The 288,358-nt window shown below is 44.8% G+C and overlaps 1 protein-coding gene and 1 non-coding gene across 19 annotated transcripts; one reads left to right on the forward strand and one right to left on the reverse strand.

The window, feature by feature from the left end:
* Positions 1-43,737: 43,737 nt before the first annotated feature.
* Positions 43,738-228,127, reverse strand: KHDRBS3 (KH RNA binding domain containing, signal transduction associated 3). 18 transcript variants are annotated; one of them, XR_011996494.1, is made up of 12 exons: positions 227,768-227,988; positions 164,039-164,157; positions 146,266-146,382; positions 140,040-140,186; positions 128,004-128,143; positions 113,768-113,963; positions 87,159-87,241; positions 54,559-54,720; positions 54,276-54,334; positions 52,284-52,433; positions 50,805-50,863; positions 43,738-44,012 (listed from the first exon to the last, which is right to left on the reverse strand). XR_011996494.1 is itself a non-coding variant. In XM_072733870.1 (10 exons), the coding sequence occupies exons 1-10, from the start codon at positions 227,853-227,855 to the stop codon at positions 52,342-52,344; spliced, it is 1,203 nt and encodes a 400-aa protein (XP_072589971.1). In that variant the 5' UTR covers positions 227,856-228,127; the 3' UTR covers positions 51,814-52,341. The 18 variants fall into 18 exon arrangements, 11 of the variants coding, with proteins under 11 accessions (XP_072589971.1, XP_072589967.1, XP_072589975.1 ...); XR_011996495.1 differs by lacking the exon at positions 227,768-227,988 and adding an exon at positions 227,289-227,393; XR_011996496.1 differs by lacking the exon at positions 54,559-54,720 and having other exon boundaries at positions 227,768-227,984.
* Positions 116,409-116,513, forward strand: LOC112916064 (U6 spliceosomal RNA). Its single transcript, XR_003234245.1, has one exon. It is a non-coding gene; the product is annotated as a U6 spliceosomal RNA (small nuclear RNA).
* Positions 228,128-288,358: the final 60,231 nt, after the last annotated feature.

Below are 288,358 nucleotides of genomic sequence, written 5' to 3' on the forward strand. Positions count from 1 at the left end.
TAAGATACACTCCTGAGTCAGAAATGGTAAAATCTGAGTGTGTGTGTGTGTGTGTGTGTGTGTGTGTGTGTGTGTGTGAATGTGCTTCTTAGAATTGAGTAAACAGAAAATATCCCTCATGTTAATAATACTGCAATCAAAGAAGAGACAATGTTTCCAATGTGGAGAAAGCCACCAAAACATAATCTAAGATCCCATTAGGGTCTTGGTCACCCAACAAACAGCACATAAGAGTATCAGGGTGGCAAGAAGATGTTATCTTGAGCCTCAAGTGCTCAGGCAAGATCTGGGTTGAAAAGGATTATGAGGCAATGTCTCAATTCAACAGGAGAGACGCCTATGATTGATTAGTGATGTCTGCAGAGACATGGGATGGGTGGTAATGTAATACGTGACACCAACCTGCTGTCAGAAGAAACCTACTATAGTCAAAGGAACAGTGGATTTTGAATCACACTAGATTTGAAGAGCTCTTTAGCTATGAAAAGCTATTTCCTTGGGTAGATCACTCTACTTCTCTGAAACTCCATCCATCCTCCTATAAAATGTCTGCAATGAATCTTAGTTCCATTACATGGCTGTTTTGATGGGCTCTGTTGAGTATAATGAAAATGCTAATTATTTCAATGAGATTAGAATGCGATCATCTATTCTGTTGTTTATTAATCTGAAGGTCCAAGGTAATATCTAGGAGCTGCTCTGTTTTCTATATTTCAAAACGCACACTGATATCATCCTGGATACCTCCTCACAGGCCATTAGCTAACAGTGTAGTGTGTTGTACGGTAGTTTGGGAGACATGCCTACATTGCTGAGGTTGCACAATTTGAAGGAAGAGTTTTAGGCCATCCTTTAGGCTTGTCTCTGTCCTTTTTAATCTAGATACCAGGGATAGACATGACTTCTATAATAGGAAATTGACTACAGAATAAATTACTGGTCTAATAAATGTCCTTTGGGGGACAAAAGATCATCTGTCCACAGATAAAGGAGGATGCACGAAAGAGCTCTCTTGACTAGTCTCTCCATGCACCTAACCAGGCGTGACTCCAGTATTCAAACTCTTGTGTAATCCTTGCCCTTGAACTTAAGCTTGTCCCATGACTTCAGCCAATAGGATGTGGGAGAAAGTGATCCTGCCTGACTTCTGAGGCTGGGTCAGAAGAAACGTTGCCACTTCCTCTTTGGTTGCTTGGAACACTCATTCTCACAGAACCGGATTCAGTGTAAGCAGTTCGGTGACCATAATACTGCCATGATGTGAGGAAGCCCATGTCTCTACGTGAAGAGAGAAGCCCATCCACCACCAGGTCTTCTATCCATCCCAACCAGATGTGGGTGGAGATGCCACCTTGGATGTTTAGCCCATTTGAGTCTTCAAATGACTCTACCCCCAGCAGCCATCCGACTTCAACCATACCAAAGACCAGACCTGAACCATTTAGTTGAGACCTGCTGATTCACAGAATCATGAGAGGTGATAACAAATTATTTTTTAAGTCACTAGCTGTTAGGGTAGTTCATTAGTTGGTAGTAGAAATCTAAAACAAGAACCATATTGGTTGTAGCAGATCGGAGAAAGGCTGCCAAGATAAACTACTTATCTTTTTGCCTGGAGTAGGTCACATTCTGAGATAATGAAGGTTAGGACTTTAATATATCTTTGGGTGTAGAGGGGAAATAATTTAACCCATAGCACTAGATAGAGATTTTTTTTTTTGGCTGGAGTATAATATCCATGTAGAGGATTAACAGATAAAGCAAAAAGTTAAGTATCTGATCTTGGAAGAATCTGTCTGACAGCATACCAAGGACTTTAGACTTTATGGTCAGAGAAATACAAAATGGTTTTATGCGGAAAAGTCAGGTGATCAGATCTGGCTTTAGAATGGAAATCCATGCTAGCAACAAAAATTGGGTTAATTCAAGATAGGAAGCTGAGGCCAGTATCAGGGAAGAGGCTATTTCAAAAGTCAAGGTGAACCTCACACAGTACATAAAAATTAATTTGACATGGTTCATAAACCTAAATGTGAAAGGTAAAGCAATGAAGCTTCTAGAAGAAAACATAGGAGATATCTTCATGACCTTTGGGTAGACAAAGCTTTCTTAAACATGCCACAGAAAGCACTAGCCATAAAAGAAAAGATTGATAAATGGGACTTCATTAAAATAAAGAACTTCTGTTCATCAAAAGACACCATTAGGAGAGTGATAAAACAAGCCAGGGACTGGGAGTTGATACTTGCACTACTTAAATGTGGAAAAGGACTCCTATCCGGAATATACAAATAACTCCTTTAAATCAAAGACTGAGGGGATCCCTGGGTGGCGCAGCGGTTTAGCGCCTGCCTTTGGCCCAGGGCGCGATCCTGGAGACCCAGGATCGAATCCCACGTCGGGCTCCCGGTGCATGGAGCCTGCTTCTCCCTCTGCCTGTGTCTCTGCCTCTCTCTTTCTCTCTCTGTGACTATCATAAATAAATGAAAATTTAAAAAAAAATGAATCTTTAAAAAAAAAATCAAAGACTGAGGACTCAATGTAAAAAATGAACCAAATACACAGACACAGACACACACACACACACACACACACACACACAAGTCTAGCACTAGAAAGTATTGGGGAAGATATGGAATAACTAGAGTTCTCCTCCATTGTTGGTAGGAATGTCAACCGGTTCAATTACTTTGGAAACAAATATTCTGGGATGCCTGCGTGGCTCAGTCAGTTAAGCATCTGCCTTCGGCTCAGGTCATGATCCTGGGGTCCTGGGATCGAGCCCCACATTGGGCGCCCGGCTCAACCAGGAGTCTGCTTCTCCCTCTCCCTCTGCTTGTGCATGTGCTCTCTCTCTCTCTCTCTCTCTCAAACAAATAATTTTTTTAAAAAAAAGAAAGAAATCTAGAAGATATTCTATGATCTAGAAAATTTACTCCTAGCTTTGTCCTTAAGAGAAATGAAAATTTGTTTCCACCAAAAGATAGGTGAAAGAATACTCATAATTTTATTCAAAAAATGAGTGAAGATAGTGGAAATAGATATAAATCTATTAGATATATCATATCTATCTATCTATCTATCATCTATCTATCTATCTATCTATCTATCTATCTATCTATGCTACAGGCTGAATGTTTGCATCCCTCTGAAATTCATCTCATGAAATCTAATCCCCAATGAAATGGTATCAGAAGGTGAGATCTTTAGGGGTAATTGGGTGATGAGGGTAGAGCTCCCATGAATGGGATTAGTGCCCTTATAAAAGAGACCCCAGAGAGTTCTCTTGCTGCTTCCACCTTGTGAGCACAGAGCAAAAAGTCAGCTGTCCATGAACCAGGCCGTGGTCCTTCCCCAGACACTGAAACCGCCAGCGCCTTGATCTCAGACCTCCAGCCTCCAGGACAGTGAGAAATAGTTTCAGTTGTTCATCAGCCACCCATCTGTGGTATTTTGTTACAGCAGCTAGAAAGAACTAAGAGAGTGGAATACTTCTTAGTAGTGAAAAATGAATCTACCGCCTAATACAACAAACTCGATTTATCTCACAGACATCATGGTGAGAAGAAAAAATATCTAGACCCAGAAGCTGCATGCTGTATAATTCCATTTATAAGGCATTCGAGGGCAGGTGGAGGTGATCTTGACAGGGGTTGGGATAAGTGTGCCTTTGCTCACCATCCGAGATGGCACCAGGGAGCTGCCGGGTGCTGGACATCTCGGCCTTGACCTTGAGGTTACACAGGTGCAGTCACACGTACGTCTTCATCAAGGGACACGCAGAGCCTGTGCCTTGCACTCCATGCAAGTAATACGTCTGTGATGGGGGAAGCAGGTGCAGGTGAGCCTGGTGGGGGGGGCATGAAGAGGCAGGGTGGGGTGCGCGGGAGTGCTCATGAGGGCTGCTGGGGACCCAGGAGAAGTGGGGCCCAGCACCCAGCAGATGGAAAGCAGCAAAGAGGAGGGGAGATGCACAGGTATCTCTTAGCCCAACTGTGAGTGTGCAGGAGGGCAGGGAGAGGACAGGAAACACTCAGAGAGTCCAAAGGAAGCGGGACCCTCATCAGGCCCACAGTGATGGCCCAGATTTTGTTGGGGCCCATTTGTGGTCACATGAGGGAACCGGTCCAGATAAAGGAGAGGGTCACGGGAGAGAGCCAGGGTGGCCCATCACACCCACTGCAGGGAGACTACCCTTTTTTGCCCGTTAAAATCTTTCCAGGTTTTTGTGATAAGGACCCAAAGTTAAAAAAAAAAAAGAAAGAAAGAAAAGAAAATCACAGTGTCTGTTTGGCAAAGAGGTGACAGAAAAGGCCCCAGAGTAGAAAAATAGCTGCTCTCGTCAAATCGTCCTCCCAGACAGAGAAAAAGGTGGGCACCGGGGAGGTGGGGGCTGCTGTATGGAAACTGCACGAGGCTGCAATCTTTCAGGAGAAACGCTCTCCGGATCTGAAACCCACTTTATCACAACTGTCAAAACAGACTCAGGCAGTACATAATTTATAACCCTGGGGTGGCAGCTGGGGGGAAGAAGCCTAAAAGATTGGTTTATTTTTCTTATTAATATTTATTGGCCAAGAAACAGCTCTGCCCCCACTAGACCAGAATATGGGCTTCATTTGAAGCAGACACATTTGATTTGCGTCCGGGAGCCTCCACGGCTGGTCTTCGGGGCTGACTGGGGCAGAGACAGGTGGGTGACACTCCCCATGGTGGTGGGGACTGAGAAACCAGAGAGGGAGAAGACGTGGGCCCTGCCGATGGCGCTTGTCTGGGACAAGGACAGAGACAGGTGGAGGTCAGAGCCTTGTGTGGCAGGAAATGAATGCGGCCAGCAGAGTGCGGGGCCGAGGGCCCGAGCCAGGCCAGGCTGCAGAACACAGGGACACCGTGGTGGGGCCACATGTTGGAGGGCTGGTGGGACTTCAGTGAAACACAGAGGAAGGATGACCCAGGCAGAGGGAGCAGCACATGCAAAGGTCAGGTGGCATGAACAGATGCTCCTTTTCTGGAGAGTTGTCTCCCTTTAGGAACATTAAATAAATATATGATAAAAAAAAATAAAAACAGCCTCTTCCATTGATATTGGGGAAAAAAGAGGAAGGAAGCAGATCAGAAAAACTGTTGATGCTGCTAGCTCCTCCCTGGAGGGCCCAGAGTGCAGGTGCGGAGAGGAGAGGGTTTAGACAACTGTGTCTGCAAGGCACTTCTGTAGGATGCAACAGGGGGAGGATGGGCTGGGGTGGGGGCAGCCACCAGTTCCAGGGGCATTGATGACATCTGGCCTCGAAATGAGGCTTGCAAACTGTCGGGTTCCATGCCTGCACAGAGCGGAGTCCATCACCCCCTGAGGGACCTGGTCTCAGCCGTCACAGGTGGTGAGGGCAGGGCTCCTGTCATGGCCCAACACAGGGAAGGAAAAGAGGTCCTGACAGGGAGCCCTGCCCAGGTGCCACCCCACATGGTCCAGCCTCAGACTCCAGGCCCCCGACTCCAAATCCAGCATTTTGCCCCCAACACTCCCTCTGCCCTAGCTTGACCCCACTCTTGATCATAAACCTTGGCCTTACAGAAAGAAGGAAGGGTGGAGGAGAGGAGGGGAAGCAGGGGAAGAGAGTACAGAAGGGAGGAGAGGACTGGGGTGGGGGTCTGTCCGTCCCGCCCAGCTGGGTGAGTTTGAATAAGTGACCTCCCCTCTGTGAGGCTGTGTCCAAATCTGTGGAAAAGAGGAAATCATGCCCATGTCATTAGGTGTTCATGGACTTAAGTGAAGTCATAATTACAAATACCACTGAGCACTTCTCATGTGTCAGGTATCCAGTGGGACCCTCTTCCAATCTTATTTATTTATTTATTTATTTACCCTCCAGACCATCTTGTGGGGCAGACTTTATTGTACCCATTTTCCAGCAAGGAGAGTAAGGCCCTGAGTGCATACAGCCATTTATCTCCCCAAGATGGCCTGGTGTCTAGACCCGAATGTTAACTAACAGACTCCCTCTCTTTAAAAGAGTAGAGTAGAGGGGCACAGTCAGTGAAGTCAGTGGCTTAGTCAGTGAAGTATCAGACTCTTGATTTCAGTTCAGGTCACGATCTCAGTGTCATGGGATTGACCCCTGCATCAGGCTCTGCGCTAAGCATGGAGTCCGCTTGTCCCTCTCTGTCTCCCTCTGCCAATCCCACCCCACTCATGCTCTCACTCTTTCTCTCTCTAAAATAAAATTTTAAAAACTGGGGGAAAAAGTAGAGGAGAAAGTCAAACCAGTTTAAACAAAAAGAAAGAAGAAGAAAGAAAGAAAGAAAGAAAGAGAAAGAAAGAAAGAAAGAAGAAAGAAAGAAAGAAAGAAAGAAAGAAAGAAAGAAAGAAAGAAAGAAAGAAAGAAAGAAAGAAAAAATAGAGAAGGGGAGAAGCCTGCCCCACAAACCCCACATCTAGAATCCTCTCCCTTAGCTCTTTCCTTCTCAGCTCACGCTACTTTCTTTTGCCTTTTTCATTTTTTCCTTTGCCAAGGAGTCAAGATGGCTAGAGGGAAGGCTTCTGTTTTTAGGTGTGGTTTTTGAGGAGAGCTTTTAGGCCATTGTTTTAGAAATCTTTTCTGGGAAAACTCACTCACTGAGAGAAGTCTTTCTTCGGAGCAAGAAAATTGCAAGGCAGTAATGGATTCTGACCTCATCAGCTCCCCAGGCTGGTCTCACTGATGGCCTCTCATCCCCCAAGCCTTCATACAAATGTTTCCCAGCCCAGCCCCACCCCAGGACTCTGTGCCGTGACCACCAGGCAAACGGAATATCTTTCCTGGTGGAAACCCCCATAGGAAGACCCCAAAGGAAAGAGCGAAGGATTTGGATCAGGACTGGGGTGCCAGCTGGAGAGAGGGACATGCCCCAAGAAGACCTGGGGGTGCAGGGGGAGATATGGAGACTAGAGGGAGTCCTCATGGTGCGCACACCCACTCTGGTAGGTTGAACGGTGTCCCCAACAGATGTATGTCCACGTCCTGATCCCAGGTAACTGTGCAGTCACCTTACTGGGAAATAAAATCTTTGTAGAGGTAGTTAAGAATCTTGAGAGATCATCCTGGGTTGAGGGTGGGCCTTGTGTCCCGTGACTTGTCCTCGGGGAGAAAGGAGAGGGATTTGAGACCCAGAGAGACACTGCGAGGAGACCACGTGAGCTGGAGGCAGAGATAAGGGCCTCTCATCGACACGCCGAAGAAGGCTGAGAACTGCCAGAAGCTGCCAGAAGCCAGAGAGGTGGCATGTCACGATGGCCTGGGCTGCCACCTTGACCCTGGACAGTTGGCTTCTGGAACTGTGAGAAAATGAATTTCTGTTGTTGGAAGCCTCCTGGTTTGTGGTGGTTGTTACATCAGCAGAGGAAACTAGTAACCCACCGAGGGCCAGAGCCACGGGGATGCCCCATTTGCCACAGGTCTGGTTCCCTCATCGCCAGGGGAGATGATGAGGCTGTTTGATCCTTTAGTGATAAATGTCGCTGCTCAGTGGCTTCACCTGAGAACTGCGAGCACAGCCCCCACGTCTCCCTGTTACATCCAGGGGGCTGTGGCAGTGGCCCACGGGGGCTCTGGAGCCAGCCCTGTCACCCCGCCCCCCCTCTGCCCACCTGTGCTGTTGGCAAATGGCCCAGGCTGGGCCAGGGGCCTTGCTGCGGTTGAGAGAGCCGCCCTGGCCGTGCAGGCCCCTGGCCCCGAGCTGCGAGCCTCCCTCCAGGTCTGCACAGCCCCTCCGGAGTCCACGAGGAACCACCAGGCCCCCGCTCCCCACGGACTCAGCTGTGGTCCCCCCCAGGGAGGAGACACCTCTGGGGGCTTGGCTCCCAGCTCAGCCTTCAGTGCAACCCCGCCCCCCAAACCAACCATTTCTCCAGGGAAATATGCTCCAGCTGAATCAAATGCCCAAAGGCTTGAGAGCTCCTGGATCCAACAACCGTGTCCAGTCCCTGGCCCAGCTTCCGCCATCCTGGGTCCCAGCAACACATGCTTTTGCTCCTGGCCGCTCCTAAGTATCTGGAGAAGCGGACAAGCCATCATCGGCCAACGTCAATGGAAGATGATCTTGTGTGTGTTTCTTTGGGACTTTTCCCTATTCCAGGGAGAAAGTCCATTCTGCAGAGAAGGTGCTTTAGCTGCTGCCCCCCGACCCCAGCAGGTGCCGTCCCTCCGCTTAGGGCACCCTTCCCACAGGGCCCCCTGGTGCTGCCACTCAGCACCCCTGCCTTTCCCCGCACCCCAGCCTGGCTCCTGTCACGGCCCAACACAGGGAAGGAAAAGAGGTCCTGACAGGGAGCCCTGCCCAGGTGCCACCCTACATGGTCCAGCCTCAGACTCTAGGCCCCCGACTCCAAATCCAGCATTTTTGCCCCAACACTCCCTCTGCCCTAGCTTGACCCCACTCTTGATCATAAACCTTGGCCTTACAGAAAGAAGGAAGTACTTCTCCCTGCTTCCTGCTCAGCAAGGCCCACGGCCTGGGCCGGAGGCACACAGGCAAAAGTGGAGGGTGAGGGCCGGAACACCCAGCCTGGGGTGGGCCCTGCCCTCTCAGTGCCCACGCTGTGCCGGTGAAGGAGAAGCCGGGGGGCCCCAGCCCTGGGCAAGGTTAGGGGACTCCTCGGAGGCGTGACAGCTGCCTGAGCTCAGCAAAGGGGCAGGGGTCTTGGGGCAGCAGGTAACCCCCACCTGCCCATCAGAAGCCTGGGGGTGCGAGCCCTGAGATGACTGTGGAGCAAAAGGTGGCACATTAAGGCCAACGGCCCAAATCCGCTCAGTTGTAAATAAAGTTTTATTGGGACACAGCCGGACACCTTCACTTACCTCGTATCTCTGGCCACTTTCCTGCTCCAACGGCAGAGCTGAGTACTTGCAGCCGAGATCTTATGCCCCGGCCCCCAAGGCCTGAAGGATTTACTGCCTGGCCCTTTACCTAAAAGGGTTTGCAAGCCTGTTTAGAGTAAGAGCGAACACCTGTCCCGTTCATTCCTCCAGCCTCCGGCCTGGCTCAAACTCGAGGTCCCCCGGGGGTGTTCCAGCCCAGGAGGCGGATGACTGCAGCCATGGAGCGTGCATTTTGTCCCCTCCCGTGTGAGGCAAGACGTTCTGCGCTCCCCACCCCTCAGGTGGAGGGAGGTGGTTGGTTTTGTTCAGTAGTTTGGTTGGTTGTTTCTCTTGCATGTTTGGACACCCCATGCCAGGACTTGGCGCAGCACACTATTATCCGAAGGGGCTGATGGGAAGCTCGGCTCTACCCTTCCTCAAAGGTTTGAGCAACACCAAGCTACGCTCACTCCCTCAGGCCCTTGCACCTGCTACACCCTTGGTGTGATGGTTAATTTTCTGGGTTTACTTGACGGGCCCCTGCGTCCAGATTACACATTACTTCTAAGTGTGTCTGGGAGGGTGTTTCCAGAGGAGATTAGCCGTAGAATCCATAGCATAGATTGCTCCCCTGCAGCAGAATGGGCCACCATCATCCAGTCCCTCGAGGGCCAGCACAGAACAAAAGGCAGAGGAAGGAGGAATTCATCCCTCTTTTCTGCCTCAGGACCCCAGCTGGGACATCTCATCTCATCGTCTCCTATCCTCAGACTGGGATTTACACCATCAGCCTCCTGAGTCTCAGGACTTCAGACTGAGACTAAATTATACCACTTGCTCACTGGGTCCCCAGCTTGCAGGTGGCAGATCATGGGACTCCTCAGCCCCCATAATCAAGCGAGCCAGTCCTTCAACTCTGTGTGTGTGTATTGCCTGCTGGCTGTTCCTCTGGAGAACCCCAACTAATATGCCATGCAGCCTTGAGATGCAAGTTAGCAAAGGATGGGAACAAGGTTCAAAAAGATAGTGGTGAGGAGGACCACTGAAGGGATAGGGAAGAGAGAAGAAGGTAGATCATGGACAAAATCCTGGCCAATCACCACTGCCTTGACTTGGATCATTGGCCCCATCCCTGAACCATCCTTAAACCACTCCAGCTCTCCTTTCTGGCTCCCTGACAGACAAAGACTGAGCCAGAGGGACAGAGGATATAGGGGTTGGGACAACTTAGTGCAGACCATGAGCTCTTGGAACTGGGGTGGCAGCGTTCCCTGGAGGCGATTTGGTCTGAAACTGAGCCAAGGTGACAGGAGATACCAGGTACCAAGAGTGGAGGAGGGCTAACGGGGAGGGCTGTCCAAGCACAGACATGTCCCTCACTGGGGCAGAGGTAGGTGGCCATGGGGCACAGCCCATTTTGCTGCAAGATACAAATTTGCTCGTGACCTAGTCCCTGCAAGGTCAGAAAACTCGGGCCAGGCTTCCCCTTGAAGAAAGAACCCAGTCCACCAGGTGATAATTCACCAGAGTAGAAAGTCTAGAAGTAACCAGAGACCACAGGAGAGGAGGCTGCATAGAGCGCCACCCTGGAAGACAGGTCTCAGAAAATGGTCTCAGTTGCCCGAAACCCAGGCTGAAAAGTCAGCCACAGGGAACAGGTGGGAGACTGAGCATCATCCCCACTGCACCCCACAGTGTGGACATCCATGCTATGAAGCCCTTCACCTTCCCCCTGCTGTGCCTGCTTTTTGCTGAACCTGGAGGAGAGTGGAGGGGCCCTGGGTGGTTGCCACCAAGGGGCACCGATTCCCCAGGCTGTCAACCGGCTGCCCCTGAACTCAGAGATGCACGGGGACTGGGGATGTTATCACATGGGCCTGAGGAGTGCTCTGCAGGCAAAGATGGGAGGCAGAGAAAGAGGGTGACTGATGGGGTGCCCCCCAGCTGGGGATCAGGGAACAGGTGCCTGATGAAGGGGCGATGGGGCATGTGTGAAGGACAGGGAAGAGGCGGCAAAAGAATCAGGATGGGAGGCAGCCTGCAGGAGGCAGGAGCTAGACTCCGGGGTGTCCCTTGTCAGAGAGATGGAGACAGAGAGGGGTAAGGAAGGGAGGAGAGAGGGTGGAGAAGTGGATACATCTACGTAGAGGATTGACAGGAGCGGAACAGGGGGCAGCTGGGGGGATGGGGGTAACTGGGTGACGGGCACTGAGGAGGGTACTCAATGGGATGAGCACTGGGTGTTACACTAAATGTTGGCAAATCGAACTTCAATAAAAAATAAATAGATAAATAAAAATCAAATTAAATTTTTTAAAAACAGAAAGAACAGCACCCAAGTGGCTCAGTCCGTTGAGCACCTGCCACAAGCTCAGGTTGTGATCCCAGGGTCCTGGGATCGAGCCCCACGTCGGGCTCCCCGCTCGGCAGGAAGCCTGCTTCTCCCTCTCCTCCCCGCTCGTGCTCTCTCTCACTATTTCTGTCTCACTCTCTCAAATAAATAAATAAATAAATAAATAAATAAATAAATAAATAAGATCTTTAAAAATAAGTTAATTAAAAATAAAAGAAAGAACAGGAATATGTGACTTTTGTGTCTCAAAGCTCAAAGCTTTCCCTCCCCGCCTCCCTCCTTCCTTCCTTTCTTGTCTTTCCTTCCTTCCTTCAGTGGCTTTGCCATAGAAAATCAGCACTTGGGTGTTTTCTAAAAGTTTTGGAGGGCATGCTGTGCCCTGTGTTCGTTTATGCTGGAGACCAACGGGGTCGAGGGTGTGCAAGGAAGGACACACAGACACTCGGACTTGGCCCTGCACAGCCAACTCCCACGGGGTCTCAGCGCAGTGTGTGCAGGATGAGGGGACAAAGGGGTCTGCAGAGGTCCAGGAGACCCACCTACGGAGCAGGTGCCACCCTGGGGAGAAGCCCCCGCCTGTGCTCGCTGATCTGTGGTGACACAGCAGTGAGGCCTGGAGGCTGAGAGAGTCCCCTGAAAGCCCCGGCTCATCCAGCACACTCCCAGGGGTCTTCAGTGGTCCAGGCTCACGTCTACACGCTGCTACCCATAAATACGAGAGGGCTACAGATACAAATGACTTCCTATTTTGCTGACCCTCAAGTCCAAAGTAAATCATTTTCTTGCTTAACAATGGTCACCAGAGAAGGAAACTATAGAGGGTAAAATATAAAAAATATATTTTTATACCCTACAGGCAGGTTGAAACTGAGGTAGAACAAAGGAAAGTGCAGCTCCTGTGTATAAAAAGCCAAAACAAATTAAAGCAATAAATCTGGAACAATGACAGAAGGCAACTTAATAAGACTTGCCAACAAGGGTACATTCTGAACAAAGGCGCTCGCGCACGCATCTCCACCGCCACCGCCGCCTACCACGATCCTCAGTACCACCAGCATCACCGCCTCAGGAGGGCAGAGGGGTGCGACAGAAAGCGGAGTGAGAATTAGGGAGCTTGGAACGTTCCTCTTGATTTTCCTGATTGTCTTGTTCTGTCCAAACGCTGGGAAAACGCACAAATCCATTTTCTGGCCTGTAAAAGGTGAACAAGAATGACTGCTTTGTGGCTGTGCCAGACAGTTGGAAAATAAATTTTTGAAACCCCATAGGAGAAATATAACTTGTCTGTAAATACCAGGTGTTTTCATCAATATAATTGTTTATATCAGAATTGAAATCTGATAGCAGCAACAATAATAATAAAATAGCAGGTAACATTTACTAACCCATTTCTCTAAAGAGTATAAAACTCCATTTTACGGGTAAAGATAACAAGGTTCATAAATATTGTGACTTGTCAGGATTGGGGCCGCCATATACTGTTGTACACGTTGTGCACTGCACAGCTCTAAGGATGCCAATTATGTTGGTCATCATGGCCGTTTGGGACACTTTTTCAGCAGAGGGCAGTGGGAAGTGCTGAGAAACAGGCAGCATTTTGTTTTTATCAAAAAGGTGCAGCCGAGGGGCCGGTTGGGAGTTCATTGTAATTCTGACTCCAAAATGCATGTTCTTCCAGTGGACTTGAAATTTGAAAAAGAAACTGTGATCTTTTCCCAAACTAAATGATGTGGATTCTCAATAACTTAAAACAGACCAAAGCCCTCGCTGCCCGCTCCTTCTTGCCTCAGCCGTCCCCAGCCCTGTGCAGCAGGCTGGATTGCTGGGATGAGGGAGAAAGGTCTGGGTCCTCCCTGCACACCACCCCAGTAGGGATGGGGGAACAACAGGAGCCATGTGGGTGGAGCCTGGAGGACAGCCATGCATGAGATGCAACCAGAGTCATCACTTGCTACCATGGAGGAGGGTGGCAGGTTGTGTTCCAAACAAACCAAGCCAGCACCATTGGGAGGGGCTGTGTCTGCCCCACAGAAAGGGCGCCTTCTTCTGAATCACAAAAAGCCATCCTATGGGTAGCTGGGTGCCTGGGGGGAAGGGAGGGAAGAGGACAGGGGAGGGGACAGGGACTCCTGTATTCACTTGCCAAACATGCCTCGGTGGTTAAGAGCCCAGGCTCTGTGGTCAGACTGCCCAGGACCAAAGCCTGGCTCTACCACCTACTAATTGACCTTTTAGGTACTGAGCTCTGTGACTCAGTTTCCCTCTCTTTAAAGTGAGATGAGAACACTGCTCTTTGTCGGGCTGAGGCTTGCATGAGCTAACGGGAGGGAGACCGTGTATCACAGGCTCACAAATGACATGGACCTTAGCTGGGTACGGGGGCTGTGATGCAAGTCTGGGGACTCAGGACAGAGCTGAGGCCATGACCTCCCTGACCCCGGCCCATGAAGCCTCTCCCCGCCTGCCCCCTGCCCCTCTACAGTTGGGCCCCCGCACAGGCCGGTCACTCACCGGTCCCGCGCCTTGTCCCTGCTCTCCTTGGCCCCCTCTCTCCCTTGTGCTGCTCCCAGATGCCTTGGCCCCACTCCCATCTTAGAAGGGTTTTGGAAGCAAAGACAAACCAGCTCAAATCCCGGTTCCACCATGTTCTAATCTGTCTCCTATGACATCAGCTGGACAAGAGGTTCCATCCTGGCAAGTGGGGCCGGCCAGCCCCCTTCATGCATAAAAGGTGGGTATGGGGCTGGAAGGTGCCTTCCTTCCCCCCTTAATGGCCACTCACCTCGGACCAACTCCTTAGCCTCACCCAGCCTCGGTTCCCTCACCTGAAAAATCAAGGAGGGATGCTAATGGCAGCTTCCCCAGGGGGCTGTGAGGATGGGCAAAGGAGAAGGATGGAAAGAATTAGACAGGGCCAGGCACACTGCTGGTGCTGATCCAGTGCTATGGTCATTGTCACACATTGATACAAACAAGCACCGCTCCCCGAATCCACTCCTGTCTTCGGTGGCTTCTCATTATTCTACAAACAATTTCTGAGTCCTATTGCGTAGCTGACTCAGCTGTATTTCAGATGGGTAAGAGGATGGTCTTTGCCCGTACTGCCCCATTCTTAGTGGAGAAACAAAGTCCTGAGAAAACTCGGATACAATGCAGTCACTGTCTCTGGCCTACTGCTCTTCCATGGCCGCATAACAAGCCACCCAAACCCGGCGGCTTGCTCTGCAGTGGACCATGGTTTAGCTGGTCTACACTGGGCGTGGCTGGGCTTGGCTCCGGGTTGCAGATCAGGTCCCAGTCCGCTCCACACCATTCCCATCCTCCTCGGGCCAGCAGCTGGCCAGGCCATACTGTTCTCCGTGACAGATCACAGTACAAGACGCGAGGCCAGCCGCGTGAGCACGCTTCAAAGCCTCCTCTCAGGAATCAGCCACTCACATCCAATCCATTAAAGAAAGTCACACTGCTGAACCCTCGTCAGGGTGTAGGGAAGTACACTCGCTGCATCCACAGAGGTCTGAGCCAGGGCGTGGGTGTAGAGGGTGTGGGTGCCAACCATCGGCACCACGTCCTACGGGAATCTGGACTTTAATTCCTTCTGGACACAGTGGAGATATGGAAGCAGAGGAAGAAAGATCACGCCGGTTACATGGTAAAGGAGGGATCGCAGGCTGGAGGGTCTAGAAGCCGAAAGAACTCTTGCAGTCCACCCTCTGGGAGCTCCCAGCCTGACCTTTGTGAGCGTCAGAGGGATGAAGAGCAGGGATGAATTCGAGAAGCAGCTCATACTCCCTAATGCTGCGAGCCAGTCCCAAGTGTTTTCCGATAAATGAAAATAGCTCCCCTAGGTCACTCAATAGCTTCTGCAAGGTAGGTCAGGAGGGTGAAATGATTTTTCTAAGACTCCATTAGCAAGGATCAGACGACCACCAGGATGAGCTTTTCTTTTGATGTCCCACCAGCATGGCTTCCCTACACTGCAAATGCAAATTATTAGTTGCCATTTGAGAAGTCTTAATTATCTGGGTCCACTGGAAACCGTGTCAGTTATTTGAAACCCAGAGGTCGATAGCTCCGATCGATGCTGAGCCATTAAGGCACAGAGCACTCAGTGGAAACAGCCCCAGCTCCACACGAAGAACTCACAATGCCCGGGGCGCCTTCATTTTCTGAAAAGAGAACAGAAAACTTTTAAAGTCGGACAGTGCGGTCGCCAATGAAGCTGTAACCGCAGCTGTCAGGAGGGTGCGAAATTAGATTAGGATGTTTCATCGTAGATGGTTGGAAAATTCTTGCCTTTTAGCCCCTTAGGAACTTATTTATTTTCAAGTTGAGCCCAATCTGGGGGTAGGAGGGGGTCCTTCACTCATCTTCTCTGTATCCTCACCTGATTCCAAAGCACCTCCCCAAGGAGCTGGGCTCTGCCCTGATGCTGCTCCTATGCCCTGAGGCATGGTGAGCATCCCTCTTGGGTACCCTAAAGTGACGCAGACATAATGTGACCAAGCCTGTCTGCCTGCCATCTCCCCCAACTCAGAAAGCTGCACACCACCACAGGTGGTCACCAACAGGTGTCACCAACAATGGAAACAGTGTCTGGCACATAACAGAAGCTCAATGAACACTTATTGAGTGAGTGAACGCGTGAATGATCCTGGGGCAGGCCTCTCTCGGAGGCCACTTTCTCACCTATAAAGAAAGGCAACTAATAGACTTGTTATCTCTAGGAGTTCCTAAATGGCCCAAAATGTGCAAAACCCCTAGCACAGTGCCTGGCTCACCTTGGGCTTGCTCCTCCTTCCAGCTGAGCCAGGAGGCAGACATCTGTGGGCAGTGAGGAGAGCGGGGGGTTTCTCAGAGCAAAGGACGAGCAGGGGATGGAAAGTACCAGAGTTTCTCGAGCAGGCTTGCAACCAGCCAAGGATCCTATGGACAGAGACATGAGGCGCTCTCAGGGAAAGAAGCCCCAGAAAAGTAACAAGCTGCCAGACTGAATATATGAGACCCACATGGGCAGCTCGTGATGCCGAAAAATAAAGAAAAATCTTTACAACCGATAGCGGGTTATAAATTACTTATGTGCTGCCCGCAGTGTGGATGCTAGGGTTCCAGCCACCACACCTTCATTCCAGGGAGCACGATGGGAAATGGGTAAAGGCAGGAGCATTTCTAAAAGCCTTTCCAACAACTTATGTCACATGGCCAAAGCCAACCACAGGGTCAGGGAGAAATCTAATTTCTCAGCAGGCCATTGCTCCCACTGAAAAAAAGGGGAGATTCTTTTTGGGGGGGGGGGAGGTTATAAGATTTTTTTGAATTTATTTTTAAGTAATCTCTACACTCAGTGTGGGGCTCGAATGCACAACTCTGAGATCCAGAGTCACATGCTCTCCCAACTGAGCCAGCCAGGTGCCCCAAAGTGACAGTTTTGTTATTTTTTTTTTTTAAGTAGGGAAGAAGGGGAGAACAGAAATGGGTAGGTGACCAGCAGACCCTGTCACAGGTGGCTCTTGCCAGGTAGCTCTTGCCATCATGCCTCTGGCGTGGTGAAGACGACCAGGATCAGAGTGGTGGGCCGGAAGGAAGGAAGGGATGCATGCAGGACAGTCAGGGCCAGGGTGGTAAGAGGGGTGTGCACCCAGGCTGCTCTGAGCCGGGGAGGACTCCAGGAGGGTCGGAACCACAGGCTGGTGACAGCTGGCTGGCCCATCGTATTAGAAGAGGGAGTAGGGGAGTAAGGGCGAGAAGAGAGCATGAGGCCAAGGGTGGGGGGTGTCTAGGAGGCCGAGGTGCCAATCAGAGGAGCTGGGTTCAGGGCCAGGGCTCCAGCTCCACAGCTGGGGGACTTGGTCTGGTCAGGAAGTAGGACTGACTCGTCCTCCGCCCAGTACAGGGCTGGGGAAGCATGAGCTCTGAGTCCAGGTGCCGTGGTAAGAGAGCAGCATGGGTTTAGAATCCATTATCTTCACTATAATGGAGTTTTTTAAATTTTACTTTTTTTCGTTTTTTAAATCTTTAAAACAAAATACTTGAGTTCCTGCAATCTTAAAATGAGCCAATCACAAGTCCTACCGGCCAGCCCTCCTCTGAGCCTTGGAGCTGAGACCCTCCTTCTGTCTCCACTCCTCTGCCTCAGGCTGGCCCTCATCTCCTTGGCGCTGGACCATCCCAACTGCCTCCTGACTGGGATCCCTGCCTCGGGCTTCCTTGACCTCCAGGCCATCCTCCATGAACTACAGGAGTGAAGTTTCTAGAAGTGAGATCCTGGGTCTAGCCACACTGGGAGCTTGTTAGAAATGTTGACCTTCAGACTCTGCCCCAGATCTATGAATGGGGGCCTCCTACTTAAAGCAAGGTGTGAGCGGCACTGTGCTAACTACACACCCAACCATGGTGTGTCTGCAGGACCAGCACCTCTCTCGACCCTGAAAGACATGCCCTCCTCTCGGCCTTCCCACCCGCCTCTCCAGACTCATCTTTCCCCACTCACCGCTAGAACCTTCCACTCCAAATACAGTGAGTTACTGATCATCCCCAAGATATTGTTGTCACAATCTCCCCATATGGCCCTCTCATCCACTCAGCTCTCATTAACCCATCCCTTCCATAAAGATGCATGAATGCTCTGGGCTCAGTGCGAGGATTAGGGAGCACATCTTCCTGGAGCTCAGTCTCCACAATGAAGACACTCGAGAGGGAGGGCAGGTATTACACTGTAATCAATTAATTATGCAGTGATTAATGAGATACCCCCGTGAGTGCTTTGCTGGAGAAGTTCTAGGTAATGAGAACACACAACGGGAGGCCCAACCTTGAAGATGCCTCTCAGGGTAGAAGACAGGCCCAGCGGAGGAAGAGTATATGCAGCCATGCTGGGAGCAGTCCAGGACATGGGGGAAGAAAGTGGACAGGGGCCCAGAAGGTTCTCTAGATGGTCCCACGTGGCCTCAGAGGCCGTGGTAAGGAAGTCGCTGGACGGAGACATGAGGCGTGCGTAACCGGAGCCCCAACCTCAGTTATCCCATCATTGGGATGACCGGGCTGAGCGTTCTAAAATGCCTCTCTGCAGGAAAAATTTGTAATTCTACATTATTCACAGAGGAGGTTCCAAGTAACTTGGGAGTTATCCCAGGTTTTCCTATGGTGACTACAAAATAGCAAAATAGCAAAGCCATTGCTGCCTGTCACTTGGGTGGAAATATGGCCATATGTATGAAACTGATTTACTCCCCGAGAAAGGGGCATTAATCCAGCTGCAAATTCTCTCTGCTGGGACACGAGGCGGTAAATCTCAGCTGGCCGGCAGCAGGTCCGATTCGGCGTAAAATATAGCGCTTACGTTGTGTGTACGTGTTTTGATAAAGGAAATTCTTTTTCAGATTCTTAATCGACGATCACGTGTCCCCATCTAAAAGCCGTAGCACATGATGAGATCAGAAACGTGTGACGCAAAGAAATGCCTTTTCCCTACCCTTATTGGTACTTCAAAATACGGGGTTCATTGGACAAGACTCCTTACCTGTCGTCAGGACGTTCCTGTGTTTTTGAGACTCGAAGGAAATTAAACCAATTAGAATAATTTATTGAACACCTGCTAAAATGCAAGGTAGCTTTCGAGGAACAAGGAATAATAATTATTACCGTTATTATGGCTGTTGCTTATTGAATGGCTACCCCACAGGGGGAACCATCTAGAACTCCCCTTTGTACATCCTTAAATAGCCCTGAAAGGCAGGCTGTCATCACCCCATGCTTGTCTTGAGGAGCAGGATGCTTGGGGGTGCCCTGCCCAGGGCTGCACAGGTAGAGAGCCAGCCAAGTGTCACCCTCCCCCTGCATGTTCCCCACGACGTCACATAAACTAGACACAGTTCCCAAGCCTGACACCCCTCCTCGTTCAGCCCACGGACCGGAGGACACCTCCATGCCCGCCGCCACCTCGCTGGTCCCCCCGCTGCTTCTGGGGCTCAAGAGGGAAAGCAGAACCCCCAGCCGGACGTGCTTTCCTTGAGCCGATGACGGTGGAATCCAGCAGCCCATTAAGGAGGAAATGAGGACGCCCAAGTAGGGAATTGGGGCCCACAAGAAGGTAGATGAAGTGTGAAAAAAGCTCTCTTTTTTATGCATTTATACATGAAAACATCAAAAACCCCACATCTGAGAGAGGCTGCATTTCCATTTGCAGAAGGAACAGCAGGGCGGAAAGTCGGAAGGAGGGTGGTCCCCGGCCCTCTGGGCGCCCAGCACACCTGCTGGGCCCTGGAGGCTGCTCCCCACGCAGGGCCGGCCTGTCCCCCAGGCTGGGAGGGCTGCGGGCTCCCCACCACCCAGCGCACCTGCTGGGGCCCCCAGAGGCCGCTCCCCACACAAGGCCGGCCTGCCCCCCAGGCTGGGAGGGCCGTGGGCTCCCCGCCGCCAAGGACCAGGCGCCTCCCGCCCACGGGAGCATATTGAGCATATGCTCGATCTCTGAGCCACCCAGGCGTCCCATGTCGGACTCTTGATTTTGCTTTAAGTCATGATCTCAGGGGGCTGCCTGGGTGGCTGAGCGGTTGAGCATCTCCCTTTGGCCCAGGGTGTGAACCTGGAGTCCCGGGATCAAGTCCCACATCGGGCTCCCTGCATGGAGCTGCTTCTTCCTCTGCCCGTGTCTCTGTCCCTCTCTGTGTTTGTGTCTCTCATGAATAAATAAAATCCTTAAAAAAAAAAAAAAAAGATGATCTTCCGGTGGTGAGATTGAGCCCCACATCGGCTCGTGCTGAGCATGGAGTCTGCTTAAGATTCTCTCTCCCCTTCTCCCTCCTGCTCATGTGCATATGCGTGTGTGCTCTCTCTCTCTCCCTAGAAGAAAAAAAAAAAAAAAGATGATGGAAACATGAGAAGCCAGCTCAGAGGGACCCTCACTGACCAGTCAGAAGCAGAGCGTGAAGATGGCAGTAACAGACTACAACCAGTAAGGTAACAGGAAGCCGCAAATCCATAGTGACATAAATGAATACGCAAATACATTCATATTCGTACAAAATATGAATACACGTTTTGAGTGTAACCTCCCCACAAAATGCGTATCACTTGCAGGGGCGAAGTCGTTCACGGGAGCAGCTCTGGACATCCCATCCTACTGGAATATTAAAGCGACAGGACAAGTCAAAGCGATGCACACAGCGTCACTTCTGTGATAGTCTCACCACTGATCTGCTGGAGGGAGCCTCAGCCCGCCCGGAGGGACAGAGGGACGTCTACAAGAGAGCTGGCCTGCGGTTCTCAAAAGGGTCAAGGCCATCAAGCTCAGGGACAGAAGAATTCCAAGGGCACCCGATGCTTAAAGCAACAGGTAGTCCTTTTGTCCCACAGGATGTTACTGGACAACCCGGGAATTCTGGAGAGGCCAAGGCGGGGTGGAGGTGAGGCATCGGGGCCAATGCATGGATTTTTGGCCTTGTTTCAAGAGATACCCGCTGAAGGCCTCACAGATGACAGTAGCAGGTCAGGGACAGACTCTCAGTGGTTCCAGAAATGTGCCCCATACTTCCAACCTTCTCTAAGTTTGCAGTTTCTGAAATAAAACAGAAGAAAAAGTGCACCAGTGGGGCCATGTGAGGGATTGTAAGGAGGCTGTGATGGAGGCAGGGAGGGGGCGACTGACGGCGGCTTCCTTCCTCCCATCCTCCTTCCCATCCATTCTTGTCACTCATCATTCGTTCGCTCATTCACTCATTCACTCACAGAAACGGTCATGCCAGCGCTGCATGGAGCGACGGGTGATGGCAGGCAAGAACAAGAAAGATGAACTCCCTGCCCCCATGGCCCAGGGGTGTTGACAGTGGAATGGCAGCAATAAATGCAAAATTGTCAGCGCTTTAACGATGAGGCAGGTGGAAATCCGAGAGAACTGGCTGGGTCAGGAAGGTGGAGACAGAAGCCCTGCGGAAGGAAGGACGGAATGACTGAGGGAGACTCTGTGCTAAGATTCTGCACTGCCCGGCGACATGTGTCAGTCAGGCAGCCTGAGCTGCTGTAACAAAGAGGCCCAAGGCCACGGAAGCCAAGAGAGCCGCTGTTTCCACCTCGGTCCCAGGCAGGGTGGGCCTGGTGGGGGGCTGCTTGGCTCCACACGAGATTTCAGGGCTGGTGCCTGCCTTCCCCCGCATGCCTGAAGCCAGCCACCCCCACAGCTGAGTTCTAGCTGGAGGAAAGCGGGGGTCAGGTGGCAGGAGGCAGACCGTTCCTGTCCAGAGGTTGGGCCCAGGGGCTGTATGTACAGGTCACTTCCGTTCTCCCCCATCGGCTGGAGCTTTGTCCCATGGCCCACGGGAAAGGAGACGCAGGATGGGGGTTACTTAGCCCCGCAGGTTGCGGGTCGTTTCCAGAAGGAGGCAGGAAGAGGGTTACCCTGACCCAGACCTGTGGCCCTGCTAGGGAGTCTCTGCTTCCCTCTCCCCAGGTCTGGAGGCGCCAAGGAACAGACAGGTGGGTCTGTGATTAGGCAGGGAAACTGGGCAGAGTCCCCAGGACCTGGGGAGTGAGAGGACAATGCCCGTGGTGGCGTTATGTCAAGAACGGGGGCTCCCATCACCAGATCCCCAGGGAGCGCCAGTGGCCCTGTCACATATGCCCCCTTTGTCCCTCTCTCCAAACCAAGAAACACCAGGAGCTCAGGGCCTGACAACCTAGGCTCTGTCCCAGCGTAACCCCTATTCCTGTGCATCCTTGGGCAAGGGACTGGGTCTTTCTCATACCAGCTTGGTCAGTGGTGAAACAGGACCCCACGTATCTCCGTCTCTGCTGTGCGGTGTATCACCCGACAACCCCTGGAACATGGGAGAAGCTTAAGAAGTGCAAGCACCAGCCCCGACCTGTGTACCTGTCATTCACGGTGTTGAGTCTGGGGCCTCCTCCCTCCTCTCCCCCCCCCGCCCCCGCCCGGCGCCCTCTCTCACCTTTACCACATTGGGCCCCACTTTGTGCTTTTGCTTTCTGATGGTAAACTTGTGTGCTTTAGGGCTCCTTGTCTCACCAAGTGACCATCCTCAGCCCTGCCGCAGGCCCGGCCCTACAGCTACTGGCTCGGAAGCCTCATTTTAACAGGATCGCTGCTGATGTGTGTGCTCGCAGACATGAAGTTTGAGAAGTTGCCGCTGCCTCCCCAGCTGTTCCCAGCTGTCACCTCCTAGAACCTCCCCAACCTCCTGAGCAGAGGCCTGCCTGCCATCACCGTTTTACACATGAGGACGTGCACACTGAGCCCAAGGAGCAGAGCAGGGCCTCTCACCTGGCCCCCTGCCTGCCCCCCAGGACCCTCTGGCACACCTTGGCCCACCCTTCCGGCTCCACGGAGCGTGCACAAAGCTCAGCTGAGCTCCCTTCATGTTCTGATCCACCTCCCCAAAGCCCCCACGACACAGAATTTAATATCACTGTGGGTCACCTCATCACCACCGCATGCAAGGTCACCGGGGGAACAGGAGAAATTAAAGAGATCAGCAAGGAAAATAATTACTGGGCTGAAAGACCTGATAATTGCCAAATGATTAAAGTTTGCAGAGAGCTGGAACTATGGAGATTGGCTAATTGATCTTCTTGACAAGGGTTAAGCAGCAGCACTACTACCTGTAGCAATAACAGCCGGGTGCTGGTCCCCGGAGGGAGAGGCGAGATTCTGTCCCCAAGGATGTGTGTCATCACGGAGTTGCCAGTTGCGTGTCTTCCCCCCACGCACCTGTCCCTGGCAGCGCGGTGAGGCAGAGGCAGGGCAGGTGCAAGCTTGGGGGTCGGGGCGACCAACTTTTGAATTGTCGTCATGCCCCTTACTGGCTGTGTAGCCCTGGGCAAGTTCCTATTCTGAGGCTCAGTGTTCTCTTCTATAAAATGGGTTTACTAATACGAGTATCACAAGGTCCTGGAAGTATTAAGTCACGGGCATGTTGAGCCCAGCGGTGAGAGCCCAGTGAGGGCGGCACCTCCCTCAGTGGCACCGTTTTGCACCGTCTTCTGACCTTAGAAGCCGCACTGATGAAGAACGAAACGGGAGCGGGTGAGTTCGGAGGGGAAAGCAGGGCCAACCCAACTCAGGGAAGTCCTGAGGATCACGGAAGAAGCCTCACTTCCTCCAGGAAGCCTTCCCTGGCTTCTCAGGGACACTCAGCAGTGCCGCCCCTCCAGGCTCGCTGGAGCAGATACAGTCTGAGTCAGATGCCCCCGGACCAGGCCACTACGCGGGCTGCTCCTCCAGCACAGAACAAGCCAGGGACCCCTCACCCGGGGCTCACACTCCCCCCTGGCTCGTTCCAACACTTGCTTGGCCCCCAAATTACTGTCTATGTCTTCTGAGCCCGGCCTTTTGGACTAATAACAGGTTTGGCTTCTCCAGGTCAGCCCTTTGGTGCTCCCTTTCTCTCCCCCGCCCCACCGCCCCCGGGTGTCTCTCTGTATGTCTCTGCATGTGTGTGTGTCTCTTTCTCTCTATTTGTGTCTCTGTTTGAGTGTGTCTCTCTGTCTTTGAGAGGTCTCACGTCTGCTCCCAAGCTCTCAAGAACCCCCAGTCTGGGTCCCCCAGCTCCATGGTGGAACAGTGAGATTTAAGGTACTCTATACCACCGCTGTGTCCCCCCGAAACCACCCATCACCACCTCAGCTCCAGCCTCGGGGACGCCGCAGCCCCTGCTCTTTCTTCTGGGGCTGAGAAGCCCACTGGACCTGGGATTTTTCAGGAACACAACGAAACCATCCGCCTCTGGTGTCGGAGGTCATGGGAAATGAAATTCCCCCCATTTGTGCCTCTGAGATGCTGATACCAAAGACATACCTGCCTACTATGGGCTGATGATCCCACAGACTGTCGTCACAGTAATCCCAGACTCCTGATCTTGGGCTCCCCACGTATTCCAGCTAGGTGGGTGATTCCCACAGGCCTGTAACTCCCTTTTTATAGCTCATTTTGTCATTTTTTTTTTTGGATGTGTTTAACATGTACTTACTATTTACCAGCCAACATCCTAGTCTCAGTAAAAAACAAACAAATATGGGTCCGGTCCCTGTGGAACTTTCTTATCAGCACCAGAAACACATATTAATCAAGTAATCACCCAAATCAAGGTCTCAGCACCGGTTCAAAGCCTCAGGAGTGCCCCGGGTGGAATCCGAAACTGGCCCTTGGACATGGAGTTTAGGAGGGAAGAGGTGGGCCGGTGCTTACTCCTGAGGCTTGTCTTGGGCGGAGGCAAGATCAGTCGATCTCTGCACCTGCCTTCCAGAACCTTAAAGGTTTACAGGGAGGCCTGCATGGAGTTCAGTCACGTTACAATCCAAATGGTCTCAACACCACCTCACTCTCTGGGGGCTGAATCCTTGGAACAGCTTCCACTATGGAAATGGGGGGCAGCGCACACATTCCAAAGACGGGGCGGGGGCGAGGAGCCTCTGACTGCCCGGGTCCAGCTGACGGGTCAACCAGCTGTCCCGTCTTCTCGATGACCTACCTCCTCCAACAGTTAGTTTGAAACCAACCTCAGGACATTTCCACTTATAAGGCCAGCACTTTCATAGGGTTCAACCTAAAAATTAGCATGATAAAGCCCCATGTCTTGTTTTTCCAGCATTGAGTCATAAGCCAATACCGGGAATGTTTCCGTTCATTACAAACGGATGTGCCCAAAGATCGAACCAAAAATTCCACCTGTTTGGGTTTTTCCTGTCCATTTGCGCACTTGTAACTTTTTAAAATAAAAGTGCACACACACACAAAAACCTGATTTAACATCGACTTTCTCTCCTCTTGATTCCGTACATCCTGGATGTTGCAACCAGCACTGAGATTGAAATCGAAAGAGTGAGCTTGGAAATTCAAACCAGAGCTAAGCAAAAGAAAATAAATAAGTCCCTAAATGTGCCCGGGCTATTTCTGCTGATGTACCTTTTTCCTGACATTTACTGACACCCAACACTTGATGGGTCTCTCCCTCCCGGCCCCTCCCAGCCCACCGTCAGCCAATTTAATGATGATGTATTGAAACCGTTGCTGACATAAGCAAGTGGGACTCCATGGCGACCGCTCGGGCTCCAGAGCAAATTTCCAGCAGAGATGAGCCACTGTGAAGGTCTCAGAGGGCAGCTCCTCAGCCCCGGCCCTCAGCAAGCCTGGGGGGCACCAGGGGGCCCCCCGTGCGAATTCTCGGAGGGAGGAGCACACCTCTACCAATGGGCTTTCATGCATTCAAGTTGGCTTCTTATTTCTTCTTTTTTATTTTTATTTATTTTTATTTATTTTTATTTATTTTTATTTATTTTTATTTATTTATTTATTCATTCATTCATTTATTTATTTATTTATTTTTATTTCTTCTTTTTTAATGCCCACTTTTGTTCTCCTTGGGTGAGTAAAATGTTCAGTGTTCCTTTGACGGGGCTGATGCCATCGAGCAAGAAATGGCCAGGGGCCTGGCTCTCGAGCTTGACCAAACCCTGGCCGTGCCCGGGGTCACTCGCCTGGTGCCAGACGCCCTGTGATGAGCTCTGCAGCCAGCAAGACGCCCCGGACCCTGGAAGCCGCCTCCGACTCAGTGCCGCCGCCCGGGGTCATCCCTCATCGTTACAGCCTGCTCGTCCTGCCCTCGGAAGCCCCGGCCTGGAAGCTTCTGAGAGGAGCCAGACTCTGGGTTCCTGGATTGCTCCTAAGGCCCTGGCTATTCCTTCTCAACAGACAAATGCTGCAGGACGCCAAGCTCGCCCTTCTTAAGACGCAAGGGGCTTTCTGAGAGGTGCCAGGGTGATGAGGCGTCGGGGCCTGGGCCGCAGAGGAGGGCGTGGGGTCCAGTCCACGCGTCCCTCCCCGACCTCCTGGCTGGGCCCTGGGCAAGGGGTGCCAGGGACAGGGCAGGTGTCCCCCTGTTCCCCCCCACCCCCCCGTACATGACAGGCCAGGGAGGGCAGGACGGTGGGGCATCGAGCGGGGCCGGGGGCCTGGGGGTGGGCCTGCTTCCCCACTTGCAGCTCTGGGCCCTCGGCCTCTCAGGATTACCTGAGATAAGGAAAGCTCTTGGCCTAGTGCCTGGCTCGTAGCCAGGGCCGAACAAGTGTATCTAAGAAAACCCAAAGCCGGGGCCCACGTAGGTGAGAGGCCTGTGTCTCCCCATTGTCTCTGCTCAGGAATCAGGCGATGCATCACCACCGTTTTCAAGACAGGACAAACACCCAGAGTCCCCCTCGGGGGTTCTCAGCACCGGCTGGAGCCATGCTCAGCCTGACAGTGTGTCGGAGTCACTTAGGGAACTTGGGAAAAATACCCGGGACCTGCGACGCAGAGCCTCCCAGGTGGAGCCCAGGCGTGCGCCCCCCAACGGCCTACACTGTCAGTGGCTGTGTGGTGCCAGGACCGAGGACCCAGGCTCGAGGCTCAGATGGGAGTTCTGTGGCTTAACCCTGGCCTTGACCTGGGCCGGGAGGGCAGGCGTCTCGGATCTGTTACCCAGCTGCTGTCTCGGGCCTTAGACCTTCCAGTCCTCTCCTTCCAAATGTGGGTTTCCCTAAGTCAATCGGAGAAGGACAAACATTATATGGTCTCAATCATTTGGGGAATATAAAAAATAGTGAAAGGGAATAAGGGGAAAGGAGAAAAAATGAGTGGGAAATATCAGAGAGGGAGACGGAGCATGAGAGACTCCTAACTCTGGGAAACGAACTAGGTGTGGTGGAAGGGGAGGTGGGTGGGGGGTGGGGGTGACTGGGTGACGGGCACTGAGGGGGGCACTTGATGGGATGAGCACTGGGTGTTATTCTATATGCTGACAAATTGAACACCAATAAAAATAAATTTATAAAACAAAAAACAAAAACAAATGTGGGTTTCCCGCTCCCTCCCCAGGCATCAGGAGGCTCCAGACACCTATGAAAGAGCAAGCCAAGTGCCTGGCCCTACCCTTGTCCGGGACAGGCAGTGTGGAGTTCAGCAGGGAGGGGCCGCGAAGGCCTAGGGGCTCCCCTGGGACATGTCTCAGGGCCCAGGACGTGATTGCCACCTTCACATTCGAGAAGGGTCGTCAGGCAGAGAATTGCTGGATGGGTTTTCATGGCCTAAAGGTTGATGGGTAGAAGCAGCAAGAAAGGGAGTGTTAGGTCGGGAGGAGGAAGTACTGATTTCCCCCTCGATCCCCTGCCTCTTGGCTCTCCTCCCACATATGTGGGATGAGTGTGTGTTGCGTGCCACGCCCGGTGCTGATGGCCGGAGGTGTACGTAGGGAGGAGAGACAGCCCCTCCACTCCGGGAGCCCACCGTCCAGCCAGGACGACGGAGCACCCGCTCGTCTGGGTTCCTCTAGCTCCCGCACCAGCTGTGCAGCAAGGAACAAGCTGCCTTGGTAGAGAGTGAGCTCCCTGTCAGTGGGGGCATGCAAGCAAAGGGGAACAGTTGGTCAGTGCTGTTTCCAGAGGAGGGGGAGAGTGGGGTGGCAGTCTTACGGTGAAGGTGGGACAGGATGATCACTCCCAAGGAGACATTCCCTTCCCCTTGACATGTCCCCGTCGTGGTGGCCACGACGGCTGCCTGGCAAGGAGTCCTGGCCTCCCCATCCTTGAGAGCTGCTCAGCTGCTGTAGGAACCCCCCCGCCACCGTCTTCATTGGTTCCTAATGGTCCCCACGCTCCCCCTTCAGCTGTGGGGCTCCGGTCCCGCTGGCAGGAGGAGCTGGACACCCTGACCCCCACCCTTTCTCCTCGTCCACGCCCCGTCCCAGATGCGCAGGAGGCACAAGAGCCGTGCGTTTGGGAGCGAGCCATGTGACAGCTCCCCGGGGACCAGCACCCGGGGGCACAGAGGCCAGGCCTCACCCTCCTGCAGGCAGTGCCCCCCACGAGGGACGGTCCCCCGGCTGCCACCAAACCGCACACCTGCTCAGACAAGTGCCACCACCTGCTCCAACCAACTGCCCTCCACCTGCCTCTGGTCACCGGGGACGTCCCGAGGCCGTTCTCGGATATTCTAACAAAGACAAGAAGTAAAAGCACAAGTGGGCAACGCTGCGGTGCTCCCTCGTGCTCCGCGAAGACCTGGCTGCAGGCGTGAGCGGGGGGCCCGGTCGTGCGTGTCACCCGCCTCGGCTCTGAGCTAAGCAGCGGGGGCTGAACGGGCGGCCCCTCCCTCTTCCTTTTCTTTGTCGTTCGCAGGTTGTCGGCCCCGATGGTTTTTCTTTTTTTTAACTGAGACATAGTTTACAGACACTAGCTCCAGGTGTAGGCGCAAGTGAGGAGACCATTACGCAGGACGACACGCTCACGGTGCTAAGTGTGGCCGCGTCTGTCACCCCACGGGGTGGTGACAGTATCATTGACCCCATCCCCTAGGCTGTACTTTCCATCCCTGGGACACATTTACTTTTTTTTTTTTTTTTTAAAGATTTTATTTATTCACGAGAGACACAGAGAGACAGAGAGGCAGAGACACAGGCAGAGGAAGAAGCAGGCTCCTTGCAGGGAGCCCGATGTGGGACTTGATCCCGGGACTCTGGGATCATACCCTGGGCTGAAGGCAGGTGCTAAACCGCTGCGCCACCCAGGGATCCCCCACATTTACCTAATAACTGGAAGTCCGCACTTCTTCGATCCCCTGACACCCCCCACTTCCCACCCCCCAGCCTATGGGAAAGGCCCAACTTATTCTCTGTATTTTTGAGTGTTTCTACTTTATATTTGTGTGTTCATTTGTTTCATTTATTTATTTATTTATTTATTATCTATCTATCTATTTATTTATTTATTTATTTATTTATTTATTTTTATTTATTTTTTTATTCTTTTGTTTGTTTGGTTTTTTAGATTCCACCTGCGAGTGTGGTCATATGGCATCTGTCCCCCTCTGATTCCCCCCGTCAGCCTCAGAGCCCCCGGTCCCCGCCGTGCTGTGGGGAAAGGCGACGTCCCTGCCAGGCCCCCGGGAGCTCAGCGACAGGAGCCGACTTCGGCCCAGGTACCCGGGGCATCGATTTCTCTCTGCTGCTTTTAAATGATCCGTATTTTGTGTAGCAGTGTGGATTTTGTTTTTTGTGGGTTTTTTTTTTTGGCTTCTTTTATATGTGTTTGAATATTGTAAGACTCCTCGGGTCCCTTCCAAGGGGTAGACAGACTATAAATGATAAATGAATAAACACATAAATAAGTAAAAAGGACACAAACGTCCTTTCCAAAGCATTTTTTTTTTGTTTTTTTTGTTTTTTTTTCCCAAACCAGTGTTGCCTCCCTCCGTGGGTGTTCGCCCTTCGAGGTGAATGTGCGGCTCGGTGCCCTGACCACTTCAGTCGCGGGCCTTTGCTCCGGTGGCAGGTGCGGGGCGCGGGGTACGCGGAGCTCGCTGCCCGGGCCGGGAAGGACCCAGCTTCCATCCCTCACCCCCGAGCGTGTGCACGTGTGTGGGGGCTGGGAGGGCACTTGTTCCCAGCTGACCCTCTGGGGAGGACAGGGGAGGGGCCTGGGAGCCGGGACACCCAAGGCCGGGGAGCCCCCAGACCTCCTGCACCTGCCCGTCAAGAGGCCCAAGGCCCGGGGACACCAGACGGACAGCGACACAGCCGGGCCGGCCGCTCACCCCAGCGGGACACGGAGCCCGGAGCCAGGCTCCAGCAGGTGGAGGCCGAGAGGCAGCCACAGGCCGCGGGAAGGCCTTGCCCTTCCTCCTGTCTGGCCGTTGGCCGAGGGGCAGGATGAGGAGGCGCCTCTCAGCTGGACGGGCCGAGGGCCCCAGAGCCGCCAAGCCCGGGTGGGGGTGCAGGGGCTGGGCTCCAAGCCCTGCCTTCTTGTGGGCAGGGGACCCATCACCTCCGATACCACCCACCCCCGTGCTGGGCTCACTGTGTCCTTGGCCTTGACCCAGCCTCCAGCTAAGAGGGCAGGCCTGAGCCTCCTCTGGAGTCTTCCCCCTCGGGACACCCGCTGTGGCAATAGTGGATTCCCGTATGCAAGCCGGAGCCCCGAGAGACCCTCTCACTGTCATCGGGGCACCCCATGATAGAACCTTCCAGAAAGCTAGGAGGCCTCTACCTGAGGTCGCTCCCAACAAAGAAAACCCTGTGGTGGGCAGCCCCAGGGGCTCAGTGTTTTAGCGTCGCCTTCAGTCCAGGGCGCAATCCTGGAGACCCGGGATCGAGTCCCACATCGGGCTCCCTGCATGAAGCCTGCTTCTCCCTCTGCCTGTGTCTCTGCCTCTCTCTGTGTGTGTCTCTCATGAATGAATAAATAAAATCTTTAAAAAGAAAAAAAAAGAAAGCCCTGTGGTGACCAACGCTTAGGGTCCCTGGGCCTCGTGTAGGAGGAGGCCTCCGGGGTTGTCTAGTCCAGTGGCCGCGCAGCCTGGGCTCGTCCGGGGTGAGCACAGGAGAGCAGGGCCTTCACCAGGGAAGCTCCGATTTCAGTGCTCGCTCACACGGGTACGATTCTGCTTGGAGGAAGGGTTCTAGAACAGCTGGCCACGTGCAACCAGCTGTGAAGCGCGGGAACGGTTTCCCTGGCAGGAGGATGCAGGGAGCAGCTGTCTGAGCTCCAGGTAGGAGAGCCCCACTACCCACCACCCCTGCCCCCCAGGTCAGAGCAGAGCCACTCGGGAACTCGTAAGCAAGGCGGGTGCAGATATTAAAATGGCACCTTGTCGCAGAGGCTGGAGGTCGCCAGGTTCTTCCTCTCCTCCTTCCTTCGGAGCCTTGTTTCGGGCGCTCTGTTAGGAGACTGTCCCTCACGGCCAGGAGGGACCAAATTGCTAAGTGCTGGACAAGAAGAACGGAAGCAAAATGCCAGCCCAGGTTTCCAGGACGGTTGTGTGAGAGGAGCTGCCCTTGCTGGGACACGTAGCCCCTGAGTGCTTCCTCTGCCTTCCGCGGCCGACCGGGAATGTGGGCGCAATGGCTAGAACTCTAGCAGCCACGTTGGCCTGTGAGGTGACTCAAGATGGAAAGTCCCTACTGAGGGTGGAGGAGGGGAAGGTTGAGAGCCTGCCGGCCCTGCAGTCGTCATACCAGCCCCGCGTGCCCAGCTTCTTTGAGGACATCTTTTATGAGAAAGAAACAAACTTTTATCATGTTTAAATCAGTTATTTGGGGGGCCTGGGTGGCTCAGCTGGTTAGGTTAAGCGTCTGCCTTCGGCTCCGGTCACGACCCTGGGGTCCTGGGATCGAGGCCTGTGTCAGGCTCCCTGCTCAGCGGGGATCTGCTTCTCCCCCTCCCTCTGCTCTTCCCCCTGCTGTGCTCTCTCGCTCTCTCTCTTTCACTATCTCGCTCTCTCTCTCTCAAATAATAAATAACATTTTTAAAAAATCGGTTATTTGGGGTTTTCTATTCTATACAACTAAATATTGGTTCCTAATGAGGAAGGTTAATTATTGGAGCATGTGGTTAAACGGACTTGCCAACGCTTTTGCCTCCCTGATGATCCAAGTCTAGAACCCGAGATGGTCCGTCTCCCTCTAGTCCCGCATAGAGATGGGAGAAAAGAGAGAATGTCCCAGGGTGCACAGTCTTCTAACAGAGGATCCCCCAGCCGGGAAAGTCCAGGGGAGCTCCTTCTCATGGGGGCATAAGGACACAGCCCTCCCTTCCTCTTGGGAAACCGAGTCATTCCGCCACTGGACAACTGGTTGCTAGAAGCTTCCTTATCCTACTGAGCCAGGAAATCTTTCTGGGGGGTGATGCCTGCTGGGGATAAACTCTGCCGGCATCCACGCAGACACGCCTCATCTCTCCTGGAAGGGCCTGGGATGCTCCAGAACAAATGGAGAACCTAAACCGTACCATTGCCAGATGAACTACAGGACATCCAGCTGAATCGGAGTCTCGGAGAAACAACGAACATTTTTTTTTTTTTTTTTTTTTTGGTAAATTATGTCTCAAATATTGCAGAGGACATGCTTATACTTAAATCACTATTTGTTGCCTATTGAAGTTCAAATTGGACAGGGCCTCCTGTATTTTTATTTGCTAAATCGGGCAGCCCTAGCCTAGAGGCACCACACTTCCAGACCCTCAGATGGGTGCACTCCAGGGTTGGTGGAAGGATGTCATGTGAAGAAAAATGCAGAGGCAGCTTATCTGTGGCTCCCCCCCCTCCACCCCATCCCCCTGCACTGCTGTCCTCTCCCCCTGCCCACGCTCCTCCCGGCTAAACCAACCCGGCCTTGCTCAGAAACCTGAGCCTCCCTGTCGGCTGTAGGCCCCGCCAACCCCACAGTGGATGGTCGCCCCCGGCCACCCCCCTTTGGTGGCAGCCTTACCCCAATTTTGCCTCCCCTCGAGGTCAGCCAGACTGAGGGCAGAGCTGCGATTCTTCGTTCTCCAGGCTACAGAGAGTGGAGGGGGGCCGGCAGCAGGCGACCCAAGTCTGACCAAGCACAGTGGGTCACCGAGCTTTTGCTGGGTGAGGGTGGCTCGCATCTTACCTGCAAGGACCCTGAGCAACCTAGACCCCGGGGACCAGCCAGTCCAGACCCAGCCCCGAGGGACAAGCCAGCTCCACCACCTGGACTTTTCTGCTTACCGGAATCCGTAATTCCCTTTTGGCTGAAAGCTTGTTCTGGATTTTCCAGACACACGTGCGAAACAAAAGGCCCCTGATACTCATCTCAAAAATCGGTGTAAGTGAGAATCCAAAGCACCTGCTCCATCCTCGTATGCAAAACGCTGGGTACGTTGCTGCCGCTCAAAGATTTGGGGGCCCTTCCCCTACATGGGGTTCCCGGGGGCTCCCACTTAGCCCCCTCACAGCTCCCCGAGAGTCGGACCGCAGGGGTAGGGAGATGGTAATAACGGAGCCGCCAGCATCGACTCGGCACCGCGACTCCGAGTGGAGCTCAGGGGAGACAGGGGTTCACAGATGTGATCCCACCTGCCCATGGCAACGTGGAGAGACCTGAGGTGAGGGTGGGGCTTCCCCAGGCAGTCCAGGTCCGGAGCCTGTGCTCTGCGTCTCAAGGGACACGCGTCCTTGTGATGGCATCTCGAGCAGTCACAGAAGCGAGGAGTGTGGGAAAAGCACTGCTCTGGAAATCCTGGGGGGCGGGTGGTGGTCAGATCCGGGCCCCAGCCCTCTCCGCTCAAGAAAGGCCCGCCTGCCCCCCTCTCCTCACCTCTGTGTGCTCCTCTCCCCTCTAGGGGCCTGAAAACCCATCTCCCAGGATTGGCAACGTTTGGTGCATGGGGAGGAGGCGGAGGGCAGGAAGGGGTAGGAATGGTGCTTGCTCCCTGGCGCCCTGAGCTCGGGGCAGGAGCCCGTGTGGGAGCACACGGGTGGGTTGGCCTACCTTAGGGGGGCGCGCTGGCCACCACGCAGACCAAGGCGGTGGGGGGAAGATGCTCCTTTAGCCACAGAGACCCCTGCTCTGTGGACAGAGCCTCGCGGGCAGCAAGTGGCAGGAGTGTCTGGGGCTGGGTCCCTGGGCAGCCCGGGCTTTCTGAACTGGCCACTGCTGGACAAATGTCCCTCCACACTGGTCTCCAGGAACCAGGCTGAGCCAGGAGGGTTGAAGGGGGGACCTTGGCTGCAGGGCCATGTGTGGGGGTCCTTGCTTATCTCTCCCTGCATGCCCCTTAGATGATCCTGGAGTGGGGGGTGGTGAGAGCAAGCTTTGCATTCAAACAGGTGCTCCTCTCCAGGATTCTTGCTAGAGCCCTGGGCGGCCTCCAGGCGGCCCTTCGTCCCCTTCCGCAGGGCGATCAGCTGCCACTAAGACGTGGATCTCAGGTGCCGCTCCCCCAGACTAAACCCCCAGGGGCCCTTCGCTGCTTCAGAGTCAAGTTCTAGCTCCCTGGCAAGGCAGCCAGGTGTCCCTGGGCTTCTAGATAGGCCCCTACCCCACCCCAGCCTGGCCTCACGGCCTCCTCCCGTGCAGACCCGCTCGTATCCACTGCGCACTCCCCATCTCTCCACATCATGCTCTGCTCCCGCTGCTCTGTGCCTGGCTTGGCCTTCGTTCTCCCGCCTCAGCCAACGCCTCCCAACCCACGAGATGAAGCTCAAGCATTACCTGTTCCAGGAAGGCTTCCTGGTCCCGCCTTCCTGCCTTCTGCACCTGCCGCCAGGCTGATGGGATGCTCCTGGGTGTTCTCCCTGAAGGTCTTCTCTCTTTTTTTTTCTTTTAAAGATGTTATTTATTTATTCATGAGAGACACACACAGAGAGAGGCAGAGACACAGGCAGAGGGAGACGCAGCCTCCCTATGGGGAGCACAATGCAGGACTCGATCCCGGGACCCCAGGATCACGCCTGAGCCGAAGGCAGGTGCTCAACCACTGAGCCACCCGGGGGGCCCCTGAAGGTCTTACCCTGCAGTCACTTGAGCCTTGCAGGTAGCCCTACTCCCTTTTTGCCTTGGCTGCTGGGATGCTCAAGAGCCCATCCCGGGCTTCATGGGGTGCGTGTTGCTCTCCAATCTCACCGTCCTCTGGCTGCATCTCATCATCTGGAGCCCGCTTGCTCCCCCCGGGGCCCCCCTACTTTCTCATCTCTTCCTTCTCTCCTCTTGTGCAGCCGGCATGCAGGAAACCATCCCCAAACCCTTCCAGGTGGAGCAGCACCAGCAACAAAACAAGTGCGTAGAAATTACAGAAATCCACCCGCTTCTATGGATCCAATTACATTCCTAATAGGGACAATACATTTCTCCTGAGAGGCGAGGAGACGGTCGGTGGTATTTAAGGGAAACAAAAAACAAATTGCTGGGGCTCCTTCCTACAGCGCACCCGCCGCCCGCCGGGCGCTCTCCGCAGCAGCCTTAGACACCGGCAGGAGGTCCGCGCCAAGGGGTGGCCTGAGTCGGCCCACAGCTCCCCGCTTGTGAGTGGGGCCCGCACAGCCCGGGTCACAGCTGGGCGCCTGTGACCACACTCGGGGGCCCGGGACCGTGTCAGGGGTGTGGGGTGGCTTCCCGCCGCCGCCCTAGCAGAACTCCGCGAACCCAGCGGCTTGTCGCGGCGCCACCCGACGCCCCGAAAGCCCAGGCTGAGGTGCCCCCCCAGTCTCCCCGGCTACCATCAGGGCCCCCAGAGTCGCTGAGAAAGTTCTTGGGCGGAGAAGTCGTGGCCTTGCTCTTCCGGCCTCCGGAGGCCCCCTGCCTCGAAGCTCCTGGCTCCAGCCTCTGATCTGTCCTCACGCCTCCCCTCCTCCCTGTGACCCGGACACGCTGTGGCCTCTGCTCTGTCCCCCTGACCCTTGGGTTGACGGTGGGTCCCCGGGCGGCCCAGGATCGCCTCCCCATCTCAAGGCCCTTGGCGGAATCACACCTCGCAGGGTGATGGTCACGGTCTTGGGGACTGGAGTGTGGGTGTGTTGGGGGGCAGGGGGCCCCAAAGCCAGCCCCAGGAGGGGACTCGGGTGCCGATGGTGGATCAGGAGGTGACCCGGGACGCGCTGGGGGAGAAGAGGAAGGAAGAGCGGGAGGAGGCCCAGGACAGCTGAGCTGCTGAGCGGTCGGGCTCTGTCCCCTGGGACCCCCGAGAAATGGGGTGAAGCAGCCTCATCGGCCGAGGCTTCTCCTGGGGCAGGGGTGCTGTCCCGTGTTGGCTGCAGGAACCTCTGCCATCCGGCCTCTGTGCGGCAAGAGAAAGGCAGACGGAGCCCCGCAGGGCCGTGTCCAGGGACCCGCCGCAGGGGGAGCAGGGCCCCAGAGGTGGGGGGGAGCCTGGGAGCCGGGGACGAACTGCAGGGTGCGGGCGACACTGTAACCCTGCGCCCCGGCCTTCAGGCTGGAAGCTGGCCCGTCTGCGGGCCTGAGCCGGAGGTGCAGTTGGATGCGACAGTCGGGGCTTTCCACGCGACACCCCCCGGGGCTCCGCGCATGGCTCACCTAGAACCTTGTAGAAGCTCTAACTGCCCAGGGCGGTGGGGAGAGCACGGACCTCGGAGCCGCGCTGGGGAGAGGGACTGGGAGTGCAGCTCCACGGGTGTGGGGGGCCCTGACCTCTGGGTCCCCAGCCCCGGCCTTGGCTCTGCTCACCCTGGGGTCCCGGGGGCTCGGCCGACGATCCTGGCAGCCCAGGCCCTTCTGGACGTGCGGGTTTGGCCTCAGCCCTCTGGCCGGGGAGCTAGGGAGGGGAAGGCACATCTGTCCTTACGTGCTGGGCCTGCGGGGGCACCTGTCACTGTCCCTCACTTGCCACAGGCAAGAGCCAGATGCCAGGAGCAGGGGCATGTGGCCCCATCCAGAGCTGGGGGACCCAGGAGGCACGGACATGAGGTCCCCCCTGGATTTGGTCTGAGCGGCGTCCTACCCCCCGGGCCGAGCAGCGCAGGCCCCACGTGGCTCCAGGGCTCCCCAAGTGGCCCCAGGGAAGGGGGCCCGGCTCGTGGCCCTGGGGACCGGCCTGGGGTGAACACTGAGGGGGCCGGCCCGGCGCCCCACCGCCCCCGCCCCGGCCCCTGGGCTCTGCTGCCGGGGGAGTGTTTACAAAGCAGGTCGCGGGGAGCGCGCTGTCTAAAAATAGAAAGTCATTATGAGCAGACAAGGGTCTGTGCTCCACTGGGGACAGCTGGGACAGCTCGGTGGCCTTCTCTGTGCGCCGCTCTGCTTCCCTGCCCGGCCCCCTCCTCTTACCCCCCCCCTTGAGGGCTGGGGACCTGGGCCAGTTGGACCCTGTTACCCTTTTTTTTTTTTTTTAATTAATTTTTATTGGTGTTCAATTTACCAACATACAGAAAAACACCCAGTGCTCATCCCGTCAAGTGTCCACCTCAGTGCCCGTCACCCATTCCCCTCCAACACCCGCCCTCCTCCCCTTCCACCACCCCTAGTTCGTTTCCCCGAGTTAGGAGTCTTTATGTTCTGTCTCCCTTCCTGATATTTCCCAACATTTCTTCTCCCTTCCTTTATATTCCCTTTCACTATTATTTATATTCCCCAAATGAATGAGAACATACACTGCTTGTCCTTCTCCGATTGACTTATTTCACTCAGCATAATACCCTCCCTGTTACCCTTTGATGCTCTCAACTCACCCCACGGGGTCGGGGCATCACTCCAGTTTGTCAGCCGAGGACACGGGGTATCTGGGTGCAGGACTGTCCCCAAAGCAGGAAGCCCGGAGGCCTTAGAGCAGAGAGGGGTGGCAGGTGTGTCTTGGGGGGAGCATCCCTCGCACCACACACAGCACGTCATGTCCCCCGGGGCATCGACTGTGGGGACAGATGCCACACGCCCTGGCACCTTGAAGGGATGCCAGGAAGGGTGGGGTCCCTTTCCTGGGGAGCCAACCCCGGGCAGCTTGGCCCCAGGTTGCTCCCAGGCTGTGCTCAGAGCTCTGCCCCCCCCACCCCCAAACCCCCAACACACAGCCTGCCCGACACCTGCTGGTCCCAGAGGCACCGGCCTCCCTTGCCCTGCAGCCGCGGCCCGGGCGCTCCCAGGGAGGGCAGCCCTGGGTGAGAGGGCCGCCCTGACACACGTTCCTACCACACCCGGCACAGCCACTGCGGGATCTGGAGATCCCAAGGACCTGACCCTGAGTCCTCCCTCCGCAGCTCCCCCTCCTCGCAGCCCCTTCCCCTCCTTTCCCCTCTGAGTCCTGGAAACATCCCGCTGCAGATCTAGGCCTCACGGGCAAGCACACTGGGCAGTGGCTGGTCCGAGGGCCACACGTGGGTGTCTGCCCCTGGCTCTGGCTGCCGCCCCTTCAGAGGTCCAGGCTGTGTGGGGACCTGCGGCCCAGCCTCTCCGTGATGAGCTCCTTGTCCTGGATTCCGACCCCCCCGTGCCCCCAAGGCTGGCATCCCGTGAGCTCCTGCTCGGTGTCTGCTGGAGCCCTTCAGCAGTGGATGGAGGGCCAGCTCCCTCGGATGGGCGATTGCTTCTGGAGCCTTCTGATCATGAAGCCACGGAGAGGGCCAGAGGCGGTGCTGAGCAAGGGCAAGGAGCATCCCCAGCCCCAGGAGGTCCTGCCTCTGCAGCTGCAGCACCAGGCAAGACAGCTGCCAAGCAAAGCACAGGAACCAGAGACCTCCAGGATGCCAGAGTGGGGGAGGCGGGGTGCTGGGTGGCCCCGGGGATGGAGGGTCAGATTAGGCCCTTACTTCGGTGGCGGTGTTTCTCCTGGCCCTAAGCAGGATCCAGTGTGGCGAGGCCCCCCTTTCTCACCTGCAGGGGCTGCAGGGGCCAGGTGCCCCAGACAGGCTTGGGGGGCATCAGCCGGTCAATGAGGGGAGGGCAGGCGTCTCCCCTCCGAGTCCGGAGCTGCCGGGGACCCAGGAGTCCGGTGCAAGGGAGACTAAGTGCGGCTGCGAGGTCCAATAACCATCGTATCCTGGTGCAGCCAGAGGGTTGCGTTGCCACGTTTTCTGGCTACCTTGTCTCCCTCATGCCACACAACGGCGAGTCGGGGGGATGCTCACTGCGGTGACCACGGATGTCAGAGGCCAACAGTTACCAGCTCCCCTGTGACCAAGGCAGGCTGGGTGCTGGGTGCGAGAAGACGGGGCAAGGGGTGCTGGGGCCACACAAGGGCTCGTGTGGGCCGAGCGGCTCATGACCCCGGCGGACTGCGGGTCACGCAGAGAGCGGGCTGACGCTGCGGATCATCTGCTCGATTACGAAAAGCCAGGAATTCAGGTATTTAAGGGGAGAGTTGGTTGGTAACAGATGACAATAAGCCGAAGCACTGCGTGAGCCAAAGGAACCTTGTTGGCTGCGCAGAAGCAGAGGACCAGGCGTATCATTTAATACTGTTTAATGAAAAGAAGAATTTCTCAAGAGCATCTCCAGTTTGACCTCAATTATTCAGTATTATAGATTTGCAGGAGAAAAAGATCTGAGGGAAATAAATATTCCGTAATACAATTGCACCATTTGGTTTAGGATGGAGACATTAAGTCGTGGAAGGAAGAGCTCACCCCAGTCGAGGCTGCGCAGTCTGAGCGATGATTAATGCAACAAGTGTTTTTCACTATGAAAATAGCTTATGTTGCCCATTATGAGCTCGTATCCCTCCCCGTCTAGAGAGTTCAGGCCCAGAGGCCTACACGGCTCCTCCATCCTGGAATCTTCTGGATTTAAACCACCCCCCACGGATGCTCCGCAGACAGCGCTGAGGCCATGGGGGCCAGAAGTAGCTCGGGACTCAGCTGCCCCGGCTTTGCTGGCCTTCGGCTTCCCTCTTTTGAAAAGTTTGGATCTTGCTCTGTGATCATCTTTTTGGCATTTTGGAAATCATGAGCCTCCCGCCTGCAAAGGGAAGCAGATCCAGGCCCCTGTGTCTGTGCAGTTTTGTTCCAGGGATGAGTCCTCTTTGGGCTGAAGCTGCAGGCCACTGCCCGGGGGGGGGGGGTGGGGGGGGGGGGTGGTGGGGGGTGGGGAAGTGGGGGTGGGGGGCTGGCTTTTGAGAATGAATTAGCACATCACAGCGCTTTGTTTTGGGGGACATCATCCTGCATCTTGTTCACCAGAAACACTGCAGTAGGTAGAGAATCTAAACGTTCTCTGGGGTTCTCTGGGTTCCTGGTTTTAGAAGATGTGCCTGTGACCCTCCTGCCACCTCTCCTCCCTCCGTCCCCGAGCGGCCGAGGGCAGGCCCATCCTAGAGCCCTGCGCCCAGCACGGCTGCCTGGCAGCAGGTGCACAGCCCGCGCTGCACGAGGGAATCAGTGGGCCACAGTTAACACTGTCCCTTCGTCCTGCCCGGGGCCCAACTGTATGGCCACCAACCCCACGCTTCTCAGAGTCTCCCGACAACAGTCTGGGGCCCTCATGAAGAGTGTCCGTCTTAGACATGAGAGCTCTAAGACTCAGAAGCCCGACGGGGAAGGAGAGAAGGCTGAGAAGGCCGGCCTGGCTCTGGAGGCCCGGCTGGGGAGGGGACGTCAGGGCCTGAAACCCAAGCGGCCCGACCTGGAAGAAATGGGCAGAGGAGCTACTGGCCCAGCCTCCTGCTTCCAGCGGGCTAGATGGTTGGGGGCAGAGCCCGGGCAAGCAGCTCCGGGGTGGAGGGGGGGCCTGGAGAGAAGAGAGCCAAGAGGAGAGCAGGGCTTGGGGGGCGGGGGAGCCGTGGCTCTGGAAGCATCGCAGGTGGGAGATGGAGGATGCGCAGGGGAAACAGAGGCCAAAGCCCCCCTGAGGGGCCTCGGGGGTGAAGTCGGGGCTGGCGGGGCGGCAGAGGCTGAACCCTGCACGTCAGGGACACTGCACGTGGTGGCCGGGGGGCTCCAGGCTCCCCTTGCTGCTGCCAGGGCAGGCGCTGTGACGGCGGCCTGACGTGGGGGCCTCGGCCTTCACCTGACTGGGCGCCTGATTGTGTGCTGAGCGTGGGCAACGGGGGTGGGTGGCCCTCAGGAGGTCACTGTCCCAGGAGGGGATGTAGATGTGATGGCTGAGGCCTTTCGGACCTGCAGGATGGGGAGGGGGGTGTCTACACCACAAGGGCCCGCGTGTGCACGTGTGCGTTGGGGTGTTTCCACGGTAGTCGTCAGCTGATACGTATCAAGCGCTCACAGGGTGCGGGCCTCACTTGGACGGCCCCTTGGGAGGGAGACGCTACCTTCCCTGCGTCGTAGGTGGGGACACTGAGGCACAGCGACTGGGCAGGGGGGTGGCTGGTTTCCAGCATCCCAGCCTCCTGGCATTCACCCCCTCGTGGGTGTTGTCGCTTCCCACCGCAGCAGGGCTGGCGTGTCTGCCCCGGGGCCTGTGGGGAGGTGAGGCCCTGCCACTTCAGGGATTAGGGTGCAGACGGCTGTGGCTTGGTCTCGTGGGCCACTTGCTCACGTGGGGAGGCCGCCAGTGGCTCTGGGAGGGGCTCTCCGGCCCCAGCCCGCAGCGTGCAAGCCCGGGAGAGGCTGAGTGTTGGGGTCTCCAAACTTCTGGGCCTGGGAGGCCCCGGGGCAGGACTCGGTAAGCCGCGGCCTGGTGTCCCCACGGTGGGGACCCTGCTCCCAAGGTGGCTGCAGCAGGAAGGCCGGAGCCAGGGCGGCTCGGGTCAAGGGCAGGCCCCGGACAGGAGCCTGTGGCCGGGCTACCCGGGGCGGGACACAGGCCGTGGGGACGGCAACCCCTAGAAGTCACCGCTGAGCAGGGATGGGGGGGGCTGAGCTCCTTCTGCTCAGAGCTTCGGCCCCTCGATGCCCGGCACCCGCCCGGGGCGCTGCGCCCAAGGCCCGGGTCACCAGCAGGAGCCACCGTGTCGCCGGCCGCGCCCCCCGCGGGACCTCGGTGCAGGTGGCCCTGGGCCAGGCTGGCTTGGGACCCAGCAGCGACGCCGAGAGGCCCGCGGCACCAGCACCGGGTCGTCCCCCCCAGCCTGGAGGGCGGCGGCCGGGGCTGGGGGCGCCGCTGCGGGCAGGAGCCCCACGAGGAGCTTCCTGGGCGGTCGGTGGGAGCCGCTCGCCCTTGGCTGCTCCCGGCCCGAGGGGCCCCGCGGGGACACCGCAGGCCCGGGCCAGGTCCCGTCACCCCACGGCAGTGTGTCCTGGGGGGGGGCGCCCCGGAGCCAGGAGACCCGCCCACGGAGCCCGCGCCGCCTCCTCGCGCCCGGGGCGCTCCGTGCCGCTGGCACCTCCCCACCCCCACCCCTGCTCCCGGGGCGCCCCGTGCCGCCGGCACCCCCTCCCCACTGTTGGGAAGCCCCGTGCTGCTGGCACCCCCTCCCCACCCCCCATCCCGCTCCCGGGGCGCCCCGTGCCGCCGGCTCCCCGCACCCCACCCCTTGCTCCTGGGGCGCTCTGTGCTACCACCCTCCCCCCCCCCACTCCTGGGCAGCCCCTCTCCACCCCCCTGCTCCGGGGGCGCCCCGCGCCGCTGGCCCCCCCAGGGCTACCTGCAGCTCCCCGCCCGCCCGCCCCGCTCACTGTGACCCCACTTCTTCTCGATCCCTCTGGGCCCTGCTCCTCTCTCTCCAGGTTGCAGAGGCCTGCGCCCCTGTCCCAGCCGGGGAGGGGGGGCGGTGGGGGGGTGGGGGGGTGGGTTGGGGGGTGGAGTGGGGGTGGGGGCGGGGTAGGGGTGGGGGGAGTTTCTCAGGGACTCCGCCGCCAGAGCCTGCGCTCCCCAGCAGCCAGGCCAGGGGAGGACCATCGAGGGCCCCCTGGAGTCGGGGTCCCCAGGGCTCACTCCGGGCTGAGCTAGCGGCATTCCCGCCTCCCCTCTGCGGTGGCCTGGGGTGGGGAGTGGGTCTCCACTGTCCCTCTGCCAGAAGAGGTACTGGGTCCCGCTGCTCTTCCGCTCAACACCCCCCAAAGCCCCCATCAAGTAAAGCTGGGAGGTGGCCGCCACCCCGAGTTCACTGGAGGCTTCCCCACCCTGCCCCCGGCTGGGTGCATGCTCGCCCCTGGCATCCCTGCTGCTCCTTGGCCTCCAAGCCCCTTGCCACCTCCGCACGGGGGTGGGGGGTGGGGTTGATGCAGCTCCTCTGTCCGCTCCTCTAGGTCCCCACTGACTGTGACCTCGTCCTTCCTCTGCCGCACAGGGTAGCATCTGACCCCCGCCCCTGCCCCGTGACTTGGCTCTCATGGTCCTCACCAGCGCTGCGGCCGATGGCCTGTCCCCTGCCCTGGAAAGCCCTGGAAAGCGAGCGCCTGCAGGATGGCCCCCCAATGGCTCGGCAGTGCTGGGTGGAGGAGCGGAGGAGCGGCCTTGACAAGACCTTGAGTGTAAGTCCGGGAGGCAGCACAGTAAGGGGCCAAAGTTCTGGGGGTGAGACAGGACAGGGGTTGGGAAGCTCTAGCCCCGGGGATTCTATTTGCAGGTTTAGGGCTAGTGCCCCTGACTCAGTGGGCCAAGGCTGCAAGCAACTGACGGAGCTCAATTTTCTTTTTTTTTCTATCTACAACAATCTGGCTTCTGTCCTAAAGTTCCTGATTGCTCAGTGAGTTTCACACAAAAGGGTCCCTGGAGCGGACTGTCACTGCCCGTGGGCGCCCACCTCCAACGCCCTCCCCAATACCGGGCTCTGGGTCCCTGCACTTCTGAGACGCTCCCTGTGCATCTGACCAATACGAGCGCGCGGCTGCGGGAGCAGAGAAGGCTACGAGGCTGCATCAGGAGAGGAGGAGGAAAAGCCTTGGAGGTTATTCTGTGCTTCACACAATGCTCCCCCCAGGGTACGGGAATGCCTGGAGGAAACGCGTCTCCTGACGTGGGACAGTGACAGTTTCACGACGCACAAGACATGGTCCCGAAATTCCAAGACTAGGAAACACGTTGTGTGAGCTCCTAGCAGAAGGAATGGCACATCCTCCTGGGGCAGATTGAATTAAAATCCCAAAGCACCAGTGTACGAAGAGAAGGAACCGAATAATACTGTCCACGGGGATTATGACCTTTATGCTCCCTAAAAATTTACAGAGGCATGAAAATCGGCTTCCTTCCCTGGCAGCGCCACTCTGCTTCCTATAATTAACCTTTTATGTGACAGACGACTTCTGGCCTAACACGTCCCTATTTACCACTCCGTAACTGACACAGATAACTCGCTTTCAAATCTGGAATATGTATGGGCTCCGGGCTTCTTACAGTGAGTCGCAGCCGTACACGGTTCTCAAGTGTGCAAAATTTAGAGCTTGCTGACATAACAAGACTTTGTTTTTCTAGGTTTATAGTAAAGTGCAGGAGATTGAAATGGGCAGCCTTTATTAAGTGACACACAAGTCATCTGTTTGTTGTTGTTAGGAGACCACAAAATAAGATGGATTCTCTTTCCTTTTTTTTTTTTTTTAAACAGGCTTTCCAAATTAAAAAGCATACCATTTTATAAAACATTTCACAGGACATAAAATTGTGGGAAAAAAATTTCAGGTGATTTTCAAGCTCCCAAGTGAATTCATGTACTGACTAGGCACGTTGGTGAGTTGACGATTCGTAGGCCGTCCAGAATTCGAAGGAAAGCCCCTGAAAGAGAGGAAAATGAAATATATTTGTATACATCAAGAAACTAATAATTATTTATGCTCTGTTGGGGATGGCAGGACGTAGGCAGAGGAAGGAGGCAAGCAGAAACTTAATAGAAATAAGGATATTTATGGAAAACAAGGCAAAATAGAATCATAGAAACTTAAGAACATAAAATATTTGTGTTCAGCGAGGCAGATGAATGGTTGATTAGCATGAGGAGGATCAAGACACTTTCCATTGCATTTATGGGTCTGATTTCGGAATGGCAATGCTTTGTTTTACACAGAGCCTCTAATATCAAAATGTGAAATGGGTCAGTCCTTGCCTTCCTGTCACCTTGGATGAGACTCAACTTTCAGATATATTTACAAGTTTTTATTAACTGACACTAAAGAGTGTATTTTGATGTGCTACCCAGAACACAACTGTTATTACCAAGTGGTAATCAAGAGGGGAAAAAAGCCAACACAACCACAACGGAAGGAATGGCCAGGGCCAGGGGGCCAGGTGGGCCACTGGCCCAGGCTTCGGGGTGCGAGATCGAGCCGCACAATTTAAAGGCTAATTCTGCAAAAGGTAGATGTGAATGTAGCAAATCTACTAACGGGGGGTGTTGTCTGGTTAATCGACGCGGACGACGTGAACAGCGTGCCAGGCTCGTTCTGGACCTTGGGGCCACCTACGGGCAGTTCCAAGTCAGGTGTTTGCCAATCGAGCGCCTGCAGCCCGTGCTCCCAGAGTGAGCAGAGAAAAGGGTTCTTTTGGCAAAAGAAGAGAGGGAGGGTCCTGAGGAACCGGCAGGAGCTGGGACACAAGAGCACAGCAAAAGGGGATGAGGACCCCGTAAAGTCACACCACGGGCCCCTCGGAGCTGATGCGTGCAGGCTCAGGAGCGGAGGGAGCCCCCCAACCCCAGACAGTCTCAGGAAGGGCCCCGGGGCCACCTCTGTCAGCTGTCCCTGTCCCCTCAGATGTCCCAGGAGCTGCTCCCACTGGGCCCGGCGCCCCCGCCTGCCCCCGCATCCACACGGGGATCCGACCCACCCTGTGCCACCCACCTCCCTGCTGGGCGCTTTGACCCTTCCAAGCCCACTTGGGAGAGTTTTCGGTGTGGCACAGGTGCTAAGAGCTGACGGTACTGAACGCACGCAGCATGCAGAGTTCAAGTTTCCTTCAGAAGAGCACACTAAGTGATCCCAATACCTCTATGGGGAACAATACAGTAATATTCATAAAAAATGGAAAGGCTCAATGAACCTGCTTCTGAAATTCATTCCTATGACGCAAACCAACGCGTGCCGTCACAGAGGCGTAGGGCTATGCTTTCTAGCCCTCTTTAGTGAGTGTAAAATACTGGAGTGAACTACACATCTGTCAATACTTGTTTAAATTGTAAATCATGTAACTACTATTCAGCCAATGAAAAGAAAAAGGTAGCTTTATAGTATAACGTGAAAGAAAATGAATTCCAAGATATACTTGAGGGGGTGCCTGGGTGGCTCAGTCGGTTAAGCATCTGCCTATGGCTCAGATCATGATCCCAGGGTCCCGGGATCGAGCCAAGATATACTTGAAAAGGAAACGGGGCAGGAGTAGAAAACAGTGTACAGTTTTGTATGTAAAAAAAAAAAATTAGAAAAGAAACACATGCTTTGCGTCTGCATAGATGATCTCTGGCAAAATACACACACAAAAACCCAACGCAAACAGCTGCCCTACGGGTTTGGGGCAGGGGTGGGAATGAAGACCGACTTTTCACTGTATACTCTGCTGCAGTTTTGGGTTTTGTACCGAGCACGTGCACTACCTATTTCAAAAAGGACATATTGTGGCCTTCCAGCTTCACATTTCTTCCCACGGAAAAAGCCAATGGTTGCAGAAGTAACTGTCTCCTTTCCACTGAGAAACCAAACTAATAGTGCAAAGTGCCCCATGCTGGGATTTTACAAGTTACAGGTCATCCCCTGCTCCTTCACCCACTGCCTCCCTCATTGGTCGCACACGCAACACCTCTCAGCCGCTGCTGCGGGCCAGGCTCGATGCTGGCGTCTGGATGCACAAGTCAAGTAAGACATGGTTCCGTGTTTAGAGAACCTCGTCTTGCAGTTGGTCAGAAAGACACCTCAACAAGGAGGGGGGCGCATCTAGCTCGGGGAAGATCCCTCCAGCCCCGCTCACTTCCCAGGCATCTGCTCATTTATTCTGTTTCTGCATTTTCAGGCCTGTCAGGTATGAGGAACTGGTGTTAGGCAGCAGACACGGAGGTGTGAGTAAGACCCGGATCCTGCCGGGAGTGGGGTCAAATGAGATCTTTATGTCTCTCTCTCTCCATCCGAATGACACCATTTAAGCACCAGTCAAACTCTCTCTAACTTCACCTCTAACTCCACCTGGTCAGGCCAAGGACGCCCTGATCCACTTTCCTGTACTATGGAGACCGTGAGCCACCTGCTTCATTTATTCCCTCTCGTGTTCGACTGCTTGTTCATGGACCCCTTCCCGGGTGTCAGACCTGGGACACACGCTAAAGAGGTCTATAGGGCGTGGGTGGAGAGCCCGGTGAAGGACACCGTTTCTGCAGAATTCAGGCAGTCGCAAGGGTTCTCGGCAGGGACTCGCTACCCAGGCCTGATGTGGACACAGTCCCCGACAAGGGGACGGGCTTCCAGGACAAGGGGAAGCTTCAGAGTTCAGCTCGAGGTTGGACAGATCCTAACGCCTAGCTGTGCCACGAGCTGGGTGAGAGGGGTAGGGAAGCATGATTTCAGGCAGGGGATGACACACACAGGGAAGCACAGAGAGGGATGCTCAGTGGCAAGGCTGGAGGGGCCTGGAGGTGGGACCAAGGCCACCTGGGGGGCTTTGTGTGCAGAGCCAAGGAGCCCCAGCTCCACCCCGAAAGCCACGTGGGCCCATCACTGAAACTGAATCCCGTTGAGACTCAGCTTCAATCGGATGGGATTTTCCATTAGACACAAGGAGGATGCAATTTACATTTGAAAACGTTCTACAGCCTTTCTGAAAGATGGAAACAGAATCGAGGCAAAGTAGACTTTGTTATTTTAAATATAATGATAGGCTTTTTTCCTTTCTATCCGTACAAGACACTGAGTATCAATGTAAATAGTAGATATTTGCATAGAAAATAACAAACTTTATTATTAATATTCATTACCCAAACCCTATAAAGTGGCTGATATTTTGGTTAATTAGACTTTTGATTACATTTTTTTCTCCAAATTATTAGTTTTAGACTCTGGGATTCATTTCTCTGTACACAGTGACCAGAGGCACTGTCTAATTTTGAGTTAAACCAATGGAGCCAGACCAGCTGAACTGCAATCCTATTAACAGGAGTGGGGGCTTTGTTTTTGTTGGGTTTTTTGGTCTCTGCTAACTATTCCTAACCATCCCTGACACTGTGTGTTAGGAATCCTATTGATCCACTGACAATGTCACTCTCTCATATTCATTGACTTGCTGAACACTTACTCTGCTGAGAGGATAAAAGGTTAGGGCCCTAGTTTTTAAGACACTCTGTGTCTGGATAGCAGATCAATAGCCAGCACAAACAGAGGTTTGTACAGAGTTCTTGTCTGAGCGGAGACCGACAAGGCACTTTCTCTGCCTAAGGGGATGGAGAAGGGCAAGCCAAGAGGTGAGGAGGATGTTAGAGTTGGAAATAGGGTCACTGTGTTTGAGCTTCTTTGCAGGATCTGTGAGACCCATCATTCTGTGCCCCGTGCCTCCTAGACGGCATCATCCGTTGCTATCTCTGATTACCTTAGTACAACATGTCTCCTAGATGATCCTACTTTCTTATATAATTCCATGTATCTACATAAATCAGCAAATAAGAGCAAGTACCTACATTAGTGCTGGACGTGTTTCTACTCCTCCTACAGCAATCCTGAGGTAGCTAGCATTACCGTGCCATTTGGGGTGGGGAAAACTGCCATCTCAACCTCAGTTCATAGAGGCTGAGTTACTTAACCAAGGTTATAAAGCTGGTAAATGACAGAGCTGGGATGCGAATGCTTCCTGGAATGGCTTCCCCTAGATGGTTATCTCCCTCTGGTGCTCATGCTCCTGCTGGCACTTGTCCCGCCTCCAGCCACCCGCTGGCAGACAGGTCTCTCTTCCATGCGCCTGCACCTGTCCTACCAACTCCTTCCCTGCCCATCTCCCTGGTAGGCTGTTGTGTCTTCAAGGACAGGACTCTGTCATCAGCGTTGTATTTCCAGTGTCCGCGGCACAGCAGATGTTACATCAATGTATCTGAATGGATACTGGTACTGATTCAACCCAGAATATCTTGGATAGAAGATGATTCAGAACCTAAATACAGTCAAAGAATCTCTCCAGGAAGGAATCTGGACCTGGGGAGGAACAGACAGAGGAGGGAACACTTCGCAATCGCAATGTGTTGATGATGCTCAGTGTTGCAGGAGTTACTTTCAGGGAGACCGGTAACATGAAGATTAGCCCCTGCTCATAAAGAGCCTTTGACCCGAAGGGGCAGTCAGTGCTAGTCCAGACCACGGCTAACGACGACTCTGGATTAAAGTGGATGGTTCAAAATTGGCTCTACTGGTTGTAGGGTGTGTGAGTTTTTTACATAAAGTGATCTCACGTTTTGAGGCTTAAGTGTCTTCCTTTGTAAAGTAGAGACGACACTTACCTTCTTGTAGTTCTGAGGAATCAGTGAAATCATTTATTGAGAGTGATGAACTCATGCTTGGTCATAATGGCAACTTGTAACAACCTAAGTCATATGACATCCATACTAAAACGAGTAAGTATAAAGTAAGCATGTGGCTTCAGAGAGGGCAGACGCCTCATGGCCTGGTGTAACTGGTGAGGACGCCATGGAAGAGCGGGCACTGGGCCAAGCCCTACAGGGCGGGCATGATTTCTGAGGGTGAAGGAACAGGGGCCAGCACGTGTAATTTGTCAGGCTACTGCTTCCAATCCATCCTGAATTACTGCCGTGTAAGGAAGGTCCACACTTAAATAGCACCCCCGGGGCCTCCTTTGTGTCTAGCACAGGACTCATGCTCAGTACATGTTGTAAAATGAGAAAAGAAGCGAATCCCAAGGGGGTAGACAAAGGTTAGGGGAAAGATCTGGGAACTGCGCAATGTGCTCTGAGGGGCCGGAGAAGACGGCTCGTCCACAGCAGAGTCTTCTCGTTGAAATGGGAAGAAATAAGGCTTGGCAGGCTATGTGCCAAAAATGGGAAGCCCCTGGAAGCCAAGCAGGAGGACTCTTGTCTAATAGTATTCCTGGTGGTTCCTGACCTTTCTGGCTCACAATCCCTTTTTATAGTCCAATGGAGCTATGGATTCTTTAAAAAATGAAAATAAACATGGGGCATCTGGGTGGCTAAGTTGGTTAAACACCTGCCTTCAGCTCAGGTCATGATCCCAGGGTCCCAGGACTGAGCCCTGCATTGGGCTCCCTGCTTAGCAGAGAACCTGATTATCCCTCTCCTTCTGCCCTCTCCCTCTGCTTGTACATTCTCTCTTGCTTTCTCCCTCTCAAATAAGCAAGTAAAATCTTTTTTTTTTTAAATAAACATAACATAGAACAATATTTCCTATGAATGGGTTCTGAAGACCATCTGAGGGTTTAACCTCTAGGGACCTATCTATAACCTCTCACTTAAGAAACCTACATTATTATTCAATATGCTACTACCCCCCTCCAAAATTACTGAATAGGGATGGAAGTAGTGAAAACTTTCAATGTAATACAACATATTGAAAAAAATGCATGATGTGTCACATTCTCTTTCTGTGCATGGAAAGCCCCCGAGTCTCGCCAAAAAACTCAAAACCAAAAATCTTATTTTGGGCCATGAGAAAAGAAGAGAACCATTTTCTTCCTAACAATAAGTTAATTATTTCAGGTTAATTTTGGCTATTGGAGGGGAAAACAGCTCAGCTACCTCCCCGCATACATATTAAATATGGATATTGATCTTGACAATTAAACTTCACATTACTGTTTCACTTTCCAGGTTACAAAACACTCACAATCTTAGCTCACTCAATTTGCAGTAACAACTGCACGAGCTAATAAGCATCACTCTCCCTGTGGTGATGGCCAAAGGCACACAGTCAGGGGCAGAGCTCAGATACAAATACTTCCAAAAAAGCAAGACTCTCTGGAATGTCAGGGCCTAACTAGTGTTTCTGATAGTTTAGAAAAACAAAAAACCGAAAAACAACAAGGATACCTTGAGACCAGACTAACGATATGTTTCCTTCACATATTCCTAAATTAAAAAAAAAAAAAACTTACGAAAATAATTTTATAAGACACACGTTAGAGTACTCGTCTTACAGAAGTAATAATTTGGTTTGCCAAACGCAGAAAGGACAGCAAAGCACACGCACAAAACCAGGCTCTGACAAGCCTAAGATAATTATTGTCAGAAATCTGCAGCATACCACTGCAGTTTTTCACCTATGAATATAGAGAGAGTACACAGAGTCAGTTTTTAAGAAACTGGAGTCATATTCTACATTAGGCTGGGTAAACTGCTTTTGCTCCTTAATAGTCTGGACATTTCCCCCCGTTATTGATGAGGCTTCTATCTGGGTTGCAGAAAGGAATCCTGAGTATTAAGTGCGGTGGTGACCTGCACCTGTGCCCTCCGCAGGGTCGCTGCTGGTGCTGCTAATCGGAACCAGCGTGGGATATCCGCCATGTGACTTTAGATAAGCATGAAATTGTCTTCATCTCCCGTAACACATCACAGTAATTGGAACAAAAGGCGCTCACCTCTGCTTGCTCCTCGGGCACAACCCGTGTCTCTGACTTCCCACGATGGCTGACATTTCCTAACAAAAGAAAAGACCTTTTTACTCAAAGAGAAGGAAATCTCTTAAGAAACAAAAATTACACATTTTACATAATCTACAATTAAAAAAAAAAAACAAAAAACAAAAACAAAACCTTAAGCCAAATGATTAAAGAATAACTTTATTAAATATTTGTCAGTTTTAAGAAGTGCCCTCAATTACTAACCACAGAATGTATTACAAACGACTAGTTATGAGGTTTTACATTTGTTTAATAGGGAAGAATCGGCCCCAATTAAACTGACTGAACTAAGGCTTTTTAGATTACTAAAACAAATTAAACTTTTTAAAATGAGAATTTAGGTGATCTTAAAACCTCTCTAAAATGGATAATGAAACTTGCCAAGTTGTAATCTCCCTGGTTTTATTAGTTATATTAAGATAAATTAAGTGAGATTAAAATCTTATTTGATTTATTTACCTTTGACAATGAAGACCGTTTAAGGGTTACACATCCTCAGCCTTGGCGAGTGCGACCTCAAATAGTCAAGTCAGAATGTCTTTAAAAGCTTTGTGCTTAGTGCTTCCAGCATGGAGCGAGGTGTTCATTAAGGTACCAAAATTCTCATAAAAAATCCAAAGTTGCACTAGTGAAAAAACGCTCAACAAGATGAAAACTGATCACATCTTTTTCAGAAAATCAGTAATTATTTTAAAACCAGTTTTTAAACAAGATTTGGTTTTGCGTCGTTTTAACGTGCTACTCACGCAGCGTGACACCATGTGGACTCTTTAAACAGCATTTAAATCTACGGTGAGTAGAGAATGGTACATTTAATTTTATACCATCTTTTAAGTCAGTTGTACAATGTTTAGTGTGACCCTTTTATGACAAGCGTTGTTAAATGAACTCTTTCCCTGTTTACAACTATTTATGAAGGCCTTTTTAAATAAGAGAAACATGAAATTGTTAGCTCACACACACGGAATTTCTTTCAAAAGTTTATTTAGTATCAAGCAAGAGAAGACTTTGCTCAACACTACAGAACATTTCAAGACTTGAGTTACAAAAGAATACCACATTATTTGCACTTGTAATTGGCTTCCCTTTTTACGCATGTTGGCAAGAGAAAAAAACTAGCATATGGCTGAAAGATAAAATAACTAAATTGCTATGGAAACCTTTAAAATGAAAGGTGAGGCTTATGTTAAAAGGATGGATTAACATATTTAGTAAACCTAGTTTTTTGTTTAACACTAGTTAATCAAAGTTATTTTTTTTTCCTTTTGATGACCTATTTTTTCATATACAGACTGGAAATAACAAAATTTTACATGTCTTTTTTTTTTTTTTTCTGCCCAGGTTGATGTTTCCACAAAGTAGTTTTAAAGTTCCATCCATTCAGATTTTAAGCATTTTGATTTATTTAAAAAGGGATTGTTCATAGAAAAACATTACTTTGAACAGTACACAGGACTGGTGGAGACTGGCTATTTCACAACACCAGACAGTACAATCAGTATCTGCCGTAGGGCTGGTCTCTGTAGACGCCCTTCGCGGTCCTCGCTGCAGGTGCCTTGTGTCTCGAGTTAGCCCAGTCCTCTTGCCCTAAAATCAGGAAGATGAATCACAATTAGATCATTGCCATGGATCCCACTGGCTTCATTTTTCAGAATCTAAGTTAACCCTGAACCAGGGTTATACTGAAGATATACATCCCTGATGTACTGGGGTGGGGGGAAACCAAGGGTATTTACTTAGAGAACAATTACAAACGTGATGGAAAATGGTCATCCCACTAACAAAACCTATCAGTACGAGGAAAAAATGACTTCTGTATCTTAAATGGCAACCGACTTGGCAAGAACTTTCTTTCTGGTCACTGGTTTAACACAAAAGCTCACAAGCTCAAACAGCAAACTGAACTGCCTTTTGCTAAACGGTAAGACATTTATGAATGGGAAAAGGATCACTCAGATTTTTTTTTTTTAACAGCAAAAACAGAGAAAACACAGATAAAGGATTTGTGCAGGCAAAAGGAGACGTGGGGATGGGCAGAGCGGAGGAGAATCCTGGTCACCACATCTCCCAGGTCCTTCCACAGCCAAAGTGAAGAATGGAAGTCATGGTCAGGGGTCAGGGGAAATGTGGCCTCGACAATACTTCCTGGATACCACATAAACATAATGACAGGACGTCAGATTTCACTATCATCATACTAAATCCGTACCGGACAAGCGTACGAACAGCAGAAGGCACCCTGTCATCCAGATCTCCTGAAATTCAACACCTGTTCCATCTCAGCACTTTCAACGAGCCATCAAAAGTCTGACAACAAAGAGTTAACGTCTCTGCTGCAACATACAGCAATTTAAAAGCCCTGTGTCCACCGAGACCAATTTAAAAAGGCTGTGAAGGAAAAATACTTAAAATGACCTGGTCTTTTGATACAAACATGCAATCAACGTCATTCCCTCAAGCTAACTTGCATCCATTTAAGTAGACAGCATTCAACAAACCAAAGTGTTTCTCTTAAGTGTTTGTTACAAATAACAACAATAACAACAACAAAAATATCCAAGGTGAGGTCATCACGGCTTGGGGCAGGTGATATAACAAAATGCACTTCAAAAGGAACACCGGAAAATGGTTTTTCAGTTATGTTCAGAGAAATGTCAGAACATCCATTAACCAGAATCCTGATTCACTTGCACTGGGTACTAGGCATTTATCAGAGCTTTTGCAACTGATTGAAGCTTCCTGTTCTCTGATCTCTTTGCCCTCCGGCAAAGGAGCTTCTTAGTATCATGTTGCTGCCGCCAATTCTTTTAATTAAACCTGTCCTCCTTCTGCATATTGAGACTTTGGACATGGATCCCCCAGCATCTCTACCAGCTCCCACTGAAGTAAGCGGGGGCTCAGCTGTCTCCCCGGAAGCCGGAGAGCGCCTTACATGCCTTTCCTGGCTCAGTGCTTCTGTAACCTTTATGGAATGACTCCCACTGTAACGTTTTTGGAGGGTTTGCGATTGGAGATGAATTAAAATATGAAGATGGGGGTGGGCCAGTCCTTTGAGAGCTGCAGTCTCGACAGCTTCATTTCCCTCCACTGTCAAGAGGCAAAGACACTTCAAAAAGATCCGAGCTATCAAGTGTCTGCAGGCTGGCAAACGACTCTATAAATGAGAAAATCAGCACAGGGCAATCAACCCAAACAGAGAATCTAAGTTGAGGATGTGAATCTAGGCAATCTTCTAAGAGTTTTTAGTCCTCTTTAAATATTAAATTTAAATCTTAGAGGAGTTTCCGAAAATAGCAAGATATGCACAGAGGAGCCGAAAGGAGGCTGGTGTTAGAGTCAGAAGGTCTCCCCAGTTAGGGTCCCGAAGGCGTTTCTACGACCACTAACCCGCTCCGTTCCTGGCTCACATCGCTCGGCCTAGTTACTCACCGTAGGAATCGTAGGCCTCCTCGCTGAGTCCATGTCCGTAATCATAGTAATCAGCACCACTGCAGTGAACAAAACACACACACACACACACAAAAGATGAAAACAGGCCACAATATCATGACTGTGAGTTTAAATCCTATTCAGTGAAGTATCCTAAAACTTAGAAGAGACAGCTACCCCAGGGCAGGGCTACACACTGTAGGAAGGAAGTCCCGCTGATGGCTGAGATCCGCCCCAGAAACCTCAGACCTTAGGAATCACCAAAGGTTTCCCACCCGAATACCTAATAAATGCGTCTGACACGTTAGCCACAGCAACTGGCCGGTGAGCACAGAGTGAGTGTCCCCTGTGCGTGACGGATCCGAGGCCTGCGTGTCGTGCAAGGGCAGGGTCTGCACAGTCGGTGGGTGCGCGGTGGACAGCCTCACGCCCGGGGCCCGGCACCCTGGGAGGGGAGAGGAGGGAGAACCACGGGTCTGCCCGCCGGAAGGGAGGCCGGGGCTCCCTTCCTCCTTAGCTCCTGCCGGCCCTGCCTCCCAGGAAACCCGCCGCGGCGTGACCTGTGGGCGTTGGGCCCTTTACACCAGGGACTGAGATCTGCTGTTCCGTTAGGCCGGCACCACGGCGTGAGTGTCCTGGAGTCGTGGCCGGACAGCAGGGAGGCTCCCGACCTCGCTGCCTCTGAGGATGGAGGCTGAGCATCTTTTCAGAGCGCAGGCACATCTTCGTCCTTGTGTCCAGCATCCTTGAGATACTGGGGGGCTGGAGGGAGCCTGTTACCACGGCCATGCTGCGGGGGATGTGGCAACAGGCCGCACACACACAGTGTATGTGAACCACACGTGAGTTTTTGTAGGAACAAACCTAGGGAAAATCTAGATTACTAAACCATGGCAGGCATAATTAGTTTATGATGCTATTTTGAGTAGCCAAGGAAGAGCTTCCACTCACCCTCTCAGGCTTTCCGCTTTCCCACTCTGCTTAATTTTGTAGGGAAACAATCATCCTGAATGTGTTATCTTGGATTGTCATGGAAATAAACATTCTCATTATTCCAACCTCATGCAATCAAGTAAGAAGTTCTAATCAAAATGGAAAATGATCCAGCTCGGCTGCTTAACACCTTAGGAAGTTGCAAGATGAATAACAAAATCCACGGCGTGAGGGGTGCTGTGTGCCAGCTGCCGAGATCCCACGGAGTCCTCCCGGCAGCCCCTGGGGTGAGTGGAACTGTCATACCCATTTTAGAGACAAGGATGCTGCTGCAGATCGGAAAGCCAGGACGCCAGCCTACACCCTCACGGAGAACACACAGGTGTCACCCCTGTTGGTCAAACACGCCTGGCTTTCCTGCCACGCTTCCTTCATCAGGTGAGCGGTACAGAGACTCCTGGCCTCTGCTGACTGTGGCACAGCACGGCGATGCTAGGAGGGAGCGGTAAGCAAGGGGGGCAGGTTCCTCTTGGCCTCAAGCATGTGCGGGTGACTCTTCACATCTGCTCCTCCTGCCAGAAATGTTCTTCTTTCCTCTCCTTCCAAGCTCCCTGCTACTCAGTCTGTAGCCAAAATGCTTCCCAGTTTCCCAGACTTAGGCTGGCTCCCGGGGCGGCACACTTTGCTCGCTTCTCGCCCTCCTCTGGCTGCCAGGCCCTCACTCTACGTGCAGAGTGAGTCCACGGAGGAGTCGCATCACGCTGGCTTCCTGGAGAATGTGATGCTCCAGCAGTTCTGAGCAACCAACCAGGGGGGTGAAGCTGAGGTAGAGGTGCAGAGAAGGGGCGGAGGGGGGGGTGGTGGCGGCAAGGGCCTTCCAGGCTGAGGGTACAGCACACAGAAGGCCCAGATGCACCAGACAGCCTGAACAATTTGAGTGTCTACAGGCACTTCCATCACACAGAGTTAATAAGCACTGATAAAACGCTGAGGCTAGAATATTCCTCGGTATAAAATGCTTCCTCCATGTGCAAAATATAGGTCAGATCTTGTTATCCTGGTTTAATCACATCCTCACTGGTTAATTAAACATCGTGTAACATACTGGTTACGATGGGAGCTCTCTGGCATGGAGATAGAACATAAGCTCTCTGGAATGTGCCATTAAGCTCCATGGCTTTTTAAATGTTGCCCAGGAAGAGAAGAGTCACTTCTACAAGCTGACCTAGTATATACCACGTGGAAACGTGCGATTTTCCTAAGGAGGCGCCTGTAGCTACGGGGTTTTATAAAAAGGTCTCCAGGTTGAGAGCTGACGCTCCTAGGGGACGTGGCAGAGAGGCAGGGAGTATGAGAGGCAGGGCACCCTGCTCAGTGAGACCCTGCATATCTGCCTGCACGGTCACCCTTAATATCTCCCTCAAACTGCCCTCCCTGGGGATGAAACAGCTGAGGCTCGGTGAGGCTGAGCCACCTGCCCAGAGTCACACAGCCCAGAAGGGACACCGTGTCTACGCTCAAAGCTCAGGATGCCACCACCAGGTGCTGAAGACCTGTGCTGGCAGCGGACTGCTCACTGCAGTGGGGCCACCATACACAGGCGGTTCCTGTTCACTCTGACCTGCCCCAACACTGTTCCAGAATGTCTTATGTGCCCCCTCTGGGGCTTACAGGATCCCTCCTCGTGCTCAGAAGTCTAAGGATCCACATGAACTCACTGCCGTGTGGTCATGGTCAGTTAGCGCTGCCTTACTTTGCTATCTGCTCTCAAGCTCCCTCTCTCCCTTTCAATAGTCCTAATTCTCTCTCGAGGCAGCAAACATACCTGTGGTGAGAAGGAAACACGAGGGACGAGCTAAAGAGGATCACAGAAACACTCATATTAAAAAATTAAAATCAGCAAAAACAATCAATATAAGAAATAATATTGCTTTCCTACTTTCTAAGGCTTTATAGCTTTAAATGTGAGAACTGCCTTTCAAGTAGAACATTTTTTTCATCTTGAGGACAGAAATTCAGCAACTAACCTCTTGATGAAATGTCAGTGTCAAATACTGGTCAAGACACTGGAGTCTGAACCGGGCCCCCACCTGCCGGGCTCCCTGGGAGAATAATCCCACTCACTGTCTTCGTGCTCCGGCCGTCAAACCCCGGGCCTGCTCTAGATGCTGCTCAGACCTGGGCGCCTTTGACATTCTTGATGGCTCGTGCACAGCACTTGGCCACAAAGTAGTCAGAGTGACTTCTCATTTTGTTGAAAATAAAGTGGCTAATGTTTCACAGAAACTCAGCACTAAATTAAATGACCCTCAGTCCCCTTTCCAAAGGTCAGAAGTTACAGCATAATGGCTCCTTAGACAAATAAAAACCCCGATGTTCTTGAGAATTTTATCTGTTGCACAAAGTGAGTTACGTCTTCGTGGGCCTAAACGAATTTCCTTTACGGAGACAGGTCCCCACTGTGTAACTCAAAGCTGTAAATGGCAGGCACTGAAGTTAGCCAACAGAGAGGTCAAACAATTGCTTTTTGACCCAACCAAGTCTTTATTAAACGGACTGAACAGTAATGCACATCAGTATAGACTGGGCATTTGTCAGTGAAGTGTCCTGAAACCGTTCAGCATAAAAAAATCGGAGGCGAAGAATGTTTCCAATGAGTGGGAGGGTAAGAGGTAACATAATTTGGTCCAGCAACGGTCTGGTGATAAGACAATCTCAGTTTTGACAAGTGAAAACTTTAAACTGACATTTGCTATCATTTCACCCAGTTTCTGATTATTTATTGCAAGACTGTCATCAAGCCAGGAAGCTGGGAGCAGCTGAGCCCCATTCTCATACCTGTCAGTTCCACTGAATTGCTTTGCCAGCGCTTCATCTCGTGCACCTCAAATGTCTATTAGCCAAAGATGTGTCCTATTTCCCAAGGATAAACTAAAAACCCAACATACGGCAAAAGGGAAAAGACACTAAAAATCTCTTCACTTGTGCATACAACACGTAACATTAATACAGGTAAGAAAACACAGTAGGCCAAAGAGGCCTCAACTCTATCAAAATGGACCCAGGGAAGCTGCTCCCCGAACAGAGCAAGAGGGGGCTGCTCTTGTTGGTACTATGGCCACACCTGCCGGGGCCTTTTCTTCCTCCACGCTCCACCCTATCTCAGTGGTAGAAGGAAGTGCGAGGATGCAGTCTAACTCCTGGCTTTCCTGGAGGTTCTTGGTTCCATCGACCAGGACCAAGAAATGGCCCTCTGCACGGAGAGACAACACAGGGAGTAAGGAGCAAACTGTAGCCCTAGGATCAAGTCAAGCACTAGCTAGACCTTCTACTCTCCATTGACAGGGGTCCCAGAGGAGGACAGAAATTCTGAGTCCCCAGCTCATCCTGTCCCTGTGGGATTGAGAAGGCAATCCTGACATCTGCCTGTCCCCTGTCCTTTCAATTCCTTCAAGACTCTCCACCAATTTCTACTTTAAAGTCACTGACACCAATCTCATTAGTCCCCTTGTTTGTATTTATGTCAGCTCAGCGAGTTCTAGAATACTAGGACTCCTAACGTCTTGCCCACCCACTGCTGTCCACCCACATCTCCTACCCAACTCTGCAATCCTTTCACCGTGCCCCCTAAAATTCATGGCCCGCCACTGGCAAAACCCCCATATAGTCAGAGTTTCTAGTTTGCTCAGGGCAAAGAAAGTTGTGCAGTCATTCTTTTCACTGACTATTCCCTTTGCCTGGAATGCTCTAGTCTCTGGATATCTGTGTGGCTAACATCACCTTTTCTCAAGTCTTTGCTCAGATGCTGCCATCTCAACAAGGCCTACTCAAGATCACGACTGTAATCCCCCTGCTCTGGTAATCCACGTCCACAGTACTCTGCTCTATTTTTTTCTACAGCACGTTTCACTTTCCATTATACTATCTACTTAGTTATTATATTTACTGTTTTCTCTCAGTAGAATGAGAATGTATGCTCTACAGGGAGGGAACTCGAGGCTGTTGTATTCAACAACATACCTCAAGTTCCTTTAGAACAACCCCTAGTACAAGGTAGATGCTCAGTAAAATTTGTCAAATACATGGACTTAATTACAACAAAGTTATTGAAAAATTATGTGGCAAGGCAATGCAAGAAAGACAAAGTATTTGCAGTGAATAAAGGGGAACGAGACATGGCTCCTCTCGCCTTAATTCTAAAGGTGTAAGATGGACTCAAAGGACTTAATATTTTTCGGGTGTTGGATAGACTTGAAAAGTACAATTAAGAGGAAGCACTAAACCCAAGTGTGGTCCTATATTTAGGAAATACTTTTGAGCACTTACTATCTGAAAGACACCATTCTGAAAAATGGAGATAAAGAAATAAAGAAGGTGTGTTCTCTACTCTCAAGAAGGTAACAAAGATGAACAGGTACACGTCCACAGAACAGGTGGGGATGAGCATGGATGTGCGTCCAAAATACCTTGGGATCAATCAGAGTCATTTTATTGGGAGTGAGAGAAAGGCATGCAGGTAACACATGCTTGGCTGACGGGCTGAACGAGGAGGGAGGAAGTGACATTGTGAGTGGGGGTCAGACTACAAAGTAGTTCATGAACTCAAAAAAGGGGGAATTACTCTACTGGTTCACCTGGTACACACAGGTCTCTGACAGTGTGCACCCCTGTGTATTTTTTCTCATGGAAGCTCATGGCAAATTGTTGAAGTAGGTATTATTCTATCTCTTTTATATATAATAAAATCTGAAGCTCTGAAAGTTACCTAAACTATCCAAGGATGAACATGAACAAGTAAGGCCCAAAGCTGTAAGTCAGGTCTGTCTGTCTGCGGCCACAGCAGATCTTTGTACAATGGGAGCTGCCTCCTCCTCCTCTATGATGCTAAGAAATTTGGAGTTAATCCGTGTGAATCCTTTGGACAGGAAAGTTAGGATGGTCTGTTTATTCTTGCCCCTAATCCTTTCCTCATCTCGTGTTATGTTCACAGCTCTCTGGGCACTTGGTACGCCCTTCAATGTAAATGAACAACTTGTGTCTACAACTTCTGATTTTTTTTTCTTTTACAAAATTCTCTCTCTTCCCTTTAATCTTCTTAGTTTTTCCATCCTGGTCACCCTACTTAGGTTACCTCTGAAGTTTTGGGTTCTGTCTTCCATCCCAATCATACTTGCTGGCTCTTTGTCCTTGGTGATACTCAATGGTCTTCTTTAATGTTTAATCCCCGACTAACCTAACCGGTTTGGCCTTTGTAGCTTCCATGTCTTTTTACCCATATGAAGATTTAATTACTTATTTTACAATCACCTTCTATTCTTTGAGCTCTGTTCTGTCCAAGTGTTAGTTTTTCAGTTTGCTGAGTCCAGTTTTTTTTTTTTTTTAATGTTTAGTATATATAGGATATATTTCATTTTTTTGATTTGAGATTCTCAGCTTGCTTGTCTGGGGATGTTACCTCCTGTTTAAAATAGCTTTCATCTGGTGGTTGTGGAAAAGGGACAGAATATATGATTGGGTGGGATATGCAGTCATTTGTCTCCTGTGTCTGGAGCTCCTGGTTGCCCTACAGGGTGGCACTGTCTAAGGTCTGGCTTTGCCCAGCTCCAGCTGTAATCTGGGAATAAATACCACTACCCTGCACCGCAGAGCACCCCTCAGGGCAGGGCCAAATGAGCCTGGCTGCTCCAAGTGCAGCTCTCCAATCAATTCTCCTGGTGCCCCTTCTTCACAGTCATTGGACCTCCCCATCACTGCAGCACATATCTCTTCCATGGACGGGGCTTTGTTTCATTTTGCTACCCCATAGATCTCCATCCATTTGCTTTCCCTTCCTCAGGAATCTGTCACTTCCTGGGATTCTGAAAGGGGAGAGTGAGTGGAACAGGTAGGTGTTCTTAGTCCATCCTCTTGATTCAATCTTCCTCACTCTTTTAAAGACCTTTTTAGTTTATAATGCATTATAGATTATCCCTTAATCCTAAAAGCCCCTGTCTGAAGCAGACATGATATTTAGTTTTACAGGTGAGAAAAATGAGGTTAGAAGATGGGAACTGTGTGTCCTCTGTCGTGCTGACTCCTAGCATGCAGCAGCATCCCCAAATCAAAGAGCAGAGAAAGACTAATATCGACCATAGGACACAGCACTGTCCATGTCTCAATCAAGAGTCTGTAATAAGGGTATGTTCTTGCGATGGTTGTGACAATTTTCTTGGGTGGGAGGTGAATCTGGAATTCATCCCAGAATTCATCTTTAGTGATTCTCTTCCAAAGTTACATTAGTAAATTCTGTGCTGTTCAAACTTAACATAAAAGGCTTGGTGTTTTTCTGGATTATTTTGGCCCATTCCTTTGAGATATAATTTTATCTATAATCCTTTTGATAAAAATTAATATTTTAGCAGACATCTAGTCTGGCTCACATTCATTACCTGGCAGGACGAACTACGGGACTGGGCACACGTGGCCCAGGTAACAGCTCGAGACCAGCTGCCCCCAGTCTAGCACCTCCAAGGTACTCAGAGCCTGTCATCCTCATGCAGCTATTAGGAATTTTTATAGATAAAGCAGAATAAATGAAAAGTAATACTCAAAATGAAATTCTGGGAGTACTCTTGTTTTCCCATTATCACAGATAACTGAAATATCTGAAATCCTTCAGGATAAGTGGCTAAAAAACCCTCCAATCTGCTCTCAATGAGGGCCCTACGTCTCAGTCCTTTCATAACATTTAATAATATTTCCCCAGGAAGGTGCTGAATAACTGTTTCTGAACTGGGCTACATGAGCCAGAGGGAAGACTTCTAGTTACCACCAACTGCTCTGCTACATTGGGCCCTTCCCTGGTGCTTGGTCATTCCAGCTCCTACAGGGGGCCGCTCTTTGAGCTGCACTGCTGTCCTCTACGATGGGAGAGATGGCGGTAACGTGACTCCATTCCCATCTTCTATGTTCTGCCAAGTGTGTTGCAGATCTAAATGCAAGGCTGTTAATCTGTTGCCCTCTTCCCCTGAGGACTGCAAATTTAGACGAGGCAGCCTTGATGTGGGAGGGAGGCACGCGCCAGGCCCTCTCCCCAGGCACACTTGGAGCTCACAGGGTGATGACCCTTCTGCCCTCAGGGAGCTTATGGTGTGAGGACAATTCATTGGATGGGAAGGCTGTACAAGGGTTAAACTGCTTTAGGGAACTTCCTTCATTCTTCTCTTGCTGCTGGATCCGTCTCTAAGCTAGCGCTCTCCCAGAGCAGTAACAGAATTTGCAAAATGGCCTAGAGCAGCGGTGTTCAAAGTATGGTCTGTGCATTCCTAAGAGCCCCTGCCATCCTACAGCGGGCCCACCAAGTCAAACCATTTTGACAAAAATAAGCTGATGCTATTCCTCTTTTTCACTGTGCTCACATTTCAAGCAGTGTGGTGGGTAAAACTGTTAGTGCTTTGGCAAGAACAAGGCAGCCGCACCAAAATATACTAGCAGTTAAATTAAGAAAAGTACTTTCATTGAAAAATGTCTTGATGAAGCAGTACAAATGACTAATTTTAATGAATCTCAACTGTTAAGTCCACACCTTTTGATGACTCTGCATGATGACATGAGTGTGCTTATGGCTGCAGCGTGGACTGAGCTTAGGCTCTGCGCACAGCACCTCTTCTATTTGCAAGAAGGAAGCGCGGACAGACCGTGGTTATGCAGATGTACGTGGCAGATTTGTTCTCAAGAAAAACTGACAGTATTTGTTACCAATGATAGAATTCAAGGTTTCAGGTATACACTACAATTTTGAAAAAATTAGTATTTACCCCTATAAATAGGGGTGGATAGGAAGCCAGGACTTAAGGACATTCTCTGTTGAGACTGCGGGTGGTAATAATGAATATGATTTTTTGCTATTACACAAGGAAATGTGTTATAGCGTTCTGAAAATATGCACAACTCAGTGAACCGGTATTTCTTAAATGACCCACGTGTGATGTTTCCAAATCCACCAAGCATAAAATGGACAAAGGTATTTTAATGTAACTGAGTATGAAAAGTTTATTGACACGGTTTCAGAATCCACATTACAACTAACCTTTAGGAAACTACCACCTGCCAAGCTTTGGTGTAGTATCAAAGAATATCCACAGTTACGTGGAAAGCTGTCAAAATACTTTTTTTTTTCTCTTTTCCAACTACACATTTGCTGTTCCAACTACTTCAACCAAAACATCATGTTACATCAGACTGAATACAGAGGTAGATATAAGAACCTAGCTAGCTTCTGTTAAACCAGATACTGAAGGTATTTGCAAAAGTATAAAACAATGCCACAATTCTTATTAATTTTTGTCTTGGAAAATAGCGATTTTCCATAAAAATAGATTACTTAATGTTAACATTAAGTAATGGATTGCAACTGTTCTATATTTCATGATTAATAAAGGTTTTTAAATGTTTCTGTTTTAATTTTACATATGATAAATGTTAAAAGATATGAGCCATACATACCAAGCCACCTGCGGCCCTTACTAATTTTTGAGAGTATAAAGTATAAAGGAGTCTGGAGCCCAAAACCTTTAACCACAGGCATAGGATACTTGCCTGCAGGAAGTATGAGGAAGGCAGAGTTACTATTATACACTTGCTGGAAGAATAATTCTTTTATCTGGAAAAATGTCTCACTGTGCATGTAACTATGGGGGAGGAAGGCTCACTCCCAGAGCTAGCCTGGGGGACAGAGCTCAATGTCACAACTGCAGCCCCAGATCTCACACATACCAGGATTAATAAACCAGGTCTTCCGGGCATTTGGCAAAAAGTCAGGGGAGACTTAAGCTTCTTATGAGCAAGGCAGATACGTAGATCCCCCCAGACCCACTGGCATGGTTTTAACATGAGGGCAGTTCAATCCCCTCACTGGTACATGTCACTTTCTATTGCCTAAAATCTAAGAAAACAGAGACAGAAGCTGAGGTCTGAAATAAATTATTCTCTTTAGGAATTAAAAATTACATACATTTGCCAATAATTGGAATATTTAAATATTCAATTTAAATGGCCAGATATAATTTACAGTTTCATCAGGGAATCCCTCTTTTTCTGAGAGGAAGGTTCAGTAATTCTATTAGCACAAAAACTTAAGGTCTGATTTTTAGAACTCGTAGACCTTTCACAGCTGACATCATTAACCTGACCATCAGACATTCCGCTGCTCAGAAGACCCATCACAAGGCCTGCAGGGGAGGGAAAACAAAAGCAGACTTAAAAAATGGTTTTGCAAGGTGCCCGGGTGATACAGTTGGTTAAGCCCTAGAATCTTGGTTTTGGCTCAGGTCATCATCCCAGGGTCTCCGGCTCTGTGCTCAGCAGGGCGTCCGCTGTGGTTCTCTCCCTCTGCCCCTCACCCCATTTGCACATGTGCACGCACACGCTCTCTCTCTCTCTCTTAAATAAATAAACCTTTAAAAATAATTTTACCATGTTTCTTAAGCTCAGAAATTAGATTTGGCAAAAAAAGTAAGTGGAAAATGGGGCTTAAAACGATGGGGGGGGGGGAGGTATTCCTGCCCCCTATTCAAACAACTAAGAATTAACATAAATTTCAGTTTACAATGGAATCCTATTTAAAATCCTATTTTAAAAATGGGTTGATACCAAATACATACACCATAAATATATTTTTTAAATTGTAACTGAAAATTTAAAAAATTTTTTAAATTTTTAAAAAATATTTTAAAAATAGGATTTTAAAGATTTATTTATTTATTTGAGAGCAACTGAACAGAGGGAGGAGCAGAGGGGGAAGGAGAGAGAATCCCCAGCAGACTCCCCGCTGAGTGTGGAGCCCCACAGGGGGCACGATCCCACAACCTTGAGATCATGACCTGAGGTGAAACCAGGAGTCTGACGCTAAACTGACCGAGCCACCCAGGCAGCCCTTAGAGACAAAACAGGATTTAAAAATGACAGATGAGAAAACCGAGGCTTTTCTTCTTTACTAATAGATTAATAATTTTTAAAACATCAACAAAACTGGTTATACTGAAGTCTGCATTAGTCATCTTATTTTGTGAAACAGGCTATTACAATCTGAATTTTACTGTGACATGAATAGTAGCTTATGTTTCTGTAAATTCGGTAAGAAGAGCACGTTCTCTGAACTTGGAGCAAGTCTTGTCCTTGTTCTGCTCTCCCTCGTAGGCCAACCGAGGCCGGCCCACTGCAGGCCCAAGAGCACAGGCAGGGAGGGAGGGAGGGAGGGAGGGAGGGAGGCCCAGCCCTGCACACAGCAGCCCCCCTCCCAGGGCAGGCAACTTCCGGTTCTCAGGGTCTTGGCTCTGCCACGTGCAGCTGCTTGGAAGCAAATGCTCTGAGCCAAGCACTCCGGGCCTGCATTCCTTTAGTCACTCACGGATTCAATTAAAAAGAGGAAAAAATCACTACCTTCAAAAAGCTTATATTCTAATGGGCGGGACAGACAATAAACAGTTTGTATATAAACACAGGGAGACAGAAACGCCTGGACTCCAGCTGTTTCTTGACAGCCTGCTCAGAGAACCGTCTTGGCCATGTTGTTCCGGGAGAAGCATCTTGAAGGCAATGAAGGAGGTGCAGGATCCCCAGGAGGGGACTGTCAGGAGCAGGTACAGAAGGTGGGTGCACTCTGGGACACCTAGGGGCCCGCAGGGCGGCGGGGAGGCGCAGAGGGCCTGGGCGGGGGGGCCCCGTGCAACAGTCAGGGAGAAGGAAGGTCACACAGGGTCACAGGCCACAGAGAGCCTTTGTTTCTGTTTATACCTCGAGTGAGATGGAAACTTGCTGGAAGTTTCCCTGGCGTCAAGGAAAACTGGCACCGCCATTAACTGAGATGGGGCAGGTGTGGTAAGGCGGCAGGCCCGGGACACGCCAGATTTGAGCGGCTTCTCTGACCTCTGGGAAGGGAAAGCCCCAGGTCAGGAGACCAGGAGACATGGCTGCACCGGACACGTCACCACGTAAAAGGTACTTACAACCCTGAGACGAAGAGCTCCTCAGGGACTACATGCGAATGCAGGGAGTGCAGATTTGGGATTAAAAAGAATCCTTGGGCAGGAAGCTTACTGAGTTCCAGCTTCTAGAAGGGTCTGAAAACAAAGGGTGCTCCATGCAAACACCGAAGGAGGGAAGAATGAGTGAAGTGTCCGGCTCGCAGCTGCTGCCCAGGAAGGCACAGGGCGGCGGGTGTCTGAGGAGAGGTGGCGGGGGCTGAGAGATACTTAAGGGAGTTCACGTCCGCACAACACTTCTCACTGGCTTGCCCCTTCGTGGGTTTGAAATAAACGGTGACTGTTATTCCTGACCCTACTGCTGTAGTTACGTCTGCAAAGCCTCACTTCGGACGTAACAATTGCTTTGTCAAATGAAAAGATTTTAAACGCTCACACAGGTTCGCCACAGAAACCGGAGACTGAGTTTGCCATCGGTAGGTGACCTTCCACTTGTCCACCGTGACACGCTTCTAAATCGGCCCTCACTACCTCACTAGAAAGTCCGGGAACTCAGGGCTACTTCAGCGGATCAAAGGGAAGAAATCGACCTTGAGAGATCATGTGGCCCATCCCCTGCCTTCAGGCTCAATTGTCTTAATCATCTGAGAGAAATGATTCCCTCTCAACTTTTCAAAGACTTCCAGAGATGAAGCCCGAATCACCTGCCACGGTAACACACCTGAACAGGCCTGCCAGAAAGTGCTTGTTGTAGGTTTGACCTTAATCTCGCGTGAGACACTCAGGTTCTTTTTTCTTTCATTCTGTGCTCCACAGAGCTGGAGAGTAGCACCTTCTGTGTAAGAAGGCTCAGGAAGATGGATCTGTAGGCCAAGCGGCCAGGAAGCCCTGGAAGCAAGCCTCAGGTAAGGGAGGCCCTACTTCAACAACCACGGCTACCTGCAGCTTGCCTCTGGGCAGCCAGACACGCAGAGGTTGCACGCAACAGCAATAACGGGCCACGCCCATGCAATGTCTATTGTGAGCCACAGAGTGTGCAAGGTACTCCCCACAAATGACCTTTCATCTTTAAAACGAATTAGCCATTGGGTATTATCTCTCCTTTCAAAGTTTGGGTTCAAAGTAGTACCACTTTTCCACCATTTCAGATGAGAGAAAGTCTCGTTACGCCGTCTCTTGAGAAAGATGATCTCAGTAGAAATTCATGAGATTCAGCTACCACCCTCATTGAACATTTGTTCAGCAGATATTTATGGAACATCATCTATGCCCCAGACATTGGGGATGCGGCAGTGAAACAGATTTGGTTTTTGTGATAAAATCCGTTTGTCTGGTGTGCAAATCAGACAGCGTAAGTGGGCAAAGAGATAAGGTGATAAATGAGACACCCAGAGCCCTAAAGGAACTTAGAGGCTGGGTGCCTGGGTCAGTTTTGGGGGACACAGCCATGCTTCCCAGAAGAAGAAAGATCTAAGCTGACACCTAGGAGAAGAGCCAGACAAGGAGGAGAAAAGCATTCCAAGCAGAACAATGACATTCTATCTGGCTTGGTAACGAGAAAGCAGCCAATCAGAGACAGGAAATGACTTCTCTAAAGTCGGGCTCCTACAGCACCACAGAGTCAGGATTGAATCTAGTTACTGTCACCTCCCAGATAGACTCTTTCCACACCACTTGCTTATCACCACTATTTGTCTCCCATATTCTCAGAAAGATAGGAAATATATTTGGGTACTTAAAAAAAAAAAAGCCATGTAATTCTGAGAGACCAAGAGATGATGGATTTTAGCTCTCCCAGAGCCAAAAGCAAAAGCCAGAGAGCCTCTGGGGTGCTGGACATGGGTCCTCCCGGTTGCATGGGTGTACGCACAGGTAAGCATTCAAAGAAATCATATACTTCAGATAGGTGTGAATTTATGTGCTTTGCTATATAGACATTATGTCTCAGGAGAAAGAGAAAATCCTAAAGAACAAAAAACTATTTGCTAAAAGGTAAGAGTCGTTAGGCATTTCTCATCTGTGTAGCACACACATTTTTCCATTCTTTCCTATCAAGACTCCTTGTAAGACCGGGGGTGAGGTGCTAGTGATAAGGCATCAGCCCCCAAAACTTCTTTCTCAGACACTTCTGCAGGTGGCATAGAAGCAAACTTCCAGAGTGATGCTTCTGGGGAGTCTCCTACCAGAAGGCTGACTCAGCCAGGAGGTACAGCATTCTCCTCTTCTTCCTCCTTTCTGTACAAACCCCAGTAGGATGGTTGGCACTAAAACAGGCATCTCGAGATGGGGAGGAGCCTCAGGACACAGGGTGGGGGAAAAGGAAGGAAGAGGCCTGGGTACTTAGTAACTGTAAAGATGTATCCCAGAAGTCTGCAGCTGCTTATGTTCTTACATAAGAGAAAATAAACCTCTCATTTGTTTGAGTTTATGGGTAATTCAGAGCTCATCCCAGTCCTAAAAGATAGAGCTCTGCATTCTGAAATAAGGGATGTTGAATATCTCTTTTTCTGATGCAGAGATATTCAACTATGCTTTCTTATTTGAACATCAAAACCGTCTGCTGTGCCACTTCTTTATCAAAAACCTGCTTAAAAGGTTGCAGATGGTTCTCCATAATTAAAAAAAAAAGCAACAACTTCGAATTCTGATTAGATTCCAAGAAAGAGGAAAAAGTAAAAAGCAAAGAATTTGTTTACAAGAGTATGTCTGGTTCACATTGTGCCTTTTCTCTTCCTCCAACACCTCTGAGCTGTGCCTGCGAACAGGTCTGTGATGCTGTGTGCATGTTTCGCAGCAGCATACACTGACGCTGATGCTGTGATGTCCACGCACTGCTAACGTTACTTTCTTTAGCGAGGTGTACCTTCACCTTCAAGCAGGTATCTTATCTTACTGTCATCATTTTGGAAGAGTGTCTAGAATTAATAGTTAAGAACCAGGCTTTGGAGTCAAACAAAAGTATTATCAGAAGCCAGGCTCCAGTATTTACTGTGTGTGTAAACTGAGGCACAGTTAATCCAATTTTCTCATCTGGAGACAGATTTTTTTTTAAGATTTTATTTATTTATTCATGACACACACACACACACACACACACACACACACACACAGGCAGAGACACAGGCAGAGGGAGAAGCAGGATCCATGCAGGGAGCCCGATGTGGGACTCGATCCTGGGTCTCCAGGATCACACCCCAGGCTGAAGGCAGCGCTAAACCGCTAATCCACTGGAGCTGCCCAGGAGACAGGTTTTAAAACTAAATCTTTCAATGGCTTAGTCGGTTAAGTGTCTGACTTTGGCTCAGCTCATGATCCCAGGGTCCTGGGTCCTCCACTTTGGGCTCCCTGCTTGGGGGACGGCAGGGAGTCTGGTTGTCCCTCTGCCTTTCCTCCTGCTTGTATCTGTCTGTCTCTCTCAAATAAATAAATACGATCTTTAAAAAAAAAAACAACTAAACTAAACTAAACCTTTCATAAGATTGTTATGAGGTTCATATAAGATCATGGGGTATATACATACCTAAGGACAGTCGCTATTAATATCATTAAAGCAAAAAAAAATAATAATATCATTAAAGCAGAGGTTCTTTCTAAACCAGTAATAATTTTCTCAGAGTTCTTATTTTGATGTTACATGATTCATTTTTGCTTAGAGAGGACGTCACCTTCAGTGATACAACTCTAACAACAACAACAACAAAAACCCAAAACCCAATAGCTAAGTTTCCTTCTGTTTGCACAGCACTCCACAATTTCATAACCTTATTTAACTTTCCAGAAGGTAAGTACTATTTTGCCCACTCCCTTTATTAATTAAATATAAGGTTTCATAAGGTTTACTGTTGGCTTGCTAAAATTCACACAACAGATGACAGAGCTGAGATTCAAAGTTAGACCTTTTTTTTTTTTGATTCAAGCTTCAATATTTGTATTATAGCTGTTAATTGCAACAATGAATTACTTTTTCAGAAACATCAACATTTAGAACTAAGATTTCTTATGAATAAACACAAGAAAACAGACTCTTTTTATAATTTTCTTGGGCAAAAGAGGATATAAAAATTGTTACCAATTACATACGTCAGCACTAGACATCCCAAGAAATTTTAATGAAAATTCTCTGTATGAAGCATCAAGATTGTGTATTAGAATGTGATAGAACATAACTGTCACCGAGGACTGGAGTTTTGAGGGAAGCCCTGCAAAGGCAAAGGATCGGGGGGATGGGTCCTCAAGTCACAAGGATGTTGGGAAGGTTGCTGAGAAGTAATTTCAAAAGAATGAAGTATGTACCTACAAGTTTAAAAAATAGAAGATTTTTTTGGACAGCAAACAAAATGAAGGTTGGGTTTATGAGCCTATTTACTTGTATCTGTGCAGACCCAAATCCAACTACACTGTGAGCCAAGGCACATAATCTTCCAGTACTGGTTCCTCTGGCTCTTTCCATTGCATTCAAAATGGTCTATCAACATTTTATGAGCAGTTTACAGTATTTCGTGGCATCATTTGTTAATGGAATTGTTCATGGGATCTTGAATTTGTTTTTGCAGCCAGTCCTTCCATCTGCTATATGGAGGTATCTTTTGGAAGAGATTTCTGATACATTTGATAGTGGGGTATCAAAGCCATTATCTATTACTCCTAGAGAAATTTGATTGTGATCAGCAATACCTATGCATGTGAAATATTATGTGCGTGAATGTGGAAGGAACTTTTTATGGGACTGTCAGCATCCTTGTGAGACGATGTATGATTAGCAAATGGTTTTCTGTGTTTCTGGAGAATCTGGTAGACACTAACTTGCATCAATGTGCATAACAAATTATTCAGTCTCGCTCTTCAAATATGGAGAATTAAGATAATTTCAAGTACACTAGCCATTAAAATTGTATTAAGAAATTCACGTTGGAATACCTACTCTGTTTTAAAATCACCGATGTAAGTAAAATTCTCTACCTCCCCATTTTAGTCAATAAACATTTATTGACCATATTCTGTGTTAGGTGCTGTGCCAGGCAATGGGGGTGGGGGCATGACAATGAAAAAACTTCAAGCAGACAGACATTGATCAGAGAAATTACTTCAATATAAAATTGCAGTCATGAAGGAAAATTACTTAATATCATAAGAAAATATAATCATAGCACATTTGGAAAAAAAGCATTCAGCTGCAGTACGGAGAAATGACAGGAAAGCGGTTGCAGGTAGGGGGAGGGCAAACAGCAAGGAGGCTACAGGTATTCTAGAAGTAAGCAAGGCATGGTGAACTTGGACCGGCATGGCAGGTATGCAGAACCTGGTCTAAGAGCCTGGTATTGGGGTCCACCACCAACTGGCCTCTACCGATCTTTCTCTGGACACTTCTGGACCCTCCAGAGGCCTGAGCCCCTCCAAGGACTGCTTATTAGAAGCGCAGGCCATGTCAGTGCCCTTCAGGGGACCACTCCACAGGCTTGCTCCCTCCTCCCCCAGCTGGTTTGCCAGATGCCCAGTAAAACGGCCATCTATTACCAGTCACAGTTAAGTACATGACAACTAAACACCCACTCAGACTGGCAGCTTTGTAGCAAGTACTTTTTACAACTTTCCTTAGCTTCACTGATGTTACTGGAGCCACCATGGTTGCAGTCTGAATACATTACAGTTTATTCCTCTGTGTAAGGGCGTTTGGGTGGTTTCCAGGTTCTGGTTGTCATAAAGAAAGTTACTTTGAACATTGTTAAATAAAGCTTTTTCTAGATACATACTCTCATTTCTCTGGGATAAAACTATTATGAGTAGATTACTGGTTTTACAGGGTAGGTAAATGTTCAACATTTTTAAAGAAACTGCCAAACTTCTCATTGTTCTGCCATTTTATACATGTAGGAGTTCTAGCTGCTCTATAGACTTACCAACATTTAGTGCTGTCAATGATTTTTGTTTTAGCCATTCTAGTGGGAGCAAGAGCAAGTGCAAGGGCAAGCTAGTGGCATCCCACCGAGGTCTTAATCTGCATTTGCATTTCCTTGATGAGCCATGACTCTGAGTACTTTGGCATGTTCTTCATGGCCATTTGATTATTATACTTTTGTGAAATTTCTGGTCTAGGTTCACACGTATTATAAAAATTGGGTTATGTTTCTTTTTTAATGAATTATCCAGTTTCTTTATATAGGTTAGACAAAAGTCTTTTGTCAGATGTATGTGTTGCAAACATGTTTTCCTGACTGTGGCTTATTTATTTTCTAATGATGTCCTCTGATTAGGAGATGTTTGAGATTTTGATGAAGACAAATTTCTAAATCTTTTCTTGATTTCTTGATTTCTATTTTTTCAATATTTTCCTGTACATGCTTTATAAATTTAACTTTAACCTGAAATTATGAACCATCTCAAATTAATATTCGTAAATGGTGTGAGGTGTGCGTGTATGTGTGATCAAAGCTACCTTCATTTATACAAATATCTAATGGTTACAAGATTACTTACTGAAAAGACAGTTCTTTACCCACTGAATTGCTTTGGTGCTCCTAAAAGCAATTATGTGTGGGTCCATTTCTGGATTTTCACTGGCCTACTACCCACCCTTGTACAGTACCAGAATGGCTTCACTATGGGGCTTTTATAAGTCTGAAAAGTCAATATTCCAAACTTGTTCTTCATTATTAAGACTGCTTTGGCTATTCTAGGTCCTCTGCATTTCTATATATTTTAGAACCACCTTGTCATTTTGTACCAAAAAGAACAAAGAGAAACCACACCAAACAAAAAAACTGTAGAGGTTTTGATTGGAATTGTACTGAATTTGCAGTTAATTTCAGGGAGAATCAACATCTTTATCAATATTGAGTCTTCCAAATGCAAAAACATGGGGTATGTATCTCCATTTCGTTGGCCTTCATTGCTTTCTGTAAGCAACGTTTTAGTAACAGTTGTCATTACAGAGATCTTGCACATTTCTGTTATAATTATCCTTAAGAATCCTCACACATCACTGGTGGAAATTTAAAATGGTAGAATCACTTTGAAAAAACAGTCGGGCAGTTTCTTAAAAAGTCAAACATAAAATTATCACTTGAGTCAGCAATTCCACTCCTAGATATCTACTCAAGGGAAATGAAAACACAAGCTCCACAGACTTACACATAAATGTTCACAGTAGCATCATTCGTAAGAGCTAAGCAATGAAAACAACAGTATGAGTCACCTAGTAAAAGTATAAACAAAATGCAGTGTACCCGTAAGTGGAATACCATTCAGTAATAAAATAGGAATAAAATACCAATAGATGCTATGATGGGGATGAACCTCAAAAACATAATGCTAAGTGAAAAACACTGATATAAAAGATGATATATTTTGATTACATCTAAATGAAATGCCCAGAAAAGGGAAATCTATAAAAACATAAATGAGATTAATGGTGATCTGGGGCTGGGGTTAGGAAAGGGTTTAGTTGTAACAGGGATGAGGGAATTTACTGGAGTGATGAAAATGGATCAAAAAAAAAAAATTAAAAAAAGTTCCCAAATGGGATTGTGGTGACAGTCACACGACTCTGTAAACTTACAAAAAGTAATTAAAATTTCAATTTAAATGGTGAATTTTCCAGCGTGTAAAATATATATCCGTAAAGCTGTTTTTTTTAAAGATTCTATTTATTTATTCATGACAGACATACACACACACACACACACACACACACACACAGAGGCAGAGACACAGGCAGAGGGAGAAGCAGGGTCCCCACAGGGAGCCCGATGTGGGACTTGATCCCAGGTCTCCAGGATCATACCCCGGGCTGAAGGCGGTGCCAAACTGCTGGACCATCAGGGCTGCTCTATAAGACTGTTTAAAAAGGATCCCTAAGTAGTTTATGTTTTTTGACACTATTGCACACAGTCTCTGGGGGGTTGTCTACCACTTGCTAACTACTAGCCCGTGCAGATACAGGACTTGTGTACTGACTGCTTTACAACTGACAAGTTGATTAGTTTGGGTAGTTTTTTAGTGGGTCCCTTAGGATTTTCAACCACCTGATCATGATATCAGTGAATAAAACAGTTTACTTCTTCCTTTTTCAATCCGCACGCCTACTGTTCCTTTTCACTCGCCGTCCTGCACAGGTCAGGCCGCTCAGCCCAAGGCTGAGTGGAGTGTGAGCAAACCTGCTTTGTCCCAAGTCTTGGCAGGAAAGCCTGGAATGTTCCAGTGAAGAATGATGTTTTAGCTTGAGGGTCTGTGTGTGTGTGTCCTGGTAGATATCTTCTATCCAGCTGGGGAAAACTGCCCCGTATTTCTCGTTTGCCCAGAATTCTATTTCTTATTAACCATCAATGTAGGTTAAATGTTGTCAAACATTCTCCCTGCATTTATGGAAAGGATCACATGATTGTTTTCCATTACTTAGCGTGGTGGATTACACTGATTCACTTTCATGTATTATATAAATCTTGCATTGCTGAGATAGACTCTATTTGGTCATGATAAAGTATCCGATTTTTGATTTGCTATATATTTTGGTAAAGGCATTTGCAAGTATGATCATGAGGGATAATCTCCCCATCTCAAGATCTTTAATCACATCTGCAAAGTCCCTTCTGCCATGTAAGGGAACGTAACCATAGGTTATTGGATGAGGATGCGGATATTTTTTAGAGCCATTATCCTGCAAACTAAAGCTGTCACAGGCCAAGGTATCAGTGTGCACCGGCAACAGTCACCTGTGTCTTCACAGTTTTAAGTTTGCAAGCTCCTTCAATCATACGGAGACTACCAGGAAGAATTATTATAACACATTCTCGGGCAGGTAAGACATTTTGCTCCAAATTATTCAAACATACCTTATTCCAAAGGGAAATTTGAAGTTTCCTATTAGGAAATTTAAAATCACAAATTCAAATGGAAGAAGAGGGACTTTAAGAGTGCCGGAAGACACGAGACAGACTCCCATCAGAGGTCTTTTGCACAGACCACTGCTCCCACAGATGCCCCTCGGGCAAAGGCTGTTACTTCCTTCAAGTCTTCCATCACCTCCTTCAGGAAGCTGAGCACGACTGCCATACTTAAACATGAGCACCACTGGACTTTAAGCTCTACAAGGGCACGATCTTTACCCTTTTTATTCACCGATGCTTATCAAGCCCTGGGATACTTCTTGGAACACGGTAGGTACTCAATAGTTGTTTGCTGAATGTATGAATGGAAGAATAACAGAAATTCCAATATTGTATTTCTTTGGGAAACATTTACTTAGCAACTATCTGCTAGGCACTGTGAAAAGGTGAATATAAAGGTGAATGAGGTGAATATAACACCTCATTATATAACGCTTACTAGACAAGAAGAATGGTTCTCAATATTGGCTGCCCACTGAAACTATCTGTCGAGTTTAAAAACTTTCAGATAGCTGCGCTACACCAAAATCCAGATTAAAAATATTAAATAGAAGATCGGTTTGGGCACCTATTTTTTTAAAGACTGTATCAGTGACACTGCTACACAGCCAGGGTAAGAACAACATGCATTTTCATAGACTTTTTTAATGCTATCAGGCCTCTTACTGTGTTTCCAGTAAAGAAAACAGATACAGACTTCTTCAATGGTATCCATTTAACTGAAAACCACAGCTAGGTCAGTTCTCTGACCAGTACTGCACTAGGTATGGGGAGTGGAAGGACAAATACAAAGGGTCCTGGTACTGAGAGCTTCTCTGTATTAAAAGGAAACAGATTCTCAGTAGTCTAGTCGGGTACTGCTGGAGAGTGGAGGCAGTAAGAGTATTTTGAAAACAGAAGACTGGCTTAGTGCTGATAGAACGTGGAAGGGATGGGGCATGAAAAGCAGGTCAGGGAAGCTTGCTAGATAGGAAAACAACTGATTCAAGGAACTGCTGCTCTGCTGCAAGCAATGAGGTAAGGATGAAATATAAAGAAAGCAAATCATCCTGTTTGTGCCATTTTGGAAAAGTCTAAATAAGATTCCATGAAATTTTTATAGAAATACATAGCCACAATGTCTTTAAAAGGTATGAGTGAGGAAAATAGTTGAAGGAGCCACGAAGGAATTAAATTTACTCTCATACTTCATGCTTTGACACCTACTTCATGTGTTATTGAGCGAATTACCCACAATTCAATATAAGGTTAGACTGTATCCACGGGTGACCTGACATGAGGCTACAGACAGAATCAGGGCCAAATCAAGAGAAGCCTGGCTACCATAATGGCTTCTACTGAACAGGATGGTCCTCTCCCAATCCTTTAGTCTATGCTTTTTTAAAATTAATTGCTAGCACTAACAAATGTTGCTATATTGGTAAGATTACAAACTGCCGAGGCTGATCACCATGCCCCTCTTGAGAAATCTTGTTTTTCAATTCACCATGCATGCTTTTCATCTCTCTGTAATCATACTTTCCTTGATCATAAACTTCAGAAAATACCAGGGGTAATCGCTACCCCAGAGAAGCGCAAGCAGACTCCCCTGGAGTTGTATAACATATGGTACGTAACTGTATTATCTTTCCAAATTCAAAAATTCTAAATCCAAGACTCTTAGCCCCAAGGGTTTTGGATAATTACAGTAATGATAGCTAATGATAGCATTTACAATGTGCCAGAACTGTTCAAAGTGCCTTTCATATATTAACTCATTTAACTATAACAATCCTATGAGGTGCCTACTGTTACCACCACCTACGTTTTACAGATGCAGAACTGGAAGCGCAAGTTCAGTGATGGGACCCCAGCTGCCCTGCTGGCCAATGCAGAGCCGTGATTCCAATCGAGGAGGATGGGCCTCCATTCTCATGGACCAAGTCTTGACTCGGCCTTCATTCAGGCACTGTTTCATGTCTTACTTTGGCCACAGTGATATAGACAGGTTTCCTCCCATACTGAAAAATGTCGTATCTCTCTCCCTGAACTTTGCCACAAACTGTTTTTTTCTTTTTAAAGAGCCTTTAAACATACTTCTACTCCTAGGCACTCACTGTATAGTAAGTTCAGGCTCTTGTTTGCTAATATTGAGTCAAAGGTTACAAGCACTTTTGAGATTCTTTTTTTTCTTTTTTTAAGATTTATTTATTTATTCATGATAGACACAGACTGAGAAAGAGAGGCAGAGACACAGGCAGAGGGAGAAGCAGGCTCCTCACAGGGAGTCCGATGTGGGACTCGATCCCGCATCCTGGGATTAGACCTGAACCAAAGGCAGGTGCCCAACCGCTGAGCCACCCAGGCGTCCCGCACTTTTAAGATTCTTGATGAACACTTATAAATTACTCTCTGGAAGGAACATATCCCTTCCTGATGACAAATAGAGGAGGAAAATACAATCTATACCATATCTGAATCATTTCAGCCTCTAAAGTTGTAAGTCCAGTAAATGAGGTTTGACTAGATGCTGAGAAATTCAAGCACCCTGACATTCTCTATTATAAATCATTCTTCACAAGTAGCTTCAAGCTTTGACCTCAAGTCTGTGCTTCCAAACATGTTACGACTCTAAACAATCTAAGTTAAATGAAGCCTTCAATACCTATTTCACAAATGGGGAATCAAAACGGCATGTATAATTTTATTCAGACTGTTTATTTGTTGGGATTTTACTGACTGGAGTCTTCCTCAGAAAAAGACTGTACAAGTTTCTCAATGCAGTGACAACACTCCTAACAGCAACAGGTGCACAGACAGGCAGGAGAGCAGAGTGCTCAGACTGTCTGGGCTCACATGCCAGCTCTAGCACTCATTTTCCACATCCCACAATGACTGTGCCTCAATTTCCTCAGCTATAAAATGGGATAATAATAGCAACCCACTGCCATAAGGCTGTAAAGTACACCGTGTGTGGTGCCCAATCTGTGCTGCGTTAGTGAGTTTACTGAATTTTTGCTCTTTACATCACATCTGCCATTCCACTGAATCACAGTCTTAATAAATCAAATGTTGTCATCATTGTACAGATGAGAAAAGACTGGAACAAGTAATGCAGCCAAAATCATGCAGCTAAGGAAGTGATGGAGCTGGGATTCAAATCCAAGTTTGCCTGGTTTTATAGCCCATGGTGTTTTAAACTAAATCACATCACAATTTTAAACCATACAGGGTTAGGAAAATTCTCTTAAAAATAAAAATAATTTTTTAAACATCTTTTATTTATTTATTCATGAGAGAGAGAGATTGAGAGAGAGAGAGACAGAGGGGCAGAGACACAGGCAGAGGGAGAAGCAGGCTCCACACTGGGAGCCCGACGTGGGACTCGATCCTGGGTCTCCAGAATCAGGCCCTGGGCTGAAGGTGGTGCTAAACCGCTGGGTCATCGGGGCTGCCCTAATAAAAATACATTTTAAGGATGTGTGAGACATGGCAAAAGGAAACACGGTGTGTGTGGGGGGCACTGTGCAGATCGCTTTATCTAACAGACTTTACAATTTTATAGTGAAGGCTTAAAATCTGGGTTTTAAGCAACACCCCAACTTTTGGGGAACCCTGTCGCATACTCTACATTTCAGCAGTGACCCTCCTTCCCTGTGCGTGCGCTCTGCAGCATCTGTCGCTGCTCTGAATGGCTGATCATAAGCACCGCTTTAGTCTTCTCAACGCTATTAAGCAGATGGCAGCGCTAAATCCAAATGATGTAGTACATCTCCCTGGTGGACTTTGTTTTCACATACTGCCATTATTCTGCAATTCCTCAGTGATAAATCTCATGTATTCTCAAGAACATGAAAGAGTGAACTGACAGTGGCAACTGATTTATTGCCACTAGCCTGTGTCTGCCCCACTCCTGTGTTCCCACGCACCCGTCAAGATCATGCATGAAGATTCCACATGGTGAATGCAAGAGGTGGGTATTCTCCACATTTATAGGGACAGTTTTTTTTTTTTTAATTGTTGCCTCCAAGTTGAGCAGAAGAGCATGGGCTTGAGCTCTAAGAGGACTGGGTATGAGGCCTGACTTTGGACAGGCTCACATTCTCTGAGTCTCACTTTCCTTACTTGTCAAAGTAAGGCCTGACCATCTGAGAGGTTCTGGGGGATAAAACAAAACGGCAGGCATACGGACATCTGATACAGTAGTGAACACTTCCTAAGTACTCAACTGATATTTGATTTCTTCAAACTGTGCTAATAACTTAATGAATCTGGAAATTTTTTCTTTATTTTTTATTAATTCTAAGGAATTTCCTGCTGAAGCTATAAAACTTCTTGGCTTGCTTTCAATACGGTCAAGGTATCAAGTTTAGGAACTCCAAGGGAGGCCCGATCATGGCTCAGATTCACTGACCACCCCTCCCATTTCGGCAGTGGCACACTAACGGCTGGCAGTTACCCAGTCACCAAAGGCAGAGTGCAGCGTTGGCCACACTGCAGTCCCTCCTGGACCGCTGGCAGCACTTGTCACCCCTCTGCACCACTCAGCCTACCAGGACTTAACATTACTCTCTGTATTGACTTTATTTCCATTTCAATGCATCATAATTGAATTATAGCAATAAATAAAAAAATCATGTGCTTGGCACACTAAGTATATTTTCCTAGTAACTAAAATCTACCATTAGAACTGTAAAAAAAAAAAAAAAAAAAAAAAAAAGGTCTGCCTGTGTGCCATCTGAAACCATGTTGTGAGACATCAGTGGTATGTGTGTGACTCCTGGAAAGACACTCCTATAATAGAAAGAAAATGGACTGAAATCAATAGTCACCAAGTGGGTAGACTTGGGCCACTTATTAAATCTTTCTCTGGGTGTCAGTGTCCTCAAGAATAAAATGGGGATGACCATTTCCACCTGTTGAGGTTAAAATTAGTATCCGAGGAGACAGACATCACACACACACATGCATCTGTCTTAGTGTAACCAATACTCTGCAGTGGAGGGTCAGTGTGTAATGACGATCCTCAGTGCAATTCTTGTACCCGCCAACACTCCCGCCTGCTCTTCCCTTCCCCTTCCCCTTCTAGGCGCTGGCTTCACCTTTTCACGACAGTCCTCCCTCCTTTCTTTCTTACCTCAGAGTCCTTGGCTGAGAATTACGGAAGCTATGGGTTTACAGTATAATTTGGGCTGCTATTTCTGCTTTTCACCAATGTCTACACAATACAAGGCTGGATGTGTTTGTTTGTTGCCAGCTTACACGGCTCAGTTGGTGCTAAGAGACATCGTCAGTGGTTGTGCAGCAAGCAGACAAAATCCCAGAGATGCAGACTAGGTAAAAGTATACTTGACAGAAATTTTACAAGGCAGAGTTAACAATCTCTTAATCCATGCCAAACCATCACTGCTTTTCAAAGTCCAAGACAGGCAACCATGATGCCACATGGCAATTGTCTTCTGAAAAACAGTTTTACTGATGTTTAAACAGTGACAACTTAAGTTAAACAACAGGTCACCGCTTCCAAAATGGAAATTCCAAATCCTCTTCCGACCTCTGCAGTCGGCTCTCGAGAAGGCGTTGCAGGACATACAATCCTAAAGCTGCCAACAGAAGCAACAGCAACGAGGTGGCAGGCATATGGCAAGGTTAAATCGTGTCTCATTGCTTTCCTTGGAATTGGTATTTGAAAACAAACCAAGAGTACTCATAGCTTCTGGCTGCTTCCATCACCCTGCCTATCTGGATAAAGGGGTGAGGTGCTGTTTTACATTGCAATCCTTCAACTTCTGTGGGCGGGAAACTCACCGTGTCGTTGGGCGCTGCGAAAATTGGAGATAACTGTATAGAAAGAACATAGATGCTGAGTGCTAAACTCAACAGATCCTCCAAAACCAGCAGCTATTATTCCTAATTCCTTTTTTTTTCCTTCAGAAATTTTAAGTGCTTTCACAGAGATTTGGGAAGATGGAATGAAATATGTACTTGAAAGTACAGTCAAACCACAAAGCTCTTGGGAAACTGATAGGTCGTATTAAACTCATCTAGAAACTCACTATCCTCACCGCACAGCCATCCACTTATGCTCAGGGGTATTAACACTTTTTTGAAATGCTTTTTGTTCTACTTTCTTTGTGTTCACAGTAGGAATCAAATATTCCTTTGAGAATTTACAATTATTAGACACACATACTAAGATACTGTGATATTTTTAAGGAAAATTATAAGGTTGTAAACATGATAGAAAAATGATGATTACATTAAACCTCTTAATGTATTTTCTCCTCACATAGTTACCTTTTTGTGTGTAAGAGCGCTTGGAATCCAGTCTCCCAGCAAACTTCCCAAATCCAATATAGTGTCATTACCTGTGGTCATCATGCTACCCAGCTGCAACTATTGTAGGGTTATAAATAAAACATCCAATAAAGACTGAATTCTATTTAATTTACAACGAAATGGATATATTTACAAATGGTTTCTGAGAGTTGAAATTAGGACTTCTGTGAAGTCTCAAGTCATGTCAGGGCAGGGGCAGGTTTCTGAAGGCTGAGGCCATTTATCACCTGCTCATTTTATTCACCATAGTGACTCAGGAGGGGTGTCTAAAGAAATCAATCAATAACTATTTCTGAGCCAATGTGTATTAGAACAATCCCAATATTATAAAGAATAGTTCGTATTTCTTTTCACAGCAATTGTGTTGACAGCTTGTTACTCATTAAATGTGTGAAGTTAGAGAAACAATGCTTTGTTTTATACTACAATATTAGCACTATCAAGGTCATTACAAAAATCAATGGGGAAATGTAGCTGAACTATACCGAATCTTCTATCACTCTGCAGGGATTCTCATTTGTACTCTAATTTAAATACAAGGTATTTGAAAATTGGGAGAAAAAATTCCTAATTTGTAAAACCTCCTGAGAGAAACTGCTGTTTCTGCTACAAAACGGTGCCATAAAATGATTACAGCTTATAAAGTTTAAATGTCATTACTGAAAGGGACCCGTGCACACAGCAGGTAACAATGCCCAACGGCCAGCCATATACGGGCCTGCTGTCTTGCCCTATTTTGTTTTCAAGTGGGTTATGGCTGCTCAGTTCGCTAATCCCAGGCCATCCCAGGGGACGCAGCCTCCACAGGGTCCCCTCTCACTTCTCATTCTCCCTGTAAATCACTTATTCACACATCCTTCCGGATCTTCTAGTGCCTTCCCTACGTGAATGAGAAGCAGAGCGATTTAGAACTGGGGAAGGATGGCAGGAACTAGGATTTACTAGTACAATGTGCTAACCGCCTTACACACTGCCCTGCCTTACACACTATGCTACCTTACACACCGCCCTGCCTTACACATCGCCCTAACTGCCTTACACACTGCCCTCCCTTACACACTGCCCTAACTGCTTATACACCACCCTAACTGCCTTAGACACTGCCCTTATACACCACCCTAACTGCCTTAGACACTGCCCTTATACACCGCCCTAACTGCCTTATACACCACTCTAACTGCCTTACACACTGCCCTTCCTTACACACTGTCCTAACTGCCTTACACAAATTACCCTATTAATTCTCTCACGGAAAAGACACTATGGAGGACATGCTCCCCACATCCTGCAAACGTTCCCAGAGACTGTGGGCTTTCTTGTCTCATTCAACTTTCAGGCTGACCATCTAAAGAAGAAATAGAGTTCTACATTTTAGAAAGTGAGGCTTAGAGAGGTCAAATAACTTGCCCAAAGCCACATAACCAGCAAAAATTAAAGTGGGGTCTAAATATAGGTTGGCCAGAAGATATCCAAAAGTTTTTGATAACACATCTGTATCGGAAAGAAAACCATTTTTGATCTTATTACTGCAACTGTTTATATATAACACACGCACTAGAGTATTAACAGATTATATTTATATACAACACAAAACATGGAAATAGAAATTTTAAAAGGATGAATATGGGTTGACCCTCCCTAATTTTCTTTCTGCACCTGGTGAGTTGACTTGCTTACCCCAAGGGGTAAGGGAGTGCCTTAATCAGGAGATACTACACTGTGCTGCTGTGCCAGTGAGCCAGAGTCTTTAACTCTGCATTATCCAAGAGAGATTTGTAATTTGACATTCTCTAGTAGCGAAAGAAAGAAAGAAGAAAGAAAGAAAGAAAGAAAGAAAGAAAGAAAGAAAGAAAGAAAGAAAGAAAGAAAAGAAAAGAAAGAGGTAAAACTAATTTTAGTAATAGGGTTATTTTATATTCTTTGTATCATGCTCAGTCTTGGACCCTGGTGTGTGTCCTGCACGTCCGGCTCATCCCAATCTGCATGAGCCACATTTCAAGGTTCAACAGCCACATGAGCTAGTGGCTACCACGGTGGACAGCACGGCTGAACCTCTGCTCATGCTCTTTCTTCCACACCATGATGTGTCAAAGAATATTTTCAGAATAGCTCTATACTCTCAAAGCAGACCAGGTAAAGAATTCTGCAGTAATACTGAACCTTACAACTATAGCACAGAATGGGCTTTCAAGTTCTGATTGAGAGAATTATTGAAGTACGAAATTAATTTTACAGAAACTGAAGTGTCAAAATCAAGGAATTGTAGATTACAGATCATTGAGTGCTACACGGCATTATCTATTAGTGAATATTAAGGCTGCAGGCTCCTTGAGAGTGTGGCAGTTCAGCCATATGCTGAAAGGATCTAATGTAAAATGGGAAAAATAAGGCTCCTAATTTCATTAGTCCTGGTTTACAACATTAATACACAGCACAAATGAAATTTTAGGTTTGACTAAGGTAGTCCAAGTCTGATAAGGCAACCCTTCCCGTTCAGATGGAGGCCTAATTCCTATGGGCTTCTAAAGCATCACAAAGTATCAGATTTTTGAATAGGGGAAATACTAATAGGAATTCATTTGAGCCACTGAAATCAAAGCCACGACGAGAGGAGAGTGGAGAGGCAGTGGGACAAAGGACAAAAAGAATGTGGGGCCAAGCTGAGTCTGGACCACTGCTCAGTCTTTTGAGTGTGGATGACCCAGTTAACTTCTCTGAACCTGTATATAAGGGGATTACATGTTTAGACTTGAATTCTGCAACATTTCAGGGCATGTCAAGAGGGGAGAGAGGATGAGAGCAGCAGGCACACAGTAAATGTACAACAGCTGAAGGTGGTGGTGGTGGTGATTTCCGTGTTAATATTATCTGTTCCTGGAGAGGATTTGAAAGTTTGCTACCCTAACTGGTGTAGAGTGGATTTCTAATTCTGAGACACAGAGTATTGTGTTTAAACCAGTGTTCTAATATGTGCATGTTATGGGCTGGATTGGGTCCCCCACTCAGAGCATATGTTGAAGCCCCACTTGCCTCCAGGACCTCCAAATGGGATTGTATTTGGAGACAGGGTCCTTAAAGAGGTGATTCAGTTAAAGTGAGGCTGCATGTGGGTCCTAATCCAATCTGACTGGTACCATCAGAAGAGAGGAAACGTGGACACATGCGGAGATACCAGGGATGCACGTGCACAGGGGAAGGACCACATGAGGCCACACAGAGGAGGTGCCATTCACAGGCCACAGGAAGAAGCCTCAGAAAACACCAAATCCCCTAACACCTAGACCTTGGACTTCTACTAGCCTCTGTAACTGTGAGGAAATAAAATTCTGTTGCTTAAGCCACCTGGGCTGTGGTAATTTGTTACAGTAACTCTCCCAAACTCATACAGTACACAGAACCATCTTTTCAGCCTGCCCCACAGTACAGCCACTTCCCTTGGGTTTACAGTGGACCGGCTGCTTCACGGCACCTGTGATGCTTGGTAGGGGTGAGTTAGGACATGTGCAGCCACAGACCTGGGTGCAAAGCCTGCTCCTCTGCTCGTAAGCGGCATGATCCTAGGTAAGTTCCCTAATTCTTATAAATCACAGTTTCCTTCTTCTGTGAAAGGACTGATGTTTATGTCACAGGTCATGAGGATTAAACGAATACTCAGCATACCTAACAAAGAGTGGCTTCTACATTTGTCAACGTGGGCAATTCTCATGTGATTCTCTGTCCTCCTTCGGGTGTGACGGGTTTCAACACTGAAAAGATCACTTCAAAGAAGGCAGACTGGCTGTCAGACAAGATGTCTCTTTAAGTGAGTCTTCCCTGACATTTAAAGGCCTTATAATGTACCATCCTCTTAATTGGCCTCTGCCTCTCGGCCTACCACCTGCCTGTCCAGCCCCTCCACTGCCATGGAACGACTCTGAATACAAGCTGAAACGCAGCAGCCCCTGGCCTGTTGCCCTTCGGGGCTCCATAGTGCTCCTGCGTGCTGCCTGCAGCCCCGAGCCTCGGTGCCCCGTAGGGACTGTGCCACCTCTCACCTTATCTCCCTCCCGTGCAGAACCCTTCCCAGCTCTACAGATGAAGTGCAGTTCCACCAGCACTTACTGCTCCACGGCCCGTGCCCTGCCATTCCAGCTCTGTGAAATGCCCTTCCCTGTTCATCCCCTAGTGACTCCCACTCCTCTTTCGCTTTACTCAGTGAAATGTCCTCAGGATTCTCAGCCAGACTTTAGCACTGGCTTCTTCTGGAAATACTGAATTGTTCCTCAGACCTCTCAATGATAATCATATCACACTGCTTTTGAGCAAATGTTTCCTTCTAGCCTATGAGCTTTTCAAAGAAAGGGTCTCTGTCTCAATAATCTTTGTATTCCAAACATCAAGCATGGAGCCCAACACAGATGGACATTTGGTAGTGCAGGCTGAATAAATGATGGAAGGAGTGAATGCTTGTGATCCAGCATATTAATAATGGTACCATCATTATTATTATCATGATCACAGCTTAAAGTGGAAAGGCTATAAGCTTTCTAAGTCTGGGCTCACATTCTGGATTGGTCATTGACTTCTCTGGGCCCTCATCTCATCAACTGTAAAATAGAGATACATTAACCCCTGCTGTTACCATTCAAATTAGACATGTGAGTAAAGGTTCCATGTGGGATTTCTGGCAAATACTTCATCCTGTGCTCTGGGTTCCTTTTCTTCATCTCCACAGGGGTAACAGTGCCACATGCCCGATAAAGTGGACTGGACACTTACATGCGATACTGTATGTGAAGTCCTGGCTAGCACCAGCTAGTACCAGTCCTCATACGGTGTCCCATCACTGTCAAGGATACAAACACAACGTGCCAGGCTTCCATTCCGAAAGACCAATTGAGAGTCCAAGTCTGAAGGTTCTTAATTGTTACAAGTTATATGAGAAAAATTCTGACATGAGCCAAAAAGAACCGTGTCAATCTTGGTACTAGAACTGCATAATGGTAGCTACTGGTTCAAAGTTGCCTGGCACCATATGAGTTCAGAGGTGAATTTATACTTCATCAAAACAACCACACAGTCCATACTTTTTTATGCTTAATAACGACAATATTTTGTTTTGTATATATGTCTTTGTCTTCCACTTAGAATTTTGAACATAAAGGAAGAGGTTTCTAGGCATTTAGGAAAACACTCTGAACAGGAATAAACACTGATTTCATATATCAGTGAACATCAAGGTATATTATCACAAGAGGTAACTATCAAGCTCTGTTTTGCCTCTGATAACACTTATTTCTGGGTAAACACCTCTTTAGAAAATGAATGGGAGCTAACTCATTATTCACAAATAGGAATTTGAAATTGTTAGAAAACAGGATCACTGCTGCTAAGAAACAGAAACCTTATCTGAATGCCAAACAAAACTTCTGGGGCTTTCCATCTCAGGCACTGACAATGTAGGATATTTACATATTGCTGATGTGATTTTGAGCCTTAGGACTTGCATGGCCACAGACTTTGTAGACACTGTTCCTCCTTAGAATATATTGAACACTAAGTTAAATTTTTAGGGTAAAAAAAAATGTTCAATTTTATTTTTCAAGTCTCATTACTTTAATACTATGATAAATTTTGGGGGAATAATATGTACTAGTTGGTTAAGACAGAGTGCTTCTCCAATTAAAAAACAAAAAAATAATGCAAACCAAGTCACATTACCCTTGCTGCCTGGTTATCCCCATTTCCCAGAGTACATATATGTCGATGGGCAAAAGTGGTTAACGGGGTAATCAGAGATCAACTCTTACCTTTGGGCAGGGGTGCTATAGCTGTTATCATAGGAATCATAACTCTGTTCATCATAAGCAGTGCCATATCCATCATCATAGTCCTAAAGTAAAACAGGAGAAGTACAAAAAAAGGTCAGAAAAGTTTCTGGAAAAAAAGAGCCACTCTTCTTTTAGTGACTGTTTGCTAATCCAGCTAACATTTAAATATATATCGAGGTATAGTGTAAAGAAAAATATAAAACTGATGTCAGTGAAAATGATGAGTAAGAACCTTCAAAATTTTCTCTACTACAGCAAAAAGAAACTGGCAAATATTGTCAGAATCAACATTTTCAAAACGCTGAAAATTAACAAAAGGTTTGCAGAGATCTAAGGAGCACTCATTTTTAAAAGCTTGTCTGAATCTTGGGTGAGCTCTGGGATGTTTTAATGAGTCCTTTTCCCACCCACCAGTCCCAGCTCTGCAGGAGCCCTGACCACCAACAGCTGTAACCATAGTGGACCTCAGTAGGCTGGGAGCCACTGGAGGAAGCAGAGAAAGGTGGAGCTCTTTCAAAACCTCATTCTTAGAGGATTGCATTTGACTTGGAGCTCATTCAGTGCAAAAAGCCTTTTCCCTGGGGGTATTCGAAGAAAATAATCAGAGGCAATTATGTAAGATTTCAGCTGCTTGAGGCAGTAGAGCAAACAACAGTCTAATCAAAAGCCAGTAAGAGAAGTGGGAGGATGAGATATCCATTTGCCCTTTAAATAGCTCTGACATACTCCTGGGAATCTAGAAGGCTATGTGTCTGCACAGTACCAGGTAGATGCCCAGGGCAAACCTGGAAAGGCCCTGAACTCTCTCCTCAAGATGACCTGTAGGTACAACACAAGAGGAAAGGCAAGGCCAAGGAAAGAGTTGGGAATCAACTGGCTGAGTCTTAACGACTTGTTCCAATATGATAAGGACTTAGTTTCCAGGCATTCAATAAAATCTCTGCCCAATCATTAGCTGACCACTAAGGTAACAGCAGACACATGTTCGTGACAACACATAATAAACTTTACAATATTAGTTTGGAAAAGTCACTAAATATGAAAAAAAACAAAAAACAAAAAATACTAGTAGGAAGGAGAATTTGACTTCTACAGTTGCTACGTTAAATTAAATATCTCCAGTTAAAAAAATTAAGTGATAGGGCAGCCCGGGTGGCTCAGCGGTTTAGTGCCACCTTCTATCCAGGGCCTGATCCTGGAGACCCAGGATTGAGTCCCACATCAGGCTCCCTGCATGGGGCCTGCTTCTCCCTCTGCCTCTCTCTCTCTCTCTCTCTCTCTCTCTCCCTCTCTCATGAATAAATAAAAAAAATTTAAAAATTAAGTGTTATACAAAAAAACATGAAATATGATTCATACATAAGAAAAAAGTAATCAAAAGAAACTGTCCCTGAGGAAGCTGAGACACTGGACTTACTAGACAAAGACTTTAAATCAATTATTTGAAATATATTCAAGAAACTAAAGGGATATTCTGTGTCTAAAGAACTAAAGTATGAGAATAATGGCTTACCAAATAGAGAATATAGATATAGAAGATAATAAAGAATCCAAAGAAATTCTTGAGTTTTAAAGTATAATAACTGAAATGAAAAATACACCAGAGAAGTTTAACAGCAGATACAACTAGGCAGAAGAGAGAATAAGTGAACCTGAAGGTAGATCAATTGAGATTATCCAGTTTGATGAAGAAGATACAAAAGGAAAAATGATAAGGAAAAATGAATAGTGTCTCAGAGACCTGTGGGATACCATCAAACATGAACATACACATAATGAGATACCCAGAAGAAGAGGAAAGTAAGAAGAAAAAAAGATTACATAGAGAAATAATGGCTAAAAAATTCCTAAATTTGATGAAAACCTTTAATCTCCAATCCAAGAAGCTCAACCAATTCCATGTAGGGTAAGCTCAAAGAGACCCACATGTACATACAACTTCATCAAAATATTGAAAGACAAAGACAAAGAGAGGATCTTAAGGCAGCAAGAGAGAAGTGGCTCATCATGTGCAATAGATCCTCAGTAAAATCAAAAACTAATTTCTCAAGAAAAACCATGGAGGCCAGAAGACAATGAGATTCCACATTCCAAGTACTAAAAGAAAAAGACTGTCAACTAAGAATTGTATAACCAGCAAAATTATCCTTCAAAAAAGAAAAATTAATATATCCTTGGGTAAACAAAACTGAGAATTCATCAGTAGCAGAAATGTTCTACACGAAATACTAAAAGGAGTCCTTGAGGTAAAGTGAAAGGTCATTAAAAAGTAACTTGAATCCGTGAAACATGAAAAAAATAAATAACACTGACACAGCTACTTAGGGAAATACAAAACTATAAATATGTTTTGCTGTAATTCCTTTTTTCTCTTATTTGATTTAAAAAACAACTGCATGCATTGTATGCTGATAGGCACACAATGTATGAAGCTGCAACTTGCATGACAGTAACAACACAAAGATGGGCAGGTAAGAACAGAGCTAAAGAGAAACAAATTTTTTGTATACTATTAAAATTAAGTTGGCATAAGTTATGAAAAAGACTGACCTAAGTTAAAAAGTAAATTGTAATCTGTAGGGCAGACTAAGAAAATAATTAAAAAAAAAAAAAAAAAAAAGAACAGGAAAAGAGAGGCGCCTGGGTAGCTTAGTTGAACATCCAAGTCTTGGTTTCAGTTCAGGTCAGGATTGCAGGGTTGTGAGGCTGAAGCTGCATCAGGCTCTGCTTGAGATTTTCTCTCCCTCTCTTTTCCCCCTGTACCCCTCTCCCACTCATGCATATGTACTCTCTCTAAAATAAATAATTGAAATCTTAAAAAAAAAAAAAAGAAAAGAAAAAGAAATGACAATGGAGTTAAAGTGATGCAATAAAAAGTATCTGACAACAAAAGGAAATAGAAGGTACAAAAAAGACATAAGACACCATGGAAATATATATCCAAAGAGAACTACCATAGTTACATCAATATCAGACAAGACAGACTTTAAGACAAAACTTATTACCAGAGTAAAAGCACATATGATGATTAAAAAAAGTCCATCAAGATGAAATTATAAAAATGTATGTATACATGTACACATACATAACAATAGACATCAAAATTCATGTAGCAAAAACTGACAGAATTACAGGAAGAAATAGACAATTCAAGAATAGTTGGGAACTTCAATATCACACTTCCAATAATAAAAAGAATACCTAAAAAATGATTAAAAAATAAAAAATGAAACAGAAGATTTCAACAAAAGAAACCAATTATACCTAAGAGACACTCTACCTAGTAAGATTGGAAAACACATCCTTCTCAATTATACATGTAACTTCCTCCTGGATAGATCATGTATCTTCTCAATTCAAAATTTACTACAAAGCTAAGTAATCAAAACAGTAGAGATGCAGATCAACACAAGAGAACCTTACATCTATGGTTAATTCATTTCCAACAGGGCACCAAGACAATTTGGTGGTGAACAAAATAGTCTTTTCCATAGATGGTGTGGGAATAACTAGATACCCACATAAAAAAGAATGAAGCTTACACCATATACAAAAATTAATACAAAACGCATCATACATCTATGTATCCAAGCTAAAATTACACAACACTTAGAAGACAACACAGGTGTAAATCTTTGTGATTTTGGATTAGTCAGTAGTTTCTTAGATATACCAGCAAAAGCACAAACAGCCAAAGAAAATAAGGGCAAAATAGACTTCATCAAAATTAAAACTTAAAAACTTATGCATCAAAGTACATTATCAAGACAGTGAAAAGACTATCCATAGGATGGGAGAAAATATTTCCCAATCACATATTTGATAATGGTCTCATATTCAGAATATATGAAGAGCTCTTACAACTCAACAACAAAAAACTCCAAGAGCAAAAGCCATCCTCCTGGTGCTACTGGAGATAGGCTTCAAACCAAGGACATTCTGCAGATGTAATAACAAGTGCACTACAGTTATTTTATTTTTTTAAAGATTTATTTATTCATGACAGAGAGAGAGAGAGAGAGAGAGAGAGAGAGAAGCAGAGACACAGGCAGAGGGAGAAGCAGGCTCCATGCAGGGAGCCTGATGTGGGACTCAATACCGTGTCTCCAGGATCATGCCCGGGCTAAAGGTGGCGCTAAAACACTGAGCTACAGGGGCTGCCCAACTACAGTTATTTTAAAAGCATTGTGGAATTCAAAAAGGTCCAAAGAAATGGTCATTTTATAAGACTAAATTAAAGATATTGCAATGACATTTATGTCCATGAAAGTATGAATCCTACCCTAAAACTTATTACCAAGTTTCTGGTGTTAGTCAATTACATAGCGACTTTGGATTGATTGGTATTTACTTAATATTTAAATGAGCCTAAAAATAACACCTAAGTATTTTGAAAGATTGGTATTACCAATGTTAATCAGTGTACTGATTAACACCAGATCTTAGTCAAGGGCTAAGATAACAGTTCTGAAGTTAGATGGACTTTCATAATTTACTAACAATGATTTCATTAGTAAGGCTCATTCATATATCAGAATCTGTTTCTTTACTTGTGAACTGTGAATCCCTTAAGTTTTTTGAAGGGATGAGAAATTGTGTACACACACATATGTACATATTCCATAAATTGCCTGACATGTATTAAGAACTTTATGAAGGATAGCTCATATAACTATTATCCTAAAGCATTACCCACGAAGACATGGATTTCTAAAATAATACAACTAACAGATGAAGAATATCAGAAGCTACTGCCTGCAAGGGTATGAGCCAAATAACTGGTTTTAAAGTGATTACCTTAGTTTGTTCTCTCTTACAAAGCATCTATGAAACATTAGACCTCGATTTATGTGGCTTAGGAAACACAAATACCTAAATAGGAAGTTATATTATAATGATTTTCATTTTGTAAAGCAAATATCAATACCAAGAGATGGTACTGTTTCTGTAGGAATAAGGCTTATACATTTTGTACATGATCACCTAATTTTTTAAAAAATGTTCTTTCACAAAGAAGGAACTTAATATTTGTTGAAGAGCTACATGTCCAGTACTTTGAGCACAAGACAGAACAGCATATAAAAAGAATACTCAATAAATAGGGGCAGAGGGAGAATAAAAGAATATAAGAATACAATTAGCACACAGTATATAAACCACAGTGTTCCTCGCAGTCACCACAGGCAGGTGACTAATTTGGTGATTTCCAATGACCAATGCAAGAAGGAGAAAGCTGTCAGATAGGATACATTCAAAACAACAATAAAATTGATGTGTTTTGAATAATAAGTCATATAATGCAGGTATTACTGGTAATTCTGGTGAACTAATAAACTAAAAGAAGCTGGTGTTCCTAGTGGAAAAAATAATGTTAAGTTAAATTAGAAAAAAAAAAATACAAACACAAAACCCTTCCACTTGCCACCTACCCTGTTCCTGGCACTCTGTTAGACATGATGAATGGAAAAGGACCATCATCGTCTACTCTGGTGTGTGAGATGGCACAGGGGAGATGACAGATCATTAAAGAGATAATGGTAACGCGATATGGCAAATGCCATGGCAATGGTGAGCACTGACGTGGCACAAACTTGCCCAAAGGGAAGCGGGAATGGAGAGGGAAGCCTCCCAGAAGTGCCAATGCTAGCACTTAGTTTCAAAAGCCGAGAAAAGCAAAAGCAGCTGTTGAAATGCATTAAAAATAAAAATCAGGCAGAATGAACAGCAGGTGCAAAACAGTAGAGGTACAGACATCTGAGCAGCCTTCGCATCCAGGGAAGCAAGCAGCTTGTTGTGGGTACACTGTAGGGTGCAAGCGGAGGAGCAGAGAGTGAGGAGACTCAGTAAACTGAGTAATCCCATGAACCAGATCATGAACGGCCACGTTAAGGAGCATGGACTCAGATTCTGAATGACAAGATCCACCTCGTGGTTTCAAATTCTTCAATTTCAGAGAAGACCAAGGGTGAATCTGGAGGGCCAGACCTGCAACGAGGTCGTCCTGCTGCGCAGTGTGGCAATGTGGAGCTCGTGGTTCTTCAGTAATTTATTACGAGCCTGAAAAGAGTGTGGCTTCACCAAGTGGAGAAGTCTACTACTTCTGTGCCTAAAGAATCAAGATTGTAGATGAGTGGAACTTTCTTAAAGAACTAAAACGTTGGGCAGCCCTGGTGGCTCAGTGGTTTAGCGCCGCCTTCAGCCCGGGGTGTGATCCTGGAGACCCGGGACTGAGTCCCACATTGGGCTCCCTGCGTGGGGCCTGCTTCTCCCTCTGCCTGTGTCTCTGCCTCTCTCTCTCTCTCTCTCTCTCTCTCTCTCTCTCTCTGTGTATGTGTGTGTGCACGCCTCTCATGAATAAATAAAATCTTAAAAAAAATAACTAAAACATTAAGTGCTATACTATTTTAACCCTACAGTTATGTCATTCATTCCTTGTTCAATTATTCTGACAGATATGACAATGCTAGAAATTTACTTGAATTTTCAAATTGTTTAGGTCATTGAATTATTGACTTCCATATTCTTACACGGAAAATTTTAGAAGATTAAAATTGCAATTCTCACATAATTTCTTTCATGATGATTTCACAGGTGGCCTTGGCCATGGGGGCACACCTCCTCCCATTACAAAAATTGTCTGTTCGATGGACACTTGAAAAATACCGGGAAATGTGAAGAAGAGTGTGACAGGAGAGAAGGAGGAAAAGCTCAGGGTAGGTGCAAGTACATTTGTAAGTTTCTAGGAGGGAGTGGAGGGAATTCTTGTTGATCACCTGCTACTCTTTTGCAAGGCAGGGGACGAGGTCATTGCAGACAACAACTGGGGGGTTTAATCAGAAAGGACTCAACGTTAGTTTCCATGATGAAGGGCAGCGTAAGAGCCCCTCAACAGGAGGCTTCTTTGTTGGAGGACTGAGATCTGGGAATCAGCAGCTCTCTCTCACTCTCTCTCTTTTTTCTTCTTGAATGCTCTTAATGTTCCCAACTACTGGTTGCTTGTTTTCTTATGTATTTAATTTGATTTTGAGAAATTCCTCTTTGGATTTTTTTTTCTGAGGCCAGAGCAGAAATTTTAATAGTGAATGCATTATTTGTTGTACGGTAACACATAATTGAGTAGAATCATAAATCTAGTAGAGAGGAGATGTCACAGACTTAGTTCAATCACACAGCTAAGCAGAGAATCTACTCTAAAAAGCCTTCCAGAACCTGGGGTGGGGAACTCACTATGTCCCAGTTGGCAGTGCTCAGACATGTTGAACGATTTTCTTTACACTTGAAACCTTTGTGTAATTTCTCACATTTCTGTATTTTCTCCTAGAGAACATTCTCCTTTGTGACACGGCCCAGTCAACATGTCAGCCTCATTTTTTTGCCATGTGTCCTGAGCCTCAAGGGCAAAAATTATTTCCAGTCTGTGGGCTGCTCCCGACAAGCCTCTGTGCTTGCCTCTCTGCCAGGGGAATATTTCACTGTAAGGCTCAAAGGATTCTCCTCTCCTCCTGTATCCTCCCAGTTCCATGAGACCAGAGTCTATCACATCCAGGTGATGCCAACAATGGATCAGATATACACATCTCCATTACTGCATGGAAATGACTCTCGGCCTCTCCCACCATTACAAACACAGACTGTGTCTTGTTTATTGTTTCACACAGAATAAGAGCAGTGCCTGGGGTATAGGAAGGGCTGCTCGATACATGGATGCTCACTCCACTGCTGGACTGAGTGTCTGCAGAGGAAAAAGCATGCCAGATCCACCCCCACCTGGTCCTGTCTCCTGCCCTGAGCATACCTTTGCATGTCAGTGCATTCTCCAGGGCCATGCCTCAGGTGACCCGAAGTGAAGAAAGTGGGCATTATGACTTGTTTGCTCTAAGAACCTAATGGATTTCCTCTGGAAGAAGCTTAGGAGAGCTCCCTGACATTATTAAAATGCAGTGCAAAGATGTTTTATCTCCTTTGCTGCACTTTTAAAATAGGGTCCTGTACCTGTGAGTAGGGCAGTACAGATGATACACATCCCTAATAAAATGCTAAGAAACCACGGTCTACACAAAGCTCTGAAGGCACCCTCGTCTGGGTAGAATCAGTGCTTCTCGCTTTCCCACCCCACTACCATTCCACCTGGCAGCAAATCTTTAGTGACCTCCTTGCAATCTCTGCATTCCCATGGTGGCTGTGCTACAATCATCCAGAAGTTCTCAGCTGGACTAGTACAATACTCTAACTCATCTCCCTGGAAGTGCTGGTGCTCCCTTATCTAAACCTTCCTCCACAATTATCCACTAAAATGTGAGTCGAAACCTGTTGCTTCCCTGTTTATAAACCTCCACTCCCCACTGCTCCTGTTCCTACAAAATAAAGCCATGTGAGATTCTTAACTCTGGGAAACATACTGAGGGTGGCTGGAGGGGAGAGGGGTGGGGGGATGGGGTAACTAGGTGACGGGCATTAAGGAGGGCACGGGATGTGATGAGCACCGGGGGTTATATGCAGCTGATGAACTACCAAACTCTACATCTGAAACTAAAATGTATTATATGTTGGCTAATTGAGTTTAAATAAGTAAAAACAAATAAAGCACATATTGCCAAGCCTCTCGCGGGCCTGCCTCAGCATCCCACCCAGAGACCATGCAGGGGAAGCTGTAGCACCTCGCTGCAGACCCTCGAGAAGCTTCACCGTTTCATGCTGTAAAGTCTCTGTACCTGCTGTTCCCTCTGATATCACCTTTTAGGTTTCCCACCAGAAGACCACCTCAGGCTGAAATTTCACTCCCTCATTTGTGCTTCCATGATACCCGATGACCTGCTTATACGAGAGACCTGGCATTACCCTCCTGCCTCCCATCTCACCCTTGAGTCTGTAAGGTCCTCAGGGGAAGGCCCTGGCCTTGCCTGTTTTTTTTTTTTTTTGTATGTATGCTCAATGGCTGGCACATCGGAGGCTCACAGTGACCTTGCTGAATGAACAAATGACAAGAACTAAGTACAGACCAAGTGGCAGGAAATACAGCAAAAGCTTCTTTAAGATGAATGCAAATTAAGGAGATACTATAGGATCAGATGTAATATTTATTAAAATACTATAAATGTTGCTACTAAGACCTCACCTAAATTCTTCTGTCAAACATTACCAACGTGGCCTGTCCTCAGCAAAAAAATTCTCTTTTAAAACTCTGTATTCTGTCTCTGAGACTCAGAATATTATGAACAACAGTGAACAAACAAGGACAAGAAATAAATGTGTACTGATATAAATTCTTGCCTCAGTAACAAAGACTTACTTATTCAACAGGCTACACCTCTGAGTTTTTATCTTTGACAGTGAAGTTGTCTATGTGGAATTTAAATGAGAGGGTGATTTGGACACTTGGTAGACACTACAGCTACAGAAAGAGAAACATGTTCTCACACAGGTACAGTGTTCATTTGCCATTCCCGACCTATAAAACTCCAACTGACACATGGCCAAATACCAAAGAAATCTTGCTTTGAAAAGAAGAGATTTTCCAGGATAAAGGAAATAGCATGACCTATTTTTAATTCTATTTCTGTCATAAGTAAAATCAAGCATAACATTTAAGCTGGGAAAAGCCATTTTAAACAGAAGAATTTACAAAAGACAGTTATTTTAAAAATAATGTTTCAGTTTTAAGTCCTTTTAAAAGGAAACAATTACCCTCTATAACATCTCACTTTAATTATGGTGGTATTTGGTCATTTTGAAATACAAAAAGTTTCCATTTATAATATAACACTAAAATTTATTAAAATCTATAGTCTTGGGGTGTCTGGTGGTTTAGTCTATTAAGGGTCAGGTCATGATCTCAGGGTCCTGGGATTGAGCCTTCATCTGCTCTCTGCTCACAGGGAGTCTGCTTCTCCTTCCCCTGAAGCCCCTCCCCCTACTCATGCTAGCAGGCTCGCTCTCACTAATAAATAGAATCTTTTTAAAAAGTCTATACTCTTATAATGATTATTTTGAGTTTATAAAACAAACATTAAGCTAAAAACAGTCTCTTGAGAAATATATTTTCCCTGGGTTTTAAATAATATCCTTGTCAAGTATCACCAATGACCATGAATATATCACATAACCAAGTTGTTTTATAATTAAGGATAAAAATCACAATATTAATAATAATTCTAAATAAGAACATTTTCCATAATCATTTAAATAAAATATTAATTAGACCATTAAATCACATCCCTAGGTGTTTGTTTAGAAGCTATAAGGAATGTATTAGGCAGGTTCTAGACTCCTACAAATTCTTCCTATCAGTCTTTGGAGTCTGAGGCCTGTGTTCAAATTCCAGCTCTGCTTCTTACTAGCTGTGTGGCTTTGGGAAAATCAACCTAACCTCCTCAAAGCTCAATTTTATAATTTGCCAAATAGGAAGCATAATCCATAAACCATCAATGGTTGTGGATGGATTAACCAAAAAGTATGTATGAAAGCTGCTTGACACAACACCTGCCCAATAAAGGGGGATTTATTTAAAGATCTATCCCTTTTAACACTCTCAAATTATTAGGCCAGAAAATTTCAGAGCTATCCAGGTATTTGACTTTTATAAAATGTGATACATTCTTAAAACTGTCTAAAATTGCAAGGTCCGCATGTCCATTCAGCCACTGCTAGTACGAACTGCCGTGGTTTCGTGGTTTCGGATGAAAAAGTGGCTGCCCCCGATCAGCTGTGATTCTATCCACAAGTGAACACAGCTTGTGAAAACACAGTCATGTCAGTTATTCACAGAATGACGTCTCTCCTCTCAGTTCGTACCTGAGACAGAATTAGATTGGTTTGAATCTGACAAGGTGCTCAGAAATACAATAAACAAAAATCAGATAACAAAAGGGTTAACCTAGAAATTCCACAAACAAGAGAAGGAAAAACTGTATACAGAAAATTAAAGAAAACCAAATTCAACCAGAAATCCCATGAAGATGGAAGAAAGGGATTCGAATTACTAAATTGTATTCAGGTCACATTATGCACATCATGCGAGAGATTTCTACATCAATTTTTCCAATTTCCAAAGGAGGTGGGCATTTGTTGAATGTCTACTACTTGCCAGGCACTGCTCTAAGCACTGGGGATATTGTCCTGAACAACCAAACCACATCCTTGTTCCCATGGGGCTGACATTCTGTTGGGAAAGCAGACAGAGAAAACCAAGCATCACAAAGACAGTACCACATGAACACAGAAGAGGTGGGGAGGCAGTGGAGAAGCCTTAAGCAAGGACTCTACATACAAAAGTGAATGAAGGGAGAAGAAATGGGTAGGAAATATCAGAAAGGGAGACAGAACATAAAGATTCCTAACTCTGGGAAACGAACTAGGGGTGGTGGAAGGGGAGGAGGGCGGGGGGTGGGGGTGGGGGGGAATGGGTGATGGGCACTGAGGGGGGCACTTGATGGGATGAGCACTAGGTGTTATTCTGTATGTTGGCAAATTGAATACCAATAAAAAATAAATTTATTATTAAAAAAATAAAAATAAAGAAAAAGAAAACAAAAACAAAAACAAAGAGTGAATGAAGGAGCCATTTATGCAGATTTGTTTAAGGGGGAAGGGGATATTTCAGGCAGAAGGAGCAGCAAGCACAAAGGTCCTGAGGTAGAGACAGCAAGATGGAGTGAGCCAGAGGGAGGGCAGGTGCCAGGTCATCTGGGGCCTGCCAGGCTTGAAGTAAAGGAAGTGGTCCCTAGAAACTTCAGTGCCTCATGAAAGTTTCTGTATTGTCTAGGATTTGTCTTCCTGCTTCATTTAACTTGACTTCGACACCATTTCTTCCTTCATCTGCATCTAATCTGCTGAAAACCATTTACTCAGTTCTTTTTTTGTATTTTATAGTTCTAGAATATCTGTTTGCTATATTTCTATATTTCCTATTTTCCTATACCTTCTATATTTCCTAGTTCTCTGCTTGAACTCATCTTTTTTAGTTTCTGGATCATAAAGAACATATAAAGTTTGTATGTGCTATTTGAATCTACTGTCTCTAGTTTTTTCTTAGTTTTTTCTTATGGTGGCTTCAACTTGTATTTACATATGAAAAAATACAGAAAGAATTTAAAGCCTACACTGAGTTATTTCTCCAGAGAGAATCTATTATTTGCTTTGGGTGGGAGGCTAGGACAATGAGCAACTCCAGCTTAACCTTGGCCCACGAGGGACAGGGACTTCCTGGGTGAGTGCTTTTCTGAGCTCCAATGCAAAGCCTAGGGCGGGGTTATCAACCCTCTGCAACCAAATCTGGGAGCTTTAAACTTCACCTTTTTTTAACTTTTCCAAACTCCAGATTTCTTTAACGCTCAACTACCTTCTCTGCTACTTCTTCAGGAACTGGCAAAAGCCCTCACAGGGTTCCACCGGAGAATGAAGCCCGATGCCCTATGGCACCCCCTCTGTACAGAGTGAATTCACTTCTCTCCTAAGCATCTACAAAGGCGGTACTTTCATAGCATCGTTTTCTATATTCCATGAATCAGATGAGGAAGCCCAGGTGAGGAAGGCTGCCCCAAGGGAAAAGCCAGTGAGAAATGCTGAGCTTACCTCTTTGGCTCCCCTTTTCTTTAAGATGCTGGACAGTATTTGTTTTGTTTTGGTTGTGCTTTGTTACCTCTTATACTTTCAAATATGTTTTCTTGGGACGCCTGGATGGCTCAGTCAGTGAAGCGCCTGCCTTCAGTTCAGGTCATGATCCCAGAGTCCTGGGGTTGAGCCCCACAGCGGGCTCCCTGCCCAGTGAGGAGTCTGCTTCACCCTCTGCCTCTGCCCCTCCCCCATCATGCCTGCTCCTGCACTCTCTCTCTCAAATAAAAAAATAAAATAAAACAAAAATCCTTTTTTTTAAAGATGTTTTCTTTGTTGTTTTTGTTTCACCTCTCCTAGTTGCTCTCTGCTCAAAGATCTGGGGCAGATTCTCATCAATGGAGTCTCCCTGAGAACAGGGGCTTCACCTGCCTTTTCTGCTACCCTTGTCCTCCAGTGCCTGGCAGGAGGAAGCATTCAATAAGTCCTTTCTGGATGAATGGATGAATAATGAATGATCAACAGTTATGGATTCATTCGGTCACTCTTCCCAGTGAGAAGACAGCCCCTCAGTGAATGACAGCAGGAGGGAGGCACCAAGTGACTCTGTGTCACCAGGAAGAAGGGACCCCTGCCCCACAGAAACGCACACCAGATGCACAGTGCACAGGTTTCTCTACAAAGAAAACATAAGCCCAGATTATCAGAGTTATACTGTTTTTTTTTTTTTTTTCAGAGTTATACTGTTAAGACTAAGATTACTCCTTGCTTAGCTTTTAGACTGAGAAGGCTTCGGATCATCCATCACCTGGTCTAAGGGCAGGCATGCTCGCAGGAAGATGGACTGTTCTGTGAGAAACAAGAGTATCGGGTCTGTCTAGTATGGCCTTCTTCATAAATAAACTGGCCATATTTCAAAACCCTTTATCCAAGTACAAAAGAAGGCACAAAAAGGTACCAGCCCTGAGTGTGCTGCTCAGCAAATGTTCACCAAGTAAGCACAGCTATGTAACCAGTGCTCGGATCAAGCTCCAGAACACCCCTCCCCCCCCAACACACACACACTGGAGGCATCCCTGGGACCTGTCCTCAGCTACTACCACCCCCCAGAAATAACCACTTTCCTCACTCTCAACACCATCAACTTGCTGTTGAGCTTTACATAAACGGAATCAGGGTAACCACTACTCAGTGCCAGCACAGTGCTTGTGCTTGTGCAATCCGTCCATCTTGTCCTGTGTAGCAACAGCTGGTTCCCTTTTGCTGCCTGAAAGCACTGGTCTGTATCTTCATATTGCAACTTGTTTATTCACCCCTGTTTTGATGGATATTTTGCTTTTTTTCTAGTTTTTGCCCACTTGGCTCTCATACCAGTCTTGTGATGCACCTATGTATGCTCCTCTGTTGAGCAGTTCCCAGGAGTAGCATTACTGGGCCTTTGGGAAGCATGTGTTCAGCTTTAACAGGGGGTGTCAAGTATTTTTCTGAAGTCATTCTATCAGTCTGTGTTCCTACAGCAGCAGATGAGAATTCCTATTGTACCCCATTCTAGTTAAAACTGGAAATTATCTTTTTAATTTTAACTGTTTTCTTGGGTGTGGACAGTCCTGGATATTATGCTCTTCATATAAAGTAATCCCCACTTAACCAAGATTTAACTCTCTGTGCTTGTAGTTGCCTACAGTCCACCACAGCCCAGAAGCAGATGGTCTTCCTGGTGACCCCTTGTCAGAAGGTCAACGGTAGCTTAACTGCTACGCCACATGCCGGCGTCATTCCCCTCACTCCATCTGGTCACATGGACCTTCCATCACCTCACATCCTCACAAGAAGAAGGGTGAACACAGCACAGTAAGATATTTTGAGATAAAGAAAGACCACATTCACATAAATTTTGTTATAATACATCGCAATAACTGTTCTATTTTCTTATTGTTGCTGCTAACCTCTTACTGTGCCTCATTCATACATTAAACTTTATCATGAGTACGTGTGTACAGGAAAAACACATAGTGACTATCTTGTTGAGCACTACCTGAGGTTTCAGGCATGCCCTGGAGGTTCTGGAACAGATCTGCCCAGACAACGAGGGGCTACTGTATTAATGTCTGGGGCTCATTTAACAAGGGTCTGCCATGAGAGACAAAGCTACTTGGTAAACTGAAGAATTAGATTTCTGAGCCAAAACCAAAATTACTTATATACCACTTTTTACATGTCAGGCACTATGTTAAATACTTTTTTTTTTTTAAAGATTTAGCTATTTGAGAGAGAGTGTGTGAGTGGGGAGAGGGGCAGGGGGGAAGAGAGAGACTCCTCAAGCAGACTCCCTGCTGAGCACGGAGCCCTCAACTCGGTGGTGGTAGGGGTGGGGGTGGGGGGCTTGATCCACGCTCCATCCTACAACCTGAAGATCATGACCTGAGGCGAAACCAAGAGCCAGCTGTTTAACCAACTGAGCCACCCAGGCACCCCTAAATACTTTCCGTATGTTAATTTGTTTAATCTTTATAACACTATGTGTTAAATAAGTACTAATATCTCCATTTAAGAATTGAGGACTGAGGCATAAAGCAGATAAGCAATTCACCCAAAATTACACAGCAATTAAAGAGACAGCAAAGATCTGAATCTAGTCAGTCTGACTCCTGCCTTTGCTTGTAACTATGGTGATAAATATATTGCTTATCCCCTATAAAACAGAGGGTCAAACCCTATCCTGTAATCAACTCCCCAGGAGACGGACAATGCCGCTCTTGGAGGACATATCTGGATGGCCAGCGGGCCTTCCTCTTGTGTTACCCAATCTGACAATGTGGTTTTATTTTAAACTGCTTTAGCCCTGAAATATCTTTCAAGGTTCCACATCCGCTTACATACCTTACACTCTGCTAACTAGATAAAAGCAAAAGCATAAAGATGATAATGAACCTTGTCAATACGACAGTAGTGTCATACCTCTAAGGGCTATGCCCACATACGCCAGCCCCTCCCAGAGGTCTATGCCTGTGAAGAGCAGCATGTTGGGACCTCAGGGAAAGCCTTCCAGCTCTTCCTGCCTATGCTGCTAGCACCTTTCCCTGCTTGGTTTGCTGTCTCCTCTAGGTCTTTCCACATTGTGTCAAGCAGCTAGTCTTCCTTCATTGATCCTCCTGAAATATTCTGTGTGTAAGTCAATTACAGGTGTTCTTATCCTAAATTATGTTTTTTTTTTTCTGTGTCAAGAAATCAAATATTAATTACTTACTATATGCTAGGCCCTGTGGATAAAAAGGCATGGTACCTTTTACCAGTAACTTAAAATGTAAGGGAAATAATTCTATAAATAAAGGGAGTGACCACACTCTTCTAAGAAAAGCATCTTAAGTAGGGTGTATATACATGGATCCAACAGAGAACAACCACCTGAAACAGAGAGGTCATTATGGAAGGATTCAAAGTGAGGATGATAGCAGTGTTTCTTCCTAGACCCTGAGCTGCTTGATGGCAAGGACTGAGCTCCAAGAACACTAGTTAATGTCCAAGGAGATAAAACTAAGATGGCAGGTTCTTGTAGGGGATCCACTAGAGGGCTATTCCAATGGTTCTCAAGTCCTCTCCCTGCCTCAGCCTTATTTCACCTGAGGGACATGACACCTCTATCACGGTAGCTCAGACACAACCGTCATCGCTCACTCCCTGCAACGGGCAAGCCTCATTACAGAAACAAAATGTGTTCTCCATGCCCTAGAGACAACACTGTCATTCCACAGGGCTCCATGCTCTCAAACAAAACACTTTTCTGGTTGTTCTGTTTAAAGTACAGAGAAGAAAAAACAACCTCTAAATACAAAATTTAAAATCTGAAATCATTTTTTAAAGTTTCATGTTTCCAAAATAGGTCAACCTTTCACGCAATTTAGGAAAGAGATCAACTTGTGACAGTCCTGATAGACATTGCAAGTAAATTGCATGTGGCTCTTATTCTTGCTTCTAGTAAAATGGATGTAAAAAATTATAGAACCTTCATCTTTTTATCTAAAATAAAAAGGTGTCCCTAGGCTTTTCAATTCACATTTAAAATGCATTTTCATAAATAACCTTTTCACAATCTGTACTCTGTTTTAATTAAATTTCTCACTATGGAAAACAAGATAATTGAAACAATTTAGAGATTAGTTAACTGTCAAAAAAATTATGCCAGTAGTCACTGCATTGGGAAAATTTGCCATCGGTACGACCCCCTTCTGTAATTAAAGTCCCCAAACTCACTATATAATCAAAACCAGGTGAGCTCACAAAAGAAAGAGGATCATGACTTCACTGAGTCTTCTAAACAAAATCTACATTATAGAATTACATGTACATTTACAAAATATATTTGGATTTCCCTAAAGGCCTTCATGGATGTTTCCAGTCACTGAAAATTTGGAAGAGTTGGTTCTTCTGGCAAAGGAGTCAATGGCAGTCCCTGTAGGGCCATGTTTCAGAGGAGGACACTGAAAACAGGAGGAGCAGTGTTGTTCTTAAAGCACATTTCATCTTCCACAGAGAGAAGGAGCCATGATGCCGGAGAAGAGACAGGAGAGGCCTGTCTGCTTGTGAAACCCAAGGTTTAGATTTCCGCTCCCATTCAAAACTGGCTGTGACTTTTTATTTTTTCTAAAGATTTTATTTATTCATTCATGAGAGATGCAGAGAGAGAAGCAGAGACACAGGCAGAAGGAGAAGCAGGCTCCCTGCAGGGAGCCCGATGCAGGACTCGATCCCAGGACCCTGGGATCACACCCTGAGCCAAAGGCAGGCGCTCAACCACTGAGCCACCCGGGCATCCCCTGGCTGTGACTTTTTAAAACACAGATTAAGTTAACAAATGGCAGATGTCCTAGGAGGAAACAGCCTTTGGGGGCTGTAATGGGAGTGTCTTGAGACGCTCCATCTCCACACCTGACACCATGCACCCGGGGCAGAGCAGGGCTCCAGGAGAGCCCCTCATCCACCTGGCCGTCCCTCGCCTCTGGCAAGTGCGCAGCACTGAACCACGTGGGTGAGGCAGGATGATCCCACTTTCCCCTCACTACACACCTCAGCTGGATCCTCAGGGCATACCAAGTACCTGCAGAGCTTCCACATTCTGACGAAGTTGTATCACTTCTAGAATGCCCTACCATATTTATGTTTAAAGGGGATCAACCCATCTGCTTGGCCTCAAAAGCTTACAGTGATTACACACAAAGTTATCAGGGGACCTCCCTGAATGGCACATACACCCCCTATGAAGAAAGAGATGAGCAGCACGGTCATAATTAAATGAGTTAGAAAATAGTATGATTAAAATTTCCAAGACAACTCGAGTTTATATATCTTGAATGGTGAGTATGCATTTGAAAAGAAACCTCATTTTTTTTAAAAGATTTTATTTATTTATTTATGAGAGACAGAGAGAGGCAGAGACATAGGCAGAGGGAGAAGCAGGCTCCATGCAGGGAGCCCGACGTGGGACTTGATCCCTGGTCTCCAGGATCATACCCTGGGCTGAAGGCGGTGTTAAACCGCTGGGCCACCAGGGCTGCCCAAGAAATCTCATTTTTAAAACATTTTTCAAAACTTCTGTTCTAGAATTCAAGAGACTCAGAGCCACACGCTCACTTTCACTTCTAGTTTGTTTCTCTCATTAAAATTTAGTTTGCTTTGTTTATTCTGTAAGTTTCTTTTCAGTATCAATATTTCTATCTGATGAAATGTAGTTCCTTATTAGAAAAAAACATCTCTAGGGTGACAGTGAGAACCAAGACAGCTTCAGAAAACAATCAATTAGAGAATTCTCAAGTTGGAAGAGAAGTTAGGACCCTGGCCTGACCTGCTCCTTCACTAGGTGAAGTACCATCAGCACCTCACAGCAACCAAAGTCCAAAAGGGTTAAATAATTTGCATAAGAAAGAAAGGTGATATTGACAAGAAGGGGGATAAAAAACAGGCATTTCACCTCTCAGAATAACATTTCTTTATTAAATTGTATTGTCTTTCACATTTATTAGTTCACTAAATGAGCCATGTTATGTTGCTAAAATTGGTGCTAGAGACTCAATTTCACTTCAGTAAGTATATTCAACACGCACGAGACACATGGAACGACACAATTAGCTGGTAAGAAAGGCTACCCTCCACGTGTTTATTTTTATTTATTTATTTATTTATTTATTTATTTAAATTTATTTTTTATTGGTGTTCAATTTGCCAACATATAGAATAACACCCAGTGCTCATCCCGTCAAGTGCCCCCCTCAGTGCCTGTCACCCCCACCCCCACCCACCTCCCCTTCCACCCCCCCTAGTTCGTTTCCCAGAGTTAGGAGTCTTCCATGTTCTGTCTCCCTTTCTGATATTTCCCACTCATTTTTTCTCCTTTCCCCTTTATTCCCTTTCACTATTTTTTATATTCCGCAAATGAATGAGACCATATAATGTTTGCCCTTCTCCGATTGACTTATTTCACTCAGCATCATACCCTCCAGTTCCATCCACGTCAAAGCACATGTTTATTTATTGTCTCTAAAAGGTCAGGCCCTGTGATAGGCTCTGGGCAAACAGAGAGGAGAGGACGTAAGGGGAAAGGGGAAGGGAGAGGATGGGGAGGAGAGGGGAGGGGAGGGAAGAAAGAGAGGAGCAGAAGAGCTGGCATGGACAAAACTAGAAAGGTGCTCCAAGAGAGCGGATAGCACATTTTAGGCGACAGGGCATTCAGGTCCCTGCTGTGTTGAAGGAGCCACGACAGGTCAACAGGATGTGAAACGATCACTGGGGGACAGCAGAGGGTTAGGAGGCTGAGCAGTCAGACAGGACTTCAGGCCTTAGATGTCACTCAGAAGAATCTCAAGCTTTCCTTCTAGAATTCTAAACTAGTTCTTCTGTTCTGGAGCTGGAATTGAAACACTAGAAAGTGCTCTAGAAGTAGTGTGAAGGGAAGGACGCAGAGCCAGGACAGGGCTGTGAGCAAGGGCGTGAGTCAGTAGGCCACGGCAATCACCCACACGTCTGTCTGCACATCCATCCATCCGTCCGTCCGTCCATCTCAACAACCAGTATTTACTGAAACACTGTTGTATGTCGGGTGGTAGGAACGGTCGAGCCAACCAGATGGAAAGCGGGTGACAGCTGAGACGTGGAGACAAACATCGCAGACAGGTGCAGCCGGGGAGAAGGGCGGGGAGGACACAGTCACGCCCACGGGCTGGATGTGCGAGGGAGACCCAGGTGGCTCTGAGGACGAGGACGACAAGCGCCTTCCCCCAGGCTGGGCTGCCGTGAGGAGCTGGAGGCCAAACAGCCTCGCAGACGTGCCAGGGCTTGGTGGGCTTGTGATCACAGGCCACGGTCCCCGCCTCTGCGAGTGGCTCGGATGGTGCTTGGGGTGCCAGGGACAGAAGGACACGGAAGCGGGTACTGGAGGGCACACGGCGGAGAGGCCGGAGTTAGGGAGTTAGGCGTAGTCATTATGAACAAAATCATGGGAACGGACAACGTTTTTCAGAGACAGTAAAAGATAGTGCTTGCAGACCATGCATCTATTTTGGTTGGTTTTTTTCTGCATGTCGAGCCTAAAGGGATTTATCAAAAATGGTTTCATTTTAGAAATTCATATGTAAATTGGGCTCTGCCAGGAAGCATCAAACATGTCTTTCTGTGTAATTACACCAACATTTTGAATTGTTAAAGTGCTCTCATTGAATGTATTCTGGGTTATGCTAATTACTTTGTCAGTTATTTAATAATTTGGACACAAGTAATGAATCAATGTCATTTTGGGGAAGAGGTACTTCTTGTTCTCAAAAAAGAGATGAGAAGTTACAGTAATTATGTCTAATTTTACGAAGTTAAAAGTGGAGCAGAAGGTCCCAATTTATACGCAAATGGTTGAAAACATATCCATTATCTGTTTTCTTCTTTCCTGGAAAAAAAGCTAATCACGTTGAATTGTCTTGTTTCCTTAGAGTTATTCTTACAAGACAAGCGTTCAGTGACGGGAGGATCTGTTCTCCCCGACGGCAAGCCTGTTGCACGCACACGGCTACTGTGTGTCACCTGTCCTCTCCTAACACTCATCTCACGGACCAACAGATTTATTTGCTAACAGATGTTCTTCTCAAGGACACATGCTCAGGGAGTATTTTGTGACAGTGACTGTGATGAAGAACAGTTGGCTCAGATGACATTATAAATGATCAAATATCTTCACAAACACACCTTGAGAAAAATCAGTCAAATTTCAATAGGCACATTTTGACAAGGAAATACCTTCAAATTATCAGGCTTTCTCACTGGGGCTAATCAAGCATATTCTTATAACGGGCATACTGTAACTGCTTACCAACAACTGTAACACAAACCACTCATTGAGTTTTTGAGCCTAACGCTATGCTGGAATACCTTCAGGTTAGTGCACATGCTCTGAAGCATATGGAGTGTTTTGAGGCTTAAAACGTGTACGTTCGCAGCTGTGGCAGGATCTGAAGGAATAGGATGTTACTCTCTTTTTTGTTTAAATAAGCAACTGATACAATTTTTGTCTTTTATCCTGGAAATAATGTCTTCAGATAATAAATGTTAAATGGCAGTTAAAATGAAAGGTAAATTGAATTGGTTAGATACAACCAAACAAGTTCATAGAAATAAAGCATTTATCACTATGAATGTATTTCACGGAGGGTCTTTAAAAATTACATTTCTGAGTTCCAAAGGAATGACAAGTCTTTTTTAGAGTTACAGATGCTCTGAAACTCTTAAAGAAATAGTTTTTCTTTTTGCTAATAAATATAACAAATTGCCATTTATTACTTTTAAAAGTCCAAACCCCATTCTGTTCTTCCTAATTATTCTCAATTTCCATTTATCTAGCTTAAAACCAGCGGATGATTACAGGACAAGGGACCACAGGGGTCATCTAATGCGATTTCTGGTCACCCCTCTCACGCTCCTGAGGAGGGCAACATGCGGTACCCACTGCATTTTTCTCCAAACATGAGATGAGCCTATAATCTCAGCCACTAGAGCACAGTTTTTAATAAAGCCCCGACTGCTCAAGATAGAATACAGGCCTTGAATTCTGAATCCCACATCTGCTCCTTCTTCATCAGCCACGTGACTTTAGGCAAGACACTTAACTGTCCCAGCCTTCAATTCTCATTTGTATGATAGGATCATAACATCTCACTGAGTGGCTATGAGAAGAACATGAGAGAACATATATCAAACTGCCTCATGGAGAGTAGTTTCTCATTAAATAGTACATCATTCTGGAAAGTTCGTTCTTATACTGAGATGAGATTTACATTGCTCTACTACTTTCAGAAGCTACACAGAATTAGTCTGATTTCTTTATAACCTGTAACTGCCCTTTGAACATGAGAAGACAAGGATAACTAAGACAAGATGTTTTTTTCAAATGCCAACTATCATACTGCTTCCCACTGGATGGTTACAGTAATGACTTGGGACGTTTTCATCAGGAAAACTTACCAGGTCTCTAATCCAGTGAAGATTTACTAAATGCATATAATGTGCCAGAAATGATGCTACTGGCTAGAGATACAGTGTTTTTCCCTAGAAGTTTATAATCTTGTGAGAAACAGATGTATATTAATGATTGCACTATACAGCTATATGCTCATAATTAACTTATACATAAACTGCTAAATGAGTAAAAATGAAAACCACACGGGAGACATCTGGGGTGGGTTCTCCACACATGGCAGTTTTTCCAAACTCAGTATTGAGAACATTCATTCATTCATTCACCAAACACTTATTAAAAACCCTCTATGTGCCAGATGTTATAGTAGGTGCCGGGAATATAGAGGTAGATGGCAAGCAAGCGATCGATATCCTCAAGGAGTTTAGAAACTACTATATATGATCGTTCTGGTTCAATGGGATAATTATTTTATTTTATTTTATTTATTTATTTTTTTTAAAGATTTTATTTATTTATTCTTGAGAGATAGAAGGAGAGACAGAGCCAGAGACACAGGCAGAGGGAGAAGCAGGCTCCATGCACCGGGAGCCCGACGTGGGATTCGATCCCGGGTCTCCAGGATCGCGCCCTGGGCCAAAGGCAGGTGCCAAACCGCTGCGCCACCCAGGGATCCCAATGGGATAATTATTTTAAAGATCAACTTCCACTTTCCCACTTGCCACATGAATAGATAACTATTTTGTAGGGGTTACAAAATAGTTGGAAATCTTTCTAAGTTGGACATCTTTCTAAGTTGGAAATCTTTCAGTACACCCACCTAATCTAATGTCCTACAAAACAACACATTTTTAAAAGTTTAATTTTGGTTTTCCCCTTCCCATGCTCCAAAGCTAAGCAGATTGTGTGAATAATCTTCAGGATTTCAAACAGTTAGGACTAATGGTCAATGTCTGGAAATATGCCAGACCCTGCAAAGTTATATTTAGAAGGGCTGGAAGTAAAAAATTAAATTCAAATTGGGTCAGGAAATGAAGGTGAGGTCAAAAGAGCACACCTGCGAGGCAGAGCTACTGAGGCAAGTTGGGGGGGGGGGTACTGTGTCTCCTCCTCACACTAGTTCCCAACACTCTTTGCTATATACAGTGTTCAGCTACATGAAGCGTTCACTATAACACTGTAGAGGGCTTGCAAAAAGCTAGGTGAAGTGGGGAAAAACCTTGTTCTTGGCTATTAGTTTTAATCAATCTTTCTAGGTTTAACAGATACAAATCAAGAGGGAAAGGTATAGCACATAATCCAAACGCTTTGGGACAATAATTTAACTTGGGGAAGAGTGACCACTGAACAGTGCAGGAGTAGGAGCAGTCAATCCCATGCAGTTGAAAATCTGCATATAACATTTGATTACCCAAAAGCCTAACTACTAATAAATGGCCTCTTGCGGACCAGAAGTCTTACCAATAACATAGTTGATTAACACGTTTTATATGTTATATGTATTATATACTATCCTCTTATAATAAGATAACCCAGAGAAAAGAAAATCTTGGGCAGCCCGGGGGGCTCAGCGGTTTAGCGCCTGCCTTTGGCCCAGGGCGTGATCCTGGGGACCCGGGATTGAGTCCCATGTCGAGCTTCCTGCATGGAGCCTGCTTCTCCCTCTGCCTGTGTCTCTGCCTCTCTCTCTCTCTCTCTCCTCTCTGTGTTTCTCATGAATAAATAAAATAAAATCTTAAAAAAAAAAGAAAAAATCTTAAGACAATCCTAAGGAAGACAAAATACATGTATAGTACTGTACTATTATCAGAAAAAATCCATACAGGTGGAGCCATGCAGTTTGAACTCGTGTAGTTCAAGAGTCAACCATATTCCTTTTGTGTCCTACTCTACCACCTAGAGCACACTCAGAAAGCAGTCATGTGTGTAGGAGTTGTTATATGAATGTGACAAAATTGCCAATGTTGCACACCAGATGAATTCAAATAAGGATAGCAGGAGGGAGAGAAGATGGTGGAAGACCTGGGGTCCTCATTTCATCTGCTCCCCCAAATTTAGCTAGGTAACTATCAAACTATCCTGAACACCTATGAATTCATTCTAATATGTAAAGAAAGAATGGCTGGAACTCCAAGAATAGAAAAGTGACCATTTTTTGCAAGGCAGGAGAGTGGAGAAGAGAAGCAGAGGGGATATATGGGAAGAGTAACTGAGGGAGAGGGAGCCTCTGTAGGCCGACGCAGAAAAGTGATCCAGTCCTAGAGTGGAAAAATCAGGACTTTTAGAGACCTGCTCCTGTGAGAGACTTCCCTGCCTGAAAGGTGTTCAGGTGTGAAACAGGACAGAATCACAGGAGGGGGACAGTGGGGTCTCAAATGAGGATGGCAAACACGGCCGTTGGTTACTTGAAGGCAACACTGCAGGGTGGCAGGAAGAGGACCCCATGTTGGAACTGTGGCCACAGTGACAGTGACAGTGCCTGGAGGAGTGCCAGGTAAGTGTGGGACCCAAACAGGGGAGGCTACATTCTCTCTGAAGGCCTCAAACTCTGCCTGCTCCTGAAAGGACACACGGATTCTACTGCATGGCTGCTGCCCGTTTTCCATGGTAGACGGTGGAAGGGCAAGTAAATTAACTCAACAGAATTCTTTCCAAATCAATTGCTTTAATGCCTTTCCCATCATTTATCAATAAAAAGCAGAGCTACAAATAGATTAAAACAACAACAACAACAACAACATCTTAAATTTCTCCCCTCTTTCCTCCCCTGGAGTTGAACCTTCCAGGAAATGTTTATTTGTATTCACCTAATTTCATCTTAGACTCACTAGTGTACAACTAGCGAGAGAGGACACGTGTGTATTGTTCACACAGTGGGAATTTAATCCATCTTGTTGAATGGAAAGGTGAATTAATGTATGGAGAGAAGGTAACTGCCCTTTCTGAAATGTGACAGTGAAGCCAGACAAGCACTTCGTGTGACTTGTTACCACACTGATGGTGTAGTAGGGCTGAGGATCCGGCTTTTCCGCACACTCTGCTTGACAGTTACGGCCATGATGCCATCTAGCCAGACCTACATTAATCCAAACCTAAGAGAACTCAAAGTAAGCCCAGCTGGAAAACAGCAGGCATGGGGCCTACCTGGAAGAAACTGAACAGCTCTTTCTTCCCTTTGCAGCCTCTGCTATCCTCAAGAGACTCTGCATTTGTGGAAGAGCGTGAGGCATGATTATTATTGTCAGCTTGGTCAAAATATTAGGACATAGGAACGTGTCAGACCGTATGAAAAACAAGGAGAAGGGATAGAGGCCACATCTTTCCTCAGCTGAAGAGCAAAATGTGAAAGTATTATGGGATTTAGTTATTTACTTGGTTCCCGGGATCCGTTCTCTGCCATTCATTGAGAGAGGGAAGCTAACCATCCTTGCCCCTCCAGGAGTCCCAGTGTAGGTGGGAGAGAGACATGGGACTCCAACAGCAGTGCTCAATATGGCAGCTCTACCTCCTCTGAGTTTCCCTAGGGATAGCTGACCCAGGTGGACAGGGACAAACAAGAAGTGTATGAGGTGAGACTCTGGGCAGAGAGAGCAGCAAAAACAAAGGTCTGGAAGCCCGAGAGGACACAGCATACTCAGGGAATTACACAAGGTCCAGTACAAAAACTTTGATCTTTCCAGTGGCTGCTGCTGAAGACAACGTTCTCTACGGCCCAGAGATGAAGGCAGCCGTCCAGACACCACGCAGAGAGGCACCAAGCACTCAGCAAGAGATCTCCCCAACATGAAACATGAAAACCCATCGGAACTTGCACTTCAGCCCATCACTGCTTCCCTCCGACAACAGTTCATGTACGGTTTCTTTAAGACTTTCAATCACTAATATGAAACATCTACCCAGCACTTATTTTCTTTATTTATGTTAAATTCAAAAGTCACAGGAAGAATCCCAGGGGGCTTGTATGCTTGTTCAAGAACTCCTCTGCCCTTTCCCTCCACCCAGTTTCCACGGATATATTTTCTTTCTCTTACGTTCAGTTAAGTCTATGAACCGTATCAAAGACTTATTGAATGGTAAATGGAAACACTGATTTGCATTAACATAAAAAACTGGGAACTTTTGTTTTCTTCACTGAAAAAAAATTCAACTAAGAATCCACATTCAGCAGCAGCACTTAAGAGGAAAATACTTCAGGGTAAAAACAACTTGGTATCTGTAGGTGATTCTTTTTTAAATGACTGAATTACTCAGAGGCAACCTGGAGTGGAACATGAACGAATGTTACATTAAAACTTGTAAGAGCTTGATAATATGTCTCCTTGATCCTGGGCTCGAACCTCCCACCACCCAAATGCATCTTCCCTATCTTAGATGTAAGCTACTTGATGAAAGAGGCTATTTCTTTCTCATTTTTTATACTTCTCATGTCACACCTTATTTAGCACTCAATAAATGTTTGGTGAACTAAGGTGGAATATTTGAGAATAACAGCAAGTAAGGGCAGATACTTGGTTACAACGTCCAATGCTATGTATGTATGGACTGGCTCGATCAGATCAGCACAGCTGCTGTGTGACCTGACTTGACTTACATAATCTCCATAGGTCTCTTGTGTTGGGGGTGGTGGTGGAGGTCTGTACCCAGTTGGGGGAACTCCTCTTGCTCTGGGAGTGAGAAGTCCTCTTCCCCGACTCACTGGCCCTCGGGTGGAAAGGACTCCCCTGGAAGCTGGCGTCCCTCGTGGTACACCAACTCCAACTGGCCGGGTGGTGACTCCTCCCCTTCCCCTGCAAGCAAGAAGGTCAAGTTAGCAATATTCATCATATTCTCTACCATTCCATGGTTCACATGAATTTATATTTCAGAAAAATCAACGTTCCATATTTCTGTAAAGAGAAATAAGGAAATCATATGCAAAGTGAAAACTAAAGTAAGCGAGAAACAACTACATACCAAAAGGAAGTTAAGTCATTTCGGTGGCTTATCCAGCAGCAATAAATAAAATGAAAACAAAGAAACCCCAAGACTCAATTTCTGGCTAAGAGAGTGTAGGAAGCTATGACACGTGGGAAGGCTGCACCTACTGAGGATCGCTCTGTGATGCCAGGTCAGGCTCACAACCAACCTTCATGCCAGCACTATGAAGTGGGCTGTATCTGCTTGTCTGTGGACAAGGAAACTGAGGCTACAGAGATCTTCAAACCGAGGACACACCACTAGCAAAGCTAGGGACCAAAGCATACATCAGAGTTCCATGAAAGAGAAAATTAAATGTACCTTCCCAAATCATGTACTGAACATTTAGTAATTTAAAATACCATTCTTAAGTTAAATAAACACAGATACTTTCTGAAGTAGAATTCAGCATATTTATGTATTTCTAACATAAAATATAAGATTTCAAGTCAGAGAGGAAGAAAGAGGCTGTATCAAGAAGAGCTCAACATAAGCAAAAACTTGAGAAAATGTGCAAGGCTTATGAAGAAATGAAGATGGAAAAATGCAGCTACACCACAGAATAAAGATTTGGCGTGATCCACCTGCCACAACATCCCCCAAATAAGGAGAACTGTCACAGATAATGTGGATGCCTACATGTCTTCTTCAGTTTGATTGGGATAACAAATACCTAGCTAAAAACAGAGAAAATTATCAAAACCAAAAGCTGTTTCTTTGAACGGATCAATATAATTGATAAACATCTCGATATGCTAAACAAGAAAAATAAACAATATCAGAAATGAAATTGGGGTCCTCACTACTGACTGAAAGGGCATTAAAGGATATAAAGGAAGATTACAAACTCAAGGCCTATAAATTTGTTAACTTAGATGAATTTCACTAATTCCTTGAAATATACAAATGACCAAACCCAAACCCCACAAATGGGGCATGAAGCAACTGGAATAAAGTTCTCTCTATTAAAGAACTTCAGTGAAAAAGTAATTACTAACCTTTCAAAACAAAAAAAGCACCAGGGTCCCTGGGTAGCTCAGTCAGTTATGAACCCGACTCTTGATTTCAGCTCAGGTCATGATATTGGGGTTGTAAGATCGAGCCCCACATCAGGCTCCATACTGGCCATGGAGCCTGCTTGAGATTCTGCCTCCCACTCTGCCCCCCTCCATCCCTCTATTAAAAAAAAAAAAAAGAGAGAGAAAAAAGAAAAGAAAAGCACCAAGCCCAGATGGTTACACTGGTCAATTCTTTTATATATTAGTCTAGGGAAGATGCCAAGGGACTGGCCTAGCTGATATCTGACCTCCCCAGGAAGGGACATGTCATCCAAAGCAGAAAAAGGATGAGGCCTCCTGATAACCAAAGACATTATGAAATGAAACCAAACAAAACAAAACAAAATCCACATCTTTCCAAGAACAAAGGTGCACAATTCCTCAATAATAGTAGCAAATTAAATCCAACAATATATTTATTTATTTGCTTATTTTTTAATTTATGATAGTCACACAGAGAGAGAGAGAGGCAGAGACATAGGCAGAGGGAGAAGCAGGCTCCAAGCACCGGGAGCCCGACGTGGGACTCGATCCCGGGTCTCCAGGATCGCGCCCTGGGCCAAAGGCAGGCGCCAAACCGCTGCACCACCCGGGGATCCCCAACAATATATTTAAAAGGTATATACCATGACCAAGTGGGATTTATTCCAGGTATATAAGGCTGGTTCAACATTAGCAAACAAATGTGACCTACCACATCAACAGGCTTAGGGGGAAAAAAAATCATACAATCATAAAGAGCAGAAAAAAACATCTAACAAAATGCAACATCATTCATGATAAAAATTCTCAACAAAGCAGGAATAGAGGAAAATATCTCCAAGTCGAAACAAAGATCTACAAAAACCTACAACTACTATCATACTGAAAGGTAAGAAACTGGATGCTTCCCCCTTATGACTGGGAATAAGGCAAGGATGGCCATTCTTACTACTCCTATTCAAATTTTACTGGAAGTCCTAATTCAGTAAGAAAAGGGAATAAAACTTGTAAGATTGTGGAAGAAAAAATAAAATTTTATTTACAGGTGACATCATTTCCATGTAAAAATTCCCAAAGAATTAATCATAACAAAATAACACAAAGGAAGCAAATAAAAACTCCTAGAGCTTATTGCACAAACCAAGGTCTCAGAATACAGACAATAACTCAACAATATATATCATACAACAGCAATGGACAACTAAAATTTGAAATTAAAAAAGATAATTTAACAGTATTTGTTTTGGTAAGATATATACTAAAATTGTAATAATACCGAGAAGATTAGCAGAGTCTCTGCTCAAGGACAACATATCAATTTGTGAAGTATTTCATATTTCCCTATGCATGTCGGCGGGGGTGGAGGGGCAAGGGGCCTTTGGGAAATCTCTGTACCTTCCTCTCCATTTTGTTGTGAACCTAAAATTGCTGCAGAAAAAAAGTAAGTCTTTAAAAAAATACACAATAAAAACAATTAAAAATACAAAGTAATGATAACATTTATTAAGGCAAGGAAAGAAATGAAATGTTTTGGTACAAACCTAACAAAATCTAACTGTACAACTAACTATTCTATGTAGAAAACCATAAAACTCTGATGAAATAAATCAAAGGAGAAATATCCTATGCTTAACGATTATTACAGTCAATACTGTTCACTTGCCAATTCTCATCTTGACCTACAGACTCAATATAATCCTAATCAAAATCCCAGAAAAATACTTTGTAGACTGACAAACATATTCTAGAGCATATATAGAAAGGCAAAAGAGCCAGAACAGACAACTTAATACTGAAGAAGAAAATTCTAGATGACTCACAGCATCTGACTTATTATGAAGCTACAGTAATCAAGGTAATAAGTATTGATGGAAAAAATATACACACAGAACAGTAGAACAAAAGAGAGAGCCCTGAAATTGATCCATAGAAATGCAGTCAAGGGACTACTGACAAAGGAGCAAAGACAATTCAATGAAATAGTGCTGGAACAAACAGACTTCTATCTGTGCCAGAGAAAGAAAAAAAAAAAAAAAGGAAACAGAAAAGAACCTAGACATATCTTTCACAAAAGTTAACTCAAAATGGATTTTAGATTTAATATAAAATATAAAACTTATAGAAGAAAATTCAGAAGAAATCAAGAAATCGGTGTGACTTTGGTTTGATGATGAGGTTTTATTTTTTTAAGATTTTATTTATTTGTTCATGAGAGAGAGACAGAGAGAGAGAGAGACAGAGAGAGAGGCAGAGACACAGGCAGAGGGAGTAGCAGGCTCCCGGCAGGGAGGTCAATGTGGGACTTGATCCCGGGTCTCCAGGATCAGGCCCTGGGCTGAAGGCGGCGCTAAACCGCTGAACCACCTGGGCTGCCCTGATGATGAGTTTTAGATACAACATATAAAACGTAATCCATGAGCTAAAAATTGGTAAGCTGGACTTTCTTAAAATTAAAGGCTTCTCTGAGAAGGACACTGTTAAAAGATGAAGAGACAGGTCACAGAAAAGGAGAAAATACTTGCAAAACATATATCTGATTTAAAAAAAAAAAAAATTTGTATCCAAAATATACAAAGAACTTTTAAAACTCAACAATAAGAAAATCCAATTAAAAAATGGGCAAAGGAACAGACCCGCTCACTGGAGAAGCTACACAGAATGGCAAATAACCAAAGGAAAAAATGTTCTATATCATTTGTCATTAGGGAATTGCAAATTAAATTATATTAGAATAACTAAATCAAAAGAAATTGCCAGTTATAATCTATTAGAATAACTAAAATCAAAAGAAACTGAATATACCAATTGATGGCAAGGATGTGAAGAACAAGGTGCTCTCATTCGTTGCCGGTGGGCATGCAAAAGAGTACAGTCCCTTAGGAGGACAGATTGGCACTTTCTTACAAAGCCAACCACGATATTATCATTCAACCCAGCAACTGTATTCCTAGGTATTTACTCACATGATTCGAAAACTTACTTGCACATGAAAGTCTGTTGAAGCTTTATGCACCGTGCCTAAAACCACCGAGATATCGATATCTTTAAGGGATGAATGGGTAAGCAGGCTGGGGTGCATGCATATAATGGAATAATATTTGGCAATGAAGAGAAACGAGCTCATAAACCAGAAAAAGACATGGATGTTTCTAAGTGAAAGAAGCCAATCTCAAAAGGCTACACACTGTATGACTCCAATTATAGGACGTACTGGGAAAGAAAAAAACTAGTGATGAGTTAAAAAAAAAAAAAGGGACGCATGGTTGACACAGGTTGAGGTGAGGAGTGAACAGGTAAAGCCATGGGAACACGGGAGGGGAACAAAACTATTCTGCAGGGTGCTGAAATGGTGGATATGTGACACAAAGCATTTGTCAACACCCACAGAGCTTACAGCACAAAGAGTGAACTTTAATGTATGCAAACTAAATATATATATATATATATAATTTAGGAAATTGAGGGCTTCTAAGATGGAATGCTAAATGTGACAAAACATTTTACCTGTATGAAAAACATATACAACACCTTTATGAAGTTGAGAGGTAAAATAAATTTAGAAAAGAGTGAAGCTTGTAAGGCTAAAGGCAAAAGAACGGCACATAAGCACTGCTCTAGGTGATACGCTTACATCTCATGAGGAGGGATGCAGGTACACGTAATGATTCTGATACACTCTATACGTACCCTGGAATCAAGCAATTAAATGGATGGTGTTGGAGTGATGGTTACAGATACGCGAGGGGAAGAGGCTAGAATGAACACTATGGTCATGGATTGGAATCGGAGACATCAGTATGAACTCTTGATCCATTTACTCTGGGTACAGGCGGTCACACATAGAAACATGTGCAGATATGGCTTAGCAGCATACATATGCTTCCTCACTCTGTTAGCTGACAGGGCCTAGAAGCGAGGACATACCAGCAGCAAGGAGCAGAACCCGCATTCAGATCTTGGTCTCTCCCACCCTCCAATGAAAGGAACCAAGGCTCCTCGGAGAAATGGCAGTGTCCAGGACTAGAGCAGGAAGTCTGCAAGATGATGCTAGGGCAACTTATAGAGCAACAAGTAAGGAAGTGCTCAAAAATAAAGAAATAAATGTAAAATAACCAATAAAAAATTTTTTTGAGGGTATGTGGAAGGAGCAGGGGAGCCAACTCAAAGAACACCCAGTAACCAAAGCTAAAACAACTTGAGTAAAAAGAATAAGCATTACTGAATTTTAACCCACTGTATACAATGTATAAACACCCATAAGTCCACACTAACATAAACAAATGATTGAAGTAATAAGTTGGAGAGAAGAGAAAAAATATTCCAATAATTTATGCAGGTATTCTATCCTTCATGGGGGGAAAAAGTGAGGAAACCTGACAAATATGACTTCAGCCAGGTTACCAAGGCAACATCAGCTGCACTGAGTCCTGTGGACAATATGGATCCTTGACATAATGTGATGAAAATGACACTTCACCTTTGTGGGGTTTGTTCCCCAAACCTTTAACCCCAGGCTAATCTTGAGAAAAACATTAGACCCATCCCAAATGGGGGACATCTTACAAAAAAACCTGACCAGTACTTCTCAAAACTTTAAGGCCATCGAAAAGATGCAAGATCTAAGACTTCCACCCTTAGGTCACTTGTATTATTCCTTTTATAAGAATTGTAAATTAGGTCTGTTTTTGTTCATCCTAGGCCATAAAAATTGGTTTAGTGAACATGCTGGTCAAGAGAAAGGACACTGGAGTCAGACCTGAATTCAGTTATTCACTACACTTGTCTTAACTTCTGCCTTCCAGTTAACACTCAAGCTAATCAAGTCTGAACTTTCCAAACCAGTTCCTCCAGAGTGAAGTGGGTTATACAAACTGTTTCTTAGCGGTACTGTGGAGGAAAAATGACACAGGACACAGAAAGTACCTAACAATTCATGCAAATTTCAATCACTCTGAATTGCAATGACAGACACTGTAATTTCTAGTCTTACTCCTCTTTTTATCTCTGGGATATATCTAGAAACATCTTCAACATGATTAAAGAGAGTAGTTTCTCCTTACAGTACAACCTATTCCTATGTGATATATCAGTTAATCTGTGTTTATTCAAACTAAAGCTCTTGCTTCCTCATCTAATACCCCATCCCCGCCATCCAAGGCACTATATGGACCACAGAATATTTAGCATGTTTTCTGAATCTATAAATTTAAGTCTTCCGCCAAATTGAAAGACATAAATTTGTATACTCAAGAAGCTCACAATTCTTTCCCAGTATCATCAACACTGTTTGGTTATGTGCCCTCTGGGTATATGGAATCATACCAAAGTGTCTGTTACAGAATTTCAGACAAGTATTCTGATATATGTAGCTCTAGATACTTATCTATGAAAGATCCTTTGAAGATTCATTTTTAAGTGTTTGAAATTCCATGAGAATTGTGTGAAACAGCAGTTACTTTAAAGGACACTCTGGTGAGAGGAAGACATGGGGGCAAGTAGCAGGCTAACATAAAAATCCGATCATCCTGCCAAGTATCCACTGAGTGCTACGAACGAAGTTCAGGGTAAAATTTAACAGCTAGACTGAAAACATGGGGACAAGTAGAGAAAAAAATGTCTGTTAGATGAGATGATGATAATCAGTGGGAATTCATTATTCTTTTTACTTCAAAAATTGATTCAAATTAATAAAATTAGGTTGCCACACTGTTCAGAATGAGGCTAATGGGAAAGCAGGAAGATCACACACATGAATATTAAGCTCCATAAGCAGATGAATAGGTGTGACGGTCACAGTTCTTTCTGTGTGCATTCTTCAGCAGCGAGACCCTGGTTCCTGGTTTGAAACTCAGATATGGAAATAATCTAGAAAGGTCTGTGAACAGGCACTTTCATGGGAATAATGCTTTAAATGACTGAATACAAAGTTACTGATTAATCAAGAACCAATTGTTTACAGACTGACAGAGGTTTTAGGATGTGATGAAAAAGTACAGGCTTTGAGTTCCAACATTCCCATATTCAGATCTGCTCTGTCACTTGGTTGCTGAGACTCAGTTTTCTACCTGTAAAATGGCCTCAATAATACCCAGCTCTTGCAAGACGGCCGTGAAGGTTACACGTGGCAGTATAAAGTGCCTACCCCAACACAGGCACTTTGCAAACGGTATTGTTACGCAGTCCTCCATTTGGAATCTGTCTTGACACCTTCCTTGGGCTGCTTATTGGAGAACGAAAGAAAGAAGAGATGGAAGGTACAGCTCATGTCAGTTCTCATCACAGGGTTAGCAACAGCACCTTTCTGTACACTCCATACATTTGGCAGCAATAATGCAGATTGGGAGAGAAAGAGCATAAACATATACGACTACACCGTTTGGCTTTTGTCTATAAATATTATGAGGAGCAAATAGCATAGGGTGAAACAATGAATTTGGTGGCAGAAGCCCTGAATGCTCGAGCCAGCCTGGCATCATTAACTGAGTGGGACCCACAGCTGATCGCTGGGTGCCGGAGGGAGCCGGTGGCAGGGTCTTAGCGTGGTACCACCAGTAGCGCAGCGGGAAGCACAGCTTCCAGAGAGCTGAGGCCCACGCCCTGGTGCACTCACCACCTGAGGGGCAATTATCTCTCCTACAGACTCCCTAACAAAGTCATGGGCAACTTTGCTTCATCTCTGTGGTTTTCTGTGACAGAAGCTTAATCACTCAGAGACCTTTCCTTCTTGCCAGGGATTGACAAGTGAATGAGAGGCTCAATGCAAGCAAACGTGAACGCAGCCTCAGTAATAACCCCTCAGAACGTGCAAAAGAAATCAGAGCCAATGAGGACCAAAGGAAGCCCTTACTCTTAGCACCTTTAAAGATGATCTGAAATGTGGTTCTAGGGCGGCACGTCCCCAGTTCTGCGTCCTCATCACCCAGGCCCTGTGTCAGGGCAGAGTCGGGAATCGGCAGGCCTGGGGTGGGGACTGCCATCCTATATTTCCAACAACCTCTTGAGTGCTGCTGCCCCTGTTTTGACCCAGAATTTAGCAGGCCTGTTATGAAACCCAGTTGCTACTACTTTTCTTCATTCTGTGATCCATCCGGTCTCCAACACAATTAAAAAAAAAATTTCATGAGCAACTGTTTTATTATCCTACATTGTACAGAGCATAAAATAAATCCAAGGCAATTTGTTTCTTCTCTAAGAAGCTGCCAACTAGTTATTGGTAAAATTACTGACAGTGTAGGACAGTGTGTGAGAAGCACAACCTCTTATAAAGTGCAAGAAATGTACGAATTGTCACTGTCCTGCCAGGGATGTATCCCCTGATGACAGCGAGCTCACTCCTTACTATGAAGCCTGTCACTGTCTCCCAATTCTGATCATTAGCATGCTTTTACCTTTCTTCTTCATTTAAAAATAAAAGTCGCAAAAGTCTTTATTATTTCTAACTAACAGCTCTATTGCAGCCTTTGCAACTATACAGGACTAGTCTTCCTCTCTCATAACAAGGCCACTGTAGTAAAGGACTTTAAGAGAGATGTATATTTTGCCCAAGGTCCTCCATAAGAATTCAAGTTGTGGTGTGGGTAATGGGTAAAGGAATCATGGAACAGTGGGGCCTGAATGGGACATGATAAAAATAAGGCTGGGTTCAGATTAGCATATGCCCACTGTCCTATTTCCATTTTACAATCGAGGAAACCAAGGCTTAGCGCTGAGAGAAACTCCCCGAGGCCCTACAGCTCAAAAGAGCCAGGGGACTGATTTTTCCACACAGCCGCATGCTAATTCCAAGCAAAGACTTCCTGTCTTTTCTGCTTTCCAGTCTCTGCCCCTCTGCTCGGGATGACTTCCCTCCGACACTACCCTGCCTGATACCCACGTGCCCCATTCAAAATTATTTTCACCCTCATTTCTATTTCCATTCCACTTGTCTTCACATCCCCCAGCCCCTATTTATGCCATTCTGCCATAATTACTCGTTTCTCTTTCACTTCTTAAACTCCCTGATGTCAAAATGATGACTTAGCCATCTCTGTAACTTCAATCCCTGTCACAGAAAGAGCTCCAAGAAACTCTGTGACATTAAATGACCTAACAGCAGGAACAGACTGACTGATTTTCAAAGAGAAAGAAATATGTTAAAGCTTCTGAAAACCAGGGTGTGGTGGGAGGAGATTCCCACTGCAGAAGAACACACTCGTTGGATTCCATCTGCCCCAAACTGTCTCAGCTCATCAATAGATCTTGTTTAACGTTATTGTAGGGAAAAATCAGTTGTCAAAATCTTCCACCCATTGGTACTGAGGCTTGCAGGAGGGCTGAGAACATCCATCTGGCCTTATGCTGCACTTGACGTGTGCGTGGTTGGCCAAGCTGTAACCAGGAGAACCGCGCTCAGCTGCCCTTCTTACCTGCCTGTCCCTGGCTGCTTCTGAATCACAAGAGTTTGTCGGAAGTTCTTACACTACTTGCAACATTATTTGCCTTGGTTTTTGTCTTCCCAAAGCCTATTAAAATGATCTTAAAAGAAATGACACATTTTCTCCTCTTGTTTCCCCTAATTCACTCTAGGATGGCCACTCACTAATAGCCTTCAAGGAGCCCTGGTTCAGAGAGCCAGTGGATCCTGAGGAAGGAGGCAGGAGCTTGGCGGAAGGAATCCAGTGTGCCTTATGGCAAGAAAAGCAGAGAAACTCATTTCCTAGGAAAGTCCTCTACTACACTCTGCCTGGGAAGTGGGGCACACATGTCATGTACCATGCTTAGGTTTTTATTAAATCAGAAGGGAGGAGTATGACCTCTGTTCTAACAGTTTGGTGGTACAATGTCCTGAGAAGGTAAGTCCAATAGGGAATCAAATAATTTAAGTTACATCCCAAGACAGGGTTGTTGTTATTTTTTAGTTGAAAATGTCTATGACGTGGACTAGTAGAAAAAGAAATATCTTGTCATTTTCCTATATCCACCCTTTCCTTAATAATAAAAAAAGAACACTTTTTAAATATAGATTGGTAGGTTAATACAAATCATATTATATACTGGTGAAATATTTATGACCCTTATATTAACTATTCAGTTTTCCTGACATTTCTCATAACCTCATACATTATGGGGAAAATATATTATTTTCAATCACTACAACAATCATTAGCATCTGTGATATCACTTATGATCAACTTTAAAAAAAGAGTAAGTGAAATCATGTGAAGATCAATGTGGATGAGGGCATGTAAATGGCAGTGTCCTCTGACCCCATGTTTGAGAAGTTTTGTAGTGCCCTGTAGGCAAAGGAATTGTGGCTACTTATTGTTTAATAGAGCAACTGCTAAAATAGCAGTTTTACAAAGATAAGTCAGTGGAGCACAATCTAATATTGAAACTACAAACAATTACCTTAAGCGGAGAGCTCGAGGGGCATCTACAAGATGCTGAGGACTGTGGGGGTCCTGGGAAATGCTACAGCACCCCAGCATGTAGTTTGGGAAATGTCACCGTAAGATTTAATGTGGAATTTCAGTCCACAAAAGAGAAGAGAGAAAAGGAGAGGTAAAATATTTACAGAAATCAGAGGTGAAAATTTCCCCAATTTAATGAAAGCTTATAAGAAGTCTCGAGTGACTGTGTCAGCTTCGTGTCCTTGGACAAAACCGCCATATCCAGCACCCAGTACCGATGAACATGCATTCAGTACTCAGAAAGACTGGCTTCATTTGCTGGGTCCATTCCTCCTCCTGCTGCTTCTGGTCTCAAATGCAGGGAAGTAAGACTGCCCACTCCCTGGGAGCAAGGGGGAACGGCCAGAGGAAAGGGGGACAAGCAGGAAGGCAACAGGGAACAAGCCAGCTGTTCTGAAGAAGGGATGGAGGGGAGCGTCCTCGCAGGTTCAAGACAGCCTAGCCCAGAGCGCCAGACAGCAGGGCAGGGTGGAGAGGACCTGCCCGAAGCGTGCCGCCTGGAGGGGCCTCAACTCTACGATCCCTTCTCTCCTGGGGTCTATGCAAAGGGCCAGGGAGGCTGTTTCAAGGCAGCGTTTCTGGAGGCACCACACAGCACAGACTACAAGTCAGGAAATTCCTTACCTCCTGCGCTAAAAAAGGTCTAAGTTTAGTTCTCTCACTTGAAACTGAAATGAAAGGTTTTATTAAAACACTTATTACTTCCACTGCAGGATTTAATTTTAGGTCATTTACATCTTTTAGCAGAAAGTATCCTGAAGTGGTAATGGTGGGGGACATTCTTGAAGACTCCAGTAATAACCTGTTCCACTCTGAAATTCCCAAATGCTGATAATCATGTGACCATTGTCACAAAGCTAATGCCCTAGAACATTCAGTCACGCCACTGCGAACTACATTAACACAAAATGTTGTAAGTGATCGACACGTGATCAGAAAGAGCCTGACAGATTTGCCATTGTACCATATTCGCTTAACAATGATTTACTGAGTGATTCCTTTATGCCAGATCCTAGGGACACATAGGGGTTTACATTATAATGAGGAGTGGCCAATGAAAATGTGAACAAATAAAAAAGGTAGACTTCAGCATGATAAATTCTGTGCCCCAGCTTTGGGACTCAGGGATGATCACTCTCCACGAGGGGACCAGGAAGGCTCGCCGGACATGGTGCCTGTGTCTGCCTATGACCTGACGCCCAGACAAAGCATCCTGAGGTGGGGTGGGTGTCAAGTGCTCTACCCAGTGCTGAGCACTAACCAGCCACACTCCACCACAAGCTGAGACACGGCTGCCTCACAGAATGTCACCTGTCAAGGCAGTGGAAAGGCTTTCAAGGGCAAGCAATGTACACACTGTCATCAAGAGGAATAATTTTTCACCTGGGTGGACTGAGGTGTTTCTCCAGATACTCTAAAAACCAGAAAGCTTCTGCCTTCCTCATCTGGTCATAGCCTAACACTTTCCACTTAATTTAAAACTTGACAATGAAATGAGACATAGTCTTCAGTCAAAATGGCAGATCTGGTTTAAGGAACAGAGCATCCCCTAAAAAGTACCCTGAGCAGCAGCACCGGGTGCACTCCCTTCTCTACGCTCTCCATCCAGGACATCCATTCCGTGAATGTTGCCTTCTTTAGAAAAAGGACCTTTGCAGATGTGAGTATCAGGCAAGCATCTTGCGGTGGGGAGAGTGCCCTGGATCATCCAGGTGGGCCCTAAATACTGCCCCATGTGAGAGGAAAGTGAACAGAGATTAAAGATAGACGTGACAGAAATCAACATGCAGACGGACAGGGAGACCAGAGAGGTACGGCCACAGGTCAAGGCGGGCTGGCACCTGGAGCTGCAAGGGGCCAGGAAGGATTCTCCTCTACAAGGGGAACACCACGAACACCTTCATCATGCCCTGGCCGATACTGATTTTGGACATCTAGCCCCCAGAATTGATAAATATTGTTTAAAGTCACAAATTTGTAGTAATTCATCCCAGCAGCATGCTAACGCAGCAAGTAAGCGTGGCTGACCCTTGAACAACACAAGTTTGAACTGCATGGGTCCACTTTCATGTGGATTTTTTTCAGTAAATACAGCACAGTAGTGTAAATGTATTTTCTCCTCCTCGTGAATTTCTTAATAACGTTTTCTTTTATCTAGCTTATCTTATTGTAATAATACAGCATTTAATACACATAACATAAAAATAGGTGTTAATCAGTGGTATTACCAGTAAGGCTTCTAGTCAACAGTAGGCTATGAGTAGTTAAGTTTTGGGGGAGCCAAAAGTTATACATGGGTCAGTACCCCACCCACCACAATGATTAAGGGTCAACTGTAATTTCTTATGATTTAAAGTAAATATAATGGTAGAAAAAATCAAAAGGAAAGGGATTTACCATTTAATGAATACTTAAATAAATTATTTCATTAAGCCATCGACAGCAACCCCATTATTCTTAGCCTTTTTTTTTTTTTTAATAGAGAAAACCCACTTGGTACCATGACCGGACCTGTTTATTTTGTTGCAATATCACCTACCAGTAATTGCTCTCATTGACAATGCACTGGTGAGCAACACTCAATGAGAAAACTGACTTTTTACTCCCTCAAATGAACTTGGGAGATATAAAAGACTGCTATTTTAAATAATTTCATGCAAAATTCTATCTGAAGAAATATATATAGTCACCAGTGAAAAATCTGTTACTTCTTTCTACTAAATTCTTTGGGATGCAAAGATTAAAAAATTAAAAATAATTTTCAAATGAATCTGAGAGAGTCATATCTCAATATATGGGTTTGCTTAAATTGTCTTATGAACTCATTAAAACACTTTTCATCTTAAAAGTAGTCGTCAATCCAAAGACAGAAAAAAAGTTCTATGTACCTGGACCAGCTGAGTTTTCAGATACAATAGAGCATTCACAGTAAATAAAATGACAACAGGCCTTTGGATACTCACTTGGTGCCTGACATTGCACTTAACACTGGAGATGTGGCAAAGAACTAGCCTAATCTGGTCCTTTAAGGGGAAGGCACATGCCACCAAGACCTCAACTGCATATCAATGCTATTACTTTAAAAGAAGCTATTTTAAACAATTAAAAAATTAATGTTAGAGTGAAAAATAAACTTGTCTATAGTCATTAGCCAATAAGTGGTACAGGTTCTAGTTAAACCCAGGAATATCTCTGTTCAAACAAAGTGAATCCCCTTAATTACGACATCTTAATGTCTGAATATATTCTTACAGGCTTTATATTGATATTGATACACTGATAGAGCTGCTTGATTATTAATAAAGGAGACATTAAAACTGATGACATTAAGACTGTTGCCTATTTTAACAACTAAAAAAGTAAGTCAATTAATTACACCTACCTGGTTATTGCTGGGGTTGGTACACCTCTTGTACGCAAGGTGGGTTTCCCTCGAACAACTGGTACATCAGCATTTTCTGAACCACCATTCAAATATGTTAATTCCTGGAGCTGTGCTTGCCTGATTTCATCATTATAGTCCTACATAAAAGACAGAAGATAGCATAATTCACCTCATGTGAAAAATACAAAAGTATTTAGGACAAGAATAAAACAATTTTTAATAGAAAGGGTAAGGAGAACAGTTGAATTAATAAAGTAAGATTTGAGTTTGTTGAAATGAAAATGCATCAACAGATTGTTATTAAAAAGGGGGGAAAAACAGTATTTTCCCCAAACTAAAATTTTCTACAATCAGCCATTACTCCTTCTGCTGGGCATACTTTCCAAGTGAGATATTTATAACAAAATTAAAATACCATATACAGACATGGCATTGTTATTTACAACTCAATTCAACTAGTAATTACTGAGCATCTGTGAAATGCCAACTAACAGAACCAAAGGAGCAAGCCAGGATCCCTGCAGCCAAGGAGCTCACAATCAAGCATAGGAGAAAGACATACATATAACATGATAGCTTAACTGAAATTAAAAACCAAATGTACACATTTTTCTTGTACATTTCCATTTGGTTATTATACTAGAAACATGCACCACTTTCAAAACTGAATACATTTTATTCTTGGAAACTTGCTCTTTTTTATGTTACATTGTTGTTTAAATATTTAACTGAGAAACCCCAGGAGTCTTCCTTGATTCCTCCTTTCCTGAATATCTCCAACCCCATTCAACAGTCATCAAGAAAGGAATGTAAAAAATAAAAGTGTGATCTGTTTCACAATAAAAGGAAAGTTCAGGTCTAAATGGTCAAAAATGAATGTCATCTAACTTAGCTGTGGGCAGTAAGAGCAGATTCTCTACAAGTGTCATCTAAGGATGGGTGTGAACTAGTTACCAGAAGAGGGGCAGTAGGGTACTCTAGATAGAGAAAAAAAGCATTTTTTTAAGACCCAAAGAAACGGGACCTAGGGAACTGGAAGAAGTGCTATGTGGCTGAATTATAAGAAGGACCTGTGTGTGTGTGTGTGTGTGTGTGTGTGTGTGTGTGGTGACGGGGTGGGGAGATAGTAGGGGGGATGGTCTCAAAGTGGAGTGGGTAGCAGAAACCAAATTTGTAAACAAAGCCTTAAGTCATTTTAAATACAACTTTAAAGGTTTAGAATTAAGGGTACTAAAAAGCACTCGATAGTTTTAAGGAGGAGAGTTGCATGTCTAGGTTTGTGTTTTAGAAATATTATAAACAATTGTATGCCATCAAATTAGGTAACTAAGATTACAGAATGACATGTATGAATTCCCAAAAAGACACAAACTACCAATACTGACTCAAGAAGAAACAGAAATTTTGACAGATAAGCCAAGAGACTGAATTAGTACTTTATAAATGTCCTGAAAAGAAAAGTGTAGGCCCACAAGACTTTAACGGTGATTTCTACAATTAATGAAGAATTAGTGATAATCCTTCACAAACTTCCAAAAAAATGAATGAGGAGGGAGCATTTTCTCACTCCTATAAAGCCAGTAGGTCTGGGTACTACAACAGACAAAAACATCACAAGAAAAGAAACCTATAGATGAATATCCCTGTGAGGATAGATACAAAAGCTCTCAAAAAAATTAGGAAGCCAAACCCAAGAGCATAAACAAAATAAAAGGGGGAAATAAACACAAAAAAACAAGTAAAACATATCAGAATTGCTAGATTGGTTTAAAATCAAATATCAATTAATGTAATACCATAAAATAGAATAAAGAACAAAACATGATCATTTTAATACAGAAAAAAACCACTTGTGAGATGAATCCAATATATTTTAATGATAGAAACACTCAACAAACTAGGAAAACCCATCGTTAACATCATATTTAATAGTAAAAAAAGTAAAAGAATCATCCTAAGATAAGGTAAACAAGACAAGGATGTCTACTCTCACCGCTTCTACCCAACACTTACTTGAGGTTCTAGTCAGGACAATTATGTAAGAAAAAGAAATAAATGGTATTCAGATTAGAAAGGAAGCACCAAATAATCTTTATTCATAGATGACATAATCCTGTATATATAAAATCACAAAGGATCCACAAAAACATCAATAGAGTTAATAATTACATTACACAAGGCTGCATGATATAATGAGATCAATACACCAAAATCAGGGCAGCCCTGGTGGCTCGGTGGTTTAGGGCCACCTTTGGCCCAGGGCCTGATCCTGGAGACCCAGGATCGAGTCCCACGTCGGGCTCCCTGCATGGAGTCTGCTTCTCCCTCTGCCTGTGTCTCTGCCACTCTCTCTCTGTGTGTGTGTGTCTCTCATGAGTAAATAAATAAAATCTTAAAAAAAAATATACGAAAATCAATTTTATTTCTTTATACTAATAATGAACAATACAAAAATAAAATTAGGAAAATAATTCCACTTAGAGTAGCATCATAAAGAAAAGCACATTTAGAAATAATTAACAAAATAAGAGCAAGATTTGTATGCTAAAAACTAAAAAATAGTATTGGAAGGAATTTTTCAAAATCTAGGTAAATGGAAAGATATCCAATATTCATGGACAGAACGACCTAATATTGTTATGATGACAATATCCCTGCCCTGCTCTCCCACCTCCCAGACTGATCTAGAGTCAAGGAAATCTCTATCAAAATTCCAGCTGGCTTTTTTGCTAAAATCATCTGAAAACCCAAGTGATTTATATATCCAGAACAATTTTAAGAAAGAAGAACAAAGTTGGAGGACTAATATATTGCCACTTCAAAACTTACCACAAAGCCATAGTAACAAAGACTGTGTAGTACTGGCTTAAAGAGCAGACATAAAGATCCATAAAATAGAATTGGGAGCCCAGGCATAGTTACTATAGAGGGATGTTGTAACAGTCTAACAAGTGGTACTATCATAACAAGGAGAACAATGAAGATAATGGAAGCTTTATACTGTGCTGGCGGCAATGAAAAATGGTCTAGCCACTTGAGAAAACCAGTTAGCACTGCCTCAAAAATGTTAAACAAACAAACAAAAAAAAGTTAGAGAGAGCTACCATATAATCTAGTATTTCCACTCCTAGGTCATACCCAAGAAAGCGAGAACATACGTCCACCCAAAAATCTGTACATGAATGTTCACAGCAGCATTCCTTATAACAGCCAAAAAATGGAAATGACCCCAACCAAAGTCCTCAACTAATAATGAAAGGACAAATAAGACATGGTATATCCATACAATAGAATATCATCCAGCAATGAAAAACAACTTGAATGAACCCTGAAAACAGTATGCTAACAGAAAGAAGGCAGGACAAAAGACCATACATATTGTTCTGATTTACACAAAATGTCAAAAACAGGCAAGTCCATAGAGATTACTGGTGTCATAAGACAGAAAAGTGAGGGACAGTAGGGGACTGGAATGGAATGTACTTGCTTACAGGTACGGGGCTGCTCTGGGGGATGATGAAAGTCTAAAACAGATTATGGTGATGGCTGCATAACTGTAAATGCATAATTAGTCAGTGAACTGCATACCTTAAATGGGTGAACTGTAGGGTATGTGAATTATATCTCCATAAAGGATGTATAAAAAGCAAAAAATAAAAAAAAATAAATTAGTGGTTGAATAGGGAGGAAGATGAATGGGGGGTCACTGTTCATTAAGAGGTCTACTTGGGGGGTAATAAAAATGGTCCTAGGTTATGGTGACAGCTGCAGAACTCTATGAATACACAAAAAGTTCCTGAATTGTATACTTCATTGGAGTGAATTTTGTTATGTGATTTATATCTCCATAAATATATTAAATGGAAAAGAAAACCACACTCAAGGCAGAAATTCCAGATGGAAGCTTGTAATTCCTGTATATGGTAAAGATGACCTGGAGTAGGGAAGTGGCAGGAAGTATGAGGAAAGGTAGACTTGGCACTGTTTAAAATGTTTATTAGAAGTGTTGATATCCTAGATCAGCAGGGGGAGGGTATATTGGCAAAGTCAAGAAAGTCAGTGGGCATCTGGAAAATAAGAAGGATCAGTAACAGTGATACTGTGTTGTAATCAGTTTTGTACAGTTGTGTTGTAATCAGTTTTGTTGAGGTTGAATCCACGATGGCCTATGACATATTAGAATTGAGGTATCTCATAGCAATGACACATAATAATTGGAAATTTAGAAGTTAAAAATATGTAAACAGACGTGGACAAGGAAAGGTTCTGCAGGCCCTACAGAGCACGGAGCAGGGCCTGGAGTCAAGGCTGGCCCCTGGGTGATTACCTCTAAATCTATTGAGGGGATGAGTGGGGAACCTTTGTTTTGGCTCAAGAAATGGGGTGGTGTGCTGGACTGTGAGAAGCTGAGGTCAGGTCCACAGGTGCCGTATGTGTACATGACTGCTCCCCAGTAAAAATGCTGTGTACTGCGGCACAGGTGAGCCTCGCTGGGTAGCAGCCTCTCATGTGTTGTCACACAACACTGCTAGGAGAATTAAATGTGCCCTTGTGTAACTCCCCCAGGAAGGGACACCTGAAAGCCTAGGCCAGACTTTTCCTGGTCTTTGCCCTGTGTTCTTGCTCTTGATGATTTTGATCTATAACCTTTTGTTGAAATAAACCATATCACAGTGTATAACAGATTTTCTGAGTCCTGTGGGTCCTTCTGGAGAATTACTGAGCTTAACAGTGGTTATGTGGACAGACCTCTAGCAAGAATTCCTCCGTACACAAATGGGTTGCTTGGGGCAGATTCTGGAGCTAGAGAAGGGCTCTGGGTATCGACACAAAGTCACAGAAGAAAAGCCACATGGGGGAGAAAGGAAATGGGTGGCAAGCAGCTGGGAAGGACACGAAGGTCATCCTCCTGTGAAAGCCACCGGGAGCCAGTGCTACCTTCACATTCCGTCAGGCAGCCAGGTACTAGTCCCGTGGGACTCAACAGTAAAGCCAATCCTAACTTGGGGAACAGTAGTTCTGGCAAGGGTGCAGCTGGCATCCATCTCGAGGGAATGGAGAGGGAGTGGGGTTAAGTCACAGATACAGCACAGGCAGGCGGGTCTTCCAGCTGTGAGGCTCTGCCAAGAGGAAGAGGAGGACAGATGCCTGAGTGGGAAGGATGCTCTTAGGATAGAAGAAACCCCTGAGTGTGAATAAAGGTTCAGGGGCAATAGTTTTCTTAATTATTTAGAGTTAAAAATATGAAATATACTTAGTACATTTATTAAAAAAAATCTGCTATCTCGTCCTTACTTTTCAAAAGCAGAATGTAAAGAAGGATTTGAAGCCTGCAGTGGAAGGCACTGTGGAATGAATAAGAAAAGTAGCATGAACACCAGCTGAAAAGGAAGTCAAGAGGAAGCTGGAAACCATAATAAGCAAACACTTGCAGAGGAAGGGGAAGGGAAGGAAAATAAAGACAAATTTAACCAGCCATGAGATTAATGGGAAAGGCACAGGACCAGGAGTCTAGATTTTCCTGCAGATAGAGGTGCTTTCTCTAACTTATTTAGGGTATTACAATCTCAAAAGAGTCATCTGAATCTATCATTATTTCAACCTCTCTAAAACATTAACATCAACATCTCTATTAATATGTTCCTTACCATTTTACTAAAAATGTGTGAAGATTAATAAATTATTTGTAAAGCACATGCTAAATAAAATGTGCTACATATTTGCCCTGTTGAGAAGTGCTAGGAGGTGTGACACAAAATTGCATGTGGTTCAAAAATAGATTCATGGGAAAAGAACACAGCATCCAAAAATACCATTAAAAATTTTAAAAGGAAAAAGAAACTGCTCTTGTTACAACGGTATCACAAAAATTAGAAAGAAAGTACATTTTAAACATAATGTTTGTAAAACTACACTTTCAAGAAAATGAATTGTGTAGTTAGAAACAAATTATGGAATCTTAGTCAACACATCTCGGTTAAGCCTGGATTTAACCAATTAATTAGACTTATCAGCTTTGTGATGTTAGACAATTTTTTAAACCATTAAGTGACTGTTTCAGTCAGGTAGAACTATTGATATAAATCACTGTAGTTATAATTTTCTTGGGTCTTTAATACGATTATTTTAAATCAAGAGGGATAGTAAGTTATATATGCTAGCATACACTAAATGATAATTCTATACTTTAAACTAGTTGTTAGTAAATTATCATTTTAACTCCTATCAGAAAAGTGAAACTATTATCACATTAATTCTTCAATTGTGAAGAGTGGAAAAGTGATCAGAATTCTAATTACACAGGTACACATGGGATTCTTCTGTCCAGTAAGTTTAGAACATATTTAAATGTGTTAGCTAGAGAATGAGAAAAAAGTTTTCAAATGAAATCATTAAAAATAATTCATTGAAATTTAGTGGATTCTCTGCCAAGAATGTCCTGTTCAGATATATCTGCCCAAATATGCCAATGATTTTGTCAAAGGTTAACCCTGGGATCAATGTTTGTACTACAGTCTATAGGAAATAATATAAATGTTCATTATTTGAAGACTACGTAAATTCTAAAACATGCATATGATGAAATATTATGCAGGCACTGAAAAGAACGAAGGGAAATTTTGCACATGCTCATATGGTCAGAGGTCCAAAATAATATAAGATTTTAAGAAAAGTAATGTAGAAAAAAAAAAAAAAGAAAGAAAAGAAAGAAAAGTAATGTAGGCCAGCCCGGGGGGCTCAGCGGTTTAGTGCTGCCTTCGGCCCAGGGCCTAATCCTGGAGACCCAGGATTGAGTCCCACGTCGGGCTCCCTGGATGGAACCTGCTTCTCCCTCTGCATGTGTCTCTGCCTCTCTCTCTCTATGTCTCTCATAAATAAATAAATAAAATCTTAAAAAAAAAAAAGTAATGTAATGAGAGAATATGGGATGTGTAGTTCAGCTAAACAAGGAGCTTAGCAAAGCCTTTCCATATAAAGCAACAATAAAAGTTGTCCACATAGTTAAAAACAGGCATTTTGGAACTCTCAGAACTGACTGAAGTTATATAATAAATTGAAAATACAGTAAATTTATTCATGTTAGGTAGGAAAAGTGGGAGTATGGGCATTTTGTGTGGGGGTGCTGCTCTCCCAACTCCCCAGCTTGATGATGTGTCAGTTCCACTACAAGGAAAGCCAAGAAAACTCAGAGTCTGCAGCAGGAGGGAAGTTCACTTAATCTGGAATAAAGTATGAAAAGCCCCCATACCCAGCAGCACTGTCACTATCAGTAACAATTTTGGTAGCAAATAAATAGAAGTCCAGTGAATCAGCAAGCCTAACATTCAGGTTTTAGGTGGGGCAAGGAACAGACTGGCACACTACCCAGAAACCTAACTGCCATGGAGAGCCTTGGTATACTCTCTGCACATCTCTGCTGCTTGGAGGGCTATGCACACAGACAGCAAAGACTGGAGAGCTTAAAGCTTTCCACACGTCCTTCCCTGACAGTGACTCTACATGTGCAAAGGAGATGCAGGGATTAAGACATAGGTCACAAGTAAAGCCCAGGACAGATGTGACAACTAACTAGCCTGTGGGTGCTCCCCCACAATTCCATCAGCAGAGGGCAGGAGCCTTATTAACACAGGTGTGTGAGCACAGCTTGACTAATCGCTGGTGATGTCTGAGCAATCCTGACACAGAGGGCACACCCATCAGGCCACGCTTAAAATAAAAGTGAGAAGGAAAAAAATTAACAAAGCTGGAAATCATGAAATAGACAGACTCTGCAGATTTAGTCCAACTAAATTACTAAAGAAACGAAGAGAAAAAAAAAAAAAACCTGCAACAACAACCCTTGGAGACTAAAATGAATCAGAATGCAAATGTGCTATAATATGTTATCTGAAGTGTGGAGTTTTCAAAACCAAGTCTTCAAAAGAGACATGCAAAGAAACAAGAAAATATGACCCATATACAGAGAAAAGAAAGGAAAGGGAAGGAAAGGAAAGGAAGAAAGGAAGAAAGAAAGAAAGAAAATGAACAAGCAAGCAGTAAGAATAAACTGTCTTGGAGAGGGCCCAGATACTGGACTGACATAAAAAGAGACTTAGAAAAAAAGAAAAGAAAGCAAAGCAACTACAATGAAAATTAACCAAAGGAGCTCAACAACAGATTTGAGATGGCAAAAGAATGAGTCTGCAAACTTAAGGATAAGCTGATTAAAATTACCCGGTCAGGGACAGAGAAGAAAGGATGAAGAGAAAGGAGCCTCAGCGATGTGTAGGGCACCATCAGGTGTACCAACATATGAATCATGGGAATCCAGGACTGATGGGAGAGAGGAGAAAGAAAATAGCAAAAAAAAAATCTTAAAGAAACAATGGCTGAAAACATCCCACATACATTTTTGAAGAAAAATGTATACCTATGGACCCACAAAGCATAATGAGTAAGGAGGATAAGCATACGACATCATAGTCAAATTAATGAAAATGAAAGACACAGTCCTAGCAGTAGCAAGATAAAAGCAACAGAGCATGTACAGAATAATAAAATCAGTAATGACTCTTGTCATCAAAAACAACGAAGGCCAGAAAGCAGCAGACTGGGCTTCTACCACCTGAAAAAAAAGACTGACAACCAGGAATTATATAAACTATCTTTTAGAATGTAAGTGAAATAAAGACAATCTGAGATAAACAAAATTATTATTATTATTTTTTTTTTAGTAGTCCTTTGGGCTGAAATGAGGTAGCACCATACGGCAACTCTATCCACAGAGAGATGAAGGGCACCAGAAATGGTAAATATGCAGATTAACACAAAAATTATAAAAATATTGAACTACAAGCCAGAATCCCTCATGATTATGGACGTCAAGATCCTCAACAAACTATTAGTAAATCAAATCTAGCAACATGTAATAGGGATTTCACATAGGAATGCAAGGTTTGCTTAACATCTGAAAATCAACTAATGCAATACACTATTATTCACCAAAGGGGAGAAAGAAAAAAGGAGCCAAATCACTTGAACATTTCAATGGACTAAAAAAAAAAAAAAAAAGAGGCAAAATCCAATATTTCCTCACGATAAAACTCTCAACACCCAGGAATAGAAAAGAACTCCTTCCACAAGGTAAAGGGTAGCAAGGAAAATCTTACAGCTGACATCATACTTAATGGTGAAAGACTAAAAGCAACAAGCAAAGACGTTCCATCTTCACCACTCCAGATCAGCAATGCATTCAAAGTTCTGGTCAGTGTATAAGGGAACAATAAAATAAAAAATTAAACATAGTAAAATTTGAAATGAAGAAGTAAAACTTACTTAATTCACAGATAACATGAGACAGTATGTGGTAAACCCAGGTAAGTCCATAAAAACCAAAACAACACACTAGAACTAATGGCTCAACAGGTCACAAGATACAAGATCAGCATAAAAAAAAAACATCAACTTAATTTCCCTACTCTGGTAACCATCTGAAATGAAGTGTTTTTTGAAGATTTATTTATTTATTTAAGAGGGAAAGAGAGAGAGAAAGAGCATGAGTGGGATAGGTACAGGGCAAGGGAGAGAGAATCTCAAGCAGAGTCCATGCTGAGTGCAGAGCCCATAAAAGGCTTGCTCTCACAATCCTGAGCTCACCACCTGAGCTGAAACCAAGAGTCAGATGCTCAACTGACTAGGCCACACATTCACCCCTGAAAATGAAATTTTAAAAGTTCCATTCACAATAGTATCAAAAAGTGTACAAAATTTAGAAATTTAACAAAAGAAGTATAAGATTGGCACCCCCAAAAACTAAAAAACACTGCTGAAAGAAACAAAAAAGTATCTGTTAAGTAGAGACACTTTGTATTCATGGACTGGAAAACTAAGTATTGTTAAGATGGAAATTATGCCCAAATTGAGCTACAGATTCAATCCTCTGTCAAATCCTCAGAGGCTCTTTGGTAGAAATTGGCAAGCTGATCTGAAATCTATGTAGAAGTGCATAGGAGCCAGAATAGCCAAAACAATTCTTTGAAAAAGAATCAATAACCTGGATTTCAAACCAAATTGCTAGAATTCTAAAGCAATTAAGAGCATGACACTGGCATGAGAACAGGTATATAAATCAATGGAACAGAACTGAGAAGTCAGAAACAAATCCACACATTTATGTTCCGTTGATTTTTAACAGTGATGCTGCAGTTCAATAGAAGGACAGACTTGTCAACATACGGTGCTGGGACAACTGGCTACGTATCTGTATAGGAAAAGATAAATCCAGATACTAACTTCACACCATATATAAAAATTAACTTAAAATCGATCACACATTGGGACGCCTGGGTGGCTCAGTGGTTGAGCAGCTGCCTTCAGCTCGGGGCGTGATCCTGGAATCCCGGGACCAAGTCCCAGATTAGGCTCCTTGCATGGAGCCTGCTTCTCCTGTCTCTGTCTTTCTCTCTGCCTCTCATGAATAAATAAATAAAATATTTTAAAAAATTGATCACAGATTTAAATGACAGAATACTATAAAAAATATGAAGAAAACAGAGAACATCTTTGTGACTCTGGGTTAAGCAATGGAGTTCTGGCCAGCCCAGACTCAAAACAAGAGAAGTCAGCATGTCTTGGAGGAGTGTAAAGGGAATGGGGTGGGAGGTTCTGTGGCAGCCTACATGGCTAGGTCAGCACTCCCTAGTCCACACTGAATGACCATTCAGACATTAAAACTCTCCTTAGTCTCATCAGAATGGCAATTTTATAATCATGTGTACAAATATCTGATTCTTATCTGTCTCTCCCATTATACAGACTCAATAGGGGCAGAAAAAAGAATGTCTTTTATTAGTTCCCATGTATCTATCACATAGAAAGCATTCAAATACTTTGTTTCTAAACTAAATGAGTAGGGGCACCTGGGTGGCTCAGTTGGTTGGGTGCCCAACTCTTGATTTCAGCTCAGGTCATGATCTCAGGGTTGTGATATCGAAACCCTCATCAGGCTCTGTGCTGGTGTGGAACCTGCTTAAGATTCTCTCACTCCCTCTCCTTCTGACCCCCCAGCTCCTCTCTCTTCTCTCTAAAAAGTAAAACAAAACAAAACAAAAAACTAACTAAATAAATGGATCACCATGTTGGCTTGAGGGAATTAAGGAGGTTTAACCATTTTCAGCTCTCAAGTAAAATGACTTAATACAATCCCATGTCTTGGTTTTTCTAAGGCAATCATGATTTAAAATATCCTTTTCCTGGAAATTCAAATTCAAGATTGCTAAAGACAATCTGACCTCAGGCAGCTATTTGGCAGTTGTGACAGTTTCTCTAAATAAATTGTCTAAAGAGCCAAAGTGTTCAATGTTTTAGTTTTTTTTTAATCTAGTACATGCAAATTATATAAAAGACCTAAATTAACTTTCATAATGGAGGTAGGGATACACTCTCTTCAAATTATCACATTCTTTACAATGTCAAAGTGTCTGCAAAGGGTTAAAATAGAATAGCAATTGTTACATTAACAAAGCATAAAACACCTGGTAGAAACCAGCTATCTGCCCAGTGCCCTTCTTCCCTGTGCTCCTCACGCTTGTGTCTGTCATCGTAGTTACCGAGCTATACTGAAATCATTGGCTTATGCTTTTCTATTCCCCTACACTACATACACTCCTCAAGGGTAGGGACTGCTTTTATGCATGTCTGCTGGTCCAACACCACACACAATGCTTGCTGCAAGGAAGGCACGAATGCGTTTATATTGGAGAACAATGGATTTGTAGATGATTTTAGTGTTACAAAAAACTTATGACTTGTGAGTCCCAAAACTTGAACTACTGATTGTGCCCCTCAACTTTCTTGGCCGTGTAGCCTTACCAGTACTATCTAATGTCTCTAAAAACCTCTTGCCTCATATATAACGAAAGAAAAATGCCAACTCACAGGGACACTTTTAAGAAAGTGCTGTGCAAATAATAATTACTGATAAGAATTAATAAGGATTAACATAAAGGAAGGACTTTGAAGTAAAAATTAACTATCAAGGAAAATTGTACTAACAGGAATGAGGAACTTTTTGATTTCTTCCAGTGCATGTCCCATCCGGGCATATGCTTCTGCTGGCGGAGCAAAGACTTCAATGAGAACATGGAGGTCATCGTTGAGGTGGAAGTACTTTGCTTCTCCACTTTTCCTCAACTCTTCTTCCTGAAGAAAGGAAAAACACATTTAGAAGTGTGTCTTTATAGAGAAAAGAAACAGAAACACAGAGCTGAGCCGGCATGCAGTTGTCACAGAAGGTTCTCCCAACCAATGGCAGGCACCACTCTGAGGACTCTGATCCTACCATTCCCACCTTCTATGAAAACTCTGAAGGCTTCGTGCTGCTGTTGGAGTAAGTCTCAACTCCTGCCTCTGGCCTAGAAGGAGATGCTCTGCTGGATGCTCTCACTGCTCTGTCTCCCCTGTCCCCCCCCAGCTCGACCCCTGCTAGGTGCCGTTCAGACCCTTGGTCAGACTGACTCATCTCCTAAGCTCCCTCTACACTGGTTACGCTGAGTATCTGTGATGCTGCCACAAAGCATTTTCACCATCCAATTATCTAAAATACCTATTCCTCACTTTACTAGTATCTAATTTCCCTCACTGGAAGTGATCACAATGAAACAAAAACCACAACTGTCTTCTTTGGTGCTCATTCTTCTTGTCTAGAAAAGTGCTTGGTATACAGTCGATGCTCAACAAAATACCTCTGAGTGAACAGGTAAACGTTATTTACTTATTTCTATTTTCATTTGCTCATTCATCTACTGATTCAAAAAAACATTTCTACATGTCAGGCACAGTATCTGAGGAATAACAGTGAATAAAATAAATGAAAGATTTTATTATATGACTTTACATAATTATGATACACATTAAAAACTTTTTTTTGTTTGTTTACAGAATAAAATTTGGGGGAAAAATAGGAGGAAAAAAACCTAGCTCTGTCAACAAGACACAAATAAGTTTGGTCCGTTATCTTTTCCTAACTAGCATTCATTATAGTGGCAAATGATAGAATCTGGGTCTTTTAAAGTCTTTTTTTTTTCCAACATTCAAATAAGACAGATTAAGATGAGTAGAGTGATTTCCAAAATGGGGGACACCTTCCAAGCCTCTCCAAAATACCAACCCCTTGAACTCCTGGCAGCAACACTTTAATTCCACCACAAGCCAAGAGGTCAAAGAGGCACAAGCACTCTTGACTCCAGCGTTTAAAACTTCAACTTTTGTTACTTCACTACTTTGATTTCTTACAAAGAAAAGAGAGATCTCCACCATGACAAGGACATGGGGTTCTGGGTAGATATACCCAAATATTAGCCATGCCAGCACGAGGTGTGTGTGTTTAGACAGATAAAATGTAATCCAACCCTTAATCTGCAAAATCAATTTGGTGTTAACATAAGTATATTAATGCAGGAGCACTGAGAAGAGTAAAAGGACCAACGTTATGTAAATGGCTGGCAAAGGAGGTCGTGTACATACTGCCCAGCGCACTGCCTTACATGGGGCAGGACTCAGTAAGTGCTCGTTCCCTTCCCATTTACGGAAAGTAGGTCAGAAACTGTACGGAAAGGAGGAAAATGTTTGAAGCAAGGAGAGCAAATATAAACCTCCACAACATCCTCTGTATTTCCTTCACATATATAAAGCATGATTCTTTCAGGCCAACTGTAGACAATTTGTTCTCATCAGAACACTTTCCATCACTTGGTCTGATACTCTGCCTTTCATAGCTGAAGTTTTAAACACTGAATTTCATGTTCAACAGTTCACTTTTGAAAGTATGAATTACTGACATAAACATTGCACCTTATCCTACTACAGTATCACAGTAACGACACTAATGAGAGTCCGTAACCATGACTCACAGCGCAGCCCTGCCACTGCTACCCCAGATGGAAATAGAATAGAGGCTTTCGGGGATCCCTGGGTGGCTCAGCGGTTTAACACCTGCCTTCAGCCCAGGGCATGGTCCTGGAGTCCTGGGATCGAGTCCCATATTGGGCTCCTTCCATGGAGTCTGCCTGTGTCTCTGCCTCTCTCTCTCTCTCTCTCTCTGTCTCTCATGAATAATTTTTTTAAAAATCTTAAAAAAAAAAAAAAAAAAAAAGAATAGAGGCTTTCTCATCCCAGCCTGCTGCCACACACCTCCACAGAGCGAGGCGCTTCCCCAGCTTGTGTCCTGGGCTAATGGGGACAGGCAGCATGGTGTTTGGGGAAGAACACAGACTTTGTTCCACTTTCAAATGCCCAAATCAACATTTACTTTATAATTTCAGACAGGTCACTTTATCATCTTGAAGGTGATTTTAAGAGCAGAATAACAGTATAGTATCTACTGTTCTTAGGGTTGTTGTCATAATAAAGGAGTTATCAGAATAGTAATTAGAAGTTATTAGTAATATAAAGGAGTTGTAGTAAAAACGAAGTTTCATGTTTAAAGACACAAAAAGTCTTCAGAATTATGCATAGTACATAATAAACACTCAATAAATAATGAATACAGCATTAATTATTGTACTATTCCATAATATAGAAGATAAAACAGCGAGCATGCTTGGCACAAACTGAAGGCTTAACAGACCATAGCATTATAGTGATTATTATGCTACATAACCAGCTGATACAAGTCAGTAATGACTCCCATAATTTCATCAATGCAGAAAATACAAGAATAAAATGAATTATGGTCTCATTAGAATTTAGATAGTGAACACTTTGAAAAGCTAAAAGATGAGATTTTAATACTAAGTAATGGAAATCTCTTTAGAAATAAACATTATTAATTGAGAATATCTGCAGACTGCAAGGATTGACAGAAATCAGCATTCAAGAGTTCGGGGGCGAGGACCCATCTGCAGTACAGAAGATGGGATGTCTACCAGTGGCACCCATTTATGTAGCAAACCTGTTGCTTGAATTACCACCTGTGGTGACATCAGTGAAATGCTTCTGAAGGTGGAACTGATGGCTATGTGTGGCAGAGGCCAGCACCCAGTATGATGGGCCAGAGGAAAACAAGGCAGGTGGAGTTGTTGCTTACTGTACTGAAGAGTTTTAAAAATTCAATGACAGACTCAAGACCTGACATTATGAGGGTAAATCTCAAAGAGCCAGAAGTAGCCTAAAAAGTTTACTGTTTATGGCCACAGGCTGATGGAGCCAACAGATGCAGAGTTGAAGCCTGTGTGCTGCTGAATGACAATACGGACTGCCCACCACCACTGCTGTGAGATTTAGGAAAATGTCTGAAGAACAGTGAAGTTCTGAGAATGGATTGGCAATACCTGGGAGGATTCAAATAACCCTTAGTGTTCAAATGTTAAAGCCCTACTGGGACATCTACATTGACAGAAACCTGCCTGGTAAGTCTTTTCCCACCGTGTTTTGAATAGCCAAGGTAGTTCGATGACAATTCTCAGGCTATTTATTTATTTTTATTTTTTTAAGATTTTATTTATTTGAGAGAGCGAGAGAGCAGAGAGAGTGAGCATGTGTGCATGCACAAGTGGGTGGGGAGGGGCAGAGGGAGAGGGAGAAGTAGGCTCCCCATGGAGCAGGGGATCTGACTTGGAACTTGATCCCAGGGCCTTGGGACCAATGACCTAAGCCAAAGGCAGACACTTAATCAACTGAGCCCCCCAGGTGCCCCAATTCTCATGCTTTCTTACTGATTCTCTGGATCACCTCCTGGCCTAGGACCAGACCCTAGCTTGCCCTATGGATGCAGAGAGTAAGGAAGCTAGGGATAACTGTGAACACCTCTTTGTGTCCATGTAACACTTCCGCCTTGCCCTCCCAACAAGGATCTGGGGCCTTTTACCGGAGCGACTATACACTGAGAAGAAGAAATGCCCAGAAAGCCTGAGGATGAGCAAACTTGACTCTGAGCAAATGCTGCTCTATTGAGGGCCACTGATGACGGGGGGTCTACAGAGTCAAGAGATAAAAGACTTCTGATCCTATCCCTTCACAGCAGGCTCAACAGACTGTAACCCCAAAATGTATGCTACTTCCCCAGTTTCTGGGTGTCTTGATGGAATGGAAATGATCAGCTACTTACAGAGTCCCTGTATTGATTCTCAGACCCACATGGTCAAGGGCAGAGAATGAGAGGATTAATAAAGGGCTGGTAAGTGGACTAAGAAAGCAGCCTATGGAGTGCCTAAGACAAGGGGGTGCCCCACGCCATGAGGAACAGGCGCTCGGTGACCAGGTAGACAAAGGGACTCATTTGAGAAGATGTCAAAGCACCTCATTCCCCAGCCACCTCAGTGCTACTCAAGGAACTCGAACAAAGCATCTATGGTGACAGGCAGAAAGGTCATATATTACTTCACGTCAGACTCCCCTCAAAAAGGATTCTCGGCTACTGCACTGCTCAATGCCCAATATGTCAACGCAGGGACAGCCCTTAAAAATGACAACACAGGGCAGCCTGGATGGCTCAGCGGTTTAGCGCCGCCTTCAGCCCAGGGCATGACCCTGGAGACCTGGGATCGAGTCCCATGTCAGGCTCCCTGCGTGGAGCCTGCTTTTTCCTCTGCCTGTGTCTCTGCCTCTCTCTCTCTCTCGCTCTCTGTCTCTCATGAATAAATGAATAAAAATCTTTTAAAAAATGACAACATAATCTGGAAAAAACACCAAGTGCTAAGAGCAAAGTGATAATATTTAGAATCCTTTTCATTAAGGGGATAGCTAGGCACTTGCTATTACTTGGACATACAATCTAGCTAAAGACTTGCCTTCCCTGCTTCCTCTATCTGTGGATGTCCTCATCCCTGCCACTATATGCCACGAAATGTTGCTTCTAACCAAAGCAACTCCCTTAACAACAAAATAACAAACAAAATAAACAGTATGTTGATGAATTTCACTGGTCATATCATGTGCCTGGTGACCAGATGACCTTACTGAAGACCTTATTAAGCTATCAGGAAGGATGGGTCATTTTCCTAGAAGATACACAAAATTTCTGACCAACTGAGCAATATATGATTCCATTTCCTCCAACTGCCAGAAGAGATGAGTCAGAGAATCAAAAGTAACACCATTTGAGACAGCAATGCTTGCTAACCTAACCTGGCCACGCATTAGAATCATTTCACACCCACTGAAAATACATTTTGAGATTCTATCCTAAAAATGTTGTATGGGAATCTATATTTTTAAACAGCCTTCCCTATGAGTGTGATACGTAGCCCTGTTCTAATCAAATAATTTAACTTCCCTGATTAACCCAGATAATATACTCAGGTTGTCTAAATCTCATTTTTTCACATGGAAAATATTATGTATCTTTCATCATTTTTCCAAGGATAACACAGAGTAATGCACTCACAGTGGCTGTTCGACAAACGGCAGCCATTTTTTATTATAAAAGCCTTTGTTTAGATGGACTTTTTCGAGAGGAGGCTGGATTTTGTCTAAATAACTTTCTTGTCTGACACAATCATTGTTCAACATTTCATGGAAAGTGACCACTGAATGTGGGTTTGGTTTCCAGTAACATCAGTCTTTTCACAGTGACAGAGCAACCAAATGACAATGGAGAACAATGTGAGTGATGGCACATTATGAAATGTGAAAATCTCTTCCAGAAGTGGTATATTTAAGAAAGTGATCAATAAAAATAACAGTAATTTTAGCTTATTAAAAAAAAAAAAAAGAGGCAGTTGGAGGGAATACAGCCAAGTAGAACAACTGTGTGTTAGAATCCTAAGCCATTATTAAAACATTTCAAATCAATTTTCATTTGACAAAATGTAAAGGGTATCAAATGAAGGGCAAAAGGAGCAAATCAGAGTGTATATTATATAAACTCAACTATTTGAAATAAAGGCATAGAAAAAAGGCCCCCAGGAACTCATCTAAGATGCAAACAGTGTCAATGAGACCGCGGATAACTTTTATTTCTCTTTGTGGTAATTTTGGTATTGCTGTGCTTGCTATAAGGTATTGCTTCTACAGTTGAAACCACAGGCACTGCTATTTCATTTTACAAATGAAGGCAATAGTTACAGACGTACAGTGTATGACATCATATAATCTGAAACTGGCCCAAGTGACTCACTTTTCCACACAGGACTACAAACTCATTGCCTTATAGAACATTATCATATAACGTCATTTGCGACCCTAGCTAGCTCTTACATAATTTATGTTAATACAATGGATAATCTAAGAGTACATCAGATAACTTGTCTCCAAAGTAGCCATGGTCTATGATGAATGTTACCTTTGCTTTGTCTCGCATGGAACCTTTCCCAAGGATGGACATTTTTGTCAAGGTTTCTTCTTGTAAACGCTTCAGAGAATTGCCACGGGGACCCAAAAGTTTCCCCACAAAGTTGAACTAGGGAAAAAAACAAACAAACCAAATTTGTAACATTCATATCTGAAAGGAATTTATCAATCTTGAATGCCAGCAAACACTATAGTATGCTACACATCACTGGTTAATGGCAAAAACTTAAATTCCTGCTTTATGTATCACACAGTACAGTTTTCCACAAGTCACATAAAACAGGGCTAAACATTATAAAGTAAAAACCAATCATTTCAATGACAGCTAGATTTCACAAATTATAAATTAAGCTTATTCCCAGAATGCAGAGGTTGCTATTCCTGACAATTTTAACACACATTCGACATCAACCCTGAACACGGTTAGGATGAGGATACTGGTGTGGAAGATGTAATGTGCTCTAGGCTGGTCATTATGGAATATCTGGGTCCTTCCACCTAGGTCAGCACTCAAGCCTTAGTGAGTCAACCAGGAAGCACACTGGCCTAGATGAGTTCTCAAGCATCTCTTCTAAAATAACTAGGTATGGAAATGTTGACAAATTATTTAGTCTTAATTCTTAGGGTTCTTTATTTAACAAGCAGAGCAGAAATGAATTCATAAAGGGTATGGGACTCTGAGGCGACATTGCCATGATTTTAAAACCTGGCTTTTCCACTTACCAACTGAGTAACCCAGCTTGTAACGGGATTACCTGACCTCTCTGTACCATGGGCTCGTCTGTAAAATGAGAACGGCGAAAGACAACAACCTACCCCCATAAGGCTGTGAGGGGGATTAAATGGGTCCATATAAATAAATCAGAACAATGCTTAGCACAGAATAGACAATAAATATATCTTGAATGAAAGGATTATTATTATGAATTTCACACAACTTTTAAAAGCCTTACCATAATTAAGGTAAGTCATGAATACTTTTTGTTCACAGAAAGAAAGTCAGCCCTATTGACCAGGAGAAACACTGTTCTCTCTTTGGCAAAATTCCTGATTACAAACTTATACAGCTGCTCTTTTGGTATCAGCAATCCTCCATGATCTATGCCACTGCTGTGCTGTTGCTGTTTTTAAAAGAAAACTGTTCCTCAATTTCTCCATGGTAATTGAAGAAATTTTCTTAAAATATGAACTTTTTAAAAATCAAAATGGTATTTTTTCCTTGGCTACTTTTGTCTTCAACGAAAACTCCAATATCTATAGTATTTTTAACCTTCACATGTATTTTTTGTTTTGAAAATTTAATGTTAAGTTGATTACTTTTTAAAAATATAGAAATGATACGTATAGAGTTAACAATAGCAAATAATACAACATAGGAGAAAAAAAAAATCAGTGTTTCCTCCCACCCATCTCTACCTTATTCTTGGTTCCTGATTTTCTCTGCTTTATCTTCCTGGAAATTCTATTATTTGGCTATTGGGACCTCCTGAGTTGGAACTCTAAATTTCTCTTACTTTTCTTCTTTCTCTTTCACCTTCTCACTCTATTTTACTTTCTGGGAGATTTAAGTATATTTCCTACATATCTATTGATTTTTTTTCTTTACTTCTGCTATCAAATGTTTAACTACTAATAGTATTTTCTTATATTTGTTCTTTTTTATAGCACTTTAAAAATATTTTATGGAGGTGACATAAATTCTTATATCTCTGAGGATATTCATGGAAGTGCCCTCCCAACCCTGCCCCAACTTGGAGTTTATAATATCTACTTCTTCCAACAAATTCAGGTTTTGTGAATTGGTCTCTGTCTCTTTCTACATTATGGGCTTTCCTCCAGTGACCAGTAATCCCTTGCTTCCTGCTTTTAAAAATTTAAGGTTGAGGCTCCAAAACATTACCTGGAAGTACTGCTTTCCTCCATGGGATTTGACAACTGGACTTGACAATTCACTTTAAGATGGCAGGCCAGTTTTTTTCAACATAAATTACTCAAATATCAGTATGTTTCTCTTCCCTTGGCCTAGGTAAGCATTACCCTGAATAGGAATTCCCCAATCTCCCAGCAGGAGGTATCAGCCTGGCTGTTGGAATGCTGGGATTCCCACTGGTAGGTATGCGGCACCTTTATTTAAGGGAGATAATACCCTCATTGTCCGTGTGGCATCTGGGGCTCTCAGTTGTATCTATCTGGGTCTTAGAGCCCAAAGCTTCTCTGTTCAACCCCTTCAGGAAATTTCTAGCCTGCTATAGGTTGAGAGGGCAGATGCCTGGTTTTATCAGCCAGGAAGAGCCTCCAGTAGTCTAACCACTTTCTCATACAAACATTGACCCAGGTCTCTTTTTCTTCAGTTCTGCCCAACAATCTACCTTCTCCGTAACTGGCAGCGTGACCAGGGCTATTCCTTAGCCTTCCCAGTCCTCAGGAGGCCAAGTCGTGGCTTACCAGAGCCCTCACACTGAAGGGTTATCAGAAGGTTAAGGCACACCAGGTAAGTGCTTAGCACTGGGACATGCTGAATTTACCCCAAGCCCATGCTCCTGAAAAACAGTGATGGTGAAAACCTCAGGCCCTTTCCATTCCTGGGAATGGCTCACTGCAAAGAACTACTCCTCCCCACGTGACTTAGAGCTGTGGATGACCCTCTATTCACCTACGACAAGGCCAGACACAGACCCCCTAAGTCTGCATTCTTTGTCCCAAGAAACATTAGCTGATGTGTTTGTCCCCACTGACAATCACAAAATGTCCACTAACCTGACCTGATCACACTTCAGGCAAGTTCTCTCTTTTCTCAGGCCCGTGACTGTGACCCACTAGCAACCTGGGCAACCCTCCAAGGGCCTTCCACTTCAGGCCCCAGCTTCAGGGCCAGCGTTCGCTCATCCACTACCCCACGATGTCGCCCCGTCCCGCTCCTCCCACGTCCCCAACCCTGCTGGCCCTGTCTGCTCCCAGTAAAAGCAAAGCCTTTGCCGTCTGACTGATCTCACCAGGCTCAGAACTATTCCTTATTATACGTCCCCCTCCCTGCTCTTGTAATAACACTTTCAAATAAAGATTTTCCTTAACCTAAGTCGGGATCTGTTTTTTGACAGACAACTCTATTCATAAAATAAGAATGTAATACATTTTAACTTTCATTTTTATTAGTATTTCATTTGTGCATAGATTTGAATAAAAGGTGAAAGTGTTATTTTAAAGACAAATGATATTTTTCCAGATGTCAATTATTATATTACAAATATATTATCGTATTACAAATGTTACAATTGCAAATAGGAAACTTTACAAAGCTGGTAAACCAACATAGAGTTTTCACTGCATAATGTATAAGATCCCATAATGATGTTCTGTGTTGGTAAAGACCAAATGCTTTTCTGGACTGGCTTTGATTTAAACTATATTTATGACAAGACCCTGTTCCTCCGGCAACAATTACATTTAGGCTTGTTATTGCATAAACAATGGAATCTCAAGAACATGTCACTGTCTCCACTAAAAGGTCCCCTTATTTGGTGTTCACCAAAAAGCTGGTTAGTCAACAAAGGGATGCTTTATTGAATTCCAACTCAACCCTAAAACTGAACTCCCTGTGCCAGTGCAGCTACAAGCGTTACTTCCAGAGCTCCTCAGCTCAGTGAGCGGCCCTGAAGGTGGTGCCCTGACTCGAGCCAGAAATCTGACAGTCACTCCATGAGGGTAGTGACGAGGACTTTTGTGTTCACTATTTCAACACCTGTGCAAGGAGAGCATTTTTTAAAAAGATGTTATTGATTTATCAGAGAGAGAGAAACAGAGATAGCGAGAGTAAAGTAGGGAGGAGAGGGAGAAGCAGGCTCCCCACTGAGCAGGGAGCCAGATGCAGGGCTCGGTCCCAGGACCCTGCAATCATGACTTGAGTTGAAGGCAGATCTGTAAGTGGCTGAGCCACCAGGTACCCCAAGACAGTGTTTAATGAATGCTCAGTTGTCTTACTGTGTCTTCTTGATTTCACTTCCTCAGTGTCTCTCACACAGTCTATTTCTCTGCAGTCACATCACAAGCCCTGGCCACCATCCTTGCTCACCTGGCCCACCAGAGAATTCTTTCACCCAATCGACCTCTATCTCCTCAATCTTCACACAAAGGTCACTTTGGTACATCTCTGATTAAAATATAAGTCCCAACTACCTTCAGAATGAAGTGCCGATGTCCTGACCTCCTGCAGGAGGCCCCTCCTGCCCTGGCTTTTGCCCACGTCTCTGGCTTCACTGTCCTCCTGCTTTTGACTTCAGCCATTGGACTTGCTGCAGTTTCTCAAAACTACCATGTTCCAAGAACTACCCATTTCAGCTCAGATGTAGAGCTGAGAAGAACATTATTCTAGCCCTTTAAGGCAAGAAGAGAGCTGGGCAGAAGGCAGGCTAAAGCCCAAGTCCCAGGGCAAACAGCAACCACAGGGGGCAGAGTTCAAGCATCTGCAGGGAGCCAGGAGAGTTAAAGAGCATTTGCTTATCTGGGGAGGGCTCATAGGAGAGCACTAAGCCCTAAAAGCCACAGCGTTAGAGAAGAGACACAGGCAGAGGGAGAAGCAGGCTCCATGAGGGGAGCCCAACGTGGGACTTGATCCCGGGTCTCCAGGATCACGCCCTGGGCCGAAGGTGGTGCTAAACCACTGAGCCACCCGAGCTGCCCCTCTTAGAGGTCTTCTGTGCAGGAATTCAACACTCCCACCCCTGACCCCCATATGCTCACAGGGAAGATCAGGAACAGGAGGACTCCTGAGGCCACTTCCCTGGGAAGCCACTGTTGAGATGGCTCATGCCCATGCCCTCATCACCCGCCTGAACAAAAGCTTCATCTGCAGGAGCAAAGATAAAAAACCACTTTGCTTCTTTGTCTTTTAAAGTACTGACAAGCAACCAAACATGTAGTCAGATCAGGTTCTAGCCCTCGGTAGTGTTCTTACTACTCCAACACTGGCGAAGCAGTGAGCTTGCTCTGGGTGCCGAGGGGAAAACAGAAAGAGATGATGCCCCTGCCCCAGCGGAGTTTCACGTTCCAGTGGTGAGAGCCAGGTGACAAGCACCACGCTGACTAACCTGCAGTGAGCACCTGTGGAGGTGGACAAAAGCAACCATATCCTGTGCAAAGGTGTGGGGACAGAGTATTTCCTGCCATGTAAAGAGCAAGTGCAAAAGCCCTGGGCACAAAGTAGCTTCTGAGAAACCAGAAGCTGGCAGCCTGAGGGCAGCAGAGTTGAGTCAGGGCTGGAAAGGAAGACAATAAAAGACAGAAACCCAGTGGGCCTCCTAGGCCACAGTCAAGAATCTGGATTTAATTCTGAGTTTAAAATATAGATGTAATCTGGATGGTTTCCTTTTCCCTTTGTATTGTGGTCACTGCTTAACTATTCCCTGTGATGTGAACTCACTCCTTCAACAATGGCAAAACTTCACACTGAAAGAAGAGTGAGCTCCAGGGTGCCAAGGCCCTGCTCACAGCTTGTTCCCGGTGCCTCCCAGCAGCCTGAGCCATGCTCACCCTTTCTCCTCCTGCCTTTCAGGTGACACCAAGCCATAGCTTAAGATACTTTAAGATGCCTTTTAGGCTTGATTCCTGAGAAGAGAATATGTGTTTTCTTCAACTCTGAGCTCAACATCTTAATTCCATCTCTACTTTTTTTTTTTAAAGATTTTATGTATTTATTCATGAGAGACACAGAGAGAAGGAGGCAGAGACATAGAGGGAGAAGCAGGCTCCCTGCAGAGAGCCCGATGTGGGACTCCATCACAGGACCCTGGGATCATGCCCTAAGCAGAAGGTAGATGCTCAACCACTGAGCCACCCAGGAGTCCCCTCATCTCCACTCTTAACACACTGCTACACACATAGTAATGCTTAACAACAACAACAGCAAAGTACTGAATCAACAGAAGGAAAAGAATAAGCTCATGAGCGGTGGGTCCAGGCCTCTAGCCTCCTGGCTGTTGTCACTTTATTCTGAGAAAGACACAGCTGTATCAGCTGTACCCCAAATATATGGCATTCTTTGGCACAAGACGAAAATAATTCCAAAGCGTAAAGTCCTGTCCGTGGTGGAGTCCCTTCCACTCACTGTGACAAACATGCACACCAGTGTTATAGGATCTTCCCTGACCGTAACTTAACTTTCTAATGCTCACTACACCTCCGCTGTTTTTCTTAAATGCACTTTACTATTTTGTCACCAAATGAAATCCTGGGATAAACCTGACACTTGCTAAAAGCAACCCCTTTGGTCCATGATGGCCCTTCTCCTCCTCACAGACCTGCCACTCTGACCCTAAAACCCTGGCCTGCAGCCCACACCTGCAGGCGGAGGTCATTTCACACGCCCTGCCTGACCCGGCAGTGAGAAAAGCAGCACTCAACAGTTATGCCATGAGGCTATCCTGGTTATCTATCCATGGCTATATAACAAACTAACCCCAAACCTGACGGCTTTAAACAATAACCATTGATTTATTTGCTCACAATCCAGCAATCTGAGCACTGTGGGGAGACCCACTCCCAAGATGGCTTGTTCCCACGTCTGTTACACTGATGTGGCTGATAGCTGGGGTCCTCGGTTCTTGGTTTCATCGAGTGTCCCCCACCTGGGTATCCGGGGCTTCCACTTATCATGGTGGCCTCAAGGTGGCAGAGCTTTTTCCTGGCACGTGGCTTCCAAGATCAGAAAACCAGAAGCTGCCTGGTCCCCTTAAAGCACATGCCCAGAAGCCATCAGCTCTGCTGTAAGCATTCAGTGGACGGGAGCCACAAGGCCAGGACAGACTCAAGGGTCGGGCAGGGAGTGATCGCTGGGGGCAGAGCACCAGCCAAATAACAAAGACTAAGCAGTCATTTAGCAAAAGTTAAGTATTCATAGTCTCAAACATCAGAGCCTTTTCTAGGCCTAGCAGTGTACCTGCCTGCGTATTTTCCTTAAGGGGGACACGGGTTGTGACTCTCTGAGGCCAGAGACCCTGTCTCATTCATCTGTTCAACAACTCAACAACTGCCTACAACAGCACTTAGCCTCTAACAACAGGCAAGCAGTATCTCATGCATTCAAAGTGAATGACGAATGTCAATCAAAATTAATGTCCAGAGTATACCATCACTACCCAAGGGTTTAATATAGTTTAATTAACTTAAAGAAAACCTAGAGTATGCCACACACATACAGATGGAAGGCAGCACATTTCTGGTATATGGGTCCTAACTGGCCAACAGCATCTTGTAACTGAGTGTCTATATCTAAATGTTCATTAAAATGCTTAAAAAGACATCCAAGAAAAACTACAAAATAACAGGATACTGTTATTACTAAACTACCCACAGGGTAGTTTAGTAATACAGAGATGGGTCTGAAGAAGGATACAAGATACAAAAGAGGATATAGAGAATTTTTTAATGCTTGGATACAGTATGAAGTATATATCTCATTAATTTAAAAGTTAAGAAGATGTAACAGGGGAAGGAGGCCAAAGGGAGCTGGTCACCAGTGAAGGCAAATGCAAATGCACCCTTGGGTCACTGACTCAAGTTCGCCAAGACCTTCCATTAGGCAGCAAAGAATTACCCCACCACTGGCTCCTACACTTCTCACAGACATATATAAATACACACACACGTAAAATGGTGTATGTAAGTACGTGTATTTTTACATGTAGGGATAAACTCATTTATTTTCATTCTGTATCTGTATCTATCATGGGGTAATATTTCAATACTTAGGGCAAAAGATTCATCATTAATGATACTGGACATAGGGAAATATAGTTCCAGTTTGAGAAGACTCTTCTTGTCATATCCAACTGGATCACAGCTGCTTTTACTTTGGACAAGGCACAGGGGAAGGGTCAGCACCTCCATTCTCCTCGTTCATTTTGAGTGTATGTGTAGAACTTTAATTTACAGTTTCTTTTGCAATAATCTGTGTCCATTTAAAGGTAAGTTTAAGTAAAACTAGCTGATGTAACCCATGAATCCATACCAGGCACGTATCGCAGCTATATGCCCTAATGTACTGAAAGCAAATTGAGACCTTCCGCACTGTGGAATCCACCCCTTTACCAGAAGATATGGTCTCAGCGTGAAGACCTGCACGGCACTGACAAGAACCCTGTAATGGAACCAGCATTCATCTAGGTACTTAATACTAAGTCTAATTTCTTGAATTAACAGCATGGATTCTGGAGCCAGATTTCTGGGATTCAAACCCCTGTTACTTAGTAACTATATAATCCTTAGCAAGTTACTTCTCTATTCTTTAGTTTTTTCATATGTGAACAAGAGATAATCATTGCCTCCTACAGCTGTGAAGATTAAATTAGTACATGTAAGATTCTGACACGTAGAAAACCATAAACTATGCATATACTTTGCAACAGAACTTCTACCAAGCGTTTCTAACACCAAATATACTGTTGTGCATACATCCCTCTTTGGAAAACATCACCCAACCATTTGCCTTCACCTTACCAGGGAAAGAGAATTAAACCCTCAGAAAAAACATTTTGTTCATGATCTCCACACTCTGATCCCTGCCCAAGGGCAAGAATGGAAAGGAAAGAGTAAATGAGATCTGTCTTACCGGCCTTCACTTGAAAGGAAAAGACCAGATCACCACTTTTTTTTAGCTCCATGGGCCATTTTAGATTCCAATAACTTAACCACTAACCCAGTAGTTAAATAAATCCACATTTTAGTTGGTATTCAGAATACTGATCTTATTTGAAGTAAAACCAATGTCATAAATGCCAAACTCGAAACAACAGTAAACCTAGTAACAGACTCAGGACCATGGCATCCACATGAAATGGAGTGGGTGCTTCAGAACTATGCTTGTTTCCTGGCAGAGCTATCAACTGAGTCAAGCTTTGGGTTACTGACGATAACTTTCATGGTTCTGATAATCACCTCTACATAGATGAATTTCTTAAGAATAAGTAATTTCAAACTTGGGTTTAAATCAATCATTCCTAAACTTTAAGAGGAATTTCAGAAAAGGAGACCATCCACAGGGCACCTTCCAGTATATATTCTAGTTGTGTGATCATCTCCGTGCCAGGGCTCCCTCCCTCATATAAAATTCTGATGCCCAAGTATAACACTAGAGGCTTTCCAGACTAGTTGTCACCATTCCAGTGACTGCTACAACCTACTCTTCCCCATAATTAAATCATTCTGGCCCAACAGTTACTCTGCCCAGCTCTCTGATCTCTACTTGTTAACATTTTGAACTTACGCTTAAGGACTAAATTTAATTCCATCTGTAATTCTTTCTCCAAATTTCTCTCTTTAAATTCTTGGAGCGTCTGTCTATCTCTCTTATGGTAATTCAGTATATACCCTGCATTATTTACTGAAATGTACTTTGTTTCTCCTATTAGAGGAGCAATCCTTTGAGAGTAATTGGGACCCATATTTGATTCATCATTTTTCCTACATAACAGATTCTCAAGAAATATTTGTGGAATTAAAGTTTATTTTATGCCAAATCAAATGGCAGTAGTCAACACAGTTTTTATTGATTTTCTTTGCTGCACGAATTATTGTGACCTATTAAAGCTACAGATAAATATAATTATTTAAGTTTATTAATTTGCCAACCACGAATCACTAAGCATTATTGGTAGCAGTGGAGATTATTTGGTGTTGCCACATCGATTGTAATTTTAAATAGTATCTACTTCCAAATGGCAAACAGCTCAACTTATTTAGGCATCAGCAACTCTAAAAATCAATGGAGTGTATAAAGAACTTCTCCAGAAGATGATATGGGCAAAATCCATACATGCAGGCATACACAAATAATGTACAATGTGAAACAATCTACATTTTCTATCTCTATTTGCTCAAGGCTGGAATCTATTCTTTGGGTGGGTAGATGACAAAACAAATTTAAAAAGCAAACTATGCAATAATGAGTTTGAAACTCCTAGACTACAACAGTCTGGCTGGGAGGGTGGGAAACTGAAGGCAAGAAATTGATCTGGACAAGAGCCTGTTGCAGAAGATAGGTGAGGGGTGACAGTATAAATTAGGAAGTGGTAATGGGATGCAGACATAGAGATAAATGGTAATTAACTGAGGCAGTAGAAATAATAAATGTGTAAGTCTCAGTATCTCAAGAATGAAGGAGAAGCTAGTAGACAAAAATCACACACTGATTTCAGGCACGGGCACTTAGGTACATGTGCTGTCTGTCATTCAGTGAAATACGAAACACAGAAAAAGGTCTAAGTTTGCCAAGAAGAGGAGGAATGAAGATCTTAAAATTTGGTTATATCTGTTTCAGGAACATAAATAAATTCTCCAGGAACATAAATTTTTTTCAGGAACCCCTCATTTTATGGCTGGCTGTTTTGGGAGTCCACTTAACAAATCTAAAACTAGGTTTAAGTGCTACTTTCTGGGTCAATAATCAAGAATTTTAGAGAGAATAAGGGAAAAGTCACAACATATGATTTAAAATTCCTTCATACGAAAAAAAAATAAAACTAAAATAAAATAAAATTCCTTCATACGGGCACCTCGGTGGCTCAGCAGTTGAGCATCTGCCTTTGGCTCAGACTGTAATCCCAGGGTCCTGTGATCAAGTCCCACATCGGGCTTCCTGCAGGGAGCCTACTTATCCCTCTGCCTATGTCCCTGCCTTCTGTGTGTCTCGAATGAATGAATGAATGAATGGATGAATAAATAAATAATCTTTAAAAAATAAAATAAAATCCCTTCATAAAATTTTTGAAAGTGAAAAAAAAGGTTTTTTTGAAAGTTATATTTATAAATACCAATTTTTTAATTGTCATGACACCAGCATATGTCAGAAGATCACAATAGAGGGAAAAGAGCCTCTGCAGACTTGTCCTTCCATCTCTACTTACAATCACATGTCCCTTGGTTCCCTGCGACAAGTGGGCTGTAGAGGCCCCAGGAGACAGCTGACCTGGATGGTACAAGGTCAAACAATGGCCTCACAGGTAATTAAATCCCTTGAGGTTCCAGAGTCCAGAGTGGCCCCAGGAGACAGCTGACCTGGATGGTACAAGGTCAAACAATGGCCTCACAGGTAATTAAATCCCTTGAGGTTCCAGAGTCCAGAGTGGCCTTCCAACTTCATCATGGGGTCCCAAAAGTTAATGCATGCCAGGAGGGACACTGATAACAACTTACCACAAACACATGTGTTTTAAAGTGACTATTTTTAGTATCAGGGTTCCTTGATACCAACAAATTCCAAAATCGCCACTAGCCACCAACATTGATTTTGGTAATGGCACTTACATATCAAGAACTAACATATAAGTATATTATCACTTTTTTTTCTATAGGAAAACTATCAACTCGACACCAAAAATAAACATTTTCACATAAAGCCTCTGGAAAAAATATTATATGCCTCTGAAAATCAATTAGGAGTCACAGAAAAGGCAAGTGTTTACATCCCAATATAACTGTCAAAATATTTACTACTGTGGGAAATTTTAAAACCCAACAAGATTTCTATAGAATAAGTTTCTACCCCATAGTAAATTCATGGATTTTTACTTCTCTGCAACATGCGACAAGGGAAAAATGCAAACCAATTTTTAAAAAGAAAATTTCCCTGACCTTTCATTTCAACTCCAGGAGGTAGGGAAAATGTTTCTTTAAGTATTTCTCTCTTCTCCCTCTCAAACACCCTTAACCTAACTAAGACCTTCTGTGAAATAGCAAATACAACAAATTTAAAATATGTACCTAATAGGAAAACATTCAACGTAACAAATCATGTTGATTAACATGATGCTACTTGAAAATAGTACGCACGTATTAGAATGCTTGGGGATTAACTAACAAATTAAGAAAATTAAAAAATCTAACTTAAACTCCTAACTGAAACGGACAGAATTTAACGCATACACTAAATCTTAACAATCATAGCACAGAGGTTTCTCCCAAATTAACAATGTCGGGACCATTTTTCCCCTAAATGGAAATCTTTTTTTTATCCCAATTATAAAAGTTGCACCAAATTGTTGAACATTAAAGTACCAGAACAGGTAAAGCAGAAAGAGGCACATAATCCTACCCTCCAGAGAGTAACTACTCTTGAGTCAAGTTGTTTTCCCCCCACATAATTGTCCAACTAGGATATTATCTGCTTTATATGTTGCTTTTTCCTTTTTTACTTAACACTGTAGCAGACGTGTGTAACTGTGTAACGCTACACAGAGATGTAATGTATTTCATTTCATCTCTCAGCCTGCTTTTCCAAATGGCACACACAAGTCTTCCCCCCAGCAGGATGGTGCATGCAGCTGAGCCCTCCTTCTGAAACAGTTTCCAACACTGACACACCTGGGGAAGCCCGCCTCATCCTCCAACACAGCCCTCACATCACCTCCTGCTCCACCTCTGCGGCCCTCACCAGCCAACCCTACCCCACACTCTGCTCCCCTATCATTTTATCTATCATTACTCTGTAACAATCTGCACAAACCTTTGAATTTACCCTGTTTAGCCAAATAAAATGGCTTGTCATTTCTCAACTGCCCTCAGCCCTGTGTCTCCCTGTCATGGCCATCCTTTAGCCTCACCCTGACTTCTGACCTGAGCCCAGTGAGCTCCTTCAGAGACAGCCACCTTGGAGAAGGCTTCTTTCAGAATGTCAACATGATCCTTCTGTCTTCCTAGAGCACCCTGACCTTGAACTTCTCATGCTATAATATAGACGTTAAGGTGTTCATCTGCACTCCCCACAAAACAGATCTTCCTGTGACAAAGGAACATGTCTTAATCACTTCTGTTTTCCCAGTAAATATATGGTATATGAATAGGTGGATGGATTCAATGATGTATGAAACAGCAAAAAAAAAAAAAAAAAAAAAAAAAAAGAATATAAAACCTAAACCACAAAGGATCTATCAGTTCCAATGTTGACTTGGCACTTACATTGTATCCAGCCACGGCTCAGAACCAAGAGTAAGAGTTTATCCAAAAGAAAACTCTAGATAACAACTTCTACAGCTTTAAGTCTTAAAAAACACCCCATAAAACAGTGTTTACTTTGAGTTTCACACTTTACAAGTTCTGACATATAACTCAAGAGCGTGAATGTGCCTTAGCTCTAAAAACTAAAAGACCCATGTTCAGTGCTGTCCACTGAAACAGTGTTGGAAGTGGTTCATTAAGAGAAAATATTCAGTTAATAGAAATCTTATTATTGGATGGAGTTTCACAAACAGCATTTCTCTCTTGCCCCAGAAGCTGAAGGTATATAGTCCCTGGCACATAAGCTGCCCTCCACCCACTGCCACTCCAGAGGGCCACATCACCAGCTTCCTCCAGCTCGTTCTACTAACACCAAAGTGAAAGCTTGTTCTTAGAACTGGTACAAGTGCTGGATTAGCCTTTACAAAAGTCTAGCTTGAAACTCCCATGCTCAATAATGCTAAGCAGAAATATCTTTTTTAGAATTCTGAAAGCAGTGGACTTCTAAGAAGCCTACTTCAGATATTATAAGTACTTGAAATAGACTCTGCTCTCTGTTAGACACAGAAATTATAATTTGTCTTCCCCTACTCTCATCAAAGCTGACAGTGAAAAACAATATTTGAGATTTTATCTCATGTACTTTTATTCATATACTTTATTTCATATAATCACTCATATATACAAAGTATTAATCCCAAATTAATCATCTACTAGAGTATAAACTATTTAAGGACAGGGAGAGTAGAGTGTTCATCTTTCTATCTACTGCATATTGTGCATATAAGTGTATTGAGCCTAGATTTACAAAGGTTTCCATAAGCCATGCTTTATTTAGTAATGAGTCTATGAAATGTTCACAACATAGTTTTCTCTTTACTAAAAATGTGTATCTTCAGTTCTGCAAGCATGGCTGAGTAGGCTTCTAACAGGATGGCCATCTACAGATAACATCTGTAAACTCTTAAACTCTAAACAAAATACAAAAATCAATTGTCTGAAGCCTTTGGAGAATGTTCAAAAACAAGGAGATTCTGGAAGTGAGTTAAGACTTGGAAGACTGAGCCTGGGCAAACTTCACTGGTTTTAGAGTTTTTAGCCTGAGTGGCAGAGTCTGAGGCAACCACAGTGCCAAAACATGAGGGAGGGATACTAGGAAAGACAGTCAGAGACAGGAGCCTCCAGTTTGCGTAAAAATCCACCCAAATATCTGGCTGACCCCAGGACCCTGTCTGTCAAAAACAAATGCAGAAGTCAAACTAAGAAAAGAACTGAACTGAGATGCACACCTACTCAAAGAGTCTGTAGTCTGAATCCAAAATCGCCAACATTCCTCAAAAAGCAGAACAGAATTCAGACTCCTGACAATACAATGCTCACTACGCCCAGGATACAATCCAAAATTACTCAACAAGCAAAAAGTGGAACTATGACTCATTATCAAGACACAAGTTAATCAGTTCAAGTCAAATCCAAGTTGACTGGGATTTTAGAAGTAGAGCTTTTAAAGCACCTATTTTAACTGCACTCAATGACAAAATAATTTAACACCTGTAATGACTGAAAAGTAGAAAATTCCAGCAGGGAAATTTTTTTTTTTTCACATACACATATTTCCATATGAATCAAATAATAAATTCTGAACAGAGCATTACAATATCTGATATAAAAAAATTTATCTGATAGGTTTAACAGAAAAATAAGGATAATATAAGAGATAATCCATGAATTGAAGATACAGAAGTAGAAATCCAATCTGAAGATTGCGGCTGGAAGAGGGTAACCTAATAAGAAAAGAGATACAGGAACCATTCTGAGAATATCAAAAAGTTGAACATATGTGTAACTGGTCTCCAAAGGTGGGGAGAGAAAGGGTCATAAAAAGTATTAGGAAAAGTAATAGGTAAAATGCTATGATGAAACAAGACAAATCCCTTATGGGGGGGGGGGGACTACAAAAGATCAAACAGGAAATATGATTAGTGCCATGTCAATTAGAGACTTTGAACTCATTAGCAAACTTAAGGCCCAGAGGGCTTCACTGGTGAATTCTATCAAATACTGAAGACAGAACAGCACCAAAATAACATACATTCCTTACGGTTAAAAAAAAAGGAAAGGAACAATTCTTACTTTATGAAACCAGCTAATATCAAAATATGACAAAGATGTTATATGTGAAAAAAAATTATTGCCCATGAACATAGATGCATTTGAATCCAACAATATAATAGAGATGATAATCAGTACGGTTTAAACCAGGAATGGAAAGCTGGTTTAATTTAGACAAATCAATCAATAAAATTTACTATATTAACAGTGTAAAGAAGTAACCTTCTGTGTTAATTTAAATAGATGCAGAAAAGGCATTCAACAGAATTCATCACCCAGTCAGGATCAAATGTCTCAGCAAAACTGAGGTAAAGGAGACTTCGCCATCTAACAAAGGGAGGTTTGTTAATGCTTTCCACTCTGGAAACAAGGAAAAAAGGCCTAATCTCACCACGTGTACTCAAATATTGCACAGAGATACTATCCAAAACAATAATGCAAGCTAAATAAAGAAGCATAAAAACTGGAAAGAAGTAAACTGTTTATATAGGTGATAAGACTGTGTACATAGCATATTCTAAGTAATCTATAGAACCATTCAAGAAAACAAGTGAATTTAACAAAGCAACAGAATACAAGGTCAGTATATAAGATTTTATATTAGAAGGAAAAAATTAGAAAATAAAAATTTTAGATATCCATTGTACAACAGTATCACAAAATAGAATATTTAAGGATGAATTTAACACAAACAAGTAAGACTTTTACCCTGAAAAGGATAAAATGCTGATGATAGAAATTAAAAATCTCTAAATGGAAAGCTATATCATGTCAAGGAAGAGAAGATTCAATGTTGTCAAGATGCCATATCTCAATAAATTAATCAACACAAAGCAGCTGCAATCATCTCAGTAGAATGTTTTGTGAAAATTAATAAAATAATTCTTAAATTGACACGGAATTGAAAAGGATATCTATCCAAGCCACCTTGAAAAAGGACAAAGTTGAAGGGACTACATCACTTAACTTCATGTCTTATTATAAAAAGCTCCAGTAATGAAGATAGTATGTAGTAGCCTAAGGATCCAGAATTAGAAGAATGAAACAAAAACGAACATCCAAACAACAGACCTTTGCTTACACAGTCATGTAATTTTCATCAAAGGTACCAATACCATCAATGAAAGGAAAACATCTTTCAACAAATGGTACTGGAAAAACTGGATATCCGCATGGAGAGAAAATAAATTTTGACCCTCTGCATCACAACATACACAAAAAAAGCAATTTGAGATGTATCACGGGCCTAAAAGTAAAAGCTATACTGGTAAAGCTTTTAGAGGAACACAGGAGACTAGCTTTATAACTTATAAACAACTCTAGCATTTCTTTGAAGCTGGCAAGGATTTGTTAGTTGACAGAAGGTAATAATAGTAAAAGGAAAGAAAAACCTGATATGTTAGACAGACATCATGAAATTAAAACTTCTGCAGATCACAAGACGCTATGAAGAAAATAACAGAAAAGCCACAGACTGAGCCAAATATTCACAAAACACATCTAACAAAAGACTTATAGCTGAGATATGTAAAACAGCTCCTACATCTATGATGAGAAGCCATACAGCCCATTTACAAATAGGCAAAGGACCTAAAAAGACACTTCAAAACAGAAGATACAGGAGTGGCCAGTCAGTACATGAAATGAACACATCATTCCTCATCAGAGAAATGCTAACGAACACCACAGGAAAATACCAATATATGATCACAATGGTTAAAACTCAACAGATTGAGAAATCAGACACTGATGAAGATAGAGAGCCACTACAACTGGCTTGCACTGGAAATGCAACAAGGTACAATCACTTTGGGAGAAAGTATGGCAATTTCTTGTAAAATTAAATACACAGCAAATTAAATCTTAAGTACTCATTGAAGAGAAAAACATACCTCCAAAAAATGTATGAAAATGTGTGAAAAAAAAAAAAGAAAATGTGTGAAAACCGGTATGAAAATGTTCACAGCAATTTAATGTATAGTAACTCCAAACTGAAAACTTCCCTAGAAATGAATAAATTGTGGTATACTCAAGCAATGGACGACTAGTCAGCATTCAAAAGAAACAAACTGCCGATGTATATACAGCAGTATCCGCAAATCATGTACATAAGCACTCAGAAGAAAGAAAAACAGGATAAAAAGAGTATCACTATATCATCATGTCAAATCTAAAATGACCAAGATTTTAGAACTAGATAGAAACTAAAGCACCTATTGTCATCCTGCTCAATGATATCACACTTGAATAAATGAAAAATAGAATATTTTTCTGGAACAGGTAATATTTTGAACATTTATGTGCCTACGCCCTATGCTAAGCATTTAATATGGATAACCTTATTTAATTCTAAACAACCCAACCTCATCTGATGAAGAAATTTGAGTAGAAAGAAGTCACGTAGGTTGTCCAAAGCCCCATCACTAGGATGACTCAGAAGTATAATTCTTTAGGACTCCCTAACTAACACTAAAGTCAATCAGAAAAGAGAGGATCACGAAGTAAGTTTTTAAGTTTTAATTAACTGTGAAAGTATATCTGTGTTGGTGTGAGGTGTGGGAGGGCTATGCTATGGGAAAACACCTCGAGACAGTATCAAACAGAATATAAATTCCACCTCTGCTCCCTTGTGATGGGGTTTGCCAAGCCTGCAGACCTCACTGTCTTACCTTAGGGAACTGCTTTACAGGGATTAACACTTTCTGTCCCAGCTTCATGTTCTTATTAATCACCACATCGATGTACTTTTCTTCATCCTTGCCTTCTCCTTTTTGAAACTTTTCTATTTCTGTGGAGGAAAAAAGATAACCATGAAGTGCATGACTTAGAACCCCAGAGGCTGGGAGTTCTTGCTTGGCTCTACTGAGGCACGAAATCAAATACAGAAATGGGGACTATGAGATCAACATGAGTTTTTTGAGTAAAGACGTATTTCCCATTTTATCAATCATTCTTCGCCAGTACAGTAGGAAAAAAGGCAGGTGCTAGGGCTCTGCAAAGTCAAGTCTCAACAGCCCATGCTAGTGGAGGGAACAGTGAGCCAGCTGAAAAACAGACACAAACAAAAATAAGTTTCTTGGGGCCTTCTGGAATCCCAGGAAAAGGCTGCTCAAACCGCTAAGAAAAGCCCGAAAGTATTCTCTGTTCAGTGTAACAAAGTCCTGACATCCCTATCCATCAGCTCTGCTGGGCTCTCTGAGGCTTCCATCTGCAGGAATTGATTCTTTGAGATGGCATTAAAAGCCCTAGACAATGTTCTGTCAGTTGACCTCCCCAACCAAATCTACCCTCCCCACAGGTGACACGGATCAACTACACACGCACGTCCTCGCGAATGTTCTCTTCTCTGCCTGTAATGTTATTATTTCAATTTTATACACCTCCTTCAAGAATCAGCCACATCAAATACTATTTTCTATGTGTGACTATCCCTCTCGCCAATGGGGCAGGAAGGAAGGAATCAATCACTTTCACCTTGATATTCACTCTGAAAACACTTTCTGCACAACTCTAATCCTAATTCCCAATGTGATGGTCTTAGGAGGTGGGGGCTCTAAGGAGGTGATTAGGTCATGACGGTGCAGCCCTCATGAAAAGGATTAGTGCCTTACAGAAAAGACCCCACGGAGCCCTTTCATCCCTTCTGCCATATGAGGACACAGCAAGAAGACTGCCATCTATGAACCAGAACCATGAACCACACGGGCCCTCGTGTGACACCACATGCCTCGTACAGGCACGTTAATCTTGAATTTCTAGGCTCCAGAAGTGTAGAAATAAATTTCTGTTGTTCATAAGGATCCCAGTCTATGCTACTCTGCTACAGCAGCCCAAGTGGATCAAGATACTCTCCCACCAGAATGTAAACTTCTCTTAGGTAAAAAGCTGTTTCTTCCTTTAACAAACAGGTACCACGAAGCACACACTGGGTGCACCTTCCCAATCTCAGAAAATTTCAGATGCTGTTTCCTCACACAGTTGCCTGTAGCATTTGGCTGTGTAAGAGGTACACAAACAGGTGCTCGATGGGTGCTGAACGAATGTGTACGTGCACTGCTCCTTCCACGGGCGGACCATGGGGTACACAGGTTCAAGGAAGGGAGCCCCAGCATGGTGAGAACCCAAAGGTGGTGTCACTTGTATAAAGGGGCACACATACTCATTTGTTTTGCTTGTTGGGCTAGGAATACCTAAGAATTTAATATATGCCACAGTCACGACATAATTCAATCCTCACAAGAGATGGTGAACAAGAAGTCCAAATAGGTTACTTTGCTAATAAATAACAGAGGTAGGATTTCCTCCAGGCTTGTCTGACTGTAAAGACAGTGTGCCACTGCAAGTCTCTCCCACCACTTTTTTTATGCCGTGTAAGACAGGAAATAAGATTTTCATGGCACCTTAGGATAAGGTGACTTAATGTGGAGGCTTCAGTTACCACTAAAGAGCCCGGTGGCATTGATGCCTTCCCTCCTCCATCCACCTACCCCTTCATTCCACTCTTGAGCACTAAAACCTCAACTGTCTTGCATGTATTCAAGTTGAACCTGATCTCTCTCCTCCACAGTGACAGCCTTGACACCTATCATGATAGTCCTGAATAAAGTCTTCCTTACCATTTTAACAAGTGTCAGAATAACTTTTTTCTTTAACAATGCATGGTTACAAAAAAAAAAAAAAAAAAAAAAAGTCAGTATCTATGTGGGGTGTAATGAAAAATATATATTTGGTCTTTGTTCCAGACTCCTGGCATGGACTTCCTAAAACCCTACCCTACAAGTTTCCTGAGAGATAGGAGTGCACTTTATCATTCCTAACAAGCCCCTTTCAACCATACTGGCCTTCATGTTAATGAGATGACTCTTAGAGGAAGAGGGAGTTGGTTGCCAGAAAAACCAACATGTGAAAAATCAAGCAAGTGCCAAGCTGGCACATTCAGCACTCCCACCTGTGGGGAGAGAAGAGGAGCTCGAAACTGAGTTCAATCATCAACAACCAATGATTTAATCAATTGTGCCCACATAATGAAGACCCCACAAAACCCCCTCAACAAGAGTCTGGAGAGCTTCTGGGCTGGTGAGCACATCCAAGTGCTGGGAGGGTAGTGTGCCTAGAGAGGGCATGGAAGCGCCACATCCTTCCAACACCTTGCCTTTGCATCCCTCTTCTGTTTGACTGTTCCTGACTTACATCCTTTATAACTAACCATGGTAAGCAGAGTGCTTTCCTGAGTCCGGTGAGTCACTCTAGCAAATTATCAAACCTGAGAAATGAGTTGTGGAACCCCCAAACTCGCAGCTCATCAGACAGCAGTGTGAGCAGCCCGGACACCCCATGTGTAATGCCTGAAGTGAGGGCAGTCTTGTGGGGCACAGCCCTCTTTCTGTGGGGTCTACCCTACCTGCAGGAGTCGCTGTCAGAACTGAACTAGCTCAAACTTCTGGACACCCAGTTGGTGCTGGAGAACTGGTTGGTGTCAGGAGACACTACACAAAAGGGATTACAAGTGACAAGGAGGAAGATGAAGGCAAGCAGGAGAGGCCCTGAAGATAATACTAAACTTCCAAATAACTAATTGATAATCCCATCTGCTTTCTTGTATTATCCTAGTTTCGGATCCAGAAAACAGATTCTAAATAGGATATGTATGGGACATTAAAATTGAAGGATGTGAAATGCAAAATTTTACTTAGATAATTCTCGTTATTGTTGTTAAAAAACCTTTTAAGAGTCCTTTTAATTTTGATTTTTTTCCTATAAAAGTGAAATATATACATGGTAAAAATTTAAAACAGTATAACAGGATATAAAATTTTTTAAAAGGTTTCTCCAACCCCCATACTCTCCAGAGGCAATGATTATTACAATATTATATACTCTTTCAGAAGTTATCCATGAATACGCAAGTGCATGTTCGCATGCACGCGCATGCGCGCGCGCGCACACACACACACACACACACACACACACACAGGATTTTAAAACTGGAACTAATGGTGTAGATGAGCTAAACTAGTTTTGTTTTCCTTAGTAAAGAACAATAAGTCACATCTCATCTGCTCCATCAAGTATGACAATTCATGACCTCAGCTTTAATTAGAAGAAAATTAATTCCACATTTTTATTTATGCATTTATGCTCTAATTGGAAATGCCTTTAGCATAGAAAATTCAACAAAATTAGATATACTGAAACTTTGTAGAATGAAAAAAAAGAACTTTTAATGTACAGAAGTATTTGTTAAAATAAGTGTAATTACCTATTTTCAAATAACACTGCATTTTTATGATTTTTGAGCACTCATCACATATGCACATTCTATAACTCCATAATCAGCATTCAAATGTTATTCCTTGAATCAGTGACATTAAGCATTTTAAGTAACATATAAAATCATAAAGATAAAAAATTAGAAAAAATTATGTATGTTACAATATATTACATTAAAGTTTGAGATTATATCTATGATTTGGAAAAGGAAAATAAAAATAAAAAAATATATGATACCTCATTTCATCTCTAGACAGTCAACTGTGAAAATCTTATGTTGCTAAAATATCTTGTTGCCTTAAGTAAGTTTTGAATTATTTTCAGATATATCACTGTTTAAGATCTATTTGAAAATTGTGAAAGCCTGATGCCACGCTACAAGTGTGTTGGTTTGCATGTACTGAACCTAACACACTACACAGCAATAGGAGGAGCCCCGATCCCATGCCTGAGGTCAAACACATCCAGCTTAAATCATGGCTACTAGACTTTTCCCGGGCCCTCCAGCTACAAAATTCAAAACTGGTCAAAACTTTTGTGGATGTTTTTTAGAGACTATTCATTCAATCAACAATTTTGTACTTTCCACTTGATTGAGGATCATAAGAAGTTTGATGTTTTCATGAAGTCCCACAAAATACAATGCAAAAAAGCAGGGGGACTGCACAAGAGATGTACGAATTCATGAAACAGCTTTCTGGTATTTATGCCTGTCCCTAACTGGGCGTTTCATTTCCAAAACCCACGTGACCACCTCTCTGATCTGCTCTAGGGAAGGGAAGATGCTTGACACCACCAAGGTGGATGTAACCTCTTAGTTAACTGCAGCCAGTGAAGGCCAACCACAGAGAAAATCCAATCCGGTTTCTGAGGTCGAATGCATGAGGGATTTGACTTTGACTAATCCCCAGATTACATTTTGTTACCACACAGTTCAATGTACCAATGCCATCTCCCAGCTCAGAAATAATAAGCAAATGTGTGATTAGGGTTTAGATAATGCAGGGGATTAGAACGTTATATTTGCAAACCATGGACATCAAATTTCTGTCAGCCCAGAAACTAGTGTCAATTACAATGTCTCTTTTATTTGTCCATTTCTTTTTTGTTTTTGACTTGGGCATGTACAGAGCTTCCTAAGCAATGGCCACTTACCTTTGTATTTTAGCCCATCAAACATAGTAAAATCCACTAATCCTCTAAAAACCAGCCAAATCACCTTTGGATTTACACCGAGTTAAATTTTCAGTATTTATTTAACATATTAAATAATTTGAGTACTGTAAATTTTCATTAAAGATGCTTAAGATCAGTGTGCCTGGGGGCTTGTTCGGTTAAACAGACTCTTTGATTTTGGCTCAGGTCATGATCTCAGGGCTGTGGAATCAAGCCTCACATCAGGTTCTGTGCTCAGGGGGGAGTCAGCTTGATGATTTCTCTCCCTCTCCCTCTGCCATCCCCCTGCACACCTGCTCTCTCTCCCAAATAAATAACCTTTTTAAAAATGCTTATATTCTCTCATAGAATCAAGTACATCGAAACTGATATTTTCCTTTTGCTGAGCAACTTCGTTTCTATAAATTTACCCTACACACAGACTTAAGTATAAAATATTATGTACAAAGTTATCCATTTATAGCACTGTTATCCATTTAACAGCAAAACACTGAAAATCATCTAAATGTCTATTAACTTCTGTTTACAGAAGCTAGGGCACACCTGCACTATGAAACAGCACACAGCTACTTTATAAGATCAAGAACTCCTTATCTTCTGATAGAAAATGATCTCCACCAGAATCACTGTTTACACACACACACACACACACAGTGTCAAACAGTGAACAATATATGTTCATATTCACTTGTATATGCACAGAAAATTTCTCTCTGCTTACATATAAAAAACTAGTAACAGTGGTAACTAGCGGACATGAGGGAATCAGTGGACAATAAGCAGGACTGTATCTTTTATGTTGTTTTAAATTTTTGAAACATGAATATCTTACTCATTTAAATTACATAAAATTAAATTTTAAGCACTTTATACAATTTTTGAAAATACGGAGACAGAATAGAATAAAAATTTATACAGGAACGGCCATGCTTATATTTTGCATCTTGGCTAGTAATCCAGAGCTTTAATGTCTCTTGATCACTCATTTTAAGTTCTTCATTCATGTATTATTTTACTGAAACTGCAATGGGAAATTTACCTAGGCTGCTTATCTTACTTGAAGCCACAGATAGGTTTCTGAAAATGACATGTAAAACATTTTAATTTGAGAATCTGGTAATATTTTAAACGCGGTGAGGTTCACTTGGATGAGCAGTGAGGATTGGCACCAACCCAAAAGTGCTGACTGGGTTTTGATATGTTGAGGAAATATATAAGGTGCTGGGAACAGAATATAGGGAACGTGTGCACGGAAACAGACAAATATCATAACGCACACAGTGCTGCAGGAAAGGGGCCAACAGCTCTGGAATTTGGGCAATTATTTGAAAAGCTAGCAAGTATGTGCTACAGGGTAAGGAATGGAGTTTGTCAGGCAGGGAAATGATGAGTTCTTCACTGAAGGTAAGTAGCCTCGTGTAACACCAGTTCACATTTGCTCATTCGATTAGTCAGACTGTGCAGTTGATAGATGGAGTTTTACTAAGATAGCATAATCTATTTTTCCCTTTTCTCTTCAAACAGTACAAAATGGAATAGATGAGACAAGTAATGACGACAAGATCCTGCCATCACAGAGCCCGTGAGGGAACAAGCTTAGGCATGAACTCAATTTCCTGACTGTGTCTTGGGCTCCTGAAGAAAGATGGAACAGGTTCAGGGTGAGAGGAGGGGTAGTTCTCCTGGGCCACCACAGAGAAGAAGTGAGGACAAAAACATAAAGAGGCAAGCCAGGTTCTTAAGATCAAAACTGAGATCCTAACAGTTGAGTAACAACAGGGAGCTACTAAAGGTGGTTAGCTGGGGGGTGTTGTGATGGGAGACATCCTTAAGGAAAGGCAATCTGGCAGCTAAGGTGTAAGTAACACGGATGGGATGTGGGGGGTTGGGGGCTGGGGCAGGTTAAAACACAGCTAGATAATAGAACAGTCTGTCGGGATAAACAACAACTGTGGGATGGCACCAGACAGCTTGTTTATAGTTGATGTGGACAGAAGACAATTGAGGAAGCCGTCAGAGGCAAAGCCTTCATATTTAGAGCAAGCATCAAGCCTACTGAGTTATCCAATCAGAGAGAACACACAGGACACACCTGTGCTCCTGTCCCCATCCTATTCTCTAGCCCACAACACCCACCTTTGTCCACAGGTTCTAAAGCACAACGTCCACCATGCCGTATGTAGGCTTTTGAACTTGTTCTCTAAGACTGGAATATGGGCTTTTGGCCTTGAGGTGTCTTCTCTTTGGTGTCTCCAACTAAATTCTACTCCCGGAAGGGCTGTCCTTAAATTTCCAGATGAGTTAACCAAAAGAACACAGCACCTATGCTTACCATAGGGCTAACTTTCTACTGTCTGATTTCTCCCACAGACTGTCAGCTACCCCTTTCATGGTGCCTGGCATGTGGTGAGGGCTCCCAGGGACATGCTGTGAGAAGCTTGGATGGTGAAAACTCATTACAAACACACATGCTTATAGCCTTACCTTTTATTCAGTCTTTTTGCTGCTTTATCTCACATGATCCTGACAATATTCCAGGATCACATTGCACACATGATAGAAGTTGGAAAATGTGTTTCTAAAAGTCACAGAGATTGCAAGCAATATTACAGAGACTCAAACTCAGGACTCTGAATACAGCACACTTTGCCAACACGGTCCATCCACAGGTCGTTAAAACATTTTGTCTAGCTAACAACCCAATCAGGCTTGTAGCACACAGTGTTTCCATAAAGGAGAAAAACGCATTCTTTACAAAACAGGTCAATGAAAGAATGCATTAATGAACCAACACGTTCCTATGCTGAGCCCACATGGAATTTATCTTTTAGGTCAAAAACTGTTAGTGAGAAACCCTGATACTCTGCAACTCTGCTTATGCCTACAGCCTCTGTTCTTCCCCTGGGTGAATGATCCAACAAACAGGACTCCAGAAGGAGACAATGGCATTCAAACTCCGTAATATGAAGAGGATGTAATTAAGGACCTGCATATCAAAGGTGCAGAGAAGCTAGGTTCATAGCAACAAAGAATGATGTAGCACTCTCAGGTTAGCGAGGAAGGGAGGTGTTACTGCCCCAAGACATGAACCCAAAGGAACAAAACAAGGCAAAAAAAGAGGCTTCGTGTGGTAAGGGTGGCCTGACAGGGTCCTAGACTCCCGTGGAAGGAAGTAGACAACTCATTATATTAGGTCACATTCCCTGTAACCTAACAGGGAAGAAGCCAGAGAGAACAAGCCCTCCAATCTCACTTCTCCCTCCGAGGATCCTCTGCTGGGGCCTCCCACTGGGCAGTTCAGATGCAGCTACAAGGCAGAGGCAGGAGTGTCTGCTAAGACAGCCTCATGCATCCACATCAGCCTCCTGGGCGCAGAGCAGAGCAGAATGAGTAGACAGAGGACCTGGGAAGGCAAAAAGCAGCTCCCTAGGCCTCCATCTCTGGTAAACCAAAGGAGTCTTCAAAGAATTTCTGATGCCTCCTTTACATACAGAACTTTCCATCTGTGAGCTTACCACATGGATCACACAGCAAAATACTGAAAAGTAATGACAATTGTTTCAGAGGTCACTCATACCAGTACTGACTAGGTAATTACTGTCATTACCTAGTGATTCACCAGGTACAGGGCTCTGTGTTGGACTTATAGTCTCTCTTTATCCTACCAAATCTATGATCTATCATGTCCATTTCATGGAATAAGACCAGAGGATTCAAATGTTTAACAAGTTTGATAAGTTAGGTAACAAGGACTCGAGTCAGGATTGACATCAAGGTATATCTAATGTCAAAGCCCATCTTACTAGTTGTTTAAAAGCTACTTAGGGGGCACCTGGGTGGCTCAGTTGGTTAGGCATCCAACTCTTGATTTTGGCTCAGGGTCATGGGATTGGGACTGCCTTGGGCTCTGCACTGTGTGTGGAGTCTGCTTGAGATTCTCTCTCTCTCTCTCCCTCTGGTCCTTCCCCACTCACTCTTTCTCTCTAAATAAATAAATAAATAAATACATGCATGCATGCCACTTAGTAAAAAAATTCACTTAAAAGGGTCATAAAAATGTAGGTAAGTACCACCAATTAAGCCTGCACAATTAAGTCTGAGTGGGGACAGAAATCTAGTCAGTAGACCCCCTTTCCAAGCACCTTAACCCTCTATAACTGATCAGAGAGGACAGGGCTCAGCCGGGATCTACAGTAACAAGAAGCCCAGATAAGGAGGAGAATAATCACATGCTCAATATTCAGAAATCTATTTCAGAATAATACAACAGCCCAGTTGGAAGATTTAAATTGATCTTAAAAGATATATAAATAGTGTTCAAAGCCACTATAAATTCTATTTGACAGATTACTAAAATGTTACTGTGGCTGCTGGTCTGAAAAGAAATTTTTTAACCTCCGACATGACAAATGTTTTCACTAAGGAATTACTTTATTTAAGCAATCCAAACCTAACTGAATACCTATTAGATTCAAACCAGAGTTGAATACACTAAAACCTGCCCAGACTAGATTGATTCATACAGCTCATGATCTTGCAAATAATCTTCCATAAACAGAAATAAATGGCACAGCAGAGTAGAGATGCATATCACTGTCTAATAAGGATGAATAGACTCACCATAAATACACACACATATACCATCCAGGAAGCGGGACACAGTCGATACTCTAAATATTAAGGATGCTTGGAAGTAAACTATTTTTTATAAAGACAGCAAATATTTAGGCACAAATATCCTTAAATATACATACAACACGTAAGACAAAAACATACACACAAAGAAAGAAAGTCGAACTTCTCCAGGAAGAAAGATTGATAAAGAGGAGGGGAAGAATTAATTCTATCCATCATAGATAATTAACAAAAATATAGCAATAATATAGGTTGCCAGAATTTATTTACTATCTTCTAGGTATTTAATCTTTACAACATTGTAGCGAAGTAGCTATAATCTTCATTGTACAGAAGGCATCATTGCTTGGAGGCATCCAGGAACTCAGCTGAGGTCCCACAGTCAGCCTCGATTCAGGACCCCAACCATGGTTCATCTCTTCCTAAAGTAACGTTCCCTCTGGTTTCTTGGTACTACTGTAGTACAGGGATCTTATTTTGGTGAGAAAAAGAGTTTTGGATTATTTCATTTTTGCAGAAAGTCACCAAGCTATTGAAAGTATCAAAAGAACCAATGTTTATCACATTGCTTTAAAAATTATAATGCATAGAATATAGGCCAGTATTACTTCATATAGTACTTAATTTGCAATGATTTACTCACAAGTATCTCATTATAGAATGGATTTCAAAAAGAATTTGTGAAAGCTATATAATACTTTTTTTCTTTAAAGCTATATAATTCTAAAGAAAAGCTATATGATTCTAAAGGATCAAATCCAGATAACTAAAAAATTCTGAGCACTACTCAGAATTATTATAAACATTTTGTCAAATTCTTTTTACGGAAAAAAAAATGCTTCCAATGTACTGGCACCTTAATTTCCCTTGAAATATATGCAGTTGTTCACCAAACAAAGGGCATCTTGGCAGAAAAAAAGAGCAATACAAAGATACCTAGCATGATCACTCAATGCCTCAAGGAGTAAGACTCAAAGACCTTCAGAAATAAGTAGGGTACTGGATTTGGATACAAAATTCTATCAATTTTCAAAATAAACTTCTAATTCCAAAAGGTTTCCGCTTCCTGCCCCAAATTTTAAAACAATAAAGACCAAAGCATATGAATCAGAGCTGAGAAGCTCCCTAAAACTTGCAGGAGGTACCTAACAAGTTGAACAGTTCCTATACACGAGACACTCTACTGGGGCTCTACCTACATCTAGTCCTCACGACTTCTCAGATGATGGGGCAGAAATTATCATCCTCTTTTCTCTTATACCTGCTCAGTGGCAGAGCTGACGCTAGACTGCAGGATTAGGGACTCTCAAAGGCTTTGCTTCATCTCCAAATTACCATACAACTTTGAATTCAAAACTGAACCTTCGAGCCAACAGGTGAGCACAACAGATTAAATTCCACCTCCAATAAATCAATAGACTTTTACAGGAATGGCCCATCGACTGCATTTTTGGAATGCACACTATTTACTGAGAAATATAACAGAAGCAACAGAGGGACTTAAAAACATAATAAATGTACAACAGGGCAAACTCATTTCCAGCATGCTGTTATGTAGACTGATGACAACAAATGACCGGGGTGCGCAGGTTCACCCATGGTTCTACCAGTTCTAATGGTGAATGTTGGCAAATTTCTCTTCTATTGACCCATTTTCATCTGGTAGTAAAGAAAGTTCAGAAGTATTTACTGGCATTGGCTGCAAAGAATGGTTCAGCTTTTACTTAAATCACGCAAACAAGACCTGTAACAGGAAGATGGACCGAGAAAGTGATGAAATTTGGCTAGTAGGAGTTCTTGCCTTCCCAAACAGGCCAATCCAAGGCAGTTCCAAATGCTTCAGTATTATTCTTGATAGAACCCATTTACATTTGTCCAATGAAGATTCAGTAAACCCACAGATTAAATGCAGACAACATTGCAAAAGGTTAATTCAAGTCAATAACGATTTAAGTTGATAACTACTGAAAGGCGGGATGGGAATAACTACTAAAGACTGAAAAAAGGAAAATCTACTTTTTTAGTTATACCTGCCTGAGGGTTACACCACATTTCTCACTTTTAATTGCAAACATCATTAAGTATACTGCAAAAGACCAGCTATCTTAAACAATTATCAGGCTCCAGAGGTCACCAATTAGAACCCTGCAAGGATTTGAATTAAAAAAGGTTTTATGATTAGGTGAGGTAATGATCCAAGAAAGAGATTAGTTCTGTTCCGACTGTACTCATTATAAAACCCATTTCCTTTGTGTGAAGATTCAGTGTCTTTCTCATTTATCCTGCTGGCATTACCACACTTGGAGATAGAAATATGACTGTACTAATGATATCCTATAACAACCATATAATGCAAGCATTTTACTCTCTATTACTTTCATATCTAATAAGATTACCAATGAATATTTTCTATTGGTTAGATATACAAAATACAAACTCCACAGCTATGATGGACTATTCAAAATAAATTCAAAGCAGGATATAATCATGTGATGGCTAGACAGACATTTTTAGGCCAGTTTCATAATCATAATCAGTCCCTATTTATACAGCAAAAAGAGTAATTGGGGGGGAAATATCTTTAAGATGTTAAATCATATTTTTCATAAGCTGATACAGGGTCACTTTTATAAAAATAACACTAAAAATAAATAGCACAACCAAGGACTGCAACTAGATCCCAAAGAATACATCTACTCCGATACTATACAAAAGATGTGTCAACAAAACCATGAGATATGCTAGTAAAATGAAGACAGCTTAAAAAAAAAAAAAAAAAAGCACAAACAGCTTAATAGGAATACAAAACATACAAGATGCCTAAAAATACTATACTTTCCTCAAAACTCCATGTTTTTCTAAGCTACCTGGAAAGTGGCAAACAGGCATAAAACACTTTTTTAAAACAAAATACAATAATGGCAGAGACAAAAATTTTGTCACCCAGATTCAATCATCAAAGAAGTTAAGACACTGATAAAAAAAAAAAAAATCAATTTGGAAATACTTTAGAGTCCCAGCCTCTGAGGACAGGAACATGCCAACACAGATACATACAGTTCACTGAAAATGAGAACAAGCTTTCCACACCCATGTAAAGCTGGAAAGAGTTACCCACACGAGGTCATTCTCCAGCTACATTTTGTGCACGGCTCCTCCTTGTAAGTCAGATGCTGTCTCTTCACAGTGGACATTCCCACTGGGGATTTTCTTAAAGGTATTTGTCAAGCTGGGTATAGAACTTCACATTCTAAACCAAGATGTACGTTAAAATCATCCAGGGATCTTACCAAAAAAACCCAAAGATGCTAAGGCCAGTCAACTTCATTCGTTTTCATTCTATCCTTCAACCATAAAGAATTTAGTTCAACAATTATGCAGGCTAGTGAGTTCTACTTGTCAAATCTCCTGACAACTGACTGATTTATTTTAAGGCTGAATATACAGATCACTTGTTACTTTACAGGACTGACCCACATGGCCTGTCTGGGCAAATGAGACAGAATCAAAGGTTGGCATACAGGGCTTTACTTTGACTAAAGCTAGCAATTAGTATCTTACGCTGATATTTGACAGGCTTCTATTCTCTTGTCTTCAACACTGGAGATGGGAAAATTTGTTGTTCTAGTCTACAAATGAGTTAACAAACTAAAATGAGAACACTAAGGAGAACAGCATGGCCAGCAATCCAGAGAAGTGTTCCCCTGCCCCACTTTCAAGAATTTAACCAATTTGTATAGCAACTGTGGGCCACAGTACATCAACAGATACACAGTGGATCTGAAATAACAGTAATTCATGGGAGAGGGAGGAGGAATGATTAGGGGAAGAAAGTCTAAGAATACTGTGTAAAGCAAGAAATAATGGGAAAAAGTAGAAAAGCGCTATCTAGGAAAACCAGCCAAAGTAACTTAAAATGCTTACCCTAAAGGATAAATGATTCATGAAAAATAAAAACATATATATAAATATTTCTATATATCATATAAGAGGGATTAGATTTGGTCAGTCAGAAGGGCAGTGGCACAGTTAGAGAGATGAAGATGCTAATAACAGCATCCAAGGTGAAACTAGTGATCTTAAGATTTAACTGGGTGGGCCCAGCCTGTGCTGGTCAGGACTCTGAAGGTGAACTTAAAATCTTACTATCTGTCTGCCTGACTAGTCCTTACACACGCAAAACCACATTAATCATCATCATAGCCCCAGTACCTAGTTCCACATCATAAATTCAACATGCATTCAAAATATATTTATTGAGTGAATGATAGAGAACGAGGGTATTCTTCCTGTAAGACTTGATGAACGTTTAAGAATGCCCACAGGTGTGAATGAACCAAATGAAAGGCGCCTATACTCTCACTTATATAAACAAACTGCTTTGTAAGCTGTGGTCTCTTGGTCTGCAAGGGGATGTTCCAGAGGAGGAGAGCCTGTTGGGGCATCAATCTTCCCATTTTGCCTCCAGTTCCCGGCAGCATGCCCCATGCCATTTCCAAATTCCAGCAGTGACAGTGACTCCCTCACCTTCCCAGAGCCACACTCACCACACTTCCTCAGCAAGCCAGGACCCTCTGCTCAGATGTCTGGGTCCTGGCTCCAGAGCTCCCTTTTCAAGCTCCCTGAGTAACCACACTGACTGGGCCTCCCCCCATCCCCCCACTCCTGCTCCATGGGGTGCTTCCTCCCAGGTTCTTCCTTTGTTCCCTGTGCCCTAAGGGTGAGGGTCCGTGGTAGTACCTGTATTAGTCTGTGTCACTTCTGTATCCACACTTGCTTTGCCAGCCACCAGGCACCTGCCTAACCAATTCTTTATAGCAAATCCTCTCTATGAAAATAGCTGATGTGATTTCTGTTTACCTGACTGATAGCCCCTTCTGGCAAATTCTTGGAAGTGCAGTGGAAAGTACCCAAGAATTAGCAGGCTGGGAAGCTTAAGTGCTCGGTGCCAGGTCCCATTCTAGGTCCTCAAGGGTCCCAGTGGAGCACAAGCCAGGCGGAGAATGGCAGGGAGCACAGGTGCTGGAGGGGCGGCCTGCACTGGACCACCAGAGCATTTCTGGTAAGTCCCTTAGCCTCAATGAACCCTCATTTCTTCATGTATAAGAATGGGGAGAAACCTAGGCTTTTCAGACCTGTCCCCAACACCTGAGATTGGGAGTCACTAATCCAATGGCACTGAGCCTCTTCTAATTTGATTCTATTTCCACAGTGCTTGAAAACTCAATTAAATTTTAGACCAGTGATTTATTAATGGTAATAAGGCCCTAAAGCAAAGGCCAGACAGCTTTCCTGGGCATACAGCGTACTTACCTAGCATCTCTTTTACCTGCAGAGAGCGCAATCTTACTTCCTTGGCCTCAAAGAGATCGTAGACAGCGTAGAGCAGCGGCAAGCAAAGCACAAGCACAGCTTATTCGTTCTCACCCACCCCCTACCCCATCTATACCTTAATGATCACATCAAAGTTGGGAAAAATGGCATCTATGTAATGACATTAGCATAGATGTTCTCTGTACAATGGAACCATAATGAATATCCTGGAGGCTGAATTATCTGAGCTAAATTTCTGATTTCCCCTGTGAAAAGCACAAAAACACAATATAATCTGGGAATATGCAACTGCAGGTGATGTTTACCTTGAGAAGCATACCTATCAGCATTCTAATTTGAGTAACATAGAGTAAATTTCTATGAATATATAACCATTCAACACATTATTCAGAGGGAAAGTGTTTATCATCTTCAAAACATTTGCTATTCCAAGAACTAATTAAGTTTACAAACTGTGTTGTGAATACCAGAAGGCAGTAGATGTACAAATCATATTGTTAATTATGCCTCTGACAAAGAAACTGTATCACAGGTATTACATACAAATGCTACAACCAGCCAAGTCCTTTAAATTCCATGATCTCAAGTTTGCGAACAAATGAAGCCAAAGTATGAGCATAAAATGAATGTAAAATTAAGTTGCTTAGAGGAAAATTCAAAAATAGCCCTAAGTGAATGCTTAATCGAGTTATTTGTCACCTGTTTTTGCTTATGGCACTCCCAGAACAGCATATTAACCTACAGCCTCCAGACAAGCACAACTGTCTAGTTTTTTGACACCTGCAATAAGAGAGTATAAATTAATGATGATACAGAAAGAAGAGCTTAATATAGTGAGACCTGAAGTGATAAAAAACTAATAAAAACACGGGTTCAAATCACAGACCAGCACTTACATACAGTATGACATTGGAAAAGAAAAGAAAAAAAAAAGAAAAAAAAGTCAGAGGGCTCTCGGTCCCCTTAATTATCAATTAGGAATATTGACACCTACTCCTGAGGTCATGAGGACTAATCATAGACATCACGTGCCATGCCTCAACACTGCACATAGCCAATTCTAGCCTCCCACACATTCTATATTTCTGCATGTTAATGTGAGCAGAGGTATATATGAAGAGAAGGCTAATAAAACTTCAATGACAAGTTTAAGTATTAATATAATTAGAACTAGAGATAAAGATTTCCAGAGAGATTAGAGTCATAATAAGTCCTGACTCCTCCTGATTATTCTGCAGTCAGCAAACCAAGCAGCTGGTACAGATGCCACCATTGGGAAGGACCCGGACAGGGTAAAGCAAGGGCAGTTTCAACGTGAAGCTGGAGATGCCTAAACGCTGCTGCCTGGACTCACCCGGGACAAATGGTCTACTTGGGTGAGTGTCTTACCCTCCCTGAAACTCTACCTGTAGCACAGGGACCACCTATTATCTCACTTGGCAGAGGTGGACATTAAATGAGGCCACATAGAAGATGACACCCAGACAACCTGCAAGAGCCGCTCAAGCATCATGGGAACGGAGGCAAGGACCATGGCAAGCCCTGTCCAGGAGGCTACCTCGCAGGGCAGAAGGCAGCTGCAGACCACAGGTCCCAAGGGCGGCCTTTCCAACTGCACGTACACGAGGCTGCCGGGTTAGCCTTCTCTGTCCTATTATGGTGTGGCCAGCTCTCTAAGCTCGGACGGAGGAAAAACACGTCTGCTTCCCTCCAAAGAGCAGTGGAGGTGGTATGCCGGGCAGAGGAACGGTTCCCAAGAACAGCGAAGAGAACAGAGGATTGGCACAGTATCTACAGAAAACTGTGCCTCTGGGGTGATCAAACAAGGGAAGTGTTCCGTAACAGTATAGACAGGTGTATCTCCACACAACACTGGCTGCCTACTACGTCATTCCTCGCCTAGAAGCATGTCACACACTCATGCCACATGTACACAGGGACTATCTAGAAGGCAGGCAGAGCCACACAGACCAGTACTGCCCAAGAGAACTTCCTGTGACGATGAAAATGTACATCCACAGGGTCCAACACAGTGGTCACAGGCCACATGTGGCTACTGAGCACTTGAAATGTGCCTAGTCTGACTGAATTTTTCATCTTATTTCATTTTAATTGATTAAAACTTTAACAGCTTCAAGTGGCTAGAAGTTCCCACAGCACAGATCTAGAATACAGCTAAAAACTAAAAAAGTAAGTGAAAGGGCATGTGATCCACAGAAAGGGATGGCATGATGTTCAAATCTTTATTTAATTAATTAATTATTTATTTATTTATTTATTTTTTTAAGATTTATTTATTTACTTATGATAGACCTAGAGAGAGAGAGGGGGGGGGGGCAGAGACACAGGAGGAGGGAGAAGCAGGCTCCATGCCGGGAGCCCGACGTGGGAATCGATCCCAGGACTCCAGGATCGCGCCCTGGGCCAAAGGCAGGCGCTAAACCACTGAGCCACCCAGGGATCCCCTTTATTTTTTTTATTTAATAACAATTTACTGAGCCCTTACAACACACTGCAAAGGCTCCCAGCAAATACTTAGAAAGGACTCTGGGGACAGGCAGCTCAATAAATGGTGTCTATGTTACTGTACAGCATCATGATGTTGATTGACCTTATTCTCAACAAGTACACACGTGTGGATACTCACAGCGCAAAGCATAAACTGTAAGCACTTCACGAAAAGTACAAATGAAATATTACAAAATTTAAAGGAGGAGATAAACATTTCTAGGTCCAAGATCAAGAGGAACTTCAGCATAAGCAGTATGTTAGCAGAGCCTAAAGGAGTGGCCCTGGGTGTGTGCAGGGGTATCCTACGCATGCATGGGGAGCCGCACCAGCAAAACTTTGTGGGTCTATCTATGGTAATGTCTGCAAAGACTATGAGGCAACAGAGTCACAAAAGCATAAGGTGCAAAGAAGGGAGGGGGGTGTCTGGTGACAGAGCTGAAAACGGAAAGGCAGGCAGAGTGCAGGCAGGTCAGCAAGGGCGTGCAGCGCTACACTAAGCAGCAGCTCCTAGGAAGCCTGGGGCACTCACGCCGGGTGGGCGCAGCGAGACCTTCTGTGGTTCAGGAGAGAAACTGCATCCTGCAGCAGTGCCCGATGGCTGTTCTGTTCTGATGATTCTGCGTTAAGGCCAAACTACTTTAATAAACAAAGATGCCTCAAAAAGGCTGTACAGGAATGAAAGGGTGTGATACAGAAAGAGTGGGTTCTGAGGCCTCTGTAGGCCTCTATCTGGTAACTACCCACATCAGAAGAGGGGAGCAAATTAAAAATGTCAACAATTCAGGCAAAAAGTACAAGGTGTGCTGGTATGCACTTTAATGAAAAAAACTCACACATCTATGTTAAACCTAAGGCCAGAGGTTGAAGACTGCAGAAAGTGAGTGTCCCCAAACAGCAGCACCCCAAAATGTCTTCTTGTGACTATAAAGTCATTTTACTCTGAGACTAAAAACACCAAGGAAAATTCTGTCATACAGTACCTACAAAAGAAGAAACAAACAAAAAAGAAATCCCTACAATTTTCTACAAGACAGGATGAAATGATAAACTAGACTTTCAGACATCTAGTAAACAGGTATAAATCTTACTGAAGGATGGGGAGAAATGTACGATTTCAAACTTCTGGTCCTCTAATCTACTTGTAGCTCAAATCTCTGGAATTCATTCTACCTCCCCCAAATGCATTCAGATCTTTTAAACATTTTCTGATACTGTTTCAGTTTCTTGCTCAACAGCTACATGTGGTTCTTCTCAATATGGCTTTTACCACTCACAGAAAGAATATGTTAACAGGGGACATTTTTTTGCCCGAGACAAGAACCACGTCATGACTGATATTTCATGTGGACTTTTAAAACTCTTAAATGCCAGGCATCACACCTTTTAAATGCTCATGAGTCATCAATCAAGATACGTTCAAAGGCCCGAAATTCTAAGAAGGAAAATAATGCAAAATAAAGGGGGCAGGGCTCCAAAAATCAGCCAATGCTGTTTATGTCTATTTTATAGACATAAATAAATGTTTGTTCAACAATACACTACATTGCATATGGTGCAAGCAGAGAAAGAGATGAAGGCCAGCTTTATTGAGAGGCTCCTAAATATCAGACAAGGATATTTTAGGCACTTTTAAATACCTTGTCTTAATTAATCTTTGAGGGAGGTAGCAAACACAGGAGGGTCTTTTCTTGCCTATCAAGGCAGTAAGTGGAGGTAACAGGTACTGAATCTACATCAGATTAATGATCCATGTTTTCAGCTATAGCAATAGCATTACATTCTTCAATAAGAATTTTTTAAAGATAATTATTTATTTATTCATGAGAGACACACAGAGAGAGAGAGAGAGAGAAAGAGAGGCAGAGACACGAGCAAGAGGGAGAAGCAGGCTCCCTGGACCCCAGGACCCTGGGATCACGCCCTAAACCAAAGGCAGGCACTAAACCACTGAGCCACCCAGGTGTCCCTTCAATGAGAATATTTAATCCAAGTTCAATATACTTAACATAAGCTTCTACTAATTCCTTGTTAAATCATTTTACTCATCTTCCCAAAGCACTCATGCCATGCTACTTTGCAGAATTTATCACAATTGTTTAGCTCTGTCTTAATCATGGCTAACTTCCACCACTCAGGACAGTGCCTTGGATGTATCAAGTACTAGACAAATCAATGAATACATTGTCCTCAATGACTCTGAGATAGGAGTTCGCTGTTGATTTTTGCCACCAAGTTAACTGACTCTTAGCAAACTACAAGTTTTCTGAGATTTCTTTTCCATTTCTTCCGGGAAATATTTTCTAAACTCTCTACCTCTTCCCACCCCACTACAGCCAACCACTACTTATGATTGGGACTAACAGCCCTTGAGATAGGGGCAGGGTGACATTTGCTTCCTTTCCAGACAATTCCTCTTCTGAGGGGCCCTGTTCTTGTCCATTCTGAAACCTACTCTTATCATCCTCCACTGGCTCTATGAGCTCTGACGTTCAAGTTCTGTTGGTTAGTCAGGGTCAGTTTCCATTCTTTGAAAATAAGAGGACTGTGAGTGACACCATGTGAAGCACAGTGTCCTCCACGTAGAAAAGTCTCCAATAATATCACTTCTTTTTATCTAATCAATTGAAAAAAAGCAGATTAAAACCAAACTTCTATAGGATCCTGGCTTATCGTACCTCACAATGAACCGCATTTCTCTCACTAGGATCTGTACCACTTTCGACTGAACTTTTATCTCTTCTTGAAATCCTTTCATTCGTGTTTTTAGGGCTAAGTCTGACCTACCTCAGCGGCTGCAGTGATTTTCTGAGATCAGTGATAAACTCTCTTCAATTAAGGGATGCAGTGTCATTACATACAACAAAAATCTGATTTTCTGTGAAAAAAATCCTGAAGGTAATTGTAGCCAATATATAACAGTTGTAACTCCATCATAAAACTAACGAAGGTAAACTTTACGTTAAATGTAACAAATATTTTCTATTTCATGTTAACTTTGTGGAAGTGTAAGTAGGATAAGGACTCTAGGAAGGAAGAATGCCAGATAAAAGGAGGCTGATTAAAAAAAATTTTTATTGCCACCTAATACAAAAAAGTGTCTTTGATCAAATAAAAATCCAAGTAAATCTCCACCAGGCAAGGCTAAAAACTCAGGAAGAAAAAGTAAGATAAATGAGCTTAAGACACCCTGATGTGTTTCTAGAGTAAAAATGAATAGTGTTTAAAAGTGCAATGGAAGTAAAAGCTAAGATGCATAGATACTGTGCCATAACAAAAACATGACCTGCCGGCTATGTACCGTATCTAAGATTTTATATCTTCAAAAAGAGGAAATTATAAAGAAAGACAAAGTTACAGATAAGAGTGGCAATTTCCATTTTGTATAATGGGACACACACATATACAGCCAAGAGCATTAGGAGGTTTAATAGCATTAAGGGAGATTCGTAGAAAGGCTGAGTCAAAAATAGGCGGAAGTAGATTTAAGCAACATCCCCAACGCTTAGCTGTGTGACATTGGTCAAAATGATTAATCTGATATGCTATTTCTTTATTGGCAAAATGTAGACAATGATGCCTACTATGCAGTACTGTTAGAAGCAACTAAAAGAAAATAAATACAAATGATGCCTGACAGCCAGTAGACACTATTACCTACTGTTATATTTTTACACTTTTAAGTGATAGCCACTCCCCCACAAAAAAAAAAGAAAAAGAAAAAGAAAAAACCCACACTGAAAATACCTACTTTTCCCAAATGAAATCTGCAATGCTCTTTGTTCTCCTGCACATCTCTCACCTGTGCCACTAGAATCTAAGGCACCAAAACTGACCTGTGACTGTATGGTGAGAGAAATAGGAAAAGCCAGTCGATTCTAAAAGGAGTAACAACGAACTGACCCAGTCTGACCTAGATCTAACCCAAATTTACAATAATGAGGATTCTTTCAAAGGATGATACCCAGTCTTGATCAGGACAGAGGAGGACAGGGAGGTAAGAGTGCGCTTCGCTGACAGCAGCCACCACGGGTACCAGTACATGTCCCCTCCCCACTCCAGAAGGTGAGCTCACGGGAGATGAACACTTTTCTTTCTTCTGCAGCCTTTAAATCACAGGGTAAGTGCTCAATATATTTCAGATGACTAAATGAATCAGTGATGAACATATATGTACTTACTATATTCAAAAAAGAAGAAGAAAACCAATCTTCACTCATTAGTTCAAAATCATTTCACTCATCTATTTACTGAATGCCTTTCACATGCCTGAGGTCACGCTGGCTGCAGAGCTCTTCCAGAAACAAGACAGACAGAGTTCCAGTGATCAAAAAACTGAAAGAGCAACGAAGGCAGACATTAGGGGGATAATGACAGCAAAGGGTGCTGGGCATCCCGACAGGTGCGTGCACAGGCTAAGAAAGACGTTAGCAGAAGAGCTCAATCCAGTCTACTTCAGGGTCAGAGGAGGCACGTGGAAGTGAAGACTTGTTGAAAGATTTTCAACACGAGAATTATGTGCTCTGCTCTGTTACAAGCTGGCTGCCTGAAGGAAGATGGTCGGCTAGGTTGAGGGACACCCAGCAAGGCGGTGGTCCACTCAGGACACGCATCAACTCCAAAATCCCCAGAGAAAGTATATTTTATGTACTAAGGCTTTAATCCCTCCAAGTGATGCAATATGGATAGACCATAACCAGGTTTTTTTCATCTTTGGGTTTGTGTGCATCTTGAAGCCCCCTCATTCCGTTCATATAGAGCCATGCAATATCCTTAAATGAGCACATTAGCCTAAGAATTGGACCACAAACCACAGGGCAGCACAAAGAAAAGGGTGTTGGGTGCCACAGTGATTTAGTGCCAAAGGACAGGGCTGCTTCCTATTTTACCATCACATATAAATCATCTGATAGTGACCCAATTATTCACAGAATAATATATTTTTGAGAAGTCAGATGGAATAGTTCCCCAAAAACGGCCTTATGACCTCAGATAAGTTGCTTATCTACTCGGTTACAACGATCCTCACTTGTATTTTTCATGGGTTGTTGAAAAACCTAAGTTTAGTGCATAAAGAAAGCCTACTAGGGCAGCCCGGGGGTGCTCAGCAGTTTAGCACCGCCTTCAGCCCAGGGCCTGATCCTGGAGACCTGGGATCGAATCCCTCGTTGAGTCCCACATTGAGCCCCACATTGAACCCCACAGTGAGCCCGTTGGGCTCCCTGCATGGAGCCTGCTTCTCCCTCTGCCTGTGTCTCTGCCTCTCTCTCTCTCACTCTCCCTGTGTCTCTCATGAATGAATAAATAAATAAAAATCTTAAAAAAAAAAAACCTACTACCCACAGTACTTGACACAGAGGAGACATGAATAAATGCTGCCTTTAGATACACTTACATGAAAGCCTATCATCAATTTCTTCACTGGTACAGACGCGGCCTGATACCCTCACAAATCACCCACCTTTCCCTCTGCACCCCAGCCCGAGAGAGGCGCTTTTGGGGATGCTGCGGGCTTTAGCAGGCCACAGAGATGCTGACGTTAGGGGTAACAGGGCTGACTTCACGCAGAAAGCAAACATGTACACATGTTGGAAGCCTGCAAAACAGCCATTCAGATGAAGCATAAAGAGGAAAGAAGGGCGGGGGGGGCAGGGAGGGGAGCGAGGCCGCTGGGATCCTGAGAGCCCCCCCCCCTTTTCAGAAATACCCTGAGAAAGCTCCCTTTAGGACTCCGGGAGCACTTCTGGCTCATACAGACAGTGGCACTTCCTGGGCTTAGGCTAAATCCCCCTTTCACCCGCGCTCATCTTAGGGACTTAACCAAAAGCAGGTGGCAGAGGTGGCCCTCTGGGACTTCCAGGGCTGGGTCACAGGAGCCTGGGCAGGAGGTGGCCCTCAGGGTCACTCCCTCTGGGAACCCCGCTGCGGGGGCTAGGCAGCCCCGCTGGGACCAGGCTGTGGGTAGGCTGGGGGTCACCGCCCCCCAAGGCCAAGCTCGGCCACAGCACCCAGCGGCCCCTGCTGGCCCACTCAGGCCCTCTGCTCCTGCCACCCTGGCCGCCGTCTCACCGCCACCCCAGGGGAGCTCCTGAGCGAGAGCCACCCCACTGAATCCGGTTGCCCCCCAGAACCGTGTGCACTACCAGTGCACCACCTTGGGCCCCTGCTGTAAGGCTGGGGGGCAAAAGCACGAATATGCCAGGCTGTGCAGCTTCCAAGCTAAGGGAGCCACCTGCCTAAGTATTAACCAGCCTCCTCCATGTCCAATTTGGCAGATTTAAAACAAGAACAACAAACCCACAAAAAACCCTGGTACTTGTTTAAAAGAAAAAATGACTTGTGAAGGGTTTTCTGATCTGTCTTCTAGATAAGCTTTCTCTCTGCTACCATGACCTTTCTGTTCGCGCCAGTTCTCTTCCTCCCATTTCAGCTTCCAGGCTCATGTCTGTGGGTGTCTACAGTTAACGTGCCCTCAGCTCCATCCCCAACCTGGCCCTAGCTCATCTGCAGGGTCTACCCTTCAGTTCCCTGGAAAGGAATGTCTCTGCAGCTCCTATTTACATTTCAAAAGGAATATTTACTTGCTTAAACTATGCTTCGTAAAATATTTAAAATACCAGGCATCTAGGCTTAAATGCATCATCTATATACTGCAGTGGTTCAATTCTGAAGTTCTCTAATCACCTTTCTGAGGCAAAAATAGGCTGTCTACACACTGCTCTTGTCCCAACCCTCACTCATCCGGTTATGCACGTCTTCATCTCGCCCAGGTGCCATGGACTGTGCATCCACTGGGAAAAGCCTCTGACCTGAAGGCACTCCGCCTTGGTCAGAACAGACTGAAAAAGACAAAATCATGATACAACGTGATAAGGGATATATGAAATCACAAAGGACCCACAAATACTATGGTGGTGTAACTGCTGTCTGTTGGCACAAATTCAGTGAGGAGGCGCGGTCACCTTTCTGATACAACACACTAAACAAGACTAAACTCATGCTGTACTTCCTCCAGTTGGAGCTCTGGTATTTCCTGGGGTGCTAAAAGTAATTCCCTGCTTACATTTCAAAGCCTAGCAGGCTGAGGCACAGCTGACACCCAAACTGTAGACAGCATTAGGATAACATGGCTTCCTACTTAACATAGACAAAAGTTGGAAGATCACAAAATAATTTTTGAGCGAATCAGAAAGCTAAGGTACAAAATTAGGTGAACTGAATTCTAAACGGTGGCAAGATCCTCCAAGGAGAGATGGGACCCAAGAAATGCTTTATCCTTGGCAAAGTGTATAAGTGGCAGCCATAAATAAAATATGAAGATAACACTTGAAATTTCAACAAATTATAGAGGCTGACTATGAGCTAGCATGATAGTTTAAAATGCATGGGAAAACACACCCACTCACCAACTATCCCCACAGGCCTCCACTGGGTGCTCGAGACCAGGGCAGAGCAGGAGACTTCAAGGATGGTTTCTGGGTGGGACAAGCAATGACTACATGCCAGTGGGAGGCAGAAAATATAAAAACCCTGCTGTATTCCAGGCCCTTCTCTCACAAAGGGCAAAGTCATCTACCACTAAGGCAGGGTAAATAACCCTCACAATGCAGTTGAAGGGTTAGAAGCAAGATCATAGCTCACTAGAGAGGGTGGGGGTGAGCAGAACCCACTGCAGAAGATATTAAAAATCTGTTTTAAAACAAACAAAACAAAATATGCAAATAAACAAAACCTGCCCCAACACAGGTACTGTATTGACAGCAGGCAAATATGCATCTGCTACCAGAGGAAGGGCAGGAAACAAGATTGACGAAGATCGTGCACTGAAACAAGACTACTAAAGCTTGTATTTGAAAGAAAAGTCTCAATTCAATGACCTAAGCTTCCATTTGAAGAAACCAGAAAATGAAGAGCAAACTAAGCCTAGGCAAGCAAAGGAAGGAAATAATAAAGAGCAAATATCAATGAAATTACAAAACTAAATCAATGAAACCAAAAGCTAATTATTTAAGAAGCTCAATATTGATATGTTATAATTTATTTATCATAATAAAAATAGTAAGCCTTTAGCCAGACTGATCCAAGAAAAAAAAGTGAAGACATAAGTACCAATATCAGGAATAAGAATGACATCACCAAAGATGATATATTCATTAAAAGGATAAGAAAATATTGTAAATAGTTTTACATCAATAAATTTTATAATTTCAGTGAAATGGACAATTTCCTTAAGACATAAATACCAAAGATCACTCAAGAAGAAAAAGATAACATGAATAAATTTCTACCTATTAAAGAAACTGAATTCATAGCTTAAAAATGTCTCACAGATAAAATCCTAGGCCCAATAGTTTCACTGGTAAATTCTACTAAACACATAAGGCAAAAAATAATACCAAATGTACACATACTCTTCCAAAGTATAGAGGAAGAGTGGACACTTCCAAACTCATTTAATTAGCCTAAAACAAATATCAGACAAAGATTTTAGAAGAAAACTATGTATCGATCTCTCCAATGAAGAATGAAAAAGTCCTTAACAAAATATTGACAAGTTGAATTTAGCAATAGCTAAATACTAGAATACAGGATCACAAAATGTGGATCATTTCAAGAAGATAAAGCCTTAACACTGGAAAATAATTTAGTGTTATTCACTATATCAACGAACTGGAAAAAGTCATATGAATATCTGAAGAGATTTAGAAGAAATATTTTATTTTATTTTTATTTTTTATTTTTTTAAGTAGGCTGCACAACTAACATGGAACCCAACCTGGGGCTTGAACTCACAACCCTGAGATCAAGAGCCGAGCTGAGATCAAGAGCTGGAGTTTAACCAATCAAGCCACCTAGGTGCCCCTAGAAGAAGCATTTTAAAATATTAAACCTCCATTATGATAAATATTCTACATAAAATGAGAAGAAAACTGCCTCAATCTGGTAAATAACATCTATTAAGAATCTACAGGGATCCCTGGGTGGCGCAGCGGTTTGGCGCCTGTCTTTGGCCCAGGGCGCGATCCTGGAGACCTGGGATCGAATCCCACATCGGGCTCCCGGTGCATGGAGCCTGCTTCTCCCTCTGCCTGTGTCTCTGCCTCTCTCTCTATCTCTGTGACTATCATAAATAAATAAAAAAATTAAAAAAAAAAAGAAAAAAAAAAAAGAATCTACAGATAACATCACAATTGATGGTGCAAGACTGATTATTCCCAAGATCAGGAACAAAATAATGTCCTCTTTCATCACATCTGCTCACTTATTTGGGGGTAGTGGGGACAAGAAATAATCCTAGCTAGTCCAATAAGAAAAAGAATAAAAATAATCAGACTGGAAAGGGAAAAGTGAAACTTCCTTTATTCACAAAGTGATCCAGAAAATCTCAAGGATTCTACAACAAAGCAATTAGAACTACTAAGTTTAGCTAAAGTGGTGGATATAGGGCATTATAAGACAATCAACTATAATTCTAGGTACAAGCATGCGTGCATACACACAAACACGCAAAAATAACATTTTAATAACATCAAAAAAATGAAATAAAGATTTTTAACAAAATGTATGTAAGACTGATACATCATTAATAGGGGTATGTGGGTGGCTCAGTCAGTTAAGCATCTGCCTTCAGCTCAGGTCACGATCCCATGCTCCTGGGATCCAGTCTCACATCTGGTTCCCTGATCAATGGGGAGTCTGCTTCTCTCTCTCTCTCTGCCCCTACCCTTACTTGTGTCCACTCCCTCTCTCACCTTCCCTCCCCCTCAAATAAATAAAATCTTTAAAATACAACACGATGTTAGAAATTTCAAAAGATCCAAATAAATGAAGATATATATTACATCCACAGGTCAGAGGACTCACATTGTTAAGATGCCAATTCTCCCAAATTTGATTTATGAATTTAATCCAATTCCCTATCAAAATCCCAGTAATTTTTCTGTAGAATGATAAGCTCATTTAAAAACGTATATGGCATGATTTTTGACAAAGATTTAGAGGCAGTTCAGTAGAGAAAGATTGTCATTTCAACAAATTGTGCTAGAACAATTTAGATATACATAAGCAAACCAACTAATCTCATGCTTGCCATATACAAAAAATAACTGGATACAGAACAGAAAACTATATATTCTATTTCTACTTCCACTGATATCTCTTAACTCTTTCTCCATACACAGAGCTTTCTCTAAGTGCATTAATTCAATAGATATACAAATACTTTTAATTATGGTTAAAAAGTAAATGAAAAATGTATTTTTACAAATTCAACATATACAAAGTTCAGTAGAAAAAAAAAATATAGGGCAAAGTACTGCAACTCACAGGTCTTGTGCTAACTAACAATCCTGTATATTTATTCAGCAAAATCCCCTACTCAAAATGTTTTTGTATGTACTACATCATATTACTGTATCATAGCATCCTTGGTTTTCAACAATTGGTCATCAGCACTTCCAGTCTTGAGATCACTAATCTATATATTTGTCAAATAAATTAGGAAAAATATAAATATTAAAACCTGTCCTTGTAAAATTAGTGTGACTTTTTCTATTACCAAAACATTCTTAAATGTATGAATTAATTACAAAACAGCCCAATTTATTACATTATGATAGTAGTTTATAGAGTAAACAATTACTAAAATAAACAGCTAGAACAGCACCTAGCAATGTGCGAATAGTTATTGGCCAAGAAACTTAAATCTATTCATGGAATAAGACATTCTAGAGTCCCTGCAAATGTATTAAGCATTATCCTAGATGTGAAACAAGGTCTCACAAATCCAAGTTTCCCACCTTTTTCATCTTAGGCCCCCTTTAGACTTAGACTCATACAAATATTTAAGAACCTCAGAGAGCTTTTTGTTTACATGTCATAATCTATTAATATCTACCATATTCTAAACTAAAACTGAGAAACTTTAAAATATTTATTAATTTAAAAATAACAAAAATAAATTACACTTGAACATAAAAATGTATTTTCATGGAAATAACTGCAGTTTCCAGAAAAAGAAGAAAAAGAAAAAATCAGCAAGAAAAATGGCACCATTTTACTTCTGAACATTTCTTTCATGTCCATCTCATAAAAAGACAGCTGAATTTTCTTGTCTCTTCTGTGTTTCAGCTATTACATGTTGTGAGAGCTTCTGAAAAAATTCCACACAGGCATGCATCTGGAAAAAGGAGATGTCTTTCCAGACAATGGTGGATATTCTCTGTACACTACAACTCAGTCAGCACTAATTTCTTAAAGATGAGTTGCAATAAGGAATCTGAAACTGTATCAATGAAGTTTCTGTACTCTGTTAAATTATAACCCATTTGGTCTATCCTGTCCTGGAACAAATCCTTACTCATGCGTGACTTTGTAATATCATACATGATTATTTGAAAAATACTGGCTTTTTATGTAGATCTTCCAAATGCAAACACATTTCATTTACAATATTTAAGAAGCACATTTGTTTATATCACACTCTCACCAGAATCTTTAAGTATTAGAAAGTAGTTAAGCCTGTGCTTGAAATGTCCAAAATCTAATTTTCATTTGAAAGCTCAAATTTTGTCACTGACAACAAATATTATGAGCTACTTAATTTGAAGTAAAGGCTTATTTCATTCATTTTTGAGAAAAAGTCTGTAAAGTACTCCAATTTGAATAACCTTTACTTACCTGTTAATGTCAATCTTTCTTCTGAGGAAAAATGGATTTTTATGAAAAAGTGGTTATTTCAGCTAACAACTCAAACAACCACACAAGTGTCTTTCCTCAAGACAACTATTCACTACTACAGTATCCATAAGAAGTATCATACATGGGCTTCCCTTTTTGTGAGAAGGAATATTAAAAATAAATGTATCCCAAGGGTGACATTTGAGAGCATTAACAATTTCTACTGCTCTAATAAGAGCATTCTTAAGTGAAACTGACTTTTTTTTTTTTTCCATGCCAGCACCTGGTTGTGGTGAAAGATAAAATTACTTTAAGTACAGTTTGGTGCCACTGTCTTGATACTTGTGCTAAGGGGCCACGAACTGTACCTGCATTACTTTTGGATTACCAATGAAAATGCTAACAGTGAAAGAGGCAAAAATACCCCTTTCTTGGGAAAAATTCTTTTGACCTCACAGACCCCCTTTCAGGGATTCCCTGCACCACACTTTTGAGAACTATCATACTAATCTACTGATAAAACTAAATCAACTCTCCCCAGGGTCTCCAACCAACAGGACCACTGACTTTTATCTCTTGGGGCTCTCTGGTCCTTAGCTTTGTAACCAAATCAATTTTCTTATAAGTTGAAACTGAAATACACACACACTCACACACACACACACACACACACACACACACACCATGTACCTTTACCCAGACTAAATATTTACCTGCATGAAAATAAAGCTTAGCTAACTGAATGTATGAATTCCAGTTCATTTTCCTCATCTTGCTTTTTTCTTTTTCTTTCCTTTTTCTTTCTTTTTTTTTTTTTTGGAAAGGGAAACGTTCTCATTTTTTCTAAAACTCAAAGAATTCTCTCTAGGTAAGTAACAGTGGTTGGAGACAATGTAATGAGCCTGTCCCTGCATGGGAGAAGGTAGGGAGGCTCTCAGACTACCCAAGGGCTGGGGAGAAAGCACTTCTCACTCCTAGGGCAACATGGAAAGAAAGGGACTCATTCCAAAAGGGGAGGGTGGTAAGGTAAGTCCCTGCGGATAACGTTAGTTCATTTACATTATTGGGTTAACTAGAAATCCAGAGGTCAGCTTGGAAACTAAGGGAAAGTAGGGAAGAAACTCAACATATATGAATACATTAGCATGTACTGAACACTTACTGGGACTCGCCCACTGTGGTTTCATGATGGCATTTAAAGCTCATGACCATATTTCACAAAGCCAGTGAGTCACAGGCCGGTCAAACACAACTGCATATGCCACGTCCAAAGCCCATGGTGACTCACACTTTTAGAAATAAGATTTTTGTATGGAAAGATGTGTCAAATTCCCAGTAATAATTTTATTTAGAACAGGGTTAGAAACTTTCTGTGAAAGGTCAGAAGGTAGATATTTTAGGTTTTGCAAGTCATAATAAGTCTGTTAGACCTCTTCAATTCCGTCATAGCACAAAACCTACGGTGAAATTATAGGCAATAGATAAATGCACGAATATGACTGTATTCTAATAAGGCTATTTATGGACACTGAAATTTGAATTTCATGTAACTTTTACACGTTAAGAAATATATTTTTCAACCATTCTTAGCTTGTGAGTCTTAAAAAAGCCAGATCTGGCTGACAGGCTGAAGACTGCCAATCCTGATTTAGAATATATCCTATTCACAGGCTGGAGTCTGCTGTTAAGTATTTTATAAAATTCAAATATATTACTTACACATTCTTCATGTCTTCAAAACATTTTTTTAGCTTTCCTCATATTTTAAGCTAATGATAGATATATAAAAGTATCAGAAGCCAGAAAAAAAATGAACTTTATTTCTAGTTGCGATGACTTATTTAACAAGATACTTTTGTATTAAATCTATTCACTGTGTTCACTATTGTAATCAGTTTCTGCTCAGAAGAATACTTACATTAAATGTTTATATTTTAAAAAATGAAACTGAACAAATGTTTTAAAATATTTGCAAAAGCATACAATCCATTCTTCAGTTTTGGGATGCCAACTTTTTAGTCACTTGATTGAAAAACTCCCAATCAGAAACTCTTGAACAACCAAGAGGAGTATTTACTCCACTGAGTTATTATAAGAATTATAAGAATTAACATGCGTTAATGAACTAAGGACAGTACTAGCACACAGCATATATTTAATGAATATTATCTGATATTGTGCTTACAAAACAGCAAAATCAAAGGCAACATTCTAAAGGAATTGAACTAGGTTCAATTTTTTTGATACATTAAGAAGTTCATTGCACTGTTATTTATAACAACAGGGAAAACTGGAAATCATTTCTGTGAAATGAAATATTCGGTACACTACTAAGTATCTACAAAATGAACTATAGAGCTTTTAAAAAATTTAAGAAAAAAAGCAAAATTTTACATTTTAAAAGAAGGTTCTGATTCTGGCTTCAATTAGAGTGGAACTCAGCACATTATACCAGGTATCTCCCAGAAATGTGACCAAAACCTGGACAGAGTGCATAAAGCAGTCATCTCTAAAGGACTTTCAAAGGAAATATCAGGAAGGGAGACAGAACATAAAGACTCCTAACTCGGGGAAACGAACTAGGGGTGGTGGAAGGGGGGAGGAGGGCGGGTGTTGGAGGGGAATGGGTGACGGGCACTGAGGTGGACACTTGACGGGATGAGCACTGGGTGTTTTTCTGTATGTTGGTAAATTGAACACCAATAAAAATTAATTTAAAAAAAAAAAAAAAAAAAAAAAAAAAAACAAAGCAAATGGCAGGAGAAGAGGGGAAAGAAACCAGAAGCAAAGGACAATCCACCCAGTGATTAGTGCCTTTTTTGTTTTCCTATTTCTCCCATCCTGGACTTAAAGGCAGCCCAAAATTTGGAATTCCATACCAGTGATGGACAGAAAAAGCTCCAAGAACAACCTTCGCTTTCTGGTTGGGGGAGCAGGAGAGCAAGCTCCAAGGATCAGAGGAGGCTGGGAAAATCCTCCAGGTAAGCCTGGTTTTCTAGGCTGTTGATCCTTCCTCTCCTGTCCCTGCTACCAGGCCATCCCACAGCAGGGAGGCCTTCCTCATCCCCATCCCCACCCTGCTTGCACCTAGCTCAGGCATCACCAGCTCCTGGAAAGCCGTCTCTTACATCTGCTCTGGGTTCCGTGTGTCTCTGTGCTCCAAGGAAGCCCTCTGCTGAGGTCCCTGCTACAGGGGGCAGTCCCTTTGACCCCACTCACCCGGAAATGCCCTAGTTTGGACCTCAAGGAACTGACCGTTCCCTGGATATCTGCCCTTTGTTTTCTTCACTGTGTCAATCCTCCTGCTGTAAGTCAAGTTCTGCCAGAGGAGGGTCCTGGCCACATTACTGGGGACCTCATGCCAAGAACAAGGCCAGTATGTGGAAGGCAGGAAGTTAAGTGAATAAATGGGCATTCTCAAATTGTCTTCCTTTTTGATTACAAAATATTGTCAAACACTGACATTTTCAAACCCTGAACACTTCACAGGCACACACAGCGTCCTACGGCTTGATATTTAAGGACTTTTTCATAATGGTCAACATGAGGACCTCCTGTATAAGCCACCAGCCAGGCTCCTAGTAAAAATTCTTATTTTAAACAATTCTTTCTTAATTTGAACGAAGCTTGAGAAAATAAGACCTTGTAGCTCCTGCAAATTATCAAATTAGGTTAAATTTTCTCAATAATTACTTTATCTCAATTATATTTATATTGTTCTATTAGAAGTTTAAATGTGGCCACTCTGATTTTTTGCCAGATAAGTGCTTTCTCACCTGGGCCTCTATGATTTTGTTTTGGATTCCACCTACTCTCACAACACTACCTGCCCCTTCAGTGCTAGTGACCCCACACCATCTTCACTGGGTCAGACCTCTTTCATGGCACCAGACCCAACATGGACTGTGTACCTCCTGTGCCTAAGACACTTGACCATAATTATTTAATCTTTGCAACAACCCAGAGGGAAGTCCACACATTCCCACCGTAAGAGGGGGTCCACAGCCGAGCTGAGCTGAGCTTTGATCCCATAGATACATACTGCCCTGCTCAGCTACCAGAGGGCCGCCCTGCACTCACATTGACTCACTCCCCTGTCCCCCTCACCTGCCTCCATTCCTCAACTTTGAAAGTGGCGCTACTGCACACTATGGGTTCTTTTTGAGAACTGATGAAGATAAAATGTTAAAAAATATTTATTTTGTTCTAAAATACCATTTAAAATAAGTATACCGGGCAGCCGCATCCAGCCCCAGGTGTGATCCTGGAGACCCGGGATCGAGTCCCATGTCGGGCTCCCTGCATGGAGCCTGCTTCTCCCTCTGCCTGTGTCTCTGCCTCTGTGTGTGTGTGTGTGTGTGTGTGTGTGTGTGTGTCTCATGAATAAACAAATAAAGATCATTTAAAATAAAATGAAATAAAATAAGTATACCTACCATGTGCACATAGCATATATTACATAAATACTAGATACACAAATAAAATCCTATGCTAAGTGCCATTTGTTTCTAATACCATTACTGTCACCGCCTATTTTAATGATTTGTGTTTGAAGGTATTACACAAAGAAGTAGTTTTAAAAATTCCAACACAAAACACACAAAAAACCAGAGAACATTTATCCATTATTCACTATTAATGTTGGCAGACACGGAAATTCAGAATTTCTACCCCCAGGGACACTTGGCTTTTCTCAATAATGTGCCCTCAGTCTGCTCCCTGGCTTTCCTCCTAACACCTAATTACACAATACCTTAGTCACTTACTTTCATATCATTCAACTTTTCAAAGCTAATTATAAAATATGTGGAATCCCACACCTGTGTGTCAATAGCCCTGGTGTACTTGGTGATGCTGAAGCACTTTGGCTTTGTGTTACAGTTTACAAACTGAAAGTCTTTCTCATTCTTCCATCTTAGCAACCATTATCTTCACTTTAGAGGTGGGGAAGCAGAGGGTAGAGGGGAGAAGTAATTTACCTGAGTCACAGGTTCAAAGATGGGCTCTACGCCCACAAAGCTAGTGAGTCACAGGCTGGTCAAACACAACTGCATATGCCACGTCCAAAGCCCGTGGTGACTCACACATGTATGCAGGTGTGGAGGCAGGGAGGGCAGGTACTTTCTTGCATGTAACATCTCCGTAACCACAACACTGCACTTAACAAAGACTAGCCAATTCCCTATAGTGAAAAGCTACAAACCCAAATTATAGCCAACATGTCAAAAATAACAAGACATGTTGTTTTTTCGGAGCTGGAGAGATCATCAAAACCGAAGTCACTGTCCGGGGCCTGTAAGGCACTTCTCCATGTGCAGAAAGAAGTCATTAGCTTCTCCCTCCCAAGTAAGAACCCCAATCTTCCCCAGATACTAATACAAGTCCTGATGCACAGGGAAGGGTTGGATGGAGCCTTGCTAAGTGCCCTACAACCGTGAAATGTTAAGCTACTTCTGCACCTACCTCAGACACAGCTGAGGCCTGCATGCAGGCAGCATGGAACGGGAAAGAGAGCAGTGGGTAGTCCAGAGCCAGGAAAGGCACACACGTCGGGACCACACACCGGGGCAACAGGGCACTGTGACAGATAGGCAGCGTGTCCCTCGGTCACCAAGTGGACCCGAATCCTGCTCTCTGCCCAGCACGAGACAGAGGGAAATGGAACAGAAACAGGCCCTGATCCTGTGGGGGACTACTGCCTGGTAAGGGGGGGCGGACTTCGTAAAGCAGGAGAGAAGGGGCTGGACGGAATTAACAAAGAAGAAGTCCTGTGAGTATATTACTAGCTGTGATGTGGTGATGATAATAAGTTAGAATAGCTGCTCCGTGTTCTGGCTGGCCATCCACGACCGGCCTCCGCACATGACATCTCCTCTCATTTTCAGAATAGAGAACACTCAAAAACGTTAACTTATCTAATACTTATCTAATGCACAATAACAATCAGCATTGCTGGGACCTGAACCCACAGTTAGCTGAGCACAGTTAACTTCCACTCAGAAACATTCATTAAGCACCAGGTATGATCAGGAACTAACCATACACTGAGTCCCCAGTAATAATCAAGACACGTCTTCTGTCCGTAGAAGTTACACTGCTACACAGTTCAAGTCACGATGCTGATCGGAGCCTCTCGCTGAACATGGGCTCCTTCCAGACTCCCAATCAGATACAAAATTCACACCGTGAACACCAATAGTCCTGGTCCTCGTCTTGCTCTATTCCTCAACCTTATTGTTTTTCTTTTCTTTCTTTTTATTTATTTATTTTTTTAAGATTTTCATTTATTTGAGAAAGAGAGAGCATGAGCAGGGTGGGGAGAGGCAGAGGGAGAAGCAGACTCCTCGCTGAGCAGGGAGGCCGATGGAAGGCTCGATCCCAGGACCCTGAGCTGAAGGCAGACGCTTAACCGACTGAGCCACCCAGGTGCCCCTCAACCCTCTCTATTGTTGAGGATGGTATAATTTTTTGAAAAGATGCCTAGCACTAGGCTGACACTTGCTATCCTTAACCTTCTCTAATCTCTAGATGCTGAATCTAAATAGCGGTTTAAAAAGGACGGAGGGGGGATCCCTGGGTGGCGCAGCGGTTTGGCACCTGCCTTTGGCCCAGGGCGCGATCCTGGAGACCCGGGATCGAATCCCACGTCGGGCTCCCGGTGCATGGAGCCTGCTTCTCCCTCTGCCTGTGTCTCTGCCTCTCTCTCTATCTCTCTGTGACTATCATAAATAAATAAAAAAAAAATTTTTTTTTAAATAAAAAAAATAAAAAATAAATAAAAAGGACGGAGGGGAGCATAATTAAATCTTTTTTTTTTTTTAAGGTTTTTTGTTTTTGTTTTTGTTTTTCCTTAATAGGTTGAATTTGGAATAGGTCTCTGGACTTCCTATCTTTGCCAGGCTTCAGGATCAAGTCACAATAAGAAAAGTATTTTCACAGCCTAATCATGGAGAGAAACATGATGTCTCCTGAAACCCAACATGTATACCTAATAAAGCTGATTATTCAATAGTTTGGCAATAACAATGAAAAGATCTATCAATGTACTTCCCTCTTAGTTCTTTTCTGAGATCAATATGGTAATAATCTCTCCTTAGCGAAGCATGATCGGTATGAACAAATGTATGAGTTAAAATTAAATACATAAAACTAAATACACAACTTTCTGTAGAACTACATATGCTATTTTCTATATATGTATTTATATACTATAGGTATTCTTCTCAAGATTAAATACATATTTACACACATACACATGCCAGCTATTCATGTGCACACAAAGCAACCATTTCTGAAAATAAGGCACAAATTTTTAGCACTGATTTTTTAAAAGCTACCATTTTTGAAGCACTTCTATGTGACAGAGTTCAACAATGTTAAAACAATCCTTTAAACCTAAAAATTATAAAGACTCCTCTAGTTACTTTTAGGGCACTGTCCATGTTCCATCTGCTCGTACAGATACTAAAATGGAATTCAGGCACGCTGATCCTTCTCTCCCTTCCTTAGGACAATCATCCACCCAGAATTTCTCACCACCCTAGACCTACTGTGGTCTCTCTGGGATCCCTGAGTCCATGGTGTTATCCATTCCCCCCCTCTTGCCCGTCAGTTCAATCCCAAATATGCCATTTCTGTGAAGTCTCCTTCCAAACATACCCATGAGTTAAGCCCCCAGGGCTCCCCCAGCAGCTGGGCCATACTCCTTTCAGGATCTTCCCACCTCCATCCAGCTCCTGCAGCATCTAATACAACAGGCATTTAACAAATTCACTTATTCCACAAACATTTAAAGCCTACTATGTGCTGGGAAATCAACAATGAGCAAAGAAAGACACACTTATCCTCTTGAACTTCAAAAGTTAAATATATTAACCACCGCTGACAAAAGATGTCAAATGATAATTATCCTTAGACATTACATGGTAAAGTATTTAAATGATTTAAAATGTTGAGAAAATTAAAGACAAACATGAAAGAATATAGGAAGAAAATCTGTTTTACAAAGATCAAAAAGTTTGAGATCAAAACACCAGATAGAAAAGAAAAATCTTTTTATACAAATTAGCTTAAACCATCCTCTTCTAGAAAAAGAGGGAGTAAAAGAGAACTAACTTGCTTTTCTTTCATCAGAGATGCTTCTGAAAATAAGTATTTGTGTGCAGTATGATTCAGGTTAGATCAGATCTGGTAACAGTATTTCTGCAAATCTCTTTCTGTCACAATGAATCATGTCAACTTATAATAAATATATACCATATAAGAACGGAGTTTGCTACATACAGGTAAACATCACCCACCATTACTATTCAAACTTCATATACTGAAAACATCTGGTAGATGAAACACAAGACATACGTTCCTAAGTATGCACAGGTTACGTATAAACAACTATTAACATGCCTTTCTGAGGGAGCTGAGAAACTCATTCAGTTGTGCACAGATCACTTAACTCTTCTCACTTAGGAAACAGAGGAAGGACATGTCCCTTGCCCATGAGCAAACCTCTGCTTTCTGGGAGGAGTCCACACCTCTGATCTCCCCATCCCCACAAAGAGGAGCTCAGACAAGAACCTAGGGCAAGTGGGCTTCTTGTAGACAAATGAGCCTACCATCCTTTACTAGTCCTTCATCCAGAATGTTCACTGACCATTTTCTGCATGCCAAATACTGTTTTGACTATGTGGCATCAGCAGCAAATAACACAAAGCCTTGCCTCATGGAGCTTATGACCTGCAAGGGGTGATGCCTTTAGAGAGAAAAATAAAACATCATACATGGTACTGGACAGGGACTTGACTTTCACCGACTTCTTCATTCGCTTCCCAAACCATGAGGTTGGCGTGCTGACCGTGAGCCAGGACAGCCTGTGGACAGTGAGACAGACAGCTAAGTGGAATGAATGCATGAACCACATTTCTCAGGGATGCTGCCCTTTACTCTCTGGGCCCAGGGTCCAGGGTGGTTTAGTGCCTGGCAAAGCTCAGTAACAAAGATCCCATGAAGAACTCAGGAGCTCAGGCCTCTGGTGGTGATGCAAGGATCCTGGCATATCTTTGTAAGCTATACATTTTGAGTGCCTAGGCAAATGAAAAAATATATACACAAACCAGGGATGCCCACCAATCCTGTACACCTTACAGTCTATTAAGAATCCCAAGTGAGGGATCCCTGGGTAGCGCAGCGGTTTGGCGCCTGCCTTTGGCCCGGGGCGTGATCCTGGAGACCCGGGATCGAATCCCATATCAGGATCCCGGTGCATGGAGCCTGCTTCTCCCTCCGCCTATGTCTCTGCCTCTCTCTCTCTCTGTGACTATCATAAATAAATAAAAATTAAAAAAAAAAAAAAAAAGAATCCCAAGTGAAGTAACAGATGAAAATCTTTGGTAAAAGCCCTGTAAAATGCTTTCACATGCCATCATCGTCATCATCTTTACCATTATCATCTGGTCCAATTTATATTTGATTATATCATTGGGGAACAGCTAATATTCTAGAAATTAACTTCTACCAAAAAGATTAAGTTACCGCATGGAACCTTACATGAAAACACTTCCTGCAAGAAGCAGAGCAAGAGTTTGGATGGAAATGGTACTGGCAACTAAGCAAGTGACCAAATAGAAAACAAACCCCTACAATCTCCACACAAACTGGCCATCGGGGGAGGCGACCCCAGCTGTGACCCATTCCCCTCATTCACACCTCCTAACCTGCTCTCCTGGCGGGCATGCTCTCCTCCAACCCAGCACACAGCTGGCAAACTCGTACTCATCCTTCCAGGTCCAACGTAGAAAGCACCACCTCTGTGGTTTTTCTCATCCCATCCAGGCTAATTTGGGGTTTTCTTGTCAGCATTCATTCATTCAGTGTCTCTTACTGAATACCTACTGTGTGTCTGTCCCTGTTGGAGGTGTTGGAGCCACAGCAATGAGGAGACACGCTGTCCACGTGCACTTTCTATGCCAACACAGAGGGAAAGACGACAAATGGGTGACAAGTCATGTGGGAAAGGGGTGCTCAAAAAAAAGGAGACCTGAGCAAGGAGGATAACCGAGTGGAGGAGAAGGCACTGTCCGTGCAGCACTCCCCACAGTGTAGACAGTTCTACAGCCCACGAGCCCACAGCCCTCTGCCAACACTAATTGTGAAAAAGTAACACAAGAGCGGCAGCTACCACCTACCAGGCAAGGAGAGCTTCCCAGGTCAGCAGGTTTCTTTGTCACCATCACCCGCGGAGCTATATGCCACGTTATACCCCAGCGGAGGACATCCAGGCAGTGAGGCTGACAATACTGGCCCAGGACACACAGTCAGCAAGCAGGAGCGACAAGGCAGGTCTGAATGGAAGCAACCTGACCCCAGAGGCCTCATTCTTAGTCACAATCCAGTACCGTCTTCCCAAATACTGGACACGCGAAGTCATCTTACATCAAAACAAACGGCAAATGTGCATGTGTGCTCTACTACACACCTAGAAATGGCTTGTCCTGGCCCCCGAACACACAGTCTAACAGCCCTGGACAGGGAGCGAGAACGAGCAGGACACACAGGCCAAGCTCTCCTGCGAGAGACAGCAGGAATCCCGGCACCTGCGCATCATACCTTTCCAGCACAGCGCATTCAAGAAATCATCTAAATTCAGAGCATGAATCTGCTTCACAGACCGCATACTATTTAGTTTCAAAAACGAATTCGCTTCCAAGATTCTCAAGCACAGAAAGCGCCCTCCACCCCGCCGCACAGCCGCGATGGCAGTGCTTCCCTCGGCGGCCCACAGTGCGACGGCGGCTGCAGGCCAGAGGGCAGCGGAGGCCGGAGGCCGTGCAAGTGCACTGGGGCAGCTGACTGCCTTTACCTGCCACGGTCCCTCACCCCTCACGCTTCGGGGCCGCTGCCGCACAGCGATGCAACTATAGTAACGACCGGTTTGAGAAGACGTTTTCCGACAGGTCTGACCATCGTGCCACATGTTTAAAAGAGCGAAAAGGGTCCATAAGATATGATCAGCAACTTTCAAACATAAGCCAGGTGAGAAGAGGACTGGATTAGTGAATACAACATTTTAATAGAGAAAACCATCAGTTCTGACGTTTCTTTTCACTGGAAAAGGAGTACAGAGAGGGAGGGAGAGGCAGGGAGGATGGAGAATCTAGACATGCTAGGGGAACAGGGAAAAGGATCTTGTCCCAGGAACAAGCACAGGAAGAGCAACAAAGCAACCCCATGACTTAATGCACTTTCTTTTCTAAATGATTGGATGGAAAGAGCCTTATGAGAAAGAAAGTATAAACACTGGCTAAGTACCTGCTACCTGCCAGCACTAGTCAGACTCTCGATAAACATTTCATTTGCCACCCTGACCTTCTCATCTCCCAACAGCGCCACTAGTGAGCAGGGCTTTCCCGCTCTGCAGGGGTGGCATAACTTGCACGCACCCTCAGAGCTGCAGCTGGACCAGAGCACATTTGATATCTTCTCTCCCAGACTAGCACTTGCCCTAACAATGAAATCAGAATCTCAAATAACAAGCTTTCTTTTTTTTTTATAACAAGCTTTCTAAAGCTGCTCCTCCCTCATCTCAAAGCACAACACACACAAACTCACACACACACACAAACTAAAAAAAAAAAAAAAAAAACAGAGAGATGGAGAAAAGTGGGGGGAAGGATGGCACACCACACCATGGACGTGTAAGGACAACTGGGAACATAAGGGATAGAGAACTATCTCAGAGGAATACGAGGTTTCTCCCGGAAACCGGTCCAGGAAGCAAGAGCTCAGTTTTGCCTTCCCTCTTCAGTATTAAGCCTTATACATCAAACCATTTCCTATTTCCCAGGGAAACACTCTAACACTCTTTATAACTCTACTGCAGGTTTTATCAGATGCAAACCCAAACACTACATACACCATTGCTAACTATCTTTCTCTACGTCCTATGGACAACTTTAGCTACTATAAGTTCATCAGCCCAACAGGTCACCCTGAACTTCTATGTTAATGTAATACAATGTCAATACTCAGCTTTTTAGTTTAGTAAAGTATGCTCCCAAGATCAAGTAATCACAAAAGGTAACAGGCCAGGAGCCTCCAAAAATGCTTTCTACTTAGCATCTTCCCTATATAACCAGGACCAAGGCAGACCATATAGATTTTCCTGGCAGTTGAATCACTATATTGCACACCCGAAACTTGTACAATACTGTATGTTAATTATACTAGAGTTGAAAACTTAACTAATTTTTTAAAAATAAATCTATTAAGAATGAACAATTTAAAAAATATGATTCAGAGGGCCTCATCTACACATATGTAACACATACTACTCACTGGCAGAAAGTTTAATTGGTACAACGCATCTATGAATCAATTTGATGACGTGGGTCAAGACCTTTACTTTACAATGTTGATAAAGTCTGACCTACTGATCTAACTTCTGGGAAAATGTCCTCAAGAAATTATCTGAATGGCCAATGCAGACTTATGTGCAGAGAAGGCACTGAGGGGTTCATTGAAGACCTACTATGTTCCAGGCAGGGTGGGTACACCGTCCTTGCCTTCAAGGAGCTTATCCTACACACGTAGGAAGGAAATCCCAGTCCACTGGGAAAGACTAGCAGAGGGAGGCAGGAAGGGACAGCCAGAGAACCCAAGCCAGAGGTAAGAGTGGGGGGCAAACAGGTTTCCCCTCGGTGGGAACACCTCAGCTGAATCCCTAAGAATAGAAATGAGTTGATAATAAGCACATAAAAGGGAAAAGGGCATTTCTGTTAAATAAAACACAGCACACAAGAAGGCCTTCAAAAGAGCATGTGGCTTTCATGAATCAGACAAGACATCCAGTGCACTAGCAACCTCAGGACCCAAGAGGGGAGGACGGAACAGAAAGGAGACTGGAGACCAAAGTGAGGGTCAATATCATCCTGAGAAATTAAGATTTTTTTCTTTATGAATTTTTTTATTGGAGTTCGATTTGCCAACATACAGCATATCACCCAGTGCTCATCCCATCAAGTGCCCCTCAGTGCCCGTCACCCAGTCACCCCAATCCCCCGCCCACCTCCCTTTCCACCAGCCCTTGTTCATTTCCCAGAGTTAAGAGTCTCTCATGTTCTGTCTCCCTCACTGATATTTTCACTCATTTTCTCTCCTTTCCCCTTTATTCCCTTTCACTATTTTTTTATATTCCCCAAATGAATGAGACCATATAATTTTTGTCCTTCCCCGACTGACTTATTTCACTCAGCATTATACCTTCAGTTCCATCCACGTCAAAGCAAGTGGTGGGCATTTGTCATTTCTAATGGCTGAGGAATATTCCATTGTATACATAGACCACATCTTCTGCAGTGAAAAGCCGAAACACCTACACCCCAATATTTACAGCAGCAATGTCCACAATAGCCAAACTGTGGAAGGAGCCTCGGTGCCCATCGAAAGATGAATGGATAAAGAAGAAATTAAGATTTTATCTGAAGATATGAAGTACCAGTGAAAACTTTTAAACAAAGGAATGACTGTTTAAAAAGATTTGCGTTTTTCACTGCTTCCTTTGAAGATGCAAATCTTAATAGGAGAACACCACTAGTGGTAAGGAAGCAGATTCCGGCTATCACAGTAATCTAGGCAACAACAGGAACGGACAAGGCAATAGGACAGACAATTCCAAATTATAATTCCCAAAACTGGAAATGCTCACTAGTGAAGAACCAGCTAAGTATAGGGAGTACATAGCCATGAAAAACAGCGTTTCCAACTCTGCAACGACCTAAGAAAATGATTATGGTAGAACAGCAAACTAAAGACTAAAATCTAAAATTCCAAATGGAGAAGGAAGCCATCTAAAATATTGACAATGACTAAATGACTGCTTTCACGGAGTGCAACTATTTTTTTTTTTAAGATTTTATTTATTTATTCATGACAGACACACACAGAGAGAGGCAGAGACACCAGCAGAGGGAGAAGCAGGCTCCATGCAGGGAGCCTGATGAGGAATTCGATCCCAGGACCCCAGGATCATGACCTGAGTCAAAGGCAGATGCTCCACCCCTGAGCCACCTGGGCATCCCACAGAGGGCAACTTTTTAAAGAAAATTTTTATACTTTCTACTATTTCTTTCCAAAATAAGCAATCATTTATCAGATGCGCAAAGAGGACTTTCGATTCACAAGGCACATGTGCGGGAGCTAGTTATGCATGCAGTGGTCTGTAAAACACACATGATCCCTGGCAACATGAAACTTATAGTCCAGTACAGACCCTATTTATTAACATAAAATTATTCAATTTTAAATTTAAATGCAAAAGCAGAGGAAGAAAGGAGTGTCCTGAACTCATTTATCAGTTTTAATAGACTTTTGGTAGATTGCTTATCATCTTCTATAAAAGATGACGTCATCTATAAAATATAGTTAATCATACTTCTTCCTTTCCAATCTGGATGCCAATGCCTTTTATTTCATTTTCTTGCCTAGCTACCCTGGCTAGCACCTCCAGAATAATGGTTGAATAGTAGGAGTGAAAGCAGACAGCTTTGCTTCTTCCTAGTATTAAGGGAAAAGCCTTTCACAACTATCATATCACCTGAGGGTTTTTCATACATGTCCTTTATTATCAGATTTGGAAGTTCCCTTCTATTCCTAGTTTGCTTTTATCATGAAAAGGTTAGAATTTATCAAATGCTTTTCCTGTGTCTATTAAGATGATTTTGTGTTTTGTTTTTTTTTTTTTGTCCTGTATCCCATTGATGGTATATTAACTGATTTTTCAATGCTAAACCAACCTTGCATTCCTAGGAGAAATCCTATCTGATTATGGTGTATTATGCTTTTTATATGTTGCTGGATTTGGTTTGCTGGTATTTTAAGGATTTTTGTGTCTGTATTCATAACAGATACTGGCCTGAGTTTTCTAGTGATGTTTTGGTCTGATTTTGGAATAAAGGTAATACTGGTCTCAGAATGAATTGGAAAGTAACTATTTTTTTGGAAGAGTTTGTCAGGAATTTGTATGAATTATCTTTTAAATGTTTAGTAGGATTTGCCAGTAAAGCCATCTGGACCTGGGCTTTTTTCAGTGAGTAATTTTTATTTTCTAATTCATTTCTTCACCATTCTATTAATATTTTCTACTTCTTCTTGAGTCAGTGTTGGTGGTTCAGGTGCTTCTAGGAATTTGCCCATTTCAGCCAAGTCCTCTAACTCATGGACATACAGTTGCTCACGGTGCGTCCTTACAATCCCTATGGTTTCTGTAAATTCAGTAGAATGACCCCTTTTTCATTCCTGGTTTTAGTCATTTGAATCTCCTCCCTCTTCTTCTAGTCAATGTAGCTAAAGTTAGATTTTGGTGAATTTTTCAGAAAATCATCTTCTGGTTTGTGGATTTTCTCTATTATTTATTTTCTTTTTGATAATTTGCATTCCAATGTGTATTATTAGCAGACATCTATAGAATACATTCCCTTGACAGTAGCAGAAACTAGATTTTTCTTAAGCCACATGGAACATCTCAAGTACAAATCAATCTGTATTATTTCCTTCATCCTACTTATTTTTTTCAAAAATTTTAAAAGACATTATTTGAGAGAATAAGCATGTGAGAGAGAGAGAGTGAGAAAAGCATATGTACATGATCAGAGGAAGGGCAAAGGGAGAAGTAGACTCCCCACTGAATAGGGAGCCTGGCCCAGGGCTCGATCACAGGATTCTAGGATCATGACCTGAGCTGAGCCACTCAGGCATCCCTATTCTCCTTATTTTAGATGTAATTTGCTTCTTTCCACAGAGTGTTAAGATGAAGGTTAGGAAACTTATTTGAGATTTATCTTCATTTTTAATATAGGTATTTACAGCTATAAATTTGCCTCTAAGTGCTGCTTTAACTGTACCCCATAAATTTTGCTATGTTGTGTCTTCCTTCATCTCAAAGTATTTTCTAATTCTTTTTGTGATTTGTGTGGCTCATCAGTTACAGGGTGTCTACTAATTTCCACATATTTGTGAATTCTCCAAATTTCTTTCTGTTATTTCTACTCTCATTAGAAAAAGGAAAGCATCCTTTGCATAATTTCAATCCTTTAGAATTGACTGAAGCTTGCTTTATGGACCTGCATATGATCTGTCCTGGAGAATGTTCCAACTGACTTAAGAAAATTGTTTCTGCTGTTGTCAAGGGAACGTGTTCTACAGGTGTCTGCTAAGTCCAGTCAGCCTATAATGCTGTTTAGGTCTTTCCTTACTGATCTTTTATCTAGTTGTATCCATTACTGTACAAGTGTATCGAAGTCTCCAGCTATTATTGTTAAGGAAGTCATAATTATTTAAGAACATTCGATTAGTTTCCTATTGTCACTGTAACAAATCATCACAAATTTATTGGCTTGAAACAATATGAACACATTAGCTTATAATTCTGGAACTTAAAAGTCTAAAATGGGTCTGTAAGGAAGCACGTCTTATAGAGGCTCCAAGGGAGAGTTCTGTTCCACTGTCTTTTAGAGGCTGCCAGCATTACATGGCTTGTGGCCACATCATTACGATCGCTGCTTCCCCTGCCATGTGCCTCCTCTTGGACTCTGAGTCCTCCTCCACATCTGTCTTATAAGGACCAGTGAGATTCACTGGGGCCCACTGAGAACATCCATAATAATCTCTCTACCTCAAGATCCTTAATAATATTTGCAACGTCCCTTTTGCCACACAAGGAAGCATTCGCAAGTTCTGGGGCTTAGGATATACACATATTTGGAGAACACTGTTCAGCTCAACACAAACATTAATTGAAACAAATTGCTAAATCAAGTCCTAGTGTGCTCCATGTCCCTGAGCTCACCAGGGTCAGTATAAACCAAGCACCTCTTACCCCCACCTTTGAATATATAATCTTGTGTTCTTTGGGCATTCTTTAACAGTTTAATTACTACATCAGTTATGTTTAGTTTCTTTTCTCCATATTTTCCTCATATTTTATGGAATTATTTCAAGTGATCATGCTGAATATGCAGGACTGAAGCAAAAATGTCAATAACATACACCTTTTTACGCTAAAGCAAAAAGAGCACAGGTCTTGAGTCAAAACAGAGTTTGGTTCCAATCCTGCTCTTCACCTTTGTCAGGCCCAGTTTTGTTATAAAATGGGGGCGTTAATATCTATCTGTAAAAGGCTGTTGCAGAGATTATAAATAAAGTGATGCATGAAACAACATGGAAAACAGATGGGAAGCAGTGACTAAGGAGGAGCTTAATAAACACTTCTAAGGCTGGAATGGTCCATAGACGGATAAGTAGTAGAAGGGTAGAGGGGAGGGAAGAGAAGTTGTCAAGTCGGTCAATTAACTACCTGGTCATTCCGACACATGACCCAAACAATCTTTGACAAATACCCTGACAGGTACTCTGAATATTACCCAGTAACAACTTCAGTATGATGATGGGCTCCGTAAGACTCTTACATCTTAATCCACTGTAACTGGGAAGCAGACTGACAAAATCCAAAGCGCTCAGTTACAAGCTAGCCAGGTACTTTTTCTCCCTGTAAAGTGGAATTTATGTCTTTTATCTCAGAGACTTGTACTAAGAATTGAGGAAAAATATTGTCTGTAAATCTGCTGGCACATAGCAAGAACTCAATAAATAACAGCTCATTATTATTAACAATTATGTGACACCGACAAGTTGCTTAATAACTCCAGAACCCCTGATGTATATAATTCAAGATACTATCCTAACACATGAAAATCCCCAAAACTAGGCTGCAGATGTACTTGGTACCTGGTAAACATCAGTGTTCTGCGATCTCCTTTAATCCCTCCGTGGCAGAAAGAAACATCTCCCTCAAAGACGTCCACATCCTCACCTCCAGAACCTGCGAATGTTAACTTGCACAGTAACGGTAAACTACATAGTCACAGATAGAACTAAGGTTGTTAGTCATCAAATCGTAAAATAGGGAGATTATTCTGGATTGCCCAGGTAAACCCAAGATAACTACAAGGAATCTCACAAACAGATGAGACAAGCAGGAGAGAAAGGCCTACAGGGGACGGCAGCATGGAAAGGACCCCAGCCTGACGCTACTGGCTTCGGGGTGAGAGGAAGGGGCCAGGCGCCCAGGGCTGTGGGCAGCCTCCTGCAGGAGGAAAGGTTAGGGAACCATTTCTCCCCTGGAGTCTCCAGAAAGGGGGGCAGCCCTACTGACTGACAGCCTGACTTCAGCCCAGTGAGAACCATTCCAGACCCCTGCCTTTCAGAACCGTAAGATAATAAAGCCACTGAATTCCTGCCAACTGTTACAGTAGCCCTAGAACACAGATAGCCTCTCTCCCTTCCAGATTTTCAGTTTTATTGTAAATAAGTCACAAACAACATCTGAATCCGAAAACTGAAAAAGGAAAAAGCAAATGGTTTTTGTTTTCTCTACACAGATGAACCTCATCTTAAATCTCTTGGGAAAATCACTTCTTTCTGAACTATACTGATGCGCGATCTAAACAGTGCTTGATTCGTGGACTTTGCCATAAAGAACTTGAGATATTAATCAATATAAATGGATTCATTACAATTTCAGAACAATGGTGTTAATAAAATAATTAAGATATAACCCATTGCCTAGAAGTATGGTGTTAAAGAAGCAGCCAACTCAAGAGAAGCCTTTATTATTCAAAACTAAGCAAGACGTGGTACAATTTCCCTCGGGCATACTGGCTTCAAGTATACCATATGTTAAGTTTCAAGGCAAGTTTATGGTTTGAAACCTATTTTGCATGTTGTGGTTTTGTTTAATCAGAAGAAATACTGCTTCTCTGACTTAGATGTACTAACAGCGGAGGCCAATATTCTTTCACTCCAAACAAGGACCCCCAAATCAAGGTACTTAGAAAAGCTTATTATTGATATTTTTCAAACCGATGGCAAAACCATTCTGGAAAAGGGCTTTCAAAGGTCACTCAAGTGGAAAGGGACAACCTGAGACTGTAAATTAGGACCTGGTGCTTCATGAATTCCTAGTATGTTCTGCAGACAAAAGAGCTAATATGCAAAGAGTCAGTGACACACCCAAATCTCTGGAGGACGCCAAGGATCCTCGCTGTCCCCCCAAAAACTATAATGTCACCACCAGTGAAAAAGACTGTCCCATGAACTCCTCTGGGCCTCCACAGTGGCCCAAGCACTAGGAGGTGACACCTCCAGGACAGGTAGAGAATAAGAAAATACCATTGGATGAGAGGACCTTAAAAGGCTTTTCGCCTAGAATTTGCCTTTTTTGCCCATTTTTACCACCTGCCTATTGCATTAAGAAAACCACACAGCTCTACTCATCGGTGCCAACCCATTCTGAAGACCAAACGAGAACTAGGGTCCAACCTAAGGGGCGGTCGCATGAAGCAGATGACGAGTCTGCTCCTCCCTAAACCCTACGGAAAGGAGGAGCAGCAAGTTCCTGTGTCACAGGTCTGTGGCCCCGGTTCTCTAACAGTGAGGGGGTCTCCCCCTGCTGCACACATACATCCCCAGGGAACCTGTGAGCCACAGCTCTCCCAGACGCAGCAGGATTCATCTTCTGGATGGACTGCAGACCCACCCTTACTGCGGATTGTACCAACACTAACCAAACACACAAAGAAAGTAGCCATTTCAGCATGTGTTTGGTGGTGAGAATTAAAAGCCACAAAGCATTTCACTTAAATTTAAGCTCTACTGGGAAAGCGTGAACCTGGACCTTCCAGTCAATCTGGAAGACGTGTGGTTGAGAACAAGACAGCAACGAGGAGCCAGGGAGCTCTGCGCACAAACAAGCCTAGGCTAACCTGACGTGTCCACCAACCTCTTCAAACTATTACCAGCTCAGGGTTCAAGAAGCCTACCCAGATCCTGTTTTGCTTAAGCGTTACTCGCAGTGACAAACTTTTTAAGATTCCTACTTGAAAAGAAATGCATGACATGCACACACAAAAAGCTTTTAGAGCACACAGCTTCAAGTGTAATTTATACTGACCGACTCACACCCCCTTTACGAAGTCAGAAAAGGAAACACTGGACGGGCTCTACTCCTTTGCCCAGGACTCCAGGGTCCATGCGGCCACAAGGTCTCTTCGTCCTTTTCTCCTTTGAATCTGCACTGTCCCCGAGGAATCTCCTCCTCCACCGTGGCTCCAAATACACACCGATGCAGCCCTAGCGCAATCAGACGTCTAGGAATATCACGTATAATTCTGAACTCACGTACTTCAAACACTTTTCAACCTGTATTGTTCAACATCCCAGATGATCTTTCCGAAGCACGTAGTTGACTGACCATGTCCTTCCCCTGCCTTCTATCTGTCAACTGTGCTCCAAATTTTAAAGTACATTCATACTCCCGGCTGTTTACAGGCCCTGCACATTCTAGTCCCTGCCTATGGCCCAACCCCACTTCTCAATACATCCCTGCTTCCACTTTATATTCCAGACAAGCTAATAGAAGGCGCTTTCACGTGTATGGTTCATTCAACAACAATTGAGCGCCTACTGTGTGTGAGGCACTATTCTGAGCCCTGGAGATCCGACAGCCTGGAGCGTCTGTTCTATACCATCTTAAGGGAGGTCAGTCACTAAATCCTCACGATAAGTTTGGGAGGTCGGCAGTACTGCACCTCCTTGAACGTACAAGGAGCTGGGTTTAGAGAGGTGAAGGTAAATGTCCAGTAATTCTTAAAAGACAAAGCCTGAGTCCCAGACTCAAGGCTCATGCCTATACTACCAGGGTGCACACACCCACCACAATGGCCTGAGAAATGGGGAGTCTCTCAAAATCAGTAGCTGGAAACTCAAATAAAATGAAAACACTGTTTTTCCATGTTTCTTCTATCCACCCTGAGATCATGAATTCATTGCTATAACGCATAGAAGAATATGAGACTAACTGACTCTTCATTCTACAAACATTACTGAGAGAACCCACGATCACCCAGGCACCATGCTGGGCACCAGGGAAGGAATCAAAGACAATGAGTCTCATTTCCCGCCTAAAGGAACTTGGATCCTCATGGGAGAAATAACTCCCAACAAATCATTGTCATATAGAGTGCCATAAATGCAAGGTTGGCTGCAAAGAGGAGGGAGGGCTCTCCAGCAGGCGCTGGGGACACACCAGGGGAAGAGAGCAGGAGCCCACTCCAAGCACCCCACATGCCTAGTAAGAGGCCCTGCGCCCACATAGATGCCCACAGTCAATGCTGAGGAAACAGACTCCGAGAAGTCAACTGACTCATGTCACAGGTATGTCACCCTTTGCAGCCCAGGATGTCTCTCCTGCTCCCCCAGGCCCAGGTCAGTCCCTCTTCCCTCCCCAAGTCAGGATAACATACCACTCCCAGGCAGTGCCACAGGACCCTGCACTTGTCTTTGCTGCAGCGCTTACCATCTGCAGTATAAATAAATGTCTTTGAATTTGACCGCTTCTCCACTGAGCTGAAACAATTCCTTCAGCAGGAAAAGAGCACGATCCAGCCCTGTGTCTCATCACTTAGCCCCACTGAGGAGCACGATCCTTTCAGGGCAAGAGCTGATCACCCTCCAGTCCAGGAGGAAAGGCAGCGGAGAAACACACAGGCTGCCAGTTCTCTCCCAAAGCGTCTCTGAAAATTGAGATTTCCCAAAAGAGTAAAAGCTTGAAGTCTCATTAGCAGAGTTTGCTGCTCCTGTGACATCTCACCGACTGCCCAAGCCCAAACCCTATTTTCTGCTATGACTCCTTTACTGGAAGTGACGTGGCGCTCTAACAAAGATTGGGGAAGGACTGACATGCAGCCTTCTGACTGACTGCTTCCAGAGGTGGGCGTCGAGGCTGTCCCCGGTAGTGCGGGGAGGTCACAAGATGCCAGCACTTTACAGAGTTTCTCATAATCATTTTACAGATAGAGAAACTGAGGCTCACAGAGCTTATCACCACCAAGAGTAAAACCCCCTAGTTACCACTGATAAGCAAAACCCTGGCAGGTCAAAGGAAACTGAAAGAAAGTACAATACAGAATACAGGCAATTGACTGTTAAGACACATGACTCTTTTCTTGTCCCTGTGGTCTTCTAAGTCCTTGTAGACCAAACAGCTGCAGGGCAGGGAGCTTGGGTTTCCATCTGTTCTGAGCTGATGGTACACTTCATGCTGGGCAACGTGTCCACAGACAGTGCTTTCCTCCTGTGTGTCTGAGTGCGTGAGAGACGCACAGACACCGAGGTTATAGCTTCCTCACGACAGTACTTCCCCTACGTAAAAACAACAAAACAGTAAAAAGCAATAAAGCTCATTAACCAAATCAAAAGCTTAGAAGGCAGCTCAGGACATGGGAGACAAGAGCCAGGTGGGGGCAGGAGACCCGCGCAGCTTCCCTTTTCCCACCAGACCAGGACTTTCCACAGAACCATGAGGTGTCTGGGACACAGAAGGTGAAAGCCACGTTTCTGAAGTCTTGAGAAAGGACTGAGGGCAACGTCATGCTTTCCTGACAAGCAGCTTGCCAACAAACAGAACAACTGCTTACCAACACGCTGACAATTGACTTTTGAATTCGGGGAATTAAAAAAAAAATGTAAGCAATAACTAAAAGTCTGATTTATTTTAGAGTCTTCAGAGACACTCTAAATTGATTTAATTTGCATCTTTATGCTCACGCTATTGCTATCTGCAATACTCTGGTGCTGCACATTACCTGGATTGCTGTCAGTGTGCATTGACAACAGGCAGCCCTTCCTAATGACACGCTTTTCCCTGACAATAGGTTCACTCCCTCATAAAATCCATTCGTCACTGCCATAGTGAAGTCCCTCTTTTGAATAAATTAGAGCAATAAATTACATAAAGAAAATTGTGAAGAAACAAACCTATTTTGAGACAATGAAAGGAGTATAATTTTGAGGTTTCTCACCCAATCGACCGGTGCTGAGTTCTGCTTTCAGGGAAGACTACACGGAACAGGGGCTACGCTAAACCAGAGCACAGGCCCCACGTGACGCCTGCACATTAGGGCTCTGTCTTGAGCTACGTCTACATTAAGGAAAAGGTAACCACTTTACAACAGTGAGATAAGCACCCTCGAGACGTTTATGAAATTATTTTTCCACTACTTTGCATCTTGTGCATATTATGTTTTTAAAAGGCTCACATCTTGCAAATTAGGTCCTCAACACATCGACAAGGCGTAAGAAACGGATATCCAAAAGATCCACATAAGAGGAATGAGTAGTCTGCAACAGAAACAACTAACAGGGATCCCTGGGTGGCACAGCGGTTTGGCGCCTGCCTTTGGCCCAGGGCACGATCCTGGAGACCCGGGATCGAATCCCACATCGGGCTCCTGGTGCATGGAGCCTGCTTCTCCCTCTGCCTGTGTCTCTGCCTCTCTCTCTCTGTGTGACTATCATAAATAAATAAAAATTAAAAAAAAAAAAGAAAAAGAAACAACTAACAATTATCATTAATCCACTCATCCAAAGGGGACAACTCTGTGCCCTCATGTGGATGGCATCGGAAAACAGACACAAGGCCTGCTCCCTGCCCCTGGTAGCTGACAGCAGGGAAGGGCAAGCAGACTAGGTGCTCCAGTTTCTCTAACTGAAGTGTTGTCAGGACACAACCATATACGTTTGTCTCCACACGGTCTCTGGCTGCTTTTTGGCTCCGCGGTGAGTCGAGTAGAATGCACAGCCCACAAAATATCCACTCCTGGCCTCCTAAGGAAGTCCGCTGGCCCACACGGAGCTGCACACGAGGACAAGGGTGATACCCCGCGGACACACAGCCACCTCCCACTCTGTCCAGTGAAGGGGTCCAGGGGCAACGATACACCAGCAGCCCAGATCTCGATGCCGAAAGATCATTCCACACTGTGAGAAACCCCGTGCCTTGGAAGAAATGGCTGGTTTCAGAGCCGTGACAGAGTAAGTACAAGATGTGCCTAAAACAAAATGCTGTTAGGAAGTTAAAAAAAAAAAAAAAAAAAAAAGACTCAAAAGACATATGGGAGGCCCTGTCAACAGGACCCAGGAGTCAGGATAAAGAGCTCCCCAGTGGCCAAATCTGAGGCAATCTGTCAATTTATATACTGTGACAGTAGAGCATCGTCACCAGTTGAATCAAGAACTTACACGGACAGATGACAGCTGGAGGGAGGGGAGAGGGACGAGGAAGGACAGAACGATGAACACGTACCCTCCAGGAGAACGTCAAGCAATCAGTGTAGACGCAGTCAACAGGAAGATCACCACTTTACAGCCAACACAGTAATAATTCAGCTAAGAAACATTAATGGGGGCTAAAGTCCGTGAGGGAGAGTTTACAAGGAGGAGCAGAGCACTTACGAGGCCTCAAGGTAGTAGCCTCCCCACCAAAGTACAAATGACTTGCACGAGGGAAACAGTCTCTTGGCAGCGGAGCCACTGGCGGGACTTAACCAAGCACCCAAACTCGACCTCATCGGGAACAGGACAGGGCGACACTGACACTGACACGGCGCGCCTCCTCCTCCGAGGTCCTGAAGAGGACACACTGTCACCTCTGTGGCACACCTGCCGAAAGGGCACACATGTGACTCCAATATTAAGGAAACAGAGACCCCGAATGAGGGACCTTCTACCAAAACAACCGGTCCCTGTGGTCACCGAAACAGCACGACATAAAGGGTAGAGGAAGGCAGAGGAGCCCTTCCAGACTGAGCCCCCAAAGCCCCCAAGGCCCCCAAGGTCCCCAAGGCCCCCAAGCTGCATGCACTGCGGGATCCTGAGCTGGAGCCTCTAAGAGACAAAGAGGGAGCAAATGGCCAGCTGAGCGCATGGACTGTGGATGGGATAACAGTAGGAAACAACGATTAACTTCCTACAATTGATCACTGTTATCTATGACTGCAGTTATGTAAGAAAAGGTCCTTATTCTGAGAAAATACACACACGGTGTTTTATGTTCCGAGAGGCCCGGGGGGTGACACAGGCACCTTACCCCCCAAAGTGTCAGGAACATACATAAATACGAGAGGATAAAGCCAGCGTGGGAAAATACGAACCACTGGTGAGTCCAGACAAATGGGCCTGTGGGGTCGCAGCACTACTCTTTCAACTCTTTTAAAATCAATTCCAAATACAAGTTTTTAATGCCAGGAATAAGAAGCAAAGGTCCTCACAGGGGGAAGGGGAAGGAAAGAGAAGCAGAGAACCACAACGGGATGAGGATACGAGGGGCACGATGGGGGTCAGGGGGTCGGGCATCATCGGGGCGTCAGGAGAGCCTGTGTCCCCACCCAAGTCCTCTTCCCTCCTGCGGGGGGCGGGGGGAGTTCTGCGTCCCGCCAAGTCCTCTCCAAGGAGCACCCATAAGCTGGCCACTCTCTGAGTCCCAGAACCTCCCTCACTCCTCCTCCCACCACAGCGCTCACACACTCCAGAATCATCCCCTCTACATGTTGATCTCCCTCCCTGGATCGCAGGTTGCTGGATAAAAAATGTGAAATGAAGATAGTGATGAGGGCGGCAGCAGCCACTAGGCCTGCACTTATGACCCCCCCTGCCCCATGACCGACACAGCCAAAGATTCCAACTGGGCTTCATTTTTTAAATTTTTTTAAATAACAATTTTATAGTCATGGAAACTGATGCTGAGCAGGGTTCCTATATCAAGGTCACCACACGGAACGGGAGAGTTGAGATGGGGACTTAAAAACCGTCCCTAAGGGGTCCCTGGGTGGCTGACCTGCCTTTGGCCCAGGGCGTGATCCTGGAGTCCCAGGACTGATTCCTGCATCAGGTTCCCTGCTTTGAGCCTGCTTCTCCCTCTGCCTGTGTCTCTGCCTCTCTCTCTCTCTCTCTGTGTCTCTCATGAATAAATAAATAAAATCTTTTTTAAAAAAAATTTTGCTTTTAAAAAAATAAATAAATAAATAATAAAAGATGCTATTTTAGGCATGAGATAAGTACAGTGTGAACTCACATTTGATGGACTATGTCCTATATGTTAAAAACATAAAGTAAAACTAACTAGATATAAAGTCGTGGCCATTCCCCCCTAACCAGTGATGCTCTGAGGCAGGCATCACTGCCTTGGCAGGTAACGAAACACAGAACACACAGCCACGCCGAGCAGTGCAGGGACTTCACCAATCGGAGCTGGATAAATGAATAAAATGAGAGAAAGCTCCGTATGCATCCTGGAAGGTGTATGAACTCCGTCCCATGTCCCGCTCTACTAAAATTACTAAAAATGCAATCGTGGCTTTATCCAAAATTCCTCCCGGGTTTGGACGTGGTACTGATGGGGCCCCTGGCCCCGGGAGGAAGCAGGAACTCCTGCACCAGCTACAAAGCTCTGGTTACTATCGCTTGCCTCCTCGGACAAATCCAAGATTTTGACTCCTATGCTCCGATGCAAACAACAGGACTAGAATTTTCCCCCACGGAATGAACAAATCTGTGGCCAGCAGCCGTCCATCAGACTATCCTGACACTTACCTTGAGGACAGTTCTCAGTTCAACGCTTTGGGGGTGTGTTTTCTTTAGGGACGGTAAGCCCCAGACCATGACCTCGCACACGCCTGCCCACCCTGTCACCTCCACCGGCTTCTCTGCAGTGAGAACAGACCAATGTCACCCAGCGGTCGCCAGGCCCGAGGCAGCAAGGGGAGCAAGCGCCTGGCAGCAGCACCGGGCATACCTGAAGCCCTGAGACGGTGCCTGCGGATGGACGTCAGGCCTCTCTGCGGATGCGGGGCAGAGCTACGGACTACACCTGTTAGGATCAGAAATGCCAAAGGCCGCTGCGGTTCCACCAGATGCAAGGCGGGCGGTGGACGATCCAGCGCCGCCGAGGAGCTCGGGCGACCGAGGGCAACCAGCTGTGCGCAGCGCCACCTCGTGGAGCCGGAGCAGAGCACACGGGCCACCAAGGGACACGCCGGGCTCCTCCCGGGGCCTGCTCCCCATCTCCCTGCTCCCCATCTCCCTGCAACCCATCTGGGGGGGCTCGGCCCACCAGGGACACCAAACACGCTGCTCTCACATCCTCAGCTCCTTATCGTAACAAGAAGAACATCAGTGAGTCGCCACCAACACCTTTTCAAGTCCTTAAAATAGCAGCAGGGGCTGATTGGTGAAAAATTATGGAAATGTAGAAAAATTATGGAAATGTACAGCTTACCAATTCAGAGCAAGAGATCTTGTGCTTGTGGAGAGGAGCTGCTGAGCGCCCAGCTATGCTCTGAGAGGTACCTTGAGCCTCGAGCAGCACGGTGACACTCACTGCCTGGGTCTGACTGCGGAGGCTTCCTACCACTGGGTCTGCCCTTTAGTATTTCCTGGAATGGAAAACTAAACTCATTCTAATAACAACAACAAAAAAAACCCACCCTGAGAACTGAAGCTAGAGGATTAAAGTTACTGTCCATTTTATGTCTGGAGAGTGATGCCACCACACACGGGTCCGAGGCCATCGTGTACAAAGAGCAGGTGATGTTTACAAAGCATCCGTCAGGTGTTAGACACTGTACTCATCTCATGCCTCAAACAACAGCCCTACAAAGGAGGTATAAGTGTTCCCATTTCAAAGATGGGAAACCCAGCATCCCAGAAATGAGTAATTTATCTAGGCTCACACTACAAAGTCTTCACCTCCCATAATCACATGGCTCCTCCTGTAGCAGCTCTTCCCTTGTGAGGTAACACCACCATTTCCGACGTCCACACCACCACCACACCTTCCACGCTGCCACTGGTCACAGAGTTCCTGCCCTCCTTTGGTCGGGCCATTGTCTACACCTCTGCACAGTCCGCCCTACATAGACCACCTGTCCAATACTGAGCAATTAACTTTAAGAGCTGCATGGCAGAGAATTTCTCTCCGAAGTCAAAGATGAAAATCCAGCCAGAGTGAAAGCGTCCACCTCCACCTGGTGCCTGGGAAGTAGGCAGGTGCGGATTTGAATCCTGGTTTACCATTTAGCTGACCATAGGCAAATAATTTGTCCTTCACACCCTCACTTTTTCCACGTGTGAAATAAGGTAAAATGATTTACTCTTTTAACCCCATGAGAAAAATTAAATGCAATAATGCACATAAAGCATCTAACCCAGGAAAAGCTCTGGATAAATGATAACTATCACTATTAGCAAATGGAAGGCGAGGGTATTCAACCCCCCATCCCCACCCCAAGCCCACTACCATCAGAGAGCCAAAACCATTGTCTGTTGGGAATATGTTCTTTTATGTTCTTGGCACTATTTCCCCCCACTTTTTGAGCCTATTTTTAGAAAATGGAGAATTTCTACACATACAATAAATGGACTAAAAATCCCTGATATCATCCTTTCAACCGACTGCTTCTGTGATCAAATACAGTATTTATAAAAAGCTCTTTGCCTCTGAGAGGTTCCTTCAAGACACACAGAGCTTTTGTCTTAGTGACTGTCCACAAAGTCTTCCTATTTTCTCCTTGACCACTGAAATACACATAATTAAAAACCCTTTACCTTGAATGCCTACTGAAGACTGAAAAGCTGCTGGAGAACATAGGGAAAAAAGTGAACTTGCCTTTTTTGGTAAAACACATTATAGGGGGACCTCTTTTAAAAATTCATCATCACCAGTGGAAATTCCTAATTGGCTTCTACTATAATAAAACTTTTATTCGGAAACACTGTCGACTTCTGTCCCTTTGTCTGTTTTCTTAAAGTATCCTATCAAAACACCACAGGCTCAATTTAAAATTTCAGCCTATTTAAAGTTGTGCACCTTGACTGGGCAAGTTGCTTTACATTTTTGAGTCTCAGATGACTCATTTGAAAAAAACAAAAGAGGCAGGCAGGGTATAAAACCACCTACCTTGCAAGATCTTTGTGAGGATTAGAGATAATGCATAGGAAGCACCTGGCACAAAGGGGCCCTCAATTTGGCAGCTTTTATCATAATCATTATCCCCAATGCTCAGGAACACTTCTATTTTTTGGTAAAAAAAAAATATATATATATATATATATATATATATATATATATATATATATATATATATATATGAACCATACTATCTTCACTCAGTGAGAATGATGACAACAAGCAAAAAAAAAGGCTCTTGTGATATCAAAGCCTCTGCTGGCATTCATTCAGTCTGCAATCCCAGTTGCTCCTCTGGTTTTGGGTGTCTGTCTGCCATCTGAGATTGCAGATTAACTCCTTCGGTTAAGGCGGCTTATTTGCCATAGAACAAGGGCTTCAAATTTCTGGTTTTAATCTGTCAGTAAGAATGTAGGGAAGGAGAGCTAATTGTATTAGAGCATCCTGGCTTAATAAGTTCCTTGGAAGAAGAAAAGTAAATAGACATCTGATTCAAAGCAGACCTGCTAACATCTGTCTCCCGGAGGAGGGCCCCCGCAGTCCTACCACATGTAAAGATCACCGCAGCCTTCTGCTCCAGGTCTCACCCTGCATCTCACTCAGTGCCTCTTACGTCTGTGTCATCACTGCCCACGTCAGCTGCCCTACAGCCACAGCACTATCTGAGTCTTCCACCTCTGTGAAAATTACAACACAACACTGAAATGAAGACCAGAGTTGAAGGTGCAAGAGCTACGTGCGGGCCAGAGTTACACGAGGTGCTCAAGACAGAGACATGGAAGCCCAGGCCGTGCCTGCCCAGAAGCTGACACTCTCCCACGGAAGACAGAGGTCCAGAGAACGTAGGGTGAGGACAATCACACCATCAGAGAGGTTCACACTGGCTGCTCTGGGGAAAAATGAGCCATCTAAATCCATTTGGAGGGGATGGATGTGGTCACAGGAAATCCCTTACAGCAGAAATTCCAAGGGCAAGGTACAAAAAGGGACATGATATAACTTGCCTTTCAATTCCAGCCATTAACTGGCATCCCAGCTGGACCCGATCCCTCTGTGGGCCAGGGTGGTTCGGGAAGGAGCAAAGCTTGCACCTTCCTTCACCGGGACATTTGGCAAGTACGTCACCCTGGGTAAGTCACTTTAGCTATTGGAGTCTCAGTTTCTCCAACTGAAACATTGGGCCGATAACCTCTACATTTCCGGGCTGTGAGAGTATTCAGATTGCAGACAAGACCCAGCACAGAGTAGAACCCAGGCTGGCTGAGTTAAACCATCTGGTCACTCAGCACTTCAAATGGACAGCTGAAGGATGGTTGAAGACATTCTTAGGAAAGAGGAGGGCACTGATGAACTTGACACTCATTCCCCAATGACCATATATGAGAACACTCACTTCTCAGGAGCAGAGCCTATGTTCTGGCCCCGCCACCTCCAGGCCCCAGCCCCATCACCTGGCATGGCAGGTTGTAAACAAACATGTCACTGATGACCAAATACCAAAACACTGTAACCCACAATCACTGGATCACTTCAAATCATAACACACTGCAGGCAACTCAGAAATGGTTTACCGAAACATGTGAGGCATCCCATCCACTGTCTTAGGAAAAACAAACAAAAACTCTGGAAAACCTAAGAAAACAATTAACAACTGAAAAGCCACATCCTCCTTTGGAAGGAACAGAGAATCACACACTACATCTAAATATAATTCTGCAATTTCCATTCTCATTTGTCTCTCTTACTCTACACGTCTGACAACATTCAAGCAAATCACAAATGTTTTCCAAAAGCAGTCACCAAAAATGAAACTTTAAGCCGTCAGGTTTTGTTGAACAAAGAGACGCAGCACATGGGGCTAAGTAATGATGCTCCCTTTATACATTTTTACCCCTCACGTATATCCTGAGTAATGCTGAGGACTGGTATGAGAAAAACTGATGTAAGACGAAAAAATATTATTCTGAAATACCAACAGAGAACTTTATCAATCTGGGTACAAACAGACCACCTTAATCCTGAACTCTTTGCTCCACTTCCTCTTGCAACCAACCACTAACTATAACTTGGCAGTGAACCAGCCACCAATCCATATATTATATCAGATAATTAAAAATACAGGGTTATGTAATCTTATTTAATGGTTACTTGGCTTGGATTGAAAACCATCCAAAGCAGTACCAGAGAGCTGGATTAAATTATAATGCATAAGACATTTCTAAAGATGTTTTTCGTAAGAGTCAGCACATCCCCTCCTAGCAAATATAATACAAAACATGGGACGCTACTTTCATCTCCAATTAACCTCCTTGGCAAGAAACGGCAACGTCACTTCACTCTACAGGCATGGGAGTGGGAGAAAGGGCTGATACCAAGGCCTACCTTCTTTGATTCAGCTTTAACAGCAAGCAAACATCAATCATTACATTTGGTAGAGAAACAAAAGTACTTAGTATTTGGAGAGCTGGTGGGGGGGGGGGGGGTTAGCCTGAGAAAATAAAAAGTCAGCAACTAACACCCATTGTGAAACACAAGCCTGGAAAAGTATAAAAGCCGACCTGTATTAGCACGGGAGCATATATCTTGACGTCATCCCAGCTCAAGTTCTTACTTAAAGATTACTAGAAACAAAATAATTCAGCTAGGGGGTTGATCAATGTTTACAAGTACTGAATTTTTTAAAAAAACGGCAACACCTCATTTATAAACTGTTTCATTATCATAATGTGTTGATTACAAAAGTAATAAACTGGTCACAGGAGGGCTTTAATTCAGAAGTGCCTCTTGGCCGGAGCATTAAAATCCTGCAGGATAAATCTGCTACCAATGCTTGTTTCTTCAAAAAGACCACTAATCAAGTATAGAAAGAAACTTTTTTAGAAAAATCAAGACAAGTCAACCAGAAACAAGCATATCAATGCTACTGATTTCTGCGGGGTTTTATATTAGCATGTGCTAAGTGTTTTATTCTATCTTTGCAGGAAGGCTTAAGTAACAAGAACACTGGCCTTAGGAGCTGGAAGACCTGAGTGAGTGCCAATTAAATCTCAGCTGCCCACAAGCTTGAGTAGCTGGGTTCCTCAGCTGCCTCCCCAGAAAAATGGAGACATCGGTGTCGATCTGATAAGAGTGCAAGTGTTAGACAGGAACTGGGCATCATGTACCGTAAGGAGCCTTGGAAACTTGCACACACTCCACAAAAACATAAGGTATTGCATTCACCGCGGACCATCATCACTGTACAAGTTAGTGCCGGAACGCTAATGCATTGAAGTTCAGAATAAACTCTGAAAAAAAAAAAAAAAAAAAAAGAGTTTCTTTGCAAGGCAAAGAGTCAAACTGTAGCTAAATAAGACTAAAAATGCTTTACTATAGCCAATAACAAGACGGTAATCAGATTCAAAATCAAAGCTTTCTAATTAACCCTTCAAATTCAGACTTGAGACACTATTTTAAAAATGCGCTTGTAATTCTGGAGTTACATAATTGAGCACGATTAATATTTTAAATGATAGGGCTTTGCATTCTGGATATCAGCTTATAATTTAAGGGCAAAACATTTTAGTCTGAAGTAATCTAAATTAACAGTAAAGAGAGCATCCAACTAGCACCTTTTCCTTCTTTCATAGAACTGTTCAATGTGAAAAATGCACTTCTTACCCAAATCATATTTTTAATGGAAAAGTAAGGTAATCAGATTTAACATCTAAAAAAAAAGAAATACTAAATGGCAACATTGTCCAATATCTGTTCTAAGTAGCTAGAGGCCATTAATACCAGGAGCAACATAGAAACCAAAGGAATGTTTAACGTGTGAGCAACACGGTACTATGGCAATACGGCACAGAGGAAAAGAAAAATTCTAAGTTTCAAAATAAGAGAACTCATCACACTTTTAAGCTGTTTCCTTAACTGAATACAACATAACTCTGTCAGCTTCTTTATTAAAAAAAAAAAAAAAAAAAAAAAAACAATGCACTTGATTCCACAATCTAGAATACTGCTAAAGCCACTGATCTCACACAACGTACAAAGAAATTTCTTTCACAGAAATGACAGCCCAGCAGGCAACAAAAGATACATGTAAATCATGAAGAGCAAGGAGTACAAACCTAACTGCAGAACTGTTCAGAAGAGCATGGGAACAAAGCTCAAAATTCTTTTTCTCTGATTGAAGAATGTGAGCCCATTACTTTTTCACAAGCCCACTTTATTAAAGAAATTAAAAAAAAAAAAAAAAGCCTGCAGTTGAAATGGGAAAGCTCTGTCTGTAGACAGATTTCTGCTCAACCATTCAAACAGCACTCACGCGTCAATTCTTGGGGACACCGAGCCTCTCTGCTACCACCATCAGCGGACAACACACCCTACTCCGAAGAACTGGCTGCAACAGCCGAATGCTGGAGGCTGCTGTTTTTAAAAAAAAAAAAAAATAGATATATCTATATACAAATAGAATATGTCTGCCTCATCTTTCACTTCCAACAATAAAAGAGCCAGAGCCAGCACTGAGATCAGCAGAGCCGATGTAACTCGGGAACCACAAACTGTCACTGCACTGAGTGATTCAGGCACAAGGTAACAGACCTGACCAGATAATGTTTCTGCCATCACCCAGAGAGGGGAAACACACACACACACACCAGACCAGTGGCCCCCAAACCCATCCCGATCCGAAACACGGATTAACGGATACAGAAGTGAGGACTGCTCCTGGGAAGGGAGACACACACACACCAGACCAGTGGCCCCCAAACAGGAGACACACACACACCAGACCAGTGGCCCCCAAACAGGAGACACACACACACCAGACCAGTGGCCCCCAAACCCATCCTGATCCGAAACACGGATAACAGATACAGAAGGAAGTGAGGACTGCTCCTGGGAAGGGCGGCTTGATTTACCATCCATCCCAGATTACTCAGGAGGCTGGAGGGAGAGGACGAGCCAGGAAATCCTGTCCCGGGCAGGCTCGCCTCCATAGGTCCCTGGATCCCCGGCGCCCCGTACTTTGCAGGACTGTTCACACCCTGAACCGGCGGGGGCAGCGCTGAAACGGCACCGGCAGCAGAGACTCCTTGCCCGGTCTTCCCGATCCCTAAGCGGCCAGCCCCCAGGGAGGGCCCCCCCCCCGGAGCCTCCCAAAGAGAAGCCAAGCAGAGCCAAGAAGGGGGCAACTGCGTGGGCCCCCTGTCTCCCAGCAACCCCTCCAGGGCCAGCTCGCCAGCCTCGGCGGGAGCTGCCCGGCCCCGGGGAGGGCGGACCACCTGCCAGGGTGGCTCCAGCCTCGGCGTGGGAGGAGGAGGAGGAGGAGGAGGAGGAGGAGGAGGAGGAGGAGAGCAGAGGAGCCGGGCTCGGCCACGCGGACCGCGGGGTCCCTCCACCCCGAGATGCCCTGACCCCAAACCTCCCCCACAAGGTCCTCAAACTTCACCAACAATCCAAGCACCTGTTCCCTTCTTCACCTCGTGTGCATTTCCTCCCCTCACATCCTTCCATTTCGCTCCGGCTCTTTCCTCTCCAGTTCCCTGGACAACTCGAGCGCGCTACAGGGTCCCCGAGTCCCTCACAAACTCGCCTCCAATGAGATCCTCCAGCCCCCGCCCCCGCCCCCCGCGCCCCAGCCGAGCCCTCGGACGCGGGCCGACGCGCACCCGCGAGCTCCCCGAGGGGCTTCAGGCCGCCTGCGAGCGCCCCAGCCCGTGCGCCCCCGCCCGCGCCAGGCCCCCCAAGGGCGCACGGGCTCCCGCCCCCGCAGGCGCCCCGCGCGGCCCCAGGCCCCCGCCCAGCCGCCCCCAGCTCGCCCCCAGCTCGCCCCCAGGCCCCCGCCCGCCCCGGGTCGGCCCCCAGCGCCGCGCAGCCCTCCCCGCCCCCGCCCCCGCCCCCGCCCCCCGCGCACCCCAACGGCCCCGGGCGGCGGTTGGGGCGGCCCGCGCGCCCTCACCTTGGTTCACCAGCCGCAGAGCGTGCGTGAAGGAGGGGTCCAGGGAGTCCTTCTCCGCCATCAGCTCCGGCAGGTACTTCTCCTCCATGCTCGCCGGCCGCCGGGCCCCCGCACCCCCCGACCCCGCCCGCGCCCCAGCGGCGCGCAACCCGGGCCCGGCGCGGCGGCCGGGGCGCGGCGGAGCCAAGCCGGGAGGTCGGCCCGGAGGCGGCGGCGGCGGCGGGGACACGGGCAAGGGGTGGGGGCCGGTCCCGGGTGGCCCCCGCCGCCCCGCAGCGGGCCGAGCAGCAGCGGCGCGGGCCCTGGGCGAGCCTGCAGCGCTCCCGGGCGAGCCCCGCTCCGCCGCCACCGCTCGCCGCGCGCCGCCCCGCGCTCTCCCCGAGCCCGGCCCGCGCCCCGCCCGCCGGGCCTGCGCCTGCGCCTGCGCGCCCCGCCCGCCCCCGCCCCCGCCCCCGCCCCCGCCCCGCCCCCGCCCCGGGGGGCCCCGCCAAGGGCGTCCCGGCGCCTCCCGCCCTCCGCGCGCCCGGCTCTGCGCCCCCGGGGCGCGATCGGGAAACTGAGGCCCGGGGAGCGGCGCGCGGCCCGCCAAGGTCACCCGCGGGGGTGCCCGGGGAGAGGTCGGGCGGGGGGGCCGGGGCTCGCCCCACAGGGCTCCCGGGACCCCCTACCCATCCCCGCTGCGCGCGCCGAGCTGGGGGGGGGGGCGCCCGGGTGCGGGACCATCGGGCGACGGCGCGTGCCCTTCAGGGCGGCTTTGTCACCTGCTTGTCTCCCTCCCCTCCCACCACCCACAACCGCTGCGCCCGGGGAGGAGACAGCCGGGCCCGAGCCTGGCCCCTGGTGGGGAGAGTCCCCCAGGGGCACGTGCGAGCCACAGCCTCTGCCCCTTACCCCCGTCCCCTGCGCGCGCGGAGTAAATGCCCCCCCATGCCCGCCCCGTGCCCCAGCAGGCCAAGGACTCTGAGCCCCAATGTCACCTTCCCCCACCCCACCCCACCCCACCCCACCCCACCGCACCCCCACAGCTTTCCAAGACTTCCCCTGCACAGGGGCCAGTGCAGCACGCTCCCCCTCCCCACCCCTGCGCCAGGTCCCTCCGGGTTCACGGTTCACAGGCTTAATTCTGTAGGTTCATGACACCATGAGCATCTCAGGGGCAGAGCTAGGGGCTGGGGGGACCTGGTGACTTTGGGACAGGCGTGAGGGCACCAGAGATGTTTCTTGAAGGAACAAACCAGGGGAAGGCCAACTGCCTGGAGCAGACCCTTCCTCCCATGCCCAGGAAGTCCTCCACAGCCAGAGATGCTGAGAGTGGAAACCAAGGAGCACCAGCCGGCTGGAAGTCCCAGCCCCCAGGACCCACTGCCCTGGAGCACAAGCGCCCCATCTCCCTCCGCCCCACACTGCTGAGGCTCCCAGCTAAGTGCCAGGCCAGAGTTCCCAGTAAGAATCTTCTTCATGGCTCTCTCCGGTCTGAACTCTCAAGAGGCAGGCAAATGAGAGGTTAAGTGTGTGGCCTCTGGGCCCCCCGCGGCCTGGATTTGCAATTATGGCTCTGCTGCTCACTAGCTATGATGCTTCTGTGCCTCGGTCTCCCCTTCTGTAAAGTAGAGACGAGAATGCAACCGATTTCATAACAGAGCCATGAGGGCAGCTCATAACGAAGTCCCCACAAACAGTCTCCAGCACGTGGTAAGCGCTTATGGCTCTTCTCCTGGTCTTCCCAAATCTCTCCTTCCCCTCAGCTGCATCTCCCAGGAGCACTTAGCAAACACCACCCCGTGGGATCCTCACTGCAGGACACGCTGAGTGAAGGACCTGGGACCCCAGGGCAGAGACACGGATAATTGCAGCATCCCCCCGTTTCCCACCGCCCCCCCACCTCTGACTCTGTGGGACCTTGGCTAATTCACTAATGTGAGCTTCAGAGACCACATTTCCAAAACCAGGCACATGCCAGCAGCCCTGGAGGGCAGTTGGAAGGATTCGTGGGCCGGTGTTTTCTCCTATAGCATGGGAATGGAAGGGACGCACCTCTAGCTTATGTTCCTGCGTCACAGGGCCTACATTCCAGGGCGTGAGGCCCTGATGGCCACATGTGAAGGAGGAGGGGAGAAGGGGAGTTCTGGGATGTCAGTGAGCCCCAGGGGAGGAGAGTGAGGGGACCAGATACTGGACACTCCCCTGCTCCCTCCCCACTTGGTCTTACAGTCTCCTTTCCATTCAGCCCCTCTGCCCCAGTAACAGGCCGCCCTTTGAGTAATTGCTGTTTTCATTAAGCACAAAGTGCCAGGCTCTTTCATTCACTGTTTTCAGTTTTCCCAGCAACCTGTAGGTTGCTGGGATACTATTTATCACCACTTGCAAATGAGGAAACTGAGGCTCAGAGCAGTTGGATACTTTGCCTAAGTCCCACGGGTGTCGGTAAGGCATCCGAGACTCCTAGACCCTAGGGCGTCCTCCCTCCCTCCCCAGTTCTCCCCTCCCAGGTATCAGTGTGTGACACTGGTGACGGGCTCCAGCCCTCCTGCAGCAGCAGGGTTGGCAGAGAAGTCTCGCCGGCAGCTGGGGAGGAGGGCTGTACACCAGGAAGCTGACAGCCAAGGCACTGAATCTTCTGCTCCGGACCCTCCTTCTCTCAGAACCTTCCAAGAAAGCAGGTGCCCAGCACCATGAGTACCCACATGGGCTCCTCCAGGGAGGAAGGAGACGAATGTCTCTGTGAGTTGCTCAGGAAATTGTTTCCACCCACCAACCTGGCCGAGCTGCTGGCTGTGGGGCCCGGCCCCTCTGCACCTTGCCGCAGACCCTGTAGGCCTTCATGAGACGGCCACTCCTGAGGGCACTAACCCTCAGATCCCTTTGATGATAAGAGGGTCTGATGTTGGGAGAGGTTCTGATTATTTTGCAAGCAGTTGCAGATAGTACTCAAACTCGGGTCTTCTGACTTTCAGGCCAGGGGACTCTCCAGGCACACACCAGTATTTGCTGAGGACACGTCACGTGCAGGGACTGCTCTGGGTACGGGGGACGAGCCGTGAACAAAACAGACTTCCACAAAGCCGCTCCAGGCTGGGGCACTGGGGGCCACCTCTTCCATCTGCATACTTTGCATCTGACCTGGAGTGGAGGCCCTCAGCTGTACTAAGAAACTCTGGTCCCCTTTTCTCCTGGTGCTTGTACGTCCGGGATTCACCTCCCAGCCCCAGAGATAGAGAGGGGCACTTCTAAAACCGACCTCATCAAGTGTCATCATCCCCATGTCATCTCAGGAGCTGCCCTGCCTGCGGTTCCACAGCAAGCCCCGCTAGTTCCCACCACCCACCACCATGAACCCCCAGTTAGCTCCCACCTGCCCCCACGCTCCTGTTGGTGTAGACAAGTACCTCCTAGCCTCTCAGACATTGCCACAGCACCCACATGCATCAGAGGATACACAACAGCGGAGGGGTGTCATGTTTGTCACCAGCTGGCTGTTCATACTGCAAGCATCCTATTCCTTTGGTTTAAAAGAGGTGAGCCCTATTCCAGATCCCCCAAGAACCTGCAGTGCCATGGGTGGGGAAGTTGAAATCTGGACCAAGAGCCAGAGAGGCCTCAGTTTCTCCTGCTTACGAGCTGTGTGATCTTGAGTCAGGTACCTGCTGTCTCTGGGCACCGGGAGAAGAAATCCAAACCTCCCAACGTGATGGCAAAGCAGAAGCAGAAGGCTCATCATGACTACTAAGTGACCGCGCTGACAGCTTTTGACTCTCCCTCCTCCCCACCCCACCAGCCCTGTCGCAGCTCCTGTGCACACAGCACACCCCGGGGGGCCGGTCGTCTGCGGACCCCTCTGCCTCCACAGCCCTCGCGCCGGGCTGGGCGGTCCGTGAGCAGCAAGCCTTTGACACCTGCTCCAGTCCATTCTCCCAAAACACAGCCTCTGACAGCACCACTTGCCAGCTACCTGAGACAAATGAGTTTGTCATGTAAGACAAGCACCAAAAGATGGCACAGCCTTACCTAGAAATCAGTCATTTATGTGTCAGGGAGAAAGGCACCAAGAATGTTTGCTCTGATGCCTGGCTCCAGACGGGAAATGCATTTTCAAACCCTGAGCAGACTAAAAGAGGCTTAAGACAGGGGGAGGAGGTCCCCAAAGTTGGGAGCCTCGCAAAGTCCAAAGGCCAGCCATAAATCAGGAATGCCCTCCCGGAGGACCAGCGAGTGCGCTGGTGGCTCCCCCCTGCTGTACTCCCTCCACCCGCCCCCCCCCTCCTGCCTTCAGGGTGCAGAACTACTCAGCTGGCAGGAGCCACAGGGAGCAGCTAGCCCACCAGTCACAGGGTTTTAGAGGTGAAGACACAGTTGCCCAGAACATTTAAGTGACTCGAAGGTAGTAAGAGGAGAACTGGACACACACACACTCATGCACACACACACACACACATGCACACGCACTCTGCACCCACGCCTAAGGATAAATGGAATGGGACCTTTCAGCTCAGTCGCTCGCATCCTGAGGACAGTTATCTGTGTCTGTGCCCATGTTCCCCCAAAGTCAGTTCCCTCCTCTGGCTGTTGGGGAGATGGAGACCCCAGGCCTCGTCGCACACTCTCCCCTCCGCAGGCAGCGAGCCCTGCGGGCTGGGCCTTGCAGCCGCTGATACAACCACAGCATCGCGCCCCCGCCCCCTGGTGGCCACGTGCGGAAGCGCATCCCCCCAAAAGTTGCTGTTGAACCAGGCTCCTAAGCCCTGGGGTCGGAGCTGGAGGCACCAAAAGGGAATCACACACAGGATTTAACTCCTTCCCGGGAAAGAGGAGAGCGAAGCATTTCCTTAGGTGAAAGAGACTGAAACAGGGAATGTAAAGAAAAAGAGGAAAAGGAAGGGAGAAATGGAGAGGATGGAAGGAAGGGGAAGGAAGGACATAGGATATGGGAGGAGAGCACAAGGGAATAGGAAAGCTCACACTATGCTAGGCCTCTCTCCGTTTCAAAGATAAGCACTCGAGGCGACAGTCATGGAAAATAAGACTTGTCATGTCCAGGGTCAGCGCGTTCATGACCAGTCAAGGGGGTACAGACGGGCCTGGCCACCGCCACTGGTTGGCTTTGTAATTGATTGACCCCATCGCTGCCTGGCTTTGTAATCCTTCCAAAAATCCAACTCTGTCTCTGTCTCTATTTCTGAGCTTGTAAAGGAGTAGCTGCTAGTTGTTGTTCTCGTCCTGTTTTATTGAGATTTGATGAGAACAATAAAGATTTGCAGAGAAAAACCCTGAAAAGTGCTCTGAGTTCTGGGGCATAACCATCACAGAAGTGTGTTTTATTGTTTCCCTCTGTGCGGCAGCAGCCTTCTATCCCTGGCTTTCTGGACTAAAAGGTGATATGTGATGTTGGGCTGCCAACGCACTTGCTATATTTCAACAATGCATCAAATTATCACAACCTCTGGTGCTCTGTAAGATGCTGTGATTTGAAAGCCGCCGTTGAAATGTAAAATATTATTGCCACAGCAGTAAAAAGATCCATGTCCATCTCCTAACCCACTCTTTCTTGTCAGCGTGCACAGAGTTGCCCACAAAACAATTCGAGCCACGTTAGGCGGAAGACTTTACGATAAACCCGCACATGTCTGGGTTTGGCACAGGGATCAAACAAAGCATTTTTGGAAGTGTCAAGTTAGTGTCCCGTCAGCCCCTCAAGGGGGTGATGACATTTGTCGAGGCCACTGCAAAGCGAACGCATCCAGGCCACACTTTAAAATGCCCGTATTAAAAATAAATAAAAATAAAACAAAATGAAATAAAATAAAATACCCGTATTTGCTTGGGCTTTTCTGTAGTTTAAAAAAATGAAGAGCTGATCCTAACAAAAAATGGCTGTGGAAAGAAGAAGGGACATGAAGTTGAGGTTCTGTACTCATGTCTGCTGAATTGCACGAGAAAACAACTCAAAACAGAAGTGAGCTGTCATCCGGAACCCGTGGACTCCCCGCCGAAGTGGCTCTATTGACTTTATTCTTTGGGTTCTGTCTAGCATGGCCCTGGCTTCCCCGCATGCAACCTTCATCACTACCGTGTGGATTTGAACCCGCTGGGTATACACCTCAAAATCCTTTGCTTGCTGCTCATGGGAGAGGAGGGAAGGATGCCAGGTACACGCGGGCAATCTCGATTCACTGGAGCCAGCCCGGGATGGCAGCTGGTACGTGGGGGCCCCGGGCGGGGGGGACATTCCAGCTTCCTCTGGCAAATCGTAGCCTGAGAATCCGTTCTCTCGAGGTTTCCTAGCCACACTCGCTGGTAGCAGCCCCACAAAGCTACAGCAGCTTAGATGTACGAACCACAGTGGCCTGTGCACAGGTCTACACCGCAAGTTGCCCTGGAGCCTGTGATGGTTGAGGCCACCAGTTGAGGGAGCAAACACAGCCGTGGGCCAACCCCTAATCAACGGAGGGCTTTGTATAAAGCTGCCTCTTTTGGCCTCTGTCCACCCACTTATAAAACAAAGACAGCATCACTCCCCACAAACCGTTCCTTTAAGATCACTGTGAGGTAAATGCATGTAAAACGCTCCACATAGCGTCTGGCACCTGATGAGGACAATGGGTGGTGGAGACGTAAAGTTACACAGAAATACAAGGAGGGCCGCATGGGCGATTTTAAATTTTCTAGCGGCCACATTAACAAGGTGAAAGGAGATCTGCAAAGTTCATTTTAATAAGGTAGTTTATTTAGCCCCCTAAATCTAGATTAATATTTCAGCATGTTATCGATACCTTTATGACTTTTTTTAAAGATTTTATTTATTCATGAGAGACACAAAGAGAGGCAGAGACACAGGCAGAGGGAGAAGCAGGCTCCACGCAGGGAGCCCGACGTGGGACTCGATCCTGGGTCTCCAGGATCACGCCCTGGGCCGAAGGCAGGAGCTAAACCTCTGAGCCACCCAGGGATCCCCAATACATTTATAATATTAACGAGGTATTTTACAATCCCTTTCTGCTAAGTTTTTGAAATCTGGTGTATACGTTGCGCCTCCAGCCCTTCCCAATTCAGATGCAAAAGGGTGAAACTAAGACGCCGTCCTGCCAAAACTATAAAGATGCACTTCGTGGAAGAAGACCTTGCGCCGCTTCCATTTTTAAGATTCAAATTCATTTAAAATGAAATACCATTAGCACCAGTTCTTCCCAAATACTAGCCCCAAATCAAGGGCTCATCAGCCCCAAGTGGGTAGCGGCTACGGTCCTGGGTGATGCAGATTAGAAGAGGTTTAAGGGGCACAAAACAGAAGGCCCAGCTGCCAGCGCTTAACCAAAGAGACGTGCCCTGGTGTCTCCCCACGTGGAGTCTGAGATCGGCCGCCCAAGACCGGTGTGACAGCTAGGAGCTATGATCAGTGTGCCGGGCCCCTTCCATTTTTCTGCATCACCCACCTTAGGGTGTCAGGATGGGATGTCCCCACCCCTCCCTGGGCTTCTGCCCTCCTTCCAGGGAGGAAAAAGCAATATGATCATTAGCTGTTCAGTTGCATTAGAAGCCCCACGTCACGGCTCTTGCTTACGTGTCCTTGGCCAGAACTGTCTCACCCACAGCCGCCCTTATTTGCCCAGGACCGAGCTGGTAAACATAGTGTGTTTTACCCACGTACAAAAGTGGAGTTCCTCAGTAAGGAATAGGGACCGGGGGACAGTGGAGAGGCCCCCATCAGGGGTGACACCTGCCGCTACCATCTCTAATACTACGGACCTTCACAAAGAATCCGTAAAGGAATAAAATAAGGAGAGAGAGGGTAGGGATGTCTCTTCCTTTACCCCGTTAGGGTGGATGCAGTAGAAGCAAATGTTTTGAGCATCTGAGTGTGAACCAAGTATAGGGCAAGGCTCGCAGAGGAAAAGGAAGGGTGGCACAGGAGCCACTGCAAGAAATACTTGGGCTCGGTTCAAGCGGAGGGCTGCTGGGTGTAGCGGTTACAGACGTGGTCTACAGAGCCAGCTTCTCTCTGGCTGTGTGACCTTGAGCTGCCTGATGTCTCTGTGCTTGTTTTCTCCATCGTAGAAACGGGATTACCGTGGCGCCTACCTCATCAGAGTATTAAGAGGATGGAGTTAGCGAATATTTGAATGCGCTTAAAACAGGACCGGGCACATACTATGCACGTTCCTTAAATAGAATCATCTCAGCTCTGTAAACAAGTTTTGGCTAATTGATGTCAGGGCTCAGTAGGGGTCCTGAGACCCTGTTCTCCCTTGGGGGCTGAGAGCAAATCAAAACTGTGTCCGTCTGTCCAGGAATAAAAGAAAAAAAAAAATGATCAAGTCAGCAAAATCGAGAGGTCTATCCACTAACATAAAAGTCACTGAGATCCACTGTTCGGCTTTCTGGGGTTTTTTGTTTGTTTGTTTTTTGGGGTCTTATGGACAAAACAAAGCTCTACCAATATTCTCAACCACCAACGAAGGACTTAGTGGACTGGAAATGACTTCCTACCTCCTCCCTGACTAGCTTGGATGAGTGACGTGGCCAAGATCCGCGGCCTTCCTCTGAGCCTCCATCGCCCCATCTGTGAAATGGGGCCGCTAACTTGTGCGTCAAACATCCCTTCAAGCGCACAAGAGTTTCTCAGGGAATGCAAGTGGTTTCCTTCCACCTTCTGTCTTTGAAAGTCTGCAAACCATGAGAAAAGCTTGGGAGAGAACTAGTTTGGGAGACTGAATTTTACAGACAGGCTCAGTTACTCGAGCATGAACAAACTTGAAGCCAAGCGCACAGCAGGGTTTGTTTGTTTAACTAAGCCGTGCGCAGGGGAGCTCCTTGCCTGCTCTGATCCTAAGGCTCTGTGTGGCTTTGCTCTGACTGTTTTGCTTTGGGCTCATACCTCAGAGGCGTGGTGGGAAGACCATGGGTGCAGACCTTGGAGCTCCTGCCAACTCCTTTAGCAAGCGACAACTTGGGATCCCCGGGTGGCTCAGCAGTTAAAGGTGCCTGCCTTCAGCTCAGGGTGTGATCCTGGAGTCCCAGGATCGAGTCCCACATTGAGCTCCCTGCATGGAGCCTGCTTCTCCCTCTGCCTGTGTCTCTGCCTCTCTCTCTCTGTCTGTGTCTCTCATGAATAAATAAACAAGACCTTAAAAAAAAAAAAGTGACAACTTCTCTTTCTTTTCTATCATTAAAGGGTCTTTTTATTTCTGAGAAGTCAAGACCACAGGCTTAACTTCTATAAGCCTCAGTTTCCTTAATTGTAAGTATCGACCTGCCTTACAGACACATTGAGGTCGATGAACCAATATCACGTTCATAAATGGCCTGGCACACGGTGGGGGCTTGGTGAATGAATGGTCATCGCCATAGTAAGTGCATGTGCCCCTTGATAGAAAATTAGGCTTCTCGTCAAATCAAGCAGGCTCCATAAAGTGGGCGAAGAAAAAAAAAAAATCTACAGAAATTACTGCTTTCACTGGTGATTTATTTTCTAGATTTCCTGAACTACAGAGCGGAATAGAACATCACACTCCAAAGAAATGATGCCACCTCTGCTGAAGAAGCTGTCAGGTTTTAATGGCATGAGGACAATTTACTTCAAGTCAGGTCCAAGTAGCTGCTCGATGCTGGAGAAGTTGCTTCCAAGCAGATCTTTAAAAATTGGCTGAGGATCTGGGGCTGCGTGCAGAGCAGTTAACTCACTGAGTAGTTTCTGCAAGACGTCAAGTTGGCTCTCGTAACAGGCCCCTCGAATTAGCCCAAGAGCCCTTATGACAAACGCGGCTCTGATTAAAAGATTAATGTGGTCGTATGCTGCACTTGCTTCTTTGCCTTTCATAAAAAAGTTATCTGTCCTTTCAAAATAGCTTTTATTTTACTCTTCTTCCCCCCACCCCACCGCCCAGAGTCTTGTCCTCCTTCGGTGTTCTCTCTCATCGAGTGTCCTCTCCATTATTCCAGAGGCCCGGAGGCCGCTGCCCTCTCCTTCAGCCCCACACAGTAACTCTCTGAGCAGTTCCTGTGGACTTCCTCTCCCAAATGTCCCCAGAGTCCCCCGCTTCTCCATCCATCCCTGCCCTGCACTCTCCACAGAAGCCTCCCGCCCTCTAGCCTTGGACCTGTCCCTCACCTGCTCTGCCGCCCAGGCTGATCTTTACCCATGTGAGTCTGGTCATTTCTTTCTGGCTGAAAACCTGGCAGTGGTCTCCACTGCTGTTGGTTCTGATGAAGACCAAAATCCTTTATACAGCCACACGGATATACATCAAGGATGCAGGGTCCCATCCTTGCTAGCTCTATGACCTGTGTGATTTGGCCCTGCCTACTTTCGAGGGTCTTCTCACTCGAGCTACAATGATCTATGGGTTTGGGGGAATGTACATGAATTCATTGAATGGATGCTCCATAACCTACAATGGCTTCCTTTTGCCGCAAACATCCCTCTGACTCTGACTGTTAACCCATGTCCCATCCTCCCCTCTGACTCTGACTCTGTTAACCCGTGTCCCATCCTCCCCTCTGACTCTGACTGTTAACCCGTGTCCCATCCTCCCCTCTGACTCTGACTGTTAACCCATGTCCCACCCTCCCCTCTGACTCTGACTCTGTTAACCCGTGTCCCATCCTCCCCTCTGACTGACTCTGTTAACCCGTGTCCCATCCTCCCCTCTGACTCTGACTGTTAACCCATGTCCCACCCTCCCCTCTGACTCTGACTGTTAACCTGTGTCCCATCCTCCCCTCTGACTCTGACTGTTAACCCGTGTCCCATCCTCCCCTCTGACTCTGACTGTTAACCCGTGTCCCATCCTCCCCTCTGACTCTGACTGTTAACCCATGTCCCACCCTCCCCTCTGACTCTGACTGTTAACCCGTGTCCCATCCTCCCCTCTGACTCTGACTGTTAACCCGTGTCCCATCCTCCCCTCTGACTCTGACTGTTAACCCGTGTCCCATCCTCCCCTCTGACTCTGACTGTTAACCTGTGTCCCATCCTCCCCTCTGACTCTGACTCTGTTAACCCGTGTCCCATCCTCCCCTCTGACTCTGACTCTGTTAACCCGTGTCCCATCCTCCCCTCTGACTCTGACTCTGTTAACCCGTGTCCCATCCTCCCCTCTGACTCTGACTGTTAACCCGTGTCCCACCCTCCCCTCTGACTCTGACTGTTAACCTGTGTCCCATCCTCCCCTCTGACTCTGACTCTGTTAACCCGTGTCCCATCCTCCCCTCTGACTCTGTTAACCCATGTCCCACCCTCCCCTCTGACTCTGACTGTTAACCTGTGTCCCACCCTCCCCTCTGACTCTGACTCTGTTAACCCGTGTCCCATCCTCCCCTCTGACTCTGACTGTTAACCCGTGTCCCACCCTCCCCTCTGACTCTGACTGTTAACCTGTGTCCCATCCTCCCCTCTGACTCTGACTCTGTTAACCCGTGTCCCATCCTCCCCTCTGACTCTGACTGTTAACCTGTGTCCCACCCTCCCCTCTGACTCTGACTCTGTTAACCCGTGTCCCATCCTCCCCTCTGACTCTGACTGTTAACCTGTGTCCCATCCTCCCCTCTGACTCTGACTGTTAACCCGTGTCCCATCCTCCCCTCTGACTCTGACTGTTAACCCATGTCCCACCCTCCCCTCTGACTCTGACTGTTAACCTGTGTCCCATCCTCCCCTCTGACTCTGACTCTGTTAACCCGTGTCCCATCCTCCCCTCTGACTCTGACTGTTAACCTGTGTCCCATCCTCCCCTCTGACTCTGACTCTGTTAACCCGTGTCCCATCCTCCCCTCTGACTCTGACTGTTAACCCATGTCCCACCCTCCCCTCTGACTCTGACTGTTAACCTGTGTCCCATCCTCCCCTCTGACTCTGACTCTGTTAACCCATGTCCCATCCTCCCCTCTGACTCTGACTGTTAACCTGTGTCCCATCCTCCCCTCTGACTGTTAACCTGTGTCCCATCCTCCCCTCTGACTCTGACTGTTAACCTGTGTCCCATCCTCCCCTCTGACTCTGACTCTGTTAACCCGTGTCCCATCCTCCCCTCTGACTCTGACTGTTAACCTGTGTCCCATCCTCCCCTCTGACTGTTAACCTGTGTCCCATCCTCCCCTCTGACTCTGACTCTGTTAACCCGTGTCCCATCCTCCCCTCTGACTCTGACTGTTAACCTGTGTCCCATCCTCCCCTCTGACTCTGACTGTTAACCCGTGTCCCATCCTCCCCTCTGACTCTGACTGTTAACCTGTGTCCCATCCTCCCCTCTGACTGTTAACCTGTGTCCCATCCTCCCCTCTGACTCTGACTGTTAACCTGTGTCCCATCCTCCCCTCTGACTGTTAACCCATGTCCCACCCTCCCCTCTGACTCTGACTGTTAACCTGTGTCCCATCCTCCCCTCTGACTCTGACTCTGTTAACCCATGTCCCATCCTCCCCTCTGACTCTGACTGTTAACCTGTGTCCCACCCTCCCCTCTGACTCTGACTCTGTTAACCCGTGTCCCATCCTCCCCTCTGACTCTGACTGTTAACCCATGTCCCACCCTCCCCTCTGACTCTGACTGTTAACCTGTGTCCCATCCTCCCCTCTGACTCTGACTCTGTTAACCCGTGTCCCATCCTCCCCTCTGACTCTGACTGTTAACCTGTGTCCCATCCTCCCCTCTGACTGTTAACCTGTGTCCCATCCTCCCCTCTGACTCTGACTGTTAACCTGTGTCCCATCCTCCCCTCTGACTCTGACTCTGTTAACCCGTGTCCCATCCTCCCCTCTGACTCTGACTGTTAACCTGTGTCCCATCCTCCCCTCTGACTGTTAACCTGTGTCCCATCCTCCCCTCTGACTCTGACTCTGTTAACCCGTGTCCCATCCTCCCCTCTGACTCTGACTGTTAACCTGTGTCCCATCCTCCCCTCTGACTCTGACTGTTAACCCGTGTCCCATCCTCCCCTCTGACTCTGACTGTTAACCTGTGTCCCATCCTCCCCTCTGACTGTTAACCTGTGTCCCATCCTCCCCTCTGACTCTGACTGTTAACCTGTGTCCCATCCTCCCCTCTGACTCTGACTCTGTTAACCCGTGTCCCATCCTCCCCTCTGACTCTGACTGTTAACCTGTGTCCCACCCTCCCCTCTGACTCTGACTCTGTTAACCCGTGTCCCATCCTCCCCTCTGACTCTGTTAACCCATGTCCTATCCTCCCCTCTGACTCCGCCTCTGTTAATCCATGTCCTACCCTCCCCTCTGACTCTGTTGACCCACATCCCTTCCTTTCCTTTCCTCTTCTTTGTACCCACAGCCCAAAAGCTCTTCTGTGGCTGGCCTCTCCCAGTGGGGGCTGCAAAGGAGGTATGGTTCACGTTCTGGTCCCCCCACCAGAACATCCTGGTGGAGGACTAAAACAGATCCAACCAACACTCCATAGCCTCAGTCAACAGAGCATCACATGCACATACGCACACACACACACACACACACAATGCTTCCCGGACTATCACAGCCAAGCCAGTGCCTGGACACTCAACAAGCTCTTGGTAAATCAGTGTGGCCAGAGATAGAGCAGCTGTTTCTGAGAACACATCTCCCCACCAGTTCATAACACTTTTGTGTTCCTTTTCCTTCATCTCTTTATTGATCAGTGTTTATTGAGTATATACAATCACGTGTCAGTTACAGTTTCAGGCTTTGGAACAGGGATCCTGCCTTCAAAAAGTATAGAGTCTAGTGTAGGAGGCAGATGTGCTACTTGCTAGCTCTATGACCTTAAGTAAGTCACTTATACCCCTTGTGCCCCAGTTCTGTTTTACCTATGAACTGACAACATGAACATCCCTCTTGAAGCACTGTTATTTTTTGTAAATATTTTATTTATTTATTCATGAGACACACACACACACACACACACACACACACACACGGAGAGAGAGAGAGGCAGAGACACAGGCAGAGGGAGAAGCAGGCTCCATGCAGGGAGCCTGACATGGGACTTGATCCCAGGACCCCAGGATCACACCCTGCGCCAAAGGCCGTGCTATACTGCTGAGCCTCCCAGGCTGCCCTCGCAGCACTTTTATGGACTGAAAGTAGCATATGTCCATTGCTGACTTCATAAGGCTGACATGAGCTATAATGAGATAGTACAAGAAAAGTGTTTAGAAGAGTATCGGGATAGTGTCTTCAATAGATAACAGTTTTGTGTTATTGTTATTATGTGAACAAAGACATGTAGAACTGCAAGTTGTACCAGTTCTCTGAAGGAGAGGAGATGGGGCCATGAGGAAGAATGACAGGGGGATCTCACCTAGGTGGAGCAATCAGGGAGGCCCCTTGACAGGGGTAACTGTTAAGATGTGAAGGAGTCAGCTGTGAGAATTAGCGGAGCCAGAGGGCTTGGGTCTGGGATGTAACAGAACCAATATGGCACACGGATCTGGTTCAAATGTCTTCTCTTTAGCTCCACATGGTGTGTCCTCAGGCAAGCCTCATCACCTCTTTGAGACTCGGTTTTAGTGATAAGGTCATGAAGGTGATAGTTAACAAAGAAAACAATGTCTGTGTGGTAAGATTTTAAATAACAGAACTCACATAGGCCGCCAGCAGGGAGTCTTACACATGGTAGGCATTTAATAAATGCTGGTTGCATCTGCTCCCCAAGCCAATCTTCCTCCAAAACGAACAATTGCCTTCTTGGGACCATTCACATAACCAGTAAGTCGGACTTGGAAGTCATGCCAATCTAACTGCAGACCCTGGGTCTTTCCCCCTTTACCACTCTGTCAAAGCTCAGACCACTGCAATAGCTAACACGTGGCTGGAACAACGATTCTAACTCAGGCCTTTTTCATGAATTCTCTCTTTACTCCTCACGATGTGTCTATGAAGAGGATTCTATGCTTTCCCCCCATCTTACAGGGGAGAGGGGACCTGAGGATGTAGCAGCTTGAAGCTCTGTCCAGCTTGAAGCTCTGTCCAGTAGGCTGTCCAGAGCGTCTTCAGCCTGTTTTCCATGCCCCTGCCCTGTGCGTAAACTTCCTTCCTGGGAGCAGACGTGGAAGGGGGTATACTCTTGCGTTCTCAGGCTCTCTCCATTCATTAGGCTGAATCCCACTCTTGATTACTGTTGCTCTCTTTAAGGAGGTTCTGGTTTGCTTGAGGCTACAGTGATCTGAGCAGCACTGGAAAAACCAGGGCCTTGGCTGTGTTTAGTCCTACACGTCTTCTTGTTTGCTTGTGACAGATTCATCTTTCCAAAGGGCTGAAATGGTGCCTGCCTCTCTTTCTTCCTTGCCTGCATCTCCTGTTATCCACTGCGTAGGTCCAGGGACCTGCTAAATCAGCAAGTCTTGACAACACTGGATGAGGGGGTGGAGAGCAAGGAGAGAAGAATTGTCTCCATGATTCCCAAGGAGTGAATGGCCCTATTTATTCACAGCTGGAAGTAGTGCTGGATAATCTCTCAATTAAAATTGTACCTTTTCTGAGGAAGACACATTTCCTGAAATAAGAGTTAGGACACATTTCTGAGAATGGAGGACGAAGAGGCCACCACTTTGGGCCGTTAGGATTGGGTTGGTGGGGAGTAGTTGGAATTAGCATTTTGGGCAGTATCTACCAAAGGCTAATGTTGTTGCCATTTCACAGATATAGAAATTGAAGCCAAAGCTCATTCAGCTTCTAAGCCACTGGAGGCTTTGAACGAAATGGTGAAACCCTTTCCCCCCTGAGAATCATCACTTCGTGTGCTCACACCTGGTCTTGCCAGGTCCAGTGTAAAGCCTTCTGTGGCCCATATAACTGATCATTTGAGCTTCGGTCTGCGTAAGACCATGACTTCTCATCACATTCCAGAGCCCAGCCCAGACTCTGACCTCCCTGTGAAGGCGTCCATTTCATGATGAAATTGTCTACTTGTCCTTGGCACCCTGGAGAGTGGGCTGCATGACAGTTTGTCTGTTTCATGTTTGTGCTCCAGCATCTGGGACAGCCACGTTCTCCTGCTCTTGTCCTACATTCCAAAGGATCACTTTTCCTGTTCCCCAACCCACACCATGGCCTCCTCCTCCCTCCCTGGATCCTCCCACTCATACTGGAGAACTCACCTTGACAACATGCCCTTCCGGCATGAGGTTCCCCTCTGCTGGGCCCCCAGAGCTCGGGCTTCCTTATGGTATGGTGACCTCTTCCAAACACTCATTCATCACCCCCACCAGCCTGTTTTCCCAGAGCCCTGGGACCATAGGTGATCAATAAATGTTAGCTGGGTAGATGAACAAATGACTCATCATTGTTGTAGCCATGAGTTTGTGATAAGTCTTTCCATGTTAATCTGTTAAAAAAAAATTTTTTTAAACATGAGTTTAACATGTGCCACTTAAGCCATCTGCATACATTATATCTGATATGTTATCTGGACTGATATGCTCTGAGATGTAGTTGTTTCAGGAAAACCCATTTTGGATAACTAGTTTTAGCATACAGGCAAAAAAAAAAAAAAAAAGAAAGAAAGAAAGAAAAAAGAAAAGCCTATAGCTAGTATCTAGAAAATTTTAAGGAAGTGAAGGTGGGGAGAGCTTCATATATAGGGCATTCTTTTCCTGTACTCATGAGAAGTGTCAAGTTTCTCAGCTAAAAGTTTGAAAGTGTGTTAAATTACTTAATTTTTACATGTCAGGTCCAGAAAACCAATTATTTTTTTAAAAAAATGAAATCTACATCCATTTTAATAACTGAATTCCATAGGAGTCCAAATCTTGTTGTTTTTTTTTTTTTTCTCCTGTAACTGGTATTCAGGAAATCCATGTTATAATGTCTACCTCCACGATGATCAGAGTCTGTTTCAGTCCTTTATTCATTCATCCATTCAGCAAATCATTGGATCCCTCTCTGTTAGGCACCAAGGAGCTCCAGGGGGATGGCCCCGGTCTCCAGCAGCTACAGTCTCTGCTCCTCCTCTAGGGAAAACAAATCTTACACCAATAAGGTCGCATGTCAAGATGGAAATTACACTTGTGATAAGTGCTCTGAATGAGGAACAGCGGGTGACCCACTGAAATCAGGTGGTCAGAAAAGTGACAGCTAGAGGGAGATCACTCTGTCCTGCATCCTCATTCTGCAGATGAGGAGATGGAGACCTGAGCATTTTGACTCTCAGGGAAGGTCAGGGACAGAGATAAGGTAGACGAAGGTATACTCTTCCCAAAGCCCAAGATTTCCCCACTAGTCACAGCCTTACTTAATTGGTTCATCTTCACAAACACAGAATCAGGCTAGGTTATTTCTGAGAATCTTTCTACCTCCAGCAGTCTGTGATCTTATTTGATTAAATCCACTCACATAGATGCCTTTGAATATTTCCTTTCTTTCTGGTCTCGTTATGAACCATTGACGAAAACCAATCATGGTGATTCCATTGGGGGAATTATTTCCATACCCATGCTCTTTCTTTTTTTTTATGTTTTCTCATAATATCTAAAAGCGGCTTTTTTCTCACACAACATAATTTTACTCTGAAATGGAACTTTGCGCTAGCAGGTACAGACACAAAACAATTGATTGAAGATTAACAAGGGTGAAATTTGGGGGAAGGAAAGATATAGCCAGATCATCCATACTTATTTTAATATCTATGTAATCAGAATCTATATGCAAAAGACATTTTCTGAAATAGTCTATAATAATCTCTGTTTCATCAGATGGTAGTGTCAATAGAACAAAGTCTCATCCCAGAGTAAGTTCTCTTCAATCTGCAATTAATTAAGCAAAGGGACAAATTATACTTAAAGATCTGTTGAAAGGATAGGAACACCATTATTTTTCTAATACAAAGTGCTTTTCCCATAATGCATCTGACCCCTCTTTTTTCCCTCTATAATACTTGATTGCAAAGAAATTCTTAAAATAGGCAGAGTCCTCATTATAGAAGTCTAGTTGTCTCTGGAATATGTCTCAAATCCCCAAATACTGTCTTCTCCATTTCTCCACAAGCTGTTCTCTGAGCTTTCACCATGCTGGTTCCCTTCTTTCTAAGGCTTTGTTTTAAATTGGGCAGAAATTCCCTGGTAGAGGTAACTCACATTTTCCTCCATTTCTCCCTTCCTTTAATCCTCCACCCCCTCTCCACTTTCCCCAAATATCAAAACACTTCAGCAGAATGCTGAAGTGGAGTTTGGGACACCACTGGCATCTTTGCATGGAGCTGACAAAGCACCCGCAGACTCAGGACAATTCCAGGGCCCTCGCTGGTCTAGACAACAGGACAGCCATGGCGGGTGGGTCTTCTTTGTCTCTTCACAGTGTGTAGAACCGCATCTGATGCCCTCTGGTTGCTCAAACAGTGAATTGAACTGAATTAAAACTATATTTGCCAGCTGAGGATCATGGAATTTGAATCAGGTTCTACTGTGCTAAGGTGACTGATGGGGAAATATTTATTCAAGTGGGAATAAGGCTTTTCTTTTCATGGTGTGATAACAAGTGTTGGGGAGATATGGATTCAAATCCAAATTTTTCTTCATAGCGGTGGTGGGACCTTGAACAAATCATCTCACTCACATGGCCTCAAGGTCTTCATCTTAAAATAGAGATAATCATACTCCATTGGATTGCTGAGCAGATAAGAGGTGAGTTCATCAGGTCTCCTGCGGGGTCTGATGCATAGTAGGTGCCCCCTTCATGTCCATAAGCATCAACAGCATCATCACCTCCACCACCTGGAGGGTGTGTTGTGAGTCATGACTTGAGGATTGGCATTTTTCTCAAATACAAACTTGCTGAATAATCAAAATCCCACCAGCTTTTGTGTTAAGCACCTGCTCTACCCACACAGGTTTGCTGTTACGTAGGATTCAAGAAAAAACTAAGACGGGGCTCTCACCATCAGGGAAGTAACTATTATGTTTGAATAGGTCATTTAATCCATCTCATTACTTGGTAACAAACTGGGCCAGCTGTGAACTCCCCTGGGTGCACATGGAAAGAAGAGTTTAAAGAGTTTATTCCAACAACCTGCCTTGTCTGTCTGGAGCACTGGAGAAGAAATAAGAACATTTTTTTCCTTGTCTTCATGGCCCACTGCCAAATTAGATAGGGCAAGAAACCCAACAATCAGTTTTCCATTTCCTTACAGATTTAAAATCTACCATCAGAGGGATGCACCTTTGGGTGGAATATTGGATGAACTAGGAATCAAAGCTGTCTGCAAATTCCCTATATTTATGAATGCATACTAAAAAAAATGAATGAGTGAACATGCAGCATACATAATTCTGGACTTTACTACTAACCATGTCCATTGGTATCACTCATTCAAGCACACGTTCAGCTAACATCAATTGAGCACTTGCTATGCATCAGGCATCATGCAAGGTACCTAACCCAAGTATGGCAGATCCACACACCAAACCTGTTAGGTGGTTACCATGATTCCCATTGTCCAGATGAGGAAACTGAGGGTCAAGGGAGTAAAATGATTTAACCGTGCTTCTTCCATTATAAGGGTCAGAGCCCAGTTCTAATTCCCAACAGTACTCATGTAAATAATAATTACCATATTTATTAAGAAGCTCAAGGGAATTCCAAATTATACCTCCTGCAGTTTCCCACATTTCATTTCATTTCAGCCTGTTGCAAGGCTCAAAGACTTTTTCTCTCCTACGTCACACCCAACCTGACAAAAAAAAATCATGTTGCTTTTACCTTCAAATCCAATGCAGAACTGACCACTTCTCGTGACCCTTCTTCAGACTGTCGGTGGGTTCCTGTGGGTCTCCAGACTGCTCTGGCCGCTGGCACCCTGGCTGGTGGCAGGCAGCCACGGTCTCCGGAGTCGGTGCTCTCCTGCCCCTGGCATTTGCTCACGCAGGTGTTATTCACACCTACCAGTAGTCTTCACTTTATGACATACTATATGGTTTAGGTGTGGCTTTTGCCTCTGAGTGCCTTTCCTCTCCCTCCAGAATGAGGTCATCAATCTTCTCGATTCTCTGATGTATTATTCCCAGTGCCGGCTGCATAGTATGTGCTCAGTAAACACGTGTCAAATAAAGGAATAAAGGTTGGGTTTGGGTGTTATTCAATGGCTTCAAGATGACAAAATGGCCAGGGAATGCAGGGACATCTGAATCTAGGCCAGCCGTAGACTTCTTTCCCAGTGAGGTCTGTAGGAAGATATGTACATAAGAAACAATGCAAGGCAAAAATTAGTGTAATATTTTATGGCCAGCTGACCTGGACACTGACCCCCAAAGGAACATTCTAGAATGCTGAGCTAGACCAGTGGCCTCAAGTGGGGGCCTAAGAGGCCTTCTACCTCTTCATCTTCAAGCCAGGTTTCCAGTCATAGCCCCTTTGACCATACCTGGAAGTCAAAGAAAGAGAGTGTCTTAGTATTTCTGCTGTGAGTATAAGAGAAGAGAGGGCAACAGAATCCCAAACAATAAGGAGAGGGGATCACACCCATGTCCTGATATTTAGGGTGCAATAAATCAGCAACCTGGAATCTGACCAGTCCAATTAGTGTAGCTTCTTCCTGGAAAGAGGGCGGGGCATATCAGAGCACCCTGCCCTTTCTCATGTCTTGGACATCAGGCTGTACATACACAGTCATTACTGCTTCTTTACATGCTGTGGACCTATATGCATGTTCCTGAGTGACCACACTACTGCAGTGTACATACAGCCTGGTCACCCAGATGCCCCAGGTGCCCCACAGCCCTGGGGAAGGACTGGATGCAAAACAATTGTGCTAACACCAGACCTAGTTCCCTTCCAGGCCCTTGACCTGGGATTGTGCCAGTAGCTTCAGACTGAACACATGAACTTCAGTCTAGCTGCCCCAGACAAGGCAACTGGCTACAATGCTGCTCCAGGGGCTTTGGTATATAGAAAATGACCCCAAACTTATTTTTTTAATTTTATTTATTTATTCATGAGAGACACAGAGAGAGAGAGAGAGGCAGAGACACAGGCAGAGGGAGAAGCAGGCTCCAAGCAGGGAGCCTGACGTGGGACTCGATCCGGGACCCAGGGATCACAACCTGGGCTGAAGGCGGCGCTGAACTGTTGAGCCACCCGGGCTGCCCATGAGCCCAAACTTATAATTTTATTTCATGACTCTGTGGATTGGCCAGGCTCTGGTGTATAGATCTTTCTGGGGTCTCTCCTATAGGCAGAGTCGGATGTCAGCTGGGGCGGCAGACACCTAAAGGCTGGACATCCAGGATGGCTCACTAACGTGGCTGTCAGATGATGGTGGATGTTAGGCAGCACCTCCTCTGCGACTGACAAGTGAAGCACTGACACGTGGCTTCTCCACTTGGCTTTAGCTTCTCCATCAGGGTGACTTATTCCAACAGTGAGCATGCCAAGAATGAGCATCCTAAAGAGGTCCAAGTGGAGCTTAAAGGCTTCTTAGAATCTAGCCACAGAAGTTCTAGAATATCACATGTGCTGCATCTTGTGACTGAAACAAGTCACTCAGGCCAAGCAGATTCAGGAAGATGGGTGGTAATCCGCACCTCTTGATGTGAGAAGCTGCATGCACACACAGGGAGGGATGGGATTGACAGGGGCCCATCTTAGAAACTGTCTATCCCAGGTGTCCTCCCTGGAATGATCAAAGAAAGCAGGCAGGGTGCCCTTGTATAGGAACCAAGGAGACAGACTGGGTCCTAAGATACAGGAGGAGAGGCAGCATTGGAGTTCTGAGGTTTCTTATTAAATTTTTAAAAAGAATTTGTCTATTTGAGAGAGAGAGAGAGAGAGAAAGCATGAGCAGAGAGAGGGGCTGAAGGAGAGGCAGACTCCTCGCTGAGAAGGGAGCCCAGTGCAGGACTCCATCCCAGGACCCCGAGATCGTAACCTAAGCCAAAGACAGGTTATGATCCACCCAGGCGCCCCTGGAGATTCAAGTTTTTAAGTGAAAACATCTCAGCCTCCAAGTGAAGGCAGCAGATCAAAGCAGGGCACAGAGGGGAGTGGCCTGGAGTTGAAGGTACTGGGTACATGGGGAGACAGAGGGGAAATCGGGCTCCCAAGCCTCCAGACCAGCTGCCTTAGGCTTCCTTCCCATCAGCTGGTAAAATGATAAGAGACAGATCCAAACAAATGCAAGAGGCTCCAACAAGAGCTTGATTCTGAGATGTTCATCCCGCACCGAACATTAGGGGGGCTCCTATAGGGCTGAAGAATAAAAGAGTTTTCTGTTGGTGGAATCCAGTTAGCATACACCCCTCAAAGCCAAGGAAGTACACTAATTTGATTAGTGTAGATAACCCAAGAGAAAAAAAAAAAGAGTTAATTAGAAGGGAAATCTGATCAAGCAGCCCCATATCCTTGGTGGGCCTCCATCACGCACACTGGTGCTCCCAACTGGGGTACTCAACAGTGTGCTGGGCAGGACACAGCAAAACACAGATGTCCTGCTAGGGGAGGAGTTGTGTCTGATAGTAACACATCTAACATTGTTATTAGCTTAAAAAACACACACACACACACGGTGAGATCCTTTGGTCTAGTGAGCAGACTTTGACTTGCTCAGATAAAAGTTGAAATTTCGAAGACATTCCCCACTTTGGTGGGTGGCCTGGTCCTGAGCCAGAAGAATGCACTTAAGAGGGATTTCAGGGGGCACGTTTGGGAGGTGCCTCCCTCGGTGGGTGGGGCCCTGGCTGCTGCCTCCCCCTCAGTCAGCTAACCCAGTTTAACAAACATTTCAGGGCTGGCTGGGGGCAACACTGCAAAGTGGTTACAAACAGAGCTGCTCCCTTCCCTAGCGGGGTGACCTAGGGTGACCTCTTACCAGCTGACCTGACACCTCTGAACCTCAGCTTTGGTTTCATCTTTCCTTAGTCTGGGGTTAGCAGCAGCTCCTGCTTGACAGGCTGTAGTGAAGGCTGAATAGTAATTAGATCGATAAATACAAATAATAGTTATTATTAATATTCTAGGAAAATAACATTATGCTCTGAGCCTTTGCATGTGTTGGTCTTCATGGCCCAGAGTCAGTCTCTGCGTCATGTCCCTGAGGAAGCATTCTGTGACGTCCACCTGCCTACCTTGTCTCCCCCAAGGACATTCAGGTCAGGGATTCTTTCCTCTGGGCAACCCCAGTCCTTGGGCTTTCATAGCACCTGCAGAACTCAGAACAGTAATTACTTAACACACACACACACACACACACACACTCAATTATCTTGAGTCCTGAGCTTCAGGATGCAGGGGACTCTGTCTTTGAGAGTCAGTGCAGCATGATGGCGAAGAAGCTTAGGAACCACATTACCTGAGTTCTAATCTTGCCTCTGCCTCTTTTTAGCCCTTTGACCTTGGGCAAGTTACTTAACCTGTGCCTCAGTTTCCTCACTCATAAGGATGGAGACAAGACAATGGTAGCAACAGCACTGTGCTAGACTGGGGCGGCCTGGGTCACATTCTCCTGGGGTCCTCTGCCCCCTGTCAGACTGGGTTGGGGATGCATGGCACTCTGGAATTCCCTACCCAAGCAGGCACTAACCCATCCACCTGCTGGGCCTCTAGGACGGCTTCCCTGGCCTGCTCTCCTGAGGGCAGACAGCGCTACAAGAACTCCGAGGCCTAGGGGGTGGCCGCTGTTTGGGAGAAGTTTCTAAACTGAGTTTGAACTTGAGATTATGGATCCGGAGAGAAGGGGATGGGGAGCTCCCTCTGTATGTTGACCTCAGTCCTCAGGAAGCCGTGTGCCGTGTGATTCCACCGTTGCCACAGCTGCAAAATCTTCATTAAAGTTTATCAAACTGGGATCCCTGGGTGGCGCAGCGGTTTGGCACCTGCCTTTGGCCCAGGGCGCGATCCTGGAGACCCGGGATCGAGTCCCATGTCGGGCTCCCTGCATGGAGCCTGCTTCTCCCTCTGCCTGTGTCTCTGCCTCTCTCTCTCTCTCATAAATAAACAATAAATAAAATCTTTAAAAAAAATAAAGTTTATCAAACTCATAAACGCCTATTGCGAGTAGAGGGTGTGTGTGCATGTGGGTGTGTGTGCCTCGCAGGAACGAGGAGGGAGCTTGCTGGCACGTTGGGCTCAGCGTAGCATAGGAGAGACAGCAAGAGGTCTAAGAGGCTGAAGAAGCTCTGTGGGAGGGAGGCTCTTGGACTTCACAGAAATCATACTGGCAAGTGAGGGATCTCATGGGCTGGATGGAGAAGGACACTGCAGGAGTCCGTGGCTGCCACGTGAGTAACAGGAGGAGACAAGCCAGTGCGAACACGCGGTCATTCTGGGCCCTTGCAGTGGGGAAGAGGACACAGCAGCACCTCGGGACAGTGCGAACTGATTGGATAATGACAGAGACGGGGGGGGGGGGGGGGACGGCTGCAGGTGGCTCCGAGATGGGAACCCCAGAAAGAGGGATGGTCTAGGCAGAGAGGGAGCCTCATCATGACGGATTTCCTCGGTCTGTCGCTTCTCACTGGGGTCTCTGCTTCCTGAAACAGATGCTGGGTCACATTCGTCTCCGTGTTTCCAGGGTCTATTACAGTGCCTGACGGCATCAAGGCACTAATAAATGTTTGTTGAATGAACAAACTAATGGAGATGTTTTTGCATATAAAACACAGTATGTTGCTTAAAAATTCAATTTGCGCTCAGCTTTGCAGATGCACATCTGTTTGAATAGTTGGTTATTTTAATTACACTCAGCTTTTTCTATGCAGCATTTATGAAGTGGACTGTGGCAGTAATATAATTAAACTAATCAGCATAGAAAGCTAAATAGGATTATCCGAGGGAGATTTTGACCCTCAGTTATGGGATACGGCTACCACCGTTCCCGACCAGATTAAAAGGCAGTGTGGTCCAGTGGGATGATCACATCCCGTGGACAAACCACCCAGGTTTCAAATCCTCGCTCTGTCCCTCACTATCTGTGTGAAGTTGGGCAAGAATCAAATTCTTCCTCTGTTATATGAGGGAAGCAATACCCACTTCCTGGGATGTGAGGCTTATGAGGGTTGGCACGAGTATATAAGAGGAAGATTCAGTAGGATTACTCTAATGTCAGGCAATGCTACTCTTGAATTCAAATCTGTCGTCACTGTGGACTCGAGGTGAGGGCAGTTGCTTTAGGACTCAGCTCCCGCTCAGATTCCAACGACCGTGAATAATGGGAAGCTTGACTCTGCCTGGCTTTAATCCAAATCCCGTGACCCAGTGTTCATCTCGATTCAATATGAAGTCTGATCGTAAGTACTGAAACAATATTTAATATCAGCCCATTGTGCCACTGAGTTCTGCCATAATCTGTTTTCAGATTTGCTGAAGTTTTCTTTTCGATTTTATCAGCAATTATTTCAAATGAAATTGGCACCCGACAATTGGATTACTGAATCGTTGATTCTCATATCCTGGTAGACAGTAAAAAAGCAAATGCAATTTTCGCCAGTTACCTGTCAACTATTCCATGTTGCCATAGGGAAAAGAGGCTTTGGCCTAGAGAGAGGGATGCAGGGGAGCTTCCAGCCTCGGAAAAAGGATCTGAATGGATGAGAAAGCTGGATTCGAGCTCCTGCTACGGACATGGCTTCATGTTTGTAAGACAGGACGTGAAGGCTTTTATATATCAGATCCTTATTGTTTTCACGGTGCATATTCATATTAATCAAACTTCCCACCACGAATAATAATGTATGCTCATATACTAAATGTCAATCCTTTAAAATGACATTTTAGCATGTCCTATTCTGTAAATAATTATTCAAGGAAAATAGGTCAGATGGTGGGACCTAAGGGCCAGAGAGAACCAGATTTAATTCTTTGTCCAGCACAAAGGTGCGGTTGGGGAAGGTCACTCAAAGGACACGGCCACCAGCTGACCTGTAAGTTGGACCCCAACAATCGGAAACTCCTCACCCCTTCCCCTGTCCTTGGAATGTGTATTCCACTGGCCTCCCCAGCTCCCAGAAGCTGCCCCCAAGGACACAGCCTGGAGATAGTGATGTGTTGTTGAGACCTCCGGATGGTCTGCGTGACAACTCATTTAAGGCCTCTATATAAGCTTTGAAGATTTGGCCAGTGAGCGCGAAGATCTACTCATCTTGCAGCACCCAAGAGAGCCTCAAATATGTTATCACTGTGGACTCGAGGTGAGGGCAGTTGCTTTAGGAGCTGAGCTCCTTAGTGGGAGCTGAGCTCCCACTGAGTAAGTTCTCTTGCTTATTCGACGTCTTGCCTCCCCAACTAGAATGGCCCACTTCTCTCTCCTGTCCATATGGGGGCTCGTTTCAGATCACACTCACAAGCTCCAGAGGAGGTTCCCAACCAACAGATGCTTCATCGGAAGATAGAAATTACAAGACTTTTCTAGTAACCCTGTTATAAAGATTAAAAGAGGTGGTTATATACAGGAATGTCCCAGTCTTTCTCAGTTCTTGCCTCTTTTACAGATGTAGCTCATCTAGGCATCTATTTGGTAAGTTATACTCTTCATCGATCCCAAGTAGGCTAGAATGTACTATTATTCTCAGTTATTTGCTTTTTTCCCCATAAGAGAATAATACATCCTCACTGTTGCCTGAGTCTTTGAATGTGAAAACCCATGGAACAGACTTGAATTCAGTCTGCAGCATTGAGTAAAACATTGTAACTCATGAGGTTTGGCAGTAGGGGGGTGTTTGTTGACAGTAAATGCTGACTAATACACTGTTTTGGGGGCAGACGATTGAAGAAGACAGACACGGTTTCCTGCTTCACAGAAATTGCAATGTAAAAAATAGAGCAGCTATTAAACAAGTAGTTCCAATAAACTCTTCAGGTCTCCATGATGGGCAAGGGAGGAGCTGCGGAGCTAAGAGCAGGAGACCTCATCCCACTTATGGGGTCAGTGGCCACAGAGGAGGCCACAAGCCTGAGCCATTTCTTGTCTTGTCTAAGAGCTGTGCTGCTGTAGATCTCCTGGTTGGTAAAATAAGGCCTCTCCGGGCACCTGGGTGGCTTAGTCATTAAGCATCCAGTTCTTGATTTCAGCTAATGTTCCGACCTCAGCATCCTGGGATGGAGCCCTGCGTTGGGCGCCACATTCAGAAAGGAGTCTGCTTGAGATTTTCTTTCCCTCTTCTCCTGCCTCTCCATACCCCTCCTCAAATAAATAAATAAGTCTTAAAAAACTAATAATGGCCTCTCAAAGATGCCAAGATGTCTAAATCCCCCCACCCACCCCCAGAATCTGTGAATAAACATGTTACACAGCAAGGGAATTAAGATTTCAGATAGTCGAGGATGCTAACCGACATACCTTCAAGGAAGGAAAGTATCCTGGATGAGGTGGGTGGGCGCCATGCAATCCCAAGGGTCCTTGAGAGAGGGAGAAGGAGGCCTGGGAGTGGTGGTCGGAGTCAGAGAGACCCTGGATGAGGCTACACTGCTGGCTTGGAATGTGAGGAAGCAGCTGTAAGCCAAGGAACTTGAAGAAGCCGCCAGCAGCTGTAGAGGCAAGACATGACTCTGCCCCGAGCCTCGAGAAGGAATGTAGCCCACAGATGCCTTGATCTCAGCCCAGCGAGACCCATGTCAGGCTTCTGACCCTCCAGAACTAGAAGATCGTAAGTATTGTTTTAAGCCACTAGGTTTGTGGTAACTTGCTCTAGCAGCAAGGGGAAACTCATCCAGATCCAGCTTTCTCGTCTGGAGCCTTTGGTTCCTGAGGGATGACTCCCCATCTCCTCTACAATGTGCCTTCTTGTCTCCGAGCCCTCCTAGAGGAGTCAGTCTGATGTGCCTTCAACACCAACACTACTGGCATCAGAGGAGCCACGCGGGGTGGGAGCTGTCACCTCAGTATCATTTCTGATGGTGGCACCCAGATGGGGTGTCACTGGGTATAGGAGATACAAGGGTCCACAGAGGGCGTTGGGAGCAAGGTACCGGCAATCCACACAGATGTGGAAATTCCAAAGATAGGCAAAATGAGGTACTGACGTCATCCTGAACTAAGAGAAAGGGGAGCAGTGGTCTGGGGCTTCAACGGAAAGGAATGCACTTCCCAAGGTGACATGAAGAAAAGCAGATGTTTGGTAATAAGATGTTTGTCCGGACGTACAGACGGGTTACTCAGATAGCATCTATCTCTGCCAATAACCTTTTTCTGGGAAACACCCACCCCCACCCCCAGTTTGATTCTTCTGTTGTAATTAAGGGAGGGCAAAAGCTTCTCTTGAGTCCACGCCTGGACTCAAGGCTCTTGATGGCCTTCAGCTCAGAATCATTTGCATCCAAAGGGGCACATTGTGGGAGGGGCAGTCCTGAGCCCCATCAAGGGTCACCCAGTCCATCCCTCATGTGACAGGTGTGTGGCTAGGTTTGAAAGAAGGGGAGCATCTTGCCTGAAGTGTGGAGCCTGAGGACAAGTGGGCTGGCCCCAGTGTTCTGACACTGCACATGGGCCCCTGCCAAGTAAAGGGGGTGCAAACAGGGTCCGCAGCTCACCCTTCAAAGCCAACCTTGGTGCTACAGGATGGTAATTCTCCAAAAAGAATGTGGGGAGGGAGAACCAGGAGGTTGCAGACACCTTACCTGTCTGCAGGGCAGCAGGAGGAGGATAAATTCTTTCTGAGCCTTGGAAATATGGGGCAGGGTGCCTGCCTGGGTGGGGTGGGAGGGCGATGTTGCCTTTTGTAAAAGAAGTCCAAGGGAGACAGGCAGGATGGGATTCCAGCGAGAAGAAGCCCCCAGAGACGTGCCCTCGCCCTGCAGCCACCTTGCACCGCCTGCCTCCAAGGTGGCATCCAACCCCGAGCTCCCAGCCTTGGTGAGCAGTGGTACAGGAAGGTCACGCTCCCTGACGAGCGTCTTTAAAGCTTAGGGTATTCTCTTCCCCTGGACCTCCCCACCCTCCCTTTTGCCACATCAGCAGGAGCAGCTTTCAACTTTGTGCTTTGTCACTCTAGTCTTTGTACCGTGCCCTCCTCTATCCCAAGCCACTGGGAGATATATTTGTCTTACTTCAAAACAGCCCGAGCAGTCAGTGGCCGTTGGGTGAAAGGCACCACGCTAGGGATGAGCTCATTTGTGAGCAGCCGGCTCTGAGGTTCGGATCTGGCGGGCCCAGCACCAGCCTGAGCCTCCTGCGGCTTCCCGTCAGCCTGCTGGGCTGTCCTTGCCCTGCTGTCTGCCGTCTCCACCTCTCCCTTCTGTAGAAGAAAGGCTCTGAGTGGCTCCATTACCGTGAGGCTGGGACAAAAGTCCGTGATCATCGTACCTGGGCTCCGAAGGGCTCTCTCCGAGCCTCTGAAAGCCTCAAAGCAGCCTCTGTAGACCTCTGTGATGTTTCTGCCAGGGAGCAGGCTGTGTTTAGGATCTGGAGAACTGAATGGAAAACATGCAATTAGCATACACCTCCACTCTCTGGGGTCCCAGCCAAATCTCCCTCCACCCGACCCCCCCCCCCGCCCCCCGCACCAAATACCAATAATAGATTTAAGAAGTTTTACTTAGCTCTGGAAAAATAACAATTATGGCCTTATTATCTTGTTTTGGGGTAAGACAAATTCTTTTGCGGGGTGGAAGGGAGGGTCTAGCTGAGGACAGATGACAGCAGTGGCAGCTTGTTCCCCAGAGACCGCAGAGAATTTCAATAAAGCAGGCCCTCGGTGCTGAGGACCCAACTTGGAAAGGTCAATGGCGCTGGTTTTGATATCACTGTGTCTGTTTGCTGTTTTGCATTCATGGCCTTTCCCAATGTCTCATTTTCCTTCTTTTTCTGTGTTGGCTACGTGAGAGGAAAGAAGACAGACGGAAGGACCCAGCAGGGCCCCCATTCCTTCTCTCCTGAACAAAGTCTCTGGTGCAAGGGGGATTGTTTCAGATTGGTCAATTGCAACTGAAAAAAAAAAAAAGTTTTGACTTTTTTAGGGAGGGATGTGGATACCATTCAGGGATGAAAAAGAAGAATGGGATTTTTTTTTTTTTTTTCTGGACATTTGGAGTTAAAAACAAACAAATTCAGGCTTCTTGATTGTTTAGGTGAGGGGAAAGGTGGGGGGCTGGAGAAGTCACTTGAGTCCTGGATGTTGTAAATGATTAGGAAATTACTTTTTATTTTAGAATGTGGTTCTTTTCAAGGTATTATCCCAGACACTCATAATATAAACGGTCATCTTCTCTATATTGTTAAGATCATACTGGGATATGGGGGAGAGGGTTCCATCCCCATACGGGGCCTCATTTATAAGGTTTCTTTAGCCTTAGAGGGAAGGTGGAGGGAGAAAAGCTCTGTTGAATGCCCTTGTGCTGGCAAAATTTGGTTGACATGGGCACAGGACTCTCCGTTGTCTGTCCAGAGCGGTTGAGTACGTCCCCGGGCCTGCGTGGTGAAGGAAGGGGTGGAAGAACTAGATCCAGGCGCAGTCTGTAGGGTGTGTTAAGTCAGCGCCCCCAACGGCAGCGGCCCTGACACAGTCCACTGACAATCCCACGGTTCCTGGCAGCCTCTCTGTCAGCTCCGGCTGACTTCTCTCACCGCCTCGTTGAGGTTTACTAGTAAACTCTTGAGTCTCTCTCCCCAACCATCCTCGGAGTCCAAAAATAGATTCTCCTCCCCGGTGCTACAGTTATCTACTACTGGGTCACATATTATGTAAAAACTTAATAGTGAAAACAGCTGTCATTTTACTCTACCTTATAATTTGGTGGCTCAGGAATTCCTGCAGGACTCAGCTGGGCGAGTCTTCTCTTCCACGTGGCTTTGACAGTGGTCACTAGGTGACGTTCGCTGGGCAGATGGGCTCTCCTGGAGGATCCCCTGGCATGCCCAGTGCTCAATGGGGACAGCTGGAGGACTGGGTTCCACTAAACTGTTTTTGGTGGAGTGTCCCCTCATGGTCCCTCCAGCACGGTGGTCTTAGGGTGCTCAAACTCTTCCCAGGGCCATGGCTATGTACCTCTTGTGTAAACTCCACAAAAGGTCAAGTCTAACCACCACCACCACCCCCTTGAAGATGGGCTACTAGCCTTAATGCTTTGCTTCCAATGAATGGAAGTGATGCAGTGTGACATCCAGGGCTAGGTCAGAAAAGGTGGTACACTTACCCCCTGGCTCACTCTCTTGGCCTTGGAGTACTGGGCTGAAATATGCAAGTCTGGTGACCCTGAAGCTGCCAGGCTGGAGAGAATAGGCAAAGACACTACAGACTGTTGAGAGATGCCAAAAGGCCTCGAGCTGTACTGGTTCCCAGATGTTCCAGTGTCCCCAGCCTGGGTGCCAGCCCCTGTGAGAGAACCTTCCAATCAGTCCAGCCCCCGGCCTTTGAGTCATCAGCCTGGCCGAGTGGAGATGAGCATCCTGAGCATTCTTCACTGTGTTATGTAGGAATTTCTGGCCTTCAAAATCCATAAGCATAATAAACGGTCGCTGGACATCAGGAAGATTTTGTATAACTTGTTTTGTAGTGATAGTAACTGGAACAGAGACAACCCGGGGACCCAAGAGTAGGTGCTCCAGTTAAGAAGAGGAAAACTTCCTAGTCTTTTATGGCCTGGCCTTGGATCACAGTCACCTCTGCTGTACTTTATTGGCCCACGCAGTTGCGACATTCAAGGGGAGACGACACAGTACCCACCTCTTGGGGGCAGGAAGGTAACAATTTGCAGCCATATCTTTGATATCTCTACAACCAGTGTTCATCGTCTCAATAAATGACAACAGCTTCTACCCAACTGTTCAAGCCAAAAACCTGAGACTCGTTCTTCATCCCTCCCTTCTCGTCCCCTCCAAATCCAATCTACCAGCAGTCAGCAAATCTGGGTGAGTCTCCCTCCAAAGTATTTGCAAATTTATCCATGTCTCTCCCTCTCTCTCCTGCCCTAGTCAGAGCCCCCAACGTCTCATGCATGGAGATGCATGAGATTCAGGGCTTCCTGCAGACCCTCTGCTCCACTCTTGTTCCTCTACGGTGTTATCCACACGTTACCAGAGGAATCTTTTCAAACAATATGAGTTGGATCCTGTCATTGCCCTACTGAAAGCCCTCAGTGACTTGCCACTATAGTTATGGGGACTGAAATGATCCGTTCCTTCCTTCCACCTGTATGTAATCTCATTCACGTCCTTCTCCTCCATCTCATGAAGCTCATGTCAAATATCTGCCCACCCCAGAGTCATTTTGTGTGTTGTTATCTTTGCTGGGAATCTTTTTTCCTAGGTTGTTTGTGTGTCTAGTTCCTTCTTGACCTATAGGGCATTGCTTAAATGTCACCATATCAGTAGGACCCGCCCTGACCACGCCAGCCAAGAATGTCCACTTCCACCTCCCTTTTGTATAATTCCCTCTCTACATCTTATTCTTTCTGTTGTTTATGTAGTGGAATTGGAATTTACACACAACCCAGAAGCGCAAAAATGATAACTTAATTTCTTCTCTGTAGGTGATCTCATCTTGCCCCAGAGCCTTCCTCGTTCCAGCTGTTGGAGACAGTAATGGGTAGTGGGTGGTGGAGAGAATACAAACTCAGTTCCTTCTCATCAAAAACAGTCTAAAACAGCCCCTACGGGTAAATTCAGCCTCTTGGGAAAATACCCCATCCATTGTAGGTCTACTCTCTCTGAGAACTATTCCTCCCTTTTACTGCTCACTTTCCATTCATCTTCCCACGTACTGTCCAGGTACCCAGGGACACTGTTTTCCCAGTATAGGGTTTCCCCCACCATCTAGAGGCAGAGCATTCCCATGAAAATTTCTGTAAGGCAAAATGACGTGAAGCAAAGAAGCAATTATCATTCATTTATACGGAAAATATTTTGAGCATTCCCAGACCAAAAAATAACCTCCTCGGTCTTTTCTTTTACCTAAGGACACATCTTCCCAACAGATGCACAAAGTAAATGGAGATAAAGCACAGGTGCTCATGGACACAATTCAAAGTTCCAGGGTGGATGCCGAGATGCTGCATATAGTTCCCGGGTAAGGAACAGGATGCCCCTGCCCTCTCTGTCTGCTGCAGCCTGTGTAAGGCACCCCACTGAGCCCCAAGGTCAGTCTTTGAGTGGTAACCAGAAACCCTCTAATCAGTGGAAGGGGATGGCCTTACCTTCTCCACCCTTTTCCATATTCTCAAACTGAAGAAAGGCTTTAAAATTACTCATGTAGGGGTACCGGGGTGGCTCAGTTGGTTAAGCACCCAACTCTTAATTTTGGCTCAGGTCTTTGCTATTTTATTTTTTATTATTATTATTTTTTTTTTTTGAGGATAGCTAAAGTGCATTATTTATTTATTTTTAATTTTTTAAATTTAAATTCAATTAGCCGACATATAGTACATAATTAGTTTCAGATGCAGAGTTCAATGATTCATCAGCGGCGTATAACACCCAGTGCTCATCTCATCCCTCAGTTACCCCGTCCCTGCACCCACCTCCCCTCCAGCCACCCTCAGTTTGTTTCCTAGAGTTATGGGTCTCTCATGGTTGTTCTCCTTCTCCGATGACGCTCCATTCAGTTTTTGAACTGGAGGGTTCAAACTAAGTCAATCAGAGAAAGATAATTAATCATATGGTTCCACTCACATGGGGAATACAAGAAACAGCATAGAGGATCTTAGGAGGAAGGAGGAAAAACTGAATGGGCTCAGGTCTTGATCTCAGGGTCTTGGATCAAGCTCCTGGTTGGGCTCTGTGCTCAGCGGACAGTTGGCTTGTCCCTCCCCACATGCTTGCTCTCTCTCTCTCAAATAAATAAATAAATAAATAAATAAATAAATAAATAAATAACTCTTTAAATAAAATAAAATTACTCCTGTAAATCCCAAGTACTATAAAAACATGGGAAACCGTTCATATCAGTATATTCTTTGTTTCTCCAAAGGGAGAGAAAAGAGAGGTAGATCCTCGGGAACAGAGACTGGTTCCAAGAGCTTCCTTCTAGTCTCTTCTTTTTTTTTTTTTTTTTTTTTTTTTTTTTTAGGTTTTTTAAAAATTTATTTTTTGAAAGTTAATATGTGCACAAAAGGGAACTGAAAAACACAAGAAGCAAAGAACAAAGTCATCCATAATCACAAGCAGTTTACAGCTTGACTTCTAGGCCTTCAAAGAAAGAGTCCAATCTCCGGGCTTGAAAAAAGCCAAAACTGAGTGTCTGGAGAGCAGGAGCCGGGAGGCGGGGGCATCAGAGATCCGCCTGCAGGAGGGGAAACGGGGCATTAAGGAACCGGGGAAGTCACAGAATTTCAGAGTTCAGAAGGACCTGCGAAGTGACCCGGCCTGACGTTTCCAAACCAGAGCCTGGGACCAGGCGATGCTTGCAGTTCCCCGGGCAGGTGGCTCTGGAGTGTCTCCCAGCCCCGGGTCCCTTTTCAATGGAAACATTTCTACCATTCGATTCTTTATGCTGCCTTTCTGCATGAGATTTTGCTTGAAACATGGGTTCTGCTGTTGCTGCGTGAAATGTGCAGAGCCCCCCCTCCCCCCTTCCCATCGCCTCTGTGCAGGGGAGGGAGGGAGGGAAGTTCTAGAGAGAGCGCAGGCCTCCCAGGCACACAGCTGGTTGGAGGCAACAGAGACCTGAAGCTGGCACCTGCCTTTAGTGCCCAGAAGGGAACAAGCCGGGTAAGTCCATTCCGGTCCGAATATGCTAGCATTACCTGCAGCCATGGAGGTATTTCCTGAGTCAGAGAGCAGGTGGCCCGGTAGGACCCCACTGGCTTCCCTGGCGCTGACCCCCACCTCATCTCCATCAACATCCCTGGGACAGGACCAGGATGCTTCAATTGTTTATGATCGCAGCTGAGGAAGGTTTGACAGGGAGAGAAGAAAACCTCTTCATACATTTGCATCAAAATGCTCTCCAACCTTTTACTCCAGAGCTGCCTTTGTTTGCCCAAGAGCTCTGTTATCAACTTTTGATAAATCTGGCAGTCACGCACTTCATTTGCATATGCCCACGTGGGCTTTATAACATTTTCTAGGTTGTCATGACATTCAGAGAGGTGAGGCAGGAGCAGTCCACTCCTTGAGCCTTCCTCTCCTCCTCTGGGCTGATGACCCAGTTTAGGTGTGGGTGCAGGATGGGTGTCAGAGGGGCTACCATTCACTGAGCAGGTGCGAGAGTCAGGCACCGCCGACCCCAGGTGCTCTGCGGACACATCTGTGATCCTTGCCAAAGCCCTAAGAGGCGAGTATCTATTAGTCAGAATAGGCAAGGATCTGCTGCAGTAATGCATGAGCCTTGACAGCTCAGCAGCTACATGCAGGGAAAGTGTATGGGTCATGCAGATCCAGCCCAGGTTGCAAAATGGATGCTCAAGGAGTGGGGGTAGGGGGTGTCTCTCTGGTATGTAGCAAGGTATTTCTTATGGGCTCTAAAATCAAACCCAACTTGCTCCCTCTGGATTGATTCATTTCTCCTTATTTATGGGCTAGAACACACAAAACATTCGTAGCTTTCCAAATAATGAAACTTGGACCCTATTTCTTGGGAAATAATGCACAGGTCCTCCTACCTTATGATGATAGGAGGAAGGCAGTCCCCTCCTGCCCAGGTTTATTTATTTATTTATTTATTTATTTATTTATTTATTTATTTATTCATTCATTCATTTAAGAGTTTACTTATTTATTTTTGAGAGATACAGAGAGAGGCAGAGACATAGGCAGAGAGAGAAGCAGCCTCCCTGTGCAGAGCCTGATGCAGGACTCGATCCCAGGATCCCAGGATCATGACCTGAGCCAAAGGCAGATGCTCAACCAGTGGGCCACCCAGATGCCCCCCTTCCCAGGTTTAAATTATAATGCACTGGACATTGTGAATGGAATTAAAGAGTATCACACAGCAATTCCTTCTTTTCCTTACCTTAGAACTCTCATTTCACCCCACCGCAAATACAGCTGTTTCATGAAAAACGGTAGTACTGATTTCATGTGCGTGACATATCTGGAGGTGGGGGAAGCAAGCACTTATGGCGTAAATATGGAGTTTAGTAGGTTTGGTAAAAGTTTTATTATTAGTTATAAACAATCAGGTTTAATGAAGCAATACATCTGCTCATAAAAAGTACGATTATTAGGATTGCAGACAAAACATTCCCACTCACAGAAGGCCTAATGGAATGAAAACAGTAATTGCCATGCCAAAAATATTGTTAAGTGTTAAAATTGACACCGGGAAAATGAAACACTTTGCTTAATTTTTGATAACATTACATGTTGAGACATGACATGCCTGGCATTTCGATTGACACAAAACCTTGTTTTTTAGCTCAAACGCATTTCCTGTGTTCACACTCTGCTATGCAATGTGATTTCCTGGAGTTTGGCCTGGCTCCAGCGGATCGCAGAGTACACAGGTCCAAGTTAGATTTCCTTTCTTCCCGAACATCATCCAAACTCAAGAGTTTTGCTTTGTTGCCGTTTGTCCTTTTAAATGTACGTCTAATACTGTGATCTGGATTCCCATTGCTAAAAAATGTCAGCTGTCCTCCCAAGGGAATCAACATGCTATGGACAGAAAGTGTAACTCAGGACCCACAGAGATCTGTTAAACCGCGTCTCACACGGTGCTCCTATGATATCTGACGCTGTATAAGCAAAATGTAAGATGGTCTGATGTTCCCGGACAATCAAAACCTTGCCTAGTCAAACGGCTTACAATTTCTATTTTAATACATTCCCCCTCCCATAATATATTCAGCTTTCTACAAACAAAAGGAACCCCACAAATTTCAGCAGGTCGACACTCTGAAAGGGCCCTCTCCTCAGAGCGCTGAAATCAGCACCATTTGAACAAAGCAGCCTGTCCTTTTAAGAAAAATCCCTCTATAGAAATGCTATAATTTCCCTGTTACAAAGGAACCTTTTTCTGAGCACGTAAAGTGCCAGTTTGTTCAGTGTGACCTCTGCTTTCATTCTATCAAGGTTGTATCTGATTACAATATAAGACAGATGAAGGGGATGCCGGTCTAGGCAAAGAAGAGAAAAAAAAAAGTTTTAGTCTTGGGTCACTTGCAGAAGTGGTTCATCACTTTTATTGGCCATGTTTGCAATAACATTCTGGGGTGGTTCTCCTGTGTCAGTCCCAGAAATCTGTCTAGGGTATATTTTCAGGTGCTTTGATGTGCTTATTGGAAGTTGACCCACATGGGTAAACGCTGGCTTGGGCTCCCGCTTTCTTTCTGGAACACAAGCTGGCACGACAGGAGGGAGTCTTAGGCAGACATTGCATCCACATGGCCTCCTTGTGTCTCTAGGTCATTCTTTGACCTGAGCCTGTGCTGGCCCATAATCCAAACCCTCCAGGAGGTGATGTGGTTCCTGGGCGGGGGGGGGGACGGGGGGTGCTCCATAAACTGTAAAGGACAATACAAATCTTTTTTGTGTATCCCTAGAGACAGAAAACCGTGTTGGCCAAGAGTCCTTCAGGGCCGGGTTTTAAAACTTGGTTCCACTACTTACTAATTCTTGCTAGCTTTCAATATTAATTGCATTAATTGGACTAATTAGTCCCCTCAGCCTCTTCCATCTTCTACATCTCAGGGATGTCAAGAGTTAAATGAGATGATGTACATCGTTCTATAGGCATGGTGTCCAGCATACAGTAAGTGCTCAAGAAATGTCAGGTGTGATTATAATTTGTAGTTACAGTACTTTTAAGAAGAGTATAAAGCCATGGGGGTTCTTGCCTCCCTGAGAACCGTGGGAGGAAATATACTTTGATGTAATAGAAATGACAGGGACGTTGGGATGAGACTTGTATCCAGTTCCCAGTTCTGAGTCCTTGGGTAGAGCCCTTTATCTTTCTGTCATCAAGCTTCCCAGCTACTGAAATGCAGATGACCCTTTCTACTTCCTACAACCTGGCCTATAGGGTGAGTCATAAATGTTTCATAAATGCAGGGATGGGGTAACAAATGTAAAGCACTTACAATAAAGCAGATGCTTTAAAAATGTCATATTGTGTTTGGGGGCTGGACTGTTCTCATCCCAATGGGAAACTGTGATCCCCTCAGCTCTACCTCAAATGTATAAGCCAGGCTCAGTGCTGTGCCTCTGCCCAAACCCTCAGCCCCCGCTGGGAGCAGCAAACACCTCCCTCCCATCCCTGTGGCCATTCATCATTGCCAGCCATTCCCTGCCCAGCAGTCCAGAAGGATCGTTCTAAAAATATGGAGTAAATCATATTGCTTTCCTCCTTGAACCCTCCAGTAGCTTCTCACTGTCCTCAGAATGAAGCCACGGTCCCCACGCCAGCCTGGTCCTGGCTGCCCAACCAGCCTCGCACCTTCTGCTCGTTCCCACCTGGCAATGTTACTGTCCTGGCTGTTCTGCTAGGACTGTTCCCTCTCCCTGGGCTTTTCTCCACCCAGATCTCTCCCACTCTCCTCATTTGGGTTTCAATTCCCAGGTCTTCCGCAATGAGGCACCCTGACCACCTCGTTTCCCCTCTGCCCCCAGTCAACTTTGGACCACCAGCGCCTTATTGTCTCTGTGGTAGTAGTGGCTCCCAGATTCTCCTCCTTGTTACCCTGGTTCTTGTCTATCTCCCATGAATTAAACCTCGCTGGGGTCAAAGGCTTCATGTGAATCAGTCACCCTTGCATTAGAGAGCCTAGTGCCGGTCCTGGTATATAGTATGTTCTTGATCAATGTTGGCTTGATGAATATCGATCACTCGCTATGTACCAGGCGCTGGTTAAACGGTCCTTGATTCAGCGATGAGTGGCTGTTTTATTCTCAAAACAGGTAAATATTGCAAGAAGTGTAGGATATTATGGAAGAGCAAAGTCATCTAAATAAGACGGGGTGATGGTGGTCGGGGTAGCAGGATCTTCCCAGGGTGGCCAAAACCTCAAAGACTAGGTACCAAAAGATAATACCTGCTCCCCATCACAAACTGTTGGGACAGGTGCAAACAGGTTACACGTGAAAGCACTTTGTGTTCCTTTCTTTTCTCTTCCCAAGCAAAGAAAGCTCTTAACCTTCAGCCTTTGGCCTCAGGCCTTTGAATTCACGAGGAGACCCTTGTTTAAAGGGACAGAGAGGCCCGCTGGGGTCTGAGAAAGTAGCTGCTGTGGCTGTGAGCTGCTGTGGCTGTGTGGCTGTGAAAAATACTGTGACAAGTTATACGAAGAGCTGAGGGATATTCCTGAGTTTCTCAAGAGCGAGGCAATTGTTCTCCCAGTCATAAAAGTGCCTGGGCAAGCAAGGACAGTAAATGTAATAAAAGGGGGGGAAGGTTGTCTGAGCTCATAAAGGACGAGGGTGATTACATAGTTACAGACCTTCATAAAACCCCTCAACAAGTAGGGGGAAGGACGCTGGGCCAGGAGACAATGCCTCCACCATGCTTGCTCACCTAGACAGGATCTGTAGGACCCTGTCATCATTCTAGTGAATAAAGGAAGGCCCTCGGGGAGTCACCTGTCATTTTAGAGTCAGCCCAAGACATAATCCACCAGTGGAAGCCTTACTGGATGGGTGTCAAGAGACCTGGATTCTGGGTGTGGTTTTTTTCTGAGTGACTGTGTGGCTAGAGATAAATCAGTGTAATCAACTCTAGATGCTATAACAAACGATTTCACACTTTTGGCTTCCTAACACATTAAATGTTTATTTCTCTGACAGCACCATCCAACATGGGTCAGCAGAGGACTTTCTCTCTACTGTCACTCAGGGACCCCGGCTAGTGGGCTGGACATACTATTTTTAGTACATGATTCTCAAGATCGTCCTAGGTGTTAATCTTCAAATGTAGTTGGGAAAGAAAGGACACGGAGGACCACATGGAATATTAGGGATCTGGGGACTTATGAACTAAAATTACAAATTATCTCTTTCCCCCGAGGTACAATGGTGGAATAGGGACAGAGATCCCACAATAAGATCTCACATTCAGAAAGGGAGAGCAAAGAAGACACATAATAGTCGCTGATCCATGCCAAAGTGGAAATTCTATAGTGTAGACCTTGTGAAGCTTCCTTGCCCTAGCAAGTTCCTAGTTCCTAGTCTTAGGAACCTTTGTTCTGCTCTTTGGGCAGAACCAACATATCCATTTTCCTCAATGTTCCCAGCTTTAACCCTCTGGGGCAATTTTTCCTTGCTCGTTTTCTTCTGTAAGCACGTCTGAAGTAGATGCTGAGTAGAGATCTCTTTGGGGGCTGTAGAGTATTAGGAAACTGCTGTTTGCTTATAGAAGGCCGGAGAAATGAAAGATGTTTTAAGTCTCAAATCGTCAGGAATCTTTTGAATCTGAAATTGTGGTTTCCTTGGTAATACAATCCTCCCAAACCCTTAGTAGATGTCTGATCTTTTTGCTTCCAGTCAGTTCTAGGAACCAATAACAATACCCATAAATCTCTCCTGAACATATTTTTGAAATCTACTTCTTCTTCTTTTTTTTTTTTTTTTTTTTTGTAGTTTCTTTACCCTCAAACCTTTCTTTCTCAACTTCATTGGACAAGAGGCTGTTGGGATTAAGTGGGAAGACCACAGACTTTATCTTTGTTGCAAGATTTGTTTGTTTGTTTGCTTGCTTGCTTCTTTAGATAAAAGGCTTGCTGAATCTTATTTTCTACCATCTGTAATCTAGAGTCAGTCAGGTTTTCTGATCCTGCAAGGTCCCGCATTTCTGGACTCTCTCAATTCTCTTTTATTTTTGCTTATAAACCAGCTAATGGTCCCCTGAGTGCATCTTGTTTTTGTAATGCCTTGTCAAACAGCCAATATTTGCCAAGCACTCCCAACATTCGATTTTCCACCGGAGATGAGGCTATTACTACCTTCAGATATAACCCATGTCAGATGTCTTGTTCCTTGGATCCGTCCTGTGGCACACACTAAAGTGGTTAGGGGATGTTTCAGAAAAAGATAAAGCTTTTCAGATATTCTGAGCAGAAAGGGATTTAATACAGGCAATTAGAATCTTGCTCAGTCATTGCAAGTGCTAGGGAGGAAAGATCAGGGAATCCACTGCACCCTCATCCAAATCTTTGGAGGGGGAAACAGTAAATTGTGATTGTATTTATTCATTTAAAATTACAATGCATGTTATATAAGGAATAAGTTCTGGAGTACTCTGAGAGTATACTGCTGGGTAACCTGTAATCTGGAAAATGTAATCTGGAAAATGAAGAATGGACTGCTCTTATTTCCTTTGTTCAGGCTTCAGTGACAGGAAAGGGACTAGCATTCCACATTTTCCTGACATGAGGGTCTTATAAGCCAGACCAGTTACATAGATGCTGGGTAGCAAAAATTCTAGATAATAATAAAGCATATTGATTAAAGTACAGTTTCTGGGCTAAACACTAATAAGTAGGATATTTTATCCTCCATTACTTCTAAAATAACATCTGAACTCTTCAGCATGACATGTGAGGGTATTCATGATCCGACTTCTTACCTCTTGTCTTTTCTGTTGTTGGGTACCACTCCTATATTCTGTAACTGTCATATAAAATTAATCTTTGTTCTATAAACTTGGCATGTCCTCTCACTCTTTCTTGCTGTGTACTTGACCCAGAATGCCCTCACCTTGAGTTCTCCTCTAATCTGAAGGGAAATTTTAAAATATTTTGGGCTAAGTCAAATTGAAAATCAAACTTATAAAAAAATGGTTTGATGTAGTGAAAATAGTGCTGTAAGGTTAGCTTATTTTACTAGTTTCCCTCATGAATTCTACAGACATTTAAGGAAAAAATGATCAATTGTCCACAATCTCTTCAAGAAAATAGAAGCAGAGAGAACACTTGTAATTCATTCTATGAAGCCAAAATTATCCTAATACCAAAATAAGTTTAAGAAATTACAACAAAGGGAAGTTGTAGCTCAATTTCTCGAGCATAGATGTGAAAATCTTCAACAACGTATTAGCAAATCGAGTCCAACCATGTATAAACAGAATTATACACCATGACCAAGTGGGATTTCTTTCAGGGATACAAGAATGGTTTTACATTTCAAAAACAATCAAAGTAAACCACCATATCAACAGGTTACAGATGAAAGCTCAAATGACCATGTTAATTTATGCAGGAAAAGCTTTTGACAATACCCATTCATGATAAAAAAAAAAAAAACTTTCAGCAATCTAGAAATAAAATAAATAAAAGTTGAGGAATTTCCTCAACTTGATAGTGAGCAGTTGCAAAACACCTACAGCTAACATCCTACTTCATGGCGTGAAACTAGGTGGTTTTTCTCTAGATCAGGAGCAAGGCAAGATGGCCTCTCTTACCACTCCCATTCAGTATCATACTGGAAGTCCTGGCTAGTGCAGACAAAAACAGACAGAAAGAAAAGGAAATAAAAGGTATACAAATAGAGAAGGAAGAAATAAAATGGACTTTGTTCACAGATGACATGTTTGTTGATATAGAAAATCTTTTTTTTTTTTTCTTTAAGATTTTATTTATGTGAGAAAGAAAGAGAGAGAGTACTAGTAGGGGGGAGAGACCACAGGAGAGGGAGAACTAGACCCAGGAGAGACCCCAACATGGGACCTGATCCCAGGATCCTGAGGTCATGACTTGAGCCAAAGTTAGATGCTTAACTGACTGAGCCACCCAGGCACCTACATTTTAATGTAGAAAATCTTTAAAATAACCAAAAAATTCCTTTTTCTGGAAATAATAAGTGATTATAGCAAGGTTGCAGGATACAGATTGATACAAAGAGTGAATTGCTTTCCTATAAACTGACATTGAACAATGGGAATTTATAATTGAAAAATTAGTGTTTATAGTAGCAACCAGAGAATGAATTACATATGTACAAGCTCTGTATGTGAACTCCAGAACTGTGATGAAAGAAATCAAAGAGGATTTAAATAAATAGAGAGATAGTCCATGTTTGCAGGTTGGAAGACTCAATATTAACATGTTAACTCAATGTTAAGATGTCAATTCTTTACAACTTGTTCTGTAGATCAACACAAACTACTATAAATCTCAGTAAGATGCTTTGTAGATACCAACAAAATGATTCTAAAGTTTACATAGAAAGGCAAAAGGCCAAAACTAGTCAACACAATACTGAAAAAAAAAAGAACAAAGATGGAAGACTAACAATATCCAATTTCAAGACAAACTGCAAAGCTACAGTAATCAAACAGCATGGTATTGGTGAAAGGATAGGCACATTAGTCAACAGAACATAATAGAGTCCAGAAATGGGCCAATATAAGTACAGTTTACTGATATCTGACAAAAGAACAAGGGAGATTTAATGGAGAGGGGATAATCTTTTCAACAAATTATGCTGGAAAATTGGATGTTTATATGCAAAATAATAATAACAGTAGCATAAACACAGGCCTTATATCTTTCATAAAAATAAATTAAAAATGAGTCATAGAACTAAATGTAAATACAAAACTATAACACTTCTAGAAGAAAGTATAGGATAAAATCTACATTTACTTTGCTCTGTGAAAAATACTGTTAAGATTTTGAAAAGCCGGGCAGCCTGCGTGGCTCAGCAGTTTAGCACCGTCCTCAGCCCAGGGCGTGATCCTGGAAACCCTCCCATATAAGGCTCCCTGCATGGAGCCTGCTTCTCCCTTTGCCGATGTCTCTGCCTCTCTCTCTCTCTCTGTCTCTCTGTCTCTCATGAATTAAATAAATAAAATCTTTAAAAAAAATATTTTGAAAAGCCAAGACATAGCCTAGAAGAAAATAGTTATAAAACATGTATCTAAGAAAGGACTTATAACCAAAATATACAGAAAATCATAACTCAATGATACAAAAACAAGCAACAAATGTGGAAACAATTCAGAATCTAAAGAACAAAAACACAATTAAAATATGGGCAAAGGACTAGAGTAGACATTTCTCCAAAGAATGTATATGAGTGGCCAACAAGCACATAAAAAGATTATCCACATCATTAATCATTAGGGAAATGGAAATCAAAAGCATAATAATATGCCATCTCAAACCTGTTAGGATGGTGACCATTAACAAATGGAAAATAGCAAGAATTGGGGAGGATATGGAGCTATTGGAACCCCTGTGCTCTGTAGGGGGCATGCAAAGTGGTATAGTCACTATGATAAGCGGTATGGAAGCTCCTCAAAATATTAAACATATAATTACCATATGATCTAGCAATTCCACTTCTGGGTATATACCCCAAAATATTGAAAGCAGAGACTTGAGGAGGTATTTATACACCCGTATTTGGGTGTTGCCGTCTGGTTTTCTTGAGAGAAATACTACAGAGGAAGCAATCCAAATGCCCACTGATAGATGAATGGATTAAGAAAAAAACCTAGTATATACATACAATGAAATATTATTCAGCCTCTAAAAGGAAGGAAATTCTGATACACGTTACAATGTATATTAACGTTAAAGACAATGTGCTAATGAGGTAAGCTAGACATAAAAGGACCAATATTTTATGGTTCCACTTATATGAGGTTTCTAAAATAGTCAAATTCATAGAGACGGGAAGTAGACTGATGGTTACGAGAGGCTGTGGGAAGGAGTGATTTGGGGAGTTATTGCTAAATGGGTGAAGAGTTAGTTTTGGAAGATGAAAAAAGTTTTGGAGATGGCTATTGGTAACACTTTCACAAAAATGTGAGTATATATTTAAAGATGGTTAAAATGGTAAATTTTATGTTATGTATATCTTACCATAATTTTTTAAAAGGGCAAAAGACCTGAACACACTTCATTAAAGAAGATATGCAGAAGGCAAACATGTGGAAAAATAGTTGACATCATTTGTTATTAAAGAATTACAAATTCAATCAATAATCAGTTACTATTACATGCCTATTAGAGTGGTTAAAATCCAAAGAAATGGATGATACCAACAAGCATACCTACTACCCCAATGCTGTTTGCTAATTCCCCAATAAAAGGAACCAAGATTCCTTTGAGAAACAGGTGATTCTGAGGCTGGAGCATGAAATATACCCGACAAACCTTATAATGCCATAAAGTAATTTTTTTTAAGCCACAATGATGGAGGAAATCAATCAAAAGGACACAGGAGCCAACTGAAAGAACTCCCAGTAGCCAAAGCCGGAACAATTCAAGCAAAAAATTAAAGTACCCTTGGATTATAACCCAAATTGCAAAATAAATATTCATGGGTCATACTGATATAAATAAATGGTTGAATAAATAAATAAGTGGGGGAGAATAGACAATCTTTCAGTGCACAATGCCTCACTCCTTAAGTGACGTTCTTAAAAGTACGATATGGAAATTGGCGGGGTGGGGGAGAGTAATTTCACAGAGGAGAAACCTGACAAATACTATCTAAGCCAGAAGATCAAGGTTAACATTAAAAATGATGTCATGTCGATAATATGTACCCTTGATACAATATGATAAAAATGGCACTTTTCCTCTGTAGTATTTCTCTCAAGAAATCCATAACCAAAATCTAATCATGGGGAAAATATCAAACAAATTCCAGTTAAAGGACATCCAAAAAATGCCTGATCAGTATTCACCAAAACTGTCATGGTCATTAAAAACAAGGAACATCCAAGGAGCTGTCACAGCTGAGAGGAGCCTAAGGAGACATGATGACTCACTGTAATGTGGTATCCTGGGTGAAATTCTGGAAAAGAAAAATTTCATTAGGTCAAAACCACAATTATATGGTCAATTAATCTTTGACAAAGCAGGAAGGACTATCCAATGGGAAAGAGACCGTCTCTTCAACAAATGGTGTTGGGAAAACCAGACAGTAACATGTAAAAGAATGAAACTGTACCACTTCCTTATAACTGTACACAAAAATACACTCAAAATGGATGAAAGACTTAAATATGGTACCTGAAACCATAAAAATCCTAGAAGAGAATACAGGCAGTAACTTCTTTGACATCGGCCATTGCAACTTCTTTTTAGATATATGTCTCCTGAGGCAAGGAACACAAAGGCAAACATAAACTATTGAGACTTCATCAAAACGAAAAGCTTCTTCCCAGCAAAGGAAGCAACAAAACTAAAAGGCAATCTGTAGAGTGGGAGAATATATTTGCAAATGAAATATTTGATAAAGGTTTAGTATCTAAACTATATAAAGAACTCACAAAATTCAATACCCCAAAACCAAATAACCCGATTAAAAATGGGCAGAAGATATGAACAGACATTTCTCCTATGAAAACATCTAGACAGCCAACAGACACATGAGAAGATGCTTGACGTCATTAGTCATCAAGGGAAGATAAATCAAAGCTACAGTGTGATATCACCTCACATCTATCAGAATGACTAAAATCAACAATACAAAGGGATCCCTGGGTGGTTCAGCTGTTCAGCGCCTGCCTTTGGCCCAGGGTGTGATCCTGGAGTCCCGGGATCGAGTCATGCGTCCGGCTCCTGGCATGGGGCCTGCTTCTCCCTTTGCCTGTGTCTCTGCCTCTCTCTCTCTCTCTCTCTCTCTCTCTCTTTCTCTGTGTCTATCATAAATAAATAAATAAATAAATCTTTAAAAAAATAAAATAAAATCAACAATACAAGAAACAACAGGAGTTGGCAAGGTTATGACAAAAGGAACCCACTTGCACTGTTGGTGGGAATGCATACTCTTGCAGTCACTGTGGAAAACAGTGTGAAGGGTCCTCAAAAAGTTAAAAATAGAAATACCTTACTATCCAGCAATCACATCACTGGATATTTACCCAAAGAATACAGGAACACTAATTCAAAGGGATACATGCACCTCTACGCTTATGCTTATAGCAGCATTATTTACAGTAGCCAAACTAGGGGGGGCAGCTCAAGTGCCCATCAACAGATGAATGGGTAAAAAAGATTCCATACACAATGGAATATTACTCAGCCATCAAAAACAATGAAATCTTCCATTTGTAACGACATGGACGGAGCTAGAGGAGTATTATGCTAAGTGAAATAAGTCAGAGAAAGATAAATACCATATAATTTCACTCATATGTGGAATTTGAGAAACAAACAAGTAAAGGAAAAAAATAAAAGAGATACAAATAAAGAAAACAGACCCTTAACTATAGACAAGCTGATGGTTGGGGGGATAGGTTAAATAGGTAATGGTGATCAAGACATGCACTTGTCATGATGAGCACTGAGTGACGCAGGGGGGTGTTGAGTCACTAAACTGTATACCTGAAACTAATATAACATGGTATGTTAACTAACTGGAATTCAAATGAAACTTAAGAAAAAATAAACACACAGACAAAAGTAAAATGATTATTGATACAGTTACAAAAAAAAAAAAACCAACCTAAGGAAATCTAAATAAAGTGTGGACTCCAGTTAATGATAATGTAATAACACTGCGACATTGGTTTAACAAATGCACTATTACAATGTAGCACATTAGTAGTAGGGAAATTGAATGTAGGGTATATGGGAACTTTCTGTATTATCTTGACAATTTTTCTGTAAATCTAAAACTGTTCTAAATTTAAAATTGTTTTTAGGGCAGCCCGGGTGGCTCAGCGGTTTAGCGTCGCCTTCAGCCCAGGGCCTGATCCTGGAGACCTAGAATCGAGTCCCACATCGGGCTCCCTGCATGGAGCCTGCTTCTTCCTCTGGTGTGTCTCTGCCTCTCTCTCTCTCTCTCTCTCTGTGTCTCTGTCTCTCATGAATGAATGAATGAATGAATGAATGAATAAATAAATAAATAAATAAAATCTTTAAAAAAAATTAAAAAAATTGTTTTTATAAAGTAAAAAAAAATAGCTTATATTTGACAAATTACACAATGAGTAAAATTGAGGACAAATTGCTGGAATAGATTAAGTATTTTCATGAACATTCAGAACATTGAAAGACCTTTCGTTTAATCATTTGGAAAACCAAGTACAATAGGAAAATAGGCAGAGTCATAGAAGAAACACGTACAGCCAGGCAACACATGGAAAAATACCCAATTTCTCTAATTACTAATGACACTCAAACGAAAATAAGTTAACATTTTTCACCTCTCAGTTTGGCAAAGATTAAAGATTGATAATCCTGGGTTGGGAAGACATACGGAGATACACGCTTTCATACATTGTTGATGGGGGATGAATCGGCTAAGACTTTTTAGAAGGACATTTGACAATAGCCAGCAAACTTTAAAATGTACCCTTGGCTCAGGTTCCGCTTCTCTGAAAACGTTCGAAATAGAGATTCATTCTTGGGCCCAAGTATGTGAATTCTGGGATATTAACTAGAAATTTATTTTTAACATTGAAAAGTGGAAACAGCCTAACTTCCTGTTAAAAGGGAAGTGCCTTTTCAATCCATGGCATGTGCAGGGGAAAAACTCCACACCCATGCAGAGTCAGGCACTGCCCGAAGTATGGCTCACTTATTTTAAGAGAAAACAGCAATTTGCAGAACCACGATTATGTTATATCCTCTGTGTTTGAGGGCTAGAAGATAGGACTGCAAGCACATGCAATGCTAGGTTAAATCTGTCCCATCGGGGAGGAGACAGGGTATGAGGAGGGACTTTCTTGCCCTTTGCTACGTATTTTAGTATTACTGGAAAATTTTCCCAACAAAAATGTACTCATGTTTTTCATGATACTAAGAAAAAAAGGCAAACCGGAAGGACGAAAGGCAAGCAGGCCAGATTATGGTTACCTGGGAGCCTGTCTTATTCCATCAGTGCTTCCTGCTCCAGGTTTGAGAAACCATCAAGGTGTGAAGCACAGCCCTACCCTTGTTATCGTGGCTCACTGGCCTGGTTGACCATTCAGCTCTCAAGAGTGGATCTCAGACACCAGCAGTGACCGGTCACATAAACAGCCAGCATCTCTCAAGATCTGGAGGTGTGGGGATCCCTGGGTGGCGCAGCGGTTTGGTGCCTGCCTTTGGCCCAGGGCACGATCCTGGAGACCTGGGATCGAATCCCACGTCAGGCTCCCGGTGCATGGAGCCTGCTTCTCCCTCTGCCTATGTCTCTGCCTCTCTCTGTCTCTCTGTATGACTATCATAAAAAAAAAAAAAGAAAAGAAAAGAAAGATCTGGAGGTGTGTATATATGTGAGCTCACACACACATTCACATAATCCCACAAGACATGTGCATATTAACACACCTCCTGTTGATTGCACACCTCAGTGTGCTAGCAACAGTTAACACAGACCACAGTAGATTGTAAGGTTTTCAGAAAGTCTGCAATTATCAAGAGGCTAATGTTTATGGGGCCAACTTTGTTTCTGCCCCACACAGGATTTTTGAGGCGTCTCTTCTGTTACAGCTGAATGTATCAACACACTGATTTCTCTAAGGTGCTGCGTGGATGTGTCCATCCTAATGCTGCAAAATAACCCCACCTCACCCCACAACCCCATGGCCTAAAAACAGACATTTATGTTTCTCACGAGCCTGTGGATCAGCTGGGCAATTCTGCTAATCTAGCCAGGTTTGGCTCATCTTGGCTATGCTCGCTCTTGTGTTTGCAGTCAGCTGACACATCTCCTGGAGGCTGTTGATTTAGGATATAGTCGCCAGTTTTAGCAAATAAAACTACAGGCCACTCACTTATATTTGAGTTTCAGATAAACAACAATAATCTTTCAGTATAAGTTATGTTCCAAACGATTACTCATCCTATGCAACCCTGATCTGGAAGGTCCTCAGATGATCCAGCTCTACTTATTTTTCTCACATCGCTCCGAAAAGCCAGCTGGCAGGGGAAAGAGCCTTTGCTGGCATAAAGTTTTCCAATATTCAATGGTCATAGCAGTCACATGGATGTGCCCATCTTGAGAACGGGAGGGAACCACAAGTTACAGGGCAAAGATCATAGATACAGGGAGGTCATCACAAATGCTTTCAATGCTACACAAGGTAGGACTCCAGGGAACTTATAAAGGTTCAAGAGATAATCCTGAGGAACAAGCCCATCTCTGATTACCTGGAAACTCTAAGTGAAGGAGGCCCTACTGCCTGGGACACGGCCTGTTACAGAGTAAGGATAAATGTTTGTGACTTAAACTGAAGGCTGAGTCTAGACAGGGTCTGTTTTGGGGGGAGGGGGTCAATATTTTTTTAACTTGAAAAGAAGTGTAAAGAAGCATCCAAGGAGTATTTGTAGACTCTGTCAGTGCGAACGGGGCGTCTGTGGAGTTGAGATGGGTTATGGGAGGGTCTAGATTGATGTGTCAGCTCCCAGTGCCTAACGGTGTCCCTACATTTCCAGCCACTTGCCAGACAGGTTTTGCCAGGAGCAGACTGCATGTTCTTTGAGAAGTCACAGGACCTCTCAGGGACTTTATTTTACTCTGTGAAATTAGGTGCATGGAAAGGACCAGGGGCTTCCCAGCTTTTGTTCCCTACAAAACACTTTCTTTGAGAAAGGTTTGCATGGAAGGTTACTACATAAAAGAGAATCAAAACATTGTTCTGCTTAGCTTAAGTGTCCTTGAGAAGACTTGGTGGATTCCATTCGATCCTCAAAGCAGGCCTTGAAGTCTCTGGACCAGATAGTGTTTATATATGTCCTTTTGGAACATTGAGAATTACAGAAACGACATGAAAGAAGGGGCTCCTATTTGCCATTTTACCTCCTACAAAAATTGCTACCGGTCTGTAGGGAAACGAGAAATAAGGCCATATGAGGATCGTTCCTATGAATGGTATTCCCAGCCCTAAAGTTGTACAGTGTACAGTCTGTACAGTCATTCACAGCTGTCCTAAACGGGTTGTGCATTTATCTAAGCCCCCCCCTTGCATGTTTTGCAGGGAATGCCCTTTATCTCTGATGTTAAATTCTTTCTACTTTGGGGGACTTTTGAGGGAGTGCTGAAATACCCTTTCTCTGTGATATAGTATGGAAGAGTTTTTTTTTACTTTTTTTTTTTTATGTTCTCAATTTACAAAACACAAAATTGGCCACCCGGTGGTTGTCTTCAAAATAGTCTCCAAAATTTTACTGATACATCAAATTCCAAATTCTGGGAACCAATGGGTGGGATGGGAGACTCCTTCCTCCCTCACAGCTCCCCTACTGGGGGGGGGGGGGGGTGGCTCAGGCTATAGATGTCTAGACTGTGAAATCTCCTCCATAAATGGAATAGGAACCAGCCTGGCTCTTGTCTGTATTTCAAGAACAATCATGGGGCAGGGATGTATTTATTGTAAAAAGGTCTTTACCTGATGGGTGGAGTCTTGATTAGGATTCTAGCCTTGCCACTTAGTAGGTCATGTAACTGGTTCTCAGTTTCAGCTGGAAAAACAAACCCAGCTTCTACTCACTCTCAAGGGTATGGTGAGGTTTAAACAAACTAATGAACCTAAGTGCCTGTTGAAAGTAAAACATCCTAGAAATGTAAGTTAGGACCCGGCTGTTAAAAATAGCAATGCTGATAGTGTTGAGATCATTACTATTTGGGTCCTTCCTGCAGGCTCCAGGGTCACCTGCTGTGGGAGGGCCCTGGGGAGCCATTCTCCACTGAGCCATAGCTGCCTCTGAGACCCACTCTGTGCCCTTGTCTCTCCTTCTGCAAAGTCAAACGTTAATATGCCCAGCTCCTTTGTGCTCCTTGTTAATAGAAGTCCTTGTCTTTCAGCAGTGGCCTTGCTTGCTGTCATCAGAAAGGGACATGTGGGGCCGTTTTGCATTCCTCCAAGTGACAGGCTGAAAGTGCATCCCTCCCCTCCCTAGCCTTGGATTTACTTTTGAGTGGGAAGAGCTCAAAACGTGAGCTTCAGGACTTGCGCCCACAACTCCATCCTGCCTCGCATGACCCTGAGACATGACAAGTGTGCCAACCAAATGAATGAGCCAGGTGACAGTGGTGATGAGGTTGACGAAGACCATTTTGTTCTAAGAACTCTTTATTAATTCATTTAAGTCTTGCCCCAACTCTATGAGGCAGGAAGTTCATTATCCCCAAGTTGGAGGTGAGGAAATGAGATGTCATGAAATCCAAAGCTAAGAAGCTTTGGGGCTGAGATTTAAACACAAACATTCTCTGGGTCTAAAATGTGGGCATTTAGAGAGACTAAGCTATATTGTGTTGCCTCATTAAAAAAATATAGCAAGGATTTTGAAATGAATGGATTGCACGTTTTCTAAGTCCTGACTCTGACTTGTCAAATATCTCATAGTACCTCCTCCCTTGGGTTTACTCCCTCACATACCCTAAGTCCTTGCATGTGCTTTCCCCTTTGCCTAGAGAACATCTGTCCAATTGCACCCGAACGAATTCTGACCCTTTTCATGACTCAGCTCAAAGATCTTTTCCTCCAGGCAGCCCTCCAAGAACATTTCTTCCTCTGGGTTCCCACATCCTCCAGAGAATTGGGTCTTATAGCTAATCACAATGCCCCATCTTCATCTGCTTACATATCTGGGGGATGCTTTATCCATCCTAGACTCTGGAGCCAGACTCCCTGAAATCAAATCCTGGCTCTGCCACCTGATAGCAATGTGACCTTGGGGAATTGACCTAAATCTCTTTGCCTCAGTACTGTTTATCTGTGAAATGGGGCTGCTAATGTTGTGAGGATTAAATAAATCCATTGCAGTAAAGCACTTAGAACAGTGCCTGCAACATAACAAGGGTTTTCCATCTATTCACCACTAAACTCCAAACTCCTCAGAGCTGAAACCTATTTTTTTTAGTCCCCAGTGCTGGTATAGTATCTGACATATAGGCACTCAACAAACATTTGTAGACCAACTGAATACATGTGTTAGCAGCTCCTGGGAGGAGGCACAGAGATTCACAGGCCCACCGAACAGACCAAGAAAAAATGCTTCCCAAAAAGGTAAGGGAGGGTGCAGAGTACAAATGTCCCGGTTGAATCCCAAGCAAGTAAGGTCGAGTGGGAAAGAGCAGTGAGCAACATAATGGAAGAAAGTAATGATAATACACATTCTCATACGTAAAATCATGGCGGCAGGAAAGAATGGGTATGGCTGGTGAAGACCAGTATGGTATGGAGAACAGGGCCTGGGCTTGGGGGTAGGGAGGCTTGCTCTATTATCTGTGGGCTGGATGCCCGTAGACAAACTGATGACTCCCCCAAATGGCTGAGTCCTCCCATTTGCCTCGTGGGAGGCAGGAAATAGCAGTTGTTATAGACTATTTGTGTCTCTCCAAAATTCATGTAGTGAAGCCTAGCCCCCAATGTGATGGCATTTGGTGGTAGGGGAGGTGATTAGGTTATGAGGGAGGGGCTCTGGTCTGATGGGATTTGAGCCCCAGGAAAGGCCATGTGAGGACAGAACGATCTTGTTGGTCCCTGATCTCAGACCTCCAGCATTCTGAGAACTGTGAGAAAGCACCCTGTTGTTTTTGCTACCCCGTCTGTGGCATTTTGTTATGGCAGCCTGACCTGGCCAAAGCAGCAATCCAGTCTCCTTTGTCTTTCTGTAACTTGCTTTGTTGTCTCAGGAGTATGCCTTGAGATATGCCTGCACCCCCTTGTGTATCAGTACATTTGCTTTATCTTCTGTGTGGTTTCCCATTGCACCACAAGACCATAATCACTGATACAGTCCCTTATGGAAGGACAGTTCGTGACAACGAACTTCTATGTGCCTGTCTTCTATGCCTGCATTGAAGCGTTCCTCTGAAGAGTATACCTATAAGTGGATAGCTGGGAATTGCCTATGCATATGCTTTATTAGTGATTGCCAAATGGCTCTACAAAGTTGGTTGCACCAATTTATACTCCCAAGCTGGGAGGTTTTAGAATGTCTTTGAACACTGATGTTCTGGGAATTTATCATCTCCTCCCTTCCCTGTAAATGCCTTGCATTCTCCTGGAAGGAAGCAAAGCACCTTGGGACCTTGGGAGGATGAGGCTGTACAGTAGGAGTAAGGCTGTTTACCAGAGCCCAGAGAAGGACCCCACTTTAGAAGGACAGTCGTGGCTAATGAAAAAGCTTTGTTCCTAGCTCTACTAGTAATCCCTTAATACTTTGGGCAGGTCTTAACCTCTTAGTGCCTGGGCAAGTCAGGCAGTCTTGTTTAAATTCAGTACTGGGGGCTGTATGAGATACAAGGAGTTGTTGGCCAGTAGACCACCTATTTACTGAATCTCTGCCATGTGCTGGCAGCTGCACAGAGCAATGGGGGACACTCTGGTGACACCATCTCTGACCCCTCTCTCTAGGAGTCATAGAACAGTTAGACAAACTCTGGAGGTAGGTGACTGCTAATGTGGGCAGGGGCTTGGTTGTTCAAAGAAGCCCCTAGAAACTCCAGGCTCTCTCACTTTTCCATTCCATCATCAGTCTGCTCATTTTCATTCTAGTCACCTGATGGTTGCAAAGTGGCTAATGCACCTCCAGGCATCACACTATGTTTAAGGCAATACAAAGGGAGCAGAAGCAATTCTAAATGGTGACATCTTCTTCATTAGGAGGGCAAAGCTTTTTCAGAAGTGTGCAGCAGTCTTCCCTTTGCATCCCGTTGAGCAGCACCACATCTCATTGTCACTCCTAGCTACAAGAAGGGCTGGGAAAGTATCTGGCTCTCCAGCCTCCACAATGGAAGGACGTAAGGAAAAGTGGTAGTCAGGGTAGGGAGAGTGCAAATGGGAACAGCTGTTGGGCTAGCCAGACTTTAATGCTTGTCATGTATGCTATAATAGCATCTGAACTTTTTCTCTGCAGCACTTACTACAATAGAATTTAGAAATGACTTGTATTAAATTTTTAAAAGGTGGATGTTCCTCTATGTTTTAATATTGGATGATCCATGAGGGCAAAACTGAGTCCACATTCCCCACATTTCCTAGCACAGTCGTGGCTCAAATTAGGTGGTTAATGAAAGTCTTCTGTGAGTTATGGGGCACTTTCCGCATTCTTTCCACTCTTTTTCAGATTCCACACCCACTGAGTTCTCCTTAGCTCTCTCTTGAGGCTTCCTCCCAGGTATAACCATCATACTTTCCCCCTTTCCCATTGCCTCTGCTCCAGGCTGCCCCCTAAGAACAATTACCTGTGACACTTTGATGAGGAGGGAGAGTAGACGATGGCTAGTCCAGACACTAACTGAGAAGCTATATGTGGGCTTTTGGTTTTTCTAACTCTGGCCAATTTAGGGGCAAGCTGGCAGCTTGAAGGGTGTGGCAGAGAGGTGATGTCTGCAGCTTGGGGGAACACAGACTCACCTGTCTTTGGGGGATAGGAAGAAGAGGTTGTCTGAATTAAAGATCTAGGCTGTGATTGTAGAGTCATGAGTTTAAGTCCAGCAAGAGATTAAGTTTAGAACAATCTGGTCATAAATAGGCTAGAGGTCTGGGAAATTGTCCAGAACATTGTCTCTACTTTGCAGGCCATGATTGCTTGGGGCACAGGGGGATTAAGCTTGGCTAGAGGGCCAGGAATAGTCCAGAAGACACTTTACATGGCCTCTCCTCTCATAGGGCTTAAGATGAATGAGAAAAGGACTAAACAGTTATAATAGGACAAGATAGGTCATGATAGGCAACCATAGTGTGCTTTGGGTACCCTTGGTAGTAGGATCCTTTAACACTGGCATTTTGCCTTGAACAGAGGGAATAGGAAAGATAGTTTTTCTGAAATCTTAGGTACCAGTGGCTCTGTAACCAGTAGAATTGAAGGTGAGGAACCTTATATCAGAGTGAAGTCCCATCCACTCAGGCTTCTCTGAGTAGTTTTGTCAGAGAAAGAGCCTGTTTTGGATGGAACAAGTTGAAGGCTCTGGTCAGGCCTTATTATGCATTCCCCTCAAGGTCCTGAACTGAGTCATCAACTCTATCCAGAGACATTGAGAACTGTGGCAAAGCCTCAGTAAAATACATGCTGAAAAGGAGGTAGGTGGTGGGATGGGGTAACTGGTTGATGGGCATTAATGAGGGCACACAATGGGATGAGCACTGGGTATTATATGCAACTGATGAATTATTGAAAACTACATCTGAAACTAATAATGTACCATATATTGGCTAATTGAATTTAAATTTTAAGAAAGGGAAAAAATAGTATATGGCAGACATTGATGAGCTGTTCCTAACATTCCCAAGGAAATGCAAAATTCCCAGAAAAGCCAAGATAGTCTAAGATGTAAAGTGAACAAAGATGAAGGACTTATACATCCTGACTTCCAAACTCATTAGAAACCTATAGGCAATTAAGGCAGTGTGGTACTACCATAAGGATAGACATACAGAGATCAATGAAATAGAACTGAAAGTACAAAAATAAGCCCATACATTTATGGTTAACTGATTTGTAACAAAAAATGTCTAGGCAATTCAGTTGGAGAAAGAATAGTCTTTTCAAAAAAAAAAATATAGTGCTGAGACAACTAGATACTCATATACAAAAGAATGAACTTGGACCCTACCTCACACCATATATAAAAATCAACTCAGAATGAGTCATAGACTGAAAATGAATCATAGATCAAATCATAAAAGCTGAAACTGTAAAGCCAAATGCACAGTGAAGGGAAAAAGATAGAAATAGGAATCTTCATTAAAACTAAAAACTTGTGCAAAGAACTTGTGCAGTATCCAGAAAGTTAAAAGGCAGCCCACTGAAAAAAAAAACAATGCAAATTAAATCTGTCAGGGCCTAGTATTCAGAACACATAAAGAACTCTTACAACTCAGCAACATGATAAATACCTATTTTTTTAAAAATGGACAAAGGACTTAAATGGAATTTCTGCAAAGAAGATATACAAATGGCCACTAAACATATGAAAAGATGCTTCGCATCACTAGCCATTAGGGGAATGCAAACTAAAATCACAATGAAGTTTCACTTCACACCCTCTACCGTGGTATTATGGACTGAATGCTTGGGTTCCCCCTAAACTGATAGGTTGCAGCCCTATCCCCAATGAGATGGTGTTCCAAGGTGGGGCTTTTGGAGGCAATTAGGTTAATCATGAGGGTGGAGCCCTCAGAGTGGGATTAGTGTCTTTATAAGAAGAGACATAGGAGAAAGAATCTCTCTCTTTTCCATGTGAGGGCACATCAAGAAAACAGCTATCTGAAAACTGGAAAGAGAACCCTCATCAGACACTGAATCTGGTAGTACCTTGATCTTGGGCTTTGCAACAACTAGAAACAAGTCTTTGTTGTCTAAAATCCCCAGCCTAGGGATCCCTGGGTGGTGCAGCGGTTTAGCACCTGCCTTTGGCTCAGGGCGCGATTCTGGAGACCCGGGATCGAATCCCACATCAGGCTCCCGGTGCATGGAGCCTGCTTCTCCCTCTGCTTATGTCTCTGCCTCTCTCTCTCTCTCTCTCTGTGACTATCATAAATAAATAAAAATTAAAAATAAAATAAAACCCCCAGCCTACCGTGTTTTTGTCATAGCAGCCTGAACTAAGGCGGATGGCAAGTGTTCAGCGTGTAGAGAAATTAGACCTCTCACACGTTGCTAGTGGGAAATTAAATGGTGCATCCACTTTGTAAAACAATTTGGTGATTCTTCCTATAGTCAAACATAGACTTACCATATAACCTAGCCATTCTACTCTTACGCATATACTCAAAAGAATTAAAACAGGTGTTTGAACAAAGACTTGTACATGAATATTCATGGCAGTGTTGTTCATAAATAGTCAAAGAGTGGAAACAACACAATTGGCTAATGGATACATAAATGTGGTATATCCATACAAAGGAATAATATTCAGCCGTAGAAAGGAAAGAAGTAAGGCTACGTGTCGATGAGCCTTGAAAACATTATGCTAATTGAAAGAGGCCAGACACAAAAGACCACAAAATGGTCAGAATAGGCAAATCTGTAGAGCCACAAAGCAGATCAGTGATTGTCAGGGGAGGAGACAGGGAGAAATGGAACTGACTGCTCACAGGTGCCAAGTTTCTAGTAGAGTGGTGACAATACTCTAGAATTAGTGGCAATGGGCGCATAATTCCATGAATGGGATAAAACCCATTGAATTATACATTTTAAAGGGATGAATTTTATTGTATGTGAATTATATCTTAACAACAGCAACAAAAATAGCCCAAAGATAGAATAGGGCAGTTTCCCCGAACCCTGGATTTATTAAACTTCCAATGTTTCAGAATAATTTGGGGTCTGACAAGTTTTCCAATTATTTAAAAATCTTACTGAATAACACATTAAATGGAAAGCACACAAGCTCTACTATCTACTACCACTCTAATTCCTTTCAGAAAGAGTATTCTGATTTCCCCACATCAGAAAGTGAGAAAAGCATACTCTTAGAATAAAGCTCGGTTCTTTAAATTGACTAAACTTAGCTTTGTGAAAAACACATTGCATTCATGTATTCATTCCAAAATTCTGGTGGAGAATTTAGCCCATGCTTGGCTTTGGGCAGGGCTGATCATCTGCTGGAACAGGCCGGTACAGTGAACTGACCCCTCTCCACTCTGCTTGGCAAGGCCCGGCTCTGCCATATCAGCTGTGTCATATTTTGAAAATCATCCTTTATGCTGGACATACAGAGGTGAACAAAACAAACATGGTTTCTTTCCTCAGGGAAAATATCAGCCTGTAGGGAGCCAAATACATGAATCTATAATTAAAGATTTGGGGAAATGCACTGAAGGACAGGAATTGGAATAACAGAGGATTCACTTACGGTGTAACAAGAGAGGGCCTTCAGATGCTTTTACTCATTTCACCTTGGACTGGTGAAAACCTCACAGGTCCACACTAATCTGGTCCCAAGAAACTCGGAGCAGGTGAAAGGGCTCCCTGAGAAATGTGTGAAGTGACAAGTGTTACCAGAGGATGTAGGATTACGGTGGAAGGTGTTTGCACTACAGCACCGAGGTGTCTGTCCTGTGCCACCTGCTTGGGCAATCTTTCAAAGTGAGAAGCCAATCTGGTGGAAACAGTTGGACAAGAAGGTGTGATCTGTGAGCTTGTTACATTCCTCGTCACTCTCGCAGGGAAGCCAAGAGACCTTGCCTGACCGTCATCCCTTTTCTCCAACCAGCATCTTCTAGGCAGCCATGTGTTCCTCCAGAGACAATGGGAGGAGGAGGAGGAGGAGGAGAAGGAGGAAGAAGAGGAGGAGGAGAAAGAGATGTGAACAGATTGCCTTTCATGCCAGGTGCCTTACCCACTCCTCTCTTGACAATAGTTACTTGAGCTTCCTCAGGTTCCACAGAGAGTGGGCTGGGCTATGCTGTGGACCTATAAGGAGACGTGGCTTCCCTGCACCAGAGCCAAGGTCTAGGGTTGTTGCCTGAGTCAAGAGGAAACCCAAGAGCTGGAAGAGTAAATCAAATCCAGGTCTGTGAGGGAAACCGAGGCTCCAGTTTCAGTTAAGCACAGAGGGACACCACTTTCTTTTAGGTGGGAGTGTCAGAGGCTGAAGTAGATGGGTCTCGCTCTCATTCTACAGAGGATTAAATGAATCAATCCTCTCCCCAGTAACCTTTGTAGACCTGAAATAATTCAGAAAAACGGCAACAACAAAAACTGGTTGATACCGTAAAAAACATGAAGGACAAATAACCAAACTTGAATGTTTGTCCAAATTAAAAAAAGAATTCTTTAGGCTAGGGCGTCGGTAACTAGGACCTTTGGACCAAACCTGCAGCCTATTTTGTAAATCCTTTGATTGGAGCCCAACCACAGCCACTCATATATGTAGTGTCCACGGCAAAGCTGAATGGCTGTGACAGAAATCCTGTGGCTCGCAAAGCCTAAAATTGGTCACAATCTGACTTTTCGCAGTGCGAGTCTGTTGAGCCTTGCTCTAGGTCTTTGGTTCACTTAATTTTATCTACCTAGACATACTGTATTCATTCATTCAAGCAACAAATGCTAATATGAAATATGCCAGGGCCTGGGAAGGGAGAGCCAGAAGATCCCATTCTTGCCTTCAGAGGGCTCTTGGTTATTGCAGCGTAGTTGGTAATTACCGTGGAAATGGTAGACAGAGGCAGGCTGCTGCAGAGATGCCAGAAAGACACCTAGCTCAGGTGAGCCAGGGTGGGAGGCCCGGCTTCCAGGTGACATGCCTCTGTCTGCCATTTGCCTGAGAATCAGTCCCGCCTCTCCACTCAAAGCGAGGAGGCCCTGGGCCAGCAGCATGAGATCATCTGAGTACGTGTTAGCAGTACAGACTCGCCACCACCTGCCCATTCCCTCCTCAGGTAGGAATCTGCATTTTAACAAGCTCCTCTGATAATTTGTCTGCACATTAAAATGTAAAAATCTTTGATTTAGGCAAAGTGTGTTCTAATTACATTCCCTTGCGTCCCCACCAAAATAGTTCCACAACTGGCCATGGCCTTTTTAGGAAAGGCCTGGGTGGCGCAGTTGGTTAAGCATCCGACTCTTGCTTTTGGCTGAGGTCATGATCTCAGCTCAGCGTCATGAGATTGAACTCCACGTTGGGCTCCATGCTCGGTAGGGAGTCTGCTTGAGATTCGTTTTCTCTCCCTCTGCCCCTCTCCAGCTCATGCTCTTTCCCTCAAATAAATAAATAAGATCTTAAAAAATAAAAAAAGAAAGGAAAAAGGCCCTGGGTTAGTGGCAAGCGGTCTTTTCCCAGTGGGGCCTCAGTCTTTGAGAGCCTGGCAGGTCCATGGGCACTGGTGGGGTGGGCGAGGCTCAGGAGGTGAGCCCCACATGGAAGACGAGAGGCTTGAGGGCTGTGTCTAAGCCAGAGTCCTTATAGATGCTGCAGTTCGGATGAGAAGACCCCAGGCAGTTGTCAAGGTGAGAGGTCAGGAATGCGGCCAGACATGGGGGATGAAATCA

The sequence above is a fragment of the Vulpes vulpes genome, chromosome 13, assembly GCF_048418805.1.
Source record: "Vulpes vulpes isolate BD-2025 chromosome 13, VulVul3, whole genome shotgun sequence".
Lineage (NCBI taxonomy): Eukaryota > Metazoa > Chordata > Mammalia > Carnivora > Canidae > Vulpes > Vulpes vulpes.

What these genes read in the sequence shown, in the direction of transcription:
- KHDRBS3 (XM_072733870.1), bottom strand. Translation starts at nt 227,855, where the DNA reads ATGGAGGAGAAGTACCTGCCGGAGCTGATGGCGGAGAAGGACTCCCTG. An exon ending in TCAAAAAGTTCCTCATTCCT is followed by an intron (nt 128,144 to 140,039) that starts GTTAGTACAATT and finishes TCTTTTATGTAG; the next exon opens with GACTATAATGATGAAATCAG. An exon ending in GTGTCAGACGCATTTATTAG is followed by an intron (nt 54,335 to 54,558) that starts GTATTCGGGTGG and finishes TGTTCACTGCAG; the next exon opens with TGGTGCTGATTACTATGATT.